General features: G+C 40.0%; 2 protein-coding genes across 3 annotated transcripts in view; both read left to right on the top strand.

Annotated features, from left to right (window-relative positions):
• The first annotated feature begins 60,266 nt into the window (after positions 1-60,266).
• On the top strand, positions 60,267-269,694 carry NWD2 (NACHT and WD repeat domain containing 2). Its single transcript, XM_029235880.1, has 7 exons — positions 60,267-60,722; positions 137,751-137,839; positions 173,496-173,612; positions 250,600-250,803; positions 253,273-253,417; positions 258,980-259,569; positions 263,484-269,694. Exons 1-7 carry the CDS (start codon positions 60,572-60,574, stop codon positions 267,414-267,416), a joined length of 5,229 nt encoding a protein of 1,742 aa, XP_029091713.1. The 5' UTR covers positions 60,267-60,571; the 3' UTR covers positions 267,417-269,694.
• Positions 269,695-273,644: 3,950 nt separating this feature from the next.
• CUNH4orf19 (chromosome unknown C4orf19 homolog) overlaps positions 273,645-280,484 on the top strand; it is an 83,579-nt gene continuing 76,739 nt past the window's right edge. Inside the window, exon 1 of one of the 2 annotated variants that reach the window (XM_029234833.1) lies at positions 273,645-273,717. The gene's annotated coding sequence lies outside the window, so the exon portion shown is untranslated. The remainder of the gene's footprint in view (positions 273,718-280,484) is intronic. The other variant, XM_029234834.1, reaches the window with a different exon arrangement.

Below are 280,484 nucleotides of genomic sequence, written 5' to 3'. Positions count from 1 at the left end.
TAAAGACTTCAGTTTCATGTATAATTCTACATAAAGACTTCAGTTTCATGTTTCAATTGCACACACTTACCCCGCCACTGCCCTGGCTCCCAAAATCCCACTGAGATGACAACACGGAAATTTTTTAAAGGAAAAAAATCTCAAGGACAGGGAGAACTGCAGAAGAAGTGACAGCAGACGATGTAAGTCAACAAAATGTAAAATGTGGTAATCAAACGTGAGTGGCAACTGATTTCCAAAAGGAAGAAATGCTGAAATGTAAGCGCCTGCAGAGGGTAGGCCAACTACAAGTAAGCCAGTTTGTCTTGCAGAACCCCAGAAGGGTTTGGGAATTGAAGGTACTAGGTGGCTCTGAAGACTGGGTGAGGGGTGGCACTCAGCCTGGGGGATCAGCTAAATGTCTGAGGAGAAGATAGATTCCAGACTCCATACCTATTTAACTCATATAATTCAAAAATTTCTCCTTCTATTCTTTGAACAGTAACATTAAGAAACATTTCTTGAACCATAATACTATACAAAAATTTTTCAAGAATGTGCCTTTTATCCTCCATTAGACTGTGAGTTCCTTGAGTGTAAGCACCGTCTTGCACTCATTCCCTCCCACCTGCCAGCTTATAACACAGTACATGGCACTCAAATATGAATGAGTGAAATGAATCACGTGTCTAGTGCTTTGCTCTTTCCCTGGAGATTCACATTCAATCCGTTTGATCCTTACACTTCCATACGTGGGAAATCGGTTATCATAATATCTGTGCACAGTTATTGAGACCGGTTTTAAGCCCTCACAGAATGCTACAACACAGATAAACTTAAATCATCCCCATTTTACAACTAGGAACTTCAGTACAAAAAGGTTAAGTAAATTGCACAAAATCACGCAGCTAGTAAGAAGTGAATTGAAATTTGAATGTTGACAGCCTGAATCCTGAGCATTTGCTATTGACCAATATCTTCTACTGATCACTATTCTAAAAGCAAACCAAAAGAAAAAATTCCATTTTATAGGAAACTGAGATCAGTTTACAAGTGTTCTAACTCAAGATCTTGAGTCATCTCTATTGCCTTGTTATTTCCCATTGATATTTAGTGTATCAATGAGAATAAAAATGAGATCCACACGCGGGTTCGTGCCCTGGTCCTGGCAGATCCCACATGCCGCAGAGCAGCTGGGCCCGTGAGCCATGGCCGCTGAGCCCGCGCGTCCGGAACCTGTGCTCCGCAACGGGAGAGGCCACAACAGTGAGAGGCCCGCGTACCGGGAAAAAAAAAAAAAAAATGAGGTCCCCAAAAACAGACAATTTCTCCTATGTTCATTGCTTTGTCCCACCACCTAAACCAGTGCACTTTATAAATAAACATTTGTCAACAATTCGAATAAATGGTCATTTGATTGGGAATAACATTAGTAAATATCTCTTCAATCATATCAACTCTGGATAAATTGGCCATCAATTTTTAGATTTTTTTAAAAATTATTTATTTTATTTATTTATTTTTGGCTGCGTTTGGTCTTCGTTGCTGCGCGGGGGCTTTTCTCTGGTTGCGGCGAGCAGGGGCTACTCTTCTTTGTGGTGCGTGGACTTCTCATTGCGGTGGCTTCTCTTGTTGCAGAGCACGGCCTCTAGGCACACAGGTTTCAGTAGTTGTGGCTTGCGGACTGTAGAGCGCAGACTCGGTAGTTGTGGCGCACAGGCTTAGTTGCTCTGTGGCATGTGGGATCTTCCTGGACCAGGGCTCGAACCCGTGTCCCCTGCATTGGCAGGCGGATTCTTAACCACTGTGCCACCAGGGAAACCCAATTTTTAGATTTTTCAAGGCGAGAAATATGCTCTCAAAGCTCACAAAATTACACCAACCTGGGTACTTGGAATAAACAATCTGCCAATTCCTTAACCAATTCAGTTTAGTTTTCTAGGGAGAAGGTGAGCATTCAACCACAGAATCATCATTTTGCTGTAGTTTTGATAAACATTATACAAAGAAAAAATATTATATGCACATATATTACAAAGTGGAAAATAAAGTAATTATCTGGAATTTCAGAGGGAATGAAAAATCATTTGCCTCAAATATAGTGATTTCCTAGGTAAAAGTCCTCTAATCTTTTGAAATAACCTGATTAGTTTATCATTCCTTTGCTATGTGTATAGAAGAGCCCAGGCTGGATTTTTCTGCCTCTCAGGGTCCCTTCCTTCTCTATGTCACGCCCTCCCAAGCAAGTGATAATAGCTATTTGACTTCAAGTCACTTCATTGTCCCTGCAGCTTCTACAATTGGTCTTCTCTCATTGTTCCTATGCCAGGGATCTGACTTCTACCCCAATGTCTGCAGAATATTGGCATTGTCTCCATCTATACCCTGTTTCTGCCCTTTGAGTCCTACAGTAATAGAATATGATTCTTATGCAGCACTACAGCACACCTAATCACATAGGGGATCTGTTTTACAACACAAGAGATAAATGTATGAAAAAACCTCAGCCTTCAAGAAATTGCCTTTTATACAATGCTCCCTAGCTTGTTCATCAAAACAGCATTCTCCATTGAGCAGCTTATTGAGAGAGAATGGCCACAGTGCTTTGTATTGATAAACTTGCTGCAGCTTCTTGGTCTCTCCTACCTAGAGCAGATTCTTGAAATGTCTGTGCTAACCAATTGCCAGGCTTTCAACAGGCTGCCTGGCTAAGATGAATTTCATAGGCTTAGTCACCAGCCTCTACCTCTTTTCTTCATAATCTAGCCCTACCTCAAAATCCTCTTAACTGATAAACAATAATATCTAGATTTTTCCAAGAGGCTTATAATTTAGTTACTGTTATGTTATAGAACTTTATGGAAATATGCAAGTGCAAAATGTTAAAAATCATAACCAATTGTAGTTTATAATTTCCCAACAATGCATGTCCTTTACAGGCAAGTAATAAATACCTGTCAGAATATTTTAGTATTTATTTGTTCCTATTCTTAAAGGGAAGGAAAAACTACATTGATTCCCTTTTATCCTCCCTAAGGGAAATGTGATGCCCAAGCAAGGAAAAAATTTTTCTGCAAGAAGATAAATTTTGTATCAGAAGTTCAGCTATATTTTAAGATTCACCAAAGATCTTACATTATTTTTTTGAACCTATTGATAAAAGTGGGGAATAAATCTAACAAAGAAACTCCCACATACTTTGAAACCTTAATATTTGTTTTGTTCAACTTAATCATCGCTGCTTTTCTTTTCTAAGGGATGTTGACTATTTCCAGTTTATATTTAAATATCTAGAGGTAATAGAATGCAAAGGTCTTGGATATTTTTCTTCTTCCATTCTCAAAGTTTTCCTACAAATGAAATAACAAGGAGGGTCTACATATTTTCAAAAGCATGTCATCACCATAAAACAAAACTCCTTCACCATTCATGAAGGACCAGCTTTGCGCCAGACATTGGTTGAGCTCTGGGAACATAAACTGAGCACAACCACCCTGCTTGTGTCTAGTGAAAAAGACACAACTCAGCTCTGACACATGTGAGGCATATGCCTGCATCATTTCCAAAGCCCTGGAGTTGCAGAAAAGGAGAAGCTCTTAGTCCTCTCAGAGGTTTGAGAGACAAGGAAGCAGTGAAGCTTTTTGCCTTCGAAATGAGTATAATTTTTCCAAGAAGTAGGACAGCCCTTCTCAAAGCCAAATCCAAAGGAAAAGAAGTTAAGAAGGCATGGATGAAGAGAAAGAGGAATGGAGGAAGGGGGAAAAGAAAGGAAAGAAAAAAAGAATTTTTATTTTATCCAAGTTTACCTACTCATTGAATGCTGATTTTTACATAATAAAATCACATGATTGGAATTTGGAAAATATTCTGTCAAACTGGTCATTTGGGATCAGCTAATCAACAGAAAATGATGCTGTAGAAAAAAAAATTTTAAACGAAGTCTTTTTTAATTTCAACTGAATGCAATCAACCAGACGTTTGATGTATTTTTGTTTGTTTGTTTGTTTGTTTTTGCGGTACGCGGGCCTCTCACTGTTGTGGCCTCTCCCGCTGCAGAGCACAGGCTCCGGACGCGCAGGCTCAGCGGCCATGGCTCACTGGCCCAGCCGCTCTGCGGCATGTGGGATCTTCCCGGACAGGGGCACGAACCCGTGTCCCCTGCATCGGCAGACAGACTCTCAACCACTGCGCCACCAGGGAAGCCCTTGATGTATTTTTGATAAAACTTCCTTTTCAGAATGATCTAACAAGGTATTCCAATGATGTTACAAAGTTAGTGGTCCCAATAAGACAAGATGATGGCCAGAGGTGCTCTCCCCAACCCAGAGGCTCTGCCTCTGATGATTCTCTGATGATTTCTCTGATTCATATCATCAAAATAATTCAAGCTTTGATATTTATTTATTACCTCAAAAATACCTTGAAGACTCATAACCCAACTACTTTATGATTCTGGTAATTATGGCAATCAAAATCAACCTTCAGTGACCAGCATAGCACAGAATCTCAAAACTTTGATATCTACATGGCTGGAAAGAAGAATGTCAAAGGATAAAATCAAAAAAAGAACCAGTTTGTCTTTTCAGCATGGACCAGTTTGGCTTTTCACCATGCCTGGTTACCCCACTGTATCAGTTACTTCTCCTGACATCAGTGAGTAGAAGAATAGAAAAATCAGTCAGACAGTGACCTAGTTAGCATCTCTATCTGGACATGGTTGAATGGGGAGGATGTCCAGAATGGTAGCATTCACATTTCCACTAACTTTCTTGGGTTATTACTTGAGTAAACAGAAACAAGAGCCCTCACAGAAACTACTGCATATTAATTATTTACATAAAAATGTTGGTATTATGAAAATAGTATATGATCATTGAAGAAATTTTGGAAAACATATAAAAGGAAACAAGCAAAAACAAACATCCAGAGACACTTGGAGGAAACCCTGCAGAAAGACTGGTCTCCTATTTTCTTTTTCCCCCTCTTATTGAAGGGGAAATATTACTTGGCAACATAATTTCAATGACTTAATCGTAGTCTTTTATGTGATATTCCTTAATCTATATTAATATTCTCCTAATTTAAAAAATTAAGATTATTTTCATTTTTTCCTATAAGTTATGCTAAAATGAATGTCTTAATTGTAACCTATATATTGACTTTTGTCCGTATCTCTGCTTATTTCTTTGTGACAGATGCCTGAAAGTGAAATTACTGAGTAAACAGTAGAAAACTACTCTTCTTGATACATATGGACTAACTGCTTTTCAAAAAGCATGTATCAGTTAATGCTTCAACCAGAGTAAAATAGTATCAGTCTCTGCAAACCCTGATCAGCATTGAATAATACAGTATTTTTATTCTTTGCCAATTTCATAAATGAAAATTTATAATTTGTTTACATATGCCTTGCCAATGATTAATAGTGAATTAAACACTTTCTTATAGTTATTCACCATTATTATTTCAATCATGTCTTTTCCCCATTTTTTTTAGGTTTTTGTATGTTAATCGTTGATTTGTAAGAATTTTATATATTAGGAATTTTAACATTCATATTTGTTATAGATATCTCAGTTTGTATTTTGTCTTTAATTTTGGTTGTTATGAAATGTGATGTACAGGATAATTTTATATAAATAATCAAATATGTTGACTTTTTTTTTTTTTTTTTTTGCGGTTCGCGGGCCTTTCACTGTTGTGGCCTCTCCCATTGCGGAGCACAGGCTCCGGACGCGCAGGCTCAGCGGCCATGGCTCACGGGCCCAGCCGCTCCGCGGCATGTGGGATCTTCCCGGACCGGGGCACGAACCCGTGTCCCTTGCATTGGCAGGCGGACTGTCAACCACTGCGCCACCAGGGAAGCCCAATGTTGACTTTTTAAATCAAATTTCCCAATATGTTTATGAATGAAAACTCTTTCCCTATCTTGAAAATCATGCTAAAAAATTAGGGAAGAAAATAGGTGACTTTTTTTACATTTAACTCTTTGATCGAGTGAGGCTGAGTATCTTGGCCATTTAATAGAATTTTAATACATTCCCATTAATGTCACAATTTAAATATTTGCTCTTATAATATTTTGTTTTATGCTTTTATTTTCTATGCTTCCTCACTATTCTTTTGTTTCTATAGGATTTTTTTCTACTCTAATCATTTGAAATTTAATAATTGTACTTATTGTCTGCCTACAGATTTTTACCATTAAGGAATTTCCAAACTTTCTTTAGCAAATATTCCAAGATAAACACCATCAAGAATTAAATAGCATTTTTTACTACCCACTATATAAATGAGGGACTTTAGCCTACTTTAACTTCCCTCCCCACTCCATCTCAATTTCCAGTGTACTTTAAAAAAATTGTTGGATTTTTTTTGGAGTTGAATTTTTTTTAATATTATATAACTTCTGTTTCAAGAATGTATTTGTCTTCAGTTTTGCAACCTTACCTATAATAAGAGATTCATTAAATTATTATGACAAGAAATTACACAGATTAGGGAAAATTTATTGATTAGATATTCCATATTTTATTCTATTTTTTAACATCTTTATTGGAGTATAATTGCTTTACAATGTTGTATTAGTTTCTGCTGTATAACAAAGTGAATCAGCTATACGTATACATATATCCCCATATCCCCTCCCTCTTGCGTCTCCCTCCCACCCTCCCTATCCCACCCCTCTAGGTGGTCACAAATCACTGAGCTGATCTCCCTGTGCTATGCAGTTGCTTCCCACTAGCTATCTATTTTACATTTGATAGTGTATATATGTCAATGCCACTCTCTCACTTCGTCCCAGTTTACCCTTCCCCCCACCCCGTGTCCTCAGATCCATTCTCTACGTCTACATCTTTATTCCTGTCCTGTCCCTAGGTTCTTCAGAACCATTTTTTTTTTTTAGATTCCATATATATGCGTTAGCATATGGTATTTGTTTTTCTCTTTCTGACTTACTTCACTCTGTATGACAGACTCTAGGCCCACCCACCTCACTACAAATAATTCAATTTCACTTCTTTTTATGGCTGAGTAATAGTCCATTGTATATATGTGCTACATCTTCTTTATCCATTCATCTAAATCTAATTTTTAATCAGTTTTGTCTCATTGACTCACAAGCAGTTCTCAGCTAGCAACCAAGCTTAGAGGGCATGCTATGCTACTGATGGTTTAAGATACACTCCTTGTGCCATCTAAATGTGAGATATGAAGAGGAAAAGCTCAGGACCAACACAGAAGAGTCAGAATATTATATGTCTCTCCATTCAAGAGTTTGAAACTCTCAACACCCACAACAACATAATCCTTTCCTAAGACTTAACACCTGCCATTTTTAGAAATTATTTAAAGTTATGTTTTCATTGTGCTTTTTCTGAATTCTCTTAGCTCTGTATGTCTTTGCTTCTCAGTAAAAGATGCTAGCGGTCAAAAGTCATAAAATTTATTTCATTTTTCCCTCAAGGGGGAAGACAGTTTTGTATATTAAATAAAAGGCAGACTATGGAAAGAGTGATTGTATTTCTAAATATGATTTCAGATGTACCTTGCTTTACTTGATAGATTTACTTCTTGGTGGCAGTGTAAATTGATTTTTTATACATCAAGTTATATATTAAATGCATTGAAGAAATTTGCTATTTTAAACTTATCACATGATGAATCCTTTAATAAAACTATCATCAATTCCTTTGTAACTTATTTTATGTATATGAACTTTGCAATAGCCAGGTAGCTTATTTCCAAACCACTATGTCTTCCTCTTTTATAATATGTTACATTTTATAAATGAAAAGCATGGTAATTCCTCTGAGCAGAAGGAAGAAACAATTGCATTGCATCCTTAAGTCTTCTCTTGGCTAAATAAGTTACTGACCATCAAGAGAGGAATAAAGTGGATATCAACTTAAATACATGAAAGAAAAATTATCCAGAAGATAAGGTCTTGAGGGGAGGAGCAGGGAGATGAGGGTTGGCGTGGAATATCTCACCCAAGGAATGCATGAGGCAAAGATAACAAATCTTGAAATGGTAACAAAGGCACAGCTGTGGAGACTATTCCAAATCAGATATTACACATGTCAAACAAGAGACCTCAGGCAAGGGTAGAAGATAAAGTATAAAGCCAAAGTGACACTGAGACCAAGAAACTAGGAAAAATGAAGATGAAGAGTGATAAACAATAGGAAGAGAGAGAAGCGTATTTTGGATTAGTCAAACAGTGCAATGAATAAACTACAGCTCTGCAAATCAAAATGGGGGAATCTCAAAACATAATGATGAATGAGAAAAGCACATCTCAGAAACCTATATGCAGTATGGCTCAACAATACATTCAAAATATACAAAATCAAGAATGGATTGTTTAGAGACAAAATCATGTATGATAAAACTTTAATAAAGGCATGGACTTGAGGACACAGGGAGGGGGAAGAGTAAGCTGGGATGAAGTGAGAGAGTGGCATGGACTTATATATACTACCAAATGTAAAACCAATAGCTAGTGGGAAGCAGCCGAATAGCACAGGGAGATTAGCTCGGTGCTTTGTGACCACCTAGAGGGGTGGGATAGGGAGGGTGGGAGGGAGGGAGACACAAGAGGGAAGAGATGTGGGGATATATGTTTATGTATAGCTGATTCACTTTGTTATAAAGCAGAAACTAACACACCATTGTAAAGCAATTATACTCCAATAAAGATGTTTTAAAAAATTAAAAATAAAAATAAAGAGTGAGGCAAATTTTGCTTCTAATAACAGTATATTAAGTAATGGCACATTAGTTACCCCTCTGATAAGGATAACTAGAGGAACTGAACAAAATATATTAAAGTTCAGTTTGAAAACATTGGCACACTAGCAAGTTACATAAGTATTACTATGAGAAAATGGAAATCCAGACAGAGGAGCTCAGCACTCCGGGTTTATGTCAATAAGGGACAAGAAAGTAACACATGGCTCATTCAAGTGGCATGACTGAGGCGTGATCAGTGAGGGTACCATTTATAAAGGCCTGGGTAGCATAAAGGGAAACCAGTGAGAGATGAGGCAGTACCACAGGATGAACAATAGGTTGTTGGGTTTCCATTTTCAGCCCTAGCCCTAAAAGGGTGGAGAAAGGAAGTAGTTATAGAACGTAGAGAGAGAGAGAGCTGTGGGAAATGATGTTTTTTCTGGTCAGGGACTTAGAAAGAACAAGATTGGAAAATTGGTGACAAGGAATTCTGGGGAAGAGCTATTGTAGATGGACTCCTTAGAATGGACGGACTGTGAAGATATTTGTACCCTATTTGAATACCCACCCATGGGTTTCCACTGCAGAGTGGGCTGTTAACCAGGCGCACAAAATGATGTGGTATGTGGATGTCAGTCAGCTTCTTTCCCAAGACACAGTGCTTTCTCTTTAGGCCCATGAACAAAGTGGCCATGGTGACAGGGTTGGAGGTTAAGCCTGGGCTCAACAAAATGGACTTCCCCTTACCGAAGCTGATCTTGCCAAAACTACTGCTGAGTTCAACACTGAGTCCCCAGTACGGCAGCATTCCATGGAGGGACCAGCCAGTAAACTCTTAGCAGGTTGATTATACTACACTGCTTCTATCATGGAGAGGACAGAGATTCATTCTCACGGGAATAGACATATATTCTCGATATGGATTTGCTATCCCTCCCTATAATACTACCACCATAACTACCATCCATGGAGTCACAGAATTCATTGGAAAATGAGACTGCCACCTGGCCATTAGATGCTTTTTATGCCACTGACCCAGCAGGTACAAAAGGTAGTAAATCTACTCCTAGAGAGACTGATTCTGATTTCCAAGGGGAAATCAAGTTGTTTCCACACAACAAAGGCAAGGAAGCCTGTGTCTAGAACCAGGGGTTTCCAGGGCACCTCATAATAGTTCTGTGCCCAATACTAGTAAAAATTAATGGAAAACTACAGCAACCAAAAAAGGCAGGACAATTGTGAATTTGGATTCCTCAGGAATGAAGGTTTGGGTCACTCCACCTGGGAAAGAACCCCAACCAACTGAGGTTCTGGCTGAGGGGAAAGAAAAAATATATAATGGGTAGTAGAAGGAACCTCATAAATAATTACAGAAATAAGAACTATAGTAGTTTTACATATTTTCTCCTTGTTCGTGATATGAATGAGTTTATTTGTGTATGTTAACAATTTTCTTCTTGCAAGTCTCAGCCCACGTTTCCCTGCTAACTAACTTGGCCCATCAAATGTGGACCAACTTTGGCCCAAAATAACCCAAAGACTTTCACCACCAGCCATGGTGGGCGGCAGCCATATCCTCTTCAACAACGTCTGAATCCTAGCCTCGTGTGGGTCAGAGGAGGGGGTCCAAGTGTGTCCTTCCTTGGATTCTCTCCCTCAGCCCTGGGGTATTCTTTAGAGATCTCCTTTATTGCCTCTTCATAGCTAATCTGCTATAAATAGTTCATAATGCTTGATGTTAAATCATAACTATTCAAACTATTGTGTAGTTTCTGTCTCCTGATTGGATCTGGGTTGAGACAAAAGCAAATGGGATAATCTAAAAAAAAAAAAAAAAATATATATATATATATATATATATAAACGGAATCACTTTGCTGTACACCTGAAGCTAACACAGCATTATAAATCAACTATACTTCAAAAGAATTAAATTAAAAACAATAATAAAAATATATAGCAAGAAAAAAAATTTTTAAGCAAATGGGATGAATGTTCCAATTAAAAGACAATCACGCTTAATTTTTTTTTTGCGGTACGCGGGCCTCTCACCGTTGTGGCCTCTCCCGTTGCGGAAAACAGGCTCCGGACGCGCAGGCTCAGCGACCATGGCTCACGGGCCCAGCCGCTCCGCGGCATGTGGGATCCTCCCGGACTGGGGCACGAACCCGTGTCCCCTGCATTGGCAGGCGGACTCTCAACCACTGCGCCACCAGGGAAGCCCCCATTTTAAGGATTTTAAAACACACACAATTTGTTGACTGCCAAATCTATGTACCATCTTCAGACCTCATGCTGAGATCCAAAGCTTTATATCCAACCCATGATGGCTGGAGAGGGCTTGTGAGAGCAGATTGTGCCCATCTCTTCCCAACTCGGCATTAGTGATATTACATTGGTAGCTTACAGTTGAGCACAACATGGTGTGAGTATTTACACCATAGAAATGAACAAATGCTACCCCTGAAAACAGCTTTCTTTATTGTTTGAGAGTCACTTGTTAAACATTTACCAGCACACCAATGTATCCAATCAGTTCTGAACTGTCTCCACATGGATGCTGTAAAGGCATCTTAATTTCCATAAATCTTAAACCAAACTTATCATCTCTGCTCTACAAGTTTGTGCAACCTGTATCAATTTTCTAATGTCATCACCAACTATCTACTTACACAAACTAAAACCCCAGATTTTTTAACACTTCCTCTTCTTCACTCCCACATTTAATCAGTCACCAAGTTCTCTACATTTTATGTTCAAAACTTGTCTCAAATTTGTTCCCTTTTCTCCTGCTGTTTTTTAGCAAAAATACTTTATGATCTCTACATGTGCTTCCAGCGTTGCTATTCAAAATATTTTAAAACTAATTATAACTAGGCTTGGGAACTTCCCTGGTGGTCCAGTGCTTAAGATGCCACGCTCCCAGTGAAGGGGACCAGGGTGGATCCCTGGTCAGGGAACTAGATCTCGCATGCCACAACTAAGAGCCCGCATGCCACAACTAAAGATCCCACATGCTGCAAGGAAGATCCCACACGCAGCAACGAAGATCCTGCGTGCTGCAACTAAAACCCAGCTCAGCCAAATAAATAAATAAATAGATGTTTTTAAAAATAAAAAAATAATAATTATAACTAGGCTTGACCAATCAGAGCAGAAGTTAGCTCCAGTACAGGACAGGACCCTGCAGACACACCGGTTGCTAGATCAAGAGAAGGTCCTGTGTTCCTAGGGGTACATCAGGTAGCCAGAGCTGTGGGAGTGGGACACTCAGGAGCTCAGGAAAGCAATTTAACAGGCTTGAAGGATGTTATTTCAATATTTTAACAAATAAAAGGTATACCAATGTGTACCAGCTGAGTATTTGTCCTGAGTATGCTGTGTGTACCATGGAGGTACACAGGATAGTTTAAAGAGGTACATATACAAACTTTTTAAAAATAAAATATGTGTTTCTAATACATGTTAAAAAATATAATACACTGAAGCCAAATTTTGAAATACACAGTGTAAATTAGATAGATACATAGATAGATAGATACATAGATAGATAGATGATAGGCAGATAGAAAGTATCCTTGGCAAGAATTAGGTGAATGAGAGGACTTTGGAAACCGTGGTGCCCTGCCTCCACTTTCTCCCCATTCCAACTTTTCTCCTTCAGTGCTGCCAGAGTATTTTTTCTAAACACAGATTTGATACTTTAATTCCATAATTTAAATTGTTTGACAATTCTCCATTGCCTATGGAATAAAGTGCAAGCTCCCTAACAAGACATACAGTGGTCTTACAAGTGCTGCCTCAAAGAATGACTTTTACAATCTCACCAGAACCTCTACAGTTTTAGCCACATCCTTCCATGTCTTGGTTCAGATACGCCCCAGCTGGCAAATGCCAACTTATCATTCAAACCTCAGTACAAATGTCACTTATTCTGGGAGGCTTTCCCTAACATTTTACACAATGAATGGCGTCTTCCCTTTGATTCTGATGAGCTTTTATAGCATCACCATTTGGAAGGCACAGTGCTGACTGGAAGAGGGTCCTTCTCCTTCCAATGGCCTCTGTTGAAAGGACTCGATTTCTCATTGGCAACCATCTCCCAATGAATGGGCACAAAATATTAGAATTCTATATTAATTATGGCACACTCTATGTTCTTATAATAAAGAGAACACAAACACATAGTTTCAAGATAGAAGTGTCTTTCTCACGCAATAGCCCAGGAATGGTGCACAAGGTCTAGGAGAGAGAAGGTCCACCATTCTCAATGTGCAGTGTCCATCTCTGCTTCCAAAGTGGCTGCCCCACACTCATCCTCATGTCTGCATCCAGCAAGTAGGAGAGAGGCAGAAGAATAAGCACGCTTCTTCATCTACAGGGTATTTGGTAGAAGTTGCACAAATCACATCTTCTCAAGTCCCATTGTCTAGAACTTAGTCAGATGGCTCTATCTAATTACAAAAGAGCCTCAGGAACTTAGTCATTACCTTGTTAGCAATGTGCCCAGCCAAAATCTGAAAGGTTCTATTACTAAAGGAAAATGGAGAAAAATGGACAGTGGATATAAATTATCAGTTGGTGCCTCAAACATGAAACACAAATTTCCATTTTACCTACATATTAGGCATTCAGATAAAAGGTTTTATGGGGAAACTGTCTGTTGGATTGTTGGTCCCAGTGAGGTTTCTGGTTACTGTGGTGTTTTAGTCATTTATGGTCTCTTTTATTACTGTTATTGTTGCAGCTTATTCTATAAAACCAAGCATATATATGATCACAGTCTCTCAGCCCACATATAAATCCTGCTATTTTATGAGACCACTAAACTCCGGGTCAGCTTGTGTGTATCCCTTATTTATATAGATAGAAAAGTAAATTAAATCAACCTTATTTTTTTTAATTTTCCACTCCAATAGTATAAATCTTGTTTCTTACAAGTAAGCCATCTTCCAAAAATATACTTATCACATCCCTTTTTAAAACTGTGTGCATAGATCTGGAATTATCTACAAGTTCTTACCTTAAAACGTTAGCTGACTCATAACACTTGCAATGTGGCTTTAGTTCCATAAACGATGCACTAAACCTGAGTAGGAAAGTACTGCAATCAAAGTATGCATTCAATTTACTAAGCAGCAATTATATTTTTTAAAAGTGCTTTCTTGGGCATAGTAGTAAAATCTACCAAGCTTTCCATCTGGCCTCAAATTAATAAATGTTTGCCTTCTGTACTGAGCAAGACTGCAGTAACGCTAGGGTTAAGGAACCTTAATGAGATACAATTATGGACTGTAGGAGTTTGGCTTGAAGCAATAATACACTTTGTTTTGTATGAGAGAAAGATACTTTCAGTTTTCCTACTGGGGGTTCTTCTTTCTGGACCACTGAGTATGAATTACTTCTAGAGGCCAAACATGTCCTGAAGTGAATATTCGAGCATGATTGAGAGCTGCCTCAGTGAGCCTGCCTACATTAAGAGCATTCTCCAGTGAAAAATTAAACTAATAGCCTTTCATGATTCTCTGGATAATCAGAAACTGAGGGCCTGCATGTCAGAGATGGCAAACTGGTCTATGAGTGCCACCGCAATGCTTTCCATGCCATATGTGAAAGCAGCTGCCCTACACACCCTCACTCCCTGTTTCAAGAGTTGGCACTCAACCGTACTTGTATTAGAGGCCAAGTTATTAAGGTAAGGATTTTCCAGGTTTCCTCCTCTGCAGCCCACTAATGAGGATTCGACCTTGACCCTCTCACTCTCTTCGTGTCCTCCACCATGAGAGGAGAAGCTCTGTGATACAGAGGGAAAAGACAAGAGTATGCAGACGTAGGCTAGAAGAAAAGTCACAGAGGGAGTTTTGAACCACTGTACATGAAGGCAGGGGATGGGACAGGAAATTGGAGATACTTAGAATTGAATGGAGATTCTAAGAATCGTGATACTTAGGAAATATAAGAGTACATATATCAATTTACATTCCCACCAACAGTGGAAGAGGGTTCCCTTTTCTCCACACCCTCTCCAGCATTTATTGTTTCTAGATTTTTTGGTGATGGCCATTCTGACTGGTGTGAGATGATATCTCATTGTAGTTTTGATTTGCATTTCTCTAATGATTAATGATGTTGAGCATTCTTTCATTTGTTTGTTGGCAATCTGTATATCTTCTTTGGAGAAATGTCTGTTTAGGTCTTCTGCCCACTTTTGGATTGGGTTGCTTGTTTTTTCAATATTGAGCTGCATGAGCTGCTTGTAAATTTTGGAGATTAATCCTTTGTCAGTTTCTTCATTTGCAAATATTTTCTCCCATTCTGAGGGTTGTCTTTTCGTCTTGTTTATGGTTTCCTTTATCATCTCACACCGGTCAGAATGGCCATCATCAAAAAATCTACAAACAATAAATGCTGAAGAGAGTGTGGAGAAAAGGGAACCCTCTTGCACTGCTGGTGGGAATGTAAATTGATACAGCCACTATGGAGAACAGTATGGAGGTTTCTTAAAAAACTAAAAATAGAACTACCATACGACCCAGCAATCCCACTACTGGGCATATACCCTGAGAAAACCATAATTCAAAAAGAGTCATGTACCAAAATGTTCATTGCAGCTCTATTTACAATAGCCAGGACATGGAAGTAACCTAAGTGTCCAGAATCGGATGAATGGATAAAGAAGATGTGGCACATATATACAATGGAATATTACTCAGCCATAAAAAGAAATGAAATTGAGATATTTGTAGTGAGGTGGATGGACCTAGAGTCTGTCATACAGAGTGAAGTAAGTCAGAAAGAGAAAAACAAATACTGTATGCTAACACATATATATGGAATCTAAGGAAAAAAAAAAAAAAGGTCATGAAGAACCTAGGAGTAAGATGGGAATAAAGACACAGACCTACTAGAGAATGGACTTGAGGATATGGGCAGGGGGAAGGGTAAGCTGTGAAAAGCGAGAGAGTGGCATGGACATATATACACTACCAAACGTAAAATAGATAGCTAGTGGGAAGCAGCCACATAGCACAGGGAGGTCAGCTCGGTGGTTTGTGACCACCTAGAGGGGTGGGATAGGGAGGGTGGGAGGGAGGGAAACGCAAGAGGGAAGAGATATGGGAACATATGTATATGTATAACTGATTCACCTTGTTATAAAGCAGAAACTAACACACCATTGTAAAGCAATTATACTCCAATAAAGGTGTTAAAAGATAAATAAAAATAAATTTAAAAATTTAAAAAAAGAATACATATAAAACACTTGAATTGCTTTGAAATTATATTTGCTGAAATTTTGTCCATTGAGTGTGAGATTGTTCTGACATTAAATCTAGTGGATACTAGCTTTTAGGCATTACACCTATTTTCCCTCTGCACTCTATATTCTAAGAAGAAAGGAAGGGGCCAACTTTGACATTATATTTCTCAAATATTGGCAACTCAATGCCAACCTCAGCTTTCATCACTTTTTAAAATCACATTTATAGGCAACTGAGAGAACAGAGTCCCCATTGGTTATGTTGAGTGTAGATAGGACCAGAAAAGAGCTTGGGATGCCTCCATGGTGATGGGTTAAACCAGAGACAGCCACATGGCAATTTCACCTTCCTCATGTAATCTAGTTAAACTCTTTAATAACTATGCCCTCTCTTAACTGCTCCACCTTCATTCCTCTGCTGTCTGATGTCTGATCTCTGCAGCTCTTTTGAGAAGCCAAAGGGCTCTGGCAACCTCACTAATATGGAGACAGTATAGCAAAGCAGGGGAGAAGAAATACCATTCATAACTAAGCAGAGATGAGTTCAGATTGTTACTTCACCCTTTACTTCCTTGGGGAAGTTACTTGAAATTAAGAAGCTGTACTTTCCTTGTCTGTAAAATAGGGATAATGATAGAAACTGTCACACAGGGTTATGTTGAAGATTAAATGAGATAGCACTTAGCATGACACCCAACCCATAGTAAGTCCCAAATAAATGCTAGCCATTTTTATTATCATTAACACATTATAATGCTGTGGCTCAGTATTCATTAGCTGCAATTATTATTATTATTGCCATCCTATATCACCCTCCAACTCCTCTTTATCTCTGCACCCTTGCCTTCTTCCAAGGTCGTATTCTGAACCTAATCTGCCTGACCCATTTAAGGTGCTACTGTATTTGGGTGTGGTCAGAATCCATCACAACTTCCATCTAAGGCTTTCAAGATTAAAGGCTTTCCTGGACTCCCTGCTGGTATCCATCCTGCCCAACCAGCATTTTCTCACCTTCATCTCCCTGTGTGGGCTGAACTCACAGCTCTTCCCTGATACCAGCAAGTCTAGCCTCCAATAGACACAACAAGTCCAGCATTTAATCAAAACATTTTCCCCTGCATCATAACCGTTTTTGGAGCCCCCCCCCAGAATAAGAACTAATTCAAATGTTAACTTTTATGAGATAATTTTCTAAGGATGTCTGAGAAGAAAGGAGTTGGATTTTTCCTTTTAAGTCTGAAACATTTCAATGAAGTATAAAAATTTTAATGGAGAACTTTTAGAGAAAAACTTTAAAGGAATTATTCTGATCCTGAAAAATCTGAACCAACTTACCCACAATTATTTTTCCTCTAATGAGAAGAAATAAACCCATAGGGGACAGGAGAAAACAATTTTAAAATGGAGCAAATAAATCTCAAATTTTGTGATTGTCTATCCTCCCAGCAATCTTGTGAGATAGGTAGTGTCATCTCCATTACATAGATGAGGAAACAGATGTAAGCCACCCAACTAGAAAGCGTCAAAGCTGAACTAAAAGCCTCGTGTCTGACTTCAAAGATTATTACAGTACTAAACATCATAGTCAGCAGCAGACCTAACGCTGTGACAGGGTTTTTTTTTTCCCTACACACTTCCTTGCTACTCTCACTGAATGTCTGTGATAACACATTAGCGCACTATTTATAGGAAGGCATGTTTTATTGGCTGATACTTCCTCAGTTTGAGGCAACTACCCTCTAGTGTGCTGACAACTTCTTCATTGAGTCCCCATGAAAGCCTGGGGTTCAGAGTCACAGGGCAACTCAATTCTGTTTACCAAACTCCCAGAGACTTTCAGAAATCACTTTACTGGAGTTTCAATGGTGAGAAAACAAGTTACACAGAAGGACCTGCTGAGAGGGCAGCTGGAAAGTGTTCTGAGCAATTACAGATCAGCAGCTTTTCTTCCTATTTCATCTTTAGAATCACAGCAGATTCAACGTTTGGAGGAGAAAAATAAGAGAACTCATGGAAAATCACCAGTGAGTAAGTGAGAATGTCTCCAAGTTCTACTGTGTTGTGTAGCTCTGGTGAGCATCACACCTGCCTCCATGCCAATTACTAGCAAAACTCCACTCTGAACCAATACCATGTAGGAAAGATAAGAGGGTTGTATTATTTACTAGCACCAGAAAATTTTGCTTTTAACACACTTATTTTATCAACCCATCTTAACATCTTTGCCCTGTGATTTTTTCACTCCTTTAGTTTTCAACATCACTCCTTTAGTTTTCAACTGACAGGTCTCTGATGTGTGGGCTAGACATTAGTGCTGCTCACCAATATTTCCAGTCTCCTCTTTCCAGGCTGTAAGGATACTGTTCTTCTCTGGACTCTTGTGGTTAGTCCTGGCCAGGTGATTTGGCGTGGCCAATGAAATGTGTGCAGCAGATGTGAAGTGTGTCATTTCCTGCCAGGGTTTTTAACAGCACTTGATAGAATCTCCAACTCTGCTTCTTTCCCTATCTGCAGCGATCAGGGGGCATGTGTTGACATAAAGTTGCCATAAGAGCTGGAATGCTGAGCTAAGACATGGAAAACAGCCATGTAGAGAGTCACTTAAACCACAGCAGGCATACTGTGAGCAAGAAATAAACTCCTTTTGTGCATAGCCACTGAGATTTCCAGGTTGCTTATTTTACTGCCTATTGCAACGTGTATGCGTTGTGTTTGTCTTGGGCTGAGAGGAGCAGAAAACTACACTGCAGTGGCCTAAACAAATAAGTCTGTTTAGCTCACATCATAAGGAGACCCAAGGAGGCAATGCAGGACTGGTAGGATGGCTCAGTGATATCTTCCATGATCCAGTCTCCTTCCATCTTCTTACTCTTCCATCTCTGGTTGTGGCATTAGTCCTCATGGTATCATATGGTTCCTGCATCACGTCCATGTTGAGAGCAGGAAGAAGAGGCACGGCTTTGTCTTTCACTTTGGGAAAGGAAGTCCTCCTTGGAGATTTTTGCCGTTGTCTCATTGGCTAGAAATGCATACTAAGGCCAACACTAGCACAGGGAGATATGGGAAGATGTTTCAGCTTTGGACTCTCCAAAGTGGAGGAAGATAAGGGAAAGGAGGTTTGGGAGGTAGCCAGTCCATAGTTTCTGTTACTATGTGATTATGAAGAAGATAGGACCTTTTCAAGTAGTTTCTTTGTTTGTTTGCTTTGTTTTGTTTTGTATGCATTATAGAATGACTACCACATCCATTCTCTCTCTCTCTCTCTCTTTTTTTTTTTTTTGTTGGGCTGTGCCGTGCAGCTTGTGGGATCTTTATTTCCCTGGCCAGGGACTGAACCTGTGCCCTCAGCAGTGAAAGCACAGAGTCCTAGCCACTGGACTGCCAGGGAATTCCCTGTTCTCTTTTTTTCCCCCTTTTTTTAATTGAAAAATAATTGACATATAACATTGGGAACACTTAAAGTGTGCAATGTCTTGATTTAATACATTTGTACTGCAATATGATTACCACCATAGCATTAGCTAACCCCTCTATTAAATCATATAATTCTCATTTTGTGTGTGTGTGCAGGGAAAACAATTAAGATCTTGTCTCTTAGCAGCTTTGAAGTTTATAATACAGTATTGCTGACTATAATCACTATGTTGTGCATTGGATCTCCAGTTTACCTACCAGTTGCAAGTTTTTACCCTTAAGCAACATCTCCCCAGTTTCCCAACCCACAGCATCTGGTAACCACCATTCTACTGTTTCTACGAGTTAGGCTTTTTTACAGTCCACATAAAAGTGAGATCATGTTAAAAAAAATTTTTTTTCAAAAAAGTGAGATCATACAGTATTTGTCTTTCTTTGTCTGACTTATGTCACTTAGCATAATTCCCTCAATGACCATCCACGTTGTCCCAAATTGCAGGTTTTCTTCTTTCTTGTGGCTGAATATTCCATTGTATATATACCGCTCATCTGTTGACAGACACTTAAGTTGTTTCCATGTCTTGGCTATTGTGAATATTGCTGCAATAAACATGGGAGGACAAACATGCAAATTGTTTTTAAAGACCTATTAGCTCACAAAACCAAATTTCAAATACAGCATTAAGAAGAACATTTATATAATAATACATTTTATGTTATAGCAAAATATATACATATCTTTCACTTTTGTATGGCTCACTCTGTCCCTGTATCAGGGACAATATCACAGAATCACAGATTTCCCCAAAAGAGATTAGCAGAAGAAATGAGCCCGTCTACCAAACCATTAATCCCAGTCTTCATAAGCGAACTCTTTAATATCCCTGAGCCTTCAGACACACATCACCTAATTTCCATGTAAGCCCAAAGCCTGGTCAGATCACAAAATGGGGGATACTTATTTATTCATTCCACAGACATTTACTGAAACCTGCTCTGGAATAGGCAACTTACTATGCATGATATCAACATTTATGATAAGTGAGGCACCAACTCCACTTTCCAGGAACTCATGACCTGGAAAAATCTAGACGAATCAACAAGTATCTACAGTGCAATGAGAGCAATGACATTAATACTTATATAGTTATACCTCTAAGGGGGAAATACTCAGAGTGCAGAGAGAATGGGAGAAGATTGGAGGATGTGGTATTTGAACTGTGTATTGAAGGTCTGAATAGGAACTTTCCAGGAAAAAGAGTTGGGAAAAAGATGATTCCACAATGAGAGGAAAGAAACATCCATAGTATTTAGTCCCAGAATCGCAGAACTTGAAGATTCTCCAAGCTTTATGCGTTTTGTCAACCCTCATTTTATACATTTTTTAAAAATATTGCAGCAATATCATGGCACAACTATATATGCCTGTTACCACTAGATTTTTCCCCCAATAAATTATACAAAGAGGGACTTCCCTGGTGGTGCAGTGGTTATGAATCCGCCTGCCAATGCAGGGGACCACGGGTTCAATCCCTGGTCCAGGAAGATCCCACATGCTGCAGTTACTGAAGCCCACGTGCCTAGACCCTGTGCTCTGTAACAAGAGACTCCACTGCAATGAGAAGCCCGCGCACCACAATGAAGAGTAGCCCCTGCTCGCCACAACTAGAGAAAGCCCACGCACAGCAATGAAGACCCAATGCAGCCAAAAAAAAAAAAAAAAAATTACACAAAGAAATGGGGGAAAAGAGAGATAACTAGAGGGTAAGAAGAGAGTCAACCTTCACTTGTAAGATACACTGAGTTCAAAAGTCTGCCCTCTCAGGCCTGCAGCTGTGATTAGGAAAGCCAAATGTGCTATTTCTTTTATATGTGATCCCATAAAATAGAATTTAAAATTACTGTTTTCACCGGGGCTGAGGGAGGCTTTTGTGAGAGCATATGATATTATTGAAAACAGTGGGATTTGGTAGTCCTTTTGTGCCTCAATTTAAAAAGATCCCGCAAGCAGCTGAACTTGTATATCAGACCTCGCTTCTGTTCCCTCTTATCACTCTGGATACTGGACACTGGAATATAGGGGAAAAAACCTACAGAATACAACTTACCAGATCTTCTAGTTACATCCAATTAAATCATGAATGGGTAAAAATGGGCCTTTTCCTCACTGTAACTGTACATTTTATTCATTTGCACCAAGTATGATAGTCTCGGCCTCAGGCCCTTTAGATGAGGGAAAGTTCTGAATAAGACAAGTGTCTAGTAAGTTCCACGAAAATGTAAACCATGTTCTCTTTGCCTTTGTTCTCTTCTGTAACTAATGTGCACGTACCAGCCGCATCATAAAAATTGATTGGCTGGTTGGTTGAATGAGTTCATAAATGAGAAGAGAAGCTGTGGAGTTTAAGATAAAATAGCAGAATGTCATTTATTCCAGTGATTTGTATTGTTGCAAAATCTTATAGAAATTACTCATAAACAAAGGAAAAATAGCTCTATGTAACAACAGCAATACTTATTAACTGCTTTGCATATACTAACTCATTTAGTCTTCCCAACACCCCCATGGGAGTATCCTTGATGATGACTGAGGTCAATCAACCCAAATCACATGTCTGAGAACAAGGGAACTTTGAATTCCCCAAAGGAAAATTAAGGCTCTGAATAATAGATGATTGGGTGGAAGCCAAAAAGTGCCTACCACACTCACAGAATGAGTAACATCACCAAGACTGAGCCCACATCTTCTGTTTCAGACTAATAAGCCCTCACAATGCCCTACAATACAGCCCCCAGAACAAAAACATATATGATGAGTCACTAATACATTCATGTTTTTCTCATTCATACAATAAATATTCCATTCATTCAACTAACATTTACTGAGCAGGATTATTCTTTCTTTCTTGACATGGATGCAGAAGCTATGTCCCAAAGACATATCTTACTAAGTTTAGTAAGAGGCTTTTAGAAGAAATTCTTCAATACGCTGGAAGCCTCATCTTTTCTCCATGCGATACTTTGAAGTGATCCACTTTCAGCTCAGAGGTGTGCGGGACATAATGTGTACAAATGTGGGACTGATATTTGTGAAAGATATTATTAGGGAAAGATCACCACAACTAGGGAGTCATAATCGGTTCCTATATTGGGCTACATTCAGCTTAGCTGGTAAGAACCTCCCAAAGTCTTCCCCCAAAATGAAGCACCTTCACAGACAGACTTCCTCTTAGCATCCCATGCAAAGCAGCCCTTCCTGTGAACCCCTATGTGCTCTTTCAACTTACCACACCATCTGCAGAGGAGGGTCCAAGCTTCAAGCCAAGAGCACAACGAAGGGGTCCTATGCCTTCTCTCTCCTCTTCTTTTTTTTTAAATTGAAATGTAGTTGATGTACAATGTTATGTTAGTTTCAGGTATACTACCAAGTGATTTGACTTTTACACATAATATGAAATGATCACCATGATAAGCCAGTAACCATCTGTCCCACACAAAGTTATTACAATATTATTGAGCATATTTCTTATGCTGTATATTACTTCCCTGTGGCTTATTTAAAAGATGACAAATAACAAGTGTTGGCAAGGATGTGGAGAAAAGGGAACCTTTGTACACTGCTGGTAAGATTATAAATTTGTGCAACTGCTATGGAAAACAGTATGGAGGTTCCTCAAAAACTTAAAAAAAGTTTTTATTTTTTGATCCAGCAATTCCACTTCTAGGTTTCTAACCAAAGAAAACAAAAAACACAAATTCGAAAAGATACATGCACCCCAATGTTCACTGCTGCATTATTTACAACAGCCAAGACATGGAAGCACCTCAAGCACCCATGAATAGATGAATAAATGAAAAAGATGTAGTATGTGTATATATAATGGAATATTACTCAGCCATAAAAAATGAAATCTTGCCATTTGTGACAATATGGGTGGGTCTAGAGGGTATTATACAAAGTGAAATAAATCAGACAGAGAAAGACAAATACCATATGACCTCACTTATATGTGGAATATAAAAAACAAAACAAACAGACTCAGATACAGAGAACAAATGGGTGGTTACCAGAAGGGGGGCAGTGGAAGGATGAGCAGATTACGTGAAGGGGATTAAGAGATACAAATTTCCAGTCTCCTCTTCTTTATACACCTTTTTAAATTCTATTTCCAGGTAAAGAAAAGTGCAGCAGGACAAGAATAAATGAAAATGGAATAAACAGCATGTTAAAGAAGACTCACTGCTCTCTTTTATTTTTAGACCCTGTTCCTTCAATAATTATCCATCACATGCCTAACATGTGACAGGTCTTGTTCTGCACAGTGAACAAAATACACACGCAAATGTCTGTCCCTGTGAAACGTATGTTCTAGTGGATTTTCTGTTCCAGTAATATTCAAAGAAAACTGGCTGGAGCACAGAAAATAACTGAAATGCTTTATTAAGTTTTTTCAGATTGTCAAGAATGAGTCTTCAGTCTCAAAATGTCATGAACAGGACTCTCCCCACCCACAAATTCACCACCACCAGTACTGTAATAGTATTCGAAGAGAACAGAAACATTGCATCATAAATGCTGTTGTGAAGAAATGCCTTGAATGTCAGGAATTTCAAACTTAGGCGAAGGAAAAATTGGGAAGGTGTAGGCTTTTCAGTTAACACTATACCAACTCAAGAATTAGGTTAAAATAGTCCAAAGTCAGCAAGTCAGACCTGAAGTGTTTTAGAGGAGAAAGAGAAGGAGTCAGAGATCGCATGGAAAAGAAAACAGATTGTTGAATTACATCATGTAAAAATAACATTTGGTGAATTAGATTTCAGGGAAGTTTTGACTCACTGTCTGTTCATGCTCCCTGACAGCCTCTGTCTAGATATGGAGAGCTGGTCAAATGTCCAGAGCCTGTCAGAATCTTATTCTTACTCTGAACAGATGCCTCATTGTGCAGGGTAATTTAGCGTTATCAATGAAGGAATTAACCAAATGACTCATGGAATTCGTAACAAGCCCAGGGGTGCTCACCTGTAACACCTACGAACCAGGCCTCAGGTTGGGGTACGGGTTTGCTAATGACCACATTTTATTAATTTCAAGGGACACATTTCCCTGATTTTAGACCTGGAAGATAAAGGCTCTTTAATTTCTGTGAAACCACAGGCAAAATCCTCCTGTGATTCATTAAACATGGGCTTGAAGTAAGAGCAACAATTCAGTAATGCAACATCCATCGGCTGAGAAGTTATTGTCATTTGAATAGAGTGAATATGCAATGCAGTAAGTTCAGGTGTAGTAAATCCAACTAAGTAGAAGTTGTTAGGGTTTTTTTTCCAATAAGTTTTGAAAAAGTAAGAAGGGGAAGAAATCTAATGTTTACTAAATGACACCCATCTGACAGGTACCTTCTCACATTTAATCTATACAGAAATCCTGAATTTGACAGCATTCTAATCATTTTGTAGATAAGGAAACAGAGACCTAGAGCAGTAAGGTAACTTGAGTAGCTTGCCCTTGGCCACACGTTCAAAAAGGTAGTGAAACCAAGATAGGAAAGCAAGTCTTAGCTTCCCAGGTGCTTTACACTTCTGCATAAAACTACTCAACACCATGAGGGTTTCCAGCGGGTGCAGCTATAATCCCTACCTTTGATGGATTTATAGTTCTGTTAAGGAGATGAAACACATAGATACAGAAACTAAAGAACAAAATAATAGAACACATTAGCAAAAAAGTGCAATAATGCCTTGCACATATATAGGCTTTATAGTTTCCAAGATGAGTTCATTTATGTTTTTTTCATCATGAAAAAGCTCCTGACATATATTTCAAGCAAGGCATATTCCCATGTCTTTGCTTAGGATTTGGTATTTGAAAGAAATTGGAAGTCATCCTCACCCTTGCAAAAATTTAATCTTTACTAAAATATATTGTACATTCTGAAGACACTGGCCTAGACCATTAGTTCCCACATAAGTTTGGGAGGCAGAGACCCAAGAGACATAGACCTCTTTGAGGAGGGCTATGAGATATTGTTCCATAAATCCAAAATACCGAAAATAAAATAGTGTGATACGTTGGATATCATATTATGCTGGTATAAATGAGTGATAGCCAGGGCCAAAGGTTTAAGGAGAATGTGTAAGAGGCAGCGGAGAGACTTAACATTGAGAATGGATCTTCCAGTGCTTTTGATTGACATTTCTGCAAACAATGTAAAAGCATCTTTCTCAATAGTGGATTATCTTAATTCACTACATGGAACTCCCAAGGGGAGTGCTGAGAACCTTCAAGGAGGTGGTCCATGAATTCTGACCCGAATTAAACCTCCAGATGAATGATGCTTATTCATTTGCGAGGCTGTAACAACACAGTTTATATTCAACTTGGTTGATCAGTGACCCTTTTAGGGACATACTTTCATTTAGGGAAGTGGACTCGAGGTATATTGAATGACAATTACCTATAGGTTCAATACCCGGTGCTTTACTTTACATATACAAAATGCTGAAGGACATATTGTTATCTTCATTTTTAGATGAAGAAAGTGATATTTCCAGAGTCCGAAGCCACACACAGTCACACACAGTCCTCTTTACATGATGATAGCAGTTTTGCTGATCTCATAGAATTACCTTAAGGATCAAATGAGATAACAGAAAAAAAAGAACTTTGAAAATTTTAAACTTTCACCTAAGTTTACTGTATCATCATCACTGTAATCATAATGACCATCAACATCCCCATAAGATGCCATCAACAATGCATCACTTTTTAGAGTCATTAATGAAACTGTCATTTGATAATGAATATTAGCATCAAAATTATTTTACTTGACTTGCAGATAACTTTTTTTTAAATTTTATTTAATTTATTTTTTTACAGAGCAGGTTCTTATTAGTTATCCATTTTATACATATTAGTGTATACATGTCAATCCCAATCTCCCAATTCATCACACCACCACCCCTCCCCCTGCCACTTTCCCCCCTTGGTGTCCATACGTTTGTTCTCTACATCTGTGTCTCTATTTCTGAGCTGCAAACCGGTTCATCTGTACCATTTTTCTAGGCTCCACATATATGCATTAATATACAATATTTGTTTTTTTCTTTCCGACTTACTTCACTCTGTATGACAGTCTCCAGATAACTTTCATCAAGATAATTTTTAATAATAAAAAAGCATATCTCATCAGAGACTGAACAATATGATTTAATTTAGCCTGAAAAAAGAGAAAAATAAAGATCCAATAACTATTCAATTTATATTTATATTCACTTTAGTTATATAAGCAATCTAACACGAAAGCAAGAACAGTGAGAAACAGAGGAAGCAATAGCATGCTTAACACAACCACACTAAGACAACCATTGTAAACATTTTAGTGTAAGTGCTTTCTAGTTTTCTAATATTCATATTCTGTATAACTATATTCAGTGTATGTATAAATATAGATCCTGTTTTTAATTCACAAACATATCATAATCATTTTAAGGGGTTGTTACATGATCTTTATAACCTTTATTTATAACAGCTTCATTATAGGCCACACAGATTATTTAACAAACCTTATTGGTAAGTTCTAACTTTTCATAATTACTTATGATTCTGTGATTTAACAAAATTACTTTATGTATATATTCTATCTTTTTGATATTTTTAGGAGACACTAGCGAAACTTTGTACAAGAACAATTTGTGGTTCCAGATTCATCCCAACAGATATTTTTGCCAAAAGTCTATATTATTATATAGTGTCACCAACAATCATTAGGAATGCTGGTTTCAACAAACATTTGTTACAATTGTTGTATTATTATTTAAACTTTATTTTTACTAACTAATAAGAGGAAAAAATAATGCCTCTTTATTCTAAAATACATTTCTTTGCTATTAGTGAAAGTAAACATTTTTCTGTATGCTTATTAGTTGTATTTGCTCCTTTTTAAAAATTGAGATATAATTGACATTAATATTGTGTAAGTTTAAAGTGTACAAAATGCTAATTTGATACACTTACATATTGCAATATGACTACCACATTAGCCTTAACTAACACGTCAAATCATGTTTAACAATTATCATTTCTTATTTGTGGTGAGACTATTTTGTGAATATTCCCATCAAATCCTTTACCCATTGATCCATCCCATTCTTAGTGATATTTCCTTAACAATTTATACAAGCTCTTTTTCTAAAGATGGTATTTTCCTCACCATAAACACTTACTAATGTTTTCCTCCTTTTCATGCTTGCCTTTGGTTTTGATTGCTTTAATGTTTAATATTTTAGTTCTACCTTTATGTAAATCTCTTTATTCCAATGTGATTTTTTCTTTCTTTTTTTTTTGGCACGGGGCGGGGTGTGGGCATTTCGAAACTTAGAAATTTAGGCCCTCTGTAGAGGTTTAATAAATATTCCTTTCTGTTTTCTTCAAAATCTTGTAAAGTATAATTTTAAAATCTATCTCCTTGATCTACTACAGCTCACAGTTCAGTGATGCCGATCTCTCTCAGGTCTCATCACTTTGGGCCTTAGGCTCTTCTCCGAAGTTTCTTTATACTCTTCTTACTCTGCCCAACCCCTAAATGTTGGTACTTCTCAGAGATCTGCCCTGACCCTCTTCTCCTTCCTGTGCATATTACTGCTCCCCAGGCAGTCTTACCTACGTCCGTTACTTCAGTTACTCTCAGCACGGCTTTGACCTCCACATCCCTATCTCCAGACCCGACTGTCTAGGTCAAAAATGCAGAGGTCGGGCTTCCCTGGTGGCGCAGTGGTTGAGAGTCCGCCTGCCGATGCAGGGGACATGGGTTCGTGCCCCGGTCCGGGAAGATCCCACATGCCGCTGGGCCCGTGAGCCATGGCCGCTGAGCCTGCGCGTACGGAGCCTGGCTCTGCAACGGGAGAGGCCACAACAGTGAGAGGTCCGCGTAACACACGCACAAAAAAAGTGCAGAGGTCATCCTGGAGTCCTTCCTCCTTCACATCCTTGACAACCAGATTCAATGGATTCTGCCTCTAATTTAGCTCCTCTCCCTCTGCCTTCATCTGGACAGCTGCAATTGCCTCCTTACTGGTCTTCTTGCCACCATTCTCATCCCTTCCAACAGCTCCGGGTGATCTCGTTATCAACAGGCTACAGCTTCCCTGTCCAAAGTTATCTGTTTATCAGCAGACCAATAAACAATTACAGACCAGGAGTTACAATGAAGTCATGCAGAGATGGTCCAGAGAGAGGGGTACCTAACCAAGATTGAAATGAGGGGGTCAAAAAGGCGAAGGAGTTGATGGTAACTGTGAACAAAAAGTCAAAAGTAAGGAAAGCAAGGAATTCTTCCCAGAGGAAGCTATGGAGTTAGATTCTAGTATCGAACGTGTATTGAGGGCCTGACTCTGCCAGGCCTTTTACCTGTAATTACCCATTTAGTCTTCACAGCAATGCGTTGGAGTAGGTACTGTTATTAACCCCATCTTGTAGATGAGGAACTCCAGCAACAGGATAGCAAAGAATATGCCTTCAGTCACAGTGCTAGGGAATGGAAGAGCCAGACACACTAATCCCCAGGTCCATGCTCTCAGCCTTTATGCAAAATTGCCTCTTTGCGGGTAGAGGGGCTATGGGGTGGGGAGAGGGAGAAAGAGAGCTTTAGAGATTGAAGATTGACAAAGATATGACATTGGGTATCCTTGTTAGGTAAGCCATTAGTTCCAGTAAGGAATCCTGGGTAATGACCCTACCTTATTGTGTTCACTTTGGAAGGGTGATTAATATTTAAGTATCTCAGTTTCAGCATTTGAAAAAATTGAGTTCTTTGCACTTTCTCTTCTAGTCACTCACCAGTCAAAAATGCTACACCTTAGAGTATTACTAAAATGAAGTGTTATCAGAACCACTAGCATGTGTATCAAGGGATAAGAGAAACTCATCATCTCTACAAACATTTCAAGTATTGCTCCATTTCAAAATGGGTGGAGGAAGCTTAGTTTCCAGAGCCCTTGAGCTCTGCAATTCTCAGAATCTTATGCAATGTCATTCAGGTCTGGAGTCTGCTTTCCTTCTTCTCCCAGCTTTTAGACCCACTGAAGAACTTCTCAAAGCTTGTGAACCTCATCATCAAATACTCTATCCATCTTAAAAAGCAGTTTTGGGGAGTATAGTACAGGTTCCTAAAAACAAGAGCAGGCATCTTCAAGAAACGATCTTTCTAACTGGCATCTTTACCTGCCACCTTAGTTCATCCAGTTTAAGGCTTGGGTCTGGACCTTACTGAAAACAAAAATGCTGCCAATGAATTATTCTGGGGATGAAATGTAGTTGACCTCTGCCTCCAATGGTGTCAATTTAATTCAATTTGTCTCCCAAGCATTAATCTTGCTTTGTTTCATTGAAAGAAAATTTTGTTGAGGAATTTTGTGTCAGTGACAAAGTTAATCAAAGGGCGTAAGGATTTCTTTTCCTTCCTTAGGAAGGTATCTTTTAACTAAACTTACACTCAGCCACCCACACTGTTTCTATAGTAATCCATTATTAACCAGGGTCTCCTAAATCCAAAAAATAAGAAGCCTAGACTATCAGCCTAGGAAACATTGAAAATTCTCATATTATATGTGAAGCCATATTTGTTCTTGTTTCCTTGCCTTAGTAATTTAAAGCAATTGCTCAGTGACTCAGTGCTTCTCCTTCTAAACGTGTTTGTTGGAAAGAACTTCAATATATGCTGTGGCTCAGAATAATATATCAACATTTGAGAAGGAAATTACAGATTTGGCAAATTCTCCTCCCATTTTGGGAATCCATGTGTAGATCTATGGAATGTTACTATAACCTATCCCTGTATCCTATTAGACTTTTGTTTTCTATTGATTGCTATATACAAACGAGGCCAAAGCAATTTGCAGAAAGGTGGTATCAATAATCTAAAAAGAAAATGTCATAGAAGAATTAAATGGCAGCTGAAAATTAGCTGCATTGTGTAATGGATCAGTATGAATTACAAAAGCAAAGTAAATCTGAGCATTTGGACAAGAAGTTAAAGACGTAAGAGATGGGAGCATAATTTTTCACCCTAAAACCATTACATAACTCACTTCTTAAACTGTAAGGGAAAATACAACTAACAAGTGTTAATGAAATTAGCCTGTCTTACAGGATAGGATAATATACAAAGAGGCAGGAAATCAGCCTTTGGAAATCTGTTTATCATTATGCATATTCAAAATATTTTAAAAAGTACACTCAGCTCCAATGCCCCAACCTGTCCTAAGACCAAGAAGGTAGAAAGTGTCTTTTCAAAATTTGATTAATTGGTGATGGTTGCCTGTGGAGCTGGGTTGGAAAAGAATTGTGAGGGTAAACCAGGACTCAACAGGAAAGACTGCCAGGACCTATTAGTGGTGTCTACCTTGGATGTTTAGGGTTGGGGGAAGGGTGGTAGAAAGCATGCTAAATATTTGTCCATCTTAAATCTCAGGGCACGTTTGTGGAACATGAATGAAGTGTGTGAACATTCTTGTGCATGTCTCTTAGTATATACATCAGTGAGCTACCACTAGTTTGTAGAGAATGCAAATATTCAACTTTACAAGATAATACAAAATTGCTCTTCAAAGTGGCTATACTAGTTCACACTTCCTCTAACAATGAGGACTCTCCAACGTGGAGAAATTTTCCCAAAGTCCCATAGCTATAAGTGATGGAGGCAGATTTGGATACATGCATATTGTCTCCAGAAAATTTTCTGTTTACAGTGACATTAACTGCCGAGGGATACATGGTGCGCTCACAAGACCCAAGGAAAAGAAGGGGGTTTGGGATAAAATTCAACATATGACAGAACTCCAAGTAAAGTTCTAGTGGCAATAGACAGAATGATTTTGACCAAAATCGAGGTTTCTGTTTGGAGCTTATCACATAAAGAACAAGAATTCTGGATTTGAGAGATAACATTGAGCTTGGCATCCAGTTAGAGCTGAATGAGTCCAGCCTCAGAGAACGAATTCTACACTTTGCACATTAACTACGAGTTTCCACCTTAAAGATTATGAAGGGAACTTCACACACTTCAGTACTTTCTGAGTAGGTTGAAGTTAAATAGTCCTCAGAAGGGAAAGGTAAAGCATCTTCCCAAAGTCCTATTCTAGGAGGACATTTCTCATCCATGGGTAGAGAGTTGTCCTCCATTTGGGGATATACTGGTTGGTTTGGGTGTAGTGGTGAACGACATCTTTTAAGATGTATTAGAAATGGTTTTCAGCTATGTCTGAAGTAAGCAAGTGAGATGAGAACATCTAAAAATGTTTTAACTTGAAATATATTAATAACAGACAAAAAATGGGAAGGTGGGAGGTTAAATTAATTGCCTCTCATTTATACCTTATATTTATAAATACCAACCTCTATGTATTTAAGCTGAATTAAGACTTTAAAATCTCTTGGCTTTGGGAGAAAAATAAAAGCAAACTTTTTCCAAGCCACACAGAACACTCAACCTTTTATAAGTTGCTCCTTTTGCGTTTGTTTGATTTTTTAATATTGTAACATAGGATATAAAGCTTAAAGAATTAGAAACAGACCTAAGGTATGTTCACTTCTCAAACATATCACTTGAACCTCAAATTTAAAATGAGTCCTAGGTTTTGAAATGAAATTGCCAAACTCTTTCTTAATCTCAACCCTAAGGCAACTTTTTTTTAAATATATATTTTTAATTTATCTATTTTATTTATATTTATTTTTGGCTGTGTTGGGTCTTTTTTGCTGTGCGTGGGCTTTCTCTAGTTGCGGTGAGCGAGGGTTACTCTTCGTTGCGGTGCGCGGGCTTCTCATTGCGGTGGCTTCTCTTGTTGCGCAGCATTGGCTCTAGGTGCACAGGCTTCAGTAGTTGTGGAACACAAGCTCAGTAGTTGTGGCTCGCGGGCTCTAGAGCGCAGGCTCAGTAGTTGTGGTGCACGGGCTTAGTTGCTCTGAGGCATGTGGGATCTTCCCTGACCAGGGCTGGAACCTGTGTCCCCTGCACTGGCAAGCGGATTCTTAACCACTGCACCACCAGGGAAGCCCTAGAGCAACTTTTTTTTTTTCAACATCTTTATCGGAGTATGATTGCTCTACAATGGTGTGTTAGCTTCTGCTGAATAACAAAATGAATCAGTCAAACACATAAACATATCCCCATATCCCCTCCCTCTTGCGTTTCCCTCCCACCCTCTCTATCCCACCCCTCTAGGTGGTCACAAAGCACCAAGCTGATCGCCCTATGCTATGCAGCTACTTCCCACCAGCCATCCATTCTACATTTCTTAGTGTATATATGTCCATGCCACTCTCTTACCTCGACCCAGCCCACCCCTCCCCCTCCCCGTGTCCTCAAGTCCACTCTCCACGTCTGTGTCTTTATTCCTGTCCTGTCCCTAGGTTCTTCAGAAGCTTTTTTTCTTTTTTAGATTCCATATATATGTGATAGTATACAGTATTTGTCTTTCTCTTTCTGACTTACTTCACTCTGTACGACAGACTCTAGGTCCATCCACCTCACTACAAATAACTCAATTTCGTTTCTTTTTATGGCTGAGTAATATTCCATTGTATCTATGTGCCACATCTTCTTTATCCATTCATCTGTCAATGGACACTTAGGTTGCTTCCCTGTCCTGGCTATTGTAAGTAGTGCTGCAATGAGCATTGTGGTACATGACTCTTTTTGAATTATGGTTTTCTCAGGGTATATGCCCAGTAATGGGATTGCCGGGTCATATAGTAGTTCTATTTTTAGTTTTTTAGGGAACCTCCATACTGTTCTCCATAGTGGCTGTATCAATTTACACTCCCACCAACGGTACAAGAGGGTTCCCTTTTCTCCACACCCTCTCCAGCATTTATTGTTTCTAGATTTTTTGATGATGGCCATTCTGACTGGTGTGAGGTGATACCTCATTGTAGTTTTGATTTCTCTAATGATTAGTGATGTTGAGCATCCTTTCCTGTGTCTGTTGGCAATCTGTATATCTTCTTTGGAGAAATGTTTATTTAGGTCTTCTGCCCATTTTTGGATTGGGTTGTTTGTTTTTTTGATATTGAGCTGCATGAGCTGCTTGTATATTTTGGAGATTAATCCTTTGTCAGTTGCTTCATCTGCAGACATTTTCTCCTGTTCTGAGGGTTGTCTTTTCATCTTGTTTATGCTTTCCTTTGCTGTGCAAAAACCTTGCAACTTTTTAAAATCTGTTATCTCACTGAATTTCTTCCGTTTCATTTTTTTTATCTTTGGTGAAATTAAACTTTACATTAGATTTGATTTTTATGAAATATTCTAAAGTTCTAACCTCTTGCATAGCTTCTAGTTTTATTTATTATAAATAGGATGACTATTTTTCCCTAAAATTATTAAACACTGAATGTAAATTTTTAGATTACAAAAATAACAAAATTCGCTTAATAATTCCTCCTTAAAAGGTAATATCAGGGCTTCCCTGGTGGCACAGTGCCGATGCAGGGGACATGGGTTTCTGCCCCGGTCAGGGAGGATCCTACATGCGGCTAGGCCCATGAGCCATGGCCGCTGAGCCTGCGCATCCAGAGCCTGTGCTCCACAACAGTGAGAGGCCTGCGTACCGCAAAAAAAAAAAAAAAAGGTAATATCAGACTGAAGGCTACTATTTAAACACCTATTTCAAAAGAAGCGTCTGTAATTTTGCTGACCTTTAGGGGATCACATTCCCTTCATATTCAGCCAGTAACATATTGTTTGGTCCAAGGTTACATTCGTTTTGCTTTAAATGACATCATTTGGTTTCATCTCATTTTAACCCAGCATCAACAACTTTTATAGCCCCATCACACCTCCTTATGCTCTTAGAGTTTGTGTGTGTGTGAAAGTGTGTGTGGATGAATGGGTATAAGCCATCTCTTTCAGATTCAAGTTACTGTTGAAGACAAGGTCATTACTCACAGGTCCAAGTAGCTAACAAGGCCCAAAATGTGCAAGCAGGGATGCAAGCAGGCTGTTGTGAAGTGGGTCCTTCATTCAGGCTGCCTAATGCCCACTTCCCATTTGTCCCTTCCTCTCAGGCTGCCTTTGCACAGATTGATCTGCCCCCACTCCTCTGAGACTACAGTTCAATTTGGTTTTGGTTTCCTACAATAGCATAGATAGGTTCTGTTAAAGTGCTTTAGTCAGTTACTGTGAAGAATTTTCCTCACATTCCCTTCACCACTGCCCCCAATTTATTAGCCACGCAATATCTCCTTATCTGTTATGAAGTAATAAATAAATAAAATAATGTGAAGAAATCCCAAGGAAATTCAAAGTATAGATCCATTCAACAGTTCTGATTCCTATTCCAGTGGCGCTTCACTTCCAAGCCAGGGATAAATGAGATAAGGTGCCCGTCTGGAAGGTGGTCTTTTATCACCCATTAGGTAAAACCTCTACTGCAACTGTTATCACGAAAGGTTTCAGTAATGAGGAGAACGTGCAATTCTGTCCAGCCTCTCTTTCTAAACTTACTGGGAGCCCTGTGCTATGATTCTGAGCCATAAGGGTTGCTTACCAATTAACAAAAAAAACCCAAAAAACCACACTCTGAAATGTGTAAACGATTCTTTAAACTGGGCACACAGCCCAGGAACGAAACTTCTCTGACCTGTTATAACTAATGTTACCACCATTACCTCTTCCCTTCAATTATTCAGGCTTCCTCCATGCCTGGACTGGATTCCTGCTGACAGTAATGTGGAGCACACTCATTAATCATTTTCTTGTCATTGTATTCTGGTGGGGGGAAGGGAGTGATGCTCACTACCAAAAATAGAATGCCTTCTCCCTCTGATAAATAGGAGAAAACTCTGTAATGAACATGTTATCTTGTCATGGGTAATTCCATCTTCAATTGTCTTGAGAAGAAGCATATAATATTGGTGCTGTGTATCTACATATCATAGGCATACAATACTGAAAGTGTAAATAGATACTAAATTAAAATAAGTGCTTTTAAAAATAGCTATGCAAACATAAACTCAGCTATGCTAATAATTTCCGAGTCATGGAACACTGAATTTTTTAAGCAATAAATATTTGATGCACGAAGGCTGACATTTAGGTTTTTATTATTTATATACATGAAAAAGACTCATTCGTCTGTGTATGTGTTTGAGTGCATACAAAAACATTTTTATCTCCCTACATTTGTTTACATTTGTTTGCAAAACCTATCATGCTGGATCAGAGCTTTCAAAAATTTCTAGAAGATTGTCATTGCACACAAATCCAACATAATAATATCATAAAGTCTAACTTTTTTTTTTTTGCAGTACGTGGGCCTCTCACTGTTGTGGCCTCTCCCGTTGCGGAGCACAGGCTCCGGACATGCAGCCCCAGCGGCCATGGCTCACGGGCCCAGCCGCTCCGCGGCATGTGGGATCTTCCCAGACCGGGGCACGAACCCGTGCCCCCTGCATCGGCAGGCGGACTCTCAACCACTGCGCCACCAGGGAAGCCCCAAGTCTAACGTTTTTAAAAGATGGAATCACTGTTAAGATCCATAAGTCCCATGTCTTCATTTTATAAATGAGGAGGTTGAAGTTCAGAAAATTATTATTCAAGAGGCTGGAAGTCCTTGCTGACCCACGTTCCCAGCTAGGATTTTTTCCTAACCCTGTGTTCATCCATGCTCCCATTCTGGCTTAATGTGAAGTCTCAAGCAAGGACGGGAGATGTTCAGTGCTCCCTGATCATCCGTTCAAACCTTGCTCTACTATAGTTTGAGTATAATGAAAGACTGTCATCCCATTTTTCAGTTGAGAAGGCAGAGTTAGAACACTTGAGCTAATTAGTTAGAGGCAGACTAGTCAGTCAGAGTTAGGCAGAGAGGGGATCAGTACCCAGGCTGCCTGGCATCTAACAGCCAAAAGTGAGCAGTATTACTGTTATCGGGTGCCTGATATTCAGCTCCATTTCTCTTCTTTTATTCAGAAAAATATATATATATATATATTTTTTAGTGTATCTGTAGAAATGGCTGTGTTTGTCTTTATACAGGTATAACTTAAGGGCTGAAAGGGCACTGGCAATGCATGAGTCTGAACACCCCACTTGGGTTATTCTCCTAGATGTCCTGCCAGTGGTCTCCCTGGAGGTCTCTGGGAGTCGTTCTGGGGGTGTATGCTTAGTAAAAAGATGGTTCTAGAATCACTCCAATTAACTTTTAGTTTCATCCATGTCATCTTTCACCTCTACAAAATGATATAGTAAACACAAACAACACTTATGGTTTTCAACATACTGGCCTGTGGATGAAAAGCATCAGCTAATCAATTTAGTTGATAGGCATAGTGAGAATGGCTTGAGAGAGGTCAGCCCCCGCCCACTGTGTCATACAGCAAAGTCAAGTGGAAAAGAAGAGACAACCACCCATTATTTAAAAGGCACCATCTGTTTTGCAAGTTGTTTTCTTCTTTTTGTCCGTCTTTCATCCACACTTCCTTTCATGTTTCATCTTTTATGATTTTTCTTTTCCTGTACACAGTATTGTCTTTCACAAAACAGAGAAACCGAAATCGATTTCTTCTATAAATTAACTGTTACGTTGCCCTAACGAATAATTTCCCATTGATGAAATGAACCGCAGACTGACAAGCATGGGAATATAGGATACATGGATCTGGGTTTGAGTCCTAATTCTGCCCCAAATAAGAAGAAGCTGGGTTACTTTGGGTAAGTCACTTAACCTCTCTGAGCCTATTTTTTCACTTGTAAAATTGATATCATCAACCAGAGTAATTGCAAGATACAAAAAAGAGACTATATGTGACAGTGCTTACTAAATTAAGTTCTATATAAATGTTATTTTTAATAGTATCAGATTTTCATTAGTTTCTAATCTTGTTTCATATGCAAGGTAAAAATCAATGACTACTGCTATAGATTGCATTATAAGATTTTTATATTCAAGTTTTTGCCAACAATATAACTTGAGATAGGAAATTCTCGCCACAGCAACTTGAGAAATGATTTTATCATTTGATCCCTAAACCAAATGTTAATGAAATAAATCACTGTAGCATGTAACTCAATTCACATCTTTGCTGATTGGTTTGACACAGAGCTGCCATTAGTCTGGAAAGAAGATCTGCTTGCAGAATTGAAGTGAAGATGGGGCCCAAGTGTAAATTGCATTTATAAAGTTTATCTGCCATCAAAACCTATCTAAACTTCAACTAAAATTTATAGCATTCTTGGTTACACCATCTCATCAGCACTCCAAGCCACCTCAGGTATTCTTATCTTTGTGTGTCTTATCTGATTGGCTGGAGCAGAAAGAGAAATTATGTTCTACTTCCTGCTGTCCTGTCTTTCTGAGCTAAAAGTATCTGGCCCCAGGTTGTCACCATAAGTGAGCCCAGACATTTGTCAAAAACATTAGAGTGCCTTTACTGCATAAAGGTATCCTCAAGAGTTTTTCCAGAGCACATCTTCAAGGAGTTTACAATCTTCTGATAAGAAGATTGGAAGATCAGCATATCAGCCAAAGTAAATGGCAGTGCACACTTCTAAGGTCACAACAGGTGCAAAGTAAAACATCACTGAAACGCAGATTACAAATTCAGAAGTAATAGCAATATTTTAAAAGGTGGGTTAAGGGATGTGGTGATGGGGAAGATAAAGTTTGTGAAGAAGAAGAAAGACAGCACTTAGAATATTGTCACATCAAATAAAGTTCCCAAATTGTTTTTCATAACTTTCAAGGACTCCCCTTTGCCTTCACAATAAAGCTCAAACCCCTAACACAAAGCACAATTCATTGGCAAAGTAGTTATGGAATACTACTCTGGGCCAGGTAATGGGGAGACCGTAACAAACACAAACTTCTGGGTCTGATTTTCCACACCTTGCCCACATCTTGCTCTATATAAGAACTCAGTACATCTATAAAGTTCCCAACCAATCCCCTAATATTTCTGCTTCCTTGCCTTTGCTCTTCAAAGAATGACCTTCTCTTTCCTTTGAAATCCTTCTCATCTTTCAAGGCTTAGCTCAAAGGCACTGCCTTCTTAAACCTTGGCTAATAAAACTTTTGGGGCCAACTTCCAAAGCACTTACTCTGTAGTAGCTGCTACAACAAAAATATGATAGACTGGGTGGCTTATAATCAATAGAAATTTATTTCTTATGGTTCCAGAGGCTGAGAAGTTCAAGATCAAAGTGCCAACAGATTCAAGAAGTGAAAGACCACTTCTTGGTTCATAGGTGGCCACTTTCTGGCTGTGTCCTCAGGCGGCAGAAGGGGCAAGAGAGCTCTCTGGGGCCTTTTTTATAAGGGCACTAATCTCATTCATGAGGGTTCTACCTTCATGACCTAATCACATCCCAAAGGCCCCACTCCTAATGCCATCACATTGGGGGTTAGGCTTCAATGTCTGAACTTGGGGGAAACACATTCAGTCTGTAGCAACCCCTATGATTAACTAATTAATAATCAATTAATAAACAAATTCATTCATTGGGAAGCATGTCATAAATGGAAGGAAAGTACACCTTGGAGACATGTTCATTAGAGGATCCAACATTAAGCTATTCATACACACATAAAGGACCATCTCTCTCACTGCCCTGGTCCTCCTAAGGAGATGATATCACAGGTTTGCTTCTAGTGGCAGCTGAGTCAGGAAGGCCAGCACCCACAGCACTGCTAACAATTGAGGTAGAAGAATAAGGAAAGTGAAGACAAAATGATGAGACTTCAGTTCTGTTCAAAATCTAGCTGTGAAGCCAGATATGTAAAAGAAATAGTTCTCACTGATAAATGGACATAATTCCTGAAAGACTTTGCACATGGCAATTTTACTACAGTGTATACTACTTCTTAAAAATGGCACCAAGAGGAAGACCTCAGCCAATGATAATCAGTGAGGTAAATGTGTTTTCTTTTTCCTTTTGTGCCTAAGGGAGATCATGTCCTAAGGCCTTAGCTAAACATCAAAGTGAACTTGGACCCCAAGGAGAAAGCAGCCCATTAAAAGGATATAACTGGCATTTGAGATTCAGATTTATTACACCTTCTCAATTTCCTCTTGAGAGAAATCTATTTAGAAATAATGAATAATTAAAATTAATATTAAAAAGCATATTTTAAAATCTTGTTGAAAGTCTTTCTCCATTTTTTCTTTTTTATTTCCTTATAATTTATAATGAGCAATATTCTGGGCACTGGAAATTGGGAGCCCATGGCATACTTCAAGCTCTTATTTTTCACTAGAATTCCTCACAAGGGGTAGTTGGTAGGGTTTTCTTTACTCATTTTTTTTAGTGTAATCTACAACTGTACTGGGAAAAGTGCCTACAAATATTGCTGATGGGTGAAAAAGGGCATTCTCTGGTAACATTGGTGAGAAGCCAAGTACTGAGTGAACACTACTATTTGCAAAATGATTTCTGTGAAAGAGTCCAAAACTATGGTTACTGCTTTTCACTTTGCCCTGTTTGATGAGAAATTTCTTTTATAACAGGCAGGTTGTCTGCCCAGCTTGTAGCCTACTGACAAACTTCACTTTGCTTTTTCTTACAATTAATGCGTTAGGCATGCTAAGTGGATCTCAGGTTCTATTCTATAATAGGAAGTAGGAAAGTTTGCAGAATCTGCAGGCAGGCTGGGATGGGAGAGAGTCTTTTGAGACCATAGCCTTTAACCTTAATGAGGAGTCTCTCTCCTCTGATTCCTTCGACCCCACAATTGCATTTCATCAGAAAACAGAGGTATCAGTCATGATTCTTAAGTAGTCAACCAAAAGAACCAACTGATTTAAGCAGGAAAGGGATGCATTAAGGACTCCAGGTAGCTTTTGACATTGCTTGGCAGGTGGAGAACCAGGCTTGGAGGCTTTGTGGCCAAATATAATGTCTACTTTACTCAGGAGCATGGTCCCAACAGACTCCCAGTACACCCGGCATTGACGGCACTGGTATGAGCCCTGGATGCACCTTCAGAGCCACCTCCTCTCCTGGTTCTGGTAGACACACATCTCTGGGGCTGCTTCACACAATGGGTTCTTCTCAGTGCCTACTTCTCATCACCACCTTCCAAACCTATAACTTATACATAAATGTCCGGTTAGCAGCACATAGATCCCATGCTTATGCCAGAACTGCAAAGAAAGCTGGAAAAATTAGTTTCTGATATTTTCCATAGGGACTCTTAACATAGAGAACTCCCCAAAGTAGGCATGTTCAAAGGCACCAGACTGCAAAAAAGAATGACAAAAGTCCACCCTTCCTTGGTTTCTCAGCAGAGCTGGAATATCAGCCAACATTCTAGGTCAGGGGGAACAAGAGGCTCGGGAGGGAATGATATGTTTCTGTTCAACTCCTCTATTCCCACGGAACCCTTGCCACTTATTCTTGACTTATTAGCTGAGTGTCTTTGAGCAAATTACTCAACGTTTCTAGTCCAAGCCATCCGCCTGACTGAAGTCCCTCTGATTGCACACATGCCCTCCAACAGCTCATTTCCATGCCCAGTTGAGCTTTAACAACATAAATCTGACAATGTTATTTCTACGCTAAAAACACTCCAAAACTGCCTCAACACCTTATGGCAGCCTGCAAGACCCTATAGGATCTGGTCTCTGCCTAGATTCCCTTCAAGGCATCTAGGGGATCATCCTTCCCCTCATTAGCTGTTACTCAACCCAACTGATTCTCTAACACAGGCAAGTGTGTTTGGACTCAGAGCCCTTGCCCTGTGGTTTTCCCTACCTGTAATGTTCTATCTCCAAATCACTTCTTGGGTGGATTCTTCTTATCATTCAGGTCTCAGCTCACATTCCACTTCCTCAGAGGGACTTTCCTGACCACCTTATTTAAATTGGACACCCTTCCCACACTCTTTATACCATACCCTCTTTTCAAAATCATACTTATTATCAATACCTAGATTATCTTATTTAGCTATTCATCAAACTGTCTATTTTCTGTTTGCACTACTGAAAAATGAGGTTCATGTTCATCTTGGTATCCCCAGTGCTTAGAACTGTGCCAAATCCCTAAGCTTCTGGCTTAATTCCTTCTACACTCTTCTCATTCCAGACTTCTCTTCACCCTACTTCCTTGCACCCTGATTGAGTTCCCTGTCATGTGTTTGAGCAGATGGGAACTCCCACTTCCCCTGAAGCAGATGGCGTCCTTCATGGCTAGTGTAGGCAGGGTATCAGTAGTCTGGGAGTTGAGCACATGATCAGAGTGTACAGGGCTGTGAAGTTCAGAAGAAATTGAGTGGGAGAATGGGGAAGAAAGAGATGTCAGGCAGGCCGGAAGTCAGCTGGGCAAAGATGCGACAAAGGTGGCTATGGACGCAGGGTTGATAACAAGAGTCAAGAGTCAGGTGACTTGCTGTCTAGCAAGAGACTGACCTCAGCTGTCATTTCTTCCTGGATTAGCACAGCAGAGAGAAGCAAACAGGGCCAGGCATACAAACCATATATCTCACCAAAGGTCTGTTTCTTAGAGACACAAAGACAGCAGAATTAACTAAAACATCCATACGCTTGGTAATGCTTGTTAATACCGAGTCCCAAGAGCCAGTGTAATCCAAATGGAAGAGGGGTCCATTTGGGCTTGAATTATCCCAGTGACATCTGAGCTCTCTGAGTTTTCTTAGCTTTAAAAGAAGTATGGCATATTTTTCCCTTCAAGTAAACCTCTATTTTAATTGTCTCCTTTAACATTTAGCTAAACGGACCCCACTTTAAGTATACCTGCAAATGAGTATGTCCTCAAACAGAAGTGTGTCCTCAGACAGGCATCCACTGAGGTCCCTATATCTTAGAACTTGACCTGAATGTTGTGATGAGTGATGAGTTAGGCAATAGTTTTCAGTCTTAACTACTTTCTTTTTAATTATTTGAAATTTCTAGATAATCACTTGCTAATGGAGAACGAGCCATGATGTTATAAATTGTGGTTTGTGGTTTATGATTTGCAGTTGTGTTAACCCAACCCCATAAAGAAGTCCAAATCTCTTACTCTCTAATCAAAGAACTGACCAGGTCCCAGAACTATTGAATGGCAGGTGATGAGTGAGCAGGCAGGGAAGTGTTCAACCTCTTAGGTCTTCCACTCTACTCTTGGTCCTCCTGACTGAAAGTTTTCACCCTTGTCCCTCCAAACCATCCTTCCTCTCCCATTGAGTGTTAGATAAGTTTCTGGCTTCTCTCTCCCTCTCCCCAAGGACAGTAATATCTAATCATTCCCCACTTGGAGAGAAAAGGACCTTCAGGCAAGCTTCTTACTTGTCACTTATGTAGAAGACTTGTTTGAATCATTGTTTCTACTTTGATGTGAGGCAGTAGAGGGGGAAAGTCCCTCCTGGGTCAAGAGAGAGAAGGGGAGATAAATGCCCAGAAACAACCACATTATTGCTTGGATATATAACATTTACAAGGTTGCAAACAACAGAAACCACTTGAGGCATTTAGACAAACAAGGGGGACTTCATTATAGAGGAAGTGTTTCTCTCCTCTTTCTATGGCAGGGAAAGGCTGGGATGCAGGCAGACTTCAACTGTGCCTTAGAGATTCAAGCTCTGTCTGGACCCATTTTCTACATCTTCCCTCTTGTCTATGTGTCCGTTGCATGCCTTTCCCTCTCTCTCTCTCTCACTCTTCTCTCTTGCTTTCCAGCTCTTTCTCTCCTTCTGGTGCTTACTGTAGTCCTTGACCTGCTCTGACTCTGTCTTACCCAGCTTCCATTACTTCTCTGGTGCACGTGTTAGAAACATGACCACTGATGCCTCCTGGATTTACCTGTTACAGGTCCAGACACCCAAATTCCCAGGGAAAGGACTTTTGACAAGCCCACCCTTGAACTGATCAAAAGTGGAGGTACTGATTTAGTGTTATATGAACACAGCAGCCAGAGCTAGCACTGCATCCATGTGAAAGTAGGTCACAGAGTGGGACAGCAAGGAGGCAAAGATGAGTGGCACACACAGCAAGTATCTACCTTATAATTTACTTATAATGCATGGCAAATTGTCTTCCTAGTTTGTGAGTGTCATGCCAGTTGCATAGTGTATTTCATCTCACTTGAGAACAAAGGGGAGCACTAGACCCTTGGAGATATTTGCAAACCTATCTATTAATACAGTAGAGATCATTCAAAAATCTGTATCAGCTACACTTAACTAAAGATGGGATCCTGCTTTTACTATTTCAATTGTGAGAAATTTCTTGGTGCTCTGTGTGGCTGCCCACAAGATTAAGTGCTTAATCTGCATTTTTAACAGATGGAGAGCTTTCTTGACTTACTATAATTCTCATGTCTTGAGTCAGATGGAGTAAGGGGATTAGAAAATAACGGTGCATAAAGTAAATATCAATTGTTGCTCCTTTTATTTTGAGTAAAATTTTAATGTCATTTTTTTTCCTCCCTCTATCTGTCTTTCCTCAAGGTTCTTCTTCAATCAGTCTTTTTCTTCAAGTCTATATGCTTGGTGACATCACAGTACAAAAATGTATTAGGTGCTCAATAAATTCTTGCTGAAATAAGCTGTGTTTATCTAATAGGGGCAAAGTGTCACATGACTGATTTTGCCACTTCTCCACTGATGCAACAAGCAAATAGGCAAAAGATAGATGTTAATGTATTTATCAGTTTACATGAGAAGTTCTTTATGGATATTTCTGTGGTAGTATTCATGATTGTCCTTGCAACTCTAGGCTGTGAAGGTATTTACTTTTTGCAGAATTAACTGTAGTGTGGCTCCCTTAGCGAAATACTAAAAATATTCTGTTCCACATATGGCTTTCTTGGTGTTAATATGCGCTGTTGCTAGATGAAACTACTTGTCTTTTATTTTGAATATATTCCAAGATCATTTGAAATGGTATGGGCAATTCATTCTAGAAGCATGTATTAAGAACTTCCTCTGTGCTAACTGCTGTGTAATTCCAAATAAAAAGCTCAAATAAGTGATTATGGTAAGAAAATGTTTTTGCTTTTCACTCCTAGTAGACATTCTACATCTTTCCAAAAACCTAACTATTAAGGTAGGCTGTGTAAATTTTAATTTATAGCTTCTTCACTATTCCTATTTCCAAATGATTCATATTTCCCTATTCTTTCCATAATCATAAGTTTTCAAAAATTGAAATCTGCTCCCATATCTCTTAGTTATTTTTTCTCATTTTAAAATAGATTAAACTAAGACTTACATGTGCTAGTGGTAAGTGGTTTTGTTGTTGTTGTTTTCCTGACTTTTTAACCCAAATTTTTACTGTTCCCTTCTGGTGGTAGAAGGAAAGAAATATTTTTAACAGAAAAAAAAACTTGTAACTGAATATTTAAAAAATGAGACTATTTTCTAGGAATAAGTTAACTGTTCTCCCTGTGTTTAGAGTTGTCTGCAAACCAGGTAGTGGAGCGTGGCTACTATTAGGTGATTTTGGTCACTGTAACAACCAATACAGGGGGCTTCCCTGGTGGTACGGTGGTTAAGAATCCGCCTGCCAATTCAGGGTACACAGGTTCGAGCCCTGGTCTGGGAAGCCACAGGGACACAACTACTGAGCCTGTGCTCTAGAGCCCACGAGCCACAACTACTGAGCCCGCGTGCCACAACTACTGAAGCCTACATGGCTAGAGCCCGTGCTCCACAACAAGAGAAGCCACGGCAATGAGAAGCCTGTGCACCACAATGAAGAGTAGCCCCAGCTCACCGCAACTAGAGAGAGCCCATGTGCAGCAATGAAGACCCAACACAACCAAAAATAAATAAATAAAATAAATAAATATATATATTAAAAAAACAACCAGTACTGACAATGGACATGTAAAAAGCTTTCTTGAGGGAAAAGGTCCTTTCCTTAAGAATTGAAATTAATTAAGATATATATCTAATAAGAATGTGAAGGAAGGAGAGATTTTGATTTCTTCCAGTCAACACAGCATTAAATTTTTGCTTGAAAGTCCATATACATTGAAAGAATTAGCAATGCCTTGAAAGTACTCTCAGCAATCCTTTTAATTTAGTAACCTCTTCATGATGTAAAAATGACTCAAGTGTATGTGTAACAGCCTAATGAATTTCTGGAAAGAAGGGGTTCTTCATTAAAGCATGTCTGTGAAAACTCTAAATTCAGCAGAACACAGGTTTAACTCCAGACGGCTATTAAAACTTTGACATATTCAACAACTCCATACGCGTGAAGTACTGTTTTACTCTCTGATAGATTTTGCGTACAATACTAATAGCATATTTAATCACAGGGCTTTAAGGCATTACACAGCTACATTTGACAATCTTGATTTGTAAAATGAGATTCAGAAAGGTTAAGTGATTTGGATCCTATTCTTTACTGCCCTAATTAAGCTCGCAGGTCTCTGCCCAACCCATATCTGGGAAGAAAACAAACTGTGACACAGATAACACCGTCCATCTGGGTCACTGCAGCAGTTCTTAGTGATCCATCTGTACTGATACCAGAGATAGAGATTGGGAACATCCGTTACTGTGCATCTGCCACCTCCACTCACTTTGATCTCCTCTTTTCCGAACTCCTACTGTAGTCATCCTTAATCCACACATTGGGCTATTAATCACGCATGGCTCTGCACTGTTGCTTAATCATTTCATGTTCATTTATTCTACTGACACATAATTATGAAACATTTACTGTGAAGAAAGTACTATTCTAGACTGGTGTGTGTGTGTGTGTGTGTGTGTGTGTGTGTGTTCTTTTTAATCTTACTCATGTAAATACCTCCATCTTATTCAAAAAGAAAAAAAAGAACTTAAGGAAACTATGGCAGTGAGGAAATATGGTATCACTGTGCTCAGGAACTAAAACCTAGGAAAGAAGATAAGACCAATGTGGTGTTCATTAAAATACTCCACAAATATTCCAGTTCTTTTCTCCTAGGTATATAGTTGAGTTGAAATTACCCTCTCTAAAGTTAGGTGTGATCATGTGACTTCTTTTGGCTAATGAAACATGAGTTGAAGTGATGTGTATAACTTCCAGGTGGAGGTCTTAAGGGCCAATAAGGCAATTCACCACATTCCTTTTATTCTACCTTAGTGATCATAGAAGTATATGAGAAAGTAGTGCTTCCATCAGCCAGGGTTTTAAAGTGTCCACTGTGAGCAAAGCTCCTCTCCCAGCCTTCACTGGATATGCAGCATGAGTGAGAAACTTTCGTTGTATTAAAACACTGTGATTTTTAAACAGTTTTATTGAGGTATAATTTATATACCACAAAATTCTCCTGTTTAAAGTATACAATTCAGTAGTTTTTAGTACATCTACAAAGTTATGTAACCATCACCATAATCTAATGTTAGAACAATTTCATCAGAACAACATCATTTAGAAGATTTAATCAACAAGAACTCTCATACCCATGAGCACTCACTCTCCATTTCTCCTTCATCTTCCCAGCCCTAGGCAATCACTAATCTACTTCTGTCTCTATAAATTTACCTATTCTGGGCATTTCACATAAATTGACGTGTACAATATGTGGTCTTTTGTGACTGTTTTCTTTCACCAGGCAGATTATTTTGGAGATTCATCCATGTTGTAGCATCTCTCAGTAATGTATTCCTTTTTATTGCTGAATACATTGTATGTACGTACCCATTTTGTTTATCCATTCACCACGTGTTGGACATTTGCGTTGTTTCCACTTTTTGGCATTTATGAATAATGCTGTTACAAACATTTTTGTAAAAGTTTGTGTTGTTATATATTTTTGTTTATCTTAGAATTGCTCTAGGTGAAATTGCTGGATCATATGATAATCATGTTTAACATTTTGAAGAACTGCCAAACTACTTTCCAAAGTGACCGCATCAGGGACTTCTCTGGTGGCGCAGTGGTTGAGGATCTGCCTGCCAATGCAGCGGACATGGGTTCGAGCCCTGGTCCTGGAAGATCCCACATGCTGTGGAGCAACTAAGCCCATGCGCCACAACTACTGAGCCTGTGCTCTAGAGCCTGTGAGCCACAACTACTGAAGCCCGCAAGCCTAGACCCCGTGCTCTGCAACAAGAGAAGCCACTGCAATGAGAAGCCGCGCACCGCAACGAAGAGTAGCTCCCACTCGCCGCAACTAGAGGAAACCCATGTGCTGCAACGAAGACCCAACGCAGTTTTAAAAATTAATTAATTATTTTTAAAAAACAACAAAAACAAAGTGACTGCATCATTTTACATTTGCATCAGCAATGCTTAAAGATTCCAATTCCTTCACATCCTTACCAACAATTGCTATTGTCTGGCTTTTTTTATTATAGTCATTTAAGTGGGTATGAAATGGTATCTTACTGTACTTTTGATATGCATTTCCCTAATGAGTAATGATGTTCATTTTTTCATGTACTTATTCATCATTTGTAAATCTTTTTTGGAGAAATGTCTAGTAAATTCTTTGATCATTTTATAACTGGTATATTTCTTTTTTTTTTTTTTTAGATGTTGGGGGTAGGAGTTTATTAATTTATTTTTATTTATTTATGCTGTGTTAGGTCTTCGTTTCTGTGCGAGGGCTTTCTCTAGTTGTGGCAAGTGGGGGCTGCTCTTCATCGCGGTGCACGGGCCTCTCACTATCGCAGCCTCTCTTGTTGAGGAGCACAGGCTCCAGATGCACAGCCTCAGTAGTTGTGGCTCACAGGCCCAGTTGCTCTGCGGCATGTGGGATCCTCCCAGACCAGGGCTCAAACCCGTGTCCCCTGCATTAGCAGGCAGATACTCAACCACTGCGCCACCAGGGAAGCCCCTATAACTGGTATATTTCTTATTATTGAGTTAGAAAAGTCCATTATATAATCTATACACAAGTCCCTTATCAAATATTTGATTTGCAAATATTGTTTCCCATTCTGTGGGTTGCCTTTTCGCTTTCTTGATGATATGTTTGCAAGACAAAGGTTTTTAATTTTGACAATGTCCAATGTTTTGATTTTTTCTTTTATCACTTGTGCTTTAGATGTTATATCTAAGAAAACTTTGCCTAAGCCAAGGTCACAAAGATTTACTCCTATGACTTCTTGTAGGAGTTTTATAGCATTAGCTCTTACCTTTAGATCTATGATCTATTTCAGGTACATTTTTATGTGTGGTGTGAAGTAGGGGTCTAAATTCATTCTTTTGCATGTTGATATCCAGTTGCCCCAGACCCATTTGTTGAAAAGGTTCTTATTTCTCCTATTGAATTGTCTTGGCACCTTCATCAAAAAGAATTGATCATAAACATAAGAATTTCTTTCTGGTCTCTTAATTCTATTCTTCTAATTCTATTCTTTTTTTAATTGGAGTATAATTGCTTTACAATGTTGTGTTGGTTTCTGCTGTACAACAAAGTGAATCAGCTATATGTATACATATATCCCCTCCTTTGGACCTCCCTTGCATTCCCACCCCAATCCCACCCATCTAGGTCATCACAGAGCACCAAGCTGATCTCCCTGTGCTATACAGCAGGTTCCCACTAGCTATCTATTTTACACATGGTAATGTATATATGTCAATCCTAATCTCCCAATTCGTCCCAACCTCCTCTTCCCCTGCCATGTCCACATGTCCATTCTCTACATCTGTGTCTCTATTCCTGCCCTGCAAATAGGTTCATCTGTACCATTTTTCCAGATTCCACATATATGTGTTAATATATGATATTTGTTTTTCTCTTTCTGACTTATTTCACTCTGTATGACAGACTCTAGGTCTATCCTCATCTCTACAAATGACCCAATTTCATTCCTTTTTATGGCTATGTAATATTCCATTGTATATATGTACCACACATGTATCTATTCTATGCCAGTACCACACATAGTTACTGTAGCTTTGTAATAGGTTTTAAAATCTGGTAGTGTAAAGTCCTTCAATCTTGTCATTCCTTTTCAAGGATGGATTTGACTAGTGTAGGTTTTGCGTTTCCATGAATTTTAAAGTAAGCCTGTCAATTTCTGCAGAAGGAAAGAAAGAAAGAAAAAGAAAGAAAGAAAGAAAGAAAAAAAGAAAGAAAGAAAGAAAGAAAGAGGGAAGGAGGGAGGAAGGAAGGAAGGGGGAAGGAGGGAAGGAATTAGACCAGCTGGAATTTCAGGGAATTGCATTAAATCTGTAGATAAATTTGGGGAGTATTGCCATCTTAATACTGAATCCTCTGATCTATGAACATAAAGCATCTTCATTCATTTAGATCTTCCTTTATTTTTTTCAACAATGTCTTGTTGCTTTTGGTCTTGCACCTCTTTTGCTAAGTTTATTTTTAATGAGCTTTTACTCTTTTGGATGCTATTGTGAGTGAAATTGCTTTCTTAATTTCTTTCTTGTATTATTCATTGCTAGTGTATGGAAGTGCAATTGATTTTTGTAACCTTGCTAAATTCATTTATTCTAGTATTTTTTAGTAGCTTTCTTGGGATTTTCTGCATAGAAGATCATGTTGTCTGTAAATATAAAGTTTTATTCTTTGTTTCTAATTTAATGTCTTTTATTTATTTTACTTTCTTAATTGCCCTCTCTAGAACCTCTGGTACGATACTGAAGAAAAGAAAAGGTTGGTTGTTATTGCAACATAACCTTGCCTTTATATCAGTAATGCAAACATTAGATGGAGCAAAACAGAGATGGATTCCATTTAGTTGGCAAAATCAGGGAAGGCTTTTGTGAGAGTGACTTGGAAAGGATAAGCCTTGAAGGATGGAAGTGAAGCCATTCAGTACCAAAAACTACAATACTGAGTTTTACACCTTGATTTAGTCAAAGTTAATTGGTAAATGAAGAGTAGAGAGAAGACAGGAAATAAAAGTTAAGAGCAGAATATTTGTGAAAAGCTGTACTGGAGAGTTGAGAATGAAGATAGAAAGATCAATCCAGAGGCTACTGGTTACTGCTAAAGCCTAGAGAGGAAATAGCAAGTGCCAGAGCTAAGAAGTAATTGATGCTGCCTGTTCCCAGATCCCTCCTCTGTTCACATTTAGAGCTTCAGCAGTACCTACACTGCATCGACCCAGGCTCCTAGAGTCCCCCAACTCCTAGCTGAAGGATACTTACTAGCTACTGAGCATGAATCTATTATGAGCCTTGTTCCTGGCTCTGTTTTGATCTTGGACCTCAATATCAGGAACAGTATGAGTTTTCCACTTTTAAATTGCAAGATAGTTTCTGGCATTCTGTGATCTCCTTTTCTGCTTTGCCACAGGCCCAGGAATCAATGTACTTCTCTTGCCATTTTTCATGTTGCTCTAGCTCATGTCTTACCTAGATTTTCTCATCTCAGCTAGACTGCCTGTAGAGTAAAATCCAACGTCCTCAGCTCCTTTTGGTAGACCTGCAACCCTCATCCCCAAATACACGAAACAAGACACAAACAGCCAAAATTCCTCAAATGGAATTGTAGTCATTGACTGGTTTGTTTGATTTTGTTTGCTTGTTTTTACTAGACCTTATCAATATAAATTAAAATTTTTAAAAATTACAAAGTTTTAAAAACCTGACATAGTTTTGTTGTCACGATCCCCTTTTAAATTAATAACTATGTCTAGCTGGGCTTCTCTTCTAATAATAATCACCATCCCTGAATACCAGGCACTGTGCTAAGTCCTTTAACACGTTTACTGTTCACCACTGAAAAGTAGTCAACTCATGTCCATTTCACAGAGAAGGGCACTGAGGCTTAGAGAAGAAAACTTATTAGGCTATAGCCACAATTTCTAAATGTCGAAGCCAGTATTGGAACCCGCATTTATCAATTTGTTTCCAAAACCCACATCCTGCTATTATAGCCCACTACCCTTTTGAGTAGAGCCCATGAAACCCCTTTTAGATTCTTGCTCTTGCATTGTTGGGCATTGTGACTCTTTGCTTCCATGCAGCCCTTTTATCCTAGAGTGTCAACTGATGTCTTTTCAAGTATGTACTTGTCTTACTGGGTTTAGTAATGTTTAAGAAACCTCTAAACTGATTGATGGTCATTTCATTAGAGTCTTCCTCTACACAGATAACATCTTTTTAGAGTCCCATACTAGATTGGACTGCCTGAGAACAGGGTTTGTCCTTGGAACAAAGAAATGCTTAACAGGAAGTGTTTAAAGAATAAATGAACAAATAAAACAAGCAAATAAATAAAATGGATGAATATATGAATGGACAAGTTTAATACCTCATTCTTGCAACTGGCTTTTGCACTGTTTAAAGGCAGTGCCCCCCTGTAGCAGAAAGTGAATGGAGATTGAATCCCAGCTTCATTGCTTAACAAGCTCTGTGAGGATGGATCATTACTTAACCTCTCCAAGCCTCAAATTTTTCCTTTGTAAAACGAGTAACAGTATCATATGGCATATTGAAGGCCATATGAGATAATGAAGGTAATGAATGCAACACAGAGTAAACATTCATTGACTATTACCTCCATTCCCTTACCTTTAAGACAAATTTTGCAACCTGAGTTTCCTCCTACTTTCCTTGTCTTGAGCTAGTTCTCCTTTGCCTGGATAATTACATTGGTATATGCTACCTAGCATCTAGAGATGGAGTATATCATAATGTTTGAAACTCAGACTCTGGAACCAGACTGCCTGCATTAAAGTACATACCCCCCCACATCCTGCGTGATCTAGGCAAGCATCTTGACATTACCTCACCCCAGTTTCCTCATATGGAAAATGGGAATAATAATAGTGCCTTCTTCTAAGGGATGACAGCTTAGAATTAAATAAGTTAATGTCTATAAACTCATAGAACCATATCTAGCCCAGTGAAAGTCATTTAAGTGTTTACTTTATTACTATTATTGTCATTGGCATTATTACTACTACTACTACTACCACCACCACTGCTTCAGGCACTGAAGTAAAAGTGCCCTACAATGTTCTTCTTGGAGATAAGAGAACTGAATCTCTGCCTTCTTCATTTGCTATTGATCTCCAACTACTTGATGTTTACTACTGGATATCACAAGTGCCAATTGCCTTTCTGTCTAAACTCTCTAAGTTTTTGCTGCTGAAAATTATCCCCAAGTACTTGCAATATCCTGAAGTTAGTCTGTCTCAATTTCAGAATCTATTCATTCTTTGTCTGTCCCATTTTGAGATGTATAGAGTTCTACTGTTCCAAAATTAAGTGGTCCCTAGATCACTGACTGGTGTGTGTGTGTGTGTGTGTGTGTTTGTGTACATATTACCTCTGCTGTCATATGGTTTCTGACTCTGCTGTGAACAGTCATTTCTCATTTCCAGGTAGCATCCCTTCCTCTTCCAATTCATTGTCTCGAATCTGCTGTGGTTCTGCCAACCAGGAAAACCCAGCTTGTTTGAATTGTGAATATAGTACATGTGAAGAGACCCTGACAGAGAGCCTCTGGGATCTCCCACGAGTCAAGGGAACGAGCAACAGTGTGTGAACGTTGTAACAGATAGTGTGGTTGCTTAGAGGATTGTTCTTAGCTCACTTTGTTATTCTTGGTTGTGGTCCAAGAGAGGTGAGCTTTTTCAGGTATCTGAGTCTTAAAGAGGTAGAGCATCATTATCCTAATTTTATTCTAGAAATACAAAAAGCATTCAATTCATCCCTTGTCCACAGCATCCAGATGTTCTGGGCCATATAAGAACAGATACTGTACACTTGCTCGGGGAGGTGTGTAAAGGTTTTAACCATCTGACCTCTGAACCTCCTTCTAGTGTTTAGAAAACTCTGTACTGCCTGCGTCTAGATGCAGGACAGATAGTCACTCTCCCTGGCTTCCTGGCCTCAGAATCCAGAGTGAAGATTACAGGGCAATAGTGATGGTAACATCTAGTGCCCAGTGGCAATGGTGCCAGTGGTGGTATCCAGCGAATGGTACTGGTGGTGGCAGGGGTGTACTGCAGCGTTCAGGCTGCAGCAGCAGCAGTGTCAGTGCTAAGTGTCTGTTCTTGTGACACTACGTTGTGGATCCAATGAGCTGACCTCTTCTGGTCCCCTCCCATTTTCCAAGCCTGGTTTTTCATCCCTCCCAGCAATGTTATTACTATCCAATAATTTTCCAGAAAATTGCTTATGTGCTTAAGCCAATCAGCACCAGTTCTGTTGTTTTCCACCAAAAACCCTGTATTGGGCAGATGGCTGATTTATTATTTTCTATCTAAACCATATATAAAGCAAACACTTGATTTCAAATGATAGTTTATTCTTTGAATTGAACCACATATTGGATTATGGTTAGTAAATTTTATTGTCATATCCTTATTAGCACAATTATTCAGAAAAGGTGGCAAAATTCTATTTTGACTTACCACTTCCTATTTATTATAGTTTTACTCCCCTGAGTATCTTATAACCCAGCAAGTAGTGTTCAAATCATTTTTAAAAACGACTTTTCCCCTCTGTTTTCTTCTAGGACTTTTACAATTTCAGGTCTTAGGTTTAATCCACTTTGAGTTGATTTTTCTTCATGTTGTAAGAAAAGGGGACATTTTCATTCTTTTGCCTATGGATATCTAATTTTCCTGACAACACTTATTGAAGAGACTATCCTTTCCTCATTTTGTATTCTTGGCACCCTTGTTAAAGATTAGTTGACTGTGTATGCATGGGTTTATTTCTGGGCTCTCTATTTTGTTCCATTGGTTGATGTGTCTGTTTTTATGCCAGAACTGTACTGTTTTGATTGCTATAGCTTTGTACTATAATTTGAAATCAGGAAATGTGATTTGAAAAACAAATGTGCTTTGTTTTTCTTGCTCAAGATCGGTTTGGCTCTTCAGAGAATTTTGTGCTTCTATATGAATTTTAGGATTGTTTTATCTATTGATCTTAGCAACGATTTTTTTGGGTATGACACCAAAAACACAGGCAACAAAAGCAAAAATAAACAGGTGACATTATATCAAACTAAAAACTTCTGCACAGCAAAGGAAATCATCAACAAACCAACAGAATGGGAGAAAATATTTGTAGACCATATATCTTATAAGGGATAAATACCCCAAATATATAAGGAACTCATACAACTTAATAGCAAAAAAAAGTAAAATTAAATAACCCAATTAAAACATGGGCAAAGGAACTAAATCAATATTTCTCCAAAGAAGACATACAAATGGCCAACAGATATATGAAAAGACACCAATGAAAAAATGATGACAATGAAAAAATCACTGTCAGGGAGATGTGAATCAAAACTACAATGAGATATCACCTCACACCTATTAGGAAGGTTGTTATTTAAAAAATAAAAGACAAGGGTTGGCAAGGATGTGGAGAAAAGAGAATCCTTGTACACTGTTGGTAGGAAGGTATATTGGTACAGCTTTTATGGAAACCAGTATAAAGGGTCCTCAAAAGATTAAAAATAGAACTATCACATGACCCAGCAATCCCACTCCTGGGTATATATTCAAACAAACTCATTTAAGCTCTCTGAGCCTGTTGTACTCATCTTTAAAACTGAGCTGTGGGCTTCCCCGGTGGCGCAGTGGTTGAGAGTCCGCCTACCGATGCAGGGGACACGGGTTCATGCCCTGGTCTGGGAAGATCCCACATGCCGCGGAGCGGCTGGGCCCGTGAGCCATGGCCGCTGATCCTGCGTGCTGTGCTCCGCAACAGGAGAGGCCGCAACAGTGAGAGGCCCACGTACCGCAAAAAAAAACAAACAAAAAAACACATAAAACTGAGCTGTTAATAGAATTCAATGATATGGATTTAGCTTTTGCTCAGTAAAAATATAAAAACCAATGTAAATGTACCTAACATTGCCATTCAAGCAGAGTGTTTTATACACTATATTATTTGGTTTTCTTAACAACTAGTATAAAATGTATAGAAAATGCAAATGATGTTTATCAATTTGGCCAAATGGATCGTGTTATATATTGGTAGCCACGTGGTATATTATAATTAACCTATAGTTTGGTGTTCAGAGATCCAGTTTTTAGACTGGTTCTACCATCCACCAACTGAGTGAACTTGGACATGCCATTAAAATTGCTTGATCCGCTTTTTCATATTAGAAAAATGGGGAGTAGGGTGGAGTATAGTTAATACAGAACCTACTTCACAGGGTTAGAATCAAAATGAGTTAACAGGTATGAAAGTGCTTTGCAAAGAGTGATTTCCAAATAAGTATCAAATGATGGAAGAAGAGAGAAGAGGGTGTCTAAAGGTACTGTATTTGTGACTAATGTCATGATACAGATTTTTTATTAAGAAACTTACCTTACTTTCTTCTACTTTGTATGACGTACATAGTGCTCTCATAACAATGTAATTGTATAGAAGGTTGTAAGAGGCAGACTGCTCAGAAAATACATTACACAGAATTGGAAGGGGGTGGATATAAAGTTAGAATTTCTGAGTCATGAAGACATCAGATAGCAATTTCAGAAAGGTGTAACTTTATTTAAAACCAAGCTGCTGTGAATTCTATCATGCTGCAGACACCTCTGAATCAACAATCTCTGTTGGCAAATTGTTATGCTGACAAATCTCACATAAACTGAAAATTTCCATTTTGTAAACAAGTAAGTGGGTTCCTGATGGTCTGGATTATATCCTGAGCTGGAACTCTGGAAAACAGATTCCTTGCTTGAGTGACCCTGCATAATCCATTTCTCATTTTAGCAAAGAGATTCAAATATTTATCACCCATATCAGAGAGCAACTGTGAACTTTAATGTAACATTAAGTTTAAAACACTTCTACAAGTTTGGGAAACACAAAAACACATGGTTGGCTTCACTGGCTAGATTTTGTGTAATACAGTAGTATGGTGTGTTAATTTGGTCATCTTTATAACACTAGGGGCTCTATTTCCACTTCTATCCACAATAGGAAAAATGCAGAACACCGGTCCAGAAGCATTCAGGCCAGAATATTTGATGTACAGAAATGCAAATGTACATGCAGGTAAATACAGTTTGGATGATGTATCTTCCTTCTGCTGGGTCAGAGTCAATGTTCTTTATGATCACCACACCCATTATCTAAGCAGAATGAACTGAACATGTGATACAGCCATGTAGCTGGGTGAAAAATCACCAGCTTTCACAGGAAAGGGAAGTAGGTGAGGTACATTTGCATACCATGGACTTTGGAACAAGCAGCCTGCACATACATCACAAGAGGTATACAAGGGACAACTGTGTCCAAGAAGGGACATCAAGTGGGAAGATGGGAGGTATTTGGCCCAGATCCCAGATACAGTGGGATTAAGTGAGAAACCTATTAAAAGCTTTATACAGTGTCTAGCTTACAGACGCTTAACATATCAATATTATTAGACATTAGTTTTCTTTCCTCCTGTTTTATAAAATTACTTTGTGGGAGGGGCACTATCTATATACTAAGGGGAGTTGGATTCCTTGACTGCAAAGAATCCTTCTAGCTTTACGAGTAGAATGAACCTGGCAGTAATTTAACCTTTGAGCAGCCCTGTTTTATCAAGGGCTGGCATCACTGTTTATAAAGATAGTAACCTCTTTGTGGTCCTCTGGCCTGCAAAGTGGGGTGAGTGAGAGGATGGAGAGGGGAATACCTGTTCCTGATCACAAGCTTGGTCCCAAGCCCATTTTTCATGTACATTTATTTTCCTATTTCTATTTCTAGGTGCTTTTCTAGATGCTCCAGCCAACTTCAGGCATGGTATGGGTTTACCTGTGGTCTTATGAGGAAAAGACAGGACCCAAGGAAAACAAGGAACTTGGAAGTCTTTGTCATCAGATCAACATCCTACAAGTTGGAAGAGTCTAGTCTTGTGTGATCTTGTGGCAGAACTTCTTTCCTATTTGGTCTGTGATAACCAGCCTTCCACACCTGTGAACACAGGCCTGAACACCTATTTTTCAGGTTACTAAAGATGCCAGCCAGGGTCAGACCTGGGCAAAATTAGAAAACAATGGTGGTGTGTTAGAAAGACTACTGAGACAGGGGTCCCAGTACCTGGATCCCGGCTCAAGCATTAACTAGTTATATGACTTTGGGTAAGTCATTTCTCTTTTTTGAGCCTTGTTTTTTTGTGTGTGTAAAATGGGAGTAATAATAACATGTTTGTAAAGTGTTTTAAACAGATAAAAACAGAGCAGTCTCCATACTGTAAGTCAGGGCCTGCCTTCCACATTCATGCCCACTCTTTCCCTTCCCTTTCCAGTTTCTCTCCCTCCCCACCCTCCACTTGTACAGCCTACAGTTCCTCAGGGTGGGAAACAGATCTAGTTAATTCATAACAAAATGTTTGCACCATGAGTGACTCTTCCCTTATGCCATCTGCATGCTAATGAATGAATCTCTGTTTTTAGGCTATCCAATGTTAACAAGAGACAGAATAGAAGAAGGTAGAAGTGTGCATTTGGGGGCGGGCGGGGGGGTTGGGTATCCTTAGGTAGAAACCGCCCTGATAACCCAAAGACAGCAGCCGGCTCAACCTGACGCAAAGCTGGCTGTGCTGGGAGCCTTTGGAAGCTTGGTCCCACAGATACCGTGCAATTCTCTCTCCTCTGCATCCTTGGTCTGCAGTGACACTGGCAGCTGCTAAACTTCGGCCTGTCTAGAACACTTAATTAGGTTATAGAGGCTGCCCAAAATCCCAAAGTCATCCTAAGAAAGTGAAACACTTTGAGATCTGAAACAAAGGTCAGAAGACACAAACACTAGTTTGATTTTTTTTTTTTTTTTTTTTTTTTTTGCGGTACGCGGGCCTCTCACTGTTGTGGCCTCTCCCGTTGCGGAGCACAGGCTCCGGACGCGCAGGCTCAGCGGCCATGGCTCACGGGCCCAGCCGCTCCGCGGCATGTAGGATCTTCCCGGACCGGGACACGAACCCGTGTCCCCTGCATCGGCAGGCGGACTCTCAACCACTGCGCCACCAGGGAAGCCCCACTAGTTTGATTTTTAAGAGAGAAACCACCAGATAAGGAGGCGGGGGGGGGGGGGGGGGGGGGGGGGGGGGGTGGACGAGAAGGAGGGGAAGGCCGGCAAGCCCTTGACAATCTGGCAACTCCTCATCAGTCTCATAAACAACACTGAGATCAGGCATAAAGTGGTCCTGGCTCTCCTTTCTCCAGTAACAAATACTGTATATTCATAAAGGATGATACTGTAATAGACACTGTATATTCATAACCTCTTCCAGAGAGCCCAGTCCGAACCTCCTGGGACATCAGGAGAGCTTTCAGAGAGTTATCCTTACTGCTGAAGAAAGTTACCACCTGGGAGTAATGAGGTTGGAGAGAGGAAGGAGATAATTTGCTAAATGGGATCAGTTGAACTAATACATGGGCACGTTCAAGGTTTTCTTTATTGGTTGCATCAAATTATTACAAAGTAAGGACTGCTGCCTGCCCCCCTGGTTCTCAGTACTGAAGAGGCAGCCTTAAAAACCCAGAGACCCAATTCTCCGAAAAGGTTACCCCAGAAAGTGTGTGCTGGTGATGCGGCGGGGTGACAAAATAAACAGCCGTGCGTAGGACTTCACTGCCACCAGCTGGGCCCAGAAGAAGTGCAGGCCAGGAGGAGGCCAGGAGCTGCCTACAGCAGAAGCCCCAGGTGAGAGGCTAAAACCAGCAGTTGAGCTACCTTCACCCTGTGCCCACCCGCCCCTCCCCAATCTCAAAGATTTGGAAAAGCTATTCTTCCTCTCTAAAAGCCAGGAGTTCCTGCCCTAAAGCTCAACATAAGGGGTTTGGAGACCAAAGTCCAGTTAAGGCTCTAAGCACGCCCTGCTCACTTCCGCCACCCCACAGCACAATCACACTTCCTTCGTGCCCCGGGATTTGCAGAATTTTGGAGGTGCAATGAAGTGCGGCCCGGAGATGGCAATTTTATGGCTCGGTCCCTTTATATCTCACGTCACCCCGGACGTGGATCAGACTCCTTGCACTGTCCACCTCACGCCCCGACCCCAGGCAACAGTCCCCCCATGCGCTCTGGCCACGTTGGATCAGCGTCAGGTGGAGCCAACTCACGCTCTGCACGAACTTGGAAAAGCTGCTCCACGCCAACTCTGATCTCTCGCACCTGGCTCCAATCCGTGGCCACCTGCACTTTGCGGGACGTTGCGCGGGGCGGCGCTCCCCCGAGTCCACACTGGTCTGCGGAGCCCAGGCGCGCTCCAGGGCGCGCGGGGCTCCCGGCATCCTCCCGTGCGGCGGGGCCCCGGAGCCTCCGGACTGGCGGAATGGCCCGGGGATGTGCCCGGGCGGGAGCAGGAAATAACCCCTGGATACTTAGAGACCTCGGGAGGGCTCGCTGCGGAGATCGGCTCTAGAAAAGGTTCCGTGAGCACGCGGCGAGGAGCACGTGAGCGGCGCTGCTTCGCTATAAAAACCCCCGGCTCTGCTGGGCGTGGAGAGTGAACGGAGCGGCAGGACTCGCCACCTGCGCCAGGAGAAACGGCGACGGTGATATTCCCTCCAGGACGCACGAGACGGTCCCGAGTTTTGGTGCTTCGATCCCTGGGAGTCCGGGCTCCGTGGTGCGTCTAACTTTGAGGCGGAATTCCCAGCACTTAGGCAAAAAAAACCGCGCAGACGCCGGGATGCGAGCGTTTTGGAAAATGCTCAGGGCTTGTTTGACCCTTAGTAGAGTTGGAGGAGGAGTAGCAGAAATCTCGGGCTAATTTCTTTCTGGTCATCCACCGAAGAGGCAGCCAGGAGCGCCCGGGCTCGCCCTCAGAGAAGCCAGGGAGACCCCTGGCAGCCCGAGGCCCCCCGCAACAGAACCGCCCTTAATTTAATTAGGTGGCGGGATATTCCTGTGCCCCACGGGAGGCGGCTGGCGATAAACTCCGGACGCCTTTTGTAGATAAAGTTTGGTCCGCTCCACTTGCCCTCTCTGTCCGGGCCCCGTTGACCGCCCCCTCCTCTAGCGGCGGGCGCGGGCGGGGACATGGCCATGGGCTCGGCTTCCTGGCGCAAAGAGGCGCCGCGCCCGTAGCCGCCGCCACGCTGACCTCCCGCTCTCGCCCGCTACTGCGCTGAGCCCTGGCAACAAGCGAAGGCTGACGCCCAGAGGGGCAGAGGCGGCGGTGAGAGGGGCCCGAGGGCCCGTATGGCCGCTCTCCGCCGGCCGTTGGTGTGTGCCACGGAGCTCGCCCGCGTCGCCTCGGGCTCGGAGCGGCTCTGAGCCGCGCCGCCTGCGGGGATCGACCTAGCCGTTCCGCGGAGCCGCGGGCAGGAACCCGAGAAGCAGGAGTCGGCGGCTCTTCCTCCCTGAAGGCAATGTGGCCGGCCGGCGCGGGCACCAAGCTGCCCTGTCCCCGGGACTCTGCGCTCCGGCGGGCGGCTTTCTCTGGGAACCTCACCGCCCTGCCTTCTCACCTGATGCCAGCCGGCCGCAGCGTCCGGGTCTTCATCAGCGCCAACCCTGAAGGTAAGTCCTTTGCTTGCGCTTGTCCGTCTGTCCTTCTATCCGTCTACGCGGCGGAGCCAGAGAGAGTGCCGTGGCACAGCCGGGCGCGCCGTGCGTCCCCGGCGTTCCCTTTCTCTAGCTAATACCGAGGCTGTCCTGAGCGCTTGGGACTTTAATTTGAATCACTTTTCTTCTTCCCTCGCTCATTCCTTCTGCCTGCTGACTTCCCCTGGGACACCCATTTCTCGCCCCCTGGGTTCTTTTCCCTTGGTCTAAGAAATGTCCGAGGTATTAACAGACGCTTCTGGAAGCTTCATCCTGCCACTCCCCCCCCCCACCCCGTTTTTCTTTCCTTTAGCGGTTTCTTCTCCGAGGTTATCGTGAAACGCAAATAATACGTCCTCTCGCTCTCTCGGCTCCGCGGCAGATTCCTGAATGGGGGCTCCCTCCTCTGCCACTTGTTCAGGCCGAGGCGAAGTGAGAGCATGGGTTTCCCCGAGGCTTGCCTCTTGCCGGTGTGCTAGTGGGACCCTTTGTCTTGGGGAGCTAAGGAGACTCTTGTGAACCCAAGATCCGCAGAGATCGAGGGGAAACGCGCTGTGCGGTCTCGAAACAGGCTGACGCTGGTTTCCAGGTGAAGCGTTCAGGATGAGTTCATCTCTACAGTTGGGTCTTGGGCTAGATCGCCCCGGTCTAGAACTTGGCCTTCTCAGTCGTGTTCCAGCTAAAGGCTCGGGCCCTGGTAGCTGCTAAATGAAAACTTGTTGATTTATTGCATTCACAAATCACAGCGGCTGAGCTCCGGGTGGTCAGTTTTCTCTCATCACTGCCTATCAATTCACAGTCCTGAACGTTAACTTTCATTCCCAGTAAGTGAAGAAAAAGTAGGATGCATTTGACTTGGCTTGGATAAAACTGTAAGAGTTGCTCTTTCCCAGAAAAATAAGTGTTTGGCCCTAAGATGAGTTTATAGGAGACTGAAATAGGCGTGTGAGATGGGAAACTTGCTACACTCTAACAAGCCTTGGTTCTGACAAAGAAGTAAAGGAAAAAAAGAAAGTTAACAGTCATATGGATAGTCATCATTGCAAAACCCAAGGTTCTGGTTGCCTGTAAAAAGCATTCAGAGGACCTATAAAAAAAATAGCTTTCTAAAAAAATTACTGTTTCATAAAACGCTAGCAGAAATTTCAGGTACAGTTCACCTTATGACAAAGGGATTGGGAAAAGAATCAAATAGATAACCCACAGTGATTAGTATTAGAAGGGCTGTACACTTTTGAGGGAGGGTATGACTGTCCTCTTATCAATTTACAACTTGGTTTCACAGCACTTAGTAATTAAGGAGGCTTTTTGAAAGCTGCAGTACATTCTTTAAAATTCCTTTCATCTGAACTATGTCTTACAGGATTTTTTACTTAAATCTGGATAAAGAAAACTGTGGGGCTGTGCAGCATTTTGAAGGACCTAAGGAAGTTTGCAACTTAAGTTTTCGGTGTTGTTTTTAAAAATATTGATAAAACAGCAGTATTTGAGAGAATTTAATTTTCCTGAGCTTAAAAAAAAAACCTCATAAGAAGTGTTAAGTGTGCTGATGTAAAACCAGTTAAGTAACACTTTTCTTTAAACAAGTTGTTTTTAAATACAGTGAAAAGTCTGCTAATATCATTAGTAGTTTATTTTTCTTTACATTTGTGATTTCTAGGATAAAAATCAGTGATAATGGATTTATATCAAGTTAGCTTAATATTGAATTAATATTCAAGATTAATGTCATTTTTCTTAAGCCAGTACATGTGATTCTATAAGTTTTCCCATTTCTTGAAATACAGTAGAAGCTTCAGCGTGTATTAACATTAGGACAGCAGACAAGAGAGGGGGTGAATCATGTCTTCTGGTCACTGAGCTGGGCAGCTTGAACATTGATCTTAAAAGCCCAGAAATGTGACTCTTACCTGAGAAATTGCAATAGGAGCAGGACTTCACCTTTTATCCCAAATGGAGAGCCAAGGGTATATTAAATAGAAAAGACAGAGATAGGTATTTTTTTTTTAAGAGCCTGAACATGAAGCTTTGCGATCTCCGTAAATGCTCTGTCAGAGACAGCACTTTACCACCAGATCTTTATGGATATGACTCAGGAAGCAAATGGTTGTGTTTTGGTGCGATCCCGTATTAGGTTGTTGGCCAATACTCAAGAGCCTCTCCGCTGTCAAATTAAGACAAAGAATTTTATCTCATGCTTTTCTTTACAAGCGGGAATGCAGTTTATGCTCTAAATAAAAGCTTCTCTGTGTTGAACTCATAGCAGTACTTTTAAGAATCCAGAAAGGATCTCCCTTAGATTGCTTTACAAAGCTTGTATGAAATTTCCCTATCAGTAATTAGGATAATACATGTTTTTAGAACATAAGTTAGCTCAGTCAGTAGTTCGGTTTTCGTTCTCAAACCCTGTGAGGATGGTAGACCAGAGGGTGTTCTCCCTATTTTACAGAGGAGAAAACTGAGGCACCAGGTTAAGCTAGTTGCTTGAACTCATCTAGCAGAATGAAACAAGCTGGAGCCTGTAGGGGCCTCAAAACATCTCTCTTGGTACTTAGGTCCATGCCTGATTTCTGTAAATGTCTTACACCTATATGGTCAAGAAAATCAGCTAGCTGTAGTCAAAAATGCTGGCCTTCCTCTTGAAGCCTGACAGCCACAAGAAGCTGAGTAGCAGGAAGGAACCATAGCTGCCCTGACCCACTTTACCCCCATGAAAAGGTAGCCATAGGAGCATTCAAGGAAATGGCAGGATTTTCTGAACTCTGAAGGACACATTCCTATTCAAAAGCATATCTGCATCAGACCTGTCCCCACTGTGTGATAGACACTCGAGAAGAACCAGTGTGGGAGAGGAGTAACTGTCCCCCGTTCTCTTGCGTGGACGGACCTTGGACTTCATCTAGTCCCACCTCCCACCAACGTAGCAGTCCCATCTGTGGCATCTTTATTAATCCTTGGAATTTTTCCAGTCATTTAACCACTGTCTCTCTGCCAGAATGGCACTTATACCTCCTTGGAACAGTGGTTCTAAAGCACATATAAATTTCTCCACTGTGATTAGCCTGAATTGAATTGTCTGTGAATATGCAGAGGAGAGGAGCCTGCACAGTTCTCTCCCTGTGACTGAAATTGGAGGGGCCTGTTAAATAGTATTCCTCTTCTGTGCTTCATTTCTTACCCAAGGCTCCTTTCCTTATAAGGACACATCTCATATTGGGGACTCTACTTTCATCATCTCATCTAAACCTGATTACCTCCCAAAGGCCCCACCTCCAAATATGATCACATTGGGAGTTAGGGCTTCAACATATGAACTGGGGGGGGGGGGCAAACACTCAATCCATAACATTCTGCCCCTGACCCTCCCTCAAAATTCATGTCCTCCTGGCATGCCAAATACATTTATTGCATCCCAACAACTGCAAAAGCCTTGTCTTGTTGTAGTATCAACTCTCAAGTCTGAAGCCCAAAGTCTCAACTAAATAATATGTGGGTGAGACTCCAGATAGGACTCATCGTGAAGCGAAATTCCCCTCCAGCTGTGAAGCTATTAGATAAGTTATAGGCTTCCAAGACACCATGAGGGGACAGGCGTAGGATAAAGTTTTCCATTCCGAAAGGAATGAGAAAACTGGGAAAATTGGAAGGAAGAAAAGGATGAAGGGTTCCAAGCAAATCCGAAACCTGACAAGGCAAATGCCATTAGGTTTTAAGGCTCTAGAATAATCCTTTTTGATGTGATGCTTTGCCTTCTGGACGTGCTGGGGTGGCAGTCTCATCTTTATGGCTCTGCCGGGAGGGAATCACCCACCCAGGCTCCAGGAGGCCCTGCCCCCAAATCTTTAGGCAGAGGCCACCTCCCCTGTTGAAGCCCAGGTGATGCCTCCCCCAACTTTGAAACTAAGGAGGCAGCCCTGATGACCTCTGAATCTTTGGGGTCATTCTTCCTTTGTCTTCAAGAAGAACACATGTTCACAGGCAGTAGCCCTGCGTTTCCAGTCCTATAGGGCCTAAGAGGTCTGACAGCCTTCCTTTTTGTCAACCTGTCTCCTCCAGTTCACACTGGCCATGTTTCTGCTGGGCGGGGGGGTTAAGGGGGGACGGTCCATGCTTCACACATATACTCATTTCTTTACCAAATGGTTGTGTGACCACACCCTTACTGTTCTTTTCAGAACAATGTTTTTTGCAATATGGATAGACAGAGAACTTTCAAGATCATCAAGTTCTGGTTCCTTTTTGCTTAACAGTTATTGCTTCAGTTCATCTCTTTCTCATTTTACTATAAAGAGTTAGGAGAAACCAAGCCAATCCTGCAATACTTTCTTAGAAATCTCCTCAGCTGAACATCCAGTTTCATTGGTTCTAAATTCTACCTTCCACAAAACACTGTTCAGCCAGTTCTTTGCTACTTTATAAGTCACTTTTTCTCCATTGTCCAATAACATGTTTCTCATTTCTGAGAGTCACCAGAAGGCCTTTGTCGTCGATAGTCTGGTCATGATTGTTTATGTATTCTCTGGGAAGCCATCTCTCCAGCTCTCCTCTTTTCTTTCTGTGCTCTTACCAGAGTCTCCTTTAACAGTCCCTTCATGGCATGCTTGGCTTTTTCTAGCACGCACCTCAAAACTCTTCTAGCCTCTAGCCAGTTCCAGAGCTGTTTCTGCATTCTTAGATATTTGTTAGAGCAGCACCCCACTTCTTGGTACCAAAATCTGTCTTAATTTCCTAGGGTTGCCATAACAAATTACCATAGATTGGGCTTTAAACAACAGAAATCTATAGCCTTACGATTCTGGAGTCTAGAGCCTGAAATCAAGGTGTTGGCAGGGCTGTGCTCCCACTAAAGGCTGTAGGGAAGAAACTTTCTCTGCCTCTTCCTACTTTGACGCCAGTCCTTGACGTCTGTGGGCTTGTGGCTTTATCACTCCAGTCCCTGCCTCATCCTCGTATGGGGGAGAGAGAACTCTTGTGTCTCTTCTTCTAAGGACAGTAGTCCCATCATGGAACCCTACCCTCATGACCTCATCTAAACCATTATCTCCCAAAGGCTTCACCCCAAAATACCATCACATTGTGGGGGGTTAGGACTTCAACATGTGAATTTGGGGGGATACAGTCCTTCAGTCCATAATAGGTAAAGTCTAAACCTGAAAAAAGACCAAATATTGCCTTTATAACTAATGAAAGCTGAAGCAGGCCAGTACTCCTTATCTGTGATCCTGTGGGCCAGATGCGATTTTGCAATTCCACATTTTTTTAGATTTAGGGGGTAAATGGTGCATATGCTGTTTATTATTATTAATATCTGATAACCAGATATGAATATGTTTATAAGAAAACATGACTAAGTGCTGTACTGTAGAACTTTCTGCAATGCTGAGGGTCTTTATCTGCATTATTTTGTGTGAGAGCACTATTTACATATGGCTGTTAAGCTTTTGAAACGTGGCTAGTATGACTAAGAATTTGAATTTTTAATACTTCACAGTAATTGACTTAAATTTAAATAGACTCACATGACTATTGGCTGTTGTATTGGACACATAGCTCTAAGTGGGGTAATAAGGACGGTAAGTGGCGTCATGTCCATCAAGGTCAGGTTTTGCCACCATCGACTGAGGTCACTTCAGGTTTTGCGGCCATATGAATTGGGGAAAAAAATTGTTTTCAACACCGGGGGGATTTTGTAATTGCAGGTAAGGGCTGTGGCTCTTTACTGGGGAATGTGGCTTTTAACTTGAGACAAGTGGGTTTCCCAGTACTGAACCTCAGAATGGCACAGACTTACCCTCCCCATCACTATCAGAGTGGACAAAGTCCAGACCCCTCCCCGTGGACAGAGTTGAGCCCTCTAAAATTTAAGATACAGAGGAGCTGAGAAGAATGACAGGTTTACTTACAAGAGAGAAAGAAGGGGCTGGGCTGTTTGTGCTCAGATTTTCCTTCCAAATGCATCCATCAGATAAAGACACTTGTCCCCTGAGGAATAAGTGCCGGCCCTGTCCACGGCTACTAGTAGATCCCTCTGTGTGTCGGGAGACATCTGGAGTGGAGAGAAAGATACCTCCAATGCCTCTTTTGTTTGTTTCCCATCCCCTCACCACCCCCCCACACACAGATTTATGCACTGGTCATCTTTGAAGATTGTGCACTTTTGTCTACAATGTTAATGATTGGATGCTGAGTCCATTCCCACTTAGACTTTTTACTTTACTCGTCTTTGCATCTTCCCTGACTCTCTTCTCCATTCCTTTGGAGTCTTGGTGGGAAAGCTTATTCTCCAATTGCCAGAAGCCGCAGTAACAAGAAAGAGATAATCCCTACAGTTGCTGCATCCAATGGCCATTGGCTTTAGCTTGTGCTCCCAGACAAGAGGCAGAACGATGTGCGTCAAGAAATTCACAAGAAACCTATGAATATTCTTTACCATGGTTCTTCTTACCTTTCCTACAATGCTAATATCCAGGCTCCTTATTTTTTCATTGTTTTTATGAGTCACTAGAAAAAATAGTTAAGCACAAGAAGCATATATATACTCTTCTGATGCTGCAAGAATATCTTTCAAAGTTGAGAGTCTTAAAGGAAAATATCGTGAACGGCTCTTTTATGATAAATGCACACAGGACATTTATAATAAATGAATTATAAAATTTTAGTGGTTGAGTCTTCAAGTCCTTCAGCAAACATTATTCAGGCAGGAGAGAATACTAGATACAAGTACAGACTTGAGAGCTAAACTAGCCAGGTTTGACGACTCCTCAGTCCACCGTGTAATGCAGTGATTTCTTAAGCATGTTGTTTAACTTATTTGTTCTCAGTTTCATAATCTCTAAAAGAAGACAGTAGTACCTGCCTCACAGGGTTATTGAGTAGATTAAATAAGCTAATAGACATAAAGCACTTAGAACTGTGCTGGACACTTATTAAACATTGTTTGCTATTATTATCCTTATCATCTTTATTAGTTTCCACTGTGATCCAGACACTGCAGGTATGGATATGCGGAGAGGAACAAGGCATTTCGTGCCCTCAAGGGAATGCCGTCTGTGAAGCTATCAGAACTCAGTAGTAAAAATAAAAGCCGTTCCAGATACTGTAGGAAACAGTGTAAGGGTTGAAGGAGTGAAAGTCAGGGGCACCATTAGGCATTTAGGTCCCATTGCCAAAGCTGTCACCCAGAGGGCAGGAAAATGTAGAAGCCACTGCCAGGATCACAGCTGCCGCTGGGGACTGGGTAGCTGGCTGGCTTCTACAAGCACGCGCTGAATCCGAGTGTCAACCACAGCTGGTGGCAGAAGAATCTCCCTGGTTCCCCTTGCCCTCCAGATCTCACACAGATTGTCCATCTGGCAGAAGGGGATTGCATTCGGACCCTGGCCGCAAGTACGACTAGGACCCTCCAGGCTTCCAGCCCCTCCATCACAAGGGAGAGAGTGAAAGAAGTGCTATCGGATGTTCAACCCCAAGAAGCAGTATCTGGCCTGGGGTGGGAGGGAAGGCATATTCACTCATTCGCTTATTCAACCACTAACAAGCGAATGAGTGAAGCACCCACTCCATATGGGTGCTGTTCTGGCGCTTAGAATACAACAGTAACAAAACAGGCCGGGTCTCTGCTCTCACAGAGTTTACGTGAATCATAAATTATATGTGATGGGCACTGAGCTAAAATATGAGCAGAGCGTTAAAGAGACAATGAGGGTGAGTACGCCAGCTTGGGGCCGAGGATGCGGGGTTGGGAGGGCCCCCCAGAGGAAGGAGTGGAGAGCCAGGGTGTAGAAACTGTTCTCTACGGTAATGGAATATGAGGCAAAGAGATGGCGAGATCTCTACAGGGAATAGAGAGGGATCACCTTGATTATTCAACGAAGAGCTTTTATCCTTTTGAATAAGAGTGGCGCTGATGTCTTGAGGTGATGGTATCGTTTGTTCCTTGAAAGTGGCTCATTTAGAATGACATTTAAGAAAGCGTGACTTGGACCATATAGGTACTCTGTGTCCAAATAGATCATGACTTTATGGTTTAATAAATCATCTACTGATCTTTAAAAATTCTTGTTACACCATAACAATGGTGCATTTGCCTTTTTTTTTTTTTTTTTTTTTTGCTGTACGCGGGCCTCTCACTGCCGTGGCCTCTCCCGTTGCGGAGCACAGGCTCCGGACACGCAGGCCCAGCGGCCATGGCTCACGGGCCCAGCCGCTCCGCGGCACATGGGATCTTCCCGGACCGGGGCACGAACCCGCGTCCCCTGCATCGGCAGGCGGACTCCCAACCACTGCGCCACCAGGGAAGCCCGCATTTGCCATTTTAAAGGGCGTCTGCAAGTTTGTATTTTGTTTCAGTTGTCTGTTGCTGTGTATCAACTTGCCCCAAAACGCAGTGACTTAAACCAGTGATTTACTGGTTTACACATTTCTCACTCCTGTGTCTGGCTCCTCTGTGCTCCTCCATGAGGGCTCCCTCGCTCCAGCTTATTCTCATCATTCAGGATTCATTGTAGGGGATTGGCTTCCCCAGAGAAAGGAAGTGGAATCTGCTGGGCCTTTTCAGGCCTGGGCTCCGAAGTCCCAAAATGTCACTTTCCCTGCCCCTGCGTCCTATTTATGTGAGTCATTAAGGTGAGCCTAGAGTCAAAGGGAGGGGAAGGAGACGCCATCTCGTGATGTGGGGTGAGGCATGTGCATGCAGGGAGGGGAGGATTTCATGGTGGCCAACTATGAAAGCTACTGAAAGTCCCAGTTATATCGTGTGGTTTCTTTGGCTTGGCTTTGTCATAATTAAATTAAATGAGATAATACATGAAAATGTAGTAAACTGATAGCCTGACACAAAGCGAGTGCTCAACAAGTGTTACTAATCATAATAGTTGCTGTTGTGTTGATGATGAGTTGTTGAGGCTTGACAGTGACTCTGTAAACGGTACCCTTCTAGATCCCCCCAAAATCTGAATGGAGGGAAAAAAGACCAAAGAGTTTGCAGATAGGAGATCAAATTATCACCATTTTTGCTGACAAAGGTAACACCAGAGGATGCTTTTGTGCTTCCTAGCACTAAACATCGGAATGAGACAGTCTTCTGCCCCCACACTGGCAGTGGGGCTGGGGAGGGTGAGGGACGGAGGGTCTGCTCCATAGAACAGGAGTCTGGAGCGGGGAGCGCAGCCACGCTCTCTGTGGACAGACGGGTCGCTTCCCCAGAGAGAGGGGTGAGCAGGTGTGTGGAGCTTGCCTGGTTTATTCTTCCCACATTTTCCAGTCAAACAAGTCACCCTTTAACTTCCCACCCGATTCTGGAGAGGGTAAGCAGGGCAGTAAAGAGAGTCCAGGAGTCTTCCGCTCCAGAAGGGCTTCTCTTCCCTAGCACGAATATTCACTTATTTCGATTTTAGCATTTGTACACGGTGGAAGCCTTCAGTTACCCAGGATCATTTAAATCAGATCATCTAGTTTGACATACCCCAAATTATATCCCAGTGAAATATCTTAATACAAAGAAGAGGAGACAGTGAGCTATAGGGTATTACATACCGTATATATAAAAGCAGAAATTACATGCAAATATCCGTATCAGAATACTTTTGTAAGATAAGTGCTTAGCAGGCCTTTAGGAAAAGTCACTTTATCTCTCTAGAAATAATTTGTCTTAAACCACTAGGTTTTGGGGTACATTGATATGCTGCAATAGACAACTAAAAAGTACAAACTCACAAAGATGGCAAATGATAGAATTCCTACAGAGGAACAGGCACTCATCTACAAAGCAGTCGAGTTTGATAAAGTAAGCGGACAGTTCTTTTCAACTCAGGAAATTCTTTTAAGTCTCGTTCTTCATGGTCGGGTGATTTAAATAAAAGTAAAACTTGTAGATGGCTCACAAGGATTCATAGGTGCTGAGTTGTGTACAATCTAAAAGAAAATGATATTAACTTAAAGATTCCTTTGTATAACTTCTTCAGAGCTTAGTTTCCATCATTTTTTGCTGTAATTAAACAGAATTCATTCTACAAATTAACATATCTTGGCTGTTGTATAATTAGAAAAAGATTTGTGTGATACTAAGTTACTGAAAGGTTAAAAAACTGCAGCTTTGGATGCAATTCAAAGGGAATAATACCCACTTCCAATTAAATGCTTCCTTGAAATCTCATTTCCAATCCAGAATATTTCAAAGACTTTGACATGGGGGTACACTCAAAACAGAGAGCAAAGCCTAGATGTCAGGTGTCTTATTCCAAGAGTGATTGCAGAATCTAACTCAGAAATGAAATCACAAAATTGAAAGGGTATCCCTCATAATGCTGAATCTGATCCATTATGTATAGTATCATTCAGAGAGATTCTTGCCCCTGAACGTATTTTCTTTAGATTTTATTCTAAGCTGCACCATTGGTTAGACAGGCGTTGTACACACCAAACTCCTAACTGATTGGTGTGGAGAGTTACAAAGGAAGTAAGGGACACATGCTGCTGCCTTTATTTTTTAGACTCATCCATCTAGGAGGCAGGACCAACACAGCTGCCAAAACCATCAATGCAAACACTGGCTGTGAGAGGGATGTTTGTGTGCAAAGGTCAATTGGAATAATTGGAATCAAACTGTCATATCTGATATCCCAGTCAGGCAGGAACTGGTCAAGTTTTGTTAAAAGGGAAAGACCAAGATGTATCAAATCTAAGAGAGAGCCCTCTCTACTGCAGTGGAGTGGCCAGCGGGGAAACTGGTCCAGCTGCAGGTGATGAGAAGCAGTCTCTCTGCTGAGACCGCTGAAAAGAAGACGTGAAAATAAAAGCTCCCTCTTAAGCCCAGGGTCGCTCTCTTCGGAAGCCCAAATAGTCTATGTAGAGAATCCACTGTAATAAAAGAAAAAGGAATATGCAGGAAAAGTGTAAAAAGATCCAGACCTTCCCACCTCTGAGAAGCTACCCTTGGTAGGTATGTATATGCAACCTTGTGGGGGATGATTGCATTCATAAAATAGGAATTTCACAATTTAACGAAATCACTCCGAACTAGTAAATCTTATAAAGTGGGAGGCTTTTGTCACGTGGCCCCCCAATTTTTTGGCACTCCTCCCTCTGATAGGTGGAATCTATGACGTCTTTCCTTGAATCTGGGCTCTCTAACTGGTTTTGGCCAATAGGATACAGAAGAAATGGCTGGGCCAGGCTTTTAGAAATTGGTCACTTCATTTTCTGTCTTTGAAACACTTGTTCCTTAGACCCCAGCCACCCTTGAAAAGATCCCTTAAGAGAAGTGAGCGGTAGCACCCCCACCCCCCACCCCCCGCCCACCCCCAGCAGAGTCCTCCCGGCAGACCAGTGGCGTATAGAGCAGAAACCCCCTCCCCACCAAGCCCCGCCCAAATTGCAGATCCAAGAGAAAAATGAGTGAGGATTGTTTTAATCTGTTATGCAGTAATAGATAAGTAAAAGGCATAAAATGAAACAAATGCACTATAGTGTGGGCTGGCTAAGGTGAAAGAATTTGGGGGGCACATCTGGATTTGCATCCAGAGATTTGTTATAATCTTGGTAAAGCATTTAATTTCCTCAAGCTTCATTGCCCCTCAAACTGCTGAATGTTGAGCATAATATTGGGTTGACCAAAAAGCTCGTTTGTTTTTTTGCGTAGCATCTCACGGAATAATAACAATGGTAACTACCTTACAGGGCTAGCACGAGAAATAAATAAATAAGCACCTAAGGCAATGCCTGAAAAATAGGGAGGGCTTAAACGTTCTAGATCAGAATTTGCTAAAAGCCCTAGGCGATACAGAAAAGAAGAGGTGTAAGGTTACAAGGGAATGAGAATTACTTGAATAACTGCTCTTTTGTAAATTGTGACATGAAATGGGTCATTGTTCCTAAATTATGCCACCTATATAATCATGTAAGCTTTTAGCTAGAAGGGACGATGTAAAACAATGTATTTTTTAAATGTTGGTTTAACACATAAGTTCAGCCCAAATTATGAGGCGTTAAGTTAATAAGTTACATCTTTAAATAAAAGAGCAGCCACACCTTATAACTTACTTTCAAAAAAGTTATCTGGAAAAAAAAACCTCTTTTGAAACCATACGTAGCAAGCAGATTTCAATAAAATGACATTCAAAGAGAATAAAAAGTTAGCACTTTCTCCTTTTAATGTAAGATGTACTAAAATCTTATGCTAAAAATCGTTTCTTTCACACAGAGTCCCTTTAATGTTGCTTTAAATCTACATGAAGGTTCATAGGTCATTTTTTTAACTCCTGTTAATCTTTTAGGCCTTGATGCACAGTTTGCTTTGCCACAGATGTTCCAAAGAGCATGTTGTGGCCACATTTATGTGGGAAGGACCACCCTTGTTAAAAAAAAAAAAAAGAGCAGCCATCTTTATCTAGGAAGGATTTCAATACAAATCTCATGTATGATTGAAAACTGTCTCATTCCAAGTGGATGCTATGGTAGAATGCCCCAACCCTTATGTAAGTTGATCATTCTTGTGTGCCTGTAAATGTTACTGTAAGCCTGCATTATATTGAGGAAATAACATAGGCATTCCTGTTGAAGTTTAGGGTGGAGGAGAGTAGAGAGGAGGCATGAAGAGAAGGGAGGAGGTGGAGCTCTTAGGTGAACCAGTGCATAAATACAGCCAGGGGTAGATGGATGATAACTTGAATCTGGAAAGGGTTAATTCATCTGTTCACTAATTCTGACCTATAAATCTCAGAGTAGCATGGAATTGAGAGAGAAGGCCCTGGCATCTAAGAATTTTGAAACAAACAATTTTTGCTTTTGAAATTTGAGTTTGGTACTCCTTGGAAAGAGCTAGGTACTTCGGCAGTCTAGTCCCCCCTCTTGGGGCAGGAGAGCCAGAATGCTGAGCATCCGCAGGGCGGAGGGAAGCCAGGAGCCTGCCATCATGGATGTACCTTGTATGATTATTTAAAAAAGAAAGGAAATCGAGCGCTTAGCCAAATGCTTTGGTACTTCTACCAAGATTTTTAAATATTTGAAACTCACTCTTTGGATTCAGTACTTATTTTCTAATCTTTTCTTTTTGTCGTTCCTTACCATTTTCCTTTTGGAAACTTACAATCTATCTCAACTGTGTCAAAAAGAAAAAAAAAGTTTCACTTTTGCTGATAGGATAGGATCAGAACAGACCCATGCTCTGCAGGCAGCTCTAGTGGTTGTATAAGCGGGAGGGAGGGGTCCCTTTTTACACTCTCCTGACCTCAAAATGCATAAGTAAGTTGCCTCTCTGCCAGCACTTGCTCATGGGGGCAGGGCGGTACAGGTTTCTAGGCCAGGAGTTTCATTCGATACCACGGCATCCAAGAATCACAATAGTAGCATCCTAGATTCAGTACTGCCAAATGTCTACCTGTTGTGTGACCTGGGGCAGGTTCTAGAATGTCGATCTTCCTTTTCTGTCAGAACAAAAAACATCTATATTGTATCAGTATATCTTACGGAGTTCTGAGGACTAAATTCTAATGTCGTATACACACAGTGAGCCCTACATAGAAACAAAGCGTTCTTCTTTTCTTAAAACTCTTCCAAATACATGAATCTTAAACTGACTCTAAGCCAATATTAAGTAATTAGGTTCCAGTAAAATAATTAATATTGAGTACTCACACAGAGTAGGTGCTCAAGAAAGACTTGTTGAATTCAAAGTCATATTAAGAGAGATGAAAGTGGAGAGGAGGTGGGGGCAGTCTACCCACAGATCCAGCCTTCCCAGGCATTCCTGCAGGACCAGCTCTAGTGCACAGAACCCATCCCCCTACGTTGCAGTCCCTGTTGCCTCCCACCCTCACCTCCAGCAGAGCCAACCCTCTCTCTGGCAATATACCCAAACTCCTCATACCTGTATGGCTCCCCTGCTCTTCTGGGTGAGACTAGGTCCCTACAGGGATGGTTGTAGAGACCCAACCGTGCAGACCCCATCCCCCAGGCTAGAGCTTCCATGAAGCCACATTCCATGAATACAGCTCCTGATTTTTTGCTGTAGCCACCCAAGGGAGAGGAAAATTGGCGGAGAAGGGCGTCTTCCTCTCAGGAAAGCAGGGACTGAAGGATGAGATGAGAAGAGATTTCTGCCATGAAACCAGACAGCAGCAGTGCAGTTTTAAGTTTCTGTGCAATTCTCACAGAAACAATTGAGAAATCAAATACTGCTAATGTTATGGTCTAGCTGCACTGTGACTTTGGGGACCAGTTAGGAACCTTGCCACTTTCTGTAACATTGTCTTTATGGCAAGTTTCATTTTGTGTTCCATTTAAATCATGCGCAGTCAGGCTTGCGTATCAGCCATTTAGAAGTTGGAGAGATTTGAGCGTTCTCGCTAGAGAACTTTCTCATTTTCTAATAGCCTTGTGTGTGCGTGTAGTATAAATGTTTGTGTCCTAGAGGCGACCTGTGGTTAGGAGGCCTGAAATGAACTGAAACGTTTTGCCTTCTACTTTTGGTTTGGACAGTACCTCTGCTACCTTGGGCAGTTCTCCCTGGGACTCTTTTCCTCATCTGTAGAATGAGGTAGATGAAACACAGGGCTTCTGGGACCTCTTCCAGCTTCAGTATTACATTACTCCATTTCTTTGAAACTCCACAGCAGTTCCATTTTGTTTTGTTTTTAAGAAGAGGAAGCGTGGGCTCTAGCTCTGCCTCCTACCTTTGTGAACGATTACTCTGTCGTCGGAAAAATGATCATAATATCCTCTGACCTCCTTGACTCAGATGTTTGTCATGATAATGGATGGAGGAGCACTTCTGAAACCGCAGTGTACTGCAGGAGTGAACACTGTTGATTATTGGAATGTCGAAAGTTTAGCAGAGGACAACCAGGTCAGTGGGAAATCTCACCAGGATTTAGAAACCCTTCCCACCTGTTCAGTATTAAAACTGGAGAGTGTGAGTAGGATGAAATAAGCATAAACATCCTCTTCTTCAGGCCTACAGATGAGACTTTTAGGTTGACAAACTTGTTGGGCCTTTGGGTGAGGTGGTTGAATATAAACTCCTGGATAGAAGGGGTTGCATCTCCACCCTGAATTGCGTGATGGGATTCATCATGTGTGTACATCCAACACAGGATACACACAGGGACTAGTGAGTAATCGAGCCTAAAGGTTCACAATCTGGAGCTGGAAACACTTGAGTTTGAGACCTTGCTCTGTGCCATTTTCTGACTCGGTGACCTTAAGCAACTTATTTAAGCAAATCTACAATTAGAGAAATTTTCTCTAAAATTGAACATATCATAGGATTCTTATGAGGCTTAAATAAGATAAAGCTTGTGAAATGCTTATCACCTGCCTGGCACATAACAAGTCCTCATTAAGTGTTAACTAGGTTTATTTTTATCGTTGTTATTTATTAGCTCCATTATCTCCTTACCTAGCAGATGCTGACAACTCAGCTAGTTAAAGAGGTGACATCAAGCCTGGCTCAACTAGCTGGCAGTCATTAAAAACAAACAAACAAAAAAAACCCCTCATCTGCCAGTGGTATCTTGTTGCCCACTCAATTAGAAGAGGGAAAGATATGTGACATGATGATACAGTTGGGAAACATTTATATTCTATTTGTTTATATTAAGCCAGAATGTTTATTTCCAGCTGTCAAGGTTGATATCTTAAGAGGCCATGGTTGTTACAAACATTTTAAAAAGTGCTTTTGTAGAATTATCATCAGAAATAAGCTTATGAGCTAGGAGGATAGGCATGCCTTCTTGCTTTACAGTCAGACCCTGTTTTTAATCAGAAATTCACAACAGTCATTTTACAAATATTTATTGGGGGCTTTCTACATGCAAGACACTGTCCTAAGCCCAGATGATACAGAATTTAACTATGTTAAATAACTGTGTTTATTTAACATACACATCACCCCTACTGTCATGGGTTTCATGTTCTAATGGAGGAATCATGTGAAAAAAGCAAATAAATTAAAATATCTTTAAAATATCTTTGTAAACTTTGTAAACTCCTTGGGATGATGCATACCATGAAGAAAAATGAAGCAAGGTAAGGAGAAAGAGTAATAGGCAGAATTACTTTCCCATCAATGAGTGGTCAGAGAAGGTCTGCCTGATGAGATATTTGAACAGAGCCATGCACGGAAGGGAAGAAGGGAGCCAGCGAGATAACATGGAGGACAAGCATTTCTGCCAAGAAGTGCATGCAAAGAAGAAGCAGTAAGTGCAAAGGTCCTGAGGCACAGCATGCCTTAGGTGCCCAAGGAGCAACAAGGTCAGTGTGGTGGAGAACAGATGGAGACGGCAATTTTCACAAAATGTAACACCCCAGTATAGCAGGCACCAACCAACCAGAACAGATACTGTCTATCAGCAGCCAGTAAGCTGCACCTGTGTGTCTCTGCTGAGCATCAGCCTTGGTAGACAATGAGATCAGGGAACATATGGGGGCCAATATCATGTGCAGCCAGCATGTTATCTAGACTTAGCTCCATAAACCAACTTTACCCACAAAAGATAAGGATTTTTCACTATTGATTTGGGTAGTATCCCATTCATTGATTCCATTTATTTTTAAAAGTGATTCTAAGAGAAGTTTCCAAAAATATTTCCAACATTGTTGGAAAAGAGGGTGTGTCAATATTCACTTGGATGTATATGTAGGTTCGTTAAAAACGAACCTGATCAGTGTTTTGTTTTGTTTTTTAAATTCAGCAGTTGTTCAGTGCCCTAATGATGTAGAAAGGTGTGCAGCCTAACCTGCCTCTACTGGCTGCCTGGGTCCCTGGGAACTAGAATGGAAAGGGATGAGAGACATAATAGTCAGATATTCAGAGGAAGCAGGTGGCAAATGGCCCCAAACCTTGGAAATAATACCCATACAAGAGAGGAAAAAGCCATTTAAACATATGTGGCCTGGCTAGACAGGAAAGCCTCTGTGAGGTGGCAGAGAGGATGGGGCCAGTCTTGGTCTCTGGGTGCTGGAAAGATGCATTGGCTCTGCTTGACGTAGCTCCAGGTGAATCCCTTAACCAAGGTTCATAGGAAATCTTTTACAAATTCTTTTTATTTCATTGTTTTTAAATGAGTTCAAAGTTTATTTCCACTGAATGGATGAGAAGGTCTTTCAGATCAAGTGAGGAAAAAGCGTCAAATTTCTTGAACTTTAAAATATTAGGCAATAATAAACATTAGAACAAAAAATTCAAACTTAAAAAATAGATTTTATATCATCCTTGACTTTTTATCCATCCAGATACTGGAAAGTTTCTTTGTTACACGTTTCTGAGTAACATAATGTTATTACTTGGTATTTAAAATACCTTCATGTAGAGCATATCTTATTTTTTTTTAATAATCTTTATTGGAGTTTAATTGCTTTACAATGGTGTGTTAGTTTCTGCTTTATAACAAAGTGAATCAGCTATACATATACATGTATCACCATATCTCTTCCCTCTTGCATCTCCCTCACTCCCACCCTCCCTATTCCACCCCTCTAGGTGGTCACAAAGCACCGAGCTGATCTCCCTGTGCTATGCAGCTGCTTCCCAATAGCTATTTGACATTTGGTAGTGTATATATGTAAAAGCCACTCTCTCACTTTGTCCCAGCTTCCCCTTCCCCTTCCCCATATCCTCAAGTCCATTCTCTAGAGCTGCGTCTTTATTCCTGTCCTGCCCCTAGGTTCATCAGAAACTTTTTTTTTTAATTCCATATATATGTGTTAGCATACGGTATTTGTTTTTCTCTTTCTGACTTACTTCACTTTGTATGACAGACTCTAGGTCCATCCACCTCACTACAAATACCTCAATTTCGTTTCTTTTTATGGCTGAGTAATATTCCATTGTATATATGTGCCACATCTTCTTTATCCATTCATCTGTCGATGGACACTTAGGTTGCTTCTGTGTCCTGGCTATTGTAAATAGTGCTGCAGTGAACATTGTAGTACATGACTTGTTGAATTATGGTTTTCTCTGGGTATATTCCTAGAAGTGGGATTGCTGGGTCGTATGGTAGTTCTATATTTAGTTTTTTAAGGAACCTCCATACTGTTCTCCATAGTGGCTGTATAAATTTACATTCCCACTAACAGTGCAAGAAGTTTCCCTTTTCTCCACACCCTCTCCAGCATTTTTTGTTTGTAGACGTTTTGATGATGGTCCTTCTAACTGCTGTGAGGTGATATCTCACTGTGCTTTTGATTTGCATTTCTCTAATGATTAGTGATGTTGAGCATCCTTTCATGTGTTTGTTGGAAATCTGTATGTCTTCTTTGGAGAAATGTCTATTTAGCTCTTCTGCCCATTTTTGGATTGTGTTGTTTGTTTTTTTGATATTGAGCTGCATGAGCTGCTTGTATATTTTGGAAATTAATTCTGTCAGTTGCTTCATTTGCAAATATTTTCTCCCATTCTGAGGGCTGGCTTTTCATCTTGTTTATGGTTTCCTTTGCTGTGCAAAAGGTTTTAAGTTTCATTAGGCCCCATTTGTTTATTTTTATTTCCATTTCTGTAGGAGGTGGGTCAAAAAGGATCTTGCTGTGATTTATGTCATAGAGTGTTCTGCCTATGTTTTCCTCTAAGGGTTTTATACTGTCTGGCCTTACATTTAGATCTTTACTCCATGGAGTTTATTTCTGTGTATGGTGTTATGGAGTGTTCTAATTTCATTCTTCTACATGTAGCTGTCCAGTTTTCCCAGCACCACTTATTGAAGAGGCTGTTTTTTCTCCATTGTATGTTCTTGCCTCCTTTATCAAAGATAAGGTGACCATATGTTCATTGCGTTATCTCTGGGCTTTCTATCCTGTTCCATTGTTCTATATTTCTGTTTTTGTGCCTGTACCATACTGTCTTGATTACCGTACCTTAGTAATATAGTCCTAAGTCAGGGAGCCTGATTCCTCCAGCTCCGTTTTTCTTTCTCAAGATTGCTTTGGCTATTTGGGATCTTTTGTGCTTCCATACAAATTGTGAAATTTTTTGTTCTATTTCTGTGAAAAATTCCATTGGTAGTTTGATAGGGATTGCATTGAATCTATAGATTGCTTTGGGTAGTGTAGTCATTTTCACAATGTTAATTCTTCCAATCCAAGAACATGGTATATCTCTCCATCTGTTTGTATCATCTTTAATGTCTTTCATCAGTGTCTTGTAGTTTTCTGCATACAGGTCTTTTGTCTCCTTAGATAGGTTTATTCCTAGGTATTTGATTCTTTTTGTTGCAGTGGTAAATGGCAGTGTTTCCTTAATTTCTCTTTCAGATTTTTTGTTGTTAGTGTATAGGAATGCAAGAGATTTCTATGCATTAATTTCGTATCTTGCTACTTCACTAAATTCATTGATTAGTTCTAGTAGTTTTCTGGTGGCATCTTTAGGATTCTCTGTGTATAGTATCATGTCATTTGCAAATAGTAACAGTATTACTTTTTCTTTTCTGATTTGGATTCCTTTTATTTCTCTTTCTTCTCTGATTGCTGTGGCTAAAACTTCCAAAATTATGTTGAATAAGAGTGGTGAGAGTGGGCAACCTTGTCGTGTTCCTGATCTTAGTGGAAATGCTTTCAGTTTTTCACCATTGAGGATGATGTTGGCTGTGGGTTTGTCATATATGGCCTTTATTATGTTGAGGTAAGTTCCCTCTATGCCTACTTTCTGGAGGGTTTTTATCATAAATGGGTCTTGAATTTTGTAAAAATCTTTTTCTGCATCTATTGAGTTGATCATACGGTTTTTATTCTTCAGTTTGTTAATATGGTGTATCACATTGATTGATTTGCGTATATTGAAGAATCCTTGCATTCCTGGGATAAACCCCACTTGATCATGGTGTATGATCAAGTGTATGATCCTTTTAATGTGCTGTTGGATTCTGTTTGCTAGTATTTTGCTGAGGATTTTTGCATCTATGTTCATCAGTGATATTGGCCTGTAGTTTTCTTTTTTTGTGACATCTTTGTCTGGTTTTGGTATCAGGGTGATGGTGGCCTTGTAGAATGAGTTTCAGAGTGTTCCTCTGCTATAATTTGGAAGAGTTTGAGAAGGATAGGTGTTAGCTCTTCTCTAAATGTTTGATAGAATATGCCTGTGAAGCCATCTGGTCCTGGGCTTTTGTTTGTTGGAAGATTTTTAATCAGAGTTTCAATTTCAGTGCTTGTGATTGGTCTGTTTATATTTTCTATTTCTTCCTGGTTCAGTCTCAGGAGGTATGTGCTTTTGTAAGAATTTGCCCATTTCTTCCAGGTTGTCCATTTGATTGGCATAGAGTTGCTTGTAGTAATCTCTCATAATCCTTTGTATTTCTGCAGTGTCAGTTGTTACTTCTCCTTTTTCATTTCTAATTATGTTGATTTGAGCCTTTTTCCTTTTTTTCTTGATGAGTCTGTCTAATGGTTTATCAATTTTGTTTATCTTCTCAAAGAACCAGCTTTTGGTTTTATTGATCTTTGCTGTTGTGTCCTTGATTTCTTTTCCATTTTTTTCTGATTTGATATTTATGATTTCTTTCTTTCTGCTAACTTTGGGTTGTTTTTGTTCTTCTTTCTCTAATTGCTTTAGGTGTAAGGTTAGGTTGTTTATTTGAGATTTTTCTTGTTTCTTGTGGTAGGATTGTATTGCTATAGACTTCCCTCTTAGAACTGCTTTTGCTGCATCCCATAGGTTTTAGGTCATTTTGTTATCATTGTCATCTGTTTCTAGGTATTTTTTTAATTTCCTCTTTGATTTCTTCAGAGATCTCTTGGTTATTTAATAGCGTATTGTTTATTCTCCATGTGTTTGTATTTTTTTACAGATTTTTTCCTGTAATTGATATCTAGTGTCATAGCATTGTGGTTGGAAAAGATACTTGGTATTATTTTAATTTTCTTAAATTTACCAGGGCTTGCTTTATGACCCAAGATATGATCTATCCTGGAGAATGTTCCATGAGCACTTGAGAAGTGTATTCTCTTGTTTTTGGATGGAATGTCCTATAAATAATCAATTAAGTCCATCTTGTTTAATGTGTCATTTAAAGCTTGTGTTTATTTATTTTCATTTTGGGTGATCTGTCCATTGGTGAAAGTGGGGTGTTAAAGTCCCCTACTATGATTGTGTTCCTGTCGATTTCCCCTTTTATGGCTGTTAGCATTTGCTTTATGTATTGAGGTGCTCCTATGTTGGGTGCATAAATATTTACAATTGTTATATCTTCTTATTGGATTGATCCCTTGATCATTATGTAGTGTCCTTCTTTGTCTCTTGTAATAGTCTTTATAAATAAAGTCTATTTTGTCTGATATGAGAATTGCTACTCCAGCTTGCTTTTGATTTCCATTTGCATGGAATATCTTTTTCCATCCCCTCACTTTCAGTCTGTATGTGTCCCTAGGTCTGAAGTGGGTATCTTGTAGACAGCATATATATGGGTCTTGTTTTTGTATCCGTTCAGCCAGTCTATGTCTTTTGCTTGGAGCACTTAATCCATTTACCTTTAAGGTAATTGTTGATATGTATGTTCCTATTACCATTTTCTTAATTGTTTTGCGTTTGTAGGTCTTTTCCTTCTCTTGTGTTTCCTGCCGAGAGAAGTTCCTTTAGCATTTGTTGTAAAGCTGGTGTGGTGATGCTGAATTCTCTTAGCTTTTGCTTGTCTGTAAAGGTTTTAATTTCTCCATCAAACCTGAATGAGATCCTTGCTGGGTAGAGTAACCTTGGTTGTAGGTTTTTCCCTTTCATCACTTTAAATATGTCCTGCCACTCCCTTCTGGCTTGCAGAGTTTCTGCTGAAAGATCAGCTGTTAACCTTATGGGGATTCCCTTGTGTGTTATTTGTTGCTTTTCCCTTGCTGCTTTTAATATGCTTTCTTTGTATTTAATTTTTGACAGTTTGATTAATATGTGTCTTGGCATGTTTCTCCTTGGATTTATCCTGTATGGACACTCTGTGCTTCCTGGGCTTGATTTACTATTTCCTTTCCCATATTAGGGAACTTTTCAACTATAACCTCTTCAAATATTTTCTTCAAATATTTTCTAAGTCCCTTTCTTTTTCTTGTCTTCTTCTGGGACCCCTATAATTCGAATGTTGGTGCATTTAATGTTGTCCCAGAGGTCTCTGAGACTGTCCTCAGTTCTTTTCATTCTTTTTTCTTTATTCTGCTCTGCAGTAGTTATTTCCAGTATTTTATCTTCCAGGTTACTTATCCATTCTTCAGCCTCAGTTATTCTGCTATTGATTCCTTCTAGAGAATTTTTAATTTCAATTATTGTGTTGTTCATCATTGTTTGCTTGCTCTTTAGTTCTTCTAGGTCCTTGTTAAACGTTTCTTGTATTTTCTCTATTCTGTTTCCAAGATTTTGGATCATCTTTACTATCATTACTCTGAATTCTTTTTCAGGTAGACTGCCTATTTCCTCTTCATTTGTTTGGTCTGGTGGGTTTTTACCTTGCTCCTGCATCTGCTGCGTGTTTCTCTGTCTTCTCATTTTGCTTGACTTACTGTGTTTGGGGTCTCCTTTTACAGGCTGCTTGTTCGTAGTTCCTGTTGTTTTTGGTGTCTGCCCCCAGTGGCCTAGGTTTGTTCAGTGGGTTGTGTAGGCTTCCTGGTGGAGGCGACTAGTGCCTGTGTTCTGGTGGATGAGGCTGGATCTTGTCTATCTGGTGGGCAGGACTGCTTACAGTGGTGTGTTTTAGGGTGTCTGTGACTTTATGTTTTTAGGCAGCCTCTCTGCTAATGGGTGGTGTTGTGTTCCTGTCTTGCCAGTTGTTTGGCATAGGGCTTCCAGCACTGGAGCTTGCTGGTCATTGAGTGGAGCTGGGTTGTAGCGTTGCGATGGAGATCTCTGGGAGAGTTCTCGCCAATTGATTTTATGTGGGGCCAGGAGGTCTCTGGTGGTCCAGTGTCCTGAACTTGGCTCTCCCCCCTCAGAGGCTCAGGCCTGACACCTGGCCGGAGCACCAAGACCCTATCAGCCACATGGCTTTCTAAAGAGAGCAGTGTTTGTGGTGAGTCTGGCCTCCAGCCAGTGGGTCCGATGCTGACACACTCCCGTCTGCTCCTATTAAAAATTCTTTAAGAGGGAGAACTAAGGCAGCAATTCTGAAGCCCATTATAAAGTTGATGGGGCAAGGACCACCAGCCCTATGGTGTCTGCATCATTGAGGGCAGTAGCAGCAGCAATGAGATTGATGGTGATCAGTAGCGGAAGCTTAAGTGAATTCACCTGGGGCACCTTACAGCCCAGCAGCAGCTGTGATATGACTGCTGTCTGGGACAGTGGGGATGCATGGTACGGGTTTCACAGCTGTTAAGATCCCAGGACACTGTATATGTAGTAAAACCTATAATTGCAGTAGCAAAATGTAATGGCACACAAGGAGAATGCATAAGCCATGTGTTTCATAGCAGATCCCCAAGGTAATCAAGAGTTTCATACTGGCTATTACTTTTTCATTCATGCATGTGTCCGTTCACTCACAGGACCAATAAGTGTATGGTTGGAGCTGTCCACTGCTTCCCCTCTCCCAGTCTGGTTTGGAAGCTGAGGAAGCATGGGTTACACAAGCTTTCAAGATGTTAACAATCACAAAGGATTGTGTGGCTTTTGGCTCTGGAATCTGAAAGTGCCAGGTGTGTCTGGATTTCACTACTTCATAGCAGTGTGTCTTCTTTCTGTGAGCCTTTTAAATGGGGCTAGTAATAGGACTTGTAAGCTTCCTATGAGAATTACTGGGATAATATATGAAAAGCACTTAGCTCTGTGCCTGGCATAATAGACACATTAAAGCTAGCTCTGATGATTCAGAATGAGAATAGAAGTATAGACTGGGGAGTGTGGGGGAAGAGGAGGAGAATGAAGAGGAGGAAGAGGAAGAGAAAAGAAAAGGAAGAAGGTCGAGCAGAGGGGGAGGAAAGGAGTTAGGGAGGAGAACATGCAGGGAAGAAAATAGCCGAGAAAAAAAATCAAACAAATGTGCCAAGCTATGTGAAGACAAAATATTCAAGCTCCCTATAAATTTTAAGAAAGTCAGAAATTATTTAAGAACCAGAGACTGATAGACTGGAAGGGGCCCTAAATGATGTTTTTTTTAAAGGAGAAGAATTTTTTTTTTACATGAAGAAGAAATGATTTTAACAGTAAGATTTTAGATGGTCATTGGAATCAAATGATTGCTTTTATTCCTGTTTGCTGAGTTCCTGTAAACAGTGAGATGAGTAATACTTTCTGAGCATCCCTGAAACAAGATAGTAATTAAAGAGAATGCTAGAGTTGTATCTGATGGTTATTAAGATGGAGATTCCAGAGTACAGTTAATAGTCATTCATTTCAGATTGAACTAACCAAGCCGTTCCAAACCAAAGGAGATTTTGGACTCAAACTTCTTCTATCTATCTGTCTACTTCCAACTCTAAGAGGTAACTGTCAGCTTAAAATTCAGTGCCTGGCCGAATTCAGATGTGATAGGTGATTATTTTTTTTACCAGTCCCTTCCTATAAAATAGGAGGATATGGAGAATTTGAGTGGTTTGCTGAAAGTTACATAGCTGGCATAAACCCCATCTGTCAAGAGCATTTCAGAAGATCTTGCTTTATTCTGGATGTGATTTGGGTAGTTTCTCCCCCTTAGGTAAAATGATGTTTTTCTATCTGCCCTCATCCTGGAGTTGTTTTATCGTTTTGGTTTTTTACAACTTGCTGACCTTTTTCCTAAATAGATCATTTGGTTTTACAACCAGTAAACTTTGTGTTCTGGAGATTTTGCCCAAGGAGGTTGAATAGATTTATATCTGCATGTGTCCATATATTTCAATATGTATTTGAAAGCTGCTAAGGTTATATAGCACTATGAAATTTCCTGCTCCACAAAATAAAATGAAAACAAATGCCCTTATCCTGTAACAAGACATTTTCAAAAGTTCAAAACATGTAAAAATGAGGCTTTATTCTGTAAGAAGTAAAATCAGAAATAAATACGGGATCTCGCCCTTTTTCATTAATGCCCTTATACTCTGTGTACATATGTAAGTAATTTCCCATTTAAGTTCTATAAAAGATTGATCATATTTAGATGTACATGATATGTTTCTAAACATTTTAGCCACTTAATGTCATTTTCTAATCAAAATGACATCTGCAAGATAAAAATAACGTTTAGAACATTTGTTTTTGGAATAACTTTTTACTACCATAACAGCTATACTATCAAAACACACTGAAGGTGTTTACTGCAAAATCTATAGGGTAGAATGAACCTCAGAATAGGTCTGCCAGCCATGAAGTACTTAAATTAATGTAGATTTCAGCAATATTAAAAACAGATCAAAACATTCTATCAAGCCCAAGTCCAGACCATTCCATGACTGGACTGTAAACTTTTCTACCCCTCCAAAACAAGGGGGAGACAGAAGGAAAAGGTCTGTTTCATGGTAGTGACAATACTGAATAATTAAAAAGGGGGGGTAGATAGGACCTTAAGATCCAGATATAAAATGATTACAGCTGCCCCTTAAACAACGCAGGTTTGAACTGTGCGGGTCCACTTACACATGGATACTTTTCGGTAGTAAAAACTACAGTACTGGGCAGTGCATGGTTGGTTAAGTCTGTGGATGTTGTTGACCTGCAGACATGAAGGGCAGACTGTTATACATGGATTAAACCCCCATGTTGCTCAAGGGACAAGCGTACTTCCAAGAGTACCAATTTACCTGTGGTAGATTACATGAACAAGTAAGATGTAATTGAGCCTACTCTGCACAGTCTCTGTAAAGTCACAGGGAAGTTTGAGACGTGGGATCTACACCCATGAACTTGCAAAATAGCTACTGGCATTGACATCTGAAAAGTTAGGAAGCATCTAACAAATGTAAAACATTTGTATTAGTTCTGGAGATTCTAGGGGAGAATCTGTTTCCTTGCTTTTTCCAGCTTCTGGAGTCTGCCTCTACTTCTTGGGTCATGGCCCCCTCTGCATCCTCAAAGCCAGTAGTGTAGCATCATCCACGTCTCTCTCTATGACATCTGTTTCCATTGTCATGTCTCCTCTGATTCAGCTTTCATAGTTACATTTCCTCCTCTCCCTCTGACCTCCCAGTCTGGTCTTAGTGTGTTTTTTGAAAACAGATTTGCATGTTTACCTTGTACCAGGAATTATTATTATTATTACAATATAGGTAAAATAATAACTGATAACAATTACAACAATTAATGATAAGTGTGCTCTGCCCCCAAGGACTTCATGTCTGATAAAGGGAGAGAAACACAGAAATAGAAAATAATAATTGGATGTCATGAGAGTTGTGAAAGCTGCTTGACCCTAGTGGTATGGGACCACTACATGCCTCACTCCAGTTCTGATTCCTCAACCATTGTCTACTCTTCTTTTTTTTTTTTTTTTTTTGCGGTACGCGGGCCTCTCGCTGTTGTGGCCTCTCCCGTTGCGGAGCACAGGCTCCGGACGCACAGGCTCAGCGGCCATGGCTCACGGGCCCAGCCACTCCGCGGCACGTGGGATCTTCCCGGACCAGGGTACAAACCCATGTCCCCTGCATCGGCAGGCGGACTCTCAACCACTGCACCACCAGGGAAGCCCTGTCTACTCTTCTTAATCTGCTTCTCCCTTACCTGCTCCTGTGACCTGTCTTATTTCCAATAGGAGCCCTCTGTGCAAAGAAGATAGCTGTGTAGTCAGAAATTATCCATGTGCCTTGTCATCAACCCGGAAGCATCTACACTACCCCTTACCGCCTGTGGGATAAAGTCTTATCTCCAAGAGCCTGATTTGCCAAGCCTTCAATAATTTGGCATTATCCTACCAGCCAGCTAATTTCTTTCTGTACCCTACCCTCACCATATCCCCCCAAATGAAGCCTTTGTGTTTCAGTTTTAAGGTCGACCTCCTAGGGGAATTATTTAATATCAATGTTTTAAAAAATCATATAGATCCCATTATTGCTTCACCTTATCTAATGTCTATGCCTTGTTTCCCAATTCATTGTCAACTAATTAAGGGCTAGGACTCTGTTAACAGTCATCTATCAATTACGAGCACCTTGGACAGTGCCTTGCCAGACAGGCGCCTAGTGAATGAATGTGCAGTATTACAATACATAGCTTGACTGTTGATAAGACAATTACAAATGTAGATTGCCATATGGTCCTTTTATACAGTAAGATCACTCACTGGCATTAGTGATGTCCTGTAATTATTAAGAGCTTTTAAAAGGCTATTTAATAATACTTAGGGGAAAAAGCAGACCATTGGCATGAGGAGTTCGTTTTTAAGAAAATTATTTAAAAAGTTAGTTTTTAAGAAAATTATTCTGGCAGCCATATGCATGAGGGGTTGAATAGGTGAGGGAAACTGGAGGCAGGTAGACAAGCCATAAGGCAGATGCAGTAAATCAAGCATAAGAGGTGAGTGAGTATCTGGAAGGAGTTTCCCAAACACCTAGCATAGCCTATTAACATCCATTATTTAAATGTTGCTAAAGCTTATTTGACAAATGGAAATAAGTTATCAGGCTTTATTCCATTAATTGATCAAAAAAGGTCCATTTTTAGGCAAGTAAGATCAGAGTGAATTCCAGATTTCTCACAGCAGTGATTTTTAAGCCTAATCTTCAAAGAATTCCTTTGCCATTGTGAGATTTATTTTTATTAGTATCACATCGATGTGTACATTGCTGGTTTTATAGGAATTAAATAGCCTGCATCTTTCGCTAGAAAAAAGAACACGTACTTGTATTACAATAACAAATAAGATTTTTAGAATAAAAATTGAACATACTGATAGTGGGGATGCCAGTCATAATTTGATTTGATTCAAGACAGCCGATGCTTGTCTCTTTTCATGCTGCTCTCAATGATTGGTTGTACTTTTTAATTAGGGAGAATATGAGCTGTGCAAAATTGATGTCTAGAATATTAAAGTAAAAAGTGGAAGGTTTATCCACAGTCTTCTGAACAATGATCTTTCATGAAGTACAATTTATATATAATGAAACACACATATCTTAAGTGGACAATTTGAATTTTGACAATGGATTCACTTGTGTATCCACACCATAACAGAGCTATAGCACACTTCCATCACCCCCAGAACTACCCATGTGCTCCCACCTGTCAGTCTCCACCCTACATAAGCATCATCCTTCTGATTTCCATCACCATAGGTTAGTTTTATTTTTGAATTTTATTCCAGTGGAATCATACAGTAGGTACTTGATCTGGATCCTGTCACTCAGCATAAGGTTTTGGAGATTCGTCATTGTTGGGTTTGTATCAGTAGTTCATTCTTTTTCTTTTTTTTTATTGTTGAGTCCTATTCTGTTTTGTAAACATAAAACTTGTTTGTACATTATCCTTTTGATAAACATTTAGGTCGTGTCCAGTTTTTTGCTCTTAAGAATTAAGCTGCTAAGAAAGTTTTTAAGAGTGTCTCTATATTTTTTCATTGTTGATTAAATACCTAGGAGTAGAATTGCTGACTCAAAGGCTGGCTGGATGCTCAACCTTATAAACTGTCAGTTTCTGAAAATAGTTGTGCCATTTTACACTCCCGTCAGCAACAGATGAGCAATTAATATGCTTTATATAATTTGGAGTTGTCAGTCTTCTGTTGCATGTGAAGTAGTACCTCACTGAGGCTTTAATTTTCATCCTTCTGAGTAAAATTGATATTGAGCATCTTTTCATGTGCTTATTGGATGTTCATATATCTTTTTTGTGAGGTGTTTTTCAGGTTTTTAACTGATTTTTCATTGGGTTGTTTGTCTTTTATTATTGATTGGTAGAATTATATATTCTGCATACAAGTCTTTTGTCAAATATACATACATAAATATACATACAAATATTTATTCACAGTCTGTAACATGCCCGTTTTCTTTCCTAAACTGTCTTTGGATGAGCAGAAGTTTTCAATTTTGGTGAAGTCTACTTTACCAATTTTTTTATATTTAGTGCTTTTTGTGTCCAAAGAAATCTTTTCCTTTTCCAAGATAGCAATTATTCTCTCGTGTTTTCTTCGCGAAACGATGTAATTTTAGCGTTTAAGTTTAGGTCCCTGCTGCAGTTTGAGTTGATTTTTATATATGGTATGAGACGGGTTGGGATTCATTTTCTACACGTTATCCGGTTGACCTTGTGCCATTTGTTTACAAGACTTTCTTTTCTCGCGTTGAATTGCTTTGACAACCTTGTTGAAAATCAATTAACCATATACGTGGATCTGTCTTTGGACTGTGTTCTGTTTTATTGGTTACTTTGTCAATCCCTACTCCAGTACCACACTGCTCTGATTACTTTAGCTGTACAGTAAGCCTGGAAATCAGGTAGTTTAAGTCCTTCAACTATGTTTTTCTTTTGCAAGATTCCTTGGGCTATTTCAGATCTTTCTAATTTCCATGTAAATATTAAAATCAGTCCATTGCTATAAAACAGTCTTCTGGGATTTTGGTTGGGATTCCATGGAATCTGTAGATGAATTTGGAGATAATTTGGCATCCTAACAATATTGAGTCTTCCAGTCCATGAACATGGATATCTCAACAGCGTATAGTAGGTTTCAATGAAGAGGTCTTACACATCTTTTGTTAAATTATTTCCTAAGTATTTTAAACTTTGTATGCCATTTTAAGTGGAATTATTTTATATAATTTTCTAATTGTTTGCTGCTAGTATATAGAAATACAGTTGTTATTTTCCTATTGACTTTATGCCCTGTGATTTTACTAAGTTCACTTGTGAGTTCAGATAATTCTTTTGTAAATCCCTTAGCATTTTCTAGATAGACAATCATGTCTTTTTGAAATAAAAGTTATATTTCTGCCTTTAGGTCATTACATTTTATTTCTATTTCTTACCTTATTGTACAAGCTTATTATACTCCAGAATAAGTTGTCGAACAAAGGTGATAAGAGGAGATGTTTTCCTTGTTCCTGATCTTAGGGAAAAACTGAATGTTCCCAATCTTAGGGGGAAAATATTCAATATTTCACTATTAGATATTAGCTATAGGGTTTTTTTGCGGTTGCCTTTTATCAGATTGAGAATGTTCAAATCTATTCCTGATTTTCTGAGGACTTTTATTATGACTACGTTTGAATTTCTCAAAGGTTTTTTCTGCATCATTTGTAGAATAATCATAAGGGGATTTTTCTCCTTAATTCTGTTATTGTGGTGAATTATATTGTTTATTTTCAAACGTTAAACCAATCTTTACTTCCTGGGATAAACCTAACTTGCTTGTATTGTATTACCTTTTATATATTGCTGAATTTGATATGTTAATTTTTTTTTTTTTTTTTTGGCGGGGTACGCGGGCCTCTCACTGCTGTGGCCCCTCCCATTGAGGAGCACAGGCTCCAGACCCGCCGGCTCAGCGGCCATGGCTCACGGGCCTAGCCGCTCCGCGGCACGTGGGATCTTCCCGGACCGGGGCACGAACCCGTGTCCCCTGCATCGGCAGGCGGACTCTCAACCACTGCACCACCAGGGAAACCCTGATTTGCTAATGTTTTAAGGACCTTTATTCTGTACTCATGAAGGTTATTGATCTGTAGTTTTCTTTTAATGTATTTGTCTGATTTGAATAACGGTACTACTGGCCTCATAAAATTAGTTGAGAATTGTTCCCATCACCTCTATTTTTAAAAATCGTTTGTGTAAGATTGATAGTCTTTCTTCACTAAATGGTTGACAGAGTATACCACTGAAGCCATGTGGGCCAGTGTTTCCTTTGAAGGAACATTTTATAATTCAATTTTCTTTAATAGATACAGGACAATTAAGAGTTTCTATTTTATCTATTTTACTTACATCAGCTCTAGTAGATTGAGGTTTTCAAGGAATTTGTGTATTTCATTGAAGTTGTTGAATTTATTAGCATAAAATTGTGCATAATATTCTGTTATTTTATTGACATCTGTATGCCTAGTGGTATCCCCTCTGTTCCTGAAACTGATAATTTGAGTCTTCTCCCTTTTTTGCTTAATCAATTTTGCTAACATTAATCATCTTAGTATTTATTAATCTTATTCATCTCTCAGATAGCCATCTTTTAACTATGTTAATTTCCTTTGCTTGCTTTCTTTTTCATTGCTTTCTGCTCTTATTTCCTACACTCTACTTATTTGGGATCAATTTACACCTTTCCTATTTTCTTACAGTGAAACTTAAATTATTGATTTTTTTTTTTTGCGGTACGCAGGCCTCACCGTTGTGGCCTCTCCCACTGCGGACCTCCGCGGCACGTGGGATCCTCCCGGACCGGGGCACGAACCCGCGTTCCCTGCATCGGCAGGTGTACTCCCAACCACTGCGCCACTGGGGAAGCCCCCTTAAATTATTGATTTTAAACCACTCTTGGGATACAAGCATTTATGGCATAGCATATGGTCTGTCCTGGAGAATGCTCCATGTAAGCTTAAAGAAGTGTGTATTCTGCATACATTGGGGAAAGTGTTCTATAAATGTCAGTTAGATTGAGTTGGTTGATAATGTTTTATATCATTGCTGCTGTTCTGCCCAATTGTTCTATCAATTATTGAAATCTCCAAATAATATCTATTTTTCCTTTTAATTCTGTTTTTTCTCTGTTGTTAGGTACACATATTTATCATTGTTAAATTCCTCTGATGTTTTGACCCTGTAATTACTTAAAACATCTCTCTTTGTCTTCGCTAATAGTTCTTGACCTGGAGTCTCTTTTGCCTGATGTTAATGTAGCCTCTCCAGCTCTCTCGTGCTTACTGTTTGAGTTCATATCTGTTTTCGTGCTTTCACATTCAATTCAGTTGCGTCCTTGAATCTAGAGTGTGTCTCTTATAGAGAGCATGCAGTTGGATCGTTTTGAAATCAAGTCTGACAACTGCTATCTTTTGATTCGTTTTTAAGCATTCATATATAATAGTAATATAGTTGGATTTAATATAGTTCAGACTTCCTATTTCACTATTTTTCTGTGTGCCTTCTTTTTTGTTCCTCTGTTCCTCCTTGACTGCCTTTTGTCATATTCTTAGTATACCATTTGAATTCCTCTGTTGATTTTTAAACTATATTTTTATTAAGATATAATTAACATATAACACTGTGTTAGTTTCATGCATGCAAAACAACAATTCAATATTTGTATATACTGTGAAAAGATCACCATAATAAATCTAGTTAACATCGGTCACCATACGTAGTTACAAGTTCTCATCACAAGAAAAAATTTGTAAGATTTATTCTCTTACCAACTTTCTAATATACAATGCAGTATTATTAGATATAGTCACCATGCTGTACATTACATCCCTGTGACTTGTTTTTGTTTGTTTGTTTTCTTGGCGGTAGAATTATTTTTTCTTCACACACACACACTGTATTTTATTTATACAAGAGATAAATAAACTGACACCAAGCATTGTAAATGGATGACCACAACAAAAGCAACAATGATTGCAATTACCAAACACGAAACACACTCATACTATGTCATAATATTGACATTCAGTCCAGTAGCCCTCCACTGTAACAGCTCCTTTACTTTGCAGTGAAAATTGATTTGTATATTTTTTGCCTCTGAGTCCTTGTGGGATTTTTTTTTTACTCAAACAAAGTCACAAAAATTATAATCATCCTCATCAGTTCACTCAGTCCCATGTAATTAATATTTTTTCATCTTGATCTTTTGTTAGCACTTTTATGAATTCATCAGTTTTCCATTAGAGTTCTGAAAATGCTTGTTCATTCAGTTCAGCAGTATAGTCAGTTACCAGAAACCTGTACTTGTCTGAGTCTTTCCCATGAATTCCTTGAAGATGAAATCCTTTTATAGGAACATGTTTGCAAAAGCATCAGAGCACACCCAGAACTGTCTGTAAATGACAAAAGACTTAAAAATGACCACGGTTAAAGGTTTGATGAGAGTTCATAATAATGCAATTGACAAGGAAATTTAGTTATTTCTGAGATATACATTTTAAAGTAATAACTAGCATTATGACTTATAACATTATACCAGAACATATAAGATTTTTAGAAATTTCATGTAATGTCTGAAACATTTATATTAACATTTCCATACAAATAACCCAAAGAAAGTTTAGTATTACTTGTTTTTGTTTGTTTGTTTCTTTATACTGCAGGTTCTTATTACTCATCAATTTTATACACATCAGTGTATACATGTACGACTTGTTTTATAATTGGAGATTTATACCTTTTAATCACCTTCACCCATAATGTCCACCCTAAACTATATTTTAAAATTATTTTCCTAGTAGTTGATTTAGGGATTATAACATTTTTCACAGTCTCCTTCACATTAACCCTAAATTCAGTAAAATACAGAAATTTGTTTCAAAATTACTCCACTCCCTCCCCCCATGTTAATATTGTCATATATAGTTATAGCTATATAAGTAATAAACCCAATAAAATAGTCCTATGCTGTCTCATTTCCCATCTAAGTTCTTTAAAAGGCACAATTTACATAAAGCAATAATCATATTTCTATAGAGTATTTTATATTAACACACATATTTACCATTTCTAGTGCTTTTCATTTTACCCACTGGATTCAAGTCATTGTCTAGAGTTCAGTCCCTTTTAGCCAGATGGGCTCTTCAGTATTTTTTTTTTTTTTTTTTTTTTGCGGAACGCGGGCCTCTCACTGCTGTGGCCTCTCCCGTTGTGTAGCACAGGCTCCGTATGCGCAGGCTTAGCGGACACGGCTCACAGGCCCAGCCGCTCCGCAGCACGTGGGATCTTCCTGGACCGGGGCACAAACCTGTGTCCCCTGCATCAGCAGGCGGACTCTCAACCACTGCGCCACCAGGGAAGCCCTCTTCAGTATTTTTATAAAACCAAGACTACTAGCAACAAATTCTCTCAGTCTTTATTTATGAATTTGACTTTCACTTTTGAGGGATAGCTTTTCTGCGTATAGAATTCTTGGTTTATAGAGTTTTAAAAAAATTCCTTTCATCATTTTGATTTTGTCATTCCACTGCCTTCTGGCCTCCATTGATTCTGGTGAGAAGAAGTCTGCCATTATTTTTTATTGATCCTCTGCTGTATGGAATTACTTATTTTTCTCTTTCCATGTTTAGAATTGTCTGTCTTTGGCTTTCCACACTTTTACTATGATGTATTCAGATGTGAATCTCTTTGTATTTATTTTACTTGCATCTTGTTGAACTTCTTGGATATGTAAATTAATAGTCTTCATCAGATTCAACAGAGGAATCAAAAGCTTTACAGACAAGCAAAAGCTAAGAGAATTCAGCACCACCAAACCAGCTCTACAACAAATGCTAAAGGAACTTCTCTAAGTGGGAAACACAGGAGAAGAAAAGGACCTACAAAAACAAACCCAAAACAATTAAGAACATGGTCATAGGAACATACATATCGAAAATTACCTTAAACGTGAATGGATTAAACGCTCCAACCAAAAGACACAGGCTTGCTGAATGGATACAAAAACAAGACCCATATATATGCCTACAAGAGACCCACTTCAGACCTAGGGGCACATACAGACTGAAAGTGAGGAGATGGAAAAAGATATTCCAGGCAAATGGAAATCAAAAGAAAGCTGGAGTAGCAATACTCCTATCGGATAAAATAGATTTTAAAGAATGTTACAAGAGACAAGGAAGGACACTACATAATGATCAAGGGATCAATCCAAGAAGAAGATACAACAATTATATATGCACCCAACATAGGAGCACCTCAATACATAAGGCAACTGCTAACAGTTATAAAAGAGGAAATCGACAGTAACACAATAATAGTGGGGGACTTTTAACACCTCACTTACACCAATGGACAGATCATCCAAAATGAAAATAAATAAGGAAACAGAAGCTTTAAATGACACAATAGACCAGATAGATTTAATTGATATTTAGAGGACATTCCATTCAAAAACAGCAGATTACACTTTCTTCTCAAGTGCGCACAGAACATTCTCTAGGATAGATCACATCTTGGGTCACAAATCACACCTCAGTAAATTTAAGAAAATTGAAATCATATCAAGCATCTTTTCTGACCACAATGCTATGAGATTAGAAATGAATTACAGGGAAAAAATGTAAAAAGCACAAACACATGGAGGCTGAACAATATGTTACTAAATAACCAAGAGATCACTGAAGAAATCAAAAGGAAATCAAAAAATACCTAGAGCCAAATGACAATGAAAACACGATGATCCAAAACCTATGGGATGCAGCAAAAGCAGTTCTAAGAGGGAAGTTTATAGCTATACAAGCCTACCTCAAGAAACAAGAAAAATCTCAAACAATCTAAGCTTACACCTAAAGGAACTAGAGAAAGAAGAACAAAGAAAACCCAAAGTTAGCAGAAGGAAAGAAATCATAAAGATCAGAGCAGAAATAAATGAAATAGAAACAAAGAAAATAGCAAAGATCAATAAAACTAAAAGCTGGTTCTTTGAGAAAAAAAATAGTCTTCATCATGTTTGGGAAGTTTCAACTATTATTTCTTCAAGAATTTTCCTGCCTTTGCCTTTTTCTCTCCTTTCCTGCTGGATCTCTCACATATGTTTGCATGCTTGACATCCTACAGGTCACTAAGGGTCTGTACATTTATCTTTATCCTCAGATCTTCAGGTTGGATTATCTCTGTTGATCAACCTTGAATTGCACGGATTCTTCTGCCATTTCAGAGCTATTATTACTTTCTAGTGAATTTTTATTTCAGTTACTATACTTTTCAACTCCAGAATTCTTTTTATAATTTATCTGTCCTTCTTGATGATCTCTATTTATTCATTCATTGTTGTCATACTTTTCTGTAATTCATCAAATATGGTTTCCTTTACTACTTTGAACACATTTTTAAAAGCTTCTTTGAAGCCTTTGTCTACTATATAATCAGGGAACATTAGAGTTGGTTTCTAATGACTACTTTTTTCCATGAATATGTGTCACACTTTCCTGTTTCTTCACATGTCTCACAGTTTTTTTGTTGAAAACTTGACAATGTAGCAACTCTGGATTCTGATATTTTCCCTGAAGATTATCGTTGTTGCTGTTTTTTGTTTGTTTCACTCTTTAGTAATTTGCCTGAGCAAATTCTGTGAAATCTGTCTCCCCTATAGTATGCTTCCACTGATATCTCTGCTTAGTTTGTATGTAGACATATACATAGGTTTTTCTGTTTGTTTTAGTTTTTAGGTCTGGTATTCTGGGAGTCATCACATATGGCCATGTAGGTTGATCATGAGAGCTTGTGCTCAACCACTTTGCCAGTATGTCCTCTGTTCACAATTTATGAATCTCTATATGGGGTGGGTAATGCATTTAAACCTCAGGTTATTTTAAATTTTGCTCTGGTCTTTATCTGGGCACTTTGAGGTCTTTCATGTGTATGTGCATAGCCTTAGGTGTGGTTAGGAGTATGAATAGCTTGGATCCTCTCTGGTATTCTCTGCATGTGCATGTAGCCTCAGCCATAATTATACTTTCCCCAACATGACAGTATCCTCAGGCCAGTAGAACTACTTGGCCCTTCTCACTTGCCCACTACTGAGATCATTATTTCTATCAATCACGCCACTGGGAATGGGCATTCCCCATCACTCCAAATTAAGTGAGCCCCTTTACCTGCAGCAGATAAAATGCCAACTCCATGGCCTGGCCTGGCCTGCCCTGGCAGAACCTCCATGTCAGTCTTGCTGGCCAACACCAACTGTGAGACACCAATAATTTTAAGTGACATTTCTTCAAATATGCAACTAGAAATTGATGAAACATGGTTATATAGGTTAGAAAAGCAGCAAAGCAGCACTTACATGAATCCTGAAATGCATTGCTGCCCTTGTGAGGGTTTTGATCATTCAGCCATCCCCTGAACCTTCATTGAAATGAGCACCCACTTCCTTGACCATTTCAATGTAGTTAAATGGACCCAGCCATGACAAGAGAGAAATAGGCTATTTCCCAAAATACACACATCTGCAAGGTAAACATTTAGTCCATTTTCTGACTTTATTACCATCTTCACCCATCCCATTATGTGCAACTGGCTGTACAGCCCCCTCCCTGAGAAGAGCAGGGGACACAGTCAGTCCGTTTTGTTAAACGCAGTTTATTCAGCCCCCAGAGAAAGATCTTCTGACTGTTATTGTCAATTCTGTCAAAACATTAGGACAGGGCAGAATAAAACTGACTGACATAGGTATTTACCCCTCAAAACAGCATTTAGCTGTTTTGTGTAACATCCAGAATAATGGGCACAAAAAAGACAGAATGCAAAGGAAGATGAAAATAAGATGGTGAAATACACATGGTTAATATCAAACCATATTTTTAAATAGAGAAGATATAGAATTCACTGCTAAGCTTTTCTGGGTTTAGGTCTATTTGTGGCAAGGAGCTTTATTATCACTTTGTTTTATAGGTTTCCAGCTCCCTATTTCTATTGCTTACTTTCTTCTTGAATAGCAGTCCCTTTGGAAGCCAAAATACACAGAAATAGGACAAAGCCTTTTGGTGGAAAATCCTCCTCACCAAATGGAAATATAGATTTATGAACAGCAACAAGAAGTTGTGTAACAATAAGACTGCACCTGCAGAAGAAAAAAATTAACATAGTAATTTGCTGTATGCTTTCATAATTGCATAGTGGTATCTCTAGAAATAATATGTAGAAAGAGAAATTCATTGTAAATGAATATCAGTTGCTTACTCCCAAATGTATATTAAAGTTACTATAACGTCTGAGTTAGATTGCAGGAAACACACAGTGAAAAGCAGAAGCATTTCTATTATATCTGTATTATCTCAAAAATCATTTTACATTATACTTAATGTAAAATAATTGTTAATGGTATGTTTGTAAGTCTATTTTAAACTCTTATTATTCACTGAAAAAAAATCAGTTAAGAGCAAAATCTCTTTCAAAACATTTGCTGCTTTATAGTCTGATTATATTATCACCTGTAGCTAATGTTAAATATGGACAGCAGAATAAAATCAAGTGAAATGATGCCTCTAAAAAGTACCAAACCAAAAATAAAAACAAGAAACAGAAAATTATCCCTAAGTTGTGGCAGAGATCTTTTCTCTTGAAAGAATTTCCTTAAGGAAAAGAATGAAGAGAGACAGGTTTATCATTTCAGAATTCAGGGAGAGATTTATATAGGAATCATTTAGGAGCAGTGAGGCAAAGCATCTGGGTCCCAACTGGGCATAAAAGAGGAAAAGTAGCTGCTATCTGGCTGCATAGTTGTTTTATCGTTCTCCCCTTGTGTATCTATAGTACTGCACTGACCCAGGTTCCAGCAGGAAACAGATGGCACACTCAAACTAGATTATTTCTAGAAGGTTTAAGAAGGGGACTTTCAGCAAAGCTGTGGGGAAAGTGGAGAGAAATTGCAGCACTCTAGGACCAGTAAGAATAGAGTTGTTACCACCTCAGGTCCAAAGGACCCAGAAGAAAGCATATTTACAGAGTACTAGAGAGAAGCCTCTCTTAAGGGGACCCTACAGGGCAGAACCCTGGGGAATAGAGACGCTAACATCTCTTTCCTTTCTGTCTCTGGCCTCGTGCTGTGGTGCCCAGGGTCCACACATCACAGGAAGCTGGAGGACAAGGGGACTCACTGATAGAGTTTCTACGCATCAGCCTCCTGGCTGAGGAGAGAAAAGGTAGAGAAGGGCAAGGAGCGGAGCTCGAGGGGCAAATGGAAGAAAGCTGACCCCTGTGTTATTTTAGAATGCTGCTCTTATGGAACTTATAGTCCAGTGGGGAGACGTGGTTATAAACAACCACAACAGGGCTTCCCTGGTGGCGCAGTGGTTGAGAGTCCGCCTGCCGATGCAGGGGACACGGGTTCGTGCCCCGGTCCGGGAAGATCCCACATGCCGCGGAGCGGCTGGGCCCGCGAGCCATGGCCGCTGAGCCTGCGCGTCTGGAGCCTGTGCTCCGCAACGGGAGAGGCCACAACAGTGAGAGGCCCGCGTACCGCAAAAAAAAACAAAACAAACAAAAAAACAAACAACCACAACAAAATTAAATATGAACACCAGAGAGAAAAGCATAAATGCAGTACTCTAATCCAAACTTTTTACGAAGGACCTTCCTCCTATCTCAGCTGAACTACCCAAAGGGTATCCCCATGGGGCGGTCTGTGGTCCCCTCTCTTTTGAAACACAATAAGTGTTTCTGGGACCAGTTGAGTTTAGTAGAATTATATGTTTTTTGAAAAGCTATACGTGCCAGGCATATAGTTTAAAATTGGTAATATAAAGTTGGTAAAGACTCAATTCCAACCCTCAAGGGCCTGGTAGGAAGAGAAGAAAGGCACGTTCAAACAGTGTCTGGATGGACCTATCAAGGGAGACCCGAAGGGGGGAAGGAAGACTGGGACTCATTGCTCCTCTTAAACGCTTTGTATGTATCAATTCATTCTTCCTGTCACTAACCCGAGAGGATTCGTGCTTTTCCTCATCCTCATCTTACGTATGAGAAAACTGAGGCACAAAAAGTTAAAAGCCCAGGGTCACACAGTAAGTAAGCCTTGGAGGTGGGATTTGAGCTAGGTACTGTGGCTCTAGTCCAATTCTAAGCCTTACACTGCCCTCCCAGCCACTTCCCAACTCTGAAAGGTAACAAAAAGAGGAAGAATGGGAGGAGGGAAGTGTTTTTAATGATAATGATAGCTGTCATTTAAGGAGGAACTACAGGCATACCTTGGAGATCCTGTGGGTTTGGTTGCAGACCTCCATAATAACAGAAATATTGCAATAAAGTCAATATGAATTTTTTGGTTTCCCGGTGTGTAGAAATGTTATGTTTACACTATACTGTATTCTGTTAAATCTGCAGTAGCATTATGTCTAAAACAATGTACATACGTTAATTTAAAAATACTTTATGGCTGAAAAATGCTGTCATCTGCGCCTTCAGCGAGTCATAATGTTTTTGCTGGTGGAGGGTCTTGCCTCCATGTTGATGGCTGCTGACTGATTAGGGTGGTGTTTGCTGAAGGCGGAGGTAGCTGTGGCAATTTCTTCACGTAAAACAACAGTGAAGTTTGCTGCCTCCATTGACTGTTCCTTTCACGAATGATTTCTCTATAGCATGCATTGCTGTTTGATAGCATTTTATCCGTAGTAGAACTTATTTCCAAATTTTGAGTCCTCTCAAACCCTGCCACTGCTTTATGAACTAAGTTTCTGTAATATTCTAAATCATTTCTTGTCATTTCAACAGTCTTCACAGCATCTTCACCAGGAGTAGATTCCATCTCAAGAAACCACTTTCTTGGCTCATCTGTAAAAGCAATTCCTCATCCGTTAAAGTTTTATCATGACATTGCAGCAATTCAGTCACATCTTCGGGCTCCACATCTAATTCTACTTCTCTTATTATTTCCACCATATCTGCAGTTCCTTCCTCTGCTGAAGTCTTGGACCCCTCAAAGTCATCCATGAGGATTGGAATCAAGTTCTTCTAAACTCCTGTTAATGTTGCTATTTTGACCTCTTCCCATGAATCTCGAATGTTCTTCATGGCATCTAGAATGATAAATATTTTCAATTGACTTTGCCCAGATCCATCACTGGATGGATCCATCACCACAGATGAATCACTATCTATGGCATCTGTAGCCTCACAAAATGTATTTCTTTTTTTTTCTTGGGGGGGGGGGGTGATGAGTATTTGTTCTTTTTTTCCTTCCATTTTTATTGAGATATAATTGACAAACAACACTGTAAGTTTAAGGTGTACAGCATAATGATTTGACTTACATACATCATGAAATGATTATCACAATAAGTTTACTGAACATCCATTATCTCAGATACATAAAAAAGTAAAGAAATAGAAAAAATGTTTTCTTGTGATGAGAATGCTTAGGATTTACTTTCAGCAAAACTTTCATATATAAATACAGCAGTGTTAATTATAGTTATGTTGTGCGGTACATCCCTAGTTCTTATTTATCTTATAACTTGAAGTTTCTACCCTTTGACCGCCTTCATCCAATTCTCCCCCCCCAACCCCCCGCAAGCCCCGCCTCTGGTAACCAAAAATCTCTTCTCTCTTTCTAAGTTTGTTTGTTTTTGAAGTGTAATTGACCTACCACACTATGTTAGTTTCTGTTACACAACATAGTGATTCACTTCTTCTGTACATTTCAAACTGATCACCATGACAAGTCTAGTGACAATGTGTCACCATACAAAGATATTACGTAGGTATTGACTAACTGTATTCCTCACACTGTACAATTCATATCCTTGACTCATTTATTCTGTAACTGGAAGTTTGTACTTCTTAATCTCCCTCACCTATTTCTTTCCTTCCCCTAACCCCCTCCATTCTGGCAAACACCTGTTTGTTCTCTGTATCTATGACTGTTTTTGTTTTCTTATGTTCTTTTGTTTTTTAGATGTCACGTATAAGTGGAATCATACAGTATTTATCTTTCTCTGTTTGACTTATTTCAATTAGCACAATACCCTCTAGGTCCATCCATGTTGTTGAAATGGCATTATTTCATTCTTTTTTATGGCTGAGTAATATCCTCTTGTATATACGTGTACCACATCTTCTTTATCCATTCATCTGTTGATGGATGCTTGGGTTGCTCCCATGTCTTGCCTATTGTAAATAATGCTGCAGTGAACATAAGGGTGCATATATCTTTTCTAACTAGCATTTTCATTTTCTTTGGATATAAACCCAAAAGTGGAATTGCTGGGTCATATGGTAGTTCTGTTTTTCGTTTTTCTGAGGACTCTCCATAGTGGCTCCTTCAATTTATATTCCCACCAGCAGTGCTCAAGTGTTCCCTTTTTGCCACATCCTTGCCAATACTTGTTATTTTTTTGTCTTTTTGGTAATAGCCATTCTAACAGGTGTGAATTGGTATCTCATTGTGGTTTTGATTTGCGTTTCCCTGATAATGAGTGATGTTGAGCATATTTTCATATGCTTGTTGGCCTTTTGTATGTCTTCTTTGGAAAGATGTCTATTCAGATCCTCTGCCCATTTTTTAATCAGGTGGTTTGTATTTTTTGATGTTGAGTTGTATGAGTTATATGTGTATTTTGTGTATATTTTTGGATATTAACCCTTTATCAGATATATTGTTTGCAGGTTTCTTCTCCCATTCAATAGGTGGCCTTTTCATTTTGTTAATAGTTTCCTTTGCTGTGAAAAACCTTTTTAGTTTTATTAGGTCCAATTTGTTTATTTTTGCTTTTGCTTCCCTGGCCTGAGGAGACATATCCCCCAAAAGTATTACTAAGACTGATGTCAAAGAGCTTACTGCCTCTGTTTTCTTTTAGAAGTTTTATGGTTTTAGCTCTTATTCAAGTTTTTAATCCATTTTGAATTTATTTTTGTGCATGGTGTGAGAGAGTAGTCCAGTTTGATTCTTTTGCATATAGCTGTCCAGTTTTCCCAACACCATTTATTGAAAAGGTTTTCTTTTCCCCATTGTGTAGCCTTCCCTCTGTTGTCATAGATTAATTGCCCATATAAGTGTGGGTTCATTTCTGGGCTGTCTCTTCTGTTCCATTGATCTGTGTGTCTGTTTTTGTGCCAGTACCTACTGTTTTGATTACTGTAGCTTTGTAGTATAATTGGAAATCAGGGAGCATGATACCTCCAGTTTTGTTCTCTCTTTAGATTGTTTTGGCTATTTGGGGTCTTTTGTGTTTCCATACAAATTTGGGGATTATTTTTCTCTTACCAAGCCTTCTCCATTAGAGGAATCACTATCTATGGCAGCTATAGCCTTACAAGATGTATTTCTTAAGTAATAAGACTTGAAAATCAAAATTACTCCTTGATCAATGGGCTGCAGAATAGATGTGTATTAGCAGGTATGAAAACGTCATTAATCTCATTGTATATCTCCATCATAGCTCTTGGGTGACCAAGTACCTTATCAATGAGCAGGAATATTTTGAAAGGAATCTTTTTTTCTGGTGAGTAAGTTTCAATAGTGGGCTTAAAATATTCAGTAAACCATGTTATAAACAGATATGCTCTCATCCAGGGTTTGGTCCATTTATAGAGCACACACAGAGTAGACTGAGCCTAATTCTTAAGGATGCTAGGTTTCTGACAATGGTAAATGAGCATTGGCTTCAGCTTAAAGTCATGAGCTGCATTAACCCCTAGTGAGACAGTCAGCTTGTCCTTTGAAGCTTTAGAGCCAGGCATTGACTTCTGCTCTCTAGCTATGAAAGTCCTAGATGGCAGCTTCTTCCAATGTAAGGCTTTTTCATCTACGTTGAAAATCTGATGTTTAGGATAGCCACTTTCATTAATTATCTTAGCTAGATCTTCTGGATAACTTGCTGCAGCTCCTACATCAGCACTTGCTGCTTCTCCTTGCACTTTTATGTTATGGAGATGGCTTCTTTCCTAAACCTCACGAACCAGCCTCTGCCAGCTTCAAACTTTTCTTCTGCAGCTTCCTCACCTCTCTCAGCCTTCATAGAATTGAAGAGTTAGGGCCTTGCTCTGGTTTTGGCTTTGGCTTAAGAGAATTTTGTGTCTGATTTGATCTTCTACCCAGACCACTAAAGCTTTCTCCGTATCAGCAATAAAGCTGTTTCTCTTTCTTATCATTTGTGTGTTCACTGCAGTAGCACTTTTAATTTCCTTCAAGAACGTTTCCTTTGCATCCACAACTTAGCTAACTGTTTGGCACAAGAGGCCTAGATTTTAACATGCCTTCTTCACTAAGCTTAATCGTTTCTGGTTTTTGATTCAAAGTGTGACTCTTCCCTTCACTTGAACGCTTAGAGGCCATTTTAGGGTTATTAATTGGCCTGACTTCAATATTTTTGTGTCTCAGGGAATAAGGAGGCCCAAGAAGAGGGAGAGAGGGGAGTGGCTGGCTGACGGAGCAGTCAGAACACACACGTTTATTAATAAGTTCATTGTCGTATGGGTGGGATTCGTGGCTCCCCCAAAACAATGACAATAGTTAACGTCAGAGATCACAGATCTCAAGTATAATAATAATGAAAACGTTTGAAATATTGTGAGAATTGCCAAAATGTGACAGAGAGACATGAAGTTTGCAAATGCTGTTGGAAGAATGGTACGGACAGATTTGATCAATGTAGGGTTGCCACAAACCTTCAATTTATAAAAGCGTGCAGTATCTGTGAAGCACAATAAAACGAGGTCTGCCAGTACTGTGTCCCAGCATTGTTAACCACTTTGTTTTTTTAACCAGTACTAAATAATTAGTTAATGTTTATTTAATCTTCTCAAACCACACCTGTACTATAAGCAGGTTAAAAGCATGGAGTAATGATTCTCTGAAGTCTCCCATCTTTGCACTAGGTACCTTCTGTCCATCATACATGATGATACAATGAGATTCATTGCTGTCTAAAAATAGAAGAAATTATAGTATTAGAATATTAAGATCAATATAAAAACTTTCATTATACTGTGTTTTTACTCTATCCTGTTATCTTACATTTTAATCATCATGATATAAAATACTTTTCTTTTAAGCTAACTTAACAGGTATAAGAATCCTAACTAAAACTCTCTCCTTTACACAAAGACAGTAACATTCTTTTAGCTAACTCAAAGTGGTCTGACTAAACATAGCTTTCTGAAGTGCCTGCAACGTTGTTAATTCCCTAGGGAGAAATAGAAAGGTCTGTCTTTTCCATACAATTTCTCTTCAGTACAGTGAGTATAACGTTGCTTATCTCAGGCAATATTTTAGAGCAGTTATGCATAGCCTTTTAGTGTTCAATAACTTAATAGTCTCTCGATTTAAAATCGCCAGCCTATTTCTTGCAGAAGCCACAGTTCTTTTAATGGAAGGCTGTTAAAAATGAAAAACAAAAAAGGCATCCCATGACCTTAAGCATAGGATATGTAATCTATTGCTCAGACTGGAAAAAAAATAGACTACTTATAAAATGATTACATTATAGCCATATTTCATTTCTGTGGTAGGAAAAAATTGCAGAATAACAGTGGTTTCCCCCCCGCCCCCGAGCCTTGCTTTATTTCCTGACTTCGAAGTAATTTAGGTGCTTAGGAAAGCCTGTTGAGAATTTTATTCTACTCGGATAGTATTTCTTGCACACTGAATGCAGTTTGGGCTGTAAAAATAGTGAAGCCTCTCTCTCTTAAGCATCAGTAATTCTTTTTTTTTTTTTAACATCCTTATTGGAGTATAATTGCTTTACAATGGTATATTAGTTTCTGCTGTTTAACAAAGTGAATCAGCTATATGCATACGTATATCCCCATATCCCCTCCCTCTTGCATCTCCCTCCCACCCTCCCTATCTCACCCCTCTAGGTGGTCACAAAGCACTGAGCTGATTTCCCTGAAGCATCAGTAATTCTTTAACTCAGACCCATTGACCTTTCCAGTCAGTCTGATTCCTTGCACAATTTGAATTGTGGAAGTATGCGGGTGCAGTACCATCATTGATACTCAACATTTATTGGATTTGTATTTGGATCCAGCTATTATACTAGGCACGTTCACAAAATATCTCTCTGTTTTAGGTTTTGAGGCACTGGTTTCTCCTTTCCTGGGTTCTGCTTGTATGGCACTTACTGATATTGTAGGTAAAGTTGCACCATGAGTATCCTTGGAAAATTACTTTCCCTCTCAAGACTCCCATTTCCATAACTGTAAAAGTTGTTTCAGAGTTCCTTCTGTTAGAATTGTGAGAAATTGACAAATGTCAATAATGTAATGATAATAGGTACCCTCTAATTAACACTTACACAGGACCTTGCGTGATTATTAAGTTGTTTTCAGATTATTAGGAAGGCATTACTATTACTTCCCTTTTACTGATAAGGAAGCCTAAGCTCAGAGAGGGTTAGTAACTTGCCCAGCGTCACACAGCTGGCATGTACTGGAGGCAGAACTCACATCCACATCTGCCTGATTCCGAAGCTCCAAGCCACTGCTTTGCTGCACTGCAGTCATTATAGACTCACCTAACTGCCTCAAATCCAGCCTTCTGCGATCAGTGAAAAGCCTTCTCCCACCCAAAATGTATAAACGATCAGAATTTATACTGGTAATATTTTAATGTAGAAAAATCTGTTTTATCCAACTATGGAAGAATATTAGGCTCGATACACGTGGCTTTACGGAAAATTCTCTATGAGGACCAATCAGCTTTTCTTTTTCGGTTCGCGGGCCTCTCACTGTTGTGGCCTCTCCCGCTGTGGAGCACAGGCTCCGGATGCGCAGGCTCAGCAGCCGTGGCTCACGGGCCCAGCCGCTCCGCGGCATGTGGGATCTTCCCGGACCGGGGCACGAACCTGTGTCCCCTGCATCGGCAGGTGGACTCTCAACCACTGCGCCACCAGGGAAGCCCCAACCAGCTTTTTTGACAGACGAAATAATTTCTAAAAGATAGCACTTATGTTCTCTTTAATGTGTGTGTTTAATTTTTTAATTCTATATGCTTGTATATGTCACCTAAGAGTTCTTAATGACACTGGAAGATTTTAGTTCTATATTATGATAATCATAGTGGCCAATGTTATAATCAATTACAAATGTAGGACTGTATTGTTGCCACAGTTTATTGAAATCCTAATCTTCCTGTTTAGGGGCATTACATCTTTTCAGAAGCCTGGTGTATTCGAGTGATTTGACACTCAACAGGATAAGACTCAACAGTGTATAAGTCTTAAGATTTTTGCAGTATTCCTAAAGAATTGGAACTTAAATTTTATTAGTGGGTATCATGTGGAAATTTACATGTAGTGGGGGAATCAGATAATTTGACAAAGAGTTTTATTAATACCTCGATAGTATCTGAGTAGTATAAAATGATCGAGAAAACTGTCATCTCTGGGAAGGGTATTTAGGATCCTTCTATGTGCTCTTTTTTTTTTTAACATCTTTATTGGAGTATAATTGCTTTACAATGGTGTGTTAGTTTCTGCTTTATAACAAAGTGAATCAGTTATACGTATACATATACCCCCATATCTCTTCTCTCTTGCGTCTCCCTCCCTCCCTATCCCACCCCTCTAGGTGGTCACAAAGCACCGAGCTGACCTCCCTGTGCTATGCGGCTGCTTCCCACTAGCTATCTGTTTTACATTTGGTAGTGTATATATGTCCATGCCACTCTCACTTTGTCCCAGCTTACCCTTCCCCCTCCCCATGTCCTCAAGTCCATTCTCTAGTAGGTCTGTGTCTTTATTCCCGTCTTGCCCCTAGGTTCTTCATGACCATTTTTTTTTTTAGATTCCATATATATGTGTTAGCATACGGTATTTGTTTTTCTCTTTCTGACTTACTTCACTCTGTAGGACAGCCTCTAGGTCCATCCACCTCACTACAAATAACTCAGTTTCGTTTCTTTCTATGGCTGAGTAATATTCCATTGTATATATATGCCACATCTTCTTTATCCATTCATCTGTCAATGGACACTTAGGTTGCTTCCATGTCCTGGCTATTGTAAACAGTGCTGTAATGAACATTGTGGTACATGACTCTTTTTGAATTATGGTTTTCTCAGGGTATATGCCCAGTAGTGGGATTGCTGGGTCATATGGTCGTTCTATTTTTAGTTTTTTAAGGAACCTCCATACTGTTCTGCATAGTGGCTGTATCAATTTACATTCCCACCAACCGTGCAAGAGGGTTCCCTTTTCTCCACACCCTCCCCAGCATTTATTGTTTGTAGACTTTTTGATGATGGCCATTCTGACCGGTGTGAGATGATAAAGGAAACCATAAACAAGATGAAAAGACAACCCTCAGAATGGGAGAAAATATTTGCAAATGAAGCAACTGACAAAGGATTAATCTCCAAAATTTACAAGCAGCTCATGCAGCTCAATATCGAAAAAACAAGCAACCCAATCCAAAAATGGGCAGAAGACCTAAATAGACATTTCTCCAAAAACGATATACAGATTGCCAACAAACACATGAAAGAATGCGCAACATCATTAATCATTAGAGAAATGCAAATCAAAACTTCTATGTGCTCTTGAATGGGGTTAGGAGATGAAGATTCTGGGGAATGTCCTCAGAGCTCTTGGGGCTTAAGTTTTCTCATTAAGAGGTTGGCTCTTAATCAGTTTACTATACACATTCTGTGAGATTGAAGGATACTGCAAATGTTTTATTTAAGTTCCTTTAAAATATTTTGGCCACATCCTCTGGGAGGTCATTAGCATTGAGTTATTCTAAATTAATATAGCCCCTCTAATCCATAGCCCAGAATGTTCCACCAGCCTCAGGACCTCACAGTCCATCTTGGGGGACTTCCCTCAATTCCTTGGCTCTACCAGTGCCTGTTGGACTTCTTTCTAGGGCCCCAGACCTCCAAGGTCTCCTTTAGCCAGAGTGACCCCATGCATCTGATGGCCCTATCGCTACAGCTCATTTACAGGAAACTTCCTCTTGTGATGAATCATATAAAAGTAGGGAGTGAAGGAAGACAGTTCCGTTGGAAGGGTAGAATGCAGATGAGGTGCACATACCTCTCTACCCAACACCAGTGAGTACCTGGTGCTCAGGATGCTGTGATAGCCCTTGTGGTTGTTTGTCGCTCAGAACCAAGCTTGTACATTTGTCTTTGCAGCCATGCACTCTCTTTGTGTCCCTTCAACGACTAGAGACCTGTGGTTGGGGGTATCAGAGAGGGTTGTAGACAGAAATCCTGGGAGCTTGTTTGCCTTCAGGGATGACACTCTTAGTAGTTGTTTGACTTGTGAGGTGCCTCTCTCTGTCAACTCCACTGTTAGAGATATTCTTCCATGTCTAATGATGGGCAGGACTGATTTAAAAAAAAAAAAAAAATCTTGGAACTGTATATGACCTTGGGTACCATCTTGGATACCCCATTAATTTAATACTCCTTCCCATACCACCCCCCACCCCACAATACACTCATGTTATAAGTAAGGAACAGAAGCCTATTTAAACTAGTCATTATTGGCAAAACTTGAATTTAGTTCATGGGTCTCCCTTTCTAGCCAACTTTACAGCACACTATGTAACTTTTAAGGAAGTAGACATTTTATTTTGTGGGGTTTCTTTTGGTGATCTCTGATATGTGTTCCCTGTAATTCAGTAACATTTGGTTATTCTTCCAAAGCTCTGAAATCACTGGGGGAAAAAAAGGGGTGCTAAAACAAATTTATAAATAATTATCCTAAAAGTTTCTCCTTTATTTCAAATATGATTTAATTGGCTAATCTCTAAGACCTTCTTAATGTACAATATAATGATGTATTTGTAGTATTATAGAAGAGATTAATAACGGCATCCTGATTTGTAATTTTTATAAGTACCCAAGAATCAAATCAAGAAGATACTTTGGCATTTTCACAATTCATTTTTATTATATTAACTGATTTGCTATCCTCATGATGGATGCTATTTCCTAACATTTAATTTTCTTTGAGAAAACATACGGTTTTTAAAATTTTTTAACCCTCAAATTTGTTTTATTTGATTACAAAAGTAATACATGCTTGCTTAAAACATTTTAAGACACTACAGAAATACACAAAGTAAAATGTAAGTTTCTTCTCTCCATCTTCACCACTCCCTTCAAGGAATATCTACTGTTAATAGTTAGGTATGTATTCTTCTAGACTTTCTTACTTTTCATACAAACAAAAGTAAGTAATATATAGTTTTTAACTTTTTTACAAAAATGAGGTCATAGTACAGTGTAACATGATTCTGAAACTTTTTTCAACCAACAATATGTCATGGTACTTTTATCAAAGTTATATATATATTTTTTAATGACTGTGGAGTATTCCAGTAGTATGGATCAATACTGTATTGATGAACATTTAGGGTTTTTCCCCCAATTTTCACCTTTTATTTTTGTTCACTTATTAACTTCTTTTTAAATTGAAGTATAGTTGATTTGCAACGCTGTTGTTAATTTCTGCTGTACAGCAAAGCGATTCAGTTATACATATACATATATATATATATACACACACACACACACATTCTTTTTTATGTTCTTTTCTATTATGGTTTATCACAGGATATTAAGTATAGTTCCCTGTGCTAAAGCATAGGACCTTGTTGTTTATCCATTCTATATATAATAGTTTCCATCTGCTAATCCCCAACTCCAACTCCATTCCTCCCCTATCTCCCCTCCCCCTTGGCAACCACAAGTCTGTTCTCTATGTCTGTGAGTCTGTTTCTGTTTTGTAGATAAGTTCATTTGTGTCATATTTTAGATTCCACATGTAAGTGATATCATATGGTATTTGTCTTTCTCTTTCTGACTTACTTCACTTAGTATGATAATCTCTAGGTCCATATATGTTGCTGCAAATGGCATTATTTCATTTCTTTTTATGGCTGAGTAATATTCCATTGTATATATTTACCACATCTTCTTTATCCATTCATCTGTTGATGGACATTTAGGTTATTTACATGTCTTGGCTATTGTAAATATTGCTGCTTTGAACATAGGGGTGCATGTATCTTTTTGAATTATAGTTTTGTCAGGATATATGCCTGGGACTGGGATTGCTGGATCATATAACAGCTCTAGTTTTAGTATTTTTGTGGAACCTCCATACTGTTTTCCATAGTGGCTACACCAACTTATATTCCCGCCAACAGTGTAGCGGGGTTTCCTTTTCTCCAACACCCTCTCCAGCATTTGTTATTTGTAGACTTTTTAATGATGGCCATTCTGACTGGTGTGAGGTGTGACTGGTATCTCATTATGGTTTTGATTTGCATTTCTCTAATAATTAGTGATGTTGAGCATCTTTTCATGTGCCTGTGGGCCATCTGTGTGTCTTCTTCGGAGAAATGTCTATTCAAATCCTCTGCCCATTTGTTAACCAAGTTGTTTGTTTTTTTGTTGTTGAGTTGTATGAGCTGTTTGTATATTTTGGAAATTAAGCCCTTGTCGGTCACAACATTTGCAAATATTTTCTCCCATTCTGTAGGTTGTCTTTTCATTTTATGGTTTCCTTTGCTGTGCAAAAGCTTGTAAGTTTGATTAGGTCCCATTTGTTTATTTTTGTGAGAAAGCATGTATGTTTTGGTTTCATTTGGACTGGATAATATTTTCTAAATTATCTTTAGTTAACCATATTTTTACTTTATTTGGGATTCTAATATACATCTATGTATTTTATCATCATATTATTCTGTTGAAAGTTTTATGCAGAAGTTTATAGTAAGCTGATTTTTTTCCATCAAAAATTTTATATGCAGAAAATTCTCTTTAATACTCAGAATATAGGGCATTCTGTTTAGTAGTGTTACTGCTTATACCAATCAAGTGATAGCAATTTAAAAATTACTTTATCAAACCTATACCAAACAGAATTTCACTCCAATTTTTTGAAGACTCATCAGGTATACATAAGGATTTTGAAGCAGCCTCTTAGAATCATGACATCAATTGGCCTTAGGCCATATGTGTGGAGGAGAGTCAATTAAAGGTATTGCCCATAGAAATCTGCAGAGAAAAATTTTCTGTTTTAGTTGACTGAACAATAGGAAATAGCATCAGAGTATTATTTAACACATAAAGGTTACTTTCAAATAAAACTTTTATTGCCATCTATAAGAAAAATTCTTAACTTTCAAGTGTGCTTGGTAAGTTCATCATTTTTATGTAGTGTGTTTTCTCTAGCATCAGCTTTAGAGACTCCTTTACTTAGCACTTTTGTTAATGAGAACAGCAGTGATGATGAAATCCCCAAGATACCCTAGTGTTGAAATATCATCCAAATCACGCATGTGCTTATTGGGTCAGATTTCCCCCACTGTCAGGGTTGGAGAAGTACATTAACTTTTTCCTGTCTTGTTACCTTACTGTGAAGAGGCCCTTGCATTCTGGAACATGAAAGTAGCTTCGTAAGATGCTTACTTAGATATTAGTGAATTCCAGTTGGCATTGAGCTGTGCATGTGCAAAGAAAGGGGTAGAAAGGGTAAGGATTAATGGGGGGTAATTACATGGGGTAGAAAGGGTAAGAATTAGAATCAGCGTTGTGTGGCAATAGAAAGAATGTGGACTCTGGAGTGTGTAGCCCGGATTAAACTATGCATTGGCCAGTACGACTTCTGTGCACTTGGGCAAGTTCCTTAGCAACTTTGAGTTTCCTTGTGTGTGAAATAGAGATCATGATACCAACGTCAGGTGATTATTGTGAGGTTTAGTGAAACAATGTATGTCACGGTAGCTGAGCAGTTACTGAGAAGGTCTTAATTGTTAGGTGAGTATGAATCTTTACTCCTTGTATTCTCACAAAGCTTAACTTGGTTTAATGACACTAAAAGAAAAAGAAAATCGGTGTAAAGAAGATAGGAGATTTTCTAGTGTGCAGTGTTTTATGTGGATCCTTTATGTCAACAGGAATAAAGCCAGTGCAAGGAAAATTAATTTCACACATTAGCCTTCTGCAAATGCCTCCTGTTCCAGGATTTCTTTGGCCAGTATCACTTAACCCTGAGGTGAAAATGAATATAGCAAGAGGGAGAAACAGTTGTTCAATTTATTACAATAGCCAAGCCATCAAATTAAACATGTTATTTATAGTGTTCCTAATTGTCAGCCTAACTGGCATATTTTTCAGGCTAGCATGTGAAGAATTTAATCGGCAGCCCATTCTTTCCACAGAGGTTTAAGGTTGTATCCTGGACAAGAATTCAAGCATCAGTCTCTTCTGCCTCCTCTGGGGATCCATGTGCACAGCAGGAGGGTTTGTAGAAACTGCTCTAAGCTGCCCATTTGCATTTGTTACGCAGTGCTAAGCAATAGAACTAAATTTGTGGTTGGTTTTCATGGGATTAACTGAGCCCAGTTATTGTAGGAGCATAAAAGAATGGGCATGATTATATTAGATGAATCACTTGTTAGCTATTTAAATAAAACTGAGCTCTAAAAAAAACATGTTTATAAATTTGTGATGAATTATTAGTAGTTGGTTTTTATATTTTATGTGAATTCCACATATGGTTTACATCAGTGTTGTAGCTTTGGCTTATTTTCTTTTTAATCCCTGAGGTTTCCAATGACTTTTCATGATGAATCTCTTAACCTAGAATTCAGGCTGGTGCCTAAATATTGATGGTTATTTGGATAGACACCTCCAACATGGTTTCATTATTCATTTTAATACCTCAACTAATATAATCTAGCTTTGGATGCTGTAAATCGGAAATTTCCACATAACTTTTATATTTTTTTATGAGTCATCATTAGCAGCTCTCATTTGAAATATGCTTATACCACATATTGGCACAGAAGCACCATTTTTCAAAAATAAGCAATTTACTAAGAAATTAATGCTTTGATTTAATTCATTTATGTCAGAAATTCCAATACTACTGAGTATTGTTTCCTGAATAAATAGGGTCATTTCATCCATTTTTGTCCAGTACATTGTTTTGTATGAAAGGGTACTTCTGTAAATGAATCTACTAAGATAAACAGTTTTACTCAGGAGAGAGGTTATTATTTTGATAGTTGCATTTTTTTTTCATTTGTTTCCTCTCTCCCCTCCTTGAGTGCATTCCAGAAAACACCATATAGTCTGTGATTGATGTCATTGGTACTTACATTATGCTGTGTCAACTTTTTTTCCTTTAATTATAAAATTTTTAATTCTGAAGAATTTTAGACATGCCGAAAATGCACCATCGAGGTTTAACTGATGTTTTGCCATAGAGGCTTCAGATACTTTTTAAAAGAAATTTTATTCATGGAGTGAAAATCCTGACCACTGCTCTCTGCCCCCTTCCCTAGAAGGAGCAGAGCATGAGTGTGTATATGGTGTAGTATGTCTTAAAAGGTTGCAAGATATAGGTGTTCTATATACCGTACATGATACATTCTGCCAGAGCAGATTGTAACATGAGTTAAGAAAATCAAAGGCACTGATTTTTTTTTTTTTTTCTACTTTGGAAGGCAGGCCGATGCTCCAACAGGAACTAAAAGTGGTCTCAGCTGAAGATGCTCTTGTCCTAAATGGATTACCGTTCCATTCCAGTTCTCAATGCCTTGATCCATTGTGTGTCCACATGTGTTATTCCCGTCAAAGGATGGTCTTAGGCCTGAAACAGGAACAGAACTGCCACTTGGTCTACTGCTAACTCCCCTTCCCCCACCTTTCTTCCCATCTTTGGAGGATTCCCCTTGAAATCATGATGAAAATCTGAAATTCCAAGAAGACCTAGGCTTTTATCTATTTTTCTTTACTGTGTCTAAAACAGTTTCTGGTATGTACTAGGAATTCCATAAATATTTATTGATTAAATGAATGAGTCACAGATAATGAGAACTTTTCCCATTTTCCTGAGATTTTTAGAATTTCATCATTACTCCATCCTAACCTTTCATCCACGACCTTAATTTCTGACTTTGCATAACCAAAGGACTCCTTGGAGGCAGCTCCGTACTTAAGTTTTCGGTGCTAATGTACCTGCATTTAAATAGGGGCCAAGCAACCATTTTCTCCAACATTTTTTAGTGAAAATTTTCGAACATACAGGCATGTTGAGAGAATTGTATAGTAAATGATCATATACCTACCACCTAGATTCTACAATTAATATTTTACATATTTATCATGTTTCTCCACCCCTTTTTTATTATATGCATTTCAAAGTAAATTGCAATCATCAGTACACTTCACCCTTAACATATCACATCATTAAATAGTGTTTATTAAATAGTATCATTAAATAGTGTTCAGTACTTGACAGATCTTTCATTTGCTTTTTGAGGTAAAATTTACATGCAGTGAAATGTGTAAGTCCCAAGTGCACCATTTGATATGTTTTGAATAAACCTTAAACTAAATATAGAATGTTTTTATCCCCTGAAATTTCCCTTTTGTCTCTTCCCAATCATTCGCCCGTCCCCACCCCCAGAGGCAATCACTGTTCTGATTTTTTCTACCACAGGTTAGTTTCAAGCAACGGATTATTGGCAAACGATTTTTTCATTAAAAAAAAAAATTGGTTGGATTTGGTCACATGCATAGGTGCCCTGCGTGAAGGTTGAATGAGCAATCCATTTTCCATTTTCACATCCATGCAATTTTCTGAGGCTATAATAATTTAACCATCTTCTAATTCCTTTCTCACAGTTACAGGTAAGCTAAGGGAAGAAGAAGCTGTCCTTAGAAAGTTAGATAAGCATACCATTTCAGAAATAATATCAGCCAGCATTTATTAACAGCATACTTTGTAGCAGGTACTGGGCTAGACATTGAGGATGCCAAGATGAATAAAACATGTAGATGTAACAGCACAGGAGATTGACACAAAAGCCAGTAACTATTAGCCATTTGTTTACTATGTTCAAAAAATAGGTATTGAGCCTCTCCTGTGTGCCAGGAAGTGGGGATATAGCCCTGAACAAGACAAACATGGTTCCTGCCCTCAAGAGCTCCAACCTAGAGTTGAAGGCAATCCTTATTGATATTAAGTGTGCCGAGTATCCCAAATCAGAAGTACAGTGTGTTACAGGAGTGTATAGCAGGCAGAAGGAACTTAGGCCTTCTGGGAGGTTGTAGGTAGTCAGAAAAGGCTTCCTGGAAGAAATTGCCTTAAGCTGATAATCTAGAGGACAAGCAGGAATAAACTAGGTAAAGCGGATTACCCACAGGAGTTAGATTACAGGCATGTGGAAACAGCGAGAGAAGACAAATGGCAGGTTGGAAAATGGAAATAAGGGATAGAGAGCAAGGAGGAAGGTGCAGGAAGTGAAAGCTGGAAAAGGAGATGGAGTAAATCCATCTTGGATTCTTGCAACATTTATCAGGAGAAGGTGAAGGTTTTTGACATTCTGAGTCATCATCATCTTCACTCCCTAGATAAAATTATTGGTTTATTGGATTAGCTTTTGCGTCATCTAGAATTGGCTTCATTGTTATTTCAGAAAGAAGCAATTCTAAGAGGACGAGTTAAAGAGTCCTAGAGTTAAGAAATGATATGACTCAAGGAATTAAATACTTGGGAATGTATTTCACTAAGGAGGTGAAGAAAAAAAATGATATGACAAAGTTTTGGTTTAATCGACTTCTTAAAATAGGCAGCTCTGTCTAGTCTGGAACCCTGAGACCAAACCTGAAAGGGATCACAGGGGTTCTTTGACCAAAGGTCTGAATTTAGCTGTCTACTTCAGAGGCCCGAGATCAGCCCAGGACGTGCTGCAGGGGTAACCATTCTCACAAGCAGGCCTTCCCTGAGTAGTTAGTTCAGCAATTTAAAAATAACTAAATGTGGCCAAGTTCTCACTTTCATATCACTTTGATTTTCTTGCATTTTTTAATACCTTGCAATAAAATTGAGATGCCATAACAAAAATGAGAGTCCAAGGGCTTCCCTGGTGGCTCAGTGGTTGAGAGTCCGCCTGCCGATGCAGGGGACATGGGTTCGTGCACCGGTCTGGGAGGATCCCACATGCCGCGGAGCGGCTGGGCCCGTGAGCCATGGCCACTGAGCCTGCGCGTCCGGAGCCTGTGCTCCACAACGGGAGAGGCCACAGCAGTGAGAGGCCCGCATACCGCAAAAAAAATAATAATAATAATCCAATCTAAAGACTGCTGTGAGATATTAAAAAAAAAAAAAACACCCTTAAATGCAACATTTTGTTCATCTCAGATTATATAGGGAGAAAACCGCAATGACTCAGCTGTTGCGTTGAACTGCGTGCTGTTGCTGATAAAATCTCCATTACCTTTTTGTAAATTTAATTACGTCAGTCTAGTGGGCTCCATGCAGATAGTTACTTTTAGTATCATGGATTTTTAAGGGAAAATGTTCCATGAAAGCATTGAGCATTGGATATTTCATTTGAAAGCAAATGCTAAAAGTTTTTTTTTTTTAATTTTTATTTATTTTTGGCTGCATTGGGTCCTTGTTGCTGCGCACGGACTTTCTCTAGTTGCAGCAAGCAGGGGCTACTCTTCGTTGCAGAACTCTGGCTTCTCATTGCGGTGGCTTCTCTTGTTGCAGAGCACGGGCTCTAGGTGCACGGGCTTTGGTAGTTGCAGCACGTGGGCTCAGTAGTTGTGGCTCGCAGGCTGTAGAGAACAGGCTCAGTAGTTGTGGCGCACAGGCTTAGTTGTTCCGCAGCATGTGGGATCTTCCTGGACCAGGGCTCATAATGTGTCCCCTGCATTGGCAGGCAGATTCCCAGCCACTGTGCCACCAGGGAAGCCCTAAAAATATTTTTATAACATTCAATATTGAGACTTTGGGAAAAAGTAAAGTAAAAATATCCTTTAAAGGAATGAAAGTAAACTTTTACAGCCTTCATCTATGAGGAGTATTTAGAATTTCACACTAATAATAATATATTATTGATAAATGCATTAGAGTGAGGGATAACTCTGCTAACACTTTGGCTGATTTTTTTTTCTGTGTGAAATTATATTAATGTTCTTCATATGGTGTGACATGACTAAGACAGCTCACCCGTTTAATGACAAGACCAGATGAACACATCCATAAATTTATAAGGATCAAGATATTTAAACGTATTTCAAAACAAAATTAAGGCACCATCTTACCTATACCTTTGGTATAGGTAGCACGTTAAAAACTTTGCTGGAATTCTCAATTCTTGAAAAAATGGAAAAATTGTCTGAATGTGTGCTGACTCCTTATGCCCTCTAACTGAAGATCATTTTGGGTTAATTATATTAACAGGATCACATAGCATTAGATTTTAAATATATGTATATGTGCTCATGGCAAGGGAGCAATACATATTTGCTAGTAATTCATTAGCAGTATCTAACGAATCCACGTTTGTCCCTAAAAGCAGTCATTATGGGAGCTCTTTTGATCCCTATTTGATGTCTTCAGGAGGAAGGTTTTTTTTAGAACAAAAATGTCAATTTAAATATGATCTTCCAATTTGCCAATTTTTGATGAACATCAACTGTGACGTGAATGCATTTCATATGTTGCCAAAATGGACTAATTACCTTCCTTTTCTAATAGCTGTGTATAGTACATTATATTAACTCCCTTTAAAGTATTATTTCTCTTATACGTTTGTACATTTAGTTTATTTTGTAACCAGATGGTGAAGGATGGTGTTGATAGTGTGTAACAAGAGCAATTTATATGAAGAATGAATATTTGCTTTTACTAATGACAGTAAGAGTTTAACGTGCTTTCTAATTAATGTGGAAGGAACCTTCATCTATTGTTATTCCTACTAGTTTTTGCAAACCATGTATTATTGATTAGTACTTAACGAATGTTAAGCCTGGGACACTGTGCATTTAAAAAAAAATATATATATATATATTCGGACTTCAGAAAACCAAAGGAGTCCTGTCAGTAAACATTCTGAACTAAACAAAAGCGCAGTAAAAAGTTTATAGGTAAACGTCAGAAGACGAGTCGAGTCAAGAGTGTTCCACAAGTCACAGGAAGTCTCCCCCCACCCCCACCGCCAGCGTCCTCATGGAGGGGAGGTTTTCTGTGTTGTCAGGTGAGAAAGTAATGAGAGGGGAACCACAGAGCTGACGCAGTAAGACAGGTGTGAGAGCTTCCAATTTTGTGGCTGTAACAATCGCTAATGTCCCCAGGGCTCCCACACACCAGTGAAAGGGTAGGTATACAGCAGTTTGGGAATGAGTATTAATGCTCTTGACAGTTTTAACTTCAGTATACTACTAGCTAGTAGTTGATGCCATGCTATTTCAGAGAAATCCTTGGTACTGAAGACCACAACCTAGTACGGAATTCCCAGGACTGTCTGCTTTTTTTTTTTTTTTTAAATAAGCTTCCCTCAAGCCCCAAGTACCCATTTCCTGCGCTGTAGAACTTATCTCGTGCTGACTTTCCATAAGGAGCAGCCAAGAAGGATGTGTCCCAGGCCCCAAATGTCCATCTCACCTGTTGCTTATTTGTAAGACAGCAGCAAACTAAGGGAGAGTGTGGACAACGCTGGTGAAGACGTGGCTTCTGCCTTTATCTCCATGTTCTAGATATTCCAATGAAATGGACTATGGTTTTGTCCATGACACCAATTTTTTGCCTATGACAGAAAAATTTTGCTTTGATAGGTTTGATTATTTTTAAGGATCTGAGACCTGCTTCATGATTGATGAAATATATGGTAATCATTTAAGACTCCAAAGAAACGAGTTAGCAAAAAATTAGAATATTAGAATCATACAGGTCTTAAAAGATCATCCAGAGTATTCCATAATGCTCCCATCCCGGTAAATGACCTACACCCTGTGTTTGAATAGCAGCAAATCTGTCTCTTTAAGCAGCCCATTGCATCTGGAAAGCTTTATCTAGTCAAATCTCATATATATATATGTATAATCTGTCTCACTGAAACTGTCTGCTGCTCCTTACTCAGTGCATGTATTTTAATAGATTTGCCAAAGCAAACACAGGTTTCACTGTGTGCCCCTTTCCTGATTCAATAGCCTTGATTCTGCATTTCTTCACTGTAATTATTTAATCCTCACTTGTCTTACGGGTTAGGCACAAAATCTGAGTCTTCCTTTGCTCTGATTTTGGCTTCAATTATCTCTACTGTGTAACCAATAATTCCCATAAACTTCATCTGCTACTGTAATTTGGCTTTCATCAGCTCCTGGATTTCCAAATGCATCTGATACATTTCTGGGACAACCTTCCAAACAGTATCTTCCCTTCCAGAACAACTCTCCTGCCCAAAGACTAACTTATTTTACTGCACTACTAAATTTTCTAGTCTTCCAGGTTGAAAGTATATTTCGTTAACTTTTTATTTTGACATACAGTCAATCCTCATTATTGACAGATTGCATGTTAGTGAATTCATCCACTGGATAAAATTTTTAACCCCCCCTCCCAAATCGATACTCACGGTGCTTTTGCAGTCATCACGGACACGTGCAGATGGGTGAGACATTTGAGTCGCCCAGTGTGCCCAGTTCCCTGCTGAGGTCCAACAGGGGAACACTGTGCCTTCTTGTCTCAGCTTAATACTGCAAACAAGTGCTCTTTTCATGGTCTGTTCAGTGCCACATTTTCCACATTTTTGTGGGTTTTTTCTTGGGAATTTTGCTATGCAAAATGGCTCCAAAGTACAGTGCCAAAGCACATGAGCATAGTGTTCCTGAGTGTAAGAGAGCTGCAAAGTGCGTTAGGGAGAAAACCTATGCACTAACGAGCTCCACTCAGGCATGAGTCATGAGTCGTAGTGCTGTGGGCCAATGTGAGTGAATCAGCAATATAAAATAAGGTCTTTAAACAGAACACACATAAAACAGGTTTTGTATTGATCGGTTGAAAAAAATAAATACTGTGACCAGAGGCTCGCAGGAACCTAACCTTTTATCTCTCTTAGGAGCAAGGCTTCAGTGTTCCCTAATTCTGTGTTGACAGAAACTTCATAGAACATTACTGCAGATAATGAGAAAGGACTGTCATTTCAAACTTACAGAAAAGTTGCAAGAAGAGTAAAGTGAATTTACGTATGCCCTTCATCAGGAGTCCCCAAATGTTAGTATTTTACCACATTTGCTTTATCCCCCCTCCCACCCTCTCTATGTCTATGTGTGTGTATGTGTGTATACATACACCTATAATTCTAACATATATCTGTATCATTTGCACTTAAATTCTTCAATGTGTATTTCCTAAAACTAAGGACATTTCCTTATATAACAATACAGTTATCAATTAGGAAACTAACATGAATTCAGTATTCCCTAACCTGTAGATCCTAATTTACCCCTTGCCGCAATAATACTGGATCATGGGTTGCATTCAGATGTCATGTCTCTATAGCCATCTGTAATTTAGTACAGTTCCTTAGTCCTTGACATTAATATTCTTGAGGAGCATACATCAGTTATTTTGTAGAATACTGTTTCTTCATGATTAAATTTTTTTAAAGATTTTTTAAAATATTTATTTTATTATTATTTATTTTTGGCTGTGTTATGTCTTTGTTGCTGTGCACGGGCTTTCTTTAGCTGCGGTGAGCGGGAGCTACTCTTTTTATTTTTTTTTTCACACACTGTATTTTATTTTTACAAGAGATAAATAAAGTGACACCAAGCATTGTAAATGGATAACCACAACAAAAGCAACAATGATTGCAATTACCAAACATGAAACACACTCACACTATGTCATAATATTGACATTCAGTCCAGGAATCCTCCACTGTAACAGGGAGCTACTCTTTGTTGTAGTGCGCGGGCTTCTCAGTTTGATGGCTTGTCTTGTAGTGGAGCACGGGTTCTAGGGCACGTGGGCTCAGTAGTTGTGGCTCACAGGCTCTAGAGCGCAGGCTCAGTAGTTGTGGCGTACAGGCTTAGTTGCTCTGCGGCATGTGGGATCTTCCCAGACCAGGGCTTGAACTCGTGTCCCCTGCATTGGCAGGTGGATTCTTAACCACTGCGCCACCAGAGAACCCCTCTTCATGGTTAAATTTATATTATGCTCTTTTTGGCAGGAATATTACAGAAATGATGTGTCCTCCTCAGGACATGGTATCAGGAGGAATAGGTTATTTATTTGTTCCATTTCTCGTTAATGTTTGTTGATCACTTATTTAAGGTGGTGTCTGCCAGGTTTCTCTATTGCAAAATTATTGTTGATGTCCTCCAGCCAGAGACCCCCTGGGAATATACCTCTGGTTAAACAAAGTTGGGTTTGTTGGCTCAGGACAACAAGGGAGAGTGCACACCATGAGGAACCGTGGGGCATCTCAGTAAGAATGTATTAAAAGGTGCTTATTATCAGATTTGGACTTATACGATCAATTATTGGGGGGAGGTTTCAAGGAAATGTGGTTTTACTCTAGAGTGGGTGCTATCAAAATGGGCGGTTTCACTGTTGGTTATATTAATAATTTGTATATCGGAGGCAAGAGGAATGGAGCAAAGCTAAACCTGTGTTTGAAAGAAGCAACACTCACGTCGGTGGGGAGAGGAGGATGTTGGTCATTTTTTGTGGTTTGGACAGTATTCATTTTTTTTTTTTTCTGTATCCACATGTGATTATGGAGTGGTTCTGTTTTTGTTTCATTCCAGCATGGTCATAGAGCATCTAATATTGGCGTTCTATGAAATTATTTACATTCACCAAGGGAACACCATCACCTAGGTGTGAGAGCCAGATCTGCTCCTGTTTGATAATAGTCAGGGACTGATTGTTTTTCTTGTTTATTACTATTTTCACCCTTTGTTAATTAATGTAAACATCCCTACTGAAGTAGGTAGGTGGGTAGACAGATGGGTGGGTGGCTGGGTGGATGAAAGTACAGATGGATGGGAAGGGAGAGAGCACTTCCTCACAATAGAAAGTTAATTGATAAATGTAAAAAATGATAGAAGTAGAAAATCATTATTTGCCAACCATAATAATTTGAGGCAAGGATCTTCAATAGATGCTCTAACTAGTGGATGAAAGGTTGAAGAACAACAGGACACTTTATAGTCTCAAAGTATTTCCATACAAGATACCTATCAATTACAAAAGAAAAATAGCTATTTTATAAAGCAGAAAAATTGTAATCACTCTGGTGTGATGGTGGTGGTGGTACAAGCCAACTTTTACTGAAAAGTTACTGTGTGAGAAGTACTTTATATTGATTTAATCCCAATGAGGTAGATAGTATGGACATTCTGAGGTTTTTAAAGGCTTATGATCTAGCCCTGGATGTGCCCTTGATGTTTAACCAAGCCAGTATTCAAACCCAGGATTCCTCTTAACAGCCGTACTATGCCAGCTCTTTCTCGTATATATAAAATCTGTCACTCAATTTCCCGTTAAAAGTCTCTCCTTTGCGCCCCTTCTTTTCCCTCTGTAATCAGGGTATAAGCACTCTTTACCTCGTGTATGGATTACTGCCGCAGTTTCCAAGTGATCCTCCCTGTTTCTGTTTCTTCTTTGTCAAATCTGCCATATGGAGTGTTTCCCTTTGTATCTTTCCGTAAGATCACATTTATCATGTCATCACCATGCCTACTTCATCAAATCCACATCCCTCGTTTTCAAGACCTTCAGTAATTTGGTCCCAATACCATAATTTGATTCCCTATCCCGTTAGGAAGTTTTGTTCACAGACCCCTAACCCCTAAGCTCCAGGTCTTCTTGTCCATCAGGAAAGCTCTCTTTTCTACCCTATTCTTTTTCTGAATTCTACTCATTTTCAAGTCATAGCTTCTCCAAAATCTTTCCCCAGCTAGGGCCTCAAAATCAGTCTGGTGTCCAGAACGTGTTCCATTCAGTTTAATATGGAATCGTTTTCTGTTTTCTACAGGTGCCTTAGTTTTGACTCTGTCTAAAGCAAGTTCGTTTGCGTTGGGGACCATGCAGTGTTTTGTTTCCCCAACACCCAGCTGAGTGTTGGGTACATGGTAGAGTCTGAACAAACGGAGAACTGGCTGACTGATGAATTACTCTAAACAGACAGGTCAGCCAAGTGCAGGGAGACCCCTGTAAGTAAGCGACAGCTGCATTTTGGACATGGAATGAAAATGTTTTTCTTGGAGTTGACTGAAGTGGATGATGAGTTGCTTTTGTTCTGTATGTATTCTTTCTCTGTATGTATTCTCTGTATGTATTCTTTCTCTGTATGTATTCTCTGTATGTATTCTTTCTCTGTATGTATTCTCTGTATGTATTCTTTCCTCTCCCATTTGATTATGAGAAGTAAATGCTGTTGACCCCCAAATTCCCAGAACACAGAGGAACAGCAAAAGACTGATAATTTATAGACTAATTAAAATATAACCCCGTACATCGTACAACAAACTACACTACTTGGTGTTCCTCTAACACATCCTGAACTTCTTAAGCCCTCCTCATTTTCCTCATGCTGCTACTCTTCTAGAAGATATTTCTTCCTTCCTACCTGAGAAAATCTTGTCTATATTTCAAGTCCTAACTTAATTGTCATCTTCTCTGATAAACTCTCCCTGATCATTAGACAAAATTAATCATTCCTCTCTTCCTGCTTTAGTAGCGTTTTGCTTATCCCCCTGTTCTAGAACTTGCTATGCATTACTGGGAACCCCATTCTTAGCTGACTGCTGTCTGGCCCTAATATATTGTGAATGCTGAGGGCAGCAGTTGTGGCACATGGGCTCAGTAGTTGTGGCTCACGGGCTCTAGAGCACAGGCTCAGTAGTTGTGGCACACGGGCTTAGTTGCTCTGCGGCATGTGGGATCTTCCCGAACCCGGGCTCGAACCCATGTCCCCTGCATTGGCAAGCGGATTCTTAACCACTGCGCCACCAGGGAAGCCCAGGATCTAGGGTTTTATTCTCATCATGCTATTTTTATCTAAGATTTTTTTTATATTTATTTATTTGGTTGCCCTGGGTCTTAGTTGCAGCACGTGGGCTCCTTAGTTGAGGCTCACCAGCTCCTTTGATGTGGCATGTGAACTCTTAGTTGCGGCATGCCTGTGGGATCTAGTTCCCTGACCAGGGATCAAACCCGGGCCCCCTGCATTGGGAGCACTGAGTCTTAACCACTGCATCACCAGGGAAGTCCCTATCTAAGACTTTTTATTTCTATCTTTTTAAGCCCCAATATTAAATGTTATTATTTTATGTTACTAGTTTTTAAAGTATAATTGACATACAACATTATTAGTTTCATAGATACAACATTCTATTATTTTCTTTGTTTACATACCCAGGAGTGGAATTGCTGGGTCATATGGTATTTCTATTTTTAATTTTTTGAGGAACCTTCATATTATTTTCCACAACTGCACCAATTTACATTCCCACCGGCAGTGCATGAGGGTTCTTTTTTTCTACAGATCCTCACCAACACTTGTAATTTCTTGTCATTTTGACAAAAGCCATTCTGACAGGTGTGAGATGATAACTCACTATGGTTTCGGTTTGCATTTCCCTGATGATTAGTGATGCTAAGCATCTTTTCATCTACCTATTGGCCATCTGTATGTCTTCTTTGGAAAAATGTCTATTCAGATTCTCTGCCCATTTTTTAATTGGATTGTTTGTTCTTTTGTTGTTGAGCTATATGAGTTCTTTGTATAGTTTGGATATTAACCCCTTATTCGATATATGATTTGCAAATATCCTCTCTCTTTTTGCTTTCTTGTTGGTTTCATTGGTGTACAGAAGCCTTTTAGTTTGACGTAGCAACTAATTCATTTTTAGGCTTAGCTGTATATCTACCAGTTTATTTGCACACCAATACTTCTTGCATCTCAAATTTTCTTCTACCTGAAATAAATCCTTTAGAATTTACTTCTAAAGAAATAAGCCACAGAATAGAGAGCTCAGAAATGAACCAACATTTATATGGGCAATTAGTCTACAACAAAGGAGGGAAGAATATACAGTGGGGGAAAAGACATCCTTTTCAGTAAATGGTGTTGGGAAAACTGGACAGCTACATGCAAAAGAATCAAACTGGACTACTGTCTCACACCATGCACAAAAATAAATTCAAAATGGATTAAAGACTTAAATGTAAAACCTGAAACCATAAAGCATATAGAAGAAAACATAGGCAATAACTCTTTGACATCAGTCTTAGTAATATTTTTTTGAATATGTTGCCTTGGGCAAGTGAAACAAAAGCCAAAATAAGCAAATGAGACTACATCAAACTAAAAATCTTTTGCACAGTGAAGGGAACTATCAACAAAATAAAAAGGCCACTTACTGAATGGGAGAAGATATTTACTGACAATATATCCAATAGGGGGTTAATATCCAAACTATATAAAGAACTTGTACAACTCAACATCAAAAAACAAACCTGATTAAAAATGGGAAGAGGATCTGAATAGACATTTTTCCAAAGAAGAAATACAGATGGCAGCAGGCACATGAAAAGATGTTCACCATCGCTAATCATCAGGAAAATGCAAATCAAAACCACAATGAGATATCACCTCACACCTGTCAGAATGGCTATATTAAAAAGACAACAAGTGTTGGTGAGGATGTGAAGAAAAGGGAACCCTTGTGCAGTGTTGGTGGGAATGTATAAACTGGTGCAGCCACTATGGAAAACGTATGGAGGTTCCACAAAAAATTGAAAATACAGCAACCTTATCCAGCAATTTCACTCCTGGCTATTTTATCCAAAGAAAATGAAAGCACTAATTAGAAAAGATATATGCACCCCTATGCCCACTGCAGCATTATTTACAATAACCAAGATATGGAAGCAACCCAAACACCCATCAGTAGATGAATGGATAAAGAAGATATGGTGTGTGTGTGTCTGTGTGTGTGTGTACACACACACACACTAATCAAAATAAGTCAGATAGAGAAAGACAAATACTGTGTGATTTCACTTACAATGTGGCATCTGGGAAACAAAACAAATGAACAAACATAAAAAAACAGAGTATAGATACAGAGACCAAACAGGTGTTTGCTAGAGAGGAGGGGTGTAGGGAGAGGAAAGAAATAGGTGAGGGAGATTGAGGTTCTAACTTCCAGTTGCAAAATAAGTGAGTCACAGGTATGAAATGTACAGCGCGAGGAATATAGTCAGAAAGTATGTAATATCTTTGTATGGTGATGTATCTTAACTAGACTTATCGTGGTGATCATTCTGAAACGTATAGAAAAAATTTACTATATTGTGTAACAGGAACTAACATGGGTTAGTTGTAGGTCCAGAAACAAACAAGCTCACTCATAGAAAAAGAGACCAGAGGGAGGGGCAAGCAATGGATAAAGACAGTCAAAATGTACAAACTTCTAGGATAAATAAGTACTAGGGATGTAATGTACAACATGGTAAATATAATTAACACTTTTATATATGAAAGAGTAAATCCAGAGAGTTCTCATCACACACAAATTTTTTTCTATTTCTTCAATTTTGTATCTATATGAGATGATGGGTGTTCATTAAACTTGTGATAAGCATGATGTATATAAGTCAAATTATTATTCTGTACACCTAAACCTATATATTGCTCTATGTCAATTATGTCTCAGTGAAACTGGAAAAAATAAAATAATTGATACGAAACAAAGAAGGCAGGAAACTCACTTTTTGTTTTTCTAAAAATACCCTCTTTTGCCGAAAGATTACTTTGTTGCTTATTTAATTCTAGGCTGACAGTCTAGATACTTTTTTTAATCTTTATTGGAGTATAATTGCTTCACAATACTGTGTTAGTTTCTGTTGTACACCGAAGTGAATCAGCCATATGTATACATATGTCCCCATATCCCCTCCCTCTTAAGCCTCCCTCTCATCCTCCCTGTCCCACCCCTTTAGGTCATTGCAAAGCACCGAGCTGATCTCCTTGTGCTATGCTGCTGCTTCCCACTAGCTAACTATTTTACATTTGGTAGTGTATATATGTCGATGCTACTCTCACCTCGCCCCAGCTTCCCCCTCCCACCCTGTGTCCTCAAGTCCATTCTCTATGTCTACATCTTTATTCCTGCCCTGCCAATAGGTTCATCAGTACCATTTTTTTTTTTTTTTTTAGATTCCATATATGTGTGTTAGTATACGGTATTTGTTTTTCTCTTTCTGACTTACTTCACTCTGTATGACAGACTCTAGGTCCATCCACCTCACTACAAATAACTCAATTTTGTTTCTTTGTATGGCTGAGCAATATTCCATTACATCTATGTGCCACAACTTCTTTATCCATTCATCTGTTGATGGACACTTAGGTTGCTTCCATGTCCTGCCTGTTGTAAATAGTGCTGCAATGAACATGTGGTACATGTCTCTGTTTGAATTATGGTTTTCTCAGGGTATATGCCCAGTAGTGGGATTGCTGGGTCATATGGTAGTTCTATTTTTAGTTTTTTAAGGAACCTCCATACTGTTTTCCATAGTGGTTGTATCAATTTACATTCCCACCAACAGTACAGGAGAGTTCCCTTTTCTCCACATCCTCTCCAGCATCTGTTTCTAAATTTTTTGATAATGACCATTCTGACTGGTATGAGGTGATACCTCATTGTAGTTTTGATTTGCATTTCTCTAACAATTAGTGATGTTGAGCATCTTTTCATGTACCTCTTAGCCATCTGTATGTCTTCCTTGGTAAAATGTCTATTTAGGTCTTCTGCCCATTTTTTTAATTGGATTGTTTTTTTGATACTGAGCTCCATGAGCTGTTTATATATTTTGGAGATTAATCCTTTGTCTCTTGTTTCATTTGCAAATATTTTCTCCCATTCTGATGGTTGTCTTTTTGTCTTATTTATGGTCTCCTTTGCTGTGCAAAAGCTTTTAAGTTTAATTAAGTCCCATTTGTTTGTTTTTATTTTCGTTACTCTAGGAGGTGGGTCAAAAAAGATCTTGCTGTGGTTTATGTCAAAGAGTGTTTTTCCTATGTTTTCCTCTAAGAGTTTTATGGTGTCTGATCTTACATTTTGGTCTTTAATCCATTTGGAGTTTATTTTTGTGTATGGTGTTAGGGAGTGTTCTGATTTCACTCTTTTACAAGTAGCTGTCCAGTTTTCCCAGCACCACTTATTGAAGAGGCTGTCTTTTCTCCATTGTATGTTCTTGCCTCCTTTGTCGTAAATTAGGTGACTATATGTGCGTGGGTTTATCTCTGGGCATTCTATCCTGTACCACTGATCTATATTCCTGTTTCTGTGCCAGTACCATACTGTCTTGATTACTGTAGCTTTGTAGTATAGTCTGAAGTCTGGGAGCCTGATTCCTCCAGCTCTGTTTTTCTCTCTCAAGATTGCTTGGGCTATTTGGGGTCTTTTGTGTTTCCATACGAATTGTAAAATTTTTTGTTCTAATTCTGTGAAGAATGCCAGTGGTAGTTTGATAGGGACTGCATTGAATCTGTAGATTGCTTTGGGTAGTATAGTCATTTTCACAATATTGATTCTTCCAATCTAAGAATATGGTATATTTCTCCCTCTGTTTATGTCGTCTTTGATTTCTTCATCAGTGTTTTATAGTTTTCTGAGTACAAGTTTTTTGCCTCCTTGGGCAGGCTTATTCCTAGGTATTTTATTCTTTTTGTTGTGATGGTAAATGGGATTGTTTCCTTAATTTCTCTTTCTGATTTTTCATTGCTGGTATATAGGAATGCCAGAGATTTCTGTGTATTAATTTTGAATCCTGCAACCTTACCAAATTCAGTGATTAGCTCTGGTAGTTTTCTGGTGGCATCTTTAGGATTCTCTATGTATAGTATCATGTCATCTGCAAACAGTGACAGTTTTACTACTTCTTTTCCAATTTGTATTCCTTTTATTTCTTTTTCTTTGATTGCCATAGCTGGAACTTCCAAAACTATGTTGAATAATAGTGGCGAGAGTAGACATCCTTCTCTTGTTCCTGATCTTAGAGGAAATGCTTTCAGTTTTTCACCATTGAATATGATGTTTGCTGTGGGTTTGTCATATATGGCCTTTATTGTGTTGCGGTAGGTTCTCTCTATGCCCACTTTCTGGAGAGTTTTTATCATAAATGGGTGTTGAATTTTGTCAAAAGCTTTTTCTGCATCTATTGAGATGGTCATATGGTTTTTATTCTTCAGCTTGTTAATATGGTTTATCACATTGATTGATTTGCGTATATTGAAGAATCCTTGCATTCCTGGGATAAACCCCAGGAATTCGTGTGTGTGAGTGCATGTGGCTTAATAGTCTTTGAAACTTTTAATTTGCTGAAATTCATTAGGCCTTGTTAGAAATTATGCTTCTCAAGCACTAGGGGTCACGGCATGGCATGCAGTATCTTATTCACAGTTCCCCGAGCAGGGATCGAACCCGTGCTCCCTGTAGTGGAAGCATGGAGTCCTAACCCCTGGACCACCAGGGAATTCCTTGTCAGACTTTAAATAAAATGAATTTGCACTGCTAACCTACAAGAAACCAAGCTTGTGATTACGAATATCAAGGAGGTTGTTTTTTTTCCACCTAGTGCGAATGGTATAACAGCAGGTTTTCTTGGTGATGAAGATTGATTTCTGATTCACCCTCACACTGTAGGTCTTAGCTCTTTGGGGTCATGGCCTTTTGCAAGGATTTCCTGTTAGACTTATCACTTTGGGGCCCTGTGCTTTGTGTCCAATCTACCCTGCACCCACAGAAGACAAAAATCAACACTAGAGGTCACCAGGGCTTAGTAGAAAATAACCAAAAGCTGGCCTCAGAGATCCCTTATTTTCTGATATTACTGCTTTCACTGTGCCTTGGGCCTCTGTGCATTGCTTAGTTTCACTCAAACTATATGACACATTTTTAAATATATATGTTAAAATATTGTTATGCCATATTTGGGTTGTTTTAGTGTCATATTTGTGAGGGTTCTTTTCCTCAATATTACCAGAACTAAGCCCAGCATTGCTATCTTTTATAGTTTACTCCTTTTTCCTAAAGTGTATTGAGGTGTAGCAATAATACAGTTAGTGAATTCCTACTGGGAACTTTTAAGAGTATTTGGATAAACTGGCGATATATTTTTTTTAACTTAAGCCTTTATTTCTTTATTTTTGGCTGAGTTGGGTCTTCATTGCTCCACACGGGCTTTCTCTGGTTGCTGTGAGCGGGGACTCCTCTTCATTGCGATGCACGGGCTTCTCATTGCAGTGGCTTCTCTTGTTGCAGAGCACAGGCTCTAGGTGCACGGGCTCAGTAGTTGTGGCACGCAGACTCTAGAGCGTAGGCTCCGTAGTTGTGGCACACAGGCTTAGTTGCTCCGCGGCATGTGGGATCTTCCCGGACCAGGGCTCGAACCCGTGTCCCCTACATTGGCAGGTGGATTCTTAACCTCTTCACCACCAGGGAAACCCTAAACTGGTGATATTTTTAATATTACATTTTAACTATGGTTTTCCCTAAACCTTTGAAAACTATCTTGAAAATTTAATCATTTTAAGAACTACAATGATCATGATGGTTGTAGCTACTTTACTATAAATCTTTCAGTGCTAAAAATTCTCATAATAAAAGATGCTTTAGTCTTTGATTCCCCAAATTGTTTGATAGAATAATTGCAACATTTATTGAATATTTACCACATGCCAGGTGGTGTTGAAAGACTCCATCTAATCTTCACAACAACCTCATAAGCTTGATACTAGTAATTTTGATTCCACATGACAAATGAAAAAAAAAAAGACATCTTTTAATTTGCCTGAAATCACACAGCTAGCAGGTGAAGAGCTGGGATTCAGACACGGGGAGTTTGGTTCTAGAACCACAGTTAGTCCCTCTACTGTCTTTTCTGTTTGATACCAGTTGGTGTACTTAACAGATCAGATAATGAGCAAGATTGACCAAAGTGTGCTTTAAAACTTCATTTCAATAATGGTACGGAAAAAATAATTGCAAAATATGCTGGGGTTTTGATAGGGACTGTGTTGGATCTGCAGTTTTTCTATTTCATTTTTGGATTGTTTGTTGTGAGTATAGAGAAATACTGTTGATTTGTATAGTCTATCCAGCCACCTTGTTGAAATCGTTTATAGCCATTGTATTTTTCCTCTGGATTCCTCAGGGTTTCCTACATACAAGACCTTGTCAACTGAGAATATTTTTTTCCTTTTCAGTCTAGATGCCTTTATTTTTAATTTTTTCTTCACTGCACTGACTACAACCTCCAATAAAATGTTGACTGTAAGTAATAATGTGTTCCTGATCATAGGTGGAAAATATTCAGTCTTAAGCCATGAAACATGGTGCTAATTGTAGGGTTTTGTGTAAGTGCCCTTTATCAGGGCAAAGAAATTACTTTCTGTTCCCTGTGGCTGAATGGGTATTAGATTTTGGCAAAAGTTTTTCTGCATCTGTGGAGTGATCATATGGTCATGCCCTGTATTAATGTGGCATATTCCACGTTAAACTAACCTATCATTCTTGTACTATATCCCCTTAGGTGACAGTGTATATATTGCTGGGGGCAGCTTGCTAGTATCTTGCTAAGAGTTTTTGCCTCAGTGTTCATGAGGGATATATATTGGTCTGCAGTTTTTGTTTTGTGTTTTTTTCTTTTGATGTTATTGTCTCATTTGGGGTTTAGGATAATATAGACTTAAAGAATGAGTTGAAGTGTTCCTTCTACTCTTTTCTGAAGGTGTAAGGGATTATTTCTTTAACTATTGATATATCAGTTAAATACTCTTGGGTGGTGATTTTCTTTGGGAAGATTTTTAATAACTAATTGAAATTTTTTAACTTGTTGTAGATCTCTTCAGATTTTCTTTTCCTTGAGTCACTTTCAATAATTTCTGTTTCTAGAATTTGTTCATTTCACCCACATTTTCTAATTTATTAGAAATAAAGTTATTGTTCACAGTATATCCTTATATATATTTTAACTTCTGTAGCATCAGTATGCTACTTGGCATTTCATTCCTAATTATAATAATTATGTATGAGGAAGTCCTTGCCTCCCATGAATTCACAAGTCTAATGGGGGAGACAGACTAAAAATAAATAAATTAAAAATATTATATTTATAATAAAGTAAAATACATGATGTTATATAGGGGTGAACAAAGTGCTGTGGGGTGGCCAGGGCATGCCTGTCTCTGTCTCGTAAGCATTCACAAACTGTGCTGCCTTTGATTGGGACTCAGGAGGGTCTGAGTCTGCCAAGCAAAGCGGATGCAGTAGATAGGGGATTCTGGGTGTGGAAAGCAGTATGTGTAAAGACAAGGCTCGGGTTCAAGTAATAGCTGAAAAATACCCTGGAGGGTGCATGATAAAGAGCAGTAGAAGATAGAACTTAGGTCGAAGATACATTTACACCTGCTGAATATTCTGGCCTTCATCCTCTGGGCCACCAGATGCCAGCCAAGGTCTTTAATGATCAAATTAGTTTTCACTTTTGTTTTGTCTTAGAATTTATCTCCGGCAGCTCTGTGGAGCTTAAGACTGCAATGAGAAGGGACAGGTAACAGGTCAGTCAAATAGGACTCTAAGGGCTGAGAGATGGTGAGTACAAAAATAGAGAGTAGACAGAAAAGCATAGCCACATTCAAAAGAAGATTATGATAAAATTGACAGGATGTGGTGATATGGAAATAATGAATGGTGAGGATGATGGTTGGGCACAGAGGACTTGGAGGGCATGGAGAGGAGGTAGCCTCTGGGAAGCTGCCAGACAGGAAATCAACCCCAACAACAACAAAAGCCAGATAAGATGTCCAGATGAATCATTGGCTAAGGGGCCAGGTAAAGAGGGAAAATCCAGGCAAGAGCAAACCTACAGAGACTTGGGAACCCAGGCTGGAATGACAGCTGTAGGTGGATCCTAAATAAGTTTTGTGAGCTGCCAAGAGGGAAATGACTTAATCTAACATCCGTGCTCTGAAGGTTGGGTGAGGTGGGGCAGTAAGAAGTTCCAGTCCCACATGGTCATTTTGGCACTCTTATTTTTAATAAAAGCTTGGAATTAATCTAAATCCTGCTTGAAGTAGGATAAAGATATTGACTGATAATTCTGTGCCAGCTAATGTTCTTCCTGCAGGTAACTCAGATACTACACAGAGACCGTCATTAATTCTGAAATCATAGAGGAATTATTTAGAAAGCAACTCTTTAAAAACCTCTTTAGTGCTACCGAAGTGTTAATGCATCTTTTCAAAGCATTCAGGAGCTGGACAGATACAAATGGATGCAGTGACTATGAAGAATAAATGATGACATACCTCGTCTTCTACACTTTTGTAAGAGGTCCCTTTTTATGTGTGACATTCTGTGACTTAATTTTTCCTATCCATGACATTCTAGTGTTTTTTAATTGCCAACCATCAGGATGTGCTGTCAGTATGAATCAGGTTTTTTGTATAATTAAGCCAGCTTATCTGTCACCCAGCATAATTAATCCATTTTATTTTAATTACTTTTCCATTTCCAGATCCAATCATCCTATATTAATACAAATATAGGAAAATCTGAGTCGCTTTTGTAATATAAGTAATAATAAAGAATGCCTGTCATACACTTCCCTCACATTTTTAGAAACATTTAACATAATTTGATAAAATATTAGTATTTTGCCAGAAACACAGAAACCATGAAAGACATCAGTATTTCAGTTCATTCACTTACTTCATGAAGTCCACTTTCTAAACCCAATCATGTATTTCCCAGAATTTCACAGTCTTGATTCCCTGTCCAACCAATGGCATATTGTAATGTAGGAAGCCTTTCTGTTTCTGGAGGTAATTGCAGAGATGCATTGCCTGTCAGCTCATTTTTATCCCTGGTGCCTGTGTGGGTTTTTTCATATACTCCTTCCTTAATTGAGCATGACTCTAGTCACTGGGGATGCAGCAGCGAAAGAGACAGAAGAAGGTCCTGAGTCCCACTGAGCTCACCTGGCAGTGGGGGAGACACATAGTAAACAGAAAATTATCACCAATAGTGATGAGTAATGTGCAAAGAATTTGAAGAAGATGGTGTGATAGAGAGGGGTCTGTAGCTGGAGGGCTCAGAGAAGGCCTCTCTGAGGAGGTGGCATTAAAGCTGACACTTGAATGACAGGAGATGACATGAAATGATCATGGGACTAAGCATTCCAGGAGGAAGTCATGGCTAGAGCAGAGGTCACCAGTGAGAATATAACCCAGGAACCAAATGAACGCCAGCGCTGCTTGAGTGACATGAACAGGGCAAGTGGTAAGAAATGAGCTTAGAGAAGGAGAGAACATTCAAGGTAAGGAGTGGGGATTTCATTCCAAGTTCCATGAAGAGCTGCTGGAGGATTTTAAACAAGAGAGTGATGTGATCGGATTTATGTTTTTACATAAATCTGGCTGCTCTGTGGAGAATGGATTGACGGAGCCAAGTATGGAAACAGCGAGATAGGGTCCAGGTGAGAGATGAGTTTGGCTTGTACCAGAGGTGCAGAGAAGTAGATTCATTCAGGATTTATTTAGAGATGGATGGAGCAAGAGAACTTATTGATGGGTTGGCTGTTGAAGGGTGTATTATAGAAAGGGAAAAATTTGTCACGGGTAACTGAGATTTTTGTTTGTTTCATAAATATTAGGATTTCAGCATCCCTTAACCATTCTGGGAAGCTCTTGCATTTGTCATTTTCAAAAATTGATTCTTGGCGCAGTTGCATATTTTCCATGGTTAGAGCAGACTATGGCATTCGGCTCTCTAAGTTCAAATCCAGGTTCTCCAACTTAGTGGTCACATGACCTCAGGCATGTCTCTTAACCCCTTTATATTTGTTTCCTCTTATTTTAAAAATGGACTGATGATTTTCATAGGGTTTTTGACAGAAGTGACTAAGAAAATACACATAGAAAAACTTAGCACACTACTAGTCTACAGTAAGCACTCAGTAAACGTTAGTAATTAGATACTGCATTTCTGTCTTAGCCTCCTTACTACGACACATTCAGGTCTTGGGACCCAGTAATAAGAGTTATAATAACATTTTTTAGAAGGAAATTTCTGCTCATTTCATAATTTTTTTCATGTATTATTTGAATACTATTTTTTTTAGAATATCTTACCAATAATTGTTGTTTAATATATTCCCAAATTCCACATCTGGTAGTATCTCTTCATTTTTGAAGTGACTTTTTGTTATTTGGGTCTTAAAAGTCGGTAGCCTTTTGGAGAGATTGAATATCAACAGCTTTACTTGGAAGGTGGTGTTTTCAGCCCTTACAGTGGGGTGAGGGAGGATGGGCACCTGATCCCAAGATTATACAAATCATGTGGAAGCTTAATCTGCTTCCACCAGTGCCGTAAGGGCACATGGCACTGCTCAGGTGTCCCCTCCTCAACACGGTCCTCCTGCTTTCCCTTTGGACTTAGGTCCATGTTGGGTCTATGGGGGGAAAAGACCCTACTTGTTTGGATCACAGGGTAATCTCGAAGACCTTGTATTGAGTCTTTGGTTCCCATGTAAACACTGGTTCCTGTCACTCTGTCAAGCTGCCGCTGCATCTCAGACTCTTGGGATTGGTTGTTTGCCTCTCAAAACGGGCTTGAGAACAGTAGGAAAGTAGAGTAGGTCAACACGGCATATGGTTGAGTTTGCACGGACAGATGTGCTTGAGAATAACAAGGACAGTCTTTTAAATTGGTTCCTGAGTTACAAATGTGGTATGCAGATGTTTCATGGTTATGGCTGGGATTGAGGTACATTTAGCAAATGGTCCTTTTCATGAGATAACACATTAACCTAATTTTTTAAGCTCTGATTCTTATCTTTCTGTGAAGTTAGCTGGGCGAGGACCATTCTCTTTGCTGTAAGCATCTTACAGCGTCATCACTGATGTAGAGCACCGTCCAGCACAAGTGGCTGTAGAATCCCTTTCTGTGCAGAACATTCAACATTAAATACATACATATGTTATGGTTCTTCTGGTTTCGGGTTCTCTGTTTCTTCTCGTATTTTTTAATGACACGGATAATTTTTAAATATTTTATTTCGAAGCTTTTACACACTGTGGCACATGTAAAACGATCCCCTCTCTGACATAACAGGTCCCTAAGCCCAGGGTGGGAGACGCTAATGTTGAACCGTTGGCCAGTGGAATCCGCTAGTTTTAGACGATGACTCCTACAATTTGTCACTCCTGACTGTTGTGCTGATTGCACAGATGCTGTACTGAATCTTGTAAAAGTAGCATTGTTTCTAAATACTGTAGGGAATGATAGAGTCTGGATGTTTTTGGAAATCAGTAATCAGTGTGTGTGTGTGTTTTGAAATATTTACACTCAATGGAGCTACACCTGACAGCCTTACAATTTTTCCTTCTGCCTCTTTGAAAGACAATGTGGTTGTAGCTATTTAAGAGCGCCATGTGAGGGTCTATGTGGGTATAAAGAATGAGCTGTGAATTCCCAGCTCTGCCAGCACCCACAGAACTTACCCAGGGCTCCCATTCGCCCTGTGTGCATGGTACACATCTCAGCTCCCCTGCTCTGTTAAGAGCAAGTCTTCTCCAGCAGGCTAATATCCCATCATTTCACAATGCAACACCCCAGCTTGATTATATTAATGTTAATGTTTATTTGTAAGCTTTCTTTTCTTCCAGAAATGTGTACTATGTGGACATAACTCACTCTCTGTGTGTTTGCTTTTCTACCACAGACACGGGAGCAGAAAGACAGGCACTAAGAGAAAACGTGTATCCTAAATTAAGAGAATTCTGCAGAGAAAACTATGGATTAGAATTTCAGGTAACGCTGATATTAATTTCATTTTTAATTATGTCAGCTAAATAACTAATGTGTGTTTCTTGTCACAGTTTCGGTGTTATAAAATATGTTTTAAGCCCTGAAATATTTCATTTCTTTAAGCGCGGGTGAAAAGAAACACTGGAAAATGGAAGTAAAATATTTAGTCATTTTTGATGTTTTGCACTTTTATGCTCTGTTTCTTGGACCCTACCCGGTATTGGCTCATCTTTCTCTTGGAATTATGTTTATTTGCTTTTTTGCTAACCTCCACTAATGTCAAAAAGGGCAAGGTTGCTGAGCACCTGCCTTTAAGCTGGCATCTCTAGAAATGTTTTGCATCAAAAAATTGAGACCAACTCTCTCCCGAGTATTTCTTTTTAGCAGCTTGGTCAGTCCTTGCCTTCTGTCCTACCTTTTAGTTTTTATTTGCATTGAAGAATGTCCTTTTCCCCAAGCATTTTGGGAATTTACCATTTACCAAAATAACAAAACAAAAACAAACCATCAGCCTTTCAAGAAACAGTAACTGTGCATGTCATTGCTAAAATTCATAACATCCTGGCTTTTGTAGACACTGTTGATGAAGCCACCTAACAGAAAAGTACTAGAAGACATTGGGCATATCTTAGACATCCAAAAAAGTTTTTAAGTGAATGGCTCCTGCAACTATAGATAGTGTTATTTAGTCAGAATTCATCACCTTCATTTGCAATGGACATCTTAACTGAACAGTGCTATCCTAACTACATTGTTAAGTAAGGACTGTGGACTAGAGGTCTGTGGTGTAAGAGTGCAAAATGTGTCTTTTTTTTTTTTTTACTCTTTGGGTTGGGAGAGAGTTTTGGGGTGTTTTTTTTTTAATTTTTGAATTTTATTTTTTTGTACAGCAGGTTCTTATTAGTTATCCATTTTATACATATTAGTGTATATATGTCAATCCCAATCTCCCAATTCATCACACCACCACCCCGCCCTGCCCCCGCCGAAAATGTGACATTGTTAATGGAAGAAAATTTCACCCCTCATTTGTTTCCTTCTGAATACAGTTGACCCTCAAACAATGCAGGGGTTAGGGGTGCTGACCCTCTGCGTAGTTGAAAATACACGTATAACTTTACAGTCAGCCCTCTGTATCCACGGTCCCTCCATATCCGAGGATTCAGCCAACCATGGATCATTTCATACTGTAGTATTTACTACTGAAAAAATCCACACAAGTGGATCCACACGGTTCAAACCTGTGTTATTCAAGGGTTGACTGTAAATATTTTGTCCTGGTATACTTCCTAGTGCCTTCTAATAGGATGTATAAAATAAGAGTTTCAAAATGGCTTTGATCTCAATGCATAGTGTCTGTTAGCAGCAAGCCATTGTGACACACATATTGAATAGTTACTCCTAAGTCACTGTTTACTTGAAAAATCATCAACCTAAATTCCTTGTTGTGAAGTCAGCACCACCTTCTCTGAGGAATCTCGTTCTACTGATAACAGAGTCTCAACTGTTAAAAATTCTGATATGTCAAGATTCCCAAAGACTTAGACATTCCCTGGGGACTCGGTTACTGTAAAGAAATGTATCCAAGCCTATTAATACCATCTTTGAGTTTATTTGGGTTTGCATCACTTTTGTCAGTAGAAGAAGGTTGAGCTACAGAACAGCCTCCATAAAACATGGAATTGATTAGGATTAGCTGAGGGGAAAAAAGGAAAAATATATTTTCTAAATTTTAAGTAGGTACAGGAGAAAACAGATCAAGCCAAAGGAAAACGGTAGAAGGCAAGCTCCATAGAAGAAATTGATGGCAAGGATCATTCCAGGCAGGTGTATTGAATCAGTCAGTGAGATACTGGACAGCAGAGTTAACAGCACTGGGTAAAGCATGACATGGAATTGAGCCCCAGCTCTTGACTGTGAGTGACTTAACCCACCTGCTGGTCCTTTAGTGTCTAAAATGGGGGTGGTGACAGCTTACACATCTGAGGTTGTGTTTAGAATACAATATGCAAGGTTGCACTTGCTTCCCACCTTCCAAAATAGGTTGGTTATAGAGCTCCCTGAGGCTGTGTTTACTGGAGAGATGGTCCTCTTTTCTCAGCTGCAGCAAAATGTGCCAGAAGCTTCACAAAAAAACGAATTTAGCCGTACAGCGTTCTGGATTCCATCTTTGTGCATTGGACTCAGGAGAAACGCATTTCCTAGAGTTACTCAAACATACCAGTCTATTTCCTGCTTTCTTGCCTTTGCTGTTCTTACCACCTACAATGCTTTTCCATCTGCTTCTTCCCCTGCTTCACCTCCTAAGCCCTGCTCATTCCTAGGACTCTTCCTGTCTGATCTTAAGTCATGCCCCTCTTCTCCTTGCCCACTTCTCTGCAGCTGTGTGTCCTCCAATTGGTCCCTTGAACACTTCAAGCCCATTCCATTTCAGGAATTTTCCCTGGCTGTCTCTCTATAGGAATGCTCACCCCCTCATCTTTTCATGGGTGCTTACTCACTGTCCTTCAAGTCTCCTCTGAAATGTCACTTCCTAGAGTTGATTCCCTCATGACCCAATCTAAAGTAACCCCCTAGGTGTGCTGTATTTTACATCATCCTATTTTAGTTATTTGCATAGCATGTGTCAGTGTTGGATATTTTTCTTGTTTACTCATGCATTGGATTGTTTCTTGTCTTTCTTCCAAGATTGTAAGTTCCACAGGAACAGGGACTTGTCTGCCTTTATGACAGCTACATCCTAGAATAGCGCCTGGCACGTAGTAAAACTCCATAAGAATGTTGAATGAATGAAGTCTCAGCCCAAACATTACTTGCTTAAAGAATTGTTCTCTGCTCCCCTCATTCCTCCCAGGTTATACCACATACCCTGCTCCCCTAAAGTCCTGTGCATAACTCCCAGTCATTGATCCAGCTCATTTAAGAAGTGTTTATTGACCATTGACAACATGCCAGTTGACATTCCACGTGCTGGAAATACAGGGAAAAAACCCATCACACCCTCTTCTCGTGGAGCTTCCAATATTGTTGAGAGAGGCAGACAATAAACGGTAAATTCCAGTGGTAATAGATACATTTTACTGAGTAAATGCTTTTAAGAAAAGTAAAAAACGATAAAGGGAGGTAGGGAATGCCAGGTAGTCAGAGAAGGACTGAGTAATAAGACAGCCTTTGAGCAGAGATCTGCAGAGGTAATGGAGCAAATCATGCAGACGTTTTGGGAGGAGAATTCCAGACAGAGGCAGCCAGGAAAAGGGTCTGGGGTGGGAAAGTGTTTAGAATATTCTAGGCACAGTAAAGAAGCCAAGTGGGAATGGAGTAGAATGGAGTAATGAGTAAGATAAATGATGGTAGGAGATGACATCAAAAGAAGATCATACCTTATGGACTGAGAGTAAGGACTCAGAATGTTCCTGAGTAAGAAGTGAAAGAGTGACGGGATTTATGTTTAAGAGGTTCGCGCAAGCTTTGTGAGGGGACTGGAGTGGGGGTGGGGAGAGATGGCAGAAACAGTAAGGCAGCGCAAGTAAGAAATGATCGTGGTGCGGACTAGAATGAGCGGCAAAGATAAGGAGACATCTGACTAGGTACGTTTTTCATCACCTGTCTATAACGTCTAAAAATTCTCAGGACTGGAACTGTCTTATTCAACTTATCCCAGTGATTGGCCTACTATGTGCCAGGTACTTGACTATTGAGTTAAATCTCTATTGAACTAAGTTGATAGACTGCAGAGTTACACTTCAAGCAACGCCATGTACTTTTTTCTCTATGCCTGTTTGGCAGACTGTTTTCTAGTATTTCCTTTATTTTTTCATTTAAACTAAGAGTTTTAACGAAAATGCACCAGGCTCTCTGATTATGTGAACTTCAACTAATTCCATGTGTAATATACATAGTTGACTGCTTGGAGATGGTGACATTAAATGGAAAGAATGTCAAGCCTACTCAGAGCAGAAAACACACATGGCTCAGAGAAAGACAAGGGGTTTAAATAAGATGTTATTTGATTTGCCAGTGTTCAGTGAGTGCCCTTGACTATGGAGTAGAGGATCAAAAGGAAGAACAGGGGAATAAATTGGGAAAAATAAAGACAGATTGGGGTAAAAGCAGGTGGTGCAGGACCCAATAAATAAAGGGCTTGTAATTATCTGCAAGCCCTGCTTTCAGATGTTTCCTCTCCATTCTTATTGCTGAGACCCGGATCTAACCTTAATTGGTTCAAAAAATTAGATGAAGAGACTTCCCTGGTGGTGCAGTAGTTAAGAATCCACCTGCGAATGCAGGGAACACAGGTTCGAGCCCTGGTCCGGGAAGATCCCACATGCCACAGAGCAACTAAGCCCATGTGCCACAACTACTGAGCCTGAGCTCTAGAGCCCACGTGCCACAACTACTGAGCCTGCGTGCCACAACTACTGAGCCCGTGTGCCACAACTACTGAAGCCCGCACACCTAAAGCCCATGCTCCCCAGCAAGAGAAGCTACTGCAACGAGAACCCTGCACACCGCAACAAAGAGTAGCCCCCACTCACCGCAACTAGAGAAAGCCCATGCAGAGCAACAAAAACCCAAGGCAGCCAAAACTAAATTTTTTTAAAGCTATTAAAAAAAAAAATGATGAACAAAGAGGATCTTAACTGATCTTGTTCTGTGCTTACCCACAGTAGGTTGCAAGTCCTGGAGGAAGAGACTAGTCCTCACTTATTTTTTTTTAAATTTATTTTATTTTTGGCTGCGTTGGGTCTTTGGTGCTGCGCGTGGGCTTTCTCTAGTTGCGACGAACAGGGGCCACTATTCGTTGCGGTGCGTGGGCTTCTCATCACGGTGGCTTCCCTTGTTGTGGAGCACGGGCTCTAGAGTGCAGGCTCAGCAGTTGTGGCACACGGGCCCAGTCGCTCCACGGCACGTGGGATCCTCCCAGACCAGGGCTCGAACCCATGTCCCCTGCATTGGCAGGTGGATTCTTAGCCACTGTGCCACCAGGGAAGCCCCTCCTCACTTATTTTTAAGTCTCCAGGGCCTGGAAGAGTACTTGACATTTACTGGGTTTAGTAAAAGTAGCAAGCAGAGCTGCCTACACCATCATCCTACTTGAGTTCTTCTATACATCACCAGAGTAACCTTACTTAAATGTCAGGTTGTCATTTCCTTTGCTTAAAACCTTATAATGGCTCCCTGCTGCCGATGGGGTCCCTCTTTGATGCGATCCCAGCTGTCTCCCCAACTTCATCTGCCATTTTTCCCAACATAAACACTCCATGCCAGTTTGGCCATCCTCAGCCTATCCTTGGAGCATGTCTTGCTGATCACTCATTCTTGACTTGAAAATCTCATTCACTGTACCTATTGTATTTCTCCCCTCTTATCAGAAATACCCTTTCTCCTCTACCGCCTACCCTTCAAACTCCAGCCCAAGTTCTTGCTTTCTAAGAAGCAAGAAGTTCTTGCTTTCTGATTCCCAAATATTCCCCCTCTACTCCCTGAACCCTTATAATCTGCCCCACCCTGCCCCCACAGGTACCCTGAGCAGGAGTAGACCTGATTGGGGCAGGGACCTCTAACGGGGGTACTTGATTGATCTGGGCGCTTAGCCACTGCTCCATTTTGAAAACAGTTTCATTTCAGTCCAGCCATTCAACTTAGTTTCGTTCCTTAAGAATACCTTCTGATAGCAAACAGTTTTAGTGGGCATCTAGTATCCCTCTCACATCACTTAGTCACCAAAGTAAATAACCCTGTTCCTTTTTCTTCACCTTTAACATCCAATAAATCCCAAAGACCTGTGGATTCTACCTCCTAAATATTTCTCCAGTGTATCTCCGCTGTTCAAGTCTCTATTACTGTCATCTTGACTATTGCAGTAGATATGCTGTGGGCCTGTTTACCTTCATCTCGTCCTTCTCCTCCCCAGCCTCAACCCTTCCAGCCACCTGGACCACCTTGTCCACCCTCCACCATATTTCTGCAGTGGTATCTCTGAAATACATATCTGACTCTTTGATCCACAAGATACATTCTGCATGTCTTAGCCTGGCATATGAGTTTCTCTTTTCCACCTCTATCCACTGAGGTCTTGTCTGTCCCCTCCCACACAGGTAGCCTGTTTTAGCTTTTCTAATCTGCGTTCAGTTCCCCAAACAAGTTCTTTTTTCTCCCCTGAGTCTTCAGACCCACTGTGCCCTCTGTTCGGGCTGCTCTTAAATTGTCCCCCATGCCAATGACTAGAAAATTTTCTACTCATCCTTTAAGAAACAGTGAATTTCCTTCTTCAAGATTCCATAGTGCTTTATTTCTAGTCTTTAATAGTATCTGTCATATTGTTTTAATTACTTTTAAAATGCCTTTCCCCCTAACTGGAAGCTCATCAAAGTCAGAAGTCATATTATTTATATCTTTTTATCACCAGTCCTTTTTAGAGTACCTGGTTCATATTATATACATAATAAATGTTGATTAAAGTGAATTTATTAAATGAATAAGACCCAGAAGCTGAGAGTCTAGACCACTGCTGTGCGAAAGAAGTATAATGGGAATCACAGATGCAAGCCACAAATGCAATTAGATTTTCTAACTACGTTTTGAAAAGTAAAAGGAAGCAGAAAAAAAAAATTTAAGAACATATTTAAGCCATTTTATATCCAAAATATCATTTCAACACATAGTCAACATAAAAATTATTAGTTATTTTATATTATTTTTTTATACGAAGTCTTCAAAGTCCAGTGTATATTTTACACTCACAACACATCCCAGTTCAGACTGGCCACATCTTGGGTGCTCAATAGTCAAATGCTCCCATGCTGGACTGTGAAGCTCTAGATGGGAGTGGTCAGGGTGAGGCCATTCTAACAGGAATGAGAACCTGACTGCCCAGTAACAGGTGTCCTGATGCAAGTGATGGAGAGACTTAATTAGAGGAGCTTCTGAAGTGAATGGAAATTCATTTGTACATGTAAAAAAAAAAAATCCAGATAATGATTAATAATTTTTCACTAGTCAAATTAGTAACTTTTCCTTTTATTTGATCACTTTTGGACATTGCATTAGTAGGGTGTGTCAACTAAAAAGAAAAAAAAACACACACACACACACAGTGTAGAAACTATGAGTCAAGTTTTTTGGTGTCTTACTGAGTACTATAGCCTGGGAGACAGCCTTGCAGAGAGCTCTGAGAAACTGTTCTGAGAGCTAAGGGGGAGGTCAGTACACATGTGATTTTGGCAAAAGGGGAACGTGCAACAGAGCACACATCTCGGTAGAAGGTTGCTACTAGTCACAAGGAACTGGTATGTTAGTTAATGGTTTTAGTGCTTTTCTAAGTATGGGAAGATGCAAGAATCCAGGTTCATAAAAATTTTCTCCTGAAAATATCTAACTATCTGAAGGCCTGTTCTGCCAGGTTTCCCAGAGCACGGAGTGCCTCCTTCCTGATCTCGGCCTTGAACTCCTTTCAGGGTAATGTTGAAGGTCATACTGCAACATGGCTGCAGTGGCTAGTGACTTAATTCTTGTAGAGCCAGATGGTGAGCAACGTTCTTTACTTGGCAGGTGCATAATATGAAATAGTTAATGCAGTGTTCAAAAGCACTGTGGAGGCTTCCCTGGTGGCGCAGTGGTTGAGAGTCCGCCTGCCGATGCAGGGGACACGGGTTTGTGCCCCGGTCCGGGAAGATCCCACATGCTGCAGAGCGGCTGGGCCTGTGAGCCATGGCCGCTGAGCCTGTGCGTCTGGAGCCTGTGCTCCGCAACGGGAGAGGCCACAACAGTGAGAGGCCCGCGTACCGCAAAAAAAAAAAAAAAAAAGCACTGTGGAATTGGGGCTGAGTAACGATATGAGGCAGTAGACTAAAACTTATGGTCAAGCAGTTCATTTACCTGCTGTCTTAAGACTTAAACTTTATTTGAAATCAAAAGAGGAAGGTGATGGAAACCTTATTTCCCAATATTAGATGAACAGTCTTCGTCTTGAGGGGTGCCATTTGTTACCTTTTGCAGCTTTGCTAAAGATACCTTTTTAAAAAATTCCCCCATAAGCCCTTGCAATTAAATATAACAACTTGGTCTCAAAGCAGGAACTCCTATGCCAACCCAGCCCTTTTCCTTCTCTCTGGCAGGCAAGTGTTGAGTTCCTAGGTGTGTAGGGAAGTGTGAGTGAAACCTGCAGCTCCAGCCAGCAGGAAGATCTTGCCAAACCTGCTCTCTGCCTCACAGCGCCATTGTGGTGCCACCTGAAGGCACCAGAGAGGAAGATGCTCATCCTTGGTGAAGGTACCTCCTGAGGCCCCTTTGGTCTAGAGTTTGTCCTTCTCTTCTTTGCTTAACATTCCATCTCTTCATGTTTCCTTTGGCAGCACAGGTCCAGACCTGTCCACCTGTTTTTTTCATCCCTAGACCCCCAAGTAGGTGTCATCTTCTGAAGCTGGTGCCTGTGCGTGAGTGAGCCCCATATCAGCATCTCCAGCCCTCACCAGAGTTACATGAAGATAGTTGGTTTTTGAATGTTAAAATATCTAAAATGGAACCCACCCTTCTTCCTTTTCCCAATTTCTCAGTTGCTACTATTCCCCAGTCTTCCAGACTTTAAAACTGTGGTCATAGTTCATTCTTCATCCTTTACAACCTAGATCCAAATTGCACTGTTCCCCGTTGATTCACCTGCCACAGTGCTTCCTGGAAATTGGCCTGGTCTTCCAGTTTCACAAGGCTCTGTCTTTACTCAGGCTTCTGTTTCTTTCTTTCTTTCTTTCTTTTTTTAATATCTTTATTGGAGTATAATTGCTTTACAATGGTGCATTAGCTTCTGCTTTATAACAAAGTGAACCAGCCATACATATACATATGTTCCCATATCTCCTCCCTCTTGTGTCTCCCTCCCTCCCACCCTCCCTATCCCACCCCACTAGGTGGTCACAAAGCACTGAGCCTATCTCCCTGTGCCATGTGCCTGCTTCCCAGTAGCTATCCACTCCACGTTTGGTAGTGCACATATGTCCATGCCACTCCCTCACCTCGTCACAGCCTACACCTCCCCCTCTCCATATCCTCAAGTCCACTCTCTAGTAGGTCTATGTCTTTATTCCCATCTTACCCCTAGGTTCTTCATGACATTTTTTCTTCTTAAATTCCATATATATGTGTTAGCATATGGTATTTGTCTTCCTCTTTCTGACTTACTTCACTCTGTATGACAGACTCTAGGTCCTTCCACCTAACTACAAATAACTCAATTTCGTTTCTTTTTATGGCTGAGTAATATTCCATTGTATATATGTGCTACATCTTCTTTATCCATTCATCCAATGATGGACACTTAGGTTGCTTCCATCTCCCGGCTATTGTAAATAGAGCTGCAATGAACATTTTGGTACATGACTCTTTTTGAATTATGGTTTTCTCAGGGTATATGCCCAGTAGTGCGATTGTGGGGTCATATGGTAGTTCTATTTGTAGTTTTTTAAGGAATCTCCATACTGTTCTCCATAGTGGCTGTACCAATTCACATTCCCACCAGCAGTGCAAGAGGGTTCCCTTTTCTCCACACCCTCTCCAGCATTTATTCTTTCTAGAATTTTGATGATGGCCATTCTGACCAGAGTGAGATGATATCTCATTGTAGTTTTGATTTGCATTTCTCTAATGATTAGTGATGTTCAGCATCCTTTCATGTGTTTGTTGGCAGTCTGTATGTCTTCTTTGGAGAAATGTCTATTTAAGTCTTCTGCCCATTTTTGGATTGGGGTGTTCGTTTTTTTGTTATTGAGCTGCATGAGCTGCTTATAAATTTTGGAGATTAATCCTTTGTCAGTTGCTTCATTTGCAAATATTTTCTCCCATTCTCAGGGTTGTCTTTTTGTCTTGTTTATGGTTTCCTTTACTGTGCAAAAGCTTTTAAGTTTCATTGGGTCCCATTTGTTTTTGTTTTTATTTCCATTTCTCTAGGAGGTGGGTCAAAAAGGATCTTGCTGTGACTTATGTCATAGAGTGTTCTGCCTATCTTTTCCTGTAAGAGTTTGATAGTTTCTGGCCTTACATTTAGGTCTTTAATCCATTTTCAGCTTATTTTTGTGTATGGTATTAGGGAGTGTTCTAATCTCATACTTTTACATGTACCTGTCCAGTTTTCCCAGCACCACTTATTAAAGAGGCTATCCTTTCTCCACTGTACATTCCTGCCTCCTTTATCAAAGATAACGTGACCATATGTGCATGGGTTCATCTCTGGGCTTTCTATCCTGTTCCATTGATCTATATTTCTGTTTTTGTGCCAGTACCATACTGTCTTGATTACTGTAGCTTTGTAATATAGTCTGAAGTCAGGGAGCCTGATTCCTCCAGCTCCATTTTTCGTTCTCAAGATTGCTTTGGCTATTCAGGGTCTTTTGTGTTTCCATACAAATTGTGAAATTTTTTGTTCTAGTTCTGTGAAAAATGCCAGTGGTAGTTTGATAGGGATTGCATTGAATCTGTAGATTGCTTTGGGTAGTAGAGTCATTTTCACAATGTTGATTCTTCCAATCCAAGAACATGGTATATCTCTCCATCTATTTGTATCATCTTTAATTTCTTTCATCAGTGTCTTATAATTTTCTGCATACAGGTCTTTTGTCTTCTTACGTAGATTTATTCCTAGATATTTTATTCTTTTTGTTGCAATGGCAAATGGGAGTGTTTTCTTGATTTCACTTTCAGATTTTTAATCATTAGTGTATAGGAATGCCAGAGATTTCTGAGCATTAATTTTGTATCCTGCTACTTTACCAAATTCATTGATTAGGTCTAGTAGTTTTCTGGTAGCATCTTTAGGATTCTCTATGTATAGTATCATGTCATGTGCAAACAGTGACAGCTTTACTTCCTCTTTTCCTATTTGGATTCCTTTTATTTCCTTTTCTTCTCTGATTGCTGTGGCTAAAACTTCCAAAACTATGTTGAATAAGAGTGGTGAGAGTGGGCAACCTTGTCTTGTTCCTGATCTTAGTGGAAATGCTTTCAGTTTTTCACCATTGAGGATGATGTTGGCTGTGGGCTTGTCATATATGGCCTTTATTATGTTGAGGAAAGTTCCCTCTATGCCTACTTTCTGCAGGGTTTTTATCATAAATGGGTGTTGAATTTTGTCGAAAGCTTTCTCTGCCTCTATTGAGATGATCATATGGTTTTTCTCCTTCAATTTGTTAATATGGTGTATCACGTTGATTGATTTGTGTATATTGAAGAATCCTTGCATTCCTGGAATAAACCCCACTTGATCATGGTGTATGATCCTTTTCATGTGCTGTTGGATTCTGTTTGCTAGTATTTTGTTGAGGATTTTTGCATCTATGTTCATCAGTGATATTGGCCTGTAGTTTTCTTTCTTTGTGACATCTTTGTCTGGTTTTGGTATCAGGGTGAAGGTGGCTTCGTAGAATGAGTTTGGAGTGTTCCTCCCTCTGCTATATTTTGGAAGAGTTTGAGAAGGATAGGAGTTAGCTCTTCTCTAAATGTTTGATAGAATTCGCCTGTGAAGCCATCTGGTCCTGGGCTTTTGTTTGTTGGAAGATTTTTAATCACAATTTCAATTTCACTGCTTGTGATTGGTCTGTTCATATTTTCTATTTCTTCCTGATTCAGTCTTGGCAGGTTGTGCATTTCTAAGAATTTGTCCATTTCTTCCAGGTGGTCCATTTTGTTGGCATAGAGTTGCTTGTAGTAATATCTCATGATCTTTTGTATTTCTTCAGTGTCAGTTGTTACTTCTCCTTTTTCATTTCTAATTCTATTGATTTGAGTCTTCTCCCTTTTTTTATTGATGAATCTTGCTAATGGTTTATCAATTTTGTTTATCTTCTCAAAAAACCAGATTTTAGTTTTATTGATCTTTGCTATTGTTTCCTTCATTTCTTTTTCATTTATCTCTGATCTTTATGAATTCTTTCCTTCTGCTAACTTTGGGGTATTTTTGTTCTTCTTTCTCTAATTGCTTTATGTGCAAGGTTAGGTTGTTTATTTGAGATGTTTCCTGTTTCTTAAGGTAGGATTGTATTGCTATAAACTTCCCTCTTAGAACTGCTTTTGCTGCATCCCATAGGTTTTGGGTCATCGTGTCTCCATTGTCATTTCTTTCTAGGTATTTTTTGATTTCCTCTTTGATTTCTTCAGTGATCACTTCGTTATTAAGTAGTGTATTGTTTAGCCTCCATGTGTTTGTATTTTTTACAGATCTTTTCCTGTAATTGATATCTAGTCTCATAGAGTTGTGGTCGGAAAAGATACTTGATACAATTTCAATTTTCTTAAATTTACCAAGGCTTGATTTGTGACCCAAGATATGATCTATCCTGGAGAATGTTCCATGAGCACTTGAGAAAAACGTGTATTCTGTTGTCTTTGGATGGAGTGTCCTATAAATATCAATTAAGTCCATCTTGTTTAATGTATCATTTAAAGCTTGGGTTTCCTTACTTATTTTCACTTTGGATGATCTGTCCATGGGTGAAAGTGGTGTGTTAAAGTCCCCTACTATGAATGTGTTCCTGTCGATTTCCCCTTTTATGGCTGTTAGCATTTGCTTTATGTATTGAGGTGCTCCTATGTTGGGTGCATAAATATTTACAATTGTTATATCTTCTTCTTGGATCGATCCGTTGATCATTATGTAGTGTCCTTCTTTGTCTCTTCTAATAGTCTTTATTTTAAAGTCTATTTTGTCTGATATGAGAATTGCTACTCCAGCTTTCTTTTGATTTCCATTTGTATGGAATATCTTTTTCCATCCCCTCACTTTCAGTCTGTATGTGTCCCTAGGTCTGAAGTGGGTCTCTTGTAGACAGCATATAGCATATATATGGGTCTTGTTTTTTTATCCATTCAGCCAGTCTGTGTCTTTTGGTGGGAGCATTTAATCCATTTACATTTAAGGTAATTATCGATATGTATGTTCCTATTCCCATTTTCTTAATTGTTTTGGGTTTGTTATTGTAGGTCTTTTCCTTCTCTTGTGTTTCTTGCCTAGAGAAGTTCCTTTAGCATTTGTTGTGAAGCTGATTTGGTGGTGCTGAACTCTCTCAGCTTCTCCTTGTCTGTAAAGCTTTTAATTTCTCCATCAAATCTGAATGAGATCCTTGCTGGGTAGAGTAATCTTGGTTGTAGGTTTTTCTCCTTCATCACTTTCAATATGTCCTGCCAGTCCCTTCTGGCTTGCAGAGTTTCTGCTGAAAGATCAGCTGTTTACCTTATGGGGATTCCCTAGTGTGTTATTTGTTGTTTTTCCCTTGCTGCTTTTAATGTTTTCTTTGTATTTAATTTTTGACAGTTTAATATGTGTCTTGACGTATTTCTCCTTGGATTTATCCTGTACGGGACTCTCTGTGCTTCCTGGACTTGATTAACTATTTCCTTTCCCATATTAGGGAAGCTTTCAACTATAATCTCTTCAAATATTTTCTCAGTCCCTTTCTCTTTCTCTTCTTCTTCTGGGACCCCTATAATTCGAATGTTGGTGTGTTTAATGTTGTCCCAGAGGTCCCTGAGACTCTCTTCAGTTCTTTTCATTCTTTTTACTTTATTCTGCCAGGCTTCTGTTTCTTGATAGCTGAATGATTATGGCAACGTCTTCTTGATCTTTCCTTACCCTGGGTGTTTTTGTGTTCTGGTCCAGAATGTACGTAGCACAGCAGCTGCTCAAATAATCTTTAAACCATCTTTACCAGATCATTCTTTCTAAGATGCCTTTTTTTCACCCTTTTATGTCTCAGAAATTAGGATTCATCGTACAAACAAATGGTGTGTCATGGTGTAATTGGCAGTGCATTTCTTTTTTAGTGGAATGTACAATATTAGAGCAGCCTACTACTGATGATATTTTCAATTCAGTAAAATGCAGCACATTATGTAATTTATGGGGTACAGTGGAAACAGCATAAGTTTTTCTGTTAGAAAGACTAGGATTCAAATTCTGGGTCTGCAAATTTACCAGTCCTGTGACTCTGGGCCAATTGCTTGATTTCTCTGACAGGCAGTTGACCCCTCTGTAAAGTGAATGGGGTAGTACTTATCTTCCAGGATTGTTACAAGAATTCAATGAGATGATGCAACATGCCTGGCACTTGGAAGGCACTTAACCAATGTTCATTTCTTTTTTTCACCTTTAAGTCTTTCTCCTGAACAAGAACCTAGTGTAATGAAATTATTCATATGCATTTTTCTTTTGCCTTTTTGAGTACAGTAAGAGACCTTTGATCAAGTCATCTGTCTGTCTGAGGGGTGCTTCGTGTCTGGTGCAGAAGGAATTTAAATGGGAAGAATATTCAAGAAATATTGTCATGCACACAAGAAAGGATTATGTAGCAAGACAAAAACCTTTGAGGTCACACTATCAGCTTGTGAGAAGATTTCCCTAAATTCCTTAAATCACATCTTTAACATATCATCTAGCACTAGCACTCTGACCCTGGAGATCTAATATGTAGAGAAGAGGGCCCAGCTCGTCAGTAAGGCAGAGCCAGGATCTACCCAATGTGGTCTCTAGGAAAATGGTGGAAGGAGACAGCGAGGGGCAGAGTTCGGGAGATTTGCTTCCCCATCCTCCTTCTCTGAGTTCTGCTTCAGAAAAGGGGAGGTGGGTTAGATGAGTGAGAATGGGTCGTTGCATGTGTAACATTAAGGGCAGCTTACCTCTGCTCTCTATTTAGGACTCTGGAAAGAGATGGCCTTACAACAATCATCCGCCTGCCCCTACCTCTGCCAACAGACCTGGGTGTGGCCACATCATGGCCATGGCAGCAAGAGACCATGAAGTTTCACTTCCAAAGCTGCCCTCAATTACTGTGTGTCACATATGCTGAATTAAGGGCCACTGTTAGTCTCCATGACAGGGAGAGGTGGCCACACAAAAGGGCTAGGGTGGAAAAACTGGATGGAGCGTGGGCCCAAGGCCTGGGACTTCTCAGCCCCAGGAGGGGAGGGTGGCCCTGATTGCTGCAGAGCAACACCAGGCTCTGACCAGGCTGAGAGGGAGAGGCCAATCCATGGGTTACAACTGCCCCAAGCACAGCCATGCTGCCAGCAACCAGGCGGGCAGTGGGCATCACCTGGGGACTGTGCCCTAGAAATCCATTTTTCCCCTTCAGGATATGAGGTCACCCAGGCATCATGTCAGGAAAAGAAGGAGGCTTTTGAAAGAGTCAGCAGCTTGATTGAAGAGAGAATAAGCACTTAATAAAGAGTCCTTGGAAACATGAGTTCAAACTAAGGTTGAAACTGGATAGAACAGAAGCTCATTTTACCCTGATAGCCAGAGGATAGAGACTTAGGCAGGAGGCCCAAACCATTTTAGACAAAATAAAAAAGCTACATTCTCTATGTATATCGAAGTTTTAGGTCAGGTGAAATTATGTGAGTCTTATATTAGCCTGACCTTACTAATAATTACTGACTAATAATTCCTTAGTCTCACACTGAAGGTCCATCATCAGTTGTGTCCCCCTGCTTTTCTTCCACTGCATCTTCACCACCACCCTCCTGTTCTACTGAACCCAGTCTCCTTCTCTATATTCATTTTTTCCTCCTGACTGTCTGCCTGCTCAGGAATCTCAGAATGCATTTTGCCTCCTGAGTTGCCAAAATACATCATTGGCTTTATAATTGATAGGATATGTTGTGATATCCTTGGTCTTTTCTCCTCATTGTCAACTAATCACTCCTTTTCCATTGTCTATTAATCAAATGTGTGCCTCTTTCTAAAATGAAATGCATCTCCCCTCATTGAATCACATCATTTCACTCAGGCCAGCACTTCAATTTGTCTAGCTCGCTTTGCATTTTGATTCTGTCCATCAAAGCCTGGACAGGCCTTACCAAGTTCCTATTCTGTAAAAGTCTTAAAAGCATGTTACATCATCCTGCTCCCATCCATGAGCCCATTTATAAAAAGGGGAAAGGAAGATTAATAGAGAAGATAAAAGGGAAGGAAATCATTATGTCATCATTGACCTTCCTTGCTCCAGTTGAATTATAAATATTGGCTCAACATTTCTGCAGTGTGGAATGGCTCTTCTAGAATTCTCAGGCCTGACTTCCCAAGCCAGTATTTTTGTTCCTCCTTTACTTTGTGCACATAGGCAATTTTATATAGAGCAGTGGCATTGTGGCAAACTCCAAAATTTACTGGAGGAGCTGTACTTTGCTGAACATTTAATTCCGCTAAATTGTGGCTATCAATTATGCCAACTCTGGAAATCACCCAAGAGGATTAGTCCCTCAATAAACAGAATGAGAGATCCCCATTTGCAGGTGACATTTAAGTATCCCAGTCAGGTCCAGTCACCATGAAGTCTTTCTCAGATTCTGAACACAGGGAAGCTATTTCTTCCCATCCTCATTTCCTATTTCTTGTAGGATGGAGAGGAGACCTTATAACAAGTCTTTGCACAAAGAACATTCACTTAAGAGGTCCGCTTTGTCAGTAATTAGTTATAAACCATTGGAAAAGTAACTTAAGCCCAGTTTTCTTATCTATTAAGCGGAGTGTTTCTTCAGCCCGATCTTGTTTCCTCTCAGCTCCCAAAATGATGATGCTTTGACCTCATCTCTATATGGCAGGCTGTGTCACATTTCTGTCTTTGCAGTTCTGTCCTCTTACCCTCTCCAAAGAACAGTCTCCTATGCATGTATCCTTCAGGTCCAGATTCCTGTCTTACTTCCTCACTGATGTCTACCCCAAATCCCCAGGGCACGTTAAGGTGCTTGGTCCCATGGGCTTCACTCATTTATTCACAGACATTTATTGAGCCTCTGCTCTGCACAGGCCAGGTTGTGGGTACAGTGGATACCTTAGTGTTGAAAACAAACATAGTCCCTGTCCTCAGAGTTTACAGTCTCAGAGAATACAGTCATCACAACAGTGACCATGGTGGTGCTTACTGCAGAGGAAATACAGGGAGCTCTGGGCGTGCGTGATGGGGGCGGGGGGCGGGCCTCGTCGAACCTAGAGGCATCAGGAAGGCCTGCTGAGGAACTGATGTCTACGCTGAATGCTGAACGATGGGTAGATGGCCAGGTTAAACAGAAGAGTATTTCAGGCAGAAGGAACATATTTTCATAAGCAAATTTGGGAAGGAATTTTAGCATTAGGTAGTACTCACTGCCTGCCAGGCACTTTTTCTAAGTGCAGTATATACATTAACCTTTTTAATCTTTGCTACGAGCCTAGGAGGTAAATTCTATCTTCTACATTTTACTAGATAAGGACACTTAGAAATACAGAAGTAAATAACTGCTAGAGATCCCACAGCTAATAAGTGGCAGAGTCAGAATTTGAACCAATGTAGTTTGGCCCCAGTGTCTGTGCTCTTAATTACTTCATCAAAAAGCCTCTTATATTCATATATTCACAAAAATTTATATAAGTGTGTATAGGTATGTAAATGTACGTGTATATATGTAAATACATGTGCATATGTAAATGTGTACATGTGTAAACACGTGTACACATGTACAAACGCGTGTGAGGAGTATATACACAGCTGGAGTGTGACCCATGAGAGAGAAAGTGGTATAAGGTAAGGTTGGAGACTTAGGCAGGGACTACGTCATGGAAGATCTCAGAAATCAGGTCATAGATTCTAGATACTATCTTTGGGTGATGGGAAGCTTAAACATGGAAAGTGCTGTAAAATAATGTTAACAGCCCAGGTTCAAATCCTACCTCTGCTACTCGCTACCTGTGTGATTTTGAGCAGGTTACTTCTCTGTTCCTCAGCTTTTTCATCCATAAAATAGGGATAATATTTCTGTCTACTCATAAGTTTAAGGAGTAAATAAGTTACTCTATATAGTGTCTGGTGGAATGAAAGGAAATCCTAACATTGGCGATCAGATTTGCATTTTAACAAGAGCCCTCTGCCTGTGGTGTAGTGAATGGATTAGAAAGAGCGAGAACAGAAGCAAGGAGATGATTTGGGAAGTTGCAGCAGTGATGCAGGCCCAGGTCCACGAAGCAGATCACTCCCATACAGTGGTTGCTGAAAGCCCGCTGCCAGGAACAGAGCCAACTTTGGGTTTTTCACTCAGGCACATCATTTGTTTGTGGTCAAGTGTCCTGCCCCTGAAGGCAGTTGGTGCCTAGCTGCAGCCGGGCTGAGGTTCCTTTATACGGCGAGTCCCCAGCTCAGACTCAACCTAGATGCGCATGGCTCCTGCCTTGCAGCAGCTTCTGTCTCCAGCGACTCCTGACACCTTCTCTGTGTCCCCAAGTTCATTAAGCCTTAATAGGCAGAGGTTCTGCCTCGGTTAAGAGTTCAGTTCTTTCTTACCATCACGTTACAATTGTTAGGACTGTCCAGAGGCTGAATCTCCCAAGAGACAGAGGCATCGGGTCTGAGCAGTTAGTCGCCTTTATGAGGCTTCGGATGAAACATTATCCTAACTCACCCTGTTGGACCCTCTTTCTTTCTGGTGATCGTGTACAACCACTGGGGCCAGCCAGCTCTTTCTGGGCTTGATTTAGGACCTGATTTTCCCAGAAATGTCTGTCTTAGTTGTGCTTCCATATATCCTAGTCAGATATCTCATGACCAAGAGAATAATTGCAGGTGACCTAAAGTCGTCAGTGTTTGCAATAGTTCTAGTAAAAGTGTGGCCAAGGGTTTTTTGTTTTGGGGTTTTTTTTCTCTTGTATCCCATGCAACTGGGGAAAGTCATTCTAACCAGAGTAAGAATTTGATAAGTATAAACAATAACTTTTCCCTGGTAAACAGTATCTGACAAACCTAGTCTGAGGTTTAAGACTCTCTGCTTACCTTATCCTGTGAGATGAACATTCTAGTAACAGGACACAGCTACTAAGCTACATTCAAATGAGTACTGTCTGCATTCTGCACTGACCTTGAAAGTTATATCCATAGCACAAGAATGTGTCCCTGTTCAAAATTTTCTGAACCTGCTCTGTGTTCTTTTGAATGTTCTTAGCAGTAACAGATACTTATCCCTTTTAAGAATAGATTTGATTTTTTTAGAGAGCTAAAATTCTTTTTAAAGCCATGTCTTATAAATGTAAAGGCCTGTTAAGCCTGGAGAAATACCATTTTAATAAAAACAACTTCCCAGCTATAAAGGGGTGAGAGTTTTTCAATACAAAATGAGATAATAGAAGCATGTGGGATCATCCCTGACCATTTCCTCCTACAGAGGAAATGCCCTGGGCAATGGCAGAATCATTAGAGTGAGTGTGTAGCCTCCCATAGTAATAACTTTGAGGAACAGCCTTCATCTTAGTACCATATCTGTTCAGAAACAAAATCAGTCATATTATCTCAGTAGTTACATTGTTTTGCATTCAGATAGTGTCATATAGCATGGGAAGATTGAGAAGGAAAATATTTTGGAAAATATTTAAATTTCAAAGGTTCTTTCTGAAGAAGTGATCATGTGAAGCCATTATGAATTGAAATTTGACCTTTTTTTGTTATATTTTTGTAAAGCATAAGGCTATTATTTGATTCTTACAGGTTGCTTTATTATTTGTTCAATAATCTTGGTATTTAAATCATTATGTCTGATTTCAAGTTGTAAAATTTGTTAGGGCTTTTATTTGCTGGCTTTTTGTTTGCAGACCAATTCAGCACATTATAATGAGCATGATAAATTAGCTTCCCTAAGAATATTTTTAAACAAGTGAAAAAAATAAAATCAATTACTTTCCTGAACTTTTATACTTACTGATGAAATAAGTAAAGGCGCATAAAATGTGCTATCAACAAGGTAGTATTCCAATAAATAGTAAATTAGATTCCAGTGTCTGCAGTGCCTGGACATTAGGCCAAAAGCTAAACTTAATTTTTTAAAGTGTGTAATAAATCTTGTCTTATTGAGCACTTTGGGTTCCAGCCACTTCTTGCCAGTTATTGATAATGCATTTCTGTTTGCCCGTCATGGTGTTTTGTGTTGCATAAGCTAAATGTTTCATCTATTTATTTCCTGCTTGTCTTCACGGTTGCTTGATTTTATTTTTCATCATTTTCTGCTCATAAAGACACTTGAGAAAGAACAATTTAAATATTCTCTTACTTCCAGCTTTTCTTCTTTAAACAAAGCTACTAAAGTAAGGACACATGGAGTTATAAAGACCTGGATGAAAGCAGTGGTGGCCAAACTTTAAGGAAATGACAGATGCAAAAACTATTATAAAAGGCTCCCATAGGTGTCAAATAAATCATGTGATATTTAAGCTTCTATTTAAAAACATAAGTGAAAGCCTTGTTTTGACTTTTACCCTGGTCATTTGGCTCGCATATATTTAGTTAGATCTTATTGTTTAGCTCTTAATACACTAGGTGCTTGATTTAAACATTCTGTTCTTGATCTCAGTTCTTTGAGTTGGAGATGTAAGACCTGTGGAAAATCACAGTCCAAGCTAGCTGTGCAGACTATCATTGAGATACAATTCGGTTCACACATCATAAAATTTGCCCATTTAAAGTGTGCAATTCAGTGTTTTTAGTATATTCTCAGTTGTGTAAGCATTACCAAAATTAATTTTAAAACATTTTCATCACCCAAAGAAGAAATCCTCTCCCCTCTGGCTATCATTCCCTAATTGCCCTATTCCCCTCCCTCCCAGCCCTAGGCAACCACTAATCTACTTTTTGACTGTAGATTTGCCTGTTCTAGACATTTCATGTAAATGGAATCATACAAAAGGTGATCTTTTATAACTGGCTTCTTTCACTTAGGATAGCATTTTTAAGGCTCATCCATGTTGTAACATGCATCAGTATTTCATTAATTTTTTTTAGATATTGATTGATTGATTGCTGTGTTGGGTCTTCATTGCTGCACGCGGGCTTTCTCTGGTTGCAGCGAGCGGGGGCTGTTCTTCGTTGCGGTGCGCGGGCCTCTTGTGGTGGCTTCTGTCATTGCGGAGCACAGGCTCTAGGCACGTGGGCTTCAGTAGTTGTGGCTCGCGGGCTCTAGAGCGTAGGCTCAGTAGTTGTGGTGCACAGGCTTAGCTGCTCTGCAGCATGTGGGATCATCCCTGAACAGGGATTGAACTCGTGTCCCCTGCATTGGCAGGCAGATTCTTAACCACTGTGTCACCAGGGAAGTCCCTATTTCATTACTTTTTATTGCCAGAAAATATTCCATTGTGTGGATGTATACTACATTTTATTTATCCATTGATCACTTGACGGACATTTGGATTGTTTCCACTTCTTAGCTATTACGAATAATGCTGTTATGAACATTCATGTACAAGTTTTTGTCTAGACGTAGATTTTCATCTGCCTTGGGTATATACCTAGAAGAATTGCTGGATCACATAGTAACTCTGTGTTTAACCATTTGGGGAACTGCCAGACTGTTTTCCAAAGTGGCTGCACCATTTTATATTCCCACCAGCAGTGCATGAGTTTTCCAGTTGCTCCACATCCCTATCAACACTTGTTATCAGTGTTTTTGATTATAGCCATCCTAGTGGGTATGAAGTGTTATCTTGAAGTTTTGATTTGCAATCCCCTGATGACTAATGACATTATCTTATCATGTGATAACACTGATTATCTTTATTGGCAATCTGTATATATTCTGTGAAGAAATGTCTACTCAGATCTTTGGTCCATTTTTAATTGGGTTATTTGTCTTATTGAGTTGTAGGAGTTCCTTATATATTCTAGATATAAATCTATTATCAAATATGATTTGTAAGTATTTTCTTCCATTTTGAGGGTGCCCTCTTCACTTTATTGATAGATCTTTTGAAGCACAATTTTTTTTAATTTTGAGGAAGTCCAATTTATCTATTTTTTTCAATTACTTGTACTTTGCTATCATATCTAAGAAACCATTGTCAAATCCAAGGTCATAAAGATGTTTTCTATAAAAATAGTTTTGTAGTTTTAACTCTTAATTTATGTCTGTGATCTGTTTTAATTTTTATATATGGCATGAGGCAGGGATTAAACTTTGTTCTTTTGCATATAGATGTCCAGTTGTCTCAATACCATTTGTTTATTTATTTCCTCATTGATTGTTTTGGCATGCTTGTTGAAATGAGTTAACTGTAAGTATGAGAATTTATTTTTGGATTTTCAGTTTTATTCCATTGCCTATACTTATGCCAGTATCACACTGTCTTAATTATTGTAGCTTTGTACTAAGTTTGAAATCTGGAAGTGTGAGTCCTCCAAATTTCTCCTTTTGCAAGATTATTTTGGCTGTTCTGGGTCTCTTGAATTTCCATATGAATTTTAAGATCAGCTTGTCAATTTCTGTAAGTCAGCTGGGAATTTTATAGTGATTGCATTGAATCTATAGATTTATTTGGGGATTATTGTCATCGTAATATTTAGTCTACCAATCCATTTATAGGGGATGTCTTTCAATGGTGTTTTGTAATTTTCAAAGTGTAAATTTTGCATTTCTTTTGTTAAATTTATTCCTAAGCTTTTTATTCTTTCTGATGCTCTTTTAAATGGACTTATTTTTTTAATTTATCTTAGATTGCTCATTGCTACTATATAGAAATTCAAGTGGGTTTTACATATTGATCTTGTATCCTACAACCTTGCACAACTCATTAGTTCCAACAGTTTTTTAGTGCTTTCCTTAGAATTTTCAATATACAAGATCTTGTAATCTCTTAATAAAGGTGGGTCTACTTTTTCCTTTCCTATATGGATGCATTTTCTTTTTCTTGCCAAGTTGCCTAGCTGGAACCTCCAATATACTGTTGAATAAAAGTGGCAAGAGTGGATATCTTTCTGTTGGTCCTAATCTTAGGGGGAAAGCTTTCAGTCTTCATTAAGTATGATGTTAGATGTAGGTTTTTCATACATGCCCTTTATTCAGGTTGAAGAAGTTAATTTCTGTTCCTAGTTTGTTGAGTGTTTTGTTTTTTTTTTATCATGAAGGGGTGTTGGATTTTGTCATTTTTTTTTCCTGTGTATGTTGAGACATACGGTTTTTGTCCTTTATTCTGTTAATATATAGTGTCCTCCATTAGTTGATTTTCTGATGCTGAGTCAACCCTGCATTCCTGGAATAAGTCCCACCTCATTGTGTTGTATAACCCTTTTTATATGCTGCCAGGTTAGGGTTTTTAATATTTTTGCTGAGGATGTTTATTTTCTTGAGATGTTGCTTTGTATTTTTCTTCTGATATTTTTGTCTGGCTTTGGTACCAGGATCATACTGGTCTCATAGAATAAGTTAGGAAGTATTCTCTTGTAAGTTTTGGAAGACTGAATAATTGTTATTCTTTTGTAAATGTTTGGTAGAATTCACCAGTGCATCCGTCTAGACCTAGGCTTTTTATGCAGCTTTTAAAAAATTACTATTTAATCTCTTGTTAAAAATGTCTTCACATTTTTCTATTCTGTCTTGAGTCAATTTATGTAATTTGTGTCTCTCTAGGAATTTGTCCATTTCATCTAAGTGATCTAGTTCATTGGCATACAGTTGTCTGTAGTATTCTCTAATAATCCTTTTATTTCTGTAAGGTTAGTAGTAATGGCCTCTTTCACCCCAGATTTTAGGAATTTGAGGTTGTTTTTGTTTCTTTTGGTGAATCCAGTTTTATCCATTTTGTTGATCTCTTCAAAGAACCAATTTTTGATTTCATTCGTTTTTTTTCCTCTATCATTTTTCTATTCTGTTTCATTAATTTCCATTGTAATCTATTATTTCCTTCCTTCTGCTTGCTTTGGCTTGCCCTTGATGCTTTTTCTATTGTCTTAAGTTAAATTATTGAAATCTTCATTTTTAATATAGGTGTTTACAGCTCTAAATTTCCTCTAAGTATGGCTTTACCTACATCCCATAAATTTGCTATGTTGTATCTTCATTCTCACTCATCTCAAAGTAATTTTTAATTTCCCTTGTGATTTCTTCTTTGATTCATTGGTTATTGAGGAGTGTGTTAATTTCCATCTACTTATGAATTTTCCAAGTTTCTTTCTATTATTGATTTCTAGTATCATTGCATTGTGTTCAGAGGACATACTTCATATGATTTAGATCCACTGAAGGTTATTGATGCTTGTTTTATGATCTAACATATGTTCTCTCCTGGAGAATGTTCTATGTGAACTTGAGAAGAATGTATGTTATGCTGTTGGGTAGATTGTCCTAAGACATGTTAGAACTAGTTCATTTACAGTATTGCTACAGTCTTCCAGGATTTTGTTCTTACCATTATTATACATTCAAGTCTCCAACTATTATAGTTAAATTGTCTATTTCTCCTTCATTTCTGTCAGTTTGTTTTTCATGTATTTTAAGGCTCTGTTCATTGCATATACATTTATAATTGTTACATCCTCCTGATGGATTGACCCTTTTATCATTATAAAATGTCCCTCTTCATCTTTATTATATTGTTTTAAAATTTCTTTTGTCTGATATTAGTATATATTTGTCTGATATTAGTATAGCCCCGTGAGCTTTCTTATGCTTGCTGTTTGCATGATAAATCTTTTTCCATCCTTTTTTTGAAATATTACATTTATTTTAATACAAATTCTCTTACATATATAGATTGTTTTATTGATTTTATCTATTGTCATGCTGGTTCTACACTATTATAACACTTTCAATTTTTAAGTGAATTTAAAAAAATTTTTATTGCAGTATAGTTGACTTACAATGTTGTGTTAGTTTCTGCTGTACTGCAAAGTGAATCAGTTATACATACACATATATACACTCTTTTGTAGATTCGTTTCCCATGTAGGCCATTACAGAGTATTGAGTAGAGTTCCCTGTGCTATACAGTAGGCCCTTATTAGTTATTTCATATATAATAGTGTGTATATGTAAATCCCAATCTCCCAATTTATCTCATCCCTCCCCTTACTGCCTGGTAACCATAAGTTTGTTTTCTACATCTGTAACTCTATTTCTGTTTTGTAGATAAATTCATTTTTACCTGTTTTTAGATTCCACATGTGAGTGTTACCATATAATATTTGTCCTTCTGTCTTACTTCACTCAGTATGACAGGCTCTAGGTCCATCCATGTTGCTGCAAATGACATTATTTTGTTCTTTTTTATGGCTAATACTGCATTGTATATATGTACCACATCTTCTTTATCCATTCCTCTGTTGATGGATATTTAGGTTGCTTCCATGTCCTGGCCATTGTAAACAGGGCTGCAGTGAACATTGGGGGCGCATGTATCTTTTCAAATTATGGTTTTCTCTAGATATATGCCCAGGAGTGGGATTGCTGGATCATATGGTAGCTCTATTTTTAGTTTTTTAAGGAACCTCCATACTGTTCTCCATAGTGGCTGTACCAATTTACATTCCTACCAACAGTGCAACAGGTTTCCCTTTTCTTCACACCCTCTCCAGCATTTGTTTGTAGATTTTTTGATGATGGCCATTCTGACTGGTGTGAGATGATACATCATTGTACTTTGGATTTGCATTTCTCTAATAATTAGTGATATTGAGAATCTTTTCATGTGTTTATTGGCCATCTGTATGTCTTTTTGGAGAAATGTCTATTTAGATCTTTAGCCCATGTTTTGATTGGGTTGTTTGCTTTTATGATATTGAGCTGCATGAGCTGCTTGTATATTTTAGAGATTAATCCCTTATCAGTTGCTTCACTTGCAAATATTTTCTCCCATTCTGAGGTTTGTCTTTTCTTTTTACAGTTCCCTTTACTATACAAAAGCTTTTAATTAGGTCCCATTTATTTTTGTTTTTATTTTCATTACTCTAGGAGGTGGATCAAAAAAGACCTTGCTGTGATTTATGTCAGAGTGGGGTTATTTTAAGATTTTTTTTTTGATGTGGGCCATTTTTAAAGTCTTTATTGAATTTGTTACAATATTGCTTCTGTTTTATGTTTTGGTTTTTTTTTGCCTGTGAGGCATGTGGGATCGTAGTTCCCCAACCAGGGATTGAATTGGCACCCTCTATGTTGGAAGATGAAGTCTTTTTTTTTTTTTTTTTAAACATCTCTATTGGGGTATAATTGCTTTACAATGGTGTGTTAGTTTCTGCTTTATAACAAAGTGAATCAGTTATACATATATATATGTTCCCATATCTCTTCTCTCTTGCATCTCCCTCCCTCCCACCCTCCCTATCCCACCCCTCCAGGTGGTCACAAAGCACCGAGCTGATATCCCTGTGCCATGCGGCTGCTTCCCACTAGCTATCTACCTTACGTTTGTTAGTGTATATATGTCCATGACTCTCTCTCGCCCTGTCACAGCTCACCCTTCCCCCTCCCCATATCCTCAAGTCCGATCTCCAGTAGGTCTGTGTCTTTATTCCTGTCTTTCCCCTAGGTTCTTGATGACCTTTTTTTTTTCTTCTTAGATTCCATATATATGTGTTAGCATACGGTATTTGTCTTTTTCTTTCTGACTTCATTCTGTATGATAGACTCTAGGTCTATCCACCTCATTACGAATAGCTCAATTTCGTTTCTTTTTATGGCTGAGTAATATTCCATTGTATATATGTGCTACATCTTCTTTATCCATTCATCCGATGATGGACACTTAGGTTGTTTCCATCTCCGGGCTATCGTAAATAGAGCTGCAATGAACATTTTGGTACATGACTCTTTTTGAATTTTGGTTTTCTCAGGATATATGCCCAGTAGTGGGATTGCTGGGTCATATGGTAGTTCTATTGGTAGTTTTTTAAGGAACCTCCATACTGTTCTCCATAGTGGCTGAACCAATTCACATTCCCACCAGCAGTGCAAGACTGTTCCCTTTTCTCCACACCCTCTCCAGCATTTATTGTTTCTAGATTTTTGATGATGGCCATTCTGACTGGTGTGAGATGATATCTCATTGTAGTTTTGATTTGCATTTCTTTAATGATGTTGAGCATTCTTTTATGTGTTTGTTGACAGTCTGTATATCTTCTTTGGAGAAATGTCTATTTAGGTCTTCTGCCAATTTTTGGATGAGTGGTTTGTTCTTTTGTTATTGAGCTGCATGAGCTGCTTGTACATTTTGGAGATCAATCCTTTGTCAGTTGCTTCATTTGCAAATATTTTCTCCCATTCTGAGCGTTGTCTTTTGGTCTTGTTTATGGTTTCCTTTGCTGTGCAAAAGCTTTGAAGTTTCATTAGGTCCCATTTGTTTATTTTTGTTTTTATTTCCATTTCTCTAGGAGGTGGGTCAGAAAGGATCTTGCTGTGATTTATGTCTCAGAGTGTTCTGCCTATGTTTTCCTCTAAGAGTTTGATAGTTTCTGGCCTGATATTTAGGTCTTTAATCCATTTTGAGCTTATTTTTGTGTATGGTGTTAGGGAGTGATCTAATCTCATACTTTTACATGTATCTGTCCAGTTTCCCAGCACCACTTATTGAAGAGGCTGTCCTTTCTCCACTGTACATTCCTGCCACCTTTATCAAAGATAAGGTGTCCATATGTGCGTGGTTTTATCTCTGGGCTTTCTATCCTGTTCGTTTTATCTATCCTACTGTTTTTGTTCCAGTACCATACTGTCTTGATTACTGTAGCTTTGTAGTATAGTCTGAAGTCAGGGAGCCTGATTCCTCCAGCTCCGTTTTTCGTTCTCAAGATTGCTTGGGCTATTCGGGGTCTTTTGTGTTTCCATACAAATTGTGAAATTTTTTGTTCTAGTTCTGTGAAAAATGCCAGTGGTAGTTTGATAGGGATTGCATTGAATCTGTAGATTGCTTTGGGTAGTAGAGTCATTTTCACAATGTTGATTCTTCCAATCCAAGAACATGGTGTATCTCTCCATCTATTTGTATCATCTTTAATTTCTTTCATCAGTGTCTTATAATTTACTGCTTACAGGTCTTTTGTCTCCTTTGGTAGATTTATTCCTAGATATTTTATTCTTTTTGTTGCAGTGGTAAATGGGAGTGTTTTCTTGATTTCACTTTCAGATTTTTCATCATTAGTATATAGGAATGCCAGAGATTTCTGTGCATTAATTTTGTATCCTGCTACTTTACCAAATTCATTGATTAGGTCTAGTAGTTTTCTGGTAGCATCTTTAGGATTCTCTATGTATAGTATCATGTCATGTGCAAACAGTGACAGCTTTACTTCTTCTTTCCGATTTGGATTCCTTTTATTTCCTTTTCTTCTCTGATTGCTGTGGCTAAAACTTCCAAAACTATGTTGAATAAGAGTGGTGAGAGTGGGCAACCTTGTCTTGTTCCTGATCTTAGTGGAAATGCTTTCAGTTTTTCACCATTGAGGATGATGTTGGCTGTGGGCTTGTCATATATGGCCTTTATTATGTTGAGGAAAGTTCCTTCTATGCCTACTTTCTGCAGGGTTTTTATCATAAATCGGTGTTGGATTTTGTCAAAAGCTTTCTCTGCCTCTATTGAGATGATCATATGGTTTTTCTCCTTCAATTTGTTAATATGGTTTACCACATTGATAGATTTGCGTATATTGAAGAATCCTTGCATTCCTGGAATAAATCCCACTTGATCATGGTGTATGATCCTTTACATGTGCTGTTGGATTCTGTTTGCTAGTATTTTGTTGAGGATTTTTGCATCTATGTTCATCAGTGATATTGGCCTGTAGTTTTCTTTCTTTGTGACATCCTTGTCTGGTTTTGGTATCAAGGTGATGGTGGCCTCGTAGAAGGAGTTTGGGAGTGTTCCTCCCTCTGCTATATTTTGGAAGAGTGGGAGAAGGATAGGTGTTAGCTCTTCTCTAAGTGTTTGATAGAATTCGCCTGTGAAGCCATCTGGTCCTGGGCTTTTGTTTGTTGGAAGATTTTTGATCACAGTTTCAATTTCAGTGCTTGTGATTGGTCTGTTCATATTTTCTATTTCTTCCTGATTCAGTCTTGGCAGGTTGTGCATTTCTAAGAATTTGTCCATTTCTTCCAGACTGTCCATTTTATTGGCATAGAGTTGCTTGTAGTAATCTGTCATGATCTTTTGTATTTCTGCAGTGTCAGTTGATACTTCTCCCTTTTCATTTCTAATTCTATTGATTTGAGTCTTCTCCCTTTTTTTATTGATGAATCTTGCTAATGGTTTATCAATTTTGTTTATCTTCTCAAAGAACCAGCTTTTAGTTTTATTGATCTTTGCTACTGTTTCCTTCATTCCTTTTTCATTTATTTCTGATCTGATCTTTATGATTTCTTTCCTTCTGCTAGCTTTGGGGGTTTTTTTGTTCTTTCTCTAATTGCTTTAGGTGCAAGGTTAGGCTGTTTATTCGAGATGTTTCCTGCTTCTTAAGGTGGGCTTGTATTGCTATAAACTTCCCCCTTAGAACTGCTTTTGCTGCATCCCATAGGTTTTGGGTCATCGTGTCTCCACTGTCATTTGTTTCTAGGTATTTTTTGATTTCCTCTTTGATTTCTTCAGTGACCACTTCATTATTAAGTAGTGTATTGTTTAGCCTCCATGTGTTTGTATTTTTTTTACAGATCTTTTCCTGTAATTGATATCTAGTCTCATGGTGTTGTGGTCAGAAAAGATACTTGATACAATTTCAATTTTCTTAAATTTACCAAGGCTTGATTTGTGACCCAAGATATGATCTATCCTGGAGAATGTTCCATGAGCACTTAAGAAAAATGTGTATTCTGTTGTTTTTGGATGGAGTGTCCTATAAATATCAATTAAGTCCATCTTGTTTAAAGCTTGTGTTTCCTTATTTATTTTCATTTTGGATGATCTGTCCATGGGTGAAAGTGGGGTGTTAAAGTCCCCTACTATGAATGTGTTCCTGTCGATTTCCCCTTTTATGGCTGTTAGTATTTGCCTTATGTATTGAGGTGCTCCTATGTTGGGTGCATAAATATTTACAATTGTTATATCTTCTTCTTGGATCGATCCGTTGATCACTATGTAGTGTCCTTCTTTGTCTCTTCTAATAGTCTTTATTTTAAAGTCTATTTTGTCTGATATGAGAATTGCTACTCCAGCTTTCTTTTGGTTTCCATTTGCATGGAATATCTTTTTCCATCCCCTTACTTTCAGTCTGTATGTGTCTCTAGGTCTGAAGTGGGTCTCTTGTAGACAGCATGTATAAGGGTCTTGTTTTGGTATCCATTCAGCCAGTTTGTGTCTTTTGTGGGACCATTTAGTCCACTTACATTTAAGGTAATTATCAATATGTATGTTCCTATTCCCATTTTCTAAATTGTTTTGGGTTCGTTATTATAGGTCTTTTCCTTCTTTTGTGTTTCTTGTCTAGAGAAGTTCCTTTAGCATTTGTTGTGAAGCTGATTTGGTGGTGCTGAACTCTCTCAGCTTTTGCTTGTCTGTAAAGGTTTTAATTTCTCCATCAAATCTGAATGAGATCCTTGCTGGGTAGAGTAGTCTTGGCTGCAGGGTTTTCTCCTTCATCACTTTCAATATGTCCTGCCAGTCCCTTCTGGCTTGCAGAGTTTCTGCTGAAAGATCAGCTCTTTACCTTATGGGGATTCCCTAGTGTGTTATTTGTTGTTTTTCCCTTGCTGCTCTTAATATGCTTTCTTTGTATTTAATCTTTGACAGTTTGATTAATATGTGTCTTGACGTATTTCTCCTTGGATTTATCCTGTATGGGACTCTCTGTGCTTCCTGGACTTGATTAACTATTTCCTTTCCCATATTAGGGAAGCTTTCAACTATAATCTCTTCAAATATTTTCTCAGTCCCTTTCTCTTTCTCTTCTTCTTCTGGGACCCCTATAATTCGAATGTTGGTGTGTTTAATGTTGTCCCAGAGGTCCCTGAGACTCTCTTCAGTTCTTTTCTTTCTTTTTTCTTTATTCTGCTCTGCAGTAGTTATTTCCACTGTTTTATCTTCCAGGTCACTTATCCGTTATTCTGCTATTGATCCCATCTAGAGTACTTTTAATTTCATTTATTGTGTTGTTCATCGTTGTTTCATCTTTATTTCTTCAGGTCCTTGTTAACTGTTTCTTGCATTTTGTCCATTCTATTTCCAAGATTTTGGATCATCCTTACTATCATTATTCTGAATTCTTTTTCAGGTAGACTGCCTATTTCCTCTTCATTTGTTAGGTCTGGTGGGTTTTTATCCTGCTCCTTCATCTGCTGTGTGTTTTTCTGTCTTCTCATTTTGCTTATCTTACTGTGTTTGGGGTCTCCTTTTTGCAGGCTGCAGTTTCGTAGTTCCTGCTGTTTTTGATGTCTGTCTCCAGTGGCTAAGGTTGGTTCAGTGGGTTGTGTAGGCTTCCTGGTGGAGGGGACTAGTGCCTGTGTTCTGGTGGATGAGGCTGGATCTTGTCTCTCTAGTGGGCAGGTTCACGTCTGGTGGTGTGTTTTGGGGTGTCTGTGGACTTATTATGATTTTAGGCAGCCTCTCTGCTAATGGGTGGGGTTGTGTTCCTGTTTTGCTAGTTGTTTGGCATAGGTTGTCCAGCACTGTAGCTTGCTGGTCATTGAGTGAAGCTGGGTGCTGGTGTTAAGATGGAGGTCTCTGGGAGATTTTCGCTGTTTGATATTATGTGGAGCTGGGAGGTCTCTTGTTGATCAGTGTCCTGAAGTTGGCTCTCCCACCTCAGAGGCAGAGCCCTGACTCCTGGCCGGAGCACCAAGAGCCTTTCATCCACACGGCTCAGAATAAAAGGGAGAAAAAGTAGAGAGAATTAGTAGAAGTATGAAGAAAGAAAGGAGGGGAGGAAGGAAGGAAGGAAGAAGCAAAGAAGGAAAGAAGGCAAGAAGGAAAGAAAGGAGGGAGGGGGGAAGGAAGGAAAAGAGACAGAAAGAAAGAAGATACAGTAAAATAAAATAAAGTATAATAAAGTTATTGAATTAAAAAAATTATTTAGAAAAAAAAAGGGACAGATAGAATCTTAGCATAAATTTTGGAAGCAAAGCTATACAGACAAAATCTTACACAGAAGCATATACATACACCCTCACAAAAAGAGGTAAAGGGGAAAAAATCATAAATCTTGCTCTCAGAGACCACCTCCTCAATTTGGGATGATTCATTGTCTAAAGGAGGGAAGGAAAGAAAGAAAAGAAAGAAAAGTATAATAAAGTTATTAAAATTAATAAGAAAAAAATATTTTAAAAAACCATGGACGGATAGAACCCTAGGACAAATGGTGGAAGCAAAGCTGTACTGACAAGATCTCACACAGAAGCATACACATACACATTCAGAAAAAGAGGAAAAGGGGAAAAAATCATAGATCTTGCTCTCCTTCTCGATGATTCGTTGTCTATTCATGTATTCCACAGATGCAGGGTACATTAAGTTGATTGTGGAGATTTAATCCGCTGTTTCTGAGGCTGCTGGGAGAGATTTCCCTTTCTCTTCTTTGTTCTCACAGCTCCCAGGGCTCAGCTTTGGATTTGGCCCTGCCTCTGCGTGTAGGTCGCTGGAGGGCGTCTGTTTTTTGCTCAGACAGGACGGGGTTAAAGGAGCCACTGATTCGGGGGCTCTGGCTCACTCAGGCCTGGGCGGAGGGAGGGGCACTGCGTGCGGGGCGGGCCTGCGGCGGCAGAGGCCGGCGTGACGTTGCACCAGCCTGAGACCCGCCGTGCCTTCTCCCAGAGAAGTTGTTCCTGGATCCCGGGAACCTGGCAGTGGCGGGCTGCACAGGCTCCCTGGAAGAGGGGTGTGGATAGGATAGTGACCTGTGCTCGCACACAGGCCCCTTGGTGGCGGCAGCAGCAGCCTTAGCATCTCCCGCCCGTCTCTGGGGTCCGCGCTTTTAGCCGCGGCTCGCGCCCGTCTCTGGGGTTCCTTTAAGCAGCGCTCTTAAACCCCTCTCCTCGCGCACCAGGAAACAAAGAGGGAAGAAAACGTCTCTTGCCTCTTCGGCAGGTGCAGACTTTTCCCTGGACTCCCTCCCGCCTAGCCATGGTGCACTAACCCCTTCAGGCTATGTTCAAGCCGCCAACCCCAGTCCTCTCCCTGTGCTCTGACCGAAACCCGAGCCTCAGCTCACAGCCCCGCCTGCCCCAGCGGGTGAACGCCGGTCGGCACCGACCCTCTGTGCGGGAATCTCCCCGCTTTGCCCTCCGCACCCGTCGCTGTGCACTCCTCCGCAGCTGCGAAGCTCCCCCCTCCGCCTCCCGCAGTCTCCGCCCGCGGAGGGGCTTCCTAGTGTGTGGAAACTTTTCCTCCTTCACAGCTCCCTCCCACTGGTGCAGGTGCCGTCCCTATTCTTTTGTCTCTGTTTATTCTTTTTTTCTTTTGCCCCACCCAGGTACGTGGGGAGTTTCTTGCCTTTTGGGAGGTCTGAGGTCTTCTGCCAGCCTTCAGTGGGTGTTCTGTAGGAGTTGTTCCACGTGTAGATGTATTTCTGGTGTATCTGTAGGGAGGAAGGTGATCTCCGCGTCTTACTCTTCTGCCATCTTCCGCTCCAGCCGGAAGACGAAGTCTTAACCACTGGACTGCCAGGGAAGTCCGCCAAAGAGTGTTCTTCCTGTGTTTTCCTCTAATAGTTTTATAGGATCTGGCCTTACATTTAGGTCTCTAAGCCATTTTGAGTTTATTTTTGTGTATGGTGTTAGAGAGTGTTCTAATTTCATTCGTTTACATGTAGCTGTCCAGTTTTCCCAGTGCCACTTATTGAAGAGACTGTCTTTTCTCCATTGTATATTCTTGCCTCCTTTGTCATTTTTTCCATCCTTTTAACCTTTTTGAATCTAAAGTGTACTCCTGTAGAAGTATATAGTTGGATCTTGTTTTTATCTAGTCTGACAGTCTCTCTGTTTGGACTTTTTAAACCATTCACACTTAATGGTATTATTGACATAGTTGGATTTACTTCTGCCCTTTTCCTTTTATTCTATATGTCTGTCATTTCTGTTCCTCTATTCCTCTTTTACTTCTTTGTTTTGTGATATGTATTTTCTAGTTTAACATTTTAATTCCTTATAGTGAAAAAATCATTTCTGAGTTATTTTCTTTGTAGTTATTTTAAGGCATATACATCTTAGTTAGTATAAATCATAGGTAGATTCTGATAATTCCAGTGAGCTATAGAAAGACTACTCCCATATAGCTCTATTCCCTTTTCTCCCTTTTGTGCTATTATTATTATATATGCAACATCTAATAAGTTACAGTGACATAATTATTACTTTATATAATTTTATGTCACAGAAGATGTGAGAGGAATAGCAGTTGTATATTTATAGCTTTTGTTACATTAACTTGCATTTTTACCATTTCTGTTTCTCATTTATTCTAAATCCTACCTTTCCTCAGATATCAAACAGTATCAGCCACAAGGACGGGGACCAGGTTCTGTGTATGGTTGTTAGTTTGTGCATGACACAACCAAGTTACCATTCACACTACAGATTTGTTTGAGTTTATTGGCAGATGGCCAAAAATGGACTTGTTCTAGTAATTTCAGTATATGAAGTTCAGTAAATTACAGTTCTGTCCAATTAAACTTCCTGTGATGGTGAAGTATTCTATATCTGCATTTTCCAACATGGGAGTCAGTAATCACATGTGACTATTGAGCACTTGAACTGAATTTTTAATTTTAATTTATATTTAATTTTAGATAACCACAGCTAAGGGCTCTCATAGTGGACAGTCAAGTTATAGTCTCAGATGTCCCTCTTTCTTAATATTGTGATTAAACCTTGTAAAGTAGATTAAAAGAAAGAACCCCAAAATCAGTGCTGATAGTTTTATATATTATAAAACTCATGGACTGAGCCACGGGAGTATTTTTTTAAAGAAGTTGTTATATCTCTGTCAGCCATCTAATGACTCAAATGCAGATAGACAAAGATTTGATACAAACACACTTGCGTGAGGCATTGGCCAGGAGATGGAAAGTATACAGAGCACTTGGGGCACAGTGGGGGACCCCATGCTCTGTGCCTACATCTCACTGAATGCCATGCAAACAGCCAGTAAGGAGGAGAGGTGGTTTTTTCTGCTTGTGGGAAATAAAAGAAGAAATCTTCAAAGCTACAATTAGAAACATTTAGCTTATGCAGACAGCAATTGAGTAAAAGGAATGAAACCCATTCTGCTCTCCATAGCAAATTTTTCAAAGAGTGTACTTGTAAAAGTTTTTTACAGACTCTTTCCTCATCGTCTTTGAAGTAAGGAGATAGAGGATCCTATTATCTTCACTTCTCAGTGAGGCATACCTTTCATTGTTTTCCACACATGTTTTTTCAGATATGTATTAATGAAAGCTAAGCTGCTTAGAGATAAGATATAAACAAAATGTCTCTGTGGGATAACTAACAGGTTTCTTTTTCTATTTTTATTTTTTACAGAAATGTAGCTATTTAACTTTGGGTCAGTATATGTGAATGCCCATTATGGTTTTCCCTTCTCATATTGAGACATAACAGTAAAATTATACACTGTTATTTGTCTCCGATAATGTAGTAACTATATCCCAGCTGCTTTCAGACTTCTGAAATCCTGTTACCATTTCAATATAATGAAAGCCTGAATTGCAAAGCCTCTGATATTTAACATTTCATTTTCTCTGGGGCCATGTCAACAGTATAATCAGGAACAAAAAAAAATTATAGTGTTCATCCCCAAACCATCATGGGATTTAAAAAAAAATACCTCTTTAGATTGATCTTAAAAATCATTTTCCCTCTGCAAGGGAAAACATGCTGCAAAGAGAAAAGTTAGAAGTCACATTAGCTTAATATTGTGAATATAAAAGCCTACACATCAATTGATTTTTCGCACAGGTGAATTAACACTGCCTCATCCATTGGTCCCCAGGTCATAGATCTGTACTGGGGAATTGATGAAGATGAATGGGACAGCCCTGAGCTCCAGAAGACCCGCATGAAGCTCCTGGAGGATTGTTTGAAAACTTCTGCAGGTCCATGTTTTGTTGTGGGTATAAAAAAAACTTAATGCTTTCTATTGTAGATGAATGTGAGAATTCTTGATTTGTGATTCTTAAGGGGCTTTTAGAATGGGGAAAAAAACCTTGCTTTTCTGTATTTATTTAAAATTCTTAAACTGTCTCCTTGCCCTCAGTGTGTGAGGACAAAATCCTCCCCTTTCCATAAGAAGCACTGCAAATTAACAGTGAATAATTTGAAGTGGTAATCAAAGGATTGACTTGGGGTTGACAACAATTTCCACAACACCTTGTGATCAGCAGTAAGGCTTACTGTGTTAGTCCTCCAATAATTATCCTAATTTTCCTTATATTTTATCATGTAGTATTCTATCCTAGTATCTGTTTCTCAACATTAGAATTTCTGGCATATTTTTTTAAATACTGTGGCAGAAACATTGTTAAAGTAAACCAAACATATGGTCTCAGATCCGCCACTAGGAATTGATACGCTCTGGAAAAAATTTGTTTTTGCAGTGATTTTCAGCTAGAGATGTTGAACAGGAATATTATTATTAGTTTGTCATTATCTTCTAAAGAATATCCACTCCTCTGTGTAAACACAGTGGTGGTAAGAAGGTCACTCTATGGTGGTGATGTGCAAAATCACTGCCTCAGTTTAGCTGAAGAGAAAGACCTTATCCTGAATCCAAACAGCTCCTACCAATTGATAAGGAAGTTGGCCCTTTCGACACAGGATGTTCTGAGGCTGACGGATGACTGTTAAAATTACTATGATATGAAAATGTCATATCTCGTATTTAAATGCTAGGTTCAGTGTATCAATAAAAGTTTTTAATATTTATTTGCATGTCCATCTATATTCAACTCCACATAAGATGTAAAGTACATAAAGTCTCTATAATATTTTTAGTATGTGGATAAATTATTCATTTATCAACCAACTACTTACTGAATGCTGTTCTGTGCCAGGGGCTGCTCTTAGTGCTGGGGCAAGTTGACCCATATGAAATGGTCATTTTTTTAGGCCAGTTTCTTATGATTTAATGTTAGAATTGAACTAAAAGGTAAGACTTTCTACCCTCGTGGAGCTTGTGTCGTTATGTGGGGCTAAGAGGAGAGGGCAGGCAAAAATCAAAGAAATAAGTAAAATAAACAATAATCAGATGGTGACAAGAGCTGTGGAGAAAAATGCAAAAAGGAAGGAGGAAAGGGAAGAGCAGTGAGGGGAGAGACTTCTAATTTTCCATAGAGTAGATGGAGAAGGTCTCACTGATAAGGTGACTAAGGAGGGGAGACAGGAGGAGGGACAGGGAAGAACCGACTGGATATTCCAGCTCAGAGCTTTCCAGGGAGAGGAGTGGGGAACATGCTTGGCAGGTTTAGGGAACAGGAAGCAGGCGGGTGTGCCTCCAGCAGTGTGAGCAGAAAGGGAGAGTGTGGGACTGGAGGCCACAGCATGGGGTTTGCCATCTTGAAGTTGGGTGTAAAGATTTTACTTGCACTTTGACATGAGAAGCAGAGTGCGTTGAGCAGAGGACTGAAGAGATCTGACTCATTTTAAAGCCTACAACTGCTGGTGGTCAGACAGAGGACAGAGCATGAAGAAACCCATTAGAAAGCTAATGCAATATGCAAAACAAGAAGAATACATGGTTGGAGGCGGGTTGAAGAATGGACATCTAAAAACAGTGTCTTGTGGTCTAAACAGACTGCAGAAAGTCCTGAAATCCATACAGATATACAAAGAGCTCGTAGTGGAAGAGGAATTAAGACTTTTTCCCTGAGTCTGAGGATAGAACTAGACCAGTGGGTGGAAATTACAAGGAGACAGATTTTTGCTCCAGGTGAAGATGATAGAGTCTATAGCTTCCTCTCAGGTTTTGGGGTCACAGATCCCTGGGTATGACTGACATTTCACAGCTGTGGGACACTGGAGGAACTTCTTTACCATTCTAAGTCTTGGCTTCCTTCTATAAAATGGAGATAATAGTTACTTGCCTCCTGGGGTCTTTCTGGGGATGAAATGAATTTACAGGACACTTTTACTTATTTGTTGTTGTAATCATTATTTCTCAAAACTGTCTATATTTTAGGTGATGCACTCATTACAAAGTTTTCATCAAACTAGAGAATACAAATCACTCTGGCAGAGGTGCTGTAGGAGAGATTCAAACTTTGGAAGACAAGTTAGACCGGATTCCATCATGCTTAGAAAGCCAGATTTAGGAAGCATAAAGAGCTATGTGTATGTCCTGGGGCATCTCTATTGCTATGATCTCCATAGCTTTATACTGATCCAGCCTCAGAAATTCAGGAATGAGAGAGACATTCTCCTTTTATCACCCTGTAGTGTGTCATACCCAAACTAAAATTAGTCATGACCATTAATCCCTATAAGTTACTGGCAGGGGAATGAATAAAGACTTGCCAAGTTCATGCAGGCTCTGAGAGTAAAGGTTAAGTGATAGAACATCAGTAACCACTGAGCTTAAACAAATCATTTATCCCTCCTTCTCTTCACTGTTACACGTTGAAACTCAAGGCAACCACGATAAAACCCTGTGGACAGAGTCAGGATTATTCACCCCAGTGATCCTAAATCACGGAAGGTTTATTTCACTGCTTATAGGAGAAAGCATGCCTCTCATGGCCTTTCCTGTTGTAACTATGGTAACAGCGGGCATATGTGTGTCGCTTTTAAGCTCCGGTTTCCTTGAACACTGCTCCCTTGTGACATTTCTACAAGTCATGATGACCCCCTGGGCTGCAAAGCATGGCATATTACTTCCCCTAATGCTGAAGTGTTTGGCAAGAAAATTCACCATTGCTGAATGAAAAAAATGTTTTTATATCTTCAAAGCCTTCACAGATATTAGCCCTTATGTTAGTTACAAATTCAGTACGAAACAAAGCTTTCATTTTAAGTACCCGGGGAATTGAAGTCCAAAGGGAAACATAAGCGTTGTATGCACATGGCTCTTTTCAACTTCATTTCCTAAAAGTTGTCCTTTGAGATATGGCCTGAGGTCCTAGAGACACGCAGGCTGTGCCTGCTAATCCCAGACAATTCTTTGTACGCATGCTTTTGGTCAAAAAGATAGAGTGATAGAGTAAGGTACCTGGACACGTGTCCAGTTTCACTCAGGATTAACTTGGGAGATGTATCACACAGAAATACAACATCTCTACTGAGGAAGAATAGCATTTGTAGACATGTGTTTAGAGGAAGCCTCAGACAGTGGGAAAAACACAGAATTTTTAGTTTACAACTGGAGTTAGAGCCCTAGTTCTGACAAGGCAGCTCACCAACCTCGCCACACTTTAATTCTCACATCCATAAAATGGGAAAAAATAACAGTAAACTAAATGAAGAAATATCAAAGGTTTGTTGTGGAAACCAAATGTAATGATGTATGTGAGAGTTTTTTATAAACTATAAAGGGCTACACAACCATTAGTTATTATTAAATTGTGATTTCAGTTATTTTCAAATGAGAAAAAAATGTTTTTATTCATACTGGGCATTTATGTGGCATTGGAAAATTTTCCCTTTGAGAATGTTGATGATAGCCTCAATGTAGAAAGTGTTAAGTCTTGATTCAGACAGTCAAATATTAAAGGGTTTTTTAGTTCATTCATTCATGGCTGTGTTGGGTCTTCGTGGCTGTGTGCGGGCTTTCTTTAGTTGCGGAGAGCAGGGGCTACTCTCTTATTGTGGCGCACAGGCTTCTCATTGCAGTGGCTTCTCTTGTTGCAGAGCGTGGGCTCTAGGCACGCGGGCTTCAGTAGTTGTGGCATACGGGCTTAGTTGCTCCGCGGCATGTGGGATCTTCCCAGACCAGGACTTGAACCCATACCCCCTGCATTGGCAGGCAGATTCTTAACCACTGCGCCACCAGGGAAGCCCTGGGTTCATTCTTAACATTGTCAAATGTAGAGCATATACATTAATTTGCTGAAATTTACTTAGTAAGACCTTAATCTGCTCCCAAGGAGGGTTTTTGACCAGGATTGCAGTCAACAGGGAGACAGCTCACAGTTGAGTCCAAACTCACTACCTGTTTCTCCTTTTAAGTGCAGAAAATTGCCTCAGCCTTCGCAAAGTGTGGAAACTTTAGCAGAATCTTTCCCCCACCAGTTTGTCCCACCCACTTAGTTCATAAACAATGCTTATGAAGGGGAGAAGAATTTGCCTGTTGGAGAGAGCAGATTCCAGGTACATGCTACCTATACCATCCCCATTTCTCTTCACAGTGTGTATTTATGGGGAGAGGGGAATTTTCTTCTTGTCATCCCTCCATATTTGGAGTACCCCCGGAGAATCGCTTGGGGAGTTTGGGCATTGACTCTGGACCTTGAGCAAAGGCCCATCTCTTGGCAGAAGTTGATAAAAGCAAGTGCTCTGCTGGCTTGAAGAACTGGCGTTTGAAAAGCTTAGATAACTTTAGTGAAGCTGCCCCAAATGTGTGGGTGCTCTGGGGGGTGCAGACAGCATCTCATTACATTCCCTCAATCCATAGTCTGGATGATGTGAAGATTTACTGAGGAAAAGGTGGCGGCAGCTTACTCTAAGCGAGCCAGGCTAGGCCCATGCATCCAGTAAAAAGAGTGCCAGTTAGAGACAGGTAAGAGGAGATTCCATGACTTCACGTTCAGAGTCAGGACAAAGAAAATGCTGTCTGTGGTATTGTTCATTGCTTTGTCGGTTGCTAGGAGTCTCAAGAAGCCAAAGCCCATGTAGCATTCTCATTGGGGCTACCAGGTTGCACAGATATAGTATGTTGGCATTGGAGAGAAAAACAGCCAAGGCCAAAAGAATGGAACTATTGCCATCATAGATGCTGAAGCAGCCTCCCCACCCGGCCCCCAACAACACACACACTGCCATCAGTGGAACGGGACCGAGAAAGAACAGGCTATGCTCTTGCCTACCACAGGCAGCTTCGGGCAGGCACTCTTAAAACCAGTATGCACAAAGGGAGAAGATGGGAGCTAGAGGGCTAGATTTTTAAACCAGAAACATGAAAACTTAAGGAGTTAGACTGCGAAATCTATTATTCAGCAAGTTTAAGTTTTTCCACTAGCCAGAAGAGTAAAGACAAAGCCACGGCTGTTATTGGTAAAAATTAAACCATTCCGTATTTGTACATCACTGAGTGACAGTAGTGAACTAAACCTACAGGATATAGATCAGCTCATCATCACCTTCACAGTTAAATTATGCCCACTTGATGGTTCAAGTTTCTTATTTTAAATAATTTTAAGAAAATCATACTGTGAGAGTTCTTAAATCATTGAATTTGAAGAAAATTAGGGTTTTTATAAAAGTTTAGCTTTGGAAAAATAGTTCATTTTATCCACATTTCAACTTATGATTGACTTACCATTTTAGGTACACGAAATAAAATACACATGAAAAATTAAAACAAGTGCTTAGTTTGTACTTTAGCAACAGGTACAGGTTTTTTTTGACTTAGTTCTCAAATTTATAAGTACAGATTTACTAAAATATAGTACTAAAATGGGAACAGATTTAAAGTAGAAAATCATCTAAATTAAAGAATCTAGACATTTTTTAAAGTCCTTTTTTTGGTACACGGTCCTCTCACTGTTGTGGCCTCTCCCGTTGCGGAGCACAGGCTCCAGACGCGCAGGCTCAGCAGCCATGGCTCACGGGCCCAGCTGCTCCGCAGTATGTGGGATCTTCCTGGACCAGGGCACGAACCTGTGTCCCCTGCATCAGCAGGAGGACTCTCAACCACTGTGCCACCGGGGAAGCCCTTTAAGTCCTTTTTAAAAAAACATTTAAATGAAAATCTACAACCTCAGATTTTCTAGATATATTTTGCTTGCACAATCAAGAATTCTTTACATTAAAATTAAGCTTGTCCAGTTTAAATCAGCTAGACATCATAGTTCTAAGATGGGTTCCATTAATAAATTGGTTCCAATAGACATTCCAATAATAAATCACTTGATCACCACCAAAAAGAGTTAGAATGGGCAAACATTAAAATATATTGTTTAGAGCTTCCCTGGTGGCACAGTGGTTGAGAGTCCGCCTGCCGATGCAGGGGACACAGGTTCATGCCCCGGTCCGGGAAGATCCCACATGCCGCGGAGTGGCTGGGCCCGTGAGCCATGGCCACTGAGCCTGCGCGTCTGGAGCCTGTGCTCCGCAACGGGAGAGGCCACAACAGTGAGAGGTCCGTGTACCAAAAAAAAAATATATATATATATATAGTTTAAAAAATAATGCTAGTTATCTCACTGGTAGCAGCCAAGAGAGCTGTTTAGTTAATTGTTGCTAATATAGAAAATGTTTCCACAATAAATTTTTATTAATACATAAGCTATTTTAATAGTTTAACTACTTCACAGCCTATGTAAAATAGCACCTTTTTTGTGGATAAAGAATTATGGCGAAAAGAAAGTGAACTGGAGAGCAGTTAACCTCCTTATAACTTAATTGGTAAGAAAAATGTTCACTTAAAACTAGGACTGTAACAACCTAAACAGCTAGTAGAGCTATGGAGACAAAAATGATTAAAATTTCCAGAGAGGAGTCCTTCCTTGGTGAGCTGGTTTTACAGACAGAAGTGTCCCAAAAGCATCAGCAGTTGTCATCATGAGACATTTGCTGGGCATTGGGCAACATGGATGATAGAGAGCTGGGATGAAAAAGCAGAGTAAGTTCTTCCACAGTCTTTTGGCATTTAGGAGACAAAGTCCACTAGAACCTAAGAGGAGTATTCAAAGTGCTTGCCATTGAAACATTTTAGTGCAAAGAAAGCTGAATCAAACTATAATAACCTAGTTTCACCCAGTTCAAATACTGAATGGACTGACATGATTAGCTTCTGAGTCTAACATAGGAAAATGAACCACTAAATAAAAGCTCTTTTAAATACAATGCCCAGAATACAATGAAAATTATAAGACATGCAAAGAATCAAGAAAATATGATTAATAAAAGAGAAAAAGTAGACAATAGAAGTCAACCCCCCAGATGAACAAGATGATGGAATGGGCAATCAAAAACTGTTAAAAAATATGTCAATGAAAATAAAAGGTTAAAGCAGAAACTAACACACCATTGTAAAGCAATTATACTCCAATAGAGATGTTAAAAAATAAAAAAAGACGAAAAGGTAAATGAATGAGATAATTTCAACAAAGAAATGAAATCTATTTAAAAAATTGATTTTAGAACTAAAATACAGAAGATATAAAATTTAAAACTCATTTGATATACATGTGGAATCTGAAAAAATTGGTATAGACGATCTTATTTACAAAGCAAAAATAGAGACACAGAGAACAAAAGTATGGATGCCAAGGGGGAAAGGGGATTACACCTCCCTTTGCTTCAGATGAAACTAGAGCTTCATCACATCATGAAAAATGATCAGTTATGACCCTAAATCATCAGAAAAGAATAAATGATTTTTAGAATTCTCTACTGAGAAAGATTTGCATCAAAATAGTTAAAATCTAGCAAACTTGAGTTCTTCAGAATGACTCGTTAAAGCCCAGATCTCTAGATAGTGGAGGTGAAACTCTCTGCTCCTTCCACAAAAACGTCTAGTTTGTAGACTTGAAAATCAAACGTATGGATACCAAGGGGGAAAGGGGGGTGGGTGGGATGAATTGGGAGACTGGGGTCAACATATATACACTAGTGATACTATGTATAAAATAGATAACTAATGAGAACCTACTGTATTGCACAGGGAACTCTACTCAATGCTCTGTGGTGACCTAAATGGGAAGGAAATCCAAAAAAAGAGGGAATATATGTATATGTATAGCTGATTCACTTTGCTGTACAGTAGACACTAACACAACATTGTAAAGCAACCATACTCCAATAAAAATTTTTTTAACTCATTTGATGGGCTTAAATAGGAGACTGAACATAAGACTGGATTAGAGAACTCAAAGAGAAGTCAATAGAAAATATCCGAACTGAAGCACAGATTTTAAAAAATAGGAAAAACAGAATGGAGCAGAAGAGACATGTGAACCACAGTCAGTCTCTCATAAGTGTAACTGGAGTCCTAGAAAGAGATAGAGAAAGAAGATGGGAAAAGAAGTAACAAGTGAGAATTTTCCAAAACTTTTTAAGGCATCAACCCACACAGATTCAAAAAGCTCAGTAAACTGCGAGCAAGAAAATTGCATCTGAGTACATTATAGTAAACTGCTGAAAAAAATAAAGAAAAAAATTAAAATCCATCAAAAGGAAAAAAAAATCATTACCTACAGAAAACCCAAACTTTCAGCTGATTTTCAATAGAGAAGCTCTGGAAATCAAAAGACAATGGAAAGTCCCAAAGATTGGACACAAGATGGTGGAGTAAAAGAACCTCCTCTCATGAGCACACCAAAATCACAACTAACTGCTGAACAACTATCAATAAAAGAAAGACTGGAATCTATCAAAAAAGATATTCTACATCCAAAGACAAAGAAGAAACCATAACCTGGTAGGAGGGGCGCACTCGTGTTATAATCAAGTCCCGTACCACTCTGCGGGGGCAGCCCACAAACTGGAGAATAATTATATCACACAATTTTTCGCACAGGAGTGACAAATCCGAGGCCCAGGCCAGGCTCCCAAGCCTAGGGGTCTGGCATTGGGAAGAGGAGCCCCCAGAGCATTTGGCTTTGAAGGCTAGCATGGCTTGACTGCAGAAGCTCCACAGGACTTGGGGAAACAGAGACTCCACTCTCGGAGGATGCACACAAGGTCTCACACGCATTGGGACCCAGGACAAAAGCAGTAACTCTGTAGGAGCCTGGGCCAGACCTACCTGCTGGTCTTGGAGAGTCTCCTGGGGAGGTGGGGTGTGGCTATGGCTCTCTCTGGGGTCATAAAAGCTGGTGACAGACACAGCGGGGACCTACCTGAACTCTGGCTGGAGGAAGACATTTTGGGTCCTTGGCACTGAGACCTGGCCCCACGCAACAGCCTGTAAGCTCCAATGCTGGGACGCCTCAGGCCAAAACAACCAACAGGGCAGGAACACAGCCCCACCCATCAGCAGACAGACTGCCTAAAAACTTCCTGAGCCCACAGCCACATCTCGACATGCCCCTTGACACAGCCTTACTCACCAGAGTGCCAAGACCCAGCTCCACCCACCAGTGGGTAGGCACCACCACCCCTGCCCCTGGCCAGGAAGCCTTCACAAGCCTCTAGACCAGCCTCATCCACCAGGGGCAGACACCAGAAGCAAGAAAACTACAGTCCTGCAGAACTGAGTTCACAAATGCAGATCAGAACCTACTTGGTCTCTGGCCCTAGGGTGACAAGAGAGGAGTGTACTGCTGAGACACATACAACATCCCCTATAGAGAGTCACTTCTCCAAGGTTGAGAAACATAACTAAGCTACTACATACATAAAGATACAAATAGAAATTTAAACAAAATGGCATGGCAAAGAATATGTTCCAGACGAAAAAATAAGGTAAAACCCCAGGAGAACAACTAAGTGAAGTGGAGATAGACAATCTACTGAAAAAGAGTTCAGGGTAGGGATCGTAAAGATGACCCAAGAACTCAGGAAAAGAATGGATGCATGTATCAGACAAAATAGACTTTAAAATAAGGACTATTAAAAGAGACAAAGAAGGACACTACATAATGATCAAGGGATCGATAGAAGAAGATATAACAATTGTAAATATTTATGCACCCAACATAGGAGCACCTCAATACATAAGGCAAATACTAACAGCCATAAAAGGGGAAATCGACAGGAACACATTCATAGTAGGGGACTTTAACACCCCACTTTCACCCATGGACAGATCATCCAAAATGAAAATAAATAAGGAAACACAAGCTTTAAATGATACATTAAACAAGATGGACTTAATTGATATTTATAGGACACTCCATCCAAAAACAACAGAATACACATTTTTCTCAAGTGCTCATGGAACATTCTCCAGGATAGATCATATCTTGGGTCACAAATCAAGCCTTGGTAAATTTAAGAAAATTGAAATTGTATCAAGTATCTTTTCTGACCACAACGCCATGAGACTAGATATCAATTACAGGAAAAGATCTGTAAAAAATACAAACACATGGAGGCTAAACAATACACTACTTAATAATGAAGTGATCAGTGATGAAATCAAAGAGGAAATAAAAAAGACCTAGAAACAAATGACAGTGGAGACACGATGACCCAAAACCTATGGGATGCAGCAAAAGCAGTTCTAAGGGGGAAGTTTATAGCAATACAAGCCCACCTTAAGAAGCAGGAAACATCTCGAATAAACAACCTAACCTTGAACCTCAAGCAATTAGAGAAAGAAGAACAAAAAAACCCCAAAGCTAGCAGAAGGAAAGAAATCATAAAAATCAGATCAGAAATAAATGAAAAAGAAATGAAGGAAACAGTAGCAAAGATCAATAAAACTAAAAGCTGGTTCTTTGAGAAGATAAACAAAATAGATAAACCACTAGCCAGACTCATCAAGAAAAAAAGGGAGAAGACTCAAATCAATAGAATTAGAAATGAAAAAGAAGAAGTAACAACTGACACTGCAGAAATAAAAAAAATCATGAGAGATTACTACAAGCAACTCTATGCCAATAAAATGGACAGTCTGGAAGAAATGGACAAATTCTTAGAAATGCACAACCTGCCAAGACTGAATCAGGAAGAAATAGAAAATATGAGCAGACCAATCACAAGCACTGAAATTGAAACTGTGATTAAAAATCTTCCAACAAACAAAAGCCCAGGACCAGATGGCTTCACAGGTGAATTCTATCAAACGTTTAGAGAAGAGCTAACACCTATCCTTCTCGAACTCTTCCAAAATATAGCAGAGGGAGGAACACTCCCAAATTCCTTCTACGAGGCCACCATCACCTTGATACCAAAACCAGACAAGGATGTCACAAAGAAAGAAAACTACAGGCCAATATCACTGATGAACATAGATGCAAAAATCCTCAACAAAATACTAGCAAACAGAATCCAACAGCACATGTAAAGGATCATACACCATGATCAAGTGGGATTTATTCCAGGAATGCAAGGATTCTTCAATATACGCAAATCTATCAATGTGGTAAACCATATTAACATATTGAAGGAGAATAACCATATGATCATCTCAATAGATGCAGAGAAAGCTTTTGACAAAATCCAACACCGATTTATGATAAAAACCCTGCAGAAAGTAGGCATAGAGGGAACTTTCCTCAACATAACAAAGGCCATATATGACAAGCCCACAGCCAACATCATCCTCAATGGTGAAAAGCTGAAAGCATTTCCACTAAGATCAGGAACAAGACAAGGTTGCCCACTCTCACCACTCTTATTCAACATAGTTTTGGAAGTTTTAGCCACAGCAATCAGAGAAGAAAAGGAAATAAAAGGAATCCAAATCGTAAAAGAAGAAGTAAAGCTGTCACTGTTTGCAGATGACATGATACTATACATACAGAATCCTAAAGATGCTACCAGAAAACTACTAGAGCTAATCAATGAATTTGGTAAAGTAGCAGGATACAAAATTAATGCACAGAAATCTCTGGCATTCCTATATACTAATGATGAAAAATCTGAAAGTGAAATCAAGAAAACACTCCCATTTACCACTGCAACAAAAAGAATAAAATATCTAGGAATAAACCTACCTAAGGAGATGAAAGACCTGTATGCAGAAAATTATAAGACACTGATGAAAGAAATTAAAGATGATACAAATAGATTCAGAGATATACCATGTTCTTGGATGGGAAGAATCAACATTGTGAAAATGACTCTACTACCCAAAGCAATCTACAGATTCAACGCAATCCCTATCAAACTACCACTGGCATTTTTCACAGAACTAGAACAAAAAATTTCGCAATTTGTATGGAAACACAAAAGACCCTGAATAGCCAAAGCAATCTTGAGAACGAAAAATGGAGCTGGAGGAATCAGGCTCCCTGACTTCAGACTATACTACAAGGCTACAGTAATCAAGACAATATGGTACTGGCACAAAAACAGAAAGATAGATCAATGGAACAGGATAGAAAGCCCAGAGATAAAACCACGCACATATGGACACCTTATCTTTGATAAAGTTGGCAGGAATGTACAGTGGAGAAAGGACAGCCTCTTCAATAAGTGGTGCTGGGAAAACTGGACAGGTACATGTAAAAGTATGAGATTAGATCACTCCCTAACTCCCTAACACCATACACAAAAATAAGCTCAAAATGGATTAAAGACCTAAATGTCAGGCCAGAAACTATCAAACTCTTAGAGGAAAACATAGGCAGAACACTCTATGACATAAATCAGAGCAAGATCCTTTCTGACCCACCTCCTAGAGAAATGGAAATAAAAACAAAAATAAACAAATGGGACCTAATGAAACTTCAAAGCTTTTGCACAGCAAAGGAAACCATAATCAAGACCAAAAGACAACCCTCAGAATGGGAGAAAATATTTGCAAATGAAGCAACTGACAAAGGATTAATCTCCAAAATTTATAAGCAGCTCATGCAGCTCAATAACAAAAAAACAAACAACCCAATCCAAAAATGGGCAGAAGACCTAAATAGACATTTCTCCAAAGAAGATATACAGAATGCCAACAAACACATGAAAGAATGCTCAACATCATTAATCATTAGAGAAATGCAAATCAAAACTACAATGAGATATCATCTCACACCAGTCCGAATGGCCATCATCAGAAAATCTAGAAACAATAAATGCTGGAGAGGGTGTGGAGAAAAGGGAACACTCTTGCACTGCTGGTGGGAATGTGAATTGGTTCAGCCACTATGGAGAACAGTATGGAGGTTCCTTAAAAAACTACAAATAGAATTACCATATGACCCAGCAATTCCACTACTGGGCATATACCCTGAGAAAACCAAAATTCAAAAAGAGTCATGTACCAAAATGTTCATTGCAGCTCTATTTACAATAGCCTGGAGATGGAAACAACCTAAGCACCCATCATCGGATGAATGGATAAAGAAGATGTGGCACATATATACAATGGAATATTACTCAGCCTTAAAAAGAAATGAAATTGAGCTATTTGTAATGAGATGGATAGACCTAGAGTCTGTCATACAGAGTGAAGTAAGTCAGAAAGAAAAAGACAAATACTGTATGCTAACACATATATATGGAATTTAAGGAAAAAAAAATGTCATGAAGAGCCTAGGGGTAAGACAGGAATAAAGACGCAGACCTACTGGAGAACGGACTTGAGGATATGGGGAGGGGGAAGGGTGAGCTTTGACAGGGCGAGAGAGAGTCATGGACATATACACACTAACAAACTTAGTAAGGTAGATAGCTAGGGGGAAGCAGCCGCAAGGCACAGGGATATTAGCTCGGTGCTTTGTGACAGCCTGGAGGGGTGGGATAGGGAGAGTGGGAGGGAGGGAGACGCAAGAGGGAAGACATATGGGAACATATGTATATGTATAACTGATTCACTTTGTTATAACCTAACACACCATTGTAAAGCAATTATACCCCAATAAAGATGTTTAAAAAAAAAAAAAAAAGAATGGATGCATGGAGTAAGAAGTTACAAAGTTTTTAGCAAAGAGTTAGAAAATATAAAGAATAAACAAACAAACTTAAAGAATACAGTAACTGAAATGAAAAATACACTAGGGAGAATCAATAGCAGAATAAATGAGGCAGAAGAATGAATCAGTGAGCTGGAAGACAAAGTGGTGGAAATCACTGCCATGGAACAGGATAAAGAAAAAAGAATGAAAAGAAATGAAGACAATTTAAGAGGCCTCTGAGACAACATCAAATGCACCAACATTCGCATTATAGGGGTCCCAGGAGAGAAGAAGAAGAGAGAGGGCCTGAGAAAATATTTGAAGAGATTATAGCTGAAAACTTCCTTAACATGGGAAAGGAAGGAGTCACCCAAGTCCAGGAAGCACAGAGTCTCATACAGGATTAACTCAGGAGGAACACACTGAGACACATAGTAATGAAACTGACAAAAATTAAAGACAGAGAAAATATTAAAAGCAGCAAGGGAAAAGCAACAAATAACAAACAAGCGAATCTCCATAAGACTATCAGCTGACTTTTCAGCAGAAGCTCTGCAGGCCAGAAGGGAGTGGCATGATATATTTAAAGTGATGAAAGGGAAAAACCTACAACCAAGAATACTCTACCAAGCAAGGCTCTGGTTCAGATTTGACAGAGAAATCCAAAGCTTTACAGACACGCCAAAGGTGAAAGAATTCACAAACCAGCTTTACAACAAATGCTAAAGGAACTTCTCTAAGTGGAAAAGAAAAGGCCACAACTGGAAACAGGAAAATTATGAGGATGGGAAAGCTCACCAGTAAAGGCAAACATACAGTAAAGGTAGGAAACTGTCCACATACAAATTTGATATCAAAATTAGTAATCATGAGAGGAGGAGAGTACAAATGCAGGATATTTGAAATGCATTTGAAATTAAGAGATCAGCAACTTAAAACAATCATGTATACATATAGACTGCTATATCAAAACCTCATGGTAACCACAAATGAAAACTCTATAATAGATATAAACACAAAAAAAAGAAAAAGGAATCCAAACAACACTAAAGATAATCATCAAATTGCAAGAGAACATAAGAGGAAAGGAAGAAAAAAGACCTACAGAAAACAAAGCCAAAACAAGTTACAAAATGGCAAAAAGGGGGCTTCCCTGGTGGCGCAGTGGTTGAGAGTCCGCCTGCCAATGCAAGGGACATGGGTTCATGCCCTGGTCTGGGAAGATCCCACATGCCGTGGAGCAGCTGGGCCCGTGAGTCATGGCCACTGAGCCTGCGCGTCCGGAGCTTGTGCTCCACAACGGGAGAGGCCACAAGAGTGGGAGGCACACATACTGCAAAAAAAAAAGGAAAAAGAACATACATATCAATAATTACCTTAAATGTAAATGAATTAAATGCTCCAACCAAAAGACATAGACTGGCTGAATGGGTACAAAAACAAGACCCATATATATGCTGTCTACAAGAGACCCACTTCAGATCTAGAGATGCATACAGACTGAAAGTGAGGAAATGGAAAAAAGATATTCCATGCAAATGGAAATCAAAAGCAACCTGGAGTAGCAAGACTGATATGAGACAAAATAAACTTTAAAGTACTGTTTCAAAAGACAAAGAAGGATACTACATAATGATCAAGGGATCAATTCAAGAAGAGCATATAACAATTATAAATTTATATGCACCCAACACAGGAGCAATTCAATATATAAGACATATGCAAATGGACATAAATGGAGAAACTGACAGTAAAACAATAGTGGGGGATTTTAACATCCCACTTATATCAATGGACAGAACATCCAGACAGAAAGTCAATAAGGAAACATAGGGCTTAAATGACACATTAGACCATATGGACTTAATTGATATTTATAGTATGTGCCATCTGAAAGCAGTAGAATACACATTCTTTTCAAGTGCACATGGAACATTTTTCCAGAATAGATCACATGCTGGACCACAAAGCAAGTCTCGGTAAATTTAAGAAAACTGAAATCATATCAAGCATCTTTCTCAACACTATGAGATTAGAAATCAACTACAAGGAAAAAAACTGTAACAAACACAAACACATGGAGGCTGAACAATATGCTACTAATCAACCAATGTATCACGTAAGACATCAAAGAGGAAATCAAAAAATATCTACAGACAAATGAAAACGAAAACACAATGATCCAAAACCTATGGTATGCAGCAAAAGAAGTTCTAAAAGGGAAGTTTATAGCAGTACAGGCTTACCTCCGGAAATGAGAAAAATCTCAAATAAACAACCTAACCCTACACCTAAGGCAACTAGAGAAAGAAGAACAAACAAAACTCAAAGTTAGTAGAAGGAATGAAATCATAAAGATCAGAGCAGAAATAAATGAAATAGAGCCTAAGAAAACAATAAAAAAGATAAATGGAACTAAAAGCTAGTTCTTTAAAAAGATAAGCAAAATTGATAGACCTTTAGCCAGACTCATTAAGAAAAAAAAGAGCACTCAAATCAATAAAATTAGAAATGGAAAAGAAGTTACAGCTGACACCTCAGAAATACAAAGGACCATAAAAGACTACTTCAGACAACTATATGCCAATAAAATTGACAACATAGAGGAAATGGACAAATTCCTGGAAAAGTACAACCTTCCAAGACTGAACCAGGAAGAAACAGAAAATATGAACAGACCAATTACAAAATGTGAAATTAAATCAGTGATATAAAAATTCCCAACAAACAAAAGTCCAGGACCTGACGGCTTCACAGGCAAATTCTATCAAACGTTTAGAGAAGAGCTAACACCTATCCTTCTCAAACTCTTCCAAGAAATTGCAGAGGAACACTTCCAAGCTCATTCTACAAGGCCACCATCACCCTAATACCAAAACCAGACAAAGATATCACAGAAAAAGAAAATTACAGGCCAATATTACTGATGAACATAGACACAAAAATCCTCAACAAAATACTAGCAAACCAAATCCAACAATACATTAAAAGGATCATACACCATGAACAAGTGGGATTTATCCCAGGGATGCAAGGATTTGTCTGCAAATCAATTGGTCTGATACACCACATTAACAAATTGCAGAATAAAAAGCATATGATCATCTCAATAGATGCAGAAAAACAGCTTTTGATAAAATTCAACATACATTTCTGATAAAAACACTCAGTAAAGTGGGCATAGCGGGAAACTATCTCAACATAATAAAGGCCATATATGACAAACCCACAGCTAACATCATACTCAACAGTGAAAAGCTGAAAGTATTTCCTCTAAGATCAGGAGCAAGACAAGGATGCCACTATCATTCAACATAGTTTTGGAAGTCCTAGCCACAGCAATCAGAGAAGAAAAAGAAATAAAAGGAAACCATATTGGAAAAGAGGAAGTAAGACTGTCACTGATTGCAGATGACATGATACTATATTTAGAAAATCCTAAAGATGCTACCAGAAACTAGCATCTAAAAACTATTCGAGCTCATCAATGAATTCAGTAAAGTTTCAGGATACGAAGTTAATACACAGATATCTGTTGCACTTCTATTCACTAAACAATGAAAGATCAGAAAGAGAAATTAAGGAAACAATCCCATTTACAATCACATGAAAAAGAATAAAATACCTAGGAATAAACCTACCTAGGAGTCAAAAGACCTGTACTCCAAAAACTATAAGACACTGATGAAAGAAACTGAAGATGACACAAACAGATGGAAAGATATACCATGTTCTTGAATTGGAAGAATCCATATTGTCAAAAAGACTGTACTACCCAAGGCAATCTACAGATTCAATGCAATTCCTGTCAGATTACCAGTGGCATTTTTCACAGAACTAGAACAGAAAATTTTTTAATTTGTATGGAAACACAAAAGACTATGAATAGCCAAAGCAATCTTAAGAAAAATGGAGCTGGAGGAATCAGGCTCCCTGACTTTATACTACAAAGCTGTAGTCATTAAAACAGTATGGTACTGGCACAAAAAAAGAAATATAGATCAACGGACAGGGTAGAATGCCCAGAAATAAAGCCACACACCTGTGGTCAATTAATCTGTGACAAAGGAAGCAAGAATATACAATGGAGAAAAGACAGCCTCTTCCATAAGTGGCACTGGGAAAACTGGACAGCTACATGTAAAAGAATGAAATTAGAACACTCCCTAACACCATACACAAAAGTCAACTCAAGATGGATTAAAGACCTAAATGTAAGACCAAATATTATAAAACTCCTAGAGGAAAACATAGGTAGAACACTCTTTGATATAAATTACACCAAAATCTTTTTGGATCCATCTCCTAGGGTAATGGAAATAAAAGCAAAAATAAACAAATGGGACCTAATCAAACTTAAAAGTTTTTACACAGCAAAGGAAACCATAAATGAAAAGACAACCTATGGAATGGGAGAAAATATTTGCAAATGATACGACTGACAAGGGATTTATTTCCAAAATATACAAACAGCTCATACAGATCAATATCAAAAAAACCCCCAAACAACCCAATCAAAAAAATGGGCAAAACATCTAAATAGACATTTCTCCAAAGACATACAGATGGCCAAAAGGCACATGAAAATATGCTCATTGTCACTAATTATTAGGGAAAAGCAAATCAAAACTGTAATGAGGTACCACCTCACACCAGTCTGAATGGCCATTATCAAAAAGTCTGCAAATCATAAATGCTAGAGAGGGTGTGGAAGAAAAAGGAACCCTCCTACACTGTTGGTGGGAATGTAAATTGGTACAGCCACTAGGGAGAACAGTATGGAGGTTCCTTAAAAAACTAAAATTAGAGCTACCATATGATCCTGCAATCCCACTCCTGGGCATATACCCAGAGAAAACCATAGTTAGAAAAGATACATGCACCCCAATGTTCATTGCAGCACTATTTATAATAGCCAAGACATGGCAGCAACCTAAGTGTCCATCAGCAGATAGATGAATGAATAAAGAAGATGTGGTACATGTATACAATGGAATATTACTCAGCCATAAAGAACAAAACAATGCCATTTACAGCAACATGGATAGACCTAGAGATTGTCATACTTAGTGAAGTAACTCAGACAGAGAAAGACAAATATCATATGATATCACTTATATGTGGAATCTAAAAAAATGGTACTTTATGTTGGGGGTAGGAGTTTTTATTAATTTATTTATTTTTGCTGTGTTGGGTCTTCGTTTCTGTGCGAGGGCTATCTCTAGTTGTGGCAAGTGGGGCCCACTCTTCATCGCAGTGCATGGGCCTCTCACTATCGCGGCCTCTCTTGTGGAGCACAGGCTCCAGATGCACAGGCTCAGTAGTTGTGGCTCACGGGCCTAGTTGCTCCGCGGCATGTGGGATCCTCCCAGACCAGGGCTCGAACCCTTGTCCCCTGCATTAGCAGGCAGATTCTCAACCACTGCGCCACCAGGGAAGCCCAAAAAAATGGTACAACTACTGATGAGAAAGACAGAATCTAGCAGAAAAGAACTTCTACAAATAAAGATATAAAGAAGGAACCACAATGAGATGGGTATGTGCAGTATAGTGAAGACCCATACCTCAGGTTGGGCAACCCACAAACAGGAGGTTAATTACAATTGCAGAGGTTCTCCCAAAGGAGCAGTGGGTCTGAGCCCCATATTGGCTCCCCATGCTGGGGGTCCTGCACCAGAAGATGAGCCCCTAGAACAATTGGCTTTGAAGGACAGTGGGGCTTACTTTTGGGAGACCTAGAGGGCTGTGGGAAATAGAGACTCCACTCTTAAATGTTGTATACAAAAGCTCACATGCTCCAGGACCTGGAAATAGAGACTCCACTCTTAAAGGTTGTATACAAAAGCTCACATGCTCCAGGACCTGGGCAGAAGCAATAATTTGAAAAAAGCCTGGGTCAGACCCACCTGCTGATCTCGCAGAGTCTCCTGGAGAGGAGGAGGCAACTGAAGCTCACCCTGGGGACACAAACACTGGCAACAGCCATTATTAGGAGCTCATTCTACTTCATGTTCACTGGTGCTGGCAAGTGCCATTTTGTAATCCTCCCTCTAGCTATTAGCTTCAGGACTCAACCCCACCAGGCAGCCTCTAGGCATCAGAACTGGGATGTCTCAGGCCAAACAACTAGCTAAGTGGGAACACAGACCAGCAAGCAGGCTGCCTTAAAAATGCCTGAACCCACAGCTGCACTGTGACACAGGTCCTCCACCAGAGGACCCAGGACCCAGCCAAATGCACCAGTGTGCATGCACTAGCCCTGGGACCAGCCTCACACACCACTGGGCAGGTACCAACCCTAGGAACACCTGGGATCTGACAGTGCCCACCAGCCCCAGGACCACTACAGCGAGCCATGGCAGGACCCAGCCCACTCACTAGCAGACCAGCTCAAGAACCCTCAGGGCCTTGCAGCCAGAGATCCCAAGAACAGACTCTGCCCAGTGAGTCAGCACTAGCCCTGAAATACCCTGGTCCTCAGACCCCCACACAAGCAGTCCAAACCAGCTCTGGGACCTCTGGGCCCTGCAGCCAGAGACCCCAGGATCCAACTCTGCCTGCTAGTGGGCTGTCACTAGCCCCAAGTCCCAACTTCACCCACCAGTTGGCAGGTAATAATAGCCCTGGGATTCCCTGGATCCCAACCCCACCCACCAGTGGCTGGTCGCCATCACTAGGACCACCACAGCCTGCCTTGTCAAAACCCAACCAACATACCAGCAAGCTGGCACTATACCAGGGACCCCCACAGCCCTGGATCTGACCACAACTCCAGCTCTGAGACACCTTGGGCCCTTCAGTAAGTGTCCTCAGGATCCAGCCCCACCTACCAGGGAGATGACACCAGCTTCAGGAACCCCAGGGCCCTGCAACCAGAGACACTGGTACACAGCTCCAGCAACCAGTGAGCCAGCACTGGGAACACCCAGCCCAGTCCCTGCCCTCGGGCAGCCCAGCACCAGCTCTGAGTTACCATGGACTCTTCACAGCTAACCACCCTGGGATCCAATAACACTCACCAGCAGACCAGCACGATCTTTGAGACACCCTGAAACCTTCAGCCAGATGTGTCAGGAACCAGCCCCACCTACAAACAGGCCAACAGTAGATCTGGGAACCCCTGACCTGTAACCACTCACCCCCAAACCTGACTCTGCCCACCAGTGAGTCACCACTAGCCCAGGGACCCCACCCCCAGGGTTCCACAGACAGCTGTCTCATGACCCAGTCCTGCCAACCAGTGACTGGCAGCCTCTGAACAAGGCAGGGCCTGGCAATCAACCAGACCAGGGGCCAGTCACAACTACCAGACCTCCCATAGTAGTCAGTCTGCCACAACAGAAGGACCCATACAGCCCACATAGGGGTACCCCTAGACCTTATAGCTCTGGTGACCAGAGAGGCATGTGCTGCTAGGAAGCATAGGATGTCTCCTATAAACAGTCACTTTTCCCAGGTCAGGAAATATAACCAACCTACCAGATACATATAAATTCAGATGGCAAATTAGGCAAAACAAGAGGAGAGAGTAACATGTTCCAAACGAAGGAACAGGATAAAACCTCAGAAGAAAAACTAAGTGAAATGGAGATAGGCAGTCTACTAAATAATGAGTTCAAGGTTAATGATTGTAAAGATGATCAAAGAACTCAAGAGAAGAATGGATGAACAGAGTGAGAAGTTAGATGTTTTTAACAGAGTTAGAAAACAAAGAACCAAACAGATGAAGAATACAATAACTGAAATAAAAAATACATTAGAAGGGATCAACAGTAGATTAAATGATACAGAGGAATGGGTCACTGCGCCTAAAGATAGAGTAATGGAAATCACTGAACAGTAAAAAGAATGAAAAGAAATGTGGACAGGTTAAGAGACCTCTAGGACAACACCAATTGTAATAACATTTGCATTATGGGGTCCCCAGAGGAGAAGTGAGAGAGAAAGGGGCAGAGAATGTATTTGAAGACATAATAGCTGAAAATTTCCCTGACTTGGGAAAGGAAACAAATATCCAGGTCCAGGAATAACAGAGAGTCCCAGATAGGACCAACCCAAAGGGCCCAAACCAAGACACATTGTAATTAAAATGGCAAAAATTAAAGATAAAGAGGGAATATTAAAAGCTGCAAGGGAAAAGCAACAACTTACATACAAGAGAACTCCCATAAGTCTATCAGCTGACCTTTCAGCAGAAACTGCAGGCCAGAAACTCTACAACCAAGAATAGTCTACCCAGCAAGGCTCTCATTCAGGTTTGCTGGAGAGATCAAAAGTTTTACAGACAAGCAAAAGCTAAGAGTTCAGCACCACCAAACCAGCTTGACAAGAAATGTTAAAGTGATTTCTCTAAGTGAAAAAGAAAAGGCCATAACTACAGACTTGAAAATTACAAAAGGAAAAATCTCATTGGTAAAGGCAAATAAACAGTAAAAGTAGCAGTAAATCAACCATGAACAAAGCTAATAGGAAGGTTAAAAGAAAAAAGTAGTAAAATCATTTTTCCCACAATAAATAGTTAAGGCTACACACACCAAAAAAAAAAGATTCAAAATAATGATGTCAAAAACAGTAATCATGGGGGAAGAAGAGTAAAAATGCAGGGTTGTTAAAATGCATTGGAAGTAACTAATAAGGACCTACTGTATAGCACAGGGAACTCTTCTCAATACTCTGTCATGACCTATATGAGAAAAGAATCTAAAAAATAGTGGATATATGTATAACTGATTCACTTTGCTGTACAGCAGAAACTAACACATTTTAAATCAACTACAATAAAAATTTTAATAAAAGAATAGAAGAACAAAAAAGTGCTTGGAAAGTAAGAAATCAGCAACTTAAAATTATTTATGTGTATATATATATGATATATATTGCTATATATTATCATGGTAACCACAAACCAAATATTTCTAATAGATACACACACAAAAAAAGAGAAAGGAATCTAAACATAATACTAAAGATAGTCATCAAATCACGAGGGAAGAGAGCAAAACAAGAGGAAAGGAACAAAAAAAGAACTACAAGATAACCCCAAAGCAATTAACAAAATGGTAATAAGTACATACTTATCAATAATTACTTTAAACATAAATGGACTAATGCTCCAATCAAAGAGAGTGGCTTAATGGATATAAAAAGAAGACCCACATATATACTATCTACAAGAGACTCACTTCAGATTTAAAAACACAGACTGAAAGTGAGGAAAAAGGTATTCCACAGAAATAGACAAAGAAGGACATGACATAATGATCAAGGGATCAGTCCAAGAAAATATAAGAACTGTAAATATACAAGCACCCAACATAGCAGCACCTAAATACATAAAGCAAATATTAACAAATATAAATGGAGAAGTTGACAGTAACACAGTAATAGTAGGGGACTTGAACACCCCATTTACATCAATGGAGAGATCATTTAGAAAGAAAACCAATAAGGAAACACTGGCCTTAAATGGACTTAATAGATATGTATAGAAAATTCCATCCAAAAGCAGCAGAATATACATTCTTTTCAAGTACATGTGGAGCATTCTCCAGGATAGGTCATATGCTAGGTCATAAAATAAGTCTCAGTAAATTTAAGAAAATTGAAATATTTAGCATCTTTCCTGACCACAAGACTATAAGAGTAGAAATAAACCACAAGGGAAAAACTGAATAAAACACAACCATGTGGAGGCTAAACATTATGCTACTAAATAACCAATGGATCACTGAAGAAGTCAAAGAAGAAATCAAAAAATACCTGGAGACAAATGAAAATGAAAACTCAATGATCCAAAATCTAGGACACGCAGCAAAAGTAGTTCTAAGACGGAAGTTTATAGCAGTAAAAGCCTACCTCAGAAAACAAGAAAAATCTCAACCTAACTTTATACCTAAAAGAACTAGAAAAAGAACAAACAAAACCAAAGTTAGTGGAAGGAAAGAAATCATAAAGAACAGAGCAGAAATAAATGAAATGGAGACTAAAAAGAAATAGGAAATATCAAGGAAACTGGTTCTTTAAAAAGATAAACAAAATTGATAAACCTTTAGCCAGACTCATAAGAAAAAAACAGAGTGCCCGTCAATAAAATCAGAAATAAAAAAGGAGAAATTACAACTGACACCACATAAATACAAAAGATAATAAGAGAATACTATGAACAACCATACTCCAATAACATAGGCAACCTAGAAGAAATGGACAAATTCCTAGAAATGTACAAACCCCCAAAACTGAAACAGGAAGAAATAGAAAATATGAACAGGCAAATTACCAGTAATGAAATGGAATCAGGAATGAAAAAACTTCTAACAAACAAAAGTCCAGGATCCGATGGCTTCACAGGTGAATTCTACCAAACATTTAGAGAAGAGTTAACACCTATCCTTCTCAAACTATTCCAAAACATTGCAGAGGAAGGAATCCTTCTTAACTCATTCTATGAAGCCAGTATCCAAATGAAGATATCACAAAAAAGAAAAGTATAGGCCAGTATCACTGATGAACATAGATGCAAAAATGCTCAATAAAATATTAGCAGAATGAATTCAATGATACATTAAAAGGATCATACACTATGATCAAGTGGGATTTATACCAAGGATGCAAGGAAGGGTCAATATACACAAATCAGTTAATGCAATAAACCTTAACAAACTGAAGAATAAAAATCATATGATCGACTCAGCTGTAGAAAAAGGGTCTTGACAAAATTCAACATCCATTTATGATAAAAACTCTCCACAATGTGGATATCAATGGAACATATCTCAACATAATAAAGGTCATGTATGATAAGCCCACAGCTAACATCATACTCAGCAGGGAAAAGCTGAGCATTTCCACTAAGATCAGGAACAAGACAAGGATGCCCACTCTTGCCACTTTTACTCAACATAGTATTGGAAGTCCTAGCCACAGCAATCAGATAAGAAAAAGAAATAAAAGGTATCCAAATTGGGAGGCAAGAGGTGAAACTGTCAAGAGGCTGGAAAAAGAGAAAATTCAACCTAAAGAGATTCAAAGAAAAAGGAACATTCATCAGAATGCAAAAGCTTTTAAAACATTTTCAAAGATTCCCAGTACCATTTGTATACCTCTAAGGATAAAAGGAAGACAGGACTTTAGAGCTGGAAACAGCCCTTGAGATCATTAAGTAACTAAGTAGCTAAAAATCCTACATTTTACACAGGTAGAAAATTGAGACCCAAAGAAGTGAAGGAATCCAATATATTCTGAGCTCCTAAAATACACCAGCTGCTGTTCTGAGCACTTTTCGATACACAACCCATGGTGGCCATTATTCTTCCAGCACTATCAAAGAAGATGCTGAGACTTAAGTAGTTTCTGCAATTGGCCTCAAGTCCTGCAACTAGTAAGAGATGGAGCCAGGATTCCAACCTAGGTCTCTTTAATTCCAAAGCCCATACCCTTCCTACAACAAGACCCTAAATGGTTTAATTAGAAGCCATAGTAAGGTCTAGAACCCAAGTCCCTTTTTCCCAGTCTATTTTTATTTCCACTACAAAAGTGAAGAAAATGGAAAAATAATGCCCTGTTTGTTTTGTGGAATTCTTCTACATACAGTTGAATGAGTCAGGTAAAATCATCACTCATCTAGTATGCACTGTACTTTTCTCCACTAGGGAATGAAGCTTTGTTGCCCAAGGCTTTATTAAGGTTGTTTAAGCCAACCATTAAATTCTGTAATACACTTTGACTTTTTTAATCTAATTTCCCTGGACAGAGAAACTTGAAGTTGCCAAAATCTGTACTTGGAAATGTCATACATGCAAATTGTGAAAACAGCAAAGATTTCTTAGGGTTTTTTTTTTTCCTCACACTATCCAGTATCTACTCACAATACAAGGTCCATGTCTGCTATACTAAACCAACCTAAAGTCTCCATGTGATTCTGAATGTGCACGTTTCACAATGTTGTTCAATAAAACAATCAGCAAATCTATGTAGTGCCTATCATGTGTAAGACTTGATGCTAAGAGGTATAAAAATAACATACTATCTCTGTACTCTTAACTACCCACCTAAACAGAGAGAGAGGGGAAAGGGGATGTGCATGCAGTTAAATATTATACAATTTGACAAATTTGAAAATATTGTATTAAACAAGTGCTATGGGAGCCAGGTTGAGAAAATTGTTCTGACTCTGTGGGTCACAAAAGACATCCAGAGGAAGTAACATTTGCAGTGAAGCTAGAAGGACTAAGTGCTTTCCATCTTTAGATCTAAGACGTGGGATATGAGGTGCCTTGAATGTTCAGAGACCAGCAATTCCTGCATGTAGTTAGAATATAGGCTTAATTACAGGGCATTGGGGAACATGAGGCAAGAAGTATAGTTTGAGGCCAGACCTTATAAGTAAGTTTCAGCTTACATTTTTAGCAGTGAAGAGGACTTTCTCATGTTCAGATGTGTTACTCTGGAGGTAGTGTTGTGAAGAGGCTGGAGGTGAGACACCTAACTAGGAGCCCAACTAATGTCGTGATCCAGATGAAAGATAATCGGTGTGGTGAGAGGTAAAATAGAGGGCATAGATTAGAGACATTTAAGAAATAAAATTGATGTTCACTCTTTAAATGTGGGGGTTAAAGGAGAAGGATGAGTCAGAGGTGATTATGCCAATACCCAGGATGTTGGCCCCTCTATCATCATATATGCTTATGTATACACACCACAAATCACATTCTAGAGTAATCACAATCCATGTTTATAAAAGGTGATTATTTGCTGAAAATAAAATCTATACTGACTAGCAAGAATGTATCATATTCTTCATTCTTTTCTTCATATTCTCTGTGTTTTCTGATTCTTTTGTCTTAGTATGGGAAGAGAGTCAAAATGGTAACCAAGAGTGAGTAAGGAGGAAGTTGAATCACAGTATCAGTGTGTACCATCAATATTCTATGAATACTTCTCATATTGGTTTTTACTTTTCTTCTTTAAAGTATCAGGGACAGAGCAATTTTGTAAACAACTATCATTGTTGCAATGCAAAGAAAACTCTGTGGAGTGGAGGTCAAAGCAGGTGTCCCAACTAGAAATATGCACAGATATAGGACAGCCTTGTAGGTCTTCTGTTTTATGGCCCCTTCTGTATTCTCAGCTGTCCATAGCAGCCACACAAGTACCGGGAGGTGCTGCACTTCTTCCTGTTCTTTCTCTTCCTTCCTTAGCATCTGAGGTGCTAGAGGATGTACAGATCTGATTGTGAGGTTATCATTGCTCCTGACCCCTTTCCTGCTTTATTATGACAAGTTGCAAAACTATCTTCCCAGCCATTCTGCAAATCTAAACTGAATGATCTGAGGCAAATTAAACATTTTAGCATTTTTATTTATGTATACATGATATATGGAAGAGGTAATAGTTGTAACTATTAAATTTTAACTTGGAGAAAGGGAATCTCTGTTTATTTTTACTTAGTTCAGCATTTATACTTTGTCTACTATACAATAACATGTATTGTTATTAATAAATGCTCCAGGTTTTCCAAACCCACCATTAAGATTAGTGTTTCTGGACTAGAATCAAATAATCATATACCACCAGCAATATTATACATAATTTAAAGTGTATCTTGTCATGCAAATGGATTCACCATGGTGCTTTCCCTTAACTATAAAATTTATTCTTGCCCCAATGGGAGCAGGCTTGTGGATTTTTACCCAGCATTGGAAGAGGCCCCTGAGTGAGCATTTGGAAGATGCTTTAAATTTTGTCCCTGTGAAAATGGAATTAATTGGTCTCCAACTTGAATACATTATAAATACAGAGGTAACCAAGATTAACCAACAACAGAGAAGCAATCATATCTTTAATTGCCTGTAGCAGTCTCAGTGAAGTACTGGGCTCAACTTTTTCCAAAATGTAGCAGATACATATAAAAAGAATCTAGAGTAGTCACTGCGTGCATCTCTATACTTCATTTCTTCAAGACAGGAAGAATAATGAGGCTAAAGCTTGATTATAAAATGTTCAGCCTAGCTTAGCTTTTACTAGTTTTATAACTATATAATCTGGCACAAGCAAACCTACAGATTAAATGAAGGTGGTGTTTTTTAGTCTTCCTGTGGGACCCTTTACAGTGTAAGCAAGGGTCTTGGTACTCTCACATGGACCACCACATTTGCCTTTACTTTCTTATTAAAATCATAATTACTATGTTTTCTTTTCTAATTTCCTCTTAATAGGTGGCCAAAATAGACTATTAAACAGCTTCTTTAATAAAGTTTAGGATGGAAAGCTGTTCTGTGTTTATCAATGATGTCATGATTTCTGCTTTTATTCTAATTCAATCTGTTGAATTTTCTCAGGAAATTAAGCAGACAAGAGGCCTCCCTTTTCTCACTTTCTTAAATAACTGATAATTATGGTTGACACGAACTGGCTCATACTTACTTGAGGGTACCAAGTATCTCACCCAATTCTCTTTTTTGACCTTACAAACCAGACAACTGAATTTGTGTTCTACCTTTTTATTCCCTGGAGAAAATGTTAAAATATGTATTCCTGTTCTAATTTTTCCCTTTAGTGCAGAATAATTTTTCCTTTCTTAAAAGTTTTTCTAGTGCAAATAAATGAATTCTTACAAGGGCAAACTTTAACACTGTCCTTCTAAATTGAAGCAGACCCGTATTCATGGTAATGATGTTCATAAAGTGTGAAAAATGAATGCAATACATTTTAGGGGATCAAAAAGTCCTTTCTATCTTTTGAAGTATCATGTATTTAAATAAGATAATTAATAGTATAATACTCATACATAGTATACTGAAAATATGCTACTAGGATTTCTTTCAAATCATTGTTAGGTGAAATTAAAATACGAATTTTATCTGAGTAATAATTGTACATTTTAATAACTTTATTTGTATCTCATTTTACTTACTATCTTTATTATCTCTACCTCAAGATTATTATTAAAACTAAGCACGTTTCTTTGACTCATATTCTTCATTTTAAAAAGTGTCCAGTTTCTTATATTTGGAGATTTAAGGTTCTACATAAACATATAAAACATTAGTGGGACCCATATACAGACTGTACTAGGAGTACTTTACGTGGATAATTCATTCACTCTTCCAAACAGTTTACGAAGAAGTTACTCTTGCTATAACCATTGTACAGACGAGGTAATTGAAGAGAAAAAGGGGATTCCTGACTGTTGCCAGGACATGCTGCTAGTAAGGAACAATGCAGGACATGAACCCGGGTGGTCTGGTGCTAGGATTTACACGTTAACCATTCCACAGTCAGTGTTGCTTCACAATTTGTCTTCACTCAGCTTTTGTTTCCTCTGAATTAAGATGTGTTCATTTCAATGTACAAAGTACTCTTAATCAAAGGTTCTTGAATTCCCCCTGGAACACAGACATCTATTAGTATCTCACCTTTTTTAGTGTGTTTGCAGCTCAGATATAGCAAGGTCTAAGAATAACATTCCTGACTTTCACCCTTCCCCCAATATCAATCCATATTTTTCATTCCTCTTTAAGGCACACTCATGCCACAGCACAGAAAACTGTTCATTTCTAGGAATGATTAGTTAGTTCATGTTTCTTTGTCTCGCATAGAATCCATCGCCCCTCCAATCCTTGAGGAGAAAGTGAAAGAATACAGACTTATATTGTAAATACCCTCTGACTCTCCCAGCTTTACACTGAACTGTGAAGATACAAGGCAAAGATAAAAATTTACAATACTAAAACCAAGACCAAATCAAGGAAGAAATTTAACTAGCTGTAAGATGTGTAGAGTGAAATTAAGATTCATGAACTCAAGACATAAATAGTGTTAAGAGCAAACATTTACTTGGCATTACTTATGTGCCAGGCACTGTTCTACACTGGACGTACAATAATTTGCGTAACCTCATAACGGTAGTAATGAGGTGTGGGTACTGTTTTTACCCCCATGTTACAGATAAGGAAACAAGCACACAGAGTTGGGATTTGAAGCCAGGCAGACTGACTCTGAGGCTCATGGTCTCAACCACTCTAACCATTTCTCCTGCACTTGATTGAGATGCTTCATTTGACCATACTACCTACTCTTTGCCTCAAAATCCAGGTCAGTTACATGCAGTACACTGGGCACTCATCATGGCTGTGCATGTACAGCTTTCCAAAAGAATTGTCCAAGTTCAATCAGTAAAAATTTGGGGGCTGCAAATGACCACAAACTAGGAACATGATAGAGGTTTGGTAGCTTACTGTAATTTAACATGGATATTCCCTGCAAACTAGTTGCTGTTTGGAAGCACCTGATTAGCACTGCATTCTAAGAATTCTAAATATCCGTATACCCCATCACTGAAGACACAGAGAATAGCAACAGTTGTGGATGGAAGATCCAGCTCAAGCTACTAAACGCCTATTAGACACTGATTTCTAAATTAGGAGAAAGGGCATCAATTTGTTCTCCAGCAACAAACAGATGGAGAAGGAGAGTTGACAGACACCCAAATGGATAGAGATCAGGACAAAAGAGCAAGCCAGACATCCTGGATGTTCACCAACATCAGGTTTGGGAAAAAAAGCTTTTGAAAAATATTTTACATATTAATAAAAATGGATTAAGAAGAAGGTAATATATCTGAAAATGATTTTCTACAAAGAAACAAAAAACTTTAGCAAACACATTGGCATCTTAGTAGCATCTGAGACTGAAAAATCATGTGGTGAGAACAGACTAACGTGAAAAAAAACAGCTAAATGGTAGGGATGGGTGACATGCAAGGAAAACGAAGACTAGAATTAACACAGTAAAATTCAAGTCAGTCCAGTGATACAGAGAATAAACATGAGATGGTTTCTCAGTATTCAGAAGAAAGAGATGAAAAACAAAAGGAAAAAGAAACAAGAGAGATCGAGGGCTTAGAAAGGAATCCAACCCTAAAATTACAGGCATTTCCAGGAAGGAAGACACTAGGGTCAGAAGCAATCAGCAACAATACTGGAGAAAGAAAATCTGGACAAATGATTTTTACTAGCAATAAAAACATAGACCTTTGACATATGTAACAAAATAGGGAAAATACATGGAAGTAAAATTAGGAATAAAGAGTGATTTAGCCATGGATATAGAAATAATAACCAGAAACAACACTAATATGTAGAACTGACTAACTAGGTGCCATGAGTCTGAGTTACATATATAGAATTTTAAACATTTTCATCACAAGAAAACTTTTAAGTTGAAGATACTGTGTAAAACTCAATGCTGAGAAAGTTTCGAAGCTGAATATATGAATACTTTTCTGAGAAGTGTTAATTACCAAAATAGATTCAAGATGATTTGGATAAACTGGTAGTTGTAAAAGATATTGAAAATTCATTAAGGCATAACTTCCAGATATAAGCTTCCTTTTGCTTCCAAAAAAAAAAAAAAGAAAGAAAAAAAAGTGGTTCTACCTGTGTATTCTATGCTTTCAAGAAACATATTCCCATGCTAAATAAATTGTTCCATTATGAAGACAGAAAAAGGTATAAAGCCATCCTATTCACTTTTGAAGCTGGCATAATCCTGACCCCAAACCTGGCAGAGCACAAAAATTAATATCCCTTATCAATTTTAATATAGATTGAAAAATCCTTTATAGAATAATTGCTAAACCAAATTTAGAAGTAGGTTTTTAAAAGTATTCACCATACTTAGGGTTTACCCCCAGAAAGGTAACAAAATTATTATTAGAAAGTCCATTAATGAGTAAATCAATGCTAAAAATATGTTAATTTCAACTGATGTCAGAAAAGGAACTTAATAAAATTCAAGACCCTTTCCTACCAAGCAGTGAATTCTGTAAACCAACCAACAGATTCTTCCTTTTATTTTAAGAATATCTACCATATGTTAGTAACCAACTTTGTGATTACTATAAGCATGCCCATGGCCTATCTCATAATTGTAAAATTAATGCTTATTGATAGGAATTTGCAGATGACTATAAAATAAAATATAAAACTAACCCATAATCTCACCATCCAGAGATACTCATTTAACTAAGTTAGAGGTACCAACCCTCTGCACAGTTGAAACTCCACATATATGACCTGCCCTCGAATATACCGTTCCTCCACATCTGCGGTTCTGCATCCACAGACTCAACCAACCCGGATCATGTAGTACTGTAGTATTTATTATTGAAAGAAAATTGTGTATAAGTGAACGCATGCAGTTCAAACCTGTTTTAAGGGCCAACTGAACTGAACTTTAAGAATATTCTGCCACAGGTATTATTGTCGTAATCCTCATTTTCCTGATAAGGAGACTGACACACAGAAAGGTTAAGTAGCTTGCCCAAGGCTGCTGAGTAAGCAGTCACATAAACAAGGTATAAATTCAAGCAGCGTTTCTCTAGAACTCACACCTTTAAACAACGTGTTAAATTAAATCGTCTCTTTAGAGAACGTTTTTCCAATATTTTATCATAAGCATTTCCCGATAATATATGTTCTTAATTATTTCAATAATTTATCATATTCTAGCATACAAATGAACTATTATGTATTTAAATGTTGCCTATTTTTACATATTAGGCCATTTTTGATTATTATTATAAATATTAATGCATTTAACATTTTCATATAAATTCAAACTAATTTTTTCTTTGAGGATAAACTCCAAGATGCAGAATTACTAGGTCAAAAATCATGAATATTTGCGAACCATCCTGATTTTCTACTCGTTTCCTGGAAGGAATTTGCAATTTGTATTTTTACCCACAGAAGATGAGAATGCCCATTTCATAACAACCTCATCAGCTCAGAATAGTACCGCTATTTAAAACTTTTGTAAATTTGATAGGTGAAAAAGAGTATCCTATTTCACATCTTTGGCTTCTAGTAAAGTTTAATAACCTTTTCACATTTTATTAGCCATTGGAATATGGTTTTGTGGTTTGCCTGTTAATTCCTACCTCAGAGAAAACAGCATAGCTAACAGTTAAGAACAGTCATTTTTGTCAGAGGCTCTGGAGTTCTCAGCTTTTAAAAAATTGAACATCCCTATACTATATTGTTATCACACAAAGGCTGACGTGAAATCTAGAAATATAAGTTATCCTAGAAATCTAGGTTAATCCTAATCCCACAAACTTTAATCTCACTGAACCTGTTTCTTCATCTTTCAAGTAGGGATAATGATAATAATATTTCATTAGTTTATTGTCAGTATTAAATAAGATACTATATGAAAAGTGTATCTGTAAAAAAGTGTACAAATAGCAGCCTTCCAATGGTTACTTTTAAAAAATATTGCTCCATGCTTTCATGTCACTTATTTAGACTTAGACTCTATTTAGACTTATATTAGAGTTTTGTATTTACTTATCAATAGATGAATTCTCAGGAAGAATTTTTATCTTTTTCCTCTGTCCCTAGCATTCCAGTACCTAGCAAAAAGCCTGATATGTATTAGGAATATATACCTACCATGTTGGGCTGAATGTAAAATTATCAATACTTCCAAAGGATGTTTTGTGATTAGATGTCAAGATTCCATCTAGCTAGCCTCTAAAACATTTTATCATTTTCCTATTGCAGAATTTAAAAAATAGAAATCCTCAAATTTAAGTTCTCAAAGGCAGCATTTAGAGTTTTAACTATTTACTAACCACTTTGTTTAGGACAGACTCAACTACATTTAGGCCAAACTCAAGGACAAATGCAAGAGTGGTGACCACCCCAATTACAGTCGATTTGATGAATAAAGATAGAGCAACCACAGTGTAGACCTCGGCAAAAGGAGGAGTGCTCACCCCTGCCTTCTCTCTTTCATTGAAAGATAAATGTTTTCAAAACGGTCTCCCAGTGTTTGGTGTAGTGAAACAATACTGACTGATACAGTTTTACAAAGACCTACAAAAATCAACATGTCTTTTTAAATTATTTTCACTATCAGACCAAAGTTATTACAAAAGTTCAGGGGAAAAAAACATTTGTAGATATTTTAGGTTAAACCATATTTCAGGTTAGAACATTTTTATAATAAAAATATAAATTTGTAGGCCTGATTTTGGTCATGATGATTAAGAAAATAAACTTTGTATGGCTGTCTGTGCCTTTTATCCATCCCCAGCCCACCCTCCCCAACTTATGAGCCTGTATCTGTTCCACATCCCTGTTAATAATCATTTCACAAAATGCTAACTGCGGTGACTGATTTGGAGAATCTTAAATGTTCTATTATTATCTTCTTCTATACTGATGCCTGAATTGAAATAAAAGGCATACACAACAGTCATCTTTATGGACAGGTTTAAATTCACTTTTATTATTTAAGCTTTCTCAAAGAGAAAAGTGAAACATAGGCCAAATAATAATAAGCATAGTCATAAGGCCCTTGGTTAAGGAGGTGAGCAGTGTGATAGGGTGCCAGGGTGGCATTTAGTTCAGTTAGTTATCATTCACGTTGGGTGACAGTCCACAATTTCAAGAAAGGTAGGAGGGAACTCCATTTCCCCTTGCAGCCATGGCTGATGCCAGCCAGATTCTAACCTGGTTTTGCATGGATCTTAGGACAATTCCTTGACCTGTTACGTAATTACCTTTCTTCTGGCTCTTGTGTTTTGCCTTATTTCCCTAAACATTTTTTTGAGTGACCTTTAAGTCACAGGGACTTATAATTTGGTGACTATTGTAAAAGTGTTTCTTTCAATATCCCCTCCATGTGTCCTCTCTAAGTGTAATTTTATAAATCATTTTTTAAAACCCTGCTTTTTCTGTAATGCTGGGCTCAACAACTGATTTCTTTAAAAACTGAGAAGTTTAAAGAATTGGGCATTTTGCTGAAATTCACAAGGACTTATTGGTTGCTTTAAAGCTGCTGAGGGAACCAATATTTGTTTTTATAGTTTTACAATCATAAACTATAAAACTAATGGAATAGCTTGATTTCATTTTGTTGAAGTTATAAAACTGGCTACAATTTCAATTCACATTTTATCACTCAACTTTCAAACTAATTATATAAAGGAAAGCTGGAGCTTAGCAAATTCTTGATTAACTTGGGCTCCACCATGTCCCCTACGAGGCCCCCAAAAACTTCTTTTACTCCGGATGTCACAGTGATTCAGTGGAAAACCACATAACAGTCCAATCTTTTGTTGTATTTAAGTTTCAGAAAAAGGCAGCACTTCTCTGGTCTGTTTTGCAACGTTTTCACAGGAAGAACTGTGAGGGACAAAGCTAATGTAGTCATTCAAACCTGAGAGTAAGAATAAATATAACAAAACACTTACGGGACACTATTTCCACATTTTCAACCAGTTAGGGTTTCCAACAGCATGATGAAGGTGTTGTTATCTCCATTTTACAGAACAACTGAGGCACAGAGAGTATGAACGGATCACCCAGAGTCACGCAGTAAGAGAGGGAGCCGCAATGAAGACGTCACCGGTCTAGCTCAGGATACGTGCACTCTGGTGTCATGCTTTTGTGTCACAAAGCACTTTTCATAATACGTTTATCACTTAATCCTTGTAATATCCCCTGGAGATATGAAAGTTGTATTATTGTTCACTTGAGTAAACTGAGGTGGAGAAGCCTGAGGCAGAGTGGACCAGGGCCATATACCGGGGAGTGGTGACATCATCTCAACCCCAGGCTCCCACGGCAAGCCTCCTACTCCCATCTCACACCTCTGTCTCTCAGGGGGTTTTGTTTTTGTTTTGCCAAGGAACATTCTCAGTAAATGAAAACTTAAGCTATCTCTTGACCAGAAAAATGAAGGCTGAAGTGTCCCAGTTGAAGCAGGGCGCTTACACATCCCTCCAACCCTACCCATTCCCATTCCACCCCCAAGGCCCCAAGACGGCTCCATGGAACACAACTGGGAATTCACTGCCTCATCCCGAGTTACCTTTCAAAAGGTACAGAATGGATTTGTTCTCCCCTGGAAGGACTGAGTGGTAATAGGGAAAATGAACATGGAGAGGCCAGAAATTCCTGGAAATAGGAAAAAGAGCATAGAGGAAAAGCAAGTTTTTATTTGGGTAAGTCAGGGTTTGAACTTGGCACCTATGAGCTTCAGTCCACTGTTCATCTGTAAAATCGGAGTAAGAATTGATGCCTCTCATTGAGCGCTTCTAGTGGGCCAAGTTACTAAGCATTCTTTCATTTAATCCTTACGGCAAACCTGTGAGGTGTACGTATTGTCATCCCTAATTTATAGATGAAAAATTGAGGCTCAGAGAGATGAGCTAACCTCTCCAAGGCTACTAGGCTAGAAAACGGCAGACTTGGAATTCAAAACCACATCTGTCTGACTATAAAGTCTATGCCCTTAACCTACAAAGGATTGGGGAAATTATGAGATAAAGCTCCTGATACGTGTCAGGCACATACTAGGCAGCCAATAAATGGCAGGTGTTATTTTGGGGAGATAGCATATTATTTAAGAGTCTAGACTCTGAATTCAGGGTTCAAATAGCTGCTTTACTAGTCACATAATGTGCGATCATGCTTCAATTACCTCGTTCATAAAATTGGAATAATTTTACACCTATGCCACAGGTTTTGTGACAATCAAATGAGACACTGAGTTACTTAGCACTGACCCTTACCCATTGTGTATGTTAAATAAACACTCTGATTATTATTTGGAACTCTATGCCAAGGAACTAGGGACAGGAGACTCAAAAAAGTGGATTTTACAAGTAGCCTACATTATCTCATTTTGTTTTCACCAAAACTTTTATGAAGTGGTGCTACATGATTCCCATTTTACAAATACTACTTTGAGAGTTTAATTTTTTTTTTTCCTCAAATGTTCATAGCCAGTAAGTGATAGAGCTGGAATGTGAGCCCAGGCAGGTGGGATTCTGAGCCCTCATCATCATTCCGCATCAATTCTGACAAGCTAATTAAGATAGACTTTCCCCAGGGCTGAGGAGTCCAAGTGCCAGGGATTTAGCAGATTAGAAGAGTGCACTTCTTTCACCTGATTAGATTCAGAACCAGTTGAGAGGTAGTTGCAGGAATCAAGTAGATAGAAATTAAAATGTTACTTTCTCATGATAAAGCTATTGAAGAACATGGCTTAGATTTGATACCAAGCAAAATTATTAAATCTTTCGTGAGGCAGAATGACCCACCCACTGGCCAGCCTAACGCCTCAGCTCCCACCCCTACCCCACAAAGCCTGCCCTGGCGGATTGGCACTGAGTGAGTTCTCAGCAGACAGATCCCAGGAAGAGAGAAGGGCCAACTCATTTGGCTTCCATCCTCTCTCCCACATCACCAATCGGATAAGTGATTCCTCCTCTCCTGGATGGAGTGAGTGAAGGTAGAGAGGGGTGTTACTCTAATGACTAGAAACACCGTGTGTGGGGTGTAGGATCCCATTTAACATTCCCCATTTGTGTTCTCTCAACTTCACTGGGCTCAACCTTTAAGACTATGGGGCATCTGGGTGTGTGACTACCCCCTCAGGTGAGGTTAACATCTGTCAGGGCAGGACAGCTCCCCAGACCAAATACTGCTTCTTTGGGTTTCCTCCCTGGACCATAGCTAGGCAGTGTTCATTTTGTCCCCAGAAAGCTCCAAAATAGGTCAGAAATATACAATTATTAAATTAATATGAAAGCTACTCTGTACGCAAATCTGAAATTCAATCTGTATTCTATTTCCCATCCTAAATTATGCACAACCATATTGTCCAACATAGCCCTTCAGAGGTTCTGTAATAAGGTTAAGAGACAGCATATAGCTATTCCAATTCTGAAATGCTAATAATATAAACAGTCCTATTGAATATAAATCTCATCCCATTACTAATTGTACAGGGAGAAATTAAAGTTAAAAGATTAACATCCAAAAAATTAAAGTAGAAAGTAGTTAAGTCAAATTTCAAAATTAATTGAAAATTCTTTTGCTTTTGTGGGATAAAATTTGTAAAATTAAAGTTCAAAATTGATCTTCTTGAATATCTTATTCTGTTCAGTCTCATTCACAGTCTTGATACCTAGGACAAGCTTGGGCTGTCCTCCTCTGGATGGGCGTTACTACTTCAGCATCTCAGAAATGATCATTCTGTGTCTCCAAAAAGAGAATAAAACATTGCTAACCATCTTGGTGCTGATCCCACTCCCATGAAATTCAGAAAACAAACCAACCCCATGCCCTAAAGAAGGTAGCCCAGGCACCATTACGTTCCATAAATCCATACTTCATGCTGCCAAAAACCATAGCAGAGATTCAGTGGTGGCAAGTGAAAGAGTCAGCAGAAAAGTCCTGGTTTCCACCTTGCCAGGATGCCAGTTGGTCTGTGCATGCACTCCAGCGACTATGACCTAGATTCACTTGGGAGAAAATTCCCATCAAGAGATTAATTTTGGCACTTTGTTTATGAATTCAGGAGGACATTTCTCCTTACGTGTACTGTCTCCCCTCACAGGACGTAACATTGAGACATTCCTGCCTTGCAAACTGAAATTTTTGGAATGGTGGCAACCCCAGGCATCAAGCTTTATTTGAGAGTTGCCTGCCTCTCCCAATGGAAATATGAACGGGAAAAACAGGGCTGTCCCACATCTCTCCACTTCCCCTTTCAGCCCATGTTTCTGGCACCCCAGTCTGCACTGACAGTATGGACTCTAGTGATGTAACCACAGCCTTCTGTGAAACTCTTGTGACAAATGTCTGTCACTATCCCTTGCTATGGCATCACTTACATCTATTAAATGTGGTTCCTAAGGAGGATTTTCACTGAATCCACAAATGTTTCAACTGGAGAATTGCCCAAGGAAATTTCCTGAACTGGAAGTGCTGTTGGTGTCTTGGGAACCTGTTGAGAACCATTTCCTCTGCCGAGTTCCCGTTAAACCACTGGCTTCCCTCTGTTTTTAACTGAAGCCTAAGGAGCATTTCTCTGTGTAATCTTTCTCTGCAGTAGCATCATCTAACCTTTTAGGAAATCTCAGGGGAATTTCTAAGAGTTTAATCCTTAACTTGGTCTCTTCCCTTTTCTAACACACATGGGACTAGCCCTGTTTACTAAATTTGAGGACCTTCTTTCCCCTTTGATTTACAAATAAAACAATTGATTTTCTAAGGTATCTCTTTAGATCTCATTCCGTGGGTCTCCTATGATGAGAAATACGAAATTATGAGCTCTTGATATGCCCTATATGTCTACTTTTCAAATCACACCTCTCTGACCCTGCAACTTTGGAGAATTCACCTGGATGATATCCTCCCATGGTATCAGCATGGAACCAGGACCTGGACTTGCTCCATTATTGTCCTGCCTGTTTGCATGTAGTATGCCTCACCTTGTCTGTCTTCAAGTTCTCATCTCATCAATTTCTCAAGCAAGTCCCTCAGAGCATAGGAAACACCTGCATGCCTTCTACAATGGCTCTATCACCTGAAAACTCATCCAGGAATTCTTTGCTGCCTTCCCCAGCCTACCATAACAAATCTTATAGAAAACTACTTTCTGTACTGACCCAATCATCAGGATATGTGTCCTCAACGTCTCTTACTGGGGACTCTGCTGGTTAAGGGTTTGCAAATGTTCTCTGGACTTCAGCCCCCCGCTAGCGAGTAATTTCAGTTAGTTTTCTGTCCTCTTACTGGGTCTCCTTAGGCTCAAGGCACTCCTTCTGATCTAATATCAACCTTAAGGTCTCTCCTTAATAGGAGCAGACAGGCTTAGGCATGTCTCCTTATGTTTCATAGCTGTCTTTTCAGACCTTCAAAGATTAGCCTGTCTTCTAAGATGTCAGCCTCTCCCTCAAGGAAATCTTTCATTCCTTCAGCTTTTAATCAGTTTATCTTGTTTTCAGTCTTCTACTGCTTTTGATATGACTGTCACACTAAAGCACAGTTTTCAAAGCACTTGAGTTCTTCCTTTATTCCTTCATTCTGAGTGACAGGCCTTTGGGTGATAATTTTACTGAGTTGTTCTCTACTTCAACCCAAGAAGATGGCATATTCTGAGTATACTACCTTTCATGGGTGACTCTTGAGGGCCTTTGGCAAGCACGTAATTACAAGAGGTTAGCCATCTTAATTCCCTCTTTTGGCCCTGAATGTAGTTCATGGATTCTGAGGCAGCCAGAATAATGCTGCCTTCCTGGGCCAGGAACTAATAATTTAAAGCTAGGAAGTAAGTCAGAAAGAGAAAGACAAATACCATATGATATCACTTAATATGTGGAATCTAAAATACCATACAAATCAACGTATCTACGAAACAGAAACAGACTCACAGACAGAGAACAGACTTGTGTTTGTGGGGGGTGGGGGGGGTGGGAAGGAATGGGAGTTTGGGATTAGCAGAGGCAAACTATTACATATAGGTTGGATAAACAGCAAGGTCATACTGTATAGCACAGGGAACTGCACTCAATATTCTGTGACAAACCACAATGGAAAAGAATATATATATATATGTATAACTGAATCACTTTGCTGTACAGAAGGAATTAACATTGTAAATCAACTATACTTCAATAAAATTTAAAATAATAATAATTTAAAGGGCTTCCCTGGTGACGCAGTGGTTAAGAATCCACCTGCCAATGCAGGGTACACGGGTTCCAGCCCTGGTCCAGGAAGATCCCACATGCCGTGGAGCAACTAAGCCCGTGTGCCACAAGTACTGAGCCTGAGCTCTAGAGCCCGCGAGCCACAACTACTGAGCCCGCGTGCCACAACTACTGAAGCCTACGCGCCTAGAGCCCATGTTCCACAAGAGAAGCCACCGCAATGAGACGCCCGTGCACTGCAACGAAGAGTAGCCCCTGCTCGCCGCAACTAGAGAAAGCCTGTGCACAGCAATGAAGACCCAACACTGCCAAAAATAAATAAATAATAATAATAATAATTTAAAGCTAGAACCTTCCAGTGTCCGCAGTGCACATGGAGCTCAGCTATATCTGCTCTTTCGAGTCCTGGCCAACAGGCCCAGCTGAGAAACCACAGCAAAAGGTCACTCAGCTCCTGACTATCTAAAAGGCCTGTACCAAACAAACACTTTCCCGATCTTGGCCTCCATTATGACTGCTTTCCAAGGTTGGCAACTGCAGCCCTGTCTGCATATAAATATCTTCTCACCCATACAGAAATAGCCATTCACCTATAAATAAAGCCATCCTAAGCCAGAGTAGGAATCCCACAAGACCCACACTTGCCAAAGCCTGAAGCCTTCTGCTCAGCTGTACTAGTTAAAAGCCAACAGTAAAAACCAGCTGCAGGGCACAATATAGACACCACTCAACTACCAAGATTAAAACACGTGACACCCCCCCCCCCACCGACCCCAGAGGCCCCAAAGCCATGTGCCTTGGCTCCACTAAAACCCTCTCTAGGTCTATTTCTCAAAGTTCCCGGCTGAACACACCAGATGTTGGGAATTTAAGGATATCAGTAAACAGCACTCCTCTTACCCGTGTTTAAATTCTGAACCCACTGAGATAAACACGGGAGTCGGGCAGCAACTTAAAAACCCACCTTTCTGTGAGTTTAGCTGTTGGGAATTCCCAGGTAGGTGTGTCTGTCAAATTTCACAATCACTACTTACCAGCCACAGATGGACAGTCTCAGGCCTCCCCGACGGGGACCTGTCCGTGTACAACCAACTGCTCAAAGGGGAGAGCAGAACACATTCTCTCTGCCCACAGGTGGATTCCAGAAAGAGGTACCCAGCTCCATCTCCCAAAGCCTCCAGAGAATCATTCCCCCAAACTGGAGAGCAGTGATTGAAGGAGGGCAGAAACGGAAAGTGTTACTCTAGTGGGGTTCCCTCCACATGAAAACACCAGCAGCACAAAGCTCCACCTCAACACAGAGTCGAAGAGCACGTGCAGCAGGAAAGCATGTGCTGTATCAACAAGGGCGGGAAACACATCAACTGGTTTGACATAATGTTATATGATATACCATACCTAACATATATGTTATATACAGATATGTTACACACAGATCTTCCTCAACTTTAGATGGGGTTGCATCCCGATAAACCCATTGTAAGTTGAAAATATCCTAAGTCAAAAACGCCTGTAATACACCTAACCTACCAAACATCGTGACTTAGCCCAGCCTACCTTAATGAGCTCCGAACACTTAATCTGCAGTTGGGCAAAATCATCTAACACAAAGCCTATTTTATAATGAAGTGTTGAGTATCTCATGTTATTGAATACTGTACTGAAAGTGAAAACAGAATGGTCATCTGGGTAAGGATGGTTATAAGTGTACAGATGATCCCACGGCTTGCTGCCCATGCCCAGCATCGTGAGAGAGTGTTAGACAATATATCAGTAGCCCAGGAAAAGATCAAAATTCGGAGTACAGTTTCTACTGAATGGGAATGGGGGAGAGGTGGTTCTGGTATTATTAATAAGAACAATATTTACCAAGTGCTCACTGCAGGCCCGGAACTCCACTAAGTGCATTTATAATATTAACTCATGTACCCGACCACAACGTTTGAGCTCTTAACTTTGTGACCATTCATTGTTATGTAAAACTGAGTTTTCTAAAGAAATACTTAACTGGAGGACTAAATGAAGTTTCTTAAAATCGTTAAAAATATGTCCCTCTCTCAGAAAACATATCACCCTACCAAGATGGTTGCCACGAAAAAACTGTCGCTTGAGAGCTCAGTGGACATTTTTTCTTCCCTTGATGTTGGATATTTAGGGATTTTGTGAGATTTATCTACAGCACTTGTTCATCATATTGAGTTTTGTTATTTCTACATAAAGGAATATTTCCAGAGATTTCTGCCACTAACCTGCACTAATATAGTCTAAAAAATAAAAGCAATCCTAAGTGTGTATTGAAATAAACTGCAATTCACAAAAAACATGAATCCCAGACAAAAGTACATTGACATGAAACCATAATGAATTTAGAGGTCACTTCTTAGCCAGAAAATTGAATGTAGAAATGTAGCATCTTTTCTGCACTATCTGGTTGCCTATTTCTACCCAACCCCTAACTGTTGGTGTCTCAGGTCTTGACCCTGGGCGCTGGCTGGCTTTTCCCACCTATAGATTGTCCAGAAAGGGTCTTCAGTGTCATCTGCAGGCTGATGGGACCTACATGTGCAGTGCCAGCCCTGACCTCCCCTTCAAGCTTCGGGCTCCCCATCTCCACCTGGATATCTCACATACATTGCAAACCTCTATGTCCAGAGCATAATTTTTTAATTTTCATCCTTATATCTCCCTCTCTTCTTTTCCAGTTCAGTAAATGCACCACCATTACTTGCATTGTTCAAGCAAGAAACCAGGACATTATCCTAGATCAGCAACTCCCAATGGAAATACAGTGTGAACCACAAACATCACTTTACATTTTCTAGTAGTCACATTTAAAAATACAACTAATTTAATATTACAGGCACACATTGTCTCACAGTGCTCTGCTTTATTGCACTTTGCAGATGCATTTTTTACAATTTGAAGGTTTGCGGCAACCCTACGACATCAGATAATGGTTAGCATTTTTTAGCAACAGAGTATTTTTTAGTTCAGGTATGTACATTGCTTAGACATAATGCTATTGCACACAACAGGCTACAGGATAGTATAAACATAAATTTTATATGCTCTGGGAAACCAAAAAATTCATGTGACTTGCTTTATTGTGATATTCCTTTATTACGGTGGTCTGGAACTGAACCTGCAATATCTTTGAGGTATGCCTGTATGTTGTATTTATTAATAATATATTGTATTCAATGCAATGTATCAAATATTGCCATTTCTACATCAATATAAAATTTATCCATAAGGTAGTTTACTATTTTGTGCTAAGTCTTTGGAATCCAGAATGCATTTTACACTCAACAGTACATCTCGTGTCTTACTAGCCTCATTTCAAGTGCTGAGTAGCTGCATGTGACTAGTGGCTACCATATTGTACAGTGCAGTCTTAGACTGAAGCTTTGTCTTTCACAATTAGATCCATTAGCATATCCTGCTAATGGATAGTTGTCTCTATCTTGAAATACATGTAAACCATCTACTTGTCTGTACCTCCATGACCTTCACATCTTTCACCTCCTACAGCAGCCTCCCTGCTTGCTCCACAGAGCTCCTCTCACCCTTCCAGTCTGTCCGCCACCCAGCAGCAGCCAAAGTGACCATTTTGAAGCAGTTATTCTTGTAACAAATGTTAAATGATTACATGCCAGGCTCTGTCTATAACACAGACAGCAATTATAGACAGCAATAGTTATAGACACCAATAGTGGGCTAAGAGCAGCTTATCCTGCCTCTACATAGGAGCTGAGTGACCTTGAGCAAATTGCGTGCCTCAGTTTCTCATCTGTAAAATGGGAACAACAATAGTGTCTACCTTATGGGGTTGCCGTGAGGATCCACTTAGTTAATAGATATAAAGTACATACTTGGTGCATAGAAAGCACTTCATAAGTGACAGTGATACTTTCCAAGTCATTCTGCAGGCCTGAATTTTGGGTTACTGACTTTTTCTTTTTAATGATTTTTGATTTTGATAAAATATATATCATAAAATTTGCCATTTTAACCATTGTACAATTCTGTGGCATTAATTACATTCACAACGTTGTGCAACCATCACCACTAGCTATTTCCAAAACTCTTTCATCGTCCCAAATGAACCTCTGTACGCATTAAGCAAAAACTCCCCATCTCCACCTCCCCCAACCTTCAGTATGAGTTACTGACTTTTCAGCTTCCATTATGGAGTCTACAACTAGCTGAGGGAAGACGGATTAAATAAAAAGATATTTATCATCATGTCTGCTAATGCTAAATGCTGATGAAAAAAGAAAACCTCATAAGGGGACGGAGGACAGGAATGTTCTCACCAATGATCAAGACAGGCCTCTCTGCAAAAAAGATGTTGCCCAAAGAGGGGAATGAAGTGAAGGAGTGGGCTGTGCAAAAATCCCAAGTCCTTCCCTTGTCAAAAACCCTTCAGTGGGACCCCTACGCCTACACTGCCACAGTTCGAATAAAACCAAAATTTGTTCCTCGTCCCAGGAGGCCTCTCATCACAGCCTCTGCCTCAGGCCCCTCTGCTTCTCCCTATGGTGCTGTTTATTCCCCTTTTCTTTAAAAGTATGTACTTTGAAGCCTAGATTTACAGAAAAGAAAAAAATTCCAGTGTGCTTCTATTTTGTACGAATTTAACCTGTGTATTGATATTAATGTTACAAACCTTAAATTTCTTACATTTTGTCATAGTTAGAAGCAAAAGGCGAACACATTTGGACTTAAATTCTGCTTCTGTCTCTTTGTACCATTGTGACTAGATTTCAAACCTTTCTCTGCCTTCTGCTGGCTCCACAGTGATGGGGGCTGCGGTTTATCAAGGGCGGGTCATGTTACTACACCTTTCTGGTACTCAGTTTCCTCAGCTGGGAAAGGGTTAGAATACAGACCTTACCAGGTGCTTGTGGTGGTGAAGGAACCAGAGTAATGCAGTGTCTTACCTTTCCTTTGGTGTTAGTTACCATTAACAGCACTATTATTTTTTCAATAGCCACACTCCTTTTCTTATAAAATAAATAATTTTTGGCCAGATGTAAAATTAATATTAAATCATATGCATGTTTATTTTTCCTTTGCAGAGTTCAGAACTGAGCTGTGCTTTCCATTCTTTAAATACGAGGGTTCCATCTAGTGGCCAAACTGTAGGACATAGCCTGTAGATATTGCATTTTTCAATCTGTAGGTCTTAAAAAAAATGTTTTTTAATGTAGTAAAATAGAATATAAAGTATCAGAGTGATGAGAAATGCTTTATAAAATTTAACAGATACATTCCATGAAATTATTTTATTGAAATAGTAAAAACATATCCGTGTGTGTACTTAGCCACAATATGAACAGCTTTTTCTGACAGTGGCCATTTTTAAAACATACAGCAAGTCACTGGTTTAGGGAACTTGGTTTATTTTAAGTTAGGGGTGAACATTGGGCTTAACTTGGGCTGAATATTGGAATTATTCGGGGAGCTTAGAAAATACTGTTGCTCTGTCCCAACTCCAGAGATTCTGATTTATTTGGTCAGGGGTGTTACCTGGGCATCAGGATTTTTTAAAAGCTACCCAGGAGATTCCCAAGATTGGGACTTACCATCTTAGATCCATCAAAAATTAGTTTTGTATGTGAGCGAACTGTGATCCAGAGTGTTTAAATAACTTGCCAGAAGTCACACTGGTAATTAGTAGAAAAGTTTCATGAAGGACCTTGATGGCTATTTTGAACCTGTCAGAAATTCATGAAATGCTTCATTTCATTTTTTGGAATGCTTTTAAAAGGGAGGGGGAGATAAAATGGAGACTATACAATGTCTATCTCTAATCTGTTTTCCAAGTTATAAATTGATTTTTATATTTCAATAAATTTGTGGAATTTATCTGTTACATTTACAGAGTTAATTCAAATTAGATTCTATGTGTCAATGTAATCTACATCACTGATTTGTTTTTGTTTTCACAACATCCAGTTTGAGAGCATTTTCCACCTACATCCCTGAATATAATATAGTTTCACCTTCCTGTTATTTTCTCAGAAACTGTGTTTCTGTGTTGGTGATGCCTCATCTCCTACTAAGAACTAGGAAAGCACGTGTGACCATCCATCAAAAAGTGCACACCCTAAAAAGTATGATTAAATGCAGAGGTGCTCGTATTCTAGCAATCTGTGGTCTACAGAGAGAGAAGGCACACACATGGATTTTAGGATTAAAGAGACATATAAAACAGAACATTAGAATATAACACAAGCATAGTCGTTATATGTCAAAGTGCCCACAGCCAGCTGACAGGATAATACGTATGTACCAGAGCAGTGAGAGTATGGGAGGCAAGGAAAGCTTTGAGAAGGTGATTTTTGAGTGGGGAGAAAGAGGGGTTTAGACTTAAATAAAGGCTTGAGGTAAAGTTAACCATTTTGTTTAGGTTAAAAATCTTTTTGTATAGAAAAGGAGAAATTAGGGAAGGTGTTTTGGTAGCTAGGAGAGGAGGAAAGAGAAATATCTGGTGAAGACATACAAAAAGGTGAAATGGATGTAGGGTTTCCATTATGAGGAGTTTTGAATGGTAGAAAATTAGAACCCCCAAAAGAACTCAGATAAAGCCCATCTTCCTCACCATCCAGAGGAGGGAGCTGAGACATGGAGACCCCAACACAGTGGCACCATCCCCCCAGGTTCTCCCTCCTGCTCCAGTGTTTTCCTTGGCTGTAGCACATGGCCTCACCTCACTGAATTTGAGGAGAATTAAGAATATCTTAATTCTTCATCAGCTTAAAAATATTCATTTGATGAATTAAAGTATGAATATACAGAGGTAAAAACAACCTCTTAAACCCATATGCCTGTTAAAAGAAACTAAGGCATATTAAAATGTTTAAGAATTTGAGCAAAAATCAATTTGAATCAGGGAGCATCTAATCTAGCAGATATAAAGGAGCTGTACAAAATGAAAGACATTCATAGGCAGAAGGGAACAGGAACAAGGAAGTTATACTAGGCAAAAAAGCAGCTTGGTTATTTCAAGGTCACTTTCCTTTAGAGGAAGGCAGGGGTGTATCAGGCAGATTACCTAACTAGTGCCTACCAGGCAATTCCTGATTGACTGGTTTAAAATTCCATTTCTAGGAGAGCCAAAACTATTATACAGTTAAGTCTAGGTTTGATGATGTGGGGCTTAGCATAAACGACTCCATTTGGGCCCTATTGTCCTGTTTTTAACATACTTATGAGTGTATTACACAGGCTTGAGCCTAATAAGCCTCCATTAAAACTAAAGACTAGGGACTTCCCTGGTGGAACAATGGATAAGACTCTACGCTCCCAGTGCAGGGGGCCCGGGTTTGATCCCTGGTTGGGGAACTAGATCCCACATGCGTACTACAACTAAGAGTTTGCCATGCTGCAACTAAGAGCTGGTGAACAGCAACTAATGAGCCCACCTGCCGCAACTAAGACCCAGCACAACCAATTAAATAATTTTAAAAGAAAACCTAAAGACGAGAGCATAGATAATTAACCACTATCATTAAACAGCTGAATCCATACATTTAGATCAGGGTTTGTGAACCTCAGCTCTGTGGACATTTTAGGTTGAGGGTCTATCGTGTGCATTGTAGGATGTTTGGCAGCATTCCTGGTCTCTACCCATCAAATACCAGTAGCAACCCTTCCACCACCCCCAGGTTATGACGACTGAAAATGTCTCCTCGAGGCTGAATTCCTCTCCCTCCCTGAACCACCGCCCCCTCCGCATTGAGAACCACGGATGTAGATGATGTAAGAATGTCTTGGGATTTCAGTTCGCCGACCTAGGATTCGAGATGAGAAGTGGGCAGGGAGTCACCAGCAGTGTACTGCCCTGAACTGTGCTATCTCCGTCTGTACAGCTCAAGCTCAGCTCTGGCTGATTGCTCCCGCGGGGCTCTGCACGCAGAGGGGTGCTCAATAAACGCCTCTGGGAGCGAATTCGGACTCAGAAGTTGGCAGTTTACGCCCCTTAACATCACCTCCGCCAACCACAGTTGTCTGACCCTTTTAGAGTCTCCTTAAAACTTAAGACAGGAACTGTCTCCCTCTAGGAGAATTTCTAAGTGCGGAGGAATTCTCATTCACACTGGGATGTCTATGAATGTCGTGGCCGCTTCAGAATTCTGACCCCAAAACACCCCAGTGGGCAGCTGACCCGGATCAGGCTGTCTTTCGGTTCTCCTGTTGGAATGCATTGGCTCTGACCCACTGAGCCTCAGGAAGTGGGAAGCAGAGGGTAATGCAGCCCGGCTGTGAATGTTGGGCCTTTTTCTTAGAAAACAAAGGATCCACTTTAGGCTAGCAAGAAACATCCGGAAAAAACTCTGACCTTGATTCTAATCAAATAAAAGATGGGATTCAGAGAAAACTGTCTTTCATGCTATGAATTATCGTCATGTCGTTGGACTTTTTATCATGTCGTTTCTGTCAGAACCATGTACATTACCTAATTCATAAAAGAAGCAATTGATCCTCAAAGGAAGTTTTTAGAAGAGGTTCTACAAGAATTTCAGAAGTTTTGATTTTTTTAATTAAGACCCTTCATTATTTCCTGGTCTCTATGTTGTCATAAGAAATGCCTGAACATCATAAAGAGTGGAAAAAATTCGTAAGTATCCAATACAACTTGAAAATTTCCAGAGAAATTGGTCCAGGCATATTTTTGAAGATACAAAATGGACATAAATATCACCACAGACACCTTAATGGATCCTAGTGACTCTTAGTAGGGCACACTATTTTAGTCTTCTTTTCAAAATGCTTAGAAAACTGAATTCTATACAGCAGCTAACGCTCTGCTGGCTCGAATTTGGGGTTACTGGCTTCCTAACTTCCCTTCCGCCTACTCTCTTCACAGCTCCTGACGTAACATGGACTTTATCAGTTCCCGATCCTTCTGTGGTTCTCCTCTTAGCCAACATCCCTCTCTCCTGTCAGACCTTTCTTCTCCTTAAGGCTCAAAGCCATGCGTTGGCCACATAAGTTAGTCTGATTCCCTTAGTCCCCAGGCTGGGAGTACCAGGTTAACCTTTGAAAGAGAATCCTTCACTTTGGTAAAGAATTGCAAAAAGAATGGTCCTCCGATTGCAAAGAATGTCCCTCCAAACATGAGTATTATTATTTTCAGGTATCTTCTAAGAACGAAGAAAAGTGAAGTGGGGGAAGAGAGACATTTGAGGTGACTATGGAAGGCTTTGCAGCTCTCGTCTGCTTAATATTTTCCGTCCCTTAACATAACTGCGCTAAGCACTGAGACATATAAATTCACCTCACTGTTAACGTATAGCATCAGTTTTCATTCTGAGGTCTTTCATTGTTTGTTAGTCTTTTCCTTATGTATTCGTCTGTATTATTTTCACGTGATTAAAGAAGTCTCAATAGGGGTGGGAAAAGGAGACCAAGGCTTTTCAAGGGAGACAGTAAAACCAGTTAACACCAGCATGACCCAGAACAGAAGCTGCTGGACATGAACAACAGAATTATTGATTCCTTAGGCTGAAAAATCAACCCGTTGCCTTGTATAATGTCTAGCACAGCAAGTGAGAGTGGTCTCCAGAAATAGGCATTTAAATACTCACCAAACAGGGGCAGACTCTCTCCATTTAATTCAAATAGGGGCTACATATAAGCCACAGCACTCATGTCCTTCAGTCATCACTAACTCCTTTTTCTAGTTTAATTATCTGCAAGCCAGTCTTACTCTAGAGGAACAGGAGGATTATAAATTAGTGTTTGCAGTGGAGACACAACCATGCACGTGAGAACTTTGCCCCTGATTGGCTGCTTTAGTTGGCACACTGTACACCTTGGCCCCTATTACTCTCCTGGGAGCCTTTGCCTCAATTCCTGATCTCATCCTCCTCCTGGCCCTCGGCTGACAGAGATACCGTGCCCAGACATGTGAAGGGCCACAAAGCATTCCAAATCAGGGCAGCATGATAATCAGGGCAGTGGTGACACATACTAAGTAACTCAGGACTGAGTCTTTCTAAATTTGTGTAACCAGTGTACTGAGAGAGCTGAAGTCAATTGAGGACACAAGGAAAGAGAATTTATTTTTCTTGCGTCACTGCCTTCAAACATGCTTTGCTGGATCCCTTCCCCACCCTGGAAGCTCTCTCATCCAGACGCTTTCAAGACTCACTTTCAAGTATTCAAAAGTCCAGGTGAGTCTAAATCAAAGTGTCCACTTCACACCCAGTCTAAAGTGTCTGCTTCTCCTTGGTTCATGTTCTCGGGTCTGGAATAGAGATAGAGAGGCCTGGGCAGTTCTGCACCATGTTTCCTTGTTCTCCCTTCATCCCAACACCCGGCCTTGCGGCCCTCAAAATGCTGCTTCTGCCTTCAAGTCAATGAAGGGGAGGGAGGATAGAAGAGCAGAAACTAACAGAAACTTATCCAACCCTGTCTGCCACCTTGCATTTCCACATCTGTGTCCAAATGCTGGCTGTCTCATGGAGTTCACTGTGAGGAGAACTTCAGTGGTACCTCCATCCACCCTGACACGAGCAATATTATCTGATTCCTGCCCCTGCAGCCCCCCTCATTTTCTCTTACTAGTGGTGTCCCCACATTGGCATGTAGCCCTCGTGGGTGAAGCCTCATCAAGATGGCTTGAGGGCTTCCCTGGTGGCACAGTTGTTGAGAATCCGCCTGCCGATGCAAGGCACGCGGGTTCGTGCCCCGGTCCGGGAAGATCCCACGTGCCGCGGAGCGGCTGGGTCCGTGAGCCATGGCCGCTGAGCCTGCGCGTCCGGAGCCTGTGCTCCGCAACGGGAGAGGCCACAACAGTGAGAGGCCCGCGTACCGCAAAAAATAAAAAAAAAAAAAGATGGCTCGAGCCTGGCTATTTGTCATGATTCCATGAGTCCCTGAGAAACTCACACATCCTTACCCCTTACCTTGCCAGTCTCTGAAGGCACAGGCCTCCCTGTGCCCGCTCTGCCTTCATGGGCAGCTCTCATCATGTTATTCCTTCCACAGTTCTCTATGAGGGAAGTGGGAACTAGTCTCCATATTTAAAAATCTTCCAAAGCTTCTGGGGCCACATCTTAGGTTCTCTCAAGAAATCTCTGAGTGTGTTCCACCCCCAGTGTTCACTGGAGAGGAATCTATGGGGGCTTCTCTAGTTCAGCAGGTCGTGGTCAGGGAATAAAATGTGGTCTCCCAGCCCCACAGCTAGTACATCCTACTTCCCTCCTTTCATGGGGGTGAGGGTGGGGGAAACATCGCTCATCCTGAGGCGGCAAAAACGAAGCAGACTCTCCTCCAGTTTCCTCCAGGGAATCTTTCTAGTCTTCAGTCACATAGACTGGAGGAGGGTGGTGGGGATGAGGGTCACAGGAATAAGGTGATCACTTTTTAGTCAGCCCAGCAGGCGTGTCTAGCAACTCCTCTTTAAGTGTTGCAATAGCCTATTGCTTGGGTTCCAGTGAAAATTCTGAGATTTCAGGAAGGGTCCCAGTGATGTCTAATTTTATGTGTCAAACTGACTAGACTACAATACCCAGATATTTGGCCAAACACCAATCAAGATGTCACGGTGAGGGTTTTCTTAGATGAGATTAACATTTAAATCAGCAGACTGAATAAACCAGATTACTCTCCATAATGTGGGTGGGCTTCAACCAGTTGAAAGCGTTTTAAAAAAAGACTGGTCCTGGACTTCCCTGGTGGCACAGTGGTTGAGAGTCCGCCTGCCGATGCGGGGGACACGGGTTCGTGCCCCGGTCCGGGAGGATCCCACATGCCGCGGAGCGGCTGGGTGTGTGAGCCATGGCCGCTGAGCCTGCGCGTCCGGAGCCTGCGCTGCGCAACGGAAGAGGCCACAATAGTGAGAGGCCCGCATACCACAAAAAAAAAAAAAAAAGACTGGTCCTCCAAGGAAGGAGGAATTCTGACTGCAGACGCCTTCAGGCTCAAGCTGTAATATCAACTCTTCCCTGGGTCTCCAGCCTACTAGCCTACCCTGCCAATTTCAGACTTGCTCCCCACCACAATCATGTAAGCCAACTCTTAAAAATATAAAGATACATACACACACACTCTCTCTCTCACACACACACACGCACACACTCTCTCTCTCTGTCTGTTGGTTCTAGAAGTTTCCCTGGAGACCCCTGAGTAATACAACCCTATTTAACATTTTACATCAGTTCTACAAAGAATCATAACTTGTTTTGCTCCCTCTGGACACCATGATCTCATCGCCAGTAGTCAGTAGATTTTATCCATTGTAAACATCTGTTTATCAGCACGTGGAACAGTTCTTCAACTCAACTTTAGGAAGAAATCATCACCAAAAGATCCAATACATATGATGAAACGAGAACAGTTTATAATTGTCTGGCATATAATTTTATACAGCCACATACACTATCCATGAGTTAGAACCATGTAGAAATACATGGATACAAGCCCATCCAATTTGGGCTTCCAAATTGTTTTCCCAAAAATATGAATCAAATCTATCATGCTCGACTCCAGATTTCCTCTTGTGTCATCCACGCTTTTACTGTCTAGTCTTGTGTGACCATATTGTTCTTGCCGTAAAGTACCCCATGATGGAGTAAGGGTGATTTCAGAAGCCTTATTTCAAATTCATCAACATTCTCAGCTTCACATCACACTTGCTTTAAAGTTCACTGTCAGTACACAGTATTTTCATTAGATGTAGTTCAAGGAAATTGTATTTCTCCAGCACACTTTACCAAATGCCTGCCCCTAGCAACCTGTTTCCTTGGGAACGGTCTCTCCCTCTCTCTGCAGTGCTACATCTTTCTGTTGCTCTCTGTCTGCTGACCCTGGGTTCTGCATTGGCCACACTACAACCATAGAAGGTTCTCATCATGAACGCTCATTTGTTGGAAGCGTATCTTTCAAGTTAAGTCCAAATTAAAACCAGAGCTCCCATTGCCCAGAAATGTGAACCTGTGGTTGAAATGGTACCACTTAACTCCACGATTGAGTGGGTCACAAAATTCCATCACTACTGTTTCTAATTGACAGAGCTAACATTTACTAAATACTTCCTGTGGTCCAAGCACTGTTCAAAGCACTAATTAGTCCTCCCAAGAATCTTTGGAGTTTGGCACTGTAATTAGACCATTTTACAGATGAGAGACCTGAGGTGCACAGAGGTTAAATAATGTATCTAGGGTCACACAGACTGTGTGGCAGGAACAGGTTCAAAGCCCATGTTCTTTACTACAATGCTATGGCCGGCCCCCAGAAAGAATATCCTGCCTGAGGGCCAGCCTTATCTTTATAAAGAGAGACACTTTTATATATTTATTTGTGGCTAAATAGGATTCTGTATATAGTTTTTAAAATTCATTATATGTAACAATGTCTACACCAAAAAAGCTTGTGACAGGAATTTATATTACATGAAAGAATATTTTAAATGACACCAAAAAAAATTACTGGCTAAGAAATAAACAGCTAGGGAGAGACAACTATATCAGAAAATCATTTCAAAGGAAGCTACCAGACTTGAACAGAAAGCTTAGCTCTGGGGTTCCTGGCAGCCGTGACCACAAGAGGAACATAGTAAATTTCACATCTTTCATCATGGGATTAAAAAGGAATCAAGGCAGTTCATGGAGAAAGGTACAAACTTTATAATACTGAATTGTGAGAGGAACCTATCCTATGTTTTTATTTTGTTGTTGTTAATGACAGCTTGTGTCTTCAACTGCATTTTCAAGACAAAGCCGATGTCCACGTATGAAGGTCAATGAGAAGTTTATGTCTTAGTAATTTTCCCACCTGACCCCCTCAAGAAAAATTCAGATAAAGTTTTTCTCACAGGCAGGGCCAATCATATTTTCATTAAATGAGTGGCTCAGGCCCCAGGACTCACTTATTTAAGCCTCTCTGGCTGTCATCTGGCTCCAGGAATACAGCAGGAAGAGACCTGAATTCAGACAACATGAACTCCTTATGCCAGATTCTTTTTCTTTTTTTTTAATTCCAGAAGTCGTGGTTAACGTAAGTGCTTTTAAATCAATTTCTGTTTTTTGCTTATTTCAATTTTACTTATTTTATGAGCTAAAAGTCTTAAAGTTAGTTCTTCTGAACTAAAATGATGAAAGATTTCCCTTTTAGATCACTCATTTGAAGAATCCATCATTTAACTTTGGTGGCTAAATATTTCCCTTATACCTAACCTTACAATAGAACTCCTTGCCACTTAAGATCACTTTCTCCAAATTCTGCCAATTGTTAATTTGAAGTGAATTTCTGATCCAGTCCTTCACGTGAGTAAGGTAATTTGCATCTTCATCCTCTTTCTCCAGAATAAAGTCAATTCCTTTATCCTTTCACTAAAGTGCAGTCTCCATGCTTTTACTCAGGATTGTAACTTTACTTCCCCTTCTTCAAGTACAGTCCCATACCAGCAGCAACTGTGTTACCTGGGAGTGGCTTGGAAACAGATTCTCTGGTCCCACCCCAGACCTACAGAATCAGAAACTCTGGGTGGGGCTCAGCGTTACTGTGTTTGAACAAGCCCCCAGGTGTTTCTGATGCATGCTTAAATTCAGCACCACTGCACCAGGCTTTCCTTCCTCAAGCTTTTTTTGCTGTCTCCCATGTTTTCTAAATCAGTAGGTAGCAGGTAACTGGAGCTAAGCCAGATTGTAGACTGTAACCCCAGATTGTAGACTGTAACCCCATCTTAAAACTTGGGAGCTTCAACAACTGTGGAAATCAACCGACTCTAAACAGATACACGTAGGTAAATTGCTTCTTTTAAAATCCCTTCTCATTAGTTTGGTTTTCCATCTACTCTGATATTCCTGATGTTAGTCTCCAAATGTTCTGATCTGTCTTATAGATCTTAAGAAATGAAGAAGCACAGAGCTAACAGCTCAGTTTCCCCTGGCAATCCTTCCAGTGGGAAAATAAAGAGAAATTACCTTCCTGAACTGTGTTTTGGGGAGTCAGGCTTGCTATTCAGCACGTATTTTTCCATTTGCTTCTGGCTGTTAACCAAACTGCAGTAAAGAGGAGTTGCTCAGCCTTAGTCAGAAAATTGGAGTGATGGCATGAATTTCCCTTCTCATGGGACAGAGTTCCTAGTTATCATCATTGCGCTTAGAAGGGCCATTTTCGAAATAAAAATAGTCCTGAGTCTTGCCAAGTTTTAGAAAGCCGACTAAAAGTTCTCAGAGACTTTTTCAACTTTGTGACTAATTGCCTTGTGTACTGTTCTTGACAAGTGACTAACAAATGGGCATTTCATGGAAGCTGTGATGGAGAGTTTTGTTTTATGGTGACTACTAGTGCATTATAAACAAACTGCAAAGTGCGTACGTTTTAATCTCAATGAACTTGCATTTCGTGAAATGAGACTTGGAAAAGCCAGAGAACCTTTTCCTGAAGAGCCATGGTTACATATATTTTTGTCATGGTTCCTACAGCTATGCTTAGAAGTGGACTTAAAGAGGACTAAGTTGGCAAGACGGAACATTAAGGATTCAGTGGCCTGTGCTATCACTCATTGATGTTGTGTAGTCACTTTGTTCAAGGCACCGATATTTGCCAAGCAGAGCAAGTGAGAATAACACTCATTTCTTAAATATATATAGATAAGTATGAATAAATCACTCATTAAATTAAGGACATCTTCTGGAAAAGCCCATGATGTATATTTTGTGTAACAGCTCTTTTTCACTTAGCCAATCACAAAACCTATCTGCTCTCTCTCTTCCTTGGCAAGAGATCTCCTTTCTCTCTTTACTGAGGGACAGAGGACACCCACCATAAACCTCCCCTGTTCATCTCCTCTTCCAATCTCACCTCCATTGGGCCCAGTCTGTAGAGTATCTCAACAAGAAAGGCTGCTGTCCAAAGATACCACCTCGGCCTCAGCTGCCTCAGGAGCTTCTCTGCCAGTTCTTTCTCATATCTTCAATCCCTCCCAGTCTGGTGGTATTTCTACATGGTTCTAACTCACAGAGTCTCTCCCATCTGTTTGGATGCCAAGCAGCTTCAGACCCTCATTTGCTCTTGCCTGGACTCTTAACTAGTCCCTCCAATTGCAGCCTTTTTCTTCTTGGCATTTTACACCTGTTTACAAAGTAACGGAATTGCCTTGTTAAAAGACATACGTGATTATGTTGGTCCCCTACTCAAAAACTCAGTGATATCCAAAAAGAATTTGAAAAAATATTAATAGGAATCTCAAGGTCCTCCACAATCCACCTCAGGACCCTCTGCCTGCCTTTTCAGAATGACCATCTTCTTTACACTCCTCTTTGCAGCTCAGAAGGCTGCCTACTCTTCTTTGAGCATTACTGCCCAGCTTCAGACCTCCCTCTTGCCATTTCCCCATCTGCAATGTCTCTTCTCTGCTTGTTGAAATGCTTGTCCTCAGTGTGCTTCCAGTTCCAATCAATGTTACCCACCTCTGTGTACCCATTTTACACTTTTATTACAACACTGCCTTCCATTGTGGCCAGTTGTTTGTGCCTGAGATCAGAGACAATGTCCTTTTCATTTGCTTATCTTTCTCAGTGACAAATTCGGTAATTTACCAAAATTAGATGTTTAGGCACCGAGTTGTTGTAGATTGTGTGCTGTTAACCAAGTGGATAATCACAGAGGTATTACAGGGGAGCAAAGAATGTTAACTCGTTTTTATCAGACATTTCCTTCTTCTGCAATATTACTTAAATGCAATGTCCTTCACCCATGTCTAGAATACTTGTCTACTGACCAATTAAGTTCTCATTCGAAGAAAGCATAATGGAAGCCCTTGTGTAAAGTAGAAAGATAAGGCTGGGATTAGAAATTCAAAGTCCTGGGCTTCCCTGGTGGTGCAGTGGTTAAGAATCCGCCTGCCAATGCAGGGGACATGGGTTCGAGCCCTGGTCCGGGAAGATCCCACATGCTGCAGAGCAACTGAGCTGGTGCGCCACAACTACTGAGCCTGCACTCTAGGACCTGTGAGCCACAACTACTGAGCCCATGCACCTCAACTACTGAAGCCCACACACCTAGAGCCCGTGCTCTGCAACAGGAGAAGCCACTGCAATGAGAAGCCCGCACACCGCAACGAAGAGTAGCCCCCACTCACCGCAACTAGAGAAAGCCTGCTCACAGCAACAAAGACCCAACACAGCCAAAAATAAAATAATGTTTTTTTAATTCCTTAAAAAAAAAAAAATTCAAACTCCTATCCCTGGCCTTCTCCACTAACCTAGTTGCATGGGTTCAGGCATGTCAGTTAATCTTTGGGGAAGACAATTTCCTCATCTGTAAAATGAAAAGTTGGTACTATATTCTCCCTAAGGTGTCTATCATGTCTAAGATCTTATCATTTTTAGCCATCACCATTATCTTTTACCACCTTTTGTTACATAACAGCTACTAGTTCAGTTTGATGAACAATTTTCCCTAGCATAGGTAACTATATGTTGAATGTTATGAGGATTTCTTGATGGCTGAAAGGTCTTAACCCAAGTAATTAACCCCCTGAGAGAGATTAAGCTGTTCACTTCTTCCTAGTCTTTCCATGCAGTCACAAAGAACAAAGTTTACTGGATGAAAAAGCACTGGGAAGATTGCTAAACCCACAGCACACCACTCCTACCAGCTGCCATCTATTCAACCAACAATATCTACTGAACCTTTATTATGTGCCAGGCACTATTCTAGGCATGAGAATACGGTGATAAACGAGACAGATAAAGACCCTGCTTTCTTGGAGCTTATAGTAGAGGAGAAAACAGATAATTAACAAGAAAATAAAGGAATTTTTGAAAGGTCGTTTTAGCTGGTCATAAGGTACAATTAGAAACAATATGACAAGGTGTTGTAGTAGGTACTTCAATGGCTAATTTAGCTGGAAGGTCTAGCTGAGGAGGTGACGTCTGAGCTGATGGCTGAAATTAGAATGACAGAATCAGTCATGCATGTAAAATCTAGGAACATCAAGAAAGCAACCCAACTGTAAGTCAGGATTTTAGTGGGACTATTTCAAGGGGAAATAACTCCTAGGAGTTATTCCGCCATTCTCCCCAGTGGCGATGACTTCTCCAAAGCTGAGGGAACTTTAGACCCAATTCAAAGTTCAAAACCTCTCTAAGGCAAAGCTACAATCCATAGATCATCTTTGACATCCTATAGCAGCTACTTTCACTTGTTTTTCCAATACACACACAAGATGGGGTTCACATTTGTAAAACAGTCCTGGGCAGACCCAGGTTTTTTATGGCCCGTGACACAACAGGGATAGGCTTTGGGTCATGAGCAACTTGTGGAACTCTGCCCCTTTTAGTCCCATTCAGATATGTATAACAGAAGGAAAGTTAATAAGAATGTCACTGTTAGACCTAGCGGTTGCCAGAGGTGAAGCAGATGGGGGGATGGGCAAAATAGGCGAAGGGGATTAAGAGGAATATAGTCAAATATTACTGTAATAACTTTGGATTTGCATAAGGTACAAAAATATTGAATCACTACGTTGTACACCTGAAACTAATATTTAAGTCAACTGATTTCAATTAAACAGAGAATGTCACTGTTAATAGCCCTAATAATTTTTCATTCACAACCTTTAGTGATTCCTTTTCAGTAACATTTGACATCTAGTGGCAGATGGAGTCATAGTAATCAGAGATCAAAGAATTAGGTCCGTGTTCCCCAGTCAGTCCACGTTTGAGCCACCCATCCTTCAGTGCCATTATATACCATTGCCTGCGGGCTCTTAATGGGAGCTCTGTCCCAGTCATGCTCCAGGGCTTAATGGATAGGACTACGACCTTGAAGTTCTGTTGACCTGAGCTCAGATCCTCGCTCTGCCATAAACTTGCATTCTCAACCTTGGGAACAATAGTACCTAACTCATAACTTCACAGCAAGTGCTATTATTATTGATAAAAATAAAAGTTATTATTGCCAGGCTTCTAGTTACCTCTTAAAAGCACCCTTCTCATTTATAACTTCAAGCATTATATCAATAGAAGGAGGCTGCTAACTCCATCTGGAAGGTCCTTTCCCACCCTTGCCCCAATCTGTCCATTTAAATCCTTTTTAGCCATCGAGGGCCAGTTCAAGTTTTGCTTCCATCCCCATCCACAGTCAACCTTCTGATTAGTTCCATCTTCTGAGATCCATGAGCCCCGACTGACACTACCAGGCTCTTTGTCCCTTCATGTCTACTTACCTGTCGCATGTCCTGTTTTCTTTCCCATCCAGCCTGTAACCTCAGGAAGGGCAAGAATCTTGCTCTTCATTTATTGTTCCTTCCTCTTCACTTAAGTGATGAATGAATAAATGAATTTTTATCCTCAGTGTGAAGCCTTCCCTTGTGCCTCTAGTTCAAATCAATGGCACCCACCTCTATGAACGCATTTCATACTTTTTTAACAGCACCACCTTGCATTACGGTTGGTTGTATGTGCGTGAGAACAGGGACACTTGTATTCAGGCAACCAAATGATAAGAATGAAGCAATCACTCATACAACTCAGTAACAAAAAACAAACAACCCAATCCAAAAATGGGCAGAAGACCTAAATAGACATTTCTCCAAAGAAGGCATACAGATGGCCAACAGGCACATGAAAAGATGCTCAGCATAGCTAATTATTAGAGAAATGTAAATCAAAAGTACAATGAGGTATCAACTCACAACAATCAGAATGGCCATCATTAAAAAGTCTACAAATAACAAATGCTGGAGAGGGTATAGAGAAAAGGGAACCCTCTTGCAGTGCTGGTGGGAATGTAAATTGGTGCAGCCACTATGGAGAACAGTATGGAGGGTCTTCAAAACACTAAAACTAGAGTTGCCATATGATCCAGCAATCCCACTCCTGGGTATGTATCCAGACAAAACTATAATTTGAAAAAATACATGCCCCCCCTATGTTCATAGCAGCACTATTCACAATAGCCAAGACATGGAAACAACCTAAATGTCCATCAACAGATGAATGAATAAAGAAGATGTGGTATATATATACGATGGAATACTATTCAGCCATAAAATGAATAAAATAATGCCATTTCCACAACATGGATGGACCTAGAGATTATCATACTAAGCGGAGTTATGTCAGACCAGAGAAAGACAAATACCGTATGGTATCACTTATATGTGGAATCTAAAAGAGGACACAAGTGAACTTATCTACGAAACAGATTCACAGACATAGGTAATAGACTTGTGATTGTCAAGGGGGAAGGGAGTGGGGGCGAGTTGGATGGGGAGTTTGGGATTAGCAGATGCAAACTATTATATATAGAATGGATAAACAAGGTCCTATTGCATAGTACAAGGAACTATATTCAATATCCTGTAATAAGCCATAATGGAAAAGAATATGAAAAAGAATGAAGCAATCTTGTGGAGAGTGAGTTTAGAACCACATAGGAGGAGATGGTTTTTTTGAAAATGTGGGTTGCAGTCTAATAGTGCATCAGGAAATCATTCTAACCCAGCGGATTACCACCAGCAATTTTTATTGGAGTAGAACTGTAGAGAACAAAATGGAAAGCATCAAGGTGGACTGCAGATAATACAATTAACAATTATTGGTGAAACACCTTACGGACCCACTCCCAGAATGTCTGATTCTACAGGTCTGGGGTAGAGACCGAGATTTTCCATTTCTAAGAAGTGTGTGTGTATGTGTGTGTGAGAGAGAGAGAACAGGATCGCAGTATAAAATGTGTTTTTACTATAGGTCACTGTCAAAGTTTGAGAAACATTGCTCTATCTCATAGATAGAAGAGTCAGGTCTAAGAGACACCTCTTCATAATTTCACCCAAAATACTCTACATATATTATCTCAGAATATTTTAAAGTCCTTATCAGGCAGATAAGAATATATGATACTATTGTCATCATAGAGTAAAAGGGGCCAAGGCATTTAAACAGAGATCTAAGGAACAGATCTTGGTTGAGCAGCCTATCTGGCTTAACACAGGCATCAAGGTAGACAGTAATTGATTCAAAATCAGAACCCAGATTCAAAACGGTTAAATTGTAATTTCTTCACTAAATAAATGAGTGCTTTCTAAGCAAATGCAAATCATGCAAACCAAGGGTCTGTGCTTATCATAAGGGTTATGAAAAAATTCTATAAAGTTGTTTTTAATTTGTCAACAAAGAATCACGTTCATACTGCTTTTAGCCTGTAAATATGCCATGGAAGTTGTCATGTTCCCAAATAAGCAACAAGAACAATAAAAGGCTGCAAATGATTAATAAGTACAGAATGGATGATATTAGAAATCTTCATCTCATGATCCCAAAGAAAGTAAGTCTGAACAACAATCAGTGGTTGGTGAAACCATTCAGTAGAGCAGGCATCAGGTGGATGCCACCCAAACACTGGCAGTCTCAGCATCGCTAACATTGGGTCAAACAGAGTTTAGGTACCTCATGACTGATGCAGTAGTAGAGCACAGCATCATCTGTGAAGTATTCTTGCCTTAAAAAAAAAAACGTAGTAGGTGCTTCCCTGGTGGCGCAGTGGTTGAGAGTCCGCCTGCCGATGCAGGGGACACGGGTTCTCGCCCCAGTCTGGGAGGATCCCACATGGCCGCGGAGCGGCTGGGCCCGTGAGCCATGGCCGCTGAGCCTGTGCGTCCGGAGCCTGTGCTCCGCAACGGGAGAGGCCACAACAGTGAGAGGCCCGCGTACGGCCAAAAAAAAAAAAAAAGTGGTGAACCTGAATGTAATCAAGGCTCTAAAGCTGATTGCCAATTTATAGGAAATATAGAGGTAATTAGAGAAGATAAATGGCAACAGGAGGCAGCAATCAGCTGAATCTATGATGTGGGCTAGTCAACAACAGTGGTACCCAGGTGAGATCCTGGAGGGCTTATTAAAACACAAATTGCTGGGCTGCATTCCCAAAGTCTGTTTCAGTAGGACTGGATGGGGCCTGAGAAGAAATTTACATTTCTCACACGTTCCCAGGAGATGCTAAAGCTGTTGCTGGTCCACACTTTGCAAACTACTGGCCTACAGGACAAAGAACCCACTATTAACCAGTGACATGAGACAGTGGGGATGTTACAGAATAAAATAAATTTAAAAGGCCTACAAGGGCTTCCCTGGTGGCGCAGTGGTTGAGAGTCCGCCTGCCGATGCAGAGGACACGGGCTCGTGCCCCGGTCCGGGAGGATCCCACATGCCGCGGAGCGGCTTGGCCCGTGAGCCATGGCCGCTGGGCCTGCGCGTCCGGAGCCTGTGCTCCGCAACGGGAGAGGCCGCAGCGTGAGAGGCCTGCGCACCGCAAAGAAAAAAAAAAAAAAAAAAAGGCCTACAAATCCAATGCAATACATGGACTTTATCTGGCCCTTGATTTTAAAAAAGCTGTAACTACAAAAAAAATTTTGAAACTGGCGAAATCTAAATATGGACTAAAGGTGGGATTAAGTTAATTATTTTGAGCATAATAATAGCATGATGATTACATTAAAAACTTTTTTGAAGTTTTTAAAGATACATGCGGAAATGTTTGTGTTTTGTTCTTTGATAAAATAATAGGATTCCTAAGGATGGATGAAAAAAGATTATCAAAATATTGATAATTGTTGGAACTTAATAGGTATCTGGGGACTTGTTATATTAGACTCTCTACTTTGGGTATTGTTTGGAAGTTTTCATGAGTTTTTTTTTTTTTAATGACCATTGCCTACACTAGACTTCTCCAAATTATAGAGAATTACATTTTCCTCATCTGGAGATCAGCCTTCCAGTGCCCTCAAAAATAAAAATCTAACACTAAGAAATAAAGATAAATTACCTTTTATGCTCCAGAAGTAGCTGTAATGAAACTATACTAAAGCCATGAAAAGTCTTCTTCAGATGACATTCAGATTTAACATACAGTTCTATAAGAATTGGTTGGTCTACTTTCTGATTCCACATTAGGTCTAGTAAAGGAAGACTGCCAAAAATAGTTATAGAGACAGCAGGAAAAGTCACAGCTCACAGCCTGACATTTATAGGACAAAAGAGAAATGTATAAATGAGTTGGATCAACACTTCAACAGTGATAGATCATTGACTAATTCATCAATAATAAAAGTGTGAGCATTTATTTATCAGTTACCATTCTAATTCCCTTATTTTAATGCTGTTAATCCACATGACAACCCACAGAAATTGGCACTGTTGTAATCTGCAGTTGACAGATAAAGAAGCTGGAGCACAGAGAGGTTAGGTAACTTGCCTAAGATCACACAGCAGAGGGCCTGTGCTCTTAACCACTTTCAGGGCCAGCTCATCAATAAAAGTTAAACGGAAGACAATGGGTGAAGCTTAACACATATCTAGGTGAAATGAAAGTATGAAAGACAGCTTAGACCTTTTTTTCTATTGAAATTTGTTTAAAGAGGTTTTAAGATGTCTAAATGGATAAACTGTCTATTTGGAAGTCTTTCTGAAGAAAGTATGATATGGTAGAAAGATCATGGACTCTGGAGTTAGAGACACCTGGGCTCAGAGTTGGGCTCCATCTTTAACCAGCTGTGAGATCTTAAGCAAGTTACTTGACCTCTCTGCTCCTTAGATTTCTCAGCTTTAAGGTGGAAGCAGTAATGCACAGCATTGTCATAGGGATCAAATGAGTTAATGGCTTATAATTTCAATTTATAAGTTCATATTCTTCCCTTATGAAAAAACCAGTGGTGCTGGATAAATGAGTTGTTACTTTATAATAGGCACAATCACTGAAATTACTAGAAGATGCATCCTAGAATGATCTTAAATAAACTGTCCTTATCCCAGAATTCAGACAAGTTAGCAGAGATGAGAGAACTGGTGGAGGGCCCCTTCAAAGGATGGTTACATGAAAGCCTACAATAATGTCTTATCTCCAGGAAAGGAAAACCAAGACATATGAGTTTGGTCCCAAGGAAATGAGCCAACATGGAAGGGAGGGGTGGGTCTGAGCAGAGCCTCTGCGCTGAGTTTGGGAAGTGGGAAGGGGAGGGACTCAGAACAAGGAAAGAGAATATTATACAAGATATTAGGATTTTTAAATTGAAGTATAGGTGATTTACAATATTGCATTAGTTTCAGGTGTATAGCATAGTAATTCAGGGTTTTTTGCAGATTATATCCCGTTTTAGGTTAATACAAGATATTGGACATAATCTCCCTGTGCTATACAGTAAATCTTTGTTGCTTATTTTATGTATAATATTTTGTATTTATTAATTCTGTACTCCTAATTTGTCCCTCTCCCCTTTGGTAACAAGTTTCTTTATCTGTGAGTCTGTTTCTGCTTTGCATATAGATTTGAATAATTTTTTAAATTACACATACAAGTGATATCATATAGTATTTGTCTTTCTGACTTATTTCACCAAGTATCTTATTCTCTTTTATGGCTAAGTAATATTCCATTGTAGTGTATGTGTGTGTATATATATACACATACATATATATACACACTACAGCTTCTTTATCCAATCATCTGTTGATGGGCACTTAGGTTGTTTCCTTGTCTTGGCTATTGCAAATAGTGTTGCTATGAACTTTGGGTTGCATGTATCTTTTCAAATTACAGTTTTTAGAAGGACTCAGTTGTGGAATTCCAATTACAGATTAGGCATATATTGAAGGAGACACTTGCAAGTTGCAGCAGGTCTTCATAAGCCCAGGCCTTAGTAATGGGTAACCATTAATAACACTGCTCTTGGCATTAAGACAGCTAACAATGAGCCAGCTTTCTTCTGTCCAGTTCTCAGGCCCGTGGTGCACATGTCAGGCTTCCTCCTAGGCCTGTCTGCTCTGTCCGCAGTTCAAAACAAGAAACTTTTCTTGGAACTGTGGACCAGCAGTATATGCATGGGCAATTCAGCTTCTTTTGTAAGGCTTTCAAAGCAGCACTGAAAGGCCTCAGGAGGATCTTCACACGCACACAGGCAGTTCTGAAAGAACCTTTAGACATGCTGACCAGGGCTGACCCCTGCAAGGCAGCAGGAGGAGCAGCGACAGCCTGCTCTGGGCCAGGCATTGGATGATGTGCCCAGGCCAGGATAAGGACCCAGCCAGCTGGACAGTGACTCTAAGAACCAGGCTTCATGGGCTTCCCTGGTGGCGCAGTGGTTGAGAGTCCACCTGCCGATGCAGGGGACACGGGTTCGTGCCCCGGTACGGGAAGATCCCACATGCCGCGGAGAGGCTGGGCCCGTGAGCCATGGCCGCTGAGCCTGCGCATCCGGAGCCTGTGCTCCGCACCGGAGAGACCAAGAACCAGGCTTCATAGGCACTAAAACATGACTGGAATTCGTATTTTTCAGTATGGAGCTACATATCAAGTCTGAGCATGGGACTTTTTATATGTTAACATAAATTAATACCATTTCTACTGACATAATGCCCTCAATATTTGCTAACTTGATGGGGTATTATTTATAAAAGCAAAAAAGAAATTGGAAGAATCTAAATACTTGTCAGTAAAAAAAAAAGTGGTGAAGAAAATGTGGAATATTCTTACGATGGAATATTTTGGTTATACAAAGAATGGACTAGATCTAAATTTATCAACAGACTAATCACAAAAAAATATAAGAATGAAAGAAGGGTAGAATATGCCCCCTATATAATTTATGTAAATGTTAAAATAGAATGCCCATAAATATATATTTGTATGTATAAAATATAAAAATAGACTGAAAGAGTATATAATGTGTGCAAACTTATAATTTGTGCATCTTGGGAAGGAACAGGAGAATCAGCCTGGATTTGCAGGTCAAAGGGGAATTCAACTTTATCTGCTATGTTTTATTTCTTTTATTTAGAAAATGTCTATTGGAAATAAATGGAGTCGGTAAGACTAGAGGTAAAAGGAACTACGCTTAAGTACTGTACTCTTGTCAATAACACCATTTCCTACAAGGATGGAGGCTCAAAATTCTGGTACTGCTATCAGGTGTACTGGAATTGAGCAACTAAGTAAATGAATGGCAGATGGTGGGATCCAGGTTTCTCACAGCTGGATTCGAAAAGTACAGATCAGCAAGGGGAGGTGGCTAGAATAATCCATGTGTTAAGGGGTTAGCGTTGGAGATGTTAGTTATGAAGTTTATGGAGAACTCACATTTAATTTTAAAATAGATTTAAGTGTATGATTAACAACTTGATATGGATCACAGATGGTTACCTATGGGAATATTTATTGATATGTGTATATACACAGGTTAGCGCACACACATATAATTCTGAGAGGGCGTAAAAGAAATGAACTGCAGTAGCAGCAAGTGCATCGAGCACCCAGATCTTGGTTTCTAATTCCATCCTCCAATAAAAGGAACAGGGGCTCCTTGGAGAAATGGGTGATTCTGAGAGGGGAGCAGAATATACACAAGCTAAGCCTGGAGCATCTTATGCCAGAAAGTTAGTAGTTCTTAAAAAATAAAAATTGCCACAATGATGGGGGCATGTTAAAGGGACCCAGGAGCGAAGTGAAAGAGCTTCCAAAAGGCCAAAGCTGGAAAAATTTGAGCAACAAAATAAAGTAGCATCGGAATATAACCCAAAGTATAAAATAGCCACGACTCCCTACTGATATAAAAAAGTAATTGGATAAATTACTAAATTCTGTGCACAATACCAAATGAGGTAGATTATGTAAATTTTGTAGACACTCCACCCTAAAGGAGGGGAGCATAACTCTCACCCCTTAAGAGTGGGCTACACATGGTGACTTCCTTCTAAAGAGTACAGTATGAAAATGGGGCTTGGGAGGTAACCTTACGGTAGAGAAACCCAACAAATACTACTTCAGCCTCATTAATATAAGGAAAATAGCACTTCTGTGATCTTTCTCCCCCAAACCCCTAACTCCAGTCTAATAATGAGAAAAATATCAAACAAATTCCAATAGGGCACATCCTACAAAATACGTGACTAATACTCCTCAAAATGATCAGGGTCATCAAAAACGAAGAAAACCTTAGAAAATGTTACACACCCAAGAGGAGCCTAAGGAGAAATGACAACTAAATGTAATACGGCATCCTGGAACAGGAAAGACATTGCATTAAGTCAAAACTAAGGAAATCTGAATACACTATGTATTTTAGCTCATAAAATGTACCAATATTAGTCCAATAATTGTAACAAATGTACCATACTAAAGGAAGATGTTAAAATCAGGGAAAACTGAGGGAGAGTGGTGGTATATGGGAACTTCCAGTACTCTGCTCGATTTGTCTGTAGGTCTAAAACTGTTCTAAAAAATAATCTATTAATTTTTTAAAAATCACTTGAAAATATGACCAAATGTTGAGTTTTCAAGCTGAGCTGTGGGGACAGTTATTTTCTACTTTGTATGTTTCTCTATTTTTTAATTTCTCAGAATTAGAAAACTAGAAATTGAGCAGAATTCTGTCCCATTATGTGAATTAGTGATTATGGTGGGCAATTTTACTCTCAGTTTTGTTTATATTAACACTGATAAAAGTCACTTATGGAATAAGGCCAAGATATAAGCTAAAAATTGCTGAACTTCTTTGTAGACAACTCTTTATATAAGTAGTAGGATGGATTTCTAAAAGTGGAATTTTATACCTACTGCCAAATTACATACTCAGCAAGGTTCTACCCAGTTTTACTGGCACCCTGTGTCTGAGTGCCCATTTCATTACTGCCTAGACACCACTAAGTATTATTATTTTTCTCTATCAGTTTCATAAGCAAAAAAGATCTGATCACATGCATTTACATTTGCAGTTCTATGAGTATTAATAGAGTTGAGCATTATTATTATCTTTCATGCTTACTGGCATTCGTTCTTCTGCTTCTATGAATTATCTGTCCATGTGCTTTGTCCATTTTCCATTGCTTTACAGAGCTCTGTACAAATGTTTGGAATATTACTGTTCTCTCCTTTCTGGTCTTCTATGACACCATTCCATACTTCCTCCTTCTGCTTCTGTGCCCACACAAAGGTTGGTGGTCCTGTGCTTTTTCCACTCTTATTCCTTCTTGAACTATCTAATCCATACAGAACTCTGACCACTCTTCCACAATGAAATCTCAAAAGGAGTAGGGACCATGACTGTCTTGTTAGCATCACCAACTGTCCTACCTTGCCTGGGAAAGAGGGGGCTCCTGGGACTTTCAGTGCTCAGACTGGGACAGTCCTGAGCAAACCGAAATGGTCAGTCACCCTGCGAGTCAGATGCTCTTTAAAAGGAATCCTTGCACATTTCTCAGTTTCATAAGGCAACTCTTTGAGGTTAGGGTTGCAACTTGTATTGATACTTTGGAACTGATTAAATGAACTGCAAATCCCAGAACGGTTCCATTCCCTGCAGTTCTGTTACCCAACCCTTTTCACCCTTTTGGTCGCTTCCTTTGCTCCAGTGTTTCTAGAGAATTGTCGACCTAAATAAAAGGGTAAAATGAGGCAAGCTCAAAATTGTAAAAAGGTGAGTTTGTTCGAGAATAGCAGGAGAACTGCAATTTGAGACACACAAACTGTAACACACTACAGGTGAGTCTGCTGAGGGTTGGAGGGAGGCTGTCTTTATGGGCAGGGAATGTAAAAAGGGCAGAGTTCAGTGAGAGTCTATTAAAGTCAAAAACAAACGGAGACCGGCTTTGAAAATTCCCTAAGCAGACAAAAACCAGTCCAGTCATACAAAGCTCAATTCAGCTTATTTTGCGAAACCAGCCCCACGTGGGTTATTTCTTGTTCATGCCTCTGGAAACCATAAGCCTAATTTCCCAGGGTTGATATGAGGCAATCCCTGACCGACTCCCTATCATTTAAGAAAATTCCAATATTATCAGTTTTCTGTCAATCAGGCTTTTACAAGAAAACAGTTTCTCAGTCCTTAAGATTTGTTTTCCTAAGGACACATGTGTGACATTTTACATTTTATATCCTCTGGTTCCATTTAAGATTGAAATTCTTTCACAGAATAATAGCTGTGCTCAGTATTTTCCAGGTAATGAAACTTTGTTACAGAGAAAAGCACATGCAGTAAGTGAAAGGTAGCAGAATTACTATTGATATAAGTAAATATCATTGATATATTATTGATATCAGTTAAATTCAGCAGTGGGTTTTAGCATGTAAATTTAACAGCCACAGTTAAACCATGAATATCAGTTTTAAGAAAAATGGTAAAATTATAATTTATATGAGCTGAGACTCTCAAAGAAGCTAGATAGAAGCATTAACTTACTCTGTTGTACAGTAAATGAAACTAGTAAGTCACTTAATCTATGACTTTACCCCCTCAGTACACTTTAGGATGAATTACCAAAGATGCCAGATCTTATGTTAACAAAAACCGCTTCATTTTGTTCATCTTTATGCTTGTACTAGTCCGCTCAGGCTGCCATAACAAAATACCATAGACTGGGTGGCTTAAACAACATAAACTTATTTTCTCACAGTTCTGGAGTTTGGAAGTCCGAGATCAAGGTGCCAGCATGGTCTGGTTGCGGTGAGGACGCTCTTCTTGGCTTGAAGACAGCTGCCTTCTCTCCGTGCTCTTGTTTGGCGAAAGGGGCTCTGGTCTCCCTTCCTCCTCTTATAAGGGCACCAGTTCTACTGGATTAAGGCTCCACCCTTATGACTTCACTTAACCTTAATCACCTCCTTAAAGGCCCTATCTCATTCACATGGGGGGTTAGGTCTTCAACATATGAATTTGGGAGGACACTTGTAGTCCATAGTAATGCTAATCTTTTTCAGAAGAGTTGAATTTAAACAACTCAAACCTGGTTATTAACACACCAATAATAATACAAATTGCTTCATTTTTTAACATTTCTATTTTATGTGTGGGTTCTCAGCTCCCCCTGAAGCGTTGCCTGTGTTCCCTGTAAAGGTTAACTCCACGCCTCTGTTGCTCTTCTAGGTCGCTAACTCAGTGAACCCAGGTTAATTCGTTTAAGCCTTTTTTTCTCCACCCTGGAAAGTGGTGGAGTTTGTTCTTATCTCACCACATAGTCTCACCTTCCTACCACCTGTAAACAACCATTTACCCATTCTTTCCTCCTTTCTATCTTGTTTCTCTTTCTTCAGTCAAGAGATGTTTCCCTTCTCTATCTATCCAGCTGTACTTCTCAGTATTTATTTCTATTACATTTCTATTACATGTATGTAATACATACATACATGTATGTATGTGTGCTTGAGTGTGCCGAGTATGTATGTTTCTCTATAAACTATGTTTAAGTAAAGTAGTGGTGCCTTCACCGCTTATATTGCCAAGTGCTTTACATTTCACAGAGTGTTTTCACCTAGAGTAACTATTTGATCCTCACAAGAAACCAGAGTAGATGTGTGACCAGATAAGTACACAAGGGTAAAATATTATCTCCGTTTACAGGTGTGAAAGCTGACATTTTATACCTAAAAATTTTTTAAATCAGCTGTGAAGATGTTTCTTGACTTTGGAAAAACATTGAGAAAATAACACTAAGTATGTGAAACAGGTTCTGCTGACTCTCGGAATGGTTTAGTTGGTCCTACTCTGCCACAGAGCACTGACTGTAAAGGTTGGCTGTGAGCTCCAGGGAATACATCACAACCATCTTTGTCTCTCCACCCAATGTCAGATAAAAAGAATGACAACACCCAGGGCCATAACACTGAACAGTCCTCGTGAACTGTGCCTTCTGGAAGTATGCAGCACACAGCTTGCACAGACATGCGTGGTGGCCCGGCCAGGGGCACTGGCTAGCAGAGCCATCACAAGTAAGCCGTCTGCAGGCACCTCAGGGGGGAGCATAGCACAATAACTTGATGAAGTAGAAAGAATGAGGTTTTTGAAAGCCCCATATTCAAGTGCTAGTATTTCCATGTCTTCTTAGAGAAGTGGTCTGGGCAAGCCAGGTGAGGTCTGTGAGCTTTGGTGCCCTCTTCTGCAACTCTCCCTATTTCACAGACTCGTGAACGTTAAATGAGATCATGTACAGGAGAAAATTGTATATATGAGTGTGGATTTTATTTTAATAAATAAAAGAGAAGCCTATAGAAAGGAAGGAATAGTTCCACCTGCCTTGTATTAGTGACTGGGTGGGAGGGAACAGGGCCTTTACAGAGTATGTGCTTCAGCTTGTTATAGCACCAGTGGTGGGGCGGGGAGGGTGATAGAATCTCTCCCTTCCAGCTTCCCCATGAGTGATGGCTCATCAACAGCAGTCCAGGGTGCACTTGCCCACCTGCCAATGAAGCCTAGCCTCCATAACCCCAGAAAGACTGCCCTCACCTGTCTTTCCTGATATCCCACAACAGAGTAAAAGCAAAGACTTACTGAGATCACCAACACCATCGAGAATACATCAACCCCTCTTCTCTGTTTGCTGCAAGAAAAACTGCATTAGCATCAGACTCAGACCCCAAAGATTCTCAGTTGCAAGCCCAGGCAGAACTAATTGCACATAAAGAGCTGGGGGCTGGGGGCAGTGGAGGGCAGGTGAAAGAATCAATGTTTGCAATGGGGAAGAAAAATCAATTGAGGGGAAACAGAATGTTATCTCTAAGCCTTTGAAAGCAGTGGCTTAGATGTATCTGTATCAGTGGCTCAGATGTATCTATAAAGAAGGAAAGGATGACACAAAGAGTAGAGAGTCCTTTTACATTTAAGTTCTCATTTATAAGGAAATCAATAGTTCAGAAAGTATTTCTTTTTTTAAAAATTGAGGTGAAATTCATATGGCATAAAATTAACCTCTATAAAGTGAACAATTCATTGGCATTAGTACATTAACAGCACTATGCAACCACCACCTCTATCTAGTTCCAAAGCATCTGGAAGTATTTTATACAGAATTTTATACACGGACACTACTGTTAAAAACAGTCGAAATTTTTCTTAGACTTTTCAACCATTTGGGCTTAACTCCAAGATTGTATTTGAGTACTCAGTTGGATTGTTGCTTCTTGCCTGACTACTATTGTATATCTTCAGTGTTTCAGGATGGGCCAAATTAAATATGTCTTTACTTAGGTGGGTGGGAGAGGTGATGATAGATTTCTACAGACAAGAGAAATCCCATATGTTTATGTTCATACGTGTATTGACAGCATGAGTAAACAATTCAATGAAAAGTTGAAAATTATTTCAGCCACATGCATTTCTTCCATACAGGGTCACACAAGCAGACTGATCAATGGTATAACTAATAAACATGGACCTCAATGCAAAACCAAATATAGTCCCTCAACTCTCCATCAAATTTCTCCAGAAACTGGCAAAGCTGTTTTAACCAAGCAAAAAAAAAAAAAAAAAAAAAAAATGATCTTCTTGAACACTGGGGTCAGAAGGATGTAGAAAATCTGATTCTTCTTCAGTTATGGGAGTGAATATTCTACGACAGTGAACAGAAAAGAATGCTTTCTTATGCATAGCTTCTGTAGCTGCCCTAGGCTCACCTACTCCCCATGGCTACAGGGCTAAGGAATAGTCTGATTAGAAAACCAAGACTGGACCTCCATCTTGCCACCTCCACTTTTACTGCTAGCATTTTAGACTTGGTCCTGCATCTCTACCCCTGCTCTGAGCCACTGACCATAGGAGCTGGACTTTGCAACTGAGTTGGACTGTATCTTCCTCTAAATTGACTGTTGCCAGTCCTGGCAGATACAGCCATGCCTTGTGTGTTACCTTATAACTGTAGACACATAGAACCCCAAAAAAAGTCTTCCTGAAAAATGTGGTAGCAAATTTCCCTTTTGCTGTTACTCTCTCTGCTATTTCTCAAATAGCGAGGTAAGATTGAGACAGAATCCTATTTTGGACTCCTGTAAAGTAACTGCTTCGTGAATTATGAGCATTCCACCCAAAGGAAGAATCAACAGAGAGAAGGAGAAGGCTTGGGGAGAACAATCCAATAAGTAACTTTAAGCCTATCTCACATTATTACTTTTCTGAAGTTCTGTATTACTTTTTATACAGTAGGCGCTCAATATAACTTGTTATTTGAATTGGATGAGGATATTTTTTCTTCTTTAATAATCTCTACTCTAAGGAACATTTTGCCTTACTATACTGATCAAATAATTCTAGTATTTGGTGCCAGCTGTCAACTCAAAAATTATTTTTAAATAGTCTTCGATTTTTTGTAATGATCTGCTGTGTTCTCTGTCCTGTCCCTTTGGTGCATGCTAACCATTACTCATGAGACCACATATGCATTGCCCATAGCAAGTGGACCTCAAATTCTAGGTTCATTTGTAACCGCATTTTAAAACCCAGATTCCTGGGCTCCCCAAGCACTGTGGTCCTTCGGTCAGAGAAGGGATCTTGTAGCTTATATTTTAACAAACACCCTGGGTGATCCAGGTGCATGTCATCATGAAGCGCATTTCAGAAACTGATCCATAAATTTGATCCTGCCCTAGACTCTGAGACCAGCCTTATTTAGAGCAAAGCACAGACGGAGAACCAACAGTAAATTGCTAATACAGAGATGATGGTCCTTCCCTGGGACATGACCTTGTTTCACTAGTCACCATTTTGTCCTCTTTCCCACTTCATGCCTGAAATCCAGCTGGTGTTGCCCTGGATCTTGGTTGCTGGGTCCATCATATTCCTGGGCCTCATTGGCTGTCGAAGAAGAATTGTCAATTACTAAATCTCATATTTAATGTTTTGCCTGTTCAGCAAGTCCTTCACCCAGTGGCCAGACTCCACTGTTTGCCTTTGGGGATTTCTCCAAAAAGTCCAACTTCTACTGCTTAGAAGTCTACTTAGTCCCTTCCCTGCCCAGGTAGGTTTGCTGGATAATTCTTCCCAGTACTAAAACCTCACTCTTCATGACAGATTTTTCTTTTTAATTTTTATTTTATTTTTTAATTTTATTTTTTGACTGTGTTGGGTCTTCGTTGCTGCACGCGGGCTTTCTCTAGTTGCGGCAAGCGGGGGCTACTCTTCGCTGCGGTGCGCGGGCTTCTCATTGCAGTGGCTTCTCTTGTTGTGGAGCACGGGCCCTAGAGCGCGCAGGCTTCAATAGTTTGGCACACGAGCTCAGTGGTTGTGGCTCTTGGGCTCCAGGGTGCAGGCTCAGTAGTTGTGGCACATGGGCTTAGTTGCTCCGTGGCATGTGGGATCTTCCTGGACCAGGGATCGAACCCGAGTCCCCTGCACTGGCAGGCAGGTTCTTAACCACTGCACCACCAGGGAAGTCCCCATGAGAGATATTTCTGACTGAGGGTGCTGACTATCCTTATCCAGAATTAGCCAAGATGAATAGGATAGTCACCAAGCTGCCTGTCCTTAAAAAGATCATCTCCCTCTGTATCTGTGGTAGAGTAAGAGGTCATGTCTGCTCATTTACCCGAGTTTAACATGAGAGATTTTAGAAAAGGAATTGTTAAGTGAAAAACAACTCTAAACAATATTATTTCTGTTGCATACAGCCTGTTGTCAAGAATAGCCCAAAACAAATGCAGATTAAAATAAACGTGCTCTAGGACTGCCGTGGTGGTGCAGTGGTTGAGAATCCGCCTGCCAGCACAGGGGCACGGCTTTGAGCCCTGGTCGGGGAAGATCCCACATGCCGCGGAGCAACTAAGCTCATGAGCCACAACTACTGAGCCTGCGCTCTAGAACCCACGAGCCACAACTACTGAGCCCACGCACCACAACTACTGAAGCCCGTGCACCTACAGCCCGCGCTCCGCAACAAGAGAAGCCACTGCAATGAGAAGCCTGTGCACTGCAACAAAGAGTAGGCCCCGCTTGCCGCAACTAGAGAGAAAGCCCGTGCACAGCAAAGAAGACCCAATGTGGCCAATAACTAAATAAATAAATGTTTAAACAATAAAAATACAATAAAAGTGCTCTTAATTGGTGTTTAGGGCTGAAGTGAAGGTTGCTGACAAAACTGGTACTTTCCCTAATTGTTACTCTACCTGCTGAGATCTGAAATATTATCTTTGAATAAAAGAAGAAGTTTCAAATAAGAATAGCACAAACACTAAGGATTTCTTTCTCTGTCTTGGTTCATCCATTTATTCAACAAATATGTTTTTTAATATTTTCTATGTGCTAGGAATAAACAGTTCTGGCCTCTGCCCTCATGGGGCTTACCATCTTGTAGTAGAGTTTAGGTCGTGAATCTATTTTGGAAACAGGTCTACCCAGGACTTTTATTCCCTCACCTGACTATGTGAGATGAAAAGGACACTGTGGGTTGCAGAGGTAGTAAGAAATGCCCCCAAGGAAGCCAAACCACAATTCTCCTTCCAACGGATACACAAGGCTGGAAGTTTATGGTAAAGGTGCTAGTCAACAGGAGGAAAGGATGAAGATGCCCACAAGTTAAATAGAAATCTTCCCATGGATACTATAAAGCAGACCAACTTGGCTTGGATAGTATAGATCTTTGTTAGAATTCTGTATGTTTCTACTAGATAAGACTAGATAAGACATGGAAGATTAATTGAAATACCAGGTGCTATATAAGCTAATATTTTTGTTAGCTTAAGTCAGTGGTTCAGGCACCAGGAGGGCTTACTAAAACACAGATTCCTCAGCCCTATGACCAGAGTTTCTGATTCAGAAGGTCTGGGGATGGGCCTGAGAACTTGCAAGCCTAACAAATTCCCAGGTAACACAGATGTTGCTGGTCTGAGGACCACATTTTTAGAACATGGGCTTAAGCAAACACTTAGAGGAGCCCTGAAAATGTTGCTCCACAAACGAGGATAGACAGCATCTTCGGGTTTAAAAATTTTAAGTACCTGTTGTTTATCTCACTACAAAATAATACATATGTATTGCAAAAAACAGTTTTAATAAAAAAGCAATAAATTCATAAAACAACCAAAGTAAATTCAAAACCATCCACCGAAAGATAGCAATGAGTAAACTTGCTGTGTATTCTTATAAAATCTCTATGTGTATGTGTTATGTTTATGTCTACAAATATATACGATCTCTCTGATATATATATAAGATATATATACAACATTGAATTCATCTTATATGTACTGTTTTGTAATTTACCTTTTCACTTAACAGTATATTATAAACATCCTTCTACATCAATACAGTTCTAAAACATAATTTGGCACATCCTTTGAATAGAGGTACCGAAATATATATAAATGTATTTAAATGTTCCCACTTGCTGGACACTTAGGTTTAACCCTTTTCTGTTCAAACAGGTTCAGCATAAATATGCTAAGTCGTTTTGTACATCCTTAATTATTTTCTAAGGACAGATTTCCAGAAGAAAAATTGCCAAAACTCATGTATGTTAAGTCTTTTAGTACATATCGCCAGACTGCCCTTCAGAGAAATATTGGATCGATTTACACAACCATCAGCTGTATAGAGGTATTTTCTCACATGTCCACATGACACTGAGCATGTGTTTTCCTTTGCCAGTTCAATAGGGAGAAAATGATACCTTGTTTATATTTTGAATTTTTTCCAGTTACCAGTGGAAACTTTATGTGATTTATAGTGACATCACATTCAGCGATCTCATACTTCTTTCATTTGTAGCTGTGTAAATCTGGGGCTTAGAATCAGACTATAAACTCTATACAAAGCAATTTTTTTTGTTTGTGAGTTTACATGTTTGATATTTCATAGAGTCCAGCATGTCATTTTTCTTTGTTACAAACAAACAAACAGAATTTCAAAATAGACAACCTTTGTTAGGTTACGTAAACTTTGGGAAATTTTCTTTGCTACAAAATTCTGTATTTTTGATTTGTCTAATGTGATATGCAATCTCAGTATGTGAATTTATTATACTACGATATAAATGGACTAATTTTACTTATGAAATAATCCATGTGAAAATGTATCCAGTGTGATTACAAGAGACAATGGATAGAACAAAGTATCTTGTTATCTATTTATTAATATTTATTGAGTGGCCATATGATATGAATACTGAAATGGACTTTCTTGGTGATACACTAAACTGAACTTTCTCGGTGATACACAGGGACTGTTAGGTGAAAAATATGGGAACATCCGAATCCCTGGAGAAGTTGAAGCGTCAGAGTTTGAAATGATTTTGGATGCTGCCATAGAGGCGAAGCTGGAGACCAAGTTACTGGAAGAGTGGTACTGTCGGGACGAGAACTCGGTGCCAGCAGCTTATTACCTCAGACCCAAATCGGAAATGCTGAAAAGCAATAAAAATGCAGTAAGCTATCTTTCTCTCCAAAGTATGCCTCTCTCCATGACTTTAAACAGTTTATGTCACCCAGGGGTGGTTTTCGCCACAGAAAGGGCACAGTAGACAGAAGATTATTCTGCCCTGGACCCTAAATTTCCTTTTAACAACTAAATCCAAAGCTAAGAAATCTTCTAATTTTTAATCCACCTTTCTTTTTTGGCATTTCAGACTTTCCTGCTGGGGTCTTTTCCTTCTTCCTGAAGTATATCTCTTAGAAGTTCCATTAATGGAGGTCTATTAGTGATAAATTCTGTTTATCTGAAAATATTTGTATTTTTCTCATTTCGCTATAATGTGTCTATATATATTCTGATTGGTGTATGTTGTGCTTCCTACATTTGCGAATTCATGCATTCTATCAGTTTTGGAAATTTCTCAGCCATCATCTCATCAAATAATGTCCCTCCTCTATTCCTTCTGTTCTTTCCTTTGCACTCTTTAATTAGATGTACAATAGATTGCCTCAGTCTATTCTCCACGTCTCTTTTTTAAATTTGTTTAACTTTTGCATTTTATTTTTTTTAATTTTATTGAAGTATAGTTGATTTACAATGTGTTAATTTCTGCTGGACAGTAATGTGATTCGGTTATACATATACATACATTCTTTTTCATTTTCTTTTCCATTATGGTTCATCACAAGATATTGAATATAGTTCCCTGCGCTTTACAGTAGGACCTTGTTGTTTATCCATTCTATATATAATAATTTGTACCTGTATCCTCCATGTCTCTTAATTGTCTTTTACATTGTCAATTTCCTTATCTTTCTGTGCTGCTGTCCAGAAAATTATTTTAGATCTTTCGTCCAGTTCATCAGTTTTCTTCTTCAGCTGTGTCCACTCTGTTCATGCTTGAGTTTTCAAGTTCAAGAGTTATATTTTTAATTTGTGAAAGATTTTTTTGGGGGGATCTTTTAAAAATCTGCCTAGCTGTTTTTTATAGTCTCTAGTTTTTTAATTCAGTATGTTCCTTTAACATTTCATACATTGTTAATTTATATTCTTGTGCCTTACGTAGAATCTTGCAGTGAGGTTGAGTCATGCATGAATATGATGGAAACATTAGCATTGTCTCTTCTCCAACTTGGTTCCCAAATGTATCAATCATGTGTCCCCCGAAACTGAATGAAGGAGGTAGAGAAAATGGGTGGGACTATTCATTGCACAGACATTTTAGAGATTAAAAGAAGGCATAGCTATCCATCCCTCTTCCAAAGAGAACATCCTTGATACATTCAGCACCCAGGCAGCTCTGACAGGAGAAGAGCCGTGGGTTAGCAACAGCTCTTCATTTAAGGACCCTGTGTCCATACTCCAATATAAAATAAAAAGTTAAAAAAAAAAAAAGAACCCTGCGTCTTTGTCATTCTGACATTTAACATAAAGCATGCTCTCCATGCAAAATGAAATCATGTCAGATTCCTCGATTTTTCTTCTTCTTCTCCACATGCATTTTTCAAAGTAATTATCTGCAAGACTATGGAGATGAACATTGGGGTAAACCCCAAACCATTCTCTTAGGTAAATATGCCAGAAGTAAAGGTAGTAGCTGGGAAAGCAGATATCAAGAAACATGATACCTCAAGAAATCAGTTTTACAAAGTTGTAAAACTTACACATATATTACTATTTAATTGGCTTTAGTTGTTCCTTCTTCATTTGATTCCATGATCGTCTAGGGAAACTTCAACTATTCTCTAAACCCCACATGATATTTCTGCATAAACTGTTGTTAAGTAAATGAATGCTTGAATAAGATTATCAGCAAGACTCTATAAATGTTACTTTCTTGGTAGGTACTCCTATTTTATTTCCTAAAGGATCATAAAAATAAATGAGGAAGAGGGCTTCCCTGGTGGCGCAGTGGTTGAGAGTCCGCCTGCCGATGCAGGGGACGCAGGTTCGTGCCCCGGTCTAGGAAGATCCCACATGCCACAGAGCGGCTGGGCCCGTGAGCCATGGCCGCTGAGCCTGTGCATCTGGAGCCTGTGCTCTGCAATGGGAGAGGCCACAACAGTGAGAGGCCCGCGTACAGCAAAAAAAAAATAATAAATAAATAAATAAATGAGGAAGAAACAGCTAAAGATAATTAAATAGTAACATGAGTACCTTCCCTTTAACTGTCTCTCCTCTTTAGAGGGTAGTGAAGATATGATTTTGTTATGACATTTGTATCAAAACTCAAGCAGGAAATACATGGTATATTAAGAAATCCCGACAAACAAATCCTGTTTGGATTCACACCGTTGTGTCACCTGGGCAAGTTCACATCACTTTCAGGGTACTGGGGAGAGGAAATGAGATACTGACTGTTAGGCACCTATTATGATAAGGCACAGAGTAGACTTTCAAATAACAATAGTTCTCTTGCTCTTAAATACTGGGTCTTCTATGATGATTTTAAGACCAATATCTCACTTTTACAATTCCATAGGTGCAGCCCCCTGCCAGTGCTGAGAATGAGAAGACCTGGCAAGAGATATCAGATGAGATCAAGAAGGTATTTAAGGTTGCTGTAAAACTGTTACATGAAAAGAGGAAAATGAAACACAGCCAAGCCAAGAGGTACCTGTTCTCAGGTAATTTTTATGCATCTTCAGTAAACTGAGGAATAGATAAATAATAGATATATTCGCCGCTTCCCTTTTATGGTTCCGCAAATTTAGTTGCATTTACTGCCCGATGAAATTTAATTTTTCTACATGTTTCCATCTCCTGGGGAGGCAGGTATTCTTTTTATTCAAAGATAAGCCTTTACTTAACTTGAGGAATTCTCCAAAAATGTGACTTTAAAAGAACACAGAGGAGGCTGGATATAATAGACCAGACTCTGCCACTGTTTCTCAGTTGAGCTGCTCATTCATTCACTCAGCAAACACTTATTGAGTGCATACCATATGCCAGGCACTGGGGCTACAACAATGACAAAGAAAGCAAGGTCTCTGCTCTCCTGGAACTTACTTTTTTAGTGGGGGTAGCAGGGATAAGTGATAGGCAATCAGATAAATGAACAATATCATTTCAGAAAGGATAAGTGCTACGAATAAAACAAAACACAGTAACAGGATAATAGGGACTGATGAAGGCTGCGGGGGGTCCAGGCTTAGATGGGGCAGGCGGTAAGGAAACGACTTTTGAGCCGAATGACAGAACGAATCAGAGCCGGCAATGCCATATCTAAAATAGAGAATTCCAGGCAGAGGGATTACCAGGTTCAAGGTCCCTGAGACAGGAATGTGCTTAGCAAATTCTAGGAGCAGGAGGAAGGTAAAGGTAGCCAGGCTTGGAGAAGGAGAGACGAGATCAGAAGGTGGGCACAGGCCATAATAAGGCCCTTGTGTTTTATTCTGCTGTCAACAGAAATAATCAATAAACAATGTCTAATAGGAATAGAAAAGAATTTTATTTGAGCCTGAGGACTATAGCCCAAGAGACACAGATTTAAGAAGTACTTAAACTGTGTTCCACCTGACTGCAGAATGGGGGAGGCTTATATAGGCAAAAATCACAAAGTTACAGTTAGCCACGTGAGCCACGTATCAAGAATCATCACTGGAGCTGGCGAGAAGTCAGCATGCTTGTCAAATAAGGATTGGTTGGGGTCTGAAGTGGTCACACACGTACAAGGGGAGACCTTGAGACCTAGGCAGATATTGTTTTAAGAACGACAATATCCTTGTATCCTTGAGTCTGATACAGCTCAGAGAATTCAAGTTCTCAGTGATACAGGAACATGTCTGAAAGCACATCCCCAATGGCCAGCCGGCTCCATTTTGAATGCCTGAACCACAGTTATTCCGTTTTGATTTTTAAATGGTTAAATCAGATTTTAGTGGTTAAATCAGGTGTACAATGCATGTTTGACAGGCCAGAAGACAGGCTGTTGTAGTTAGCATAAATGTCAAGCCAAACCATGTGTAAGCCAGAATGACTTCCCATACCTGTGACAATTTCTTCCATCACTGGGTAAGATGGGAAGCCATCGGAGGTTGGGAAGTAAGGGAGTGGCAGGATCTAATTTAACCTTAAAATAAAAGTCTCCCCAGCTACCGAGCAGAGACTCACTTGTGGGCCTTTCTCAGCCGTGGAAAAGAGGCTTTATTTTGAGGAATTGCCCAGGAAACCACATATCTGAAGAAATATGTCAGTCACAGTTTCCAGGGGACAAACACGCCTGGGTAAAAGTAATCAGTTAAGTAGCATTTATTTTGAGAGTTGGTAGTAAAGAATTATTGAAGAAAAAGCAACAGTAGTTGCATTTTCAGACTGGTTTTGTGAATGGTGTAGCAAAACGTTTGTGAAAACCGAAGAAGCACTTGATATCATTCTCCTTGGATATACATGTATTTCAAGCTCAGAGGAATTATATATAATTTTGACAAATTCATTCTCCTGACGCTGTCAAAAAATTAGGTCTTATTTTAGTTCTCCCTAAAAGTACTAAAATTGGCAGGAATAAGTACTATCTTTAGAATATACAGGTTAACATATATCCTTATTCCTTTGGGGTCTGTTTGACCCATTTAGAAGCCCTGGTTCTTCATCTTTATCAAGGGCAGAACTACCCAGTTTTTAAAAATATGCTGTATTAGGAAAAAAATACCAAGAGCAAAAACTTTCTTATTCCTGATGTAAGAGACACCAGTTAGGGGAGGGTATCCTCTCGCTTAGAGCCAGACAGCTCAAGTGTTCAAACATTCATCGGCAAACACTTTCTCTTAATTTTCTCCACACTAAAGAACATGGTCCACATGGATAGCCATATGAAGATTAATAATCTCATACTATGTAGTACGAACTACTACACGAGGACTATTTTCTACTTGGGGTTACATCTTAAAGATATGCATGATCATGAAATTTTTATTTACTTTACATTCCAAACTCATTTTAAGACAATGTCTGCACAATGAAAATTGCTGAAGAAGGGCCAACTCTTTGAAATGAATAGAGCATATTTGTTCTGTGCCTGTCTCTCCAGCCTATCAATAACCGATGTTGTGGTTGGACCAACCCTTGTGCTTCCTTCTATGATTGCAAGATACCCTTCGGCAATCACCATCAGGAAAGTTTGAAAAAATAAAGCCTTATTACTCACAGGAGCTGGCAATTACACAGCACACCTGGAGCCACACAGCAAGGTCACAAGGAGAGAGAGAGACAGAGAGAGCGAGAGAGAGCGAGAGAGAGAGAGCGAGAGAGAGCGGGCATCGGGTTTTGCTTTTACTGGGCTCACTCTTTATTGGTGAATTTAAAACATAAGAGCGGGAATTTAAAGCACAGGAAGAGAAGAAAACAAGTGGCCCAAAACTTCAGTGATTACTGAAATCAACCAAGATCTCTAAAACAAAGGAACCTCAGCGGGTGGAGGTGGCCTGGCTCTGTGTGTGTGGTTGGTGATGAGTTTATTCAAGGTAGCCATCATTGAAGTGGATGCATCAGCAATCAAAGCTCAAGTCAGACGAACAAACAAACCCCCCAAAGCGTCAGGGTTTATGCTACAATAGTACTTTAATATTTTTAAGCATACCAGATAGAACCTGGAAATGTGTACTATTTATATTTGAATGTATTTTTTCACAACACTTCCAGTTTTACCTTTTTAAATAACAGGAAAGGAAGAGAAATAAATTAGACTCCAAAACAGTGCCCTACTGTGAATGCCACAACTGAGTGGTCTTGGGAATAGTAGAGAGCTGAATGTCTCATGAATGATAGCTGCCAGGGCTGGGAATCTCCCCCTAGTGTTACCTTCATCAGGTTCTGTGATGGTTAAACTTTAGGATATTAAGGAAAACGCAAAGACAGAAAACAAATACATTATTCTAGTAAGGGAGAAGCTTATAATATTCATTGACAAATAAATATCAGGAATTATTAATAAAAGTCCCGCAAAATGTTGAGGATGCACTTTGCTTCTAAAAATAACTCTACAGAGTTGATTTTGTCTCACATGACTCATTTATTCAGGGATATTTATCAACCAGACATTCTTGCATACAGCCTCTTTTTACCCCCCTGAGCCAAGCTTGGATGGGCTCTACCAGCTTGATGTGTCTGTATCTCTTTTCATGTTGCATTTATGATCAACACGCCTGATTGGCACTCTGTTGCCATAGAGGTGGTACAAAGTCAGGTTACAGTTGGTCTGTTTTCTGGGAGTCAGAGGTGACAGTGCATATCTCTAATTATTATCCATTACATATAGATACTGCAGGTGGATCACCTCCTTTCTCTTCATGTTACTAGGTATACAGCACTGGCTAACCTAGTGTGCCCCTAGCATTGTACCCAGATGGCTGGAAAAGAGATGGGCCAAAGGCTGCTTTCTGCGGGAGCTCATAATGTCCAGATTTCTTACATTTTCCCCTGTCTACGTTATAACAAGTTCTTAATCTTCTATAAAAAGAAAAGTAGACATATGTTATAAAAGCTCCTTTAACTGGCCTCCTGAACCAACTTGCCTGAATAAAACCCTTTGTAAAACATACTGATGTGAGGGCTTCCCTGGTGGCGCAGTGATTGAGAGTCCGCCTGCCGATGGTAGGGGACACGGGCTCGTGCCCCTGTCTGGGAAGATCCCACATGCCGCGGAGCGGCTAGGCCCGTGAGCCATGGCTGCGGAGCCTGTGCTCCGCAACGGGAGGGGCCACAACAGCGAGAGGCCCGCGTACCGCAAAAAAAAAAAAAACGTACTGATGTGAATGGCACAGCTCATTCAACAGTGGTGGCTATACACATGTCTTTTTTACTTAAGTCACAAATTTTTATCAATTGCTATCATTACTGGAAAAAAACAGTATCACAGAAGTTCTGCTAAAAGGCACCATTTTAAAATAAAATTCCCACCTTCCTTAATAGTTACTCTAGAGAATACATCTATGTTCTAGGTTTTGCTTGATGTCGGCGTTGTGGCCAGCACATTGAGATGTTCTCAGTTACGACCAGACCCACCCCTCCCCCCATGCTTCCACCAGATCCCAGATCCCAGCCCAGTAGTCATCCCCTTAAGGGAGCCTCCCCTGACTTCTCCAAGTGAGTTAGACCTCCAGGTGGGTTTGCTCTCATGGCACCATGTTATTCACCTTCACGGGCCTAAAAATAATCATAATACACTTATTTTTGGGACTCTGTGATTCATGTCTGCCATCCTCCACTGGACTGTAAGCTTCATAAGGGTTGTTTTTTTTTTTAACATTCTCAATTTTCTCTTACCATTGTATCCTAAGAAACTAGCAGCGTACCTGGAACATAGTAGATGCTCGATTAAGACCAACCGGATGAATAAAAGCAGAAAGGCAGGGGAGGAAGGGAGGGCAGCCCGTTTTAAAAGCCTGCTTGCCTTAAAATTCATTTCCATTGGTTTAATTATTTTATTTATTTTTTATTTGACTTCCCTAAAACCATGCGTAAATGATATTTTTATTACTACTGATCCAATTTTAAATGTTCTTATGGGGACTCAAATGATTTAGAATGCTTATTTACTTTTATGTAAACATATGTATTGTAAGCCCTAACATGGTTTCTCTCACAAGAAATAAAGCTACATACTAAGTCATTTTTCTGTACCTGATCTGATGGATATAATGGTATTTAACAGTGACATGGATAATGGATAAATAAAATCAGCACATAATTATATTTTGAACCCGTTTTTATTTCCACGTATCTGTCTGGGGTACAATGCATCTCAAACAAAATGGTGAAACCACGTTGTAAGGAGAGACTGAGAAGGAAGAAATAGACTAGATACATCACTTGGCCTCTTCCTCATTCTCTCCTGGCCCCAGTCCGTGCCTGCTCTCCACTCTTAGAACTCCTGAAGTCTGGGAGGGAAGCCAAACAGGAACTTAAGAGGCAACCATAAGCTTGGTATGCTTTCTTTCTTAAGCTTATGTTCCCTAAGGTTGCGGAGGACATTAAATCATTTTATTTAGAACCCATTGTTCTGGGCTCCAGGCTGTTTAGGAAAAGACAAGTAGGAAATTAAGGAATTGAGAAATTATTCTAGAGACGACTCTGCTACACACTATAAGGAAAATAAACTACCACTAGTGACTTGAGAGTTATGTGCTCGGAGCGTGGGTGTGTTGCATCTTTGTTCTAGACAATAAACTCCTTGCTGTATTTTCTTTCAGCTATAGAGGATGAGTTTGACTTCGCTCTAGGGAAGCAAACTCCAGCATTCCTGAAGAAATGTGTTTGCTATATTAGGAAAATTGCTAACATTGAGCGTTTCGTGAAAATCCCAGAGATGGGAAAATACATGGATATAACTGGAGCAGAACCAAGGATTATTCGGGACCCAGAAGCCCAAGAGAAGCTGATAAAACTCCGGGATGAATTTATTCCTACCATTGTTGCATCATCTAATCTGAGAGTGTACACATCTGTTACTCATTGTGACATGAAACTAGGCTATTCCCAAGAAATAGAAAACCATTACATAGAAGGACTCGGTAAACAATTTTATGAGGACATGATTGACATAATTCAGGCCACGGTACAACAGAATTTTGACACAGAAACGGATACACTCTACGACGAAATCCTTCAGCATTCATCACTATGTAAAACGTATGCCTCCTTCTACGAGTACAAATGTGAATCTCTAAACATCGTGCATAAATACATTCTTCCAAGCAAAACTGGGCACATCAACCCTCTTATTATATACGGTGGGCCATGCACTGGGAAGACCCTTCTGCTAGCTGAAGTAGCAAAGAAGGTAAAAGCCTATTCCTTTACATGTATATTTGTAAATAATTTTACTTTGGGGACAAGATCAACTGATCAAATTCACTTCCATTTTCTGTGTTTACTATCCAAATTATAATCGGTCCTTTAGGAATGGATACTTCAGTGTTTCTCTTTTGCTGGTATAACAGTTATACTGAAAGAATAAGACTCACGGGGTCCAATTCTAGAATAGCTTTGTTTTGTCTCTTACTGTTCAAACTCATGTTATGGGGCTAGTTCTCACCTAGGTAGAAACTAGGGCAGATCTCACAACTCTTCTCATAACTCTCAGCAAAGACAAGCACTCCAATCGCTTCTGGATGTTAACTCCATGTCAGTTCAGCAATTACTATGTCCAGTCAAAGATGATAATTAAAACTTCAGTCTACATCTCCCTGCCTGAGCCGAGGTCGACCATACACAAGGCACCTCCAGTGGGAAATAGGGACATGGCCATCTTCTCTTTTCTTTCAGCACACAGCACTTCTTCCCCTCTGTCCCTAACCCCAGCTGCACTTCTGACCCCTGTAGGGTTGTGGTTTAGGGGATGTAGGAAAGGTAAGGTGGCCGGAACATTCTTATATGACCAGTACTGTTCTGACCTGGGTTTGGCACTCTGGTCCTGGCAGGTGTTTAACACTTCCGTTTCTTCTGAGGTCTTTTCATGGTTTCCCGAAGGTCCTTTCCCTCCCCCATCCCCCACCTTGTCCTCACTGAGCATCTCTCACCTACAGTTCCCTAGGGTGACACAGGGAACTGCATTGCTTTTCTATCTAGCTGGTCACCTCCATAGCTCCTAGGTATCCAGCAACACACATTTCTAGTATCTTTCTTCCAAGAACCTCTCCACAACCCAGCAAACCCCCTTAGACCTGGGAAAACAGAACCAACAGAAACCCTCGTCAGCTCACGCTTGCCAGTGGCCCACATATGATACATGGGAAACACTCAGGTATTGTTTTGCCCTGAGAAACTCCAGCTCCAATACGGCAGCTCTCTTATCACTCCTCCATCAGAGCAGCTAGCCAGCCTCACTCACTCAACCTCCATATTCCTCAGATGTGATCAGATACAGATGGCCATGTCTCCCAAGCCCTAGGGGGTGTCCTGAAAGTGGTCCATTGCAGCCCCTTTCCCTAGGCTAGAAGTGAGGGGTGGGCATCTCTCAGCCCTCCCCTTTGGGAGTGGGGCGGTGAGAGATACAACCCACAGCATCCTCATCTCCCACTTTTTTCTTGGCCTCTTGGATCTCTTTTTCAGGCTGGAGGTGGGTAGTCCATCAAAGGTAGCAAAACTAATTTTCAAAACTCCCTTTCAAGTCTTGCAAGATGGGCTGGAGCTTCTATCTGAATGCGGTATCTATTGTCTAAACTGGCTGACACTAGTACCAGTTTTAACCTCCTGTTACACTTGCTATCAAAGTCTGATGGTTTATATTATCCTGGTGTTACTTCAGAATCTTTGTATTGTTCTTCCCATGGTCAGTCTCTTACGAACAGATCTTTCTTTAACTTTGTGAACATTCTCATGATTTATCACGTGCTACACAATTTCAGGTAGATCATCTTGAGGACAAGAACTGGAACAATTGTGTTGCACCTTATGGGGGGATTACGTTCCAAAGTAAGGTCACAGGAGACAATCGGGTGTATCAAGCTTATTGGGTTGGCCAAAAAGTTCATTCGGGCTTTTCTGTAACACTTATGGAAAAACCTGAACGAACTTTTTGGCCAGTCCCAATACTTGAAAAGTCCTTAGGAAGGCCCATTTACAATCTCTCAATCTGCCAAGCCCAGCTGCTGGTTTTTCTTCTTGTGTTAGGATACGCTTTCCTTCTCTAATTGAACACCCAATGAAATGGCAGGCTTACACTTAAGGGACATTTTGCATCAAAATAAACGTGTGCATGTGCATGTGTGTGACTGTCTGTCTTTGAACACTACTTTGTACATGCATCTTCAAACTTTAGAATTATTCCAAGGAAGCAAGATAGTAACACTACAAGGGGAGCTGAAATCAAATGAGAAAACATTGGTGTATCCATTTCACCCTCACTCTGGGGCTTTTTCCTTGCGGAGCAGGGGAGCGTAAAAGTGGTTGGAGGGACAATGCGCGTGTGATGCGACCCTGTGTGTCTAGCGTGGGAGTTACATGATGTGTGCTGATATGCCTGTATACATATGCAGTTCCTGTGGCCAGTATGGTGACAGTTAGTCAGGTTTCTGAGCTCTCGCTGTTGTGGATCTGTTGTCCAACCACCAGCTCCCCTGAGGAGGCTTGCCTATTTCTAGGTCCCCTGCCTGGACTCTGCCTGCTTCTCCTCCCTCCTGGGGAACATCTGCTCCCCCCACCCCCTGCCACCCCCACCAACAACAACCTGTGCTCTCGTGAGCTCATGTTCCTTGTAAGGATGCAGACAGGCATCCCGTGTTTATCTCCAGGTTACGTCCTGTGCAATCGACTTCTCCTTGCACGTGAGCTCATGATCAGAGGGCCATTCTTTACAGACATCACACATCCCACAACACGTGATTGGGAGGAGGGAGGACGATGCATATAATCATCATAAGCCATCCACATAGGGACAAACAAACTGTCTTCTGTTTCTGATTTGCCACCGAACGACAGCTGTAAAATGGCAACGTTACCTTCCTCCAAATTAGCTTCAAAGGTTTGGACCAAACACCGACAATGAGTTGCTTATTTTCCTTAACAGTTCATTCTGAAACTGACATCCATGAATCTTTTCTAAACTTACTCATAAGTTAACCTGAACTACCAATTGGGGAACCAAGTTTCATAAACTTACTTCTTAATGTAGTAAATGAGATGTCCTTTTCTAAGAAGTATCCTCAGTGAATTCCAAGGATTACTGAAAAGTATTTTCTCCCTAAAAATATACTTTGGAGTGTTTTATACTTTGATCATATCCCTTTTTGTCTTTACCTTTCCAGGCAGAAAAATATTAAACCTAGCACCCCCCTCATATACTTTATCTCTTTAACTATACAATTTAAAAAGGGAGAGTGGCAGAGAGAGAACACTAGAACGAAAATCAGATATGACTTCTACTCCATTTTCATCTCTTGGTAATCATTTAACTCCAAGCAAGCTATTTTTGGCCTTGGTTTCCTCTTCTGTTACATGATACTGTAATCCCATGTGCCCTACAGAGAGACAATACGAGGCCTGATGACTGCCTGTGTTATATAGTAAACTGTCTGTTATAAAGCACAAATTCAGCAAAACTCGTTTAACCAGCATTATATAGATTTTTATGGTAATGATAAAAAATAATCATAATGATGACCCTAGAGCATCACAATAGAAGTGTCTCTGAATCATACAAGATTATATTCAGTATCATTTTAGTGCTGAGTATTTTTACTGCATTCTAATTAACTGGAAATGTGGTCAGCCACATATATAGCCTTATGTGATCTCAATTAAGGAAAATATTTGACCCAGTATAATGTGTAGGTCATTACTTAATCTATTCATTAAACAAATATTCACCAAGCACCGACCATGTGCCAACAACCATGCCAAGAAATGAAAATTCAGCGATGAGAAACTAAGCATACTAGATATTCAGGTTTACAGTTTGTGAAATGCTTTGTAACTTTTAGAATACAAGCTAAACTCTGCCTTGTGATTGACGAACACTGTGATCACCATTTTAATACCTTTAGTAGAGGGAGCCTGAGGGTCTCACCTACAGACTTTAGTGCATGAGCTTTCTGACAGCTCTCTGACCATCTCAGGTTTTTCCACTTCCTGGTTCTAAGGTACTTTCTGCCTGGTCAGGGTTACCAGAAGGCTGATCTCTGCAGAGGGGAAGTGTTGCTGCATGTGACCATGTGAATTTATGTCTCCATTCTAAACACCACCTTTATGTTCTAGGCTTATGGCTGGCTACATGAAGACACAGGACCAGAATCTGACCCAGTCATAGTCGTGAGGTTTCTAGGAACCACAGACATGAGTACTGATCTTAGGACTCTCCTTCTAAGTGTCTGTGAACAGTTGGCCGTGAACTACCGGTGCCTGGTTCAGAGCTACCCTAAGAAGATCCACGACCTCCGCGACTTATTTATAAACCTCTTGAATGAGTCTTCGTTGCAGAGACCCCTTGTGGTCATATTCGATGCCCTGGAGCAGCTCTCAGAGAGCCACGAGGCCAGGAAGCTCTGGTGGCTCCCGGTCCACCTTCCCCGATTCGTCCGGATTGTCCTCTCCACACTGCCCAACAAACATGGGATCCTACAGAAACTAAGGTGCCTTATCCATGAAGAAGACAACTACATCGAGCTGATTCCCCGGGACAGGAAGATGTGCAGCCAGGTGCTCAAACACCAGCTGCTGCGGGTCAAAAGGAAGGTCACGTCGGGCCAGCAGATTTACGTGAACAACGCCTTCTCCAAGTGCACATTGCCCATGTTTGTGAACCTGACCTTTAGGGAGGTGAGAAACTGGCGATCTCACAGAGACGTCGATGAATCCTCCCTCTGTGTCACCGTGCATGAAAGCATAGAGCAGCTCTTCTGCTCCCTGGAGAGGAAGTGTGGGCAGAAACTCGTCTCCCGGGCTCTAGGTTACATCACCATGGCCAAAATGGGTTTGAGTGAAATGGAGCTGGAAGATGTGCTGGCCCTTGACAACAGTGTGATGAATGAGCTCAACGAGAGCGTCAGGCCCAGCAATCCCCTGAGGGTACCTTATCTGTACATCGCGAGGCTCAAGGAGGGGCTCAGTGGATACTTAATCGAGAGACACGTGAAGAACATCACCCTCCTGGTCTGGGCCAACAGACACCTGCAGCTCATAGCCCAGAAGCTATACCTGCAGGATAACAGTGACCTGCATGAAATGCATACCATCCTGGCAGACTATTTCCTGGGGGTCTGGTCAGGGGGCAGAAGGAAAGCTTTCTGCCTTGAAGACCCCTACCTGAATGGCTGTCTTGACTTGGAGAGCAGAAGCCTGCTTGAGGAGGAAAAGCATTTCACAGAGCAGGCTTCCTTTGACAGGCAGGCCCCGGACCAGCCCTGGGTCTTTCAGTGCAACCCACTGGAGCCTGACATCTTTTTCGTCAACCATAGGAAAATGTGTGAGCTCCTGCACCACCTGACGAGGTGTGGGAAAACCGATGACCTGCTCTATGGCATCATCATGAACTTCAGCTGGCTTTACACCATGATCAAAATTGGCCAGTTTGACAAGGTGCTCTTGGACATCGAGCTGGCTTACAACTGCTCACAGGAGAAGGAGCTGAAGTTCCTGGCGAGCACCCTCCGCAGCATCAAAACCAAGGTCGTCGCGTTCCCCGGCTCCCTCTCTGCAGAGCTTCAGCAAAGACTGCTGCCCGTCGTGAGTTCCCTGCCCAAACTTAGACACCTTCTTTTAGAATGTGACAAAGATGGGCCCAAATACTGCTCCATCGTGCCATTACACTCATCCATGGATGTGACCTATAGCCCGGAGCGTCTTCCCTTGTCATCTAGTCACCTGCACGTCACCGAGATTCTGCCCACCTGTAACCCCAGTACGGTGCTCACAGCTTTAGAAAACGGTTCCATCAGCACGTGGGATGTGGAAACGCGTCAACTACTCAGGCAGATCACGACAGCCCAGTCTGTCATCCTGGGCATGAAACTCACCAGTGACGAAAAGTATCTCGTGGTGGCAACGACAAATAACACCTTGCTGGTTTACGACAATGTAAATTCTTGCCTCCTGTCTGAAGTGGAAATCAAAGGGACCAAGCATGGAAGCGGCTCCACCTACATCAATGGATTTACACTGTCCGTCAAACATGCTCTGGCCTGGCTCGAAGCCAGCAAAGACGTCACTGTCATCGATCTGCTCTACGGATGGCCCCTTTACCAGTTCCACTGCTGGTACGAAGTGACCTGTGTCCAGTGCTCTCTGGACGGCGTGTATGCCTTCTGTGGACAGTACCTGAACACCACTACCATCTTCCATTTAGGGAGTGGAGAAAAGTTATGTACGGTGACGTCTGAATTTTCAGGTGGGTTTGTGAAGTTCCTTCTTATCTTGGACACGGCTCAGGAAATGGTAATGGTAGACAGTGAGGGAAGCCTTTCTGTTTGGAACACTGAGGACATCTCCAACCCCCAGCTGACCGATGACTTTGACTGCCGACGAGAAGATAGTGAAGTGGTCAGCATTGAGCTTTCAGAGGACCAAAGTGCAGTTCTGATCTGTAAAGCCCTCAGCATCGAGCTCTTAGATACCGGTATGTGGAAGGTGGCTGAAAAGTTCAGAGCGAAGCACAACGAACGCTTTATATCGGCTGTGCTGTCCAAGAATGGAGACTGCATCATTGCGACCATGGAAAACACCTCGGCCGTGTTTTTCTGGAGGCGGGACACGGGACAGTGTATGGCGAGCTTACAGGAAATCTCAGGTACCATAGTCAAGTTGGTGAGATCCAGTCATCACAACATGCTTCTATCTTTATCCACCAGTGGTGTTCTTTCTATCTGGGACATAGATATAATCACAGCTATGTCCAACATAGATAAGACTGGAAAACCCATCCAAAGTCTGGTGTTACCCGCTAGGGGGGAAATCATTTACTCCCTCGATGGCTCTGATTGTGTTCACAAGTGGAACTTCAGCAGTGGGTTCCTTGAAGCAGTATTTAAGCATGAAGGAATAGTTGAACACTGTGTGTTGACATCCTCTGGAGACGTCATGGTGACATCGGATGACAAGAGCAGCCAATACGTCTGGCATACCAGCAGCGGTGAAAACCTCTTCCGAATTAATGGGCAGAGAATATCTCAGCTGTTGATTACACACAATGACCAGTTCGTGGTCTCTCTCTGTGAGGAAAATGCCTCCAGGGTTTGGAGACTGGCCACGGGCCACAGGGTATGCAACATCCTGACCACTCTGCAGAATGCCTTCATAACCTCTGCAAATACCTTCGTGGTGGGCATGACCAAAAGCAAGGTGCTGGCAGTCAGTCTTTGGACAGGAAGCATCACCAAGAAGGTCTGCTGCGAAGACGGCACCACCATTGTGAATTTTAAATTGATCCCCGATTGTCCGGACATCATTGTGTTTATCACGTCAGCTGAGACGGTGAATATCTGGAGTCTGACAGATGAAGTGATCTGTCGCCGTGTGCAACTTCCAAACAACTTCCTGAAAAATCTAGAGGATTTTGAAATTTCCCCCAATGGAAAGCTAGGCATTATTTCCAGGGGAGATGAAAATATCAACGTGCTGGATTTACACAGCGGTAAATTACGGGTGGTTCACGCCTCTGGGGTCATCTGGAGGCACAGGTTGTCTCGAGACGGTCGCTACCTGGTATACATTTGTTTCCGAAACGGGGAGGAAGAGGATGAAAATGGTGCGATATCCAGTTTGATTGTCATGAGACTGGCCGATGGCAAAAATATCGGTGCTTGCTCCCTTTACAAAACTCCAACTTTTCTTGCCCTCTCCCAGCGGCACCTGAACATCATTGTGGGTTTTGACGACGGCAGTATAGGGATATACACGGTGGTGGACCGCGTAGATGCTGCACTGAAAATTAAAATAGCCACTTCAAATAGCAGACAAATTTTCAATAATGCGACACAGACATCCAGGCCAAAGTGTAATAGTTACTGTTTTAAAATGTCTGTGGATTGCTTATGGAGAGAGTCCACTGAGGTCTTTGCAAGAGACAGTCCCATCACAGTGAGTGACTCCATGGAGCCCAACGAGGCGACGCCCTCCAAGAAACACAACTCTTGCTATGACCGGGTGTGCTCTGCCCTGGAATCCAGGGGCCACAGCTATGCTCCTGACAACTGACAAAATGATTTTCCTGCTCAGCAGAAATACATAATATGTAAAAGAAAAAAAAAGTATCTTCTGTATCCCAGATGATAAACACTCATTCTTAAAGGACAGGAAAGATGCTGGAGTCCCAATGCTAATTATTGCCATGCTCATGAAATGTACAGAAACGTGAAATTGGTTGTGAGGTTGGTCTTCTTGACAAAGTGTATCCAGGAACGAAGTCTTAACAGAGAATTTCTACAAATCGTATTTACATGGCTATATAAACTGGAAGTTAGAGGGTAGTTTTTAAATTAACTGGACGGGAAGAAGCAGCTTAACTCATCCCATTGTCCAGATGAGAGAGGCTAGAGCTACATAGAGACCTTTTGGACTGAAGTTAGTTCTACAGCAACTGGTTGAAATTTGTAAACACAAATTGCTGTTGGACTTCAAGTGATTGTGTGGATAACTAAACACAGCCTTAATCTCTCCTTACATTTTATGATCCTGACAACTGTGTCAATCCAGTCTGCAGATGGAAGGTCTAAAGGTGCAGAATGATGTAACAAAAATGCCCAGATGTACTCCCAGTTTCCCAGGAGAAAGGATGTGAAGTGTGAGGCCACAGACTGACTGGGGCAAGAGCTACCTACCTACCGCTATCATAGGGCTACTGAACACACAGAGTCGGTCTTCATTAAAATACAGTTGTGACAACTGCATGCAAGGGTTTCTGTATAATGGAACACATGATTTTTAAACTATTTTCTGGGCTGCAAAGAACACATTTACTAAGAAACCACAATCTTTTCATGTCATTTTGAAATGTCTATTTGTGCTGGGTGTAAAAAAGAGTTACAGAAAGGGCATTACAAATTTGGTCAAAACACCTGTTCATTTCTATCATTGTACTAACAAAAGGCTGTGCTATGGAAGTCAGTTGCACCGAAGCATAAATTATTTCCTAAATCCCTGCAGTAAATCTTAATAGAAGGAAAGCTTTCTCGACATGCCATCTATGGAATACTGATGACATCTGCCTTACTCTCATTCCTCCTCTTTCCTGTGTAAAACGCAGATAGCTGACCAAATACTCTGGGACAAACTGAATATGCCTGTCTTCGTGCTAAAATATTCTGTAAATCTTAAGGGTGTCCAAAGGCTCTTTACTGTCCCTGTTTGTACTCACTTTCTTACTTCTACACGCTGTATGTATCCTTCTTTATCTGTCACCCTTTCTGCCTGAGGACTCTCTAGAGCCTTTTATAGTCTTCTCCGTTTCAAAGCAGAAGCTGTGAAATTGGTATTCGATGTTTTTAAAAACTACTCCTCCTATTTAAAAGAAAATATTACATCTCAAAAGGGGAAAGTGATTTTCTTCCTTCCCTATCTTCCTCATGGCATGTCCTTGGATGCCTTTCCAAAGGGCGTCAGTAGTGGTGGTTTGGTTTGGTTTGAAAGGGGCAGTGGTGACTTGAGAAGGCAGAATAATGAACAAGGAACTGACTTGCTTTCAGTCCAGCTCTGCCATGAACTCATCCAGTATTCGTAGACAGATCTTTTAACCGCCCAAATGTATTGTTTTTGTAAACTGCAGAATAAGGGTAGTGATACCTCCTGCTATTGCTCTCATAGGGATGTAAGGGAGAAATGTGAGAAAAAAGAAAGTGACATCTTAATTGTTAATGCTAATGCAAGAAACAAAGTGATTTAACCCACCAGGAATCCAAGCCAACTGTATGTCAATTTGGAAAGCGGCTTGACAGGTAAGCATACAGAGATGTGATTCCAATATAAACACCCACTCCCTAGTGAAAGACTTTTTTTTCAGTATACTCCTCCTGGTCTAGCTACCAGCCAGGGAGGTGGTAGCCCAGAGAAGGCTCAGCCCACATACAGACCACGTGGAGTTAACTGAGTCAATGCTTTTTTTTTAGCTCTTCGGAGGCAACACATTCTTATTCCTGTCATTATCAGTTGGACCTCCATGCTACACATTTCTAAGAAATAAATGTCTAGGTGGATTAAATGTAGTGTGTGAATGTTCTATGTAACAGCCAACAGAGTTTAACAAGTGACTTGAATGATTTTTCCTAACTTGTTTGCAACTGGTAGCTCATATTGAATGTTTTTATGTAAACTTTGTATTGTTGGGAAGAACTACCCAATCAGAGATCTATATTTTCATAAATGTTACATTTAGTTAAATTTTATTACAGAGTTGTTACACTAGAAAATTATTGCAGTCTTCAAAAAATATACAGTCTTGTGTATGTATTGTTTGTATGAATAAAAGATAAACTACTTAGACTTGTGTGGTGTTTGTTTTTCTCCCCCAACTTTGGCAGATGTAGTTAGAGGTCTTCAGTAATAATAGCAATAATAATAATAATTGTTCATGCTTACTGAGTGCTTACTGTACACGAGCTTTGCATGTGCTAAGCCATGTAATCTTCACAACAGCCAGGTGAGGTAGGTACTGTTAATATTCCAAATGTACAGATGAAGAAACCTAAAAACAGAGGTCCAGAGGGAATCGCTGAACAAGATTTCAATACACCATCCATTTTTTTTTTGTTAACTTCTCAAAGCACATAAAAATAAAGCATTTAGTATCCAGCAGGAACTTACTGCTAATGACCTAGAAGATATTTTCTAATTTGAAGATTAGAGGCCAGGCTAGGCTCTGAAGATCGCTGGAGGTCTTTGCAAACTCCCAGGATTTTCAGGTATAACCGTAACTGCATAGTTGCAGTATTCATCCAACAAATATTTACTTCGGCATACGATTTGCCAGGAATACAAAGATTAATAAATAGTTTATACCTTCTAGGACTTCAGTCTTAATAGGAAAACAGGAAACAAGTTCTATGTGTAGTACATGAAGTTTGGTTCTCAGAGAAAATGTAGAGGAGTGGATCATTATTATTTGCATAAAAGCATTTCATATATATGGAGTTTGTTGTTTAATTAAATATCTTCCTTCCTAGGGTCAAGAACGCAACAAACACTGTGCTTGCTATGTCTAAGTCATTATGCTATGCCTAGGATGATTTAAAAATTAGTCATGCACAACCCCTGCCCTCCAGGATCCTATAATCTAAGGGAGGCGCAACTAAATTGGATGTAAGACAGACTGTGATTTAAAAAAATGTTGTTAGCCAAAACAAAAAAAAAGTGAAAAGTGAAAGCCAGGTACTGAGGATACACTGCAGAGGAGCAATTAACTCTAACTGGGAATCAAAAAGGATGGCAAGAGGAGGTGACAGAGAGCAGTGGCTTGAAGGATAAGTAGGACTTAGCTGTCAGAATGTCAGAAAGACATTTCAGGTGGAGGAAGCTGCGTGAGCAAAAACAGGGAGCGTCAAAGTATACTTAGATGACTTCAAATGCTATGTGGGGATTTTAAACTTTGTTCGGTAGCCAGTAGGGAATCATGAAAAAGTTTTTGAGAAGGGGAATGGCCTAGTTGAAATGGTATTTTAAAATGACTGGGGCAGTAATATGTCAGATGGATTAGGGATGAAAGAGACCATAAGCTGGGAGACCAGTAAAGAGACTATTGCAAAGACCTGAGATAGAAAGTATAAGAACTTGATCTTAGGGCAGTGGCAGTGAAATTGCTAAGAAGAGTGATTTCAGGACGTCACTGATAGAGGTAGGTGATGAAAGGGAAGGAAAACTCTAATTCCAGTTCCAACTGAAATTGAGCGGAGAGTAGAGTTACAAATGTAAAAGGAATAGGTTAGGAGATGAAAATGAGGGAAATAATAAAGTTGGACCCAGAGAGTTTAAAGGTTAAGACATCCACACAGGCAACTGGTAATATGCGATCCATTCAATGAAGAAACCTGAGCTAAAGATAAAGAATCCAACCAGTAATCTCTTTCTCAAAAGTCTAAAATGCCTAATACGGCACTCGTTTGGTTGTAATGTAAGCCAATACCATAACCTTTTTAAAAGTTTGTCTCTTCTTTTCTTTAGAACTATATTGACAAATTTAGAACTATACTGACAAATCCACTCAAACAAATTAGCTTTCTTAGCTTCCATAACTCATCAGAGGAGAACAATTTATATGCCAATGAAAACATAAACACACCTAAAAAACTAAGTGAAGCGTGGTGTTTCATTCCCACACACATGAAGAAACCATAGGTTTTTCTTCCTTTTTTTTTTTTTTTTTTTTTTTGCGGCACGCGGGCCTCTCACTGTTGTTGCCTCTCCCGTTGCCGAGCACAGGCTCCGGACACGCAGGCTCAGCAGCCATGGCTCACGGGCCCAGCCGCTCCGCGGCATGTGGTATCTTCGCGGACCGGGGCACGAAGCCGCTTCCCCTGCATCGGCAGGCGGACTCTCAACCACTGCGCCACCAAGGAAGCCCTTCCTTATTTTTTATGAGGGTCCCCTCTGAGCTCCATTTGGCATTCCATGTGAGCTGCATGAAATACAGATTACACTTTGTACAGACACATCAAAGGGTTCAGTTTCAGTGTATCAACATGACAAATTATGTAAAACTGGTAAATTGAGGTTACCAATAACAGCACCACCTGTGGCTTTATAGAATCCCAGCCTTTAGTAGATGAGGGTAACTTAGCCAGCTGCATGAGCAGACTCAGGGTGGTGGTGCATCATTTGTTAAAACACAGATTACTGGGGCTTCCCTGGTGGCGCAGTGGTTGGGAGTCCGCCGGCCGATGCCGGCGGCACGGTTTCGTGCCCCGGTCCGGGAGGATCCCACATGCCGCGGAGCAGCTGGGCCCGTGAGCCATGGCCGCTGGGCCTGCGCATCCGGAGCCAGTGCTCCGCAACGGGAGAGGCCACAGCAGTGAGAGGCCCGCGTACCGCAAAAAAAAAAAACAAAAAAAACACAGATTACTTCCCCTCCCTGATTCCACTATCTTTGAATCCATATGTCTGGGGTGGAATCCAAGAATCTGCATTTTTACTAAATTCTCCCAGATGATGCCGAGTCTACCAGTCTGGGAAACACACTTTAAAACCCGAGATAAATACCAACTGGTCAAAATAACCAACTGATAAACTTACCAGTGGACATTTCTAAAGCATGGGCTAGAAGTTGGACAAGAGGGTCCTTTACTGTGACAAAGAGTTTTATCAGACAGTGATGTAAAACAGCACACAACGTCCCCCGTAAATCTATCGTTTTAAAGCATGCAGCTACTACACAAGCGGAAGGATTCAAAAAACGAGTTTTCCCCCATAAAGCGTGGCAAATGTTGTCGTGTAAATGGCGCTGGAATCACTAGAGTGGACACATTAAGAACTAAGGGCAGTGTGTCCATCTTTAAACAGTATTCTGCCCTGTTGCTTCTCCAGCATCCTGTTTTATCCTGACTCTCCCTGAATGAATGAAGGGGAAAGGGAGAAGAGGGCAAGCCAGGTGGCGCCGTAGCTTAACACATTTTCCTGCCAAGCCCAACACTGACGCACTTTGGAGCACAGGTGAAAACAATCTCCAACACTTAAGTACTATTTTAGAGTAAAGCAACCCACCTTAAGTGCATGGATTGCCACAAGCACGGGCGTGGAGCTCAGGAGGGTAGGCTGGGTGTGGCAGCCGAGGTTCCAACACCCCAGGAACAGAGAGGGAAGGTGAGGGGCGGGGGAGCATGACTTCGTTGAATTCCCACCGCGGTCTTGAGGGTGCAGGCGAGGCTGTGCAACTTCCCCGGGAATTCTCATTCTAGTAGCGTCTGCGCTCTTTCCCAGACCATCTATCCCATAAAGGCAGGCGACAGTGCACACACCAGGTGTAGGCTGCTAATGCCAGCACTGGGGCCGGGGGGGGGGGGGGGGGGTGTACAAAACCACAAGTTCACGGGGGGAACGGGGGACAGATTTATTTGCCAGGGAGTGCATTTATGTATCTCCCCCCACTTACGTCCCAAATCTTAGGAAGCTCCCTTCTCCCTGCAGCACGACGCCCAAATAGGCACCAAAAAGTTTCCCTGCGCGGGCAGAGGCTGGCATGCAGCCTGGGTGTCGGTGATCAGAGGCCGAGCTCCGGGGTTTTCTGTTTGGGTGCGCCCCGCAGGCCAGCCCGGGCTCGGGGGCGTCGGCGGTGGCGCTCCGGAAGCCCAGGCGCGGCGCGGGCAGCTCAGGTAAAGGGTTACGCGGACCCGGGAGGCTCGCCCGCCGGCCGGGCCACGTGACGCGCCGGCCCAATGAGTGCGCCGGGGCGGCCTTTGCGGGCGCGGCGGATCCCCGCGGCGCTGAGCCGCTGGAGTTTCCCGGCGCGGCCGCCCGAGGCCGGCGAAGCCATGGGCGCTGCGACCCCGCCGCCGCCGCCGCCGCCCGGCCCCAGGTAGGGACAGTCTCCAGCCCCGCGCGCCGGGCCCCGCCGCGGGCAGCACAGGCGCTTGACTCCCGCGCAACTCGGGTTTTGTGGCATGGTTTCCCCCACTTCTCTCAAGGGGCATTTTTATTTATTTCCTTTGCCGTGGGAAAAGAAAAAAAAGTGGGGTATGGGGAGGTGAGGCAGTTCTTAGTTTGATTGCTTCGGGAAAGTCAGGCCATTCAACAAAGGCTCTGAAAGAGGCGAAATCCAGAATGGGGTGAGGTGGGGGGGGGGACTTTTACAAACTCCCCCAAACTAAAGACCAAGACAGTTTGCAAAGCTTGGCATCTACTTGATGTGTGAAACACTTTTGTTTTTAAATATCTTATTAATGAACTTTCAATAGTGCCTGAGAACTTGAACTGGGAAAACTGCAAAAGATTTCCCCCTTATTTCTAAGTACCCCCTCCTTCCCCCATTTTTAAGCATGTGAATGTTTTTAAGTAAAACGGAAATGGAAGATGACCGCCGCTGTCTCTTTGAAATGTCCTTGGGTCCCAGGATTTGCCCCCTTTGGGGCGCTGGCGATGAGTAGGGATTGAGGGGAGGCGGCAGTACTAGGAAGCAGCACGTGTTGAAGGAGGGTCCCAGGTGCAGCCGGTTAAATGGTCAGACACTGTTGGCTGAATATTTGATAATTAGGCAAGTATCTCCCAGGTCGATTACTTGGGTCTCAGTGACCTTGGCAGTCCAGATGAGGTGAGATTTTCACAAACCACCACTGAACAAATTTTCCAGTGTTAAAGACAAAAATCAATGTTTTGTTTTGTTTTTCCTCAAGCACTGTAATTCACCTTAGAAACAAAACAAAAACTCCCTTTAGTAATTTAGTACATGTTGTTTTCCATTGCAGTATAGATGTTTGCCCAGTGAATTTAGAGGAAGTCAGTGTTCCATGAGGTGGTTCAAAGCATTAAAGAATAGGGTGTTTATTTTCTTCCTGTCACTGCGAGAGAGAATTACTGATGGCACTTCTCACCATGGCTTCTAGGTGGTTGTAAACACGCTATTTTGGAAACACTTGAGAGTTGAATGAGAAAGATGGGGAAAGTGGTTGCTGCTTTTAAAGACAATAGATTCTATATTTGCCACTTATTCTCACATTGAATCCTCCAGTTAACACTGTTTTAAGAAGGAGACATGTTAAAGTCTAAGGCTAAGCACCCAGGTCTGTAGAACATCCAAACAGTCATGAGGCAGATCACTGAAACAATAACCAAGCTCTGAAGGTAAAGTAGAGTTCTGGGGTTATTTGTATTTCTCTAATGTGTGAAGAGTCAGTTATAGGAAGCTGCCTTGATCACAGAGGCCAAATGGAGCAGACACTGATACAAGAAGGCAAGGTTCGGCTTCTTTCTCTTCTTTGCTCTCTGTGTCCCTTCTGATCCTGTTCTTTGATTCAGTAAGCATGTGATAAGCTCCTATCTCATGGCATCTGTTCCCCGGGCCTGGTTATCAGAGGTTCTCAAGATTTAGATATGTAATGACATCTGAAGATCAAGGTGGCCAATCTTAGCTATGTTCTAAGAGCTTTTGCATATCTGGAATTTAAAACAAAACAATGACTTGCATGTCAACTAAACATGTTCCTTAGCCTAGAATGGAGCAATCCCCCCTGACTTTCCACCTAGTCCCTGTCTGAGCCTGGCAACATAACCAGGCTAAGCCCTGGCCAGAATCCAGCGTCAGCCCAAGGGCAGAGCAGGTAATGCCCTCCTTGCTCTGGGAACAGCCCTACCCTTGGTGCCGTGAGAGTCCATTGATTGTGCTTCCAGGAATGGACTCCAGTTTCCAAATAATTGAATACCAGCCTCTTGGTAGCTGGGTTTCCTCTACCTGGACTGTTTCAAATTCCCCTAGTTCCACAATTTTTTCAATAACCCAGAACCTTGGGATCTTTTAGGCTCTTGGTAAAATAGTACCTAGCTCCTGCCCTTTTTTTTCTTTTCTATTTTTGGGGCATTAGATTGATTATTGGTTGCAGATAGACTTACTAGATATCTAGAAAAGAGGAGTTGATAGGCTCATCCTAGGGGAGAGGATAGAGCTGAGCCTTCACCCATCTGCAGGTCAGCCAGGTCACCCCATTATAGCCTTCCTTAGTCTAGTTATCACCTGAATGCTATGTAAGAAAATGAAATGAAAATGAAGTGTTTTATCTACTCTCACCCTTTTCACCTGAGAATATCATGGTCCCACAGAGATTGGAATCTTCAAAAGGACCATAGATCACCAAAATGACCCTATCCTAAAGCATGCTTATAACCCATCAGGTGAAAATGTATCCTCAAGCAGAGACTTAAAAAAACTCAAAATACTGACTCAGTGTCATCAAGCATCTTAGAAAAGACTCTCCTGAGCTGCAGTAAATATCAATAGTATTAACATAAGGCAAGAGGAATATCATGTCTCAGATTTTACCGCAAGCAGTGAACTCTGTTCTATTCCGGGTACAATTGGCTTTCTAAAATTAAGTGGAACCCTGACCTGGCCAGGGTTTGTAGACATTTGGTCAGGTGCTAGGGACACAGTCCTTGCCTTTGGGGGTCTTACAGTCCTCAGAGAAGACATTGGAGGATTTTAAGCAGAGCAGATCTGCATTTTAGAAAGTTGACTCCGGCTGCAGTGAGAAGAATGAAATGGGGAAGATACAAGCAAGGCAGCTGCTAAGAAAATCCCCACTAGAGGGGAGAGAGAAGTGAATTGATTCAAAAGATACTTAGGCAAAGGTATTTAAGATACTAACTCAAAGAAAATATTAGGTGTCTCAACTCTCTGAAAAGTTGACCTGTCATTTCAAAATATGTGTGTTCCAGGTAGATAACCAGAAGCCACGTTTCATTACAATGCTGTCCCTACTGACTGTAGCTACTCTCGGGCCCCACGTAATTTGTTTCTATCACAGAAAAAAGTTTTTGATAAAGAATGAGGCTGGGGATTCCCTGGTGGCACAGTGGTTGAGAGTCCGCCTGCCGATGCAGGGGACGCGGGTTCATGCCCCGGTCCGGGAAGATCCCACGTACCGCGGAGCGGCTGGGCCCGTGAGCCATGGCCGCTGAGCCTGCACGTCCGGAGCCTGTGCTCAGCAACGGGAGAGGCTGCAACAGTGAGAGGCCCTCGTACCGCGCAAAAAAAAAAAAAAGAATGCGGCTGTTTTTTTATTCACACTTTCAACAACTTGGTGCTTCTTTATGCAGACTTAACTATATATATCTGAAGGCAAAGTTAAGATAAACTGTTGCCCTCAGATTGTACACATGTTCTCTGATTTAGCTTAATTCCTCCCAGGAGTAAAAACACCCTGACTTTTGATTGTGTAACAGTAATGGAAGTGGGCAGTGGAACAGTCTTTTTTTTTTTTTCTAAGTTGGCCACAGTATGGCCTGCTGTATGTCACAGGGAAGACTGTATCGTATTTGCAGAGGGCACTGTTAGAGCGTGTACTAGTGGTGTGTGAGAGGCACCAAATGCCCGTGAGAGAAGAAAAGCCACTCTAGTCACTGCCACATGTATAGCTTTTTAATACAAATGTATTTGGATGTATTTGCAACTTACTTGTTTATTAGTTCCAGGGTCAATCATTGCATGAGAATTTTGAAACTTTTTAAATTTTGGTGTTAAATCTTTCTCCCCCCATTTGATAACTGTATATCTTGGGTCATTAATGTACAATAAATGCAGATTTGACTTGTACTTTATGGCTATAAAACAGTGTCCTCCTTGTTTAGTGATCACACTGCACAACCTCAGTCCTGCAGAATATTTATTGCAACTTAGAAATGAATAAAAGAAGTCTACCTGCACATGCAAAGAATTAAGAGCCACATAACTTCGATTCTGGCTAGAACTTACATGGCATTATTCATCTTTTGATCCCTAATGAGCTTGGCTATCTGGGTTCCTAGTCCGCAGCAAGGAGGTCCACCTTCTAGATTCAGAGCGTGGCTGTTAGAATAAGTGTGATACGTAGTCACAACCAACTGCTGAGCAGTGAAGGCAATACAGGGAGGGGTGTCTGTGATTACATCCTAAATCTATGAGAAAAGAAAAGTTGGGTTCAGAACTATCTGTTAACAAGGAAATAAGTATTGCCTTTTGGAAAAATGGATCCTCAGTCCTTTTTAGAGCTAGAAAAAACCTTAAAAGTCATTTAGTCTGGCCACCTTAATTTACAGATAAGGAAACAGAGGCTCGAAGAGGTTAAATGATGTTTCCAAGGTCATATGGCTGCCAACTGGAAAAGCTACTGGGACCAGAATCTATGAATCCCAATTTCCAGTTGAGCCATCTTCCTACTACTGACCAAAAAGTAGAAATTTTAATGGTATGGAAAATTCATTATCTGTTGACATTGTACCTTTTTCTCAGAATATTGTAATAGCCACTATTTATGGAGAAATTACTTACATATACACAGTGTCAGTTATCTATTGCTGTATAACAAACCACTCCATAACATAATGGCTTGAAACAACCACCATTTATTTAGCTTATGACTTTTGCATCAGCAGTCTGGACCTGGTGAATCTACTGGTCTTGTCCAGGCTCCCTTATGTGTCTCTGGTCACCAAGGTGGCTCTGCCTCTGGGTGTTGGCTGACTGTTGGCTGAGTCCTCTGGGGAGCAGCTGGGCCTCATGCTTCCCGTCACTGGACAGGCTGCCCTGGGCCTGGTCACATGTTGGCTCAGCATGGTTGTGATCAGGAGCATGGGAGCAAGGCTCCTTGAGGCCTAGACTGCAATGGACACAAGTTGCTTCTCCTCCAATCTACTTATGAAGAAACAGACTCTACCTTTTGATGGGCGGAAGTGCAGAGCCTTTAGAGAATGGTATGGATTCAGGGAGGGGTGGAGAATTGTGGCCGTTTTTGCAATCTGCTGCATTGGCCGAGCACTTTGTAGAACTTAACTAATTCTCATAACAGCGCAAGAGATGAAGGCAGAATTTTACAGGTGAAGTAACTGAAACTCAGGCATGTTAGTTCACATGAGGCAGGGGAATAGCTGGTGAGCAGTGGAACCAGCATTGGAACTCAGATCTGATCCAGGACTTCCCTGGTGGTGCAGTGGTTAAGAACACCCCTGCCAATGCAGGGGACACAGGTTCGAGCCCTAGTCCGGGAAGATCCCACGTGCCACGGAACAGCTAAGCCCATGCACCACAACTAAGCTCTAGCCTGTGCTCTAGAGCCCGCGAGCCACAACTACTGAGCCCACGTGCCACAACTACTGAAGCCCATGCAGCTAGAGCCGGTGCTCCGCAACAAGAGAAGCCACGGCAATGAGAAGCCTGCACACCGCATCAAAGAGTAGCTCCCACTCGCCACAGCTAGAGAAAGCCTGCCCCCAGCAGCAAAGACCCATCACAGACAAAAATAAATAAATAATTTATAAAACTATATTAAAAAAAAAAATGATCAGATCCAAAGCCCGTGTCTGTAACCATGATGCAGCTCTGCCTCTGTGCCTCTCTGTGTGATGCTGCAGGGGAGGATGGTATTATTAAAGTATCATAAGCTCAGAGTTTCATATGAACAAAATTAACTTTAAGAATCCTTTTTCTTGATTTATGTGCTAAAAGAAATCAAGCCAGTTAAGATTCAGAGTAAAGAGAAACTGGATTATCAGAGAAGCATAGTAGGGGACAAGGTGATGAGCTTAGGGGAGCCAAGGGAAAGACAGATTTGAAAAGGAGAGCATCTATTTATAGTCAAAAGATCCTCCTATCACTTACATAAAATGGGTAATAGCCCCACTACACAGATGAAGATATTTGCCTGATAAAGATTGCATTCCAACCCATGTCTGTATGTCTCCAAAAAACTACGCCCTCCCCATTTTTTTCCCACTGAGCCAATAGGTTTTGCTACTCCAAGTGGGGTCCATGGGCCAGCAGCATGGTGGTCACCTGGAAGCTGGTTAGAATTGCAGTCTTGCCCCCACTTCGGATCTACTGAATCAGAATCTGCATTGTAACAAGATCCTCAGATGATTCATAAGCACAGTGAAGTCTGAGGAGCACTGCATTAAAGGGACCATGCGGGAAATGATTTTTAATAAGATGATGGGCTGGTGGAAGGGCATTCTAGACAGAGAGAACAGCACGAGCAAAGGACCTGAGGCTGGAGTCTGTGGGCAGGTAAAGGAATTCCTGGACTAGAGGAGGGGGCATGTTTTTGGAGTAGAAGGAAATAGGGTGAGACTGATGGAATCACTGTGGATCCTGAGGAAGTCTGCTTTTAGGAAGGCTGATCAGACAGCACTGAGGATGGCCTGGAGAGCCTGGAGGCAGTGAACCCAGTTGTGAGGCATGCCGAGGGGAGGGCTCAGACTGAGGCAGGGATGGCGGAAATAGAGAAGAAAGGTCCAGTCTGGGAGACGTTTCAAAGCACATCCCACAGGGCTTGTTGCCAAATTGGATTCTAAGGAAAGAAAGAGAGGAAGTGAAGATGGTTCTAGACTGCCAAGTTCTGAATTGTGCTTCCCAAACTTCAGGTTGGGGCATTATCTTTGCATTCTTTTCTACGGAAAAAGAAGATACTTTTTGGTGGTAATGGTGGTTTGGGGGTTTTGTTTGTTTTCAGGCAGCTTTCCCCATTCCTTTGAATTGTGGCAGTTTTTCGCCTTTTACTAAGAGGCAGTTCACATGTTAAAGTTCCAAATCAGCGTGCCCATGTAAATTTCAGAGATATATATATATATATATATATATATATATATATATATATATATATA

Source organism: Monodon monoceros, unplaced genomic scaffold, assembly GCF_005190385.1.
Source record: "Monodon monoceros isolate NGI ecotype Baffin Bay Population unplaced genomic scaffold, NGI_Narwhal_1 Super_Scaffold_20, whole genome shotgun sequence".
Classification (NCBI taxonomy): Eukaryota; Metazoa; Chordata; class Mammalia; order Artiodactyla; family Monodontidae; genus Monodon; species Monodon monoceros.
Note: the sequence above shows the minus strand (reverse complement) of the source record. Positions and strands in the feature narration are given on the sequence as shown.

What these genes read in the sequence shown, in the direction of transcription:
- NWD2 (XM_029235880.1), top strand. Translation starts at nt 60,572, where the DNA reads ATGTGGCCGGCCGGCGCGGGCACCAAGCTGCCCTGTCCCCGGGACTCT. An exon ending in ACTATGGATTAGAATTTCAG is followed by an intron (nt 137,840 to 173,495) that starts GTAACGCTGATA and finishes ATTGGTCCCCAG; the next exon opens with GTCATAGATCTGTACTGGGG. An exon ending in CTGCAGGTCCATGTTTTGTT is followed by an intron (nt 173,613 to 250,599) that starts GTGGGTATAAAA and finishes GGTGATACACAG; the next exon opens with GGACTGTTAGGTGAAAAATA.